General features: G+C 40.9%; 2 protein-coding genes, 1 long non-coding RNA gene and 1 other non-coding gene across 5 annotated transcripts; 2 read left to right on the plus strand and 2 right to left on the minus strand.

Annotated features, from left to right (window-relative positions):
• Positions 1-50,219: 50,219 nt before the first annotated feature.
• On the minus strand, positions 50,220-181,229 carry MFHAS1 (multifunctional ROCO family signaling regulator 1). Its single transcript, XM_061177310.1, has 3 exons — positions 178,105-181,229; positions 67,304-67,430; positions 50,220-50,424 (listed from the first exon to the last, which is right to left on the minus strand). Exons 1-3 carry the CDS (start codon positions 181,100-181,102, stop codon positions 50,391-50,393), a joined length of 3,159 nt encoding a protein of 1,052 aa, XP_061033293.1. The 5' UTR covers positions 181,103-181,229; the 3' UTR covers positions 50,220-50,390.
• On the plus strand, positions 165,848-165,982 carry LOC133081509 (small nucleolar RNA SNORA1). Its single transcript, XR_009698846.1, has one exon. It is a non-coding gene; the product is annotated as a small nucleolar RNA SNORA1 (small nucleolar RNA).
• Positions 181,230-196,451: 15,222 nt separating the features above from the next.
• On the minus strand, positions 196,452-233,229 carry LOC133081224 (uncharacterized). 2 transcript variants are annotated; one of them, XR_009698764.1, is made up of 5 exons: positions 233,113-233,229; positions 221,736-222,247; positions 220,883-220,992; positions 218,359-218,445; positions 196,452-196,514 (listed from the first exon to the last, which is right to left on the minus strand). It is a non-coding gene; the product is annotated as an uncharacterized LOC133081224 (long non-coding RNA). The 2 variants fall into 2 exon arrangements; XR_009698765.1 differs by lacking the exon at positions 196,452-196,514 and adding an exon at positions 212,556-212,610.
• A 24,856-nt stretch (positions 233,230-258,085) lies between these two features.
• On the plus strand, positions 258,086-278,538 carry ERI1 (exoribonuclease 1). Its single transcript, XM_061177395.1, has 7 exons — positions 258,086-258,334; positions 262,687-262,865; positions 265,994-266,204; positions 270,190-270,273; positions 271,605-271,714; positions 273,721-273,835; positions 278,123-278,538. The coding sequence occupies exons 1-7, from the start codon at positions 258,227-258,229 to the stop codon at positions 278,363-278,365; spliced, it is 1,050 nt and encodes a 349-aa protein (XP_061033378.1). The 5' UTR covers positions 258,086-258,226; the 3' UTR covers positions 278,366-278,538.
• The last annotated feature ends 9,820 nt before the right edge of the window (positions 278,539-288,358 follow it).

The following is a 288,358-nucleotide window of genomic DNA, read 5'->3' on the forward strand; positions in this document are numbered from 1 at the left end:
TACTGGCTAAAGGTTCTGTAGTCAGCATGCCTTAGGCAGAGCAGATACATATAATGTCCAACTATCTGTGATCTTTCCGTGGATGAATCTGAAATCTCCAGCGACAACTTCTCCCTTAAATTCTAATCACACATTTCCAACACTCTACAGAATTCTCTAAAACCAATCAGTATCTATCAAATAACCATATAGGGCATTAGCTTATTCAGTGATTTAGGGGCACATTTTGTGGCTGATCCCTCCTACTGTGTAGCTGGAGAAATTCTGCTGCTCCAAATCAGCTGATCTATGGAGGGTTACTGAGGTAGTTCTAGGAGGATGAGCAGCTGATTACGGACATGTGAGAAGTGTTTCAACAAAGAACTATGTGGTGTTTCAGTGAGAAAGCTGCACGCTCCCTCAAGCATATGCTCATTTGTTGGAATGAATCAGTAGAAGCTTCATGAGAAGAATTCTTCTAGTACATCTCCTTTCAAACAGACTTAATCATCTTCCAGTCCTCACAGATCCACAATAAAATTATTAATGATATTCTTGGGATGTGGACAAGTGATGCCTTTTCAACCTTTTGTAAGATGTGAATTAAAAGAATAAAAGCAGCTACCAGAAAACTTTACTGTGTTTTGTGATCTGTAATATGCAATATAAAAACAATAAATTTCTTATGCAAATAAATGCAGCTTTCAGCCACATCCCCTACTCCACCCTCAAGGCTGTATCCAAGCCCCTCCCATAGAGAAATGCTAGAGCTGCACTGATCAAAGAGTGATCCTCAAACTTTTTTAGTCATAAAATTGGGTAAAACCTACACACTTCTTGCACTTGGTTAAGTTGATATCAATATTTTCCATCACATTTAAATAGCTACACAAGATGTCATTTGTGATGTATTTGTAAATATTGACATTAAAATACTGGTAATAGTTTTATTTCTAATCTATTCAGTAGAATCCAAATACTATAGAGATTTAATAGCCATCAGCATCCATTTTAAAGATATACACGTGAACTCTTCTAAGATATTTGTCATTAGTTCTTTTCTCCTTGACTCCGTTTCATTTCTACCAGAATTTTATCCTTTGGTAATGCTTTTTTTAAAATGAAGTATAGTTGATTTACAGTGTTGTGTTAATTTCTGCTATACAGCAAAGTGATTCAGTTATACATATATATATATATATACATATATATATATATATATATATGTATATATATACATTCTTTTTTTAATATTCTTTTCCATTATGGTCTATCACAAGGTATTAAATATAGTTCCCTGTGCTATAGAGTAGGACCTTGTTGTCTATCCATTCTCTATATAATAGCTTACATCTGCTAACCCCAAACTCCCAATCCATCCCTCCCCTACCCCCTTCTCCCTTGGCAACCACAAGTCTGTTCTCTGTCTGTGAGTCCCTTTCTGTTTTGTATGTAGTTCATATGTGTCATATTTTAGATACCACATATAAGTGATATCATATGGTATTTGTCTATCTCTTTCTGACTTACTTCACTTAATATGATTATCTTTAGTTCTATCCATGTCGCTGCAAATGGCATTATTTTATTCTTTTTTATGGCTGAGTAGTATTCCATTGTAAGTACATACCACATCTTCATTATCCACTCATCTGTTGAGGGACATTTAGGTTGCTTCCATGTCTTGGCTGTTGTAAATAGTGTTGCTATGAACATTCAGGTGCATGTATCTTTTTGAATTATAGTTTTGCCCAGATATATGCCCAGGAGTGGGATTGCTGGATCACACGGCAACTCTATTTTTAGTTTTTTGAGGAACCTCCATACTGTTCTCCATATGGGTTGCACCAACTTACATTCCCACCAACATTGTAGGAGGGTTCCCTTTTCTCCACACCCTCTCCAGCATTTGTTATTTGTGGGCTTTTTAATGATGGCCATTCTGACCAGTGTGAGGTGGTGCCTCATTGTAGTTTTGATTTGCATTTCTCTAATAATTAGCAATGTTGAGCATCTTTTCGTGTGCTTGTTGACCATCTGTATGTCTTCTTTGAAGAAATGTCTATTTAGTTCTTCTGCCCATTTTTCGATTAGGTTGTTTCTTTGTTGTTGAGTTGTATGAGCTGTTTGTATATTTTGGAAATGTATGCAAATATTTTCTCCCAGTCTGTAGGCTGTCTTTTCGTTTTGTTTATGGTTTCCTTTGCTGTGCAAAAGGTTGTAAGTTTGATTAGGTCTCATTTGTTTATCTTTGCTTTTATTGATATTTCTATAGCCTCGGGAGATGGACCTAAGAAAACATTGGTATAATTTATGTCAGAGAATGTTTTTCCTATGTTCTCTTCTAGGAGTTTTATAGTGTCATGTCTTTTTTTTTTTTTTTTTTTTAGCATTTTTATTTTTATTTATTTTTTTGAATTTTTGAATTTTATTTTATTTTTTTATACAGCAGGTTCTTATTAGTCATCCATGTTATACACATCAGTGTATACATGTCAATCTCAATCTCCCAATTCATCACACCCCCTCCCCACCCCCCTCTGCTTTCCCCCCTTGGTGTCCATACGTTTGTTCTCTACACCTGTGTCTCAATTTCTGCCCTGCAAACCGGTTCATCTGTACCATTTTTCTAAGTTCCACATATATGCCTTAATATACGATATTTCTTTTTCTCTTTCTGACTTACTTCACTCTGTTTGACAGTCTCTAGATCCATCCACGTCTCTACAAATGACCCAATTTCGTTCCTTTTTATGGCTGAGTAATATTCCATTGTATATATGTACCACATATTCTTTTCCTTTCGTCTACTGATGGGCATTTAGGTTGCTTCCATGACCTGGCTATTGTAAACAGTGCTATAATGAACATTGGGGTGCATGTGTCTTTTTGAATTATGGCTTTCTCTGGGTATATGCCCAGTAGTGGGATTGCTGGGTCATATGGTAATTCTATTTTTAGTTTTTTAAGGAACCTCCATACTGTTCTCCATAGTGGCTGTATCAATTTACATTCCCACCAACAGTGCAAGAGGGTTCCCATTGCTCCACACCCTCTCCAGCATTTGTTGTTTGTAGATTTTCTGATGATGCCCATTCTAACTGGTGTGAGGTGATACTTCATTGTACTTTTGATTTGCATTTCTCGAATAATTAGTGATGTTGAGCAGCTTTTCATGTGCTTCTTGGCCATCTGTATGTTTTCTTTGGAGAAATGTCTATTTAGGTCTTCTGCCTATTTTTGGATTGGGTTGTTTGTTTTCTTAATATTGAGCTGCATGAGCTGTTTACATATTTTGGAGATTAATCCTTTGTCCGTCGATTCGTTTGCAAATATTTTCTCCCATTCTGAGAGTTATCTTTTCGTCTTGTTTATGGTTTCCTTGGCTGTGCAAAAGCTTTTAAGTTTCATTAGATCCCATTTGTTTATTTTTGTTTTTATTTCCACTCCTCTAGGAGGTGGATCAAAAAAGATCTTGCTGTGATTTATGTCAAAGAGTGTTCTTCCTATGTTTTCCTCTAAGAGTTTTATAGTGTCTGGTCTTACATTTAGGTCTCTAATCCATTTTGAGTTTATTTTTGTGTATGGTGTTAGGGAGTGTTCTAATTTCATTCTTTTACATGTAGCTGTCCAGTCTTGCGAGCACCACTTATTGAAGAGACTGTCTTTTCTCCATTGTATATCCTTGCCTCCTTTGTCATAGATTCGTTGACCATAAGTGCGTGGGTTTATCTCTGGGCTTTCTATCTTGTTCCATTGATCTATATTTCTGTTTTTGTGCCAGTACCATATTGTCTTGATTACTGTAGCTTTGTAGTATAGTCTGAAGTCAGGGAGTCTGATTCCTCCAACTCCATTTTTTCCCCCCAAGACTGCTTTGGCTATTCAGGGTCTTTTGTGTCTCCATACAAATTTTAAGATTTTTTGTTCTACTTCTGTAAAAAATGCCATTGGTAATTTGATAGGGATTGGATTGAATCTGTAGATTGCTTTGGGTAGTGTAGTCATTTTCACAGTATTGATTCTTCCAATCCAAGAACATGGTATATCTCTCCATCTGTTGGTATCATCTTTAATTTCTTTCAGCAGTGTCTTATAGTTTTCTGCATACAGGTCTTTTGTCTCCCTAGGTAGGTTTATTCCTAAGTATTTTATTCTTTTTGTTGCAATGGTAAATGGGAGTGTTTCTGTAATTTCTCTTTCAGATTTTTCGTCATTAGTGTATAGGAATGCAAGAGATTTCTGTGCATTAATTTTGTATCCTGCAACTTTACCAAATTCATTGATTAGCTCTAGTAGTTTTCTGGTGGGATCTTTAGGATTCTGTATGTACAGTATCATGTCATCTGCAAACAGTTACAATTTGATTTCTTCTTTTCCAATTTATATTCATTTTATTTGTTTCTCTTCTCTGATTGCCGTGGCTAGGTCTTCCAAAACTATGTTGAATAATAGTGGTGAGAGTGGACATCCTTGTCTTGTTCCTGATCTTAGAGGACGTGCTTTCAGTTTTTCACCATTGAGAATGATGTTTGCTGTGGGTTTGTCATATATGGCCTTTATTATGTTGAGGTAGTTTCCCTCTATGCCCACTTTCTGGAGCGTTTTTATCATAAATGGATGTTGCATTTTGTCAAAAGCTTTTTCTGCATCTATTCAGATGATCATATGGTTTATATTCTTCAGTTTGTTAATATAGTGTATCACATTGATTTGCGTGTATTGAAGAATCCTTGCACCCCTGGGATAAATCCCACTTGATCATGGTGTATGATCCTTTTAATGTGTTGTTGGATTCTGTTTGCTAGTATTTTGTTGAGGATTTTTGCATCTATATTCATCAGTGATATTGGTCTGTAATTTTCTTATTTTGTAGTATCTTTGTCTGGTTTTGGTATCAGGGTGATGGTGGCCTCGTAGAATGAGTTTGGGAGTGTTCCTTCCTCTGCAGTCTTTTGGAAGAGTTTGAGAAGGATGGGTGTTAGCTCTTCTCTAAATGTTTGATAGAATTCACCTGTGAAGCCATCTGGTCCTGGACTTTTGTTTGTTGGAAGATTTTTAATCACAATATCAATTTCATTACTTGTGATTGGTCTGTTCATATTTTCTATTTCTTCCTGGTTCAGTCTTGGAAGGTTATACCTTTCTAAGAATTTGTCCGTTTCTTCCAGGTTGTCCATTTTATTGGCATAGAGTTGCTTGTAGTAGTCTCTTAGGATGCTTTATATTTCTGTGGTGTCTGTTGTAACTTCTCCTTTTTCATTTCTAATTTTATTGATTTGAGTCCTCTCCCTCATTTTCTTGATGAGTCTGGCTAATGGTTTATCAATTTTGTTTATCTTCTCAAAGAACCAGCTTTTAGTTTTATTGATCTTTGCTATTGTTTTCTTTGTTTCTATTTCATTTATTTCTCTAATTTTTATGATTTCTTTCTTTCTGCTACCTTTGAGTTTTGTTTGTTCTTCTCTCTAGTTCCTTTAGGTGTAAGGTTAGATTGTTTATTTGAGATTTTTCTTGTTTCTTGAGGTAGGCTTGTATAGCTATAAACTTCCCTCTTAGAACTGCTTTTGCTGCACCCCATAGGTTTTGGATCATCGTGTTTTCATTGTCATTTGCCTCTAGGTATTTTTTGATTTCCTCTTTGATTTCTTCAGTGGTCTTTTGGTTATTTAGTAACGTATTGTTTAGCCTCCATGTGTTTGTGTTTTTTACGTCTTTTTCTCTGTAATTGATTTCTAATTTCATAGCGTTGTGGTCAGAAAAGATGCTTGATATGATTTCAATTTTCTTAAATATACTGAGGCTTGATTTGTGACCCAAGATGTGATCTATCCTGGAGAATGTTCTGTGTGCACTTGAGAAGAAAGTGTAATCTTCTGTTTTTGGATGGAATGTCCTATAAATATCAATTAAATCTATCTGGTCTATTGTGTCATTTAAAGTTTGTGCTTCCTTATTAATTTTCATTTTGGATGATCTGTCCATTGGTGTAAGTGAGGTGTTAAAGTCCCCCACTATTATGTGTTGCTGTCATAACACATAAATTGTGTTACTGTTAATTTCCTCTTTTATAGCTGTTAGCAGTTGTCTTATGTATTGAGGTGCTCCTATGATGGGTGCATATATATTTATAATTGTTATATCTTCTTGGATTGATCCCTTGAACATTATGTAGTGTCCTTCCTTGTTTCTTGTTAAATATTTTAAAGTCTATTTTATCTGATATGAGTATTGCTACTCCAGCTTTGTTTTGATTTCCATTTGCCTGGAATATCTTTTTCCATCCCCTCACTTTCAGTCTGTATGTGTCCCTAGGTCTGAAGTGGGTCCCTTGTAGACAGCATATATATGGGTCTTGTTTTTGTATCCATTCAGCGAGCCTATGTCTTTTGGTTGGAGCATTTAATCCATTCACGTTTAAGGTAATTATCGATATGTATGTTCCTATTACCATTTTCTTAATTGTTTTGTGTTTGTTTTTGTAGGTCCTTTTCTTCTCTTGTGTTTCCCACTTAGAGAAGTTCCTTTAGCATTTGTTGTAGAGCTGGTTTGGTGGTGCTGAATTCTCTTAGGTTTTGCTTGTCTGTAAAGCTTTTGATTTCTCCATCAAATCTGAATGAGATCCTTGCTGGGTAGAGTAATCTTGGCTGTAGGTCCTTCCCTTTCATCACTTTAAATATGTCATGCCACTCCCTTCTGGCTTGTAGAGTTTCTGCTGAAAAATCAGCTGTTAACCTTATGGAAGTTCCCTTGTATGTTATCTGTTGTTTTTCCCTTGCTGCTTTCAATAATTTTCTTTGCCTTTAATTTTTGCCAATTTGATTACTATGTGTCTCTGCATGTTTCTCCTTGGGTTTATCCTGTATGGGACTCTCTGTGCTTCCTGGACTTGGGTTGCTATTTCCTTTCCCATGTTAGGGAAGTTTTCGACTATAATCTCTTCAAATATTTTCTCTGGTCCTTTCTCTCTCTCTTCTCCTTCTGAGACCCCTGTAATACGAATGTTGTTGCATTTAATGTTGTCCCAGAGGTCTCTTAGGCTGTCTTCATTTCTTTTCATTCTTTTTTCTTTATTCTGTTCCACAGCAGTGAATTCCACCATTCTGTCTTCCAGGTCACTTATCCGTTCTTCTGCCTCAGTTATTCTGCTATTGATTCCTTCTAGTTTATTTTTCATTTCAGTTATTGTATTGTTCATCTCTGTTTGTTTGTTCTTTAATTCTTCTAGATCTTTGTTAAACATTTCTTGTATCTTCTCCATCTTTGCCTCCATTCTTTTTCCGAGGTCCTGGATCATCTTCCCTATCATTATTCTGAATTCTTTTTCTGGAAGGTTGCGTATCTCCACTTCATTTAGTTGTTTTTCTGGGGTTTTATCTAGTTCCTTCATCTGGTACATAGACCTCTGCCTTTTCATCTTGTCTGTCTTTCTGTGAATATGTTTTTTCAGTGTCATGTCTTATATTTAAGTCTTTAAGGCATTTTGAATTTATTTTTGTGGATGGTGTGAGGGTGTGTTCTCACTTCATTGATTTACATGTGGCTGTCCAACTTTCCCAACACCCCTTGCAGAAGAGACTGTCTTTTTCCCATTGTATATTCTTGCCTCCTTTGCTGAAGATTAATTGACTGTAGGTGTGTGGGCTTATTTCTGGTCTCTCTATTGTGTTCCATTGATCCATATGTCTGTTTTTGTACCAATATCATGCTGTTTTGATTACTCTAGCTTTGTAATATTGTCTGAGTCTGGGAGAGTTATGCCGTGTGCTTTGTTCTTTTCCCTCAGGATTGCTTTGGCCATTCTGGGTCTTTTATGGTTCCATGTAAGTTTTAGGATTATTTGTTCTAGTTCTGGAAACATGTCATGGATAATCTGACAAGGATCACATTAAATCTGTAGTTTGCTTTGGGTAGTATGGACATTTTAACAATATTCTTCCAATCCAAGAGCATGGGTATCTTTCCATTTGTTTGAATCATCTTTGATTTCCTCTATTAATGTTTTATAGTTTTCAGCATTTAAGTCTTTCACCTCTTTGGTCAGGTTCATCCGTAAGATTTTTAATGTAATTTTAAAAGGTATGTTTTTTACATTCCCTTTCTGGTATTTCATTGTTAGTGTAAAGAAATGCAACCTATTTCTATATGTTAATCTTGTATCCTCCTACCTTGTTGAATTCGTTTATCAGTTCTAGTAATTTTGTGTGGAGTCTTTAGGGTTTTCTATATATAGTACCATGTCATCTGTGTATAATGACAATTTTACCTCTTCCTTTCCAATTTGGATACCTTTATTTCTTTTTCTTGTCTGATGCTGTGGCTGGGACTTCCAATACTATGTTGAATAGAAGTGGTGAGAGTGGTCATCCTTGTCTTGTTCCAGATTTTAGTGGGAAGGCTTTCAGCTTTTCACTATTGAGTATTATATTGGCTATGGGTTTGTCATAAATAGCTTTTATTATGTTGAGATATGTTCCCTCTATACCCACTTTGGTAAGAGTTTTTATCATGTATGGATGTTGAATTTTATCAAATGATTTTTCTGCATCTATTGAGATGATCATGTGGTTTTTGTCTTTTCTTGATGTGGTTTATCATACTGATTTGCATATGCTGAACCATCCTTGTGAACTTGGGATGAATCCAACTTGTTCGTAGTGTATGATTTTTTTTTATGTGTTGTTGGATTCGGTTTGCTAATATTTTTTTGAGGATTTTTGCATCTATATTCGTCAAAGTTGTTGGCCTGTAATTTTCTTTTTTGGTTGTGTCTTCGTCTGGTTTTGGTCTCAAGGTGATAGTGGCTTCATAGAATGTCTTTGGGAGTGTTCCCTCCTCTTAAATCTTTTGGAAGAGTTTGAGAAGGATTGACATAAGTTCTTCTTTGTATGTTTGGTAGAATTCACCTGTGAAGCCATCTGGTCCTGGACTTCTGTTTGTAGGGAGTTGTTTTTTTTTTTTTTTTTACAGATTCTATTTCACTTCTAGTGATCAGTCTGTTCAAATTATCTATTTCTTCTTGATTCAGTTTTGGTGGGCTATATGTTTCTAGAAGCTTGTCCATTTCTTCTAGGTTGTCAAATTTGGCATATAATTGTTCATAATATTCTTTTTTTTTTTTTTTGTATCTCTGAGGTGTTGGTTACAGTTTCTCCTTTTTCATTTCTTATTTTGTTTATTTGGGTTCTGTCTCTTTTCTTCTTCGTGAGCCTGGCCCAGGGTTTGTCATCTTTGTTTACCCTTCCAAAGAACCAGCTCTTGGTTTTGTTGATATTTTTTCTATTTTTTAAAATCTCTATTTTATTTATTTCCTCTTTGATTTTTATTATTTCCTTCCTTTTGCTGACTTTAGGGTTTGTTTGTTCTTTTTCTAATTCTTTTAGGTGGTAGGGTTAGGTTGTTTATTTGAGATTTTTCCTGTTTTTTTGAGGAAGACCTCTATTGCTATGAATTTCCGTCTAAGAACTGCTTTTTCTGCATCCATAGATTTTGTATGGTTGTGTTTTCATTGTCATTTGTTTCAAGGTATTTTTTTAAATTTCCTCTTTGATTTCGTCTTTTACCCATTGGCTTTTTAGTAGCATGTTGTTTAGTCTCCATGTAATCATTTTTTTCTCATTTCTTTTTCTGTGGTTAATTTCTAGTTTCATGCTGTTGTGGTCAGAAAAGATGCTTGAAATAATTTCTGTACTCTTAAATTTGTTGAGGCTCATTTTGTGCCCTAGTGTGTGGTCAATCCTAGAGAATGTTCCCTGTGAACTTGAAAAGAATATGTATTCTGGTTTTCTTGGATGTGATGTCCTGAAAATATCAAGTCTACTGTTCTGTTGTCTCATTTACGATCTCTGTTGCCTTATTGATTTTCTGTCTAGAAGATCTGTCCTTTGATGTGAGTGGGGTTTTAAAGTCTCCTACTATTATGGTATTCCCATTAATTTCTCAATTTATATCTGTTAGTTTTTGTTTCATGTATTTGGGTGCTTCTATATTAGGTGCATATACATTGACGAGAGTAATAGCCTCTTCTTGTATTGATCCTTTTATCATTATATAGTGTCCTTCTTTATCTTTCTTTATGGCTTTTGTTTTAAAGTCTATTTTGTCTGATATGAGTATTGCGACCCTGATGTGAGTATTTTGTCATTTCTGTTTGAACAAAATATCTTTTTCCATCCCCTCAATTTCAATCTATGTGTGGCCTTTGCCCTAAAGTGAGTCTCTTGTAGGCAGTATATCATAGGCTCTTGTTTTTTTAATCCAATCTGCCACTCTCTGTCTTTTGATTGGAGCATTTAGCCCATTGACATATAAGGTAATTATTGATGGATAAGTATTTATTGCCATTTTAAACCTTGTGTTCTAGTTGATTCTGCATTTCTTCTTTGTTCCTTTCTTTTTTTCCTTTAGTGGTTTGATGATTTCCTTTTATGCTTGTGTTCTCTTTTTGGTTTTTGTGAATCCATTGTGTGTTTTTGACTTATGGTTACCCTGTTTTTCAAATATGTTAGCCCTTTCCTATATCTGCTTGCTTTAGACTGATAGTCATATAGGCTCCAATGCATTCTAAAACAAAAAAATGAAGAATCTACACTTTTTTTTAAACTCTCCTCCCCCACATTTTATGATTTTGATGTCCTCTTTTACATCTTCATGTTTATCCTTTTGCTGTTCGTTGTGGTTATCATTGCTTTCACAAAAAATTTTTTAAAAGAATTTAATCTGTATACTGGCTTATTTAAGTGATTTTCTTTCTGATTGATTTTCTCTTTCCTATAGCTTCTTGCTTCCTTTCTATTTAGAGAAGACCTTTCAGTATTTCTTTTAGGATAGGTTTAGTATTGCTGTATTCTTTCAGTTTTTGCTTGTCTGAGAAATTCTTTATCTCTCCTTCTATTCTAAATGATAATCTTGCTGAGTAGAGTATCCTAGGTTGCAGGTTTTCCCCTTTCAGGACTTTGAACATATCTTGCCACTCCCTTCTGGCCTGCAGTGTTTCTGTAGAGAAATCAGCTGATAGCATTATGGGAGTTCCCTTGTAATTAACTCTTTGTTTTTCTCTTGCTGCCTTTAGAAGCCTCTCTTTAACTTTTGCCATTTTAATTATAATACATCTTGGTGTAGGTCTGTTTGGGTTCATCTTGTTTGGGAAGTTTTCAGCCATAATTTCTTCAAATACTTTTTCAATCCCTTTTCCTCTTTCATTCCCTTCTGGAATCCCTACTATGCATAGGTAGGCCTGCTTTATACTATCCCACAGGTCTCTTATATTGCTTTCTTTTTTTTTTCATTTGGGTTTCTGTCTGCTGTTCTAATTGGGTGATTTCCATTATTCTATCTTCCAGGTCACTTATTCATTCTTCTGCATTATTCATTTTGCTATCATTGCCTTTAGTTCAGCTTTCATCTCTGCAAATAAATTTTCTAATTCTTCTTGGCTCTTCCATATAGTTTCTAGTTCCTTTTTACAGTAATCTGCATTTCTGTCAATAACCTTTCTGAATTCCTTCAGTATCTTTATTATCTCCTTTTTGAATTTGGTGTCTATTAGACTGAAGAGGTCTTTTACATTGTTTGTTCTTTCAGGGGAATTCTCTTGGTCTTTTAACTGGGAGTGGTTCCCCTGCTTCTTCATTTTACTTATATTTCTCTTACTCTGTGAGTTTAGGAGAAATGATTATCTACTGTGGTCTTGGAGAGCTATCTTTACGTGAGAACGTCCCTGTGTAGCTTGTGTGGGTTTAATATTTTTGGTGCGAGAGCTGTTTTTGGTATGGATGCCTGTCGCCTCTCTCCTCAGTGTGTGCTGGCCGTTACCCCTTTGATAGGGGGCGTGTAGATGGCGGAGGCTGGTGCCCGCTCCGGAACCACAGTGGTGGTGACGTCGGCTGCTTGCTCCCGCTCTCGGAGCCAGCAGTAGCCTGTGGAGGCAGTGCCCTGTTGACTGAGATCATGTGGGTGGAGAAAGAGGCTGCATGGTGGGCCCCACCCCTCACTTCACACGCCCTCCAGCAATGGCACTTCTCCTCACAGCAGGCCTGGGTTCCCTTTGCATGTCCCCTCGATTGCAGCCGCACCACACTCCAGCCCCTCCGGGCTGTCTCCGTGCAGCCAATGCCAGCCCTCTCCCCAGGTCTGACCTCCAAAGCCGGAGCTTCAGCACCCAGACCCCTGCCTGCACCGGTGGATGCGCATCTCATTCTGAGGAGTGCAGGGTGGTGGCACAGACTGTCTGTGCAGGTCTCTCTGCAAACCGGTTGCCGTGCTCTCCTCTGTGGCTCCAAAGCTCCCCCTCCGTCCTGGCTGATCTCCCCAATGGTGAGGGGGCTCCCCAGGGCGCAGGAACCTTTGCTCTTTCGCAGCTCCCTCACAAGGGCGAGGGTCCCATCTCGATTCCTTTCTCTCTTTTTTTGTTTTTTTCCTTTTGTCCTACCCGGTTATATGGAGATTCTTCTTGCCCCTTCAGAAGTCTGAGGTCTTCTGCCAGTGTTCAGTAGGTGTTCTGTGAGAACTGTTCCACACAGAGATGTATTTTTGATGTATTTGTAGGAGGAGGTGAACTCCACTTCCTTCTACTCTGCCATCTTGATTTAAGCTCAAAAGTCTTCTTTCAACTGTGCTTCATATTTCTTGGCCACAAAAATATATGTACCCACACAGAAATTTTAATTTTTGTTTTCTATGGTCAAAGACCTCTAAGTATTAAAAATTTCTCTTTTGGATTGATTATAGCTAGTGGTACATAATTTTAACCAAAATAATCTAAATATCTTTCAAATTATGATAAATATTAAACATAAGAAGTGAAATTGCATTGCAAGTACATCATTTAATTAAATGAATGTGGCTTTTATTGCTAAGTTCATGTATCCATAGATTAAAGTTAGTTCAAATTAGGCCAGGTTCAGCATCCAGCTTCTTCCTATTTTTTCTTATGGAAGATCTAAGTGATGAGAAACGTTTTTCATATAAATAAGTGAAATGGAAGGTATGTTGTTACTGCAATGTTATTCAAGTCTTTACATTCCTTTGGAGTGATAGATCACTCTGTAGCTCTTGGTATATCATAAAAGTTATTTCCAATCATCTATCAGCTGACAAATCAATTAGATCCTCTTTCACTTTGCTCCTGACTTGCAAAAGCATCTGTTACCCGGGCATTAGAGTCCTTTATATAAAACTGATCTTTTGCTGGTCCTCCCAGAGGTTTTTATACTCCAAGGCAATGAGTAGACTTGGGGGCGGGGTGGGGAAGGCTGGTTGGGAAGAGAAGCCCCCTGGTGGCCGCGCACCACCACTGCAGACGGATTTTAGAAAAAAGTACAAAGGAAGGGTACTCCCCTATAAACAAATGCCCTGAGAACCCTCTGACAAGAAACCTTGCGAAGTGTATGTGTAACCTCAAGGCTCTGCTTCCCCCGGTGTAAAAACTACTGATTCTGAATTCCAAGACTACAGGGTCTTGCTAAGAGTACAGCCTGCTAAGAAAAGGGCTATTTAGGCAAGATGCCAAAGGGACTTGGAAACAATCCACCTCTAAGTGGATGTTTCTCTAAATGGGGTTCCTGGACCACCTGTGTCAAATATGATCTGGGTGTTTATTTAATATATTTCGTATGAAGATTCCTAGACGCTGCTCTGAACCAGTTGAACTGAAATCTTTAGGAAGAGAGACCTAGGAAGCTCTTTGTTTATCAAGCAACGTATGTGTTTCCTAAGCACAGTAAAGTTTGAGAAATACTCTCTAGGCAATCTAGTTTCTATATTTTTGGATCTAGCTGAAGTATCAGGAGGGTACGTACTTAGCTACATATTTTGCCCATAGCTGTCTTTACTGAGGTTTCACCTTACATCCTAGGATTTTATAAACATCACAAACAGATATCTGCTGGCACTATTGTATCCATTTATTAAAATATCATAGTTCTTGTTGTTGTCTGTATCACTCAGTTTCCCCTATTGTGAGCCTGTTAAAGATTTTAATTTAGAAAGCAGTGCTTAGAAATATTGTATTTCCCTTGCTGGTCTGGTATGAGACCCAGTTATCGCAATAAAAATTGTGCTGGTCCCATTTTTCCTCTGTGCCCTAACTGCCAGAAGCTCATAAGTTAATGTCAAGTTTAATCACAGCCATGTTTAGCTTAATAATTAAAAGAAGGATATTCTCATTTTTATTGATTCTGAAATTTTACTTCATTTTTAAAAAATGTAATTCTCTGTGCCTTTGTAACAAACTCTATTCAAATCTAAATCTTTGTCAAGACTTTCTATAAGTAACTTAGGCCAGAAAGTTCAGTTATTTCCTTTTTATATTTTATGACAGTTATTATTTTTTGTTTATTAGAATAATATAGGTTAATTATACAAAACTGTAGAAAGCTTGGTAAAGTATAAAGAATTGGTCCATAATCTTACAATTCCGAGATAGCCACAGTTAACATTTTCTTGCGTTTCTTTTCTTTTTCTATACATATGGAGTTTCTTTACAAATTTGGAATCATACTATACACTGTGAATCCAGATTTTTTTTTTACTTAACATGATTGTATCTATCAAAAGCATTTAACCATGTCATTAAACTTCCTTGATAAACATGATTTTAAAAATTTATCCCTTTTCTAGATGTATCAAAATGTATATATCTCCTCTGGTTGTTTCTAGTTATTTTCTGCTATACCAATACTGTGATAAGCATCTTTTACACACATTTTATGCTCATTTGTGATTATTTTGGGATAAACTCCTAGAAGTAAAATTATTGATACAAGATCAATGGGTAAGAACATTTAAATCTTGTTCTTGTGGATATTTTACCAAGTCACTTTCTAGGAATGCTCTCTGAATCTTTTTGAATTTTCCAGCTCCCCAAGCTCCACAGCAGTATAACCCATCAGTTCTCCTTCTGCAGATCCCTTTTTCCATTCCTGCTGCCCAAGTTCAAGCCCTGTCGTCTCCCACCTTGGCTGTGGGGAGAACCTCCTTGTCCCCAGGTCCCGCTCCCCAGCTACCCTTCCCTCCCCCTCCCCCTCATCTCTTCCTCTGTCTCCATCTCCTCCTCCTTTTTAATTTGGATAATTTTTCTTTTTAGTATTTTTGCTTTCCCTTTGCTCACATCACCTTTTCCTTCTCTTTTATTGGTGAATAGCTGTTCATTCCACGGGACAGGACTTTCCAGAAGTGACTAGTATAATGAGCAACACTCTTTATCCCTTGCTAAAAATATCCATGTCCTTACCATTTTTAGACGAGGAGCTTGAATTGCCCCATGTCCCCAGGTAGAAAATAAACCCGCATTTGGCACATGTGCCCAACAAAGCTCAGACAGATAACTTCTTGAATCGTGGATCTGATTCTCTCCTTTGCTTAAAAACACTGAAAGGCTCACATTTTATTGCCAAGTGCATGAAGTCCACATTTCCCGCATGGTAATCGAGACCATTAAGAGCTGTCCCCAGCCTGGTTTCCAGAGTCACCACTCATTATTTCTGCCTCGTGAACATGCTCTCCTCTGGCCAACGAGCCCTGCTAATTCTGCTGAAAATCCTCCAGTCTGTGATTTCATGCCTTGACTCATCTTTCCCTGTCTTCTCCCTCCGTCCAAAGTCTGCTCACACCTCACGATCAGCTTAGGTACTCTTCCAGGAAGCTGTCCCCAGTCCTTCTGCTTCGGCTTGATTGCTCTGGTCACTGGCACCCACGGAATGCTGCTTGGCTGAGGCTTCCAAATATATTCCTTTGCCGGCACACAACCTGAGGAGCCTTCGAGTGCAGGGTCTGCGTCTGGGTCTTACTCTTCTTTGATCCACATCTCCCAGCCAAGGGACCAGCACATGCTTGTGCCTGATAGACCTTAGTTGTGTGAATGAATTAATACCCAAGTAGGAGATACAAAAGTGAAGAAGATGGGAAGAATGGTTGACAACACCTGCCCCCCATGTAGGGTTAGGGCTCAGTTACATTAGAATCAATTACACTAAAGAGATTCGTGATGTGGATTAGCACAACTACAAGGTAGCCTTCAAATCATTTCTGTCTCACACTGTATGTTTATTATCTTAAAATTATGTAATGAGATAGGGTCCATGATGGAAAGAGCAGGGATTATGGGATAGAGGATAGGGTTACGCCTTCAGTTTCGGGAACTGTGAGGTATCAGGATGGAATGCTTAAAGATCTATTTGTTGAGAACCCTGTAAGCCTCATAGAGAATAGTGACAAGAACTTTGGGATATTTGTTAGGACATTGGATATTCTGATTAACATTTATAAGACAAGGCTGGAGACCCTCCCTGCTACTCTGGAGTTGGGGTGGTAGTCTCAGTGGAGAACAAAAATCCTCCTAATGTCAGGTGGCCTTTGACCCACTCCTGGGAGTTTATCTTAAAGGTCTTAGAATAGGAGATTGTAAACTAAAACAGTCAAATTACTCACTGGAAGCCTAATTTAGTAGCTGAAAATGCTAGAGGGTAAAGAATATTCCCCATCTGAGAAGTGCCCTGAAGTCAGCCGCAGGGAATACAGCAATTGCAAGCTGCAACCACCAGGTGGCGCAGCAGACCGCAAAACTCTCAGCAGGCCAGGGCAAACCTACCCCTTGGGCTGTTCTCCACAAAGAAGAGTTTGGTAACCCCAGAAATATGGAGGAGGGCTTAGAGTTAAAACACCATTGAGATTGTAGCCCAATACCTTAATTTCACCCTTCTTCCAATTTTCCACTAAAAAGTACTTCCAGAAAATATATTATCTGATAGAACTGGCTCTTGAGAGCCAATAGCTAAATTTTCAGGAATTAAAAATATTTTTTTAATTAGAATTAGATCATATAAATTTACAATTAAGTAGATTATATTAAAACAAAAGTGACAGGGCTTCCCTGGTGGTGCAGTGGTTAAGAATCCGCCTGCCAATGCAGGGGACAGGGGTTTGATCCCTAGTCCGGGAAGATCCCACATGCCGCGGAGCAACTAAGCCTGTGCACCACAACTACTGAGCCTGTGCTCTAGAGCCCGAGAGCCACAACTACTGAGTCTGCGTGCCACAACTACTGACGCCCGCGCACCTAAAGCCTGTGCTCCGCAACAAGAGAAGCCACCACAATGAGAAGCCCGCGCACCACAACAAAGAGTAGCCCCCACTCGCCACAACTAGAGAAAGCCCGCGCGCAGCAACGAAGACCCAACACAGACAAAAGTAAATAAATAAAATAAATAAAATTTTTAAAAAACCCCAGAGGTATTAAATACTAAAACTCATTGTTATCTAATTATTTTATGACATTTTACTATCTTTGTGCTCTTTGAGGTTATATTGTATCTTTATAATAAAAATACTATATAATGGAATTATATTACACATCTCTTGGTAATTTGAAATTAACCACTTGGAACTTGGCCGTGGAAACTGGTAAATGCTACACATCAGCTCTTCAGAGGGCTGGTTGTTAAACATTTACCAAATACCAATGGATGAGGAAAAGGGGTGATTACCCATATATTATGCCGGGAGGCAAGGGAAAGGATTTTGGAATTACAATTTGCCTCTAATAATAATTCAGAGATGACAAAATGCAGTAGCTAAAAACTTACTCTATAGTCAGGATCAAGGCTTTGAATCTGTGCTCTGCCATTGATTAGCTGTATAATTTAGGCAATTGACTCTCAGTGCCTATTTATCTGTAAAAGGAATATAATAGTACCTTCTTCATAAGATCATCATAAGGATTAAATGAGTCAATACTTATAAGTCACCTTAAATAGCTCTATAATACGTATTGGCTATTATGTTTGCTGAAAGGCAATGGGATTATGAATACTCATGAGAGAAGGAATGTTGATGCAAACAGCAGAGACACATTTGAATTCGAAGACCCTAAAGCCATTTTCCAATCTTGTTAGGTTTTTACATTTAATTTCACTCATGATTTACATTTATTTCCTGGAAAGAGACTAAACACAATGCCAGATTTCAAGACAGAATAATAAATGTTTACTGTCATACATTTCCTTTATAATATTTAGAAAGTTAATTTGAAATTTCCAAGTTTTAGTTCTAAAGACTATCTTGGTTTCTTAAATATTTTGTAAATAATCAGCAAATAACTTGGGTTTTCCCAAAGAGCACACCATCTTACACAAGAGTATATCTTGGGTTGAGTCAAACTGAGAGGTTGCTCAGAAATTGGGTTAATAGAAAATCCACGTCTAATTCTTCTAATGAGGGGTTAAGATTTGTCTCCATATTTGGTGGCAGCCTTTGAGAATAAATTCAGAGAATGATCTCATAGTGACAGAAGGGAATGAGAAGAATCTAGAATAACTGAACACATGACTCTCTGAAATCACGAATTAAAGACCCAGCTTTGTGAAATGAAGAGTTTGATCTGTTAGGACTGAATTTTCAGTGATGTAAGATTTAGGCTGTCTTTTGGCATAAAGTTGTGAAAGCTCCCTCTGGAAGTTTTGCAGAATGTTGGCGCACAGCCTAACCCTCTGAGATGCTGACATGTTGACACTTTCCTGCCTGAAGCCGGAGAAAAACGCAGTGACCCACTAAAGTCACCTCCAACTGGCAGAAACTGGAAAACTGTTAAATAAATTGGTCAGAAACTGTCAAACCTATTGCATAATCCAAACTTTAAAACCCCGACTACAGAATCACACCAGTCACTCACACCTTTTTGATTCATTTTTTGATTAACTCATCTGAGGAATATTTCTTTGCTTTTATGTATGCCCAACACTGTGAGAAGTGCTGTTTTAAAAATTATTTTTAAAACTGTAACAGGGAAAGAATTTGGGTTTTCCAAGGCACCCAAAGATTGAGACGGTATGTTCTTATCAGTCTGTAATAAATAATAATTTGCTTAAAAAACAATCAGTGACATGTTAACAGTGCAGACAAACTCCAAGTTCATCACTCTGGAACTCTTCTTCCACCAGAAAGTGACAGGGTGTTTCTGCACCAAAGAGTATGCATGTTGCCATTTTTAGAATTTCTTCTGTCATATGGTATAGTCATGGCCTCAGGGGAAAAACATGTGACACTTCAAGTCATTAGAGACTACAGCTGTCTTACTATCATGATCCCATTGAGGACTATTTTGGCACTGCTGCAGCTGCTGGCAGAGCCCAGATGGGTGTAACCACGAGTCGGGAGAGTAGTGATATGGGCAAGACAACTGACACTGACAGGGTGCCGTCAGGACAGATCAAGGGCCATAGCCCTTGCTAGCGCTTTTTGAAATTGCAAATGTATGTATATTATGAGAATAAATACATACTAATGGTTGAATATGTGTAAACATAAAAGCATAAAAAAGATTAATTTTGTTTTATTATTATTTTTATTGCCCCACTATTGAGATATAATTGACATGTAACGTGTACGTTTAAGGTGTATGACATAATGATTTGATACAAGTATATATTGCAAAATGCTTACCACAATTAGGTTAGTTAACACATCCTTCACCTCACATAATTACCTTTTTGTTGTTGTCATTATGATGAGAACATTTAAGATCTATTCTCTTAACTTTCAAGTATACAATACAGTATTGTTTATTATCATCACCATGCTGTACATTAGATCCCTGGAACTTATTCACCTTATAACCGGAAGTTTAGACCCTTTGACCAACATCTCCCCATTTCCCCCACCCCTTAGCCCTTGGCAATCACCATTCTACTCTCTGTTTTTATAAGTTTGATTTTTTGGGGTTTTTTTTGTTTGTTTAGATTCTACATATAAGTGAGAACATACAGTATGTCTCTTTCGTTGTCGGACTTATTCCACTTTGTATAATGCCCTCAAGGTCCATCCATGTTGTCACAAATGGCAGGATTTCCTTCTTCTTTAAAGGCTAAATAACGTTCTATTGCATGCATATATATATATACACAAGTGTGTATAACACATTTTCTTATCCACCCATCCATCAGTGAACAGTGAGGTTGCTTCCATATCTTGGCTATTGTAAATGACACTGCAGTGAACATAGGGGTGCATGTATCTTCTCCAGTTAGTGTTTTTGTTTTCTTTGGATAAATACCCACAAGTGGAATTGCTGGATCACATAGTAGCCCTGTTTTTAATTTTTTGAGGAACCTCCATACTGTTTTCCATAAAGGCTGCACCAATTTACATTCCCACCAACAGTACACGAGGTTTACTCTTTCTCCACGTCTTGCCAACACTTGTTATTTCTTATCTTTTTGATGATGGCCGTTCTGACAGGTGTGAGGTGGTATCTCGTGATTTTGATTTGCATTTCTCTAGTAATTAGCGATGTTGAGCACTTTTCACATACTTGTTGGCCATCTGTATGTCGTCTTTGAAAAAATGTCTGTTCAGATCCTCTGCCCAATTTTTAATCAGATTGTTTTTTTGCTATTGAGTTTTATGAGTTCTTTAGATATTTTGGATATTAATCCCTTATCAGATATATGATTTGTAAATTTTTTCTCCCGTTTGATAGGTGGTATTTTCATTTTACTGTTTCCCATTCATTTGGTTTCCTTTCATGCAGAAGCTTTTTAATTGATGTAGTTCCACTTGTTTATTTTTGCCTTTGCTGCCTTTGCAAGAAGATTAATTCTAAATGTAATGTCCCACCATCTGGTTATAAACACTATTAACAGTTTTGCTACATTTCCTTCAGACATGTTTCTGTTTGTGGGTTTGTGGAGAGATAGAGTCAGAGAGACAAAGAGACAGAGGAGAGAGGGAGAGAGAGGTTGAGAAAGAAGATATTTTTTCTTTTTTTTTCTCACTATCTCTACCATTTATTTTGAAATAGTTTCAGGTTTACAGAAAAGTTATAAAAATAGTATAAAGAATTCCAAAATGCTCTTCACCGAGATTCCCCAAATATTAACATTTTATCACATTTGCTTCCTCTCTCTCTCTCTCTCTCATATGTATATATATATTTTTGCACCATCTAATGGCACAGTGCAAACTGATGCCCCCTAAAAAGTGTCTGCATGTATTCCCTAAAAGCAAGACCAGTCTTATAGATACCCATACTAGGTTTAACAGAATCAGAAAATTAGCAATGATACTATTGTATTATTCAATCTACAGAATTTATTTCATTTCACCAGTTGTCTCCTTATTGCTGTTTTAGCAAAAGAAAAAAAAAAAGTTCTTGTCCAGGATCCAACCCCGGATCACTTACAGCATTTAGTCTCTTTGGTGTCCTTTCATCTGGGTGGTTCTTCAGCTTTTCTTGTCTGGCTTTGACATCTTTGAAGCGTACAGGCCAATTACTCTGTGAGAGAGGTTTGGGTTTGTCGATGCTTCCTCATGATTAGTTTCATGCCACATATCTTCGGCAGGAATACACGGAAGCAAGGTGGAGTTCTCCTCCAGGCATCTTATCAAGGGCACATGTTGTGGTTTTGACACATCCTGGTGATGTTAACCTTGGTTAGTCGGTTAAGGTGGTGTCTACCAACATGCTCTGCCATAAATGATACCGTTTTGCCCTTTGTAATTAAAAACTATCTTGTGGGGAGGTAACTTTAATACTATGTAACAATCCTATTAATCTTCCAATTTTTACCTACTTTTTTTTTTTTTTTTACCATCCTTGATGATTCTTGCCTGAATCGAATATTATTATGATGGTTACCAAATAGCGATTTTCTAATTCCACCATCCCTCATTGTTAGTTTGTGTTCTACTATAAGGGATCACTTTCTTTCCTCCCCACTTATTTATTTATCCACTTATTTATATCAGTGTAAGATATAAATACTATAAGATATAAGATATTCATAGATTCTCATTTGAGTCTGATTTATAATCTGTTGCTGTCTTGATTTATTTTGATGCCCGGATTGTCCCACAGGTGGTCAGGGGGAGCCCCTTCAATATGGCTCTTTTGATAAGTCCCCATCATCCTTTGAGCACACCCTTATTTGCTTAGCAAGATGCTCCACCAGCCCTGGAACTAGCCAGTTCTCCAAGGAAGTAGTTCCTTTTAGTGGAGGAGGATATTTAGACACCAGATCTGGGCACTAAATACATTCATTGTTACTGGGATGTCATTGCTCTCCAACATTCTCGACAAACAGAGCAGGGATGTATGTGTGTGTCCTGAGGTTCATATTGATTTCTATATTTCTATATTTAAAACCATATGTTTATGCTAACAGCTTCAATTCCAATTCAACACCACAGGGCGCATCCTAGCCTCGCGCTTTGTGTATTTGTAGTTCCGTTCTCTTGATAGTAAAAACCTGGATCCCTTTATTTGCTCAATCCAAGAATATACATAAAGTCATTTCAGAATTGCTAGCGTACACCACTGTGAAAAACAAACTTACTAACTACAATAATTGTTTATAGTTTTTGTCTTTAGCCTAAGGGTATAAAATCAGACTACTGTGTTCAAAAATTACTTGATTGGTTCCCCAAGCTCTCTTTCTGTATGGTGGTTATTTTAATTACTATTAGGATTATTTGCTTCTCTTCATATTCTATTTGCAGTTTTTATTCCATATCCTTATTGATTCTGATTATTAATTAATGCATTTGTTTACTTATTCACTGAGTATGTGAAACAAATGTGGTTCTAAAAATCAAAACTGTACAAAAAGCTTACTTTAAAAAGTGTCACTTCCTTCATCCATTCTACCCTGTTCCCATCCATCTGCCCTGAAGGTTACCAATCTCAATTATTTCTAGTCTATCCTTCTGGGATTCCTTTTGCAAAAATAAGCAGATACAAGTATATTTTCTTATTTCCCCCACTTTTTTGTTACACAAAAAATAATGTATGATATTCATTTGCACACTGATTTTTTTTTTTTTTTCCTATTTAACAGTGTGTCTTGGACACTCTCAGTTCACAGAGACCCTCATTCTTTTTCACAGGTGCAAGGTACTCCACTGTATAAATATACCATAGTTGATTCAACTTCTTATGTACAGGCATTTAGGTTATTTCCAGTACTTTGAAATTATAAACAATTCTGCGATAAATATATGCGTATGTATTTTCATTTTGCTGGAGTTCTATCTTCAGGGTAAATTCTTTGAAGTGGAATTGTTGCATCAAAAAGTAGCTTTAAATAGATGTGCAATTATTAGATATTGCCAAAATCCCCTCCAAAGGTGGTGTACCAGTTTCCATTCCCACCAGCAAGGTATGAGAATATCTATTTCCCACAATTTCTTTAATAGAATGTGTTACCATGCTTTTTAGTTGTCATCAATCTGATAAGTGAGAAATGGCATCTCAGTGAAGTTGTAATTTGCATTTCCCTAATTGAGTGGGGTTGAACATTTTTCACATGTTTAGGCTATTTTTAGATTTTTTTTTTTTATTATTAACTATGTTAGTATCCTTTTCTATATAGTTTTTGGTCTTCCTTCCCTTAATTTTAAAGAGTTCTTTATGTATTAGGGACATTATCCATTTATCTGTGATAAATATTGCAAATATTTTCTCCCAGGTTTTTTCATTTGTTTTTTTGGGTTTTTTTCTGGCTGCACCACACGGCATGTGGGATCTTAGTTCCCCGACCAGGGGTTGAACCAGCGCCCCTGCAGTGAAAGTGCAGAGTCTTAACCACTGGACTGCCAGGAAGTCCCCTTTCTCCCAGTTTATCAGGTGTATTTTGATTTTATTCATTTCCTTGGCAAAAGATTTTTATCAAACAATTTTTATCAATCTTTTCTTTTTCTTTCTTTTCTTTTTTATTTTTTGCTTCTGGATTTTCAATCTTAGAAAACCTTCCTCATATACATGTTATAATAGAATTCACCCCTGCTTTCTAATAGTACTTCAATGATTTAAGTTTACAAAATTAAGATAATGAATTTTTTATCCCTTTTTTAAAAGTTAACATTACATATGAAGACTTTCCTGTGTTGATTAAAAATTCTTTGAAAATGTGGTTTTTAAATGCTGCATTTACTTTGAATGGATTGATTATAATTGCTTGATTTATTTCTTATTGTTGGACATAGCCTCTAATTTTTTTGATAATGTAAATAATGCTGTAATATATATCCCTATACGTAAATCTTTGAACAAATCTCTTATTATTTCCTTAGAATAAATGTCTAGAAAAAGATAATGGACAATTTTATGCCAGTTGACAGGTGAATGAATAAATTATGGCTATATCCATAAATAGACTATTACTCAGCAAAAAAAAGGAATTAATTAGATACATGCAACAACATGGATAAATCTCACAATCATTATGTTGAGTGAATAAGCAGCGACCAGAAAAAGGATGTACTGTATTATTTACTGTATATGAAATTCTAAAAAAAGTAAATTAATCTATGGTGACAGAAAGCACAGCAGCATTTACTTGGGGATGGAGATGGAAAGAGGAATAGATTATAAAGGGACACAAAGAAACATTTGGGGGTCATTTGCTTGATTGTGATGATAGTTTTATGGGCGTATATCAAACTTTTCAAACTGTTCACTTAAAATATGTGCAGTTTATGGTATATCAATCATACCCCAATAAAATTGTAAAACCAAAAAGATACAAGGCCAAGGGGACCAGGGGAAAAAAAGGTAATAGGCACCTTTAAGGCACTTAATACTTACTGCCAATTGCCCACAAGGTCTTATACTTTATATAGTACAGTTGGCCCTCCATATCTGTGGATGCAGAATCTGCAGATACGGAGAGCAGACTATACTGCACCGTTTTATATAAGGGACTTGAACATCTGCGGATTTTGGTATGGCAGGGGTACTGGAACCAATTCCCCGAGGATGCCAAGGGACAGCTGTATATGTGTATATCCACTTCACCACACTCATTAGCAGGAATTTTGCATCTTTAAAAATCTTTGCTAGTTGGGTATGCACAATCATAAGATTGTTCTAACATGCATTTCATAAATAATGTAGTCCAACATTTTCATATGTGTATTTGCTATTTGCATTTCTCCTTTTGTGAATTGTCCAGGTTGTTCAATCATTTTGCTAAATTTAATTGATTTTTACAATTTCTTTTTATTGTATACCATCTCTTCATGTATGTAGCAAATATTTCTTTAAATTTGTCTTTCACTTTCTTATTTTGTCTGTGGTATTTTTAGATGGACAGAACTTTTAAAAGATATACATAATAATCAAATGTGGTGATTTCCTTTATGGCTCTTAGAAAATCCAACCCTATTCTGAAATCAAGTAAATATTCACTGTTTTCCCAGTGTTTGTTTAATTTTAGTTTTTACGTTTAACCTCCTTATTCCTCTTTGGAATTTATTTAGGTGTGTACCAAAAAAAAAAAAAAAAATCTTTTTTTTTTTTTTTTTTGTCTGACAAGTAGTAAAACATATTTCCAGGACCATTTTGGTGGTATTTCTAAAGAACAAATGCCATTTCAAAACAAAGATTTTTATTTATATTGTCCTGGTTTTCCTATCTGTAAACTGGGCATAATAATTTCCACCTCATCTTTTGCTCACCAGGCTAGTTCTTACATGCAAGATAAGCACTTTTAAAAGAGGATCATGAAACTCTGATGCCCTGAATTAATGTACAAACAAGAGCTTAAATCAACTCTACCCGTAACCTATCTGGAGGTAAAATGTAAAATGAAGCATTTGGGGGAAAACGTTCTCACGGATGGTATTCTCAGTGCCCTAAGTAGTATCCTAAGATATAGAGGAATAGAACTCAGATCAGCTGCAAGACAAGGAAAGGGAAAGAAACAACAAGAACAAGTGGGTAGTAATATTCACCAGGTTAAAAGAGAGATCTACAAATCATTTCACCTGCATGAATTTGACTCCAAATTTTCCCCTCTCTATGCTGTTCTCATATTTGGTCCTTAAACACACACATTTGTTCAAGAAAAAAAATGAGGTAATGACATACTGACTCTCTTACAGACGTTCCGTTTTGCAGATATAACCCCTGACACCTAATATGTAAAACTTCAAGTTTATATAAAATATAAATTAGAGAATATGTATACTACTGCAAAATTGTATGCTCTATGGATCCTTTTAAAGAGTTAGCTGTCCTGGTACATTTAAACTCTATCCCAGTTGACAAAATATAATGTTTGTGGGTACAGGAAAATGAAGCTTGTGACATTTCTGTTTGACTTTTAGCCAGTATATAGCTGAACTTCTACCCAGGGAACACTGTAATCATCTTTTTGACTTTCATCCATAAAGTATTTTATAAGTGGCCTTACTACTTTAATAATATAGGAAGGCTTTGTAACATTTTATGATCACAGGCTTGGATAAACCATTGGCTACATTTTGCACTTATAAAACAGAGTCACTACACGGGCTCACTGCATCCTCAGCAAAGGCTTTACCCAACATGGTCAGTTTTATTAGCATTTCCAGTGTTGTGGGTGTTGGTCCTTGTCTTCCTCCCATGCCCAGAAGAGTCTCTGCAGGCCCTAATTGTGCTCATATTATTATCAAAGCCTCCTTCTTAAAGGGCTTGAATTTTAGTGATCTGTCTCACTAGTGGCGAGTTTATGCTTTCATGTGTCTAATGGTGTGCCTTAGTCCGTTGAGGCTGCTATAACAAAATACCATAGACTGGGTGGCTTATATAAAATAGAAATTTATTTCTCACAGTTCTGGAGGCTTAGCAGTCCAGGATCAAGGTATTGGTAGATTCCATGTCTGATGATGGTTGGCTTCCTGGTTCATAGACCAGGTCATCTTCTCACTGGGTCCTCATGTGGCAGAAGGAGCAAAGGCACTCTCTGGGGACTCTTTATAAGGGCACTAATCCCATTCATGAGGGCTCCACCCTTATGATCTAATCACTTCCCATTGGCCCCCACCTCCTAATACCATCACATTTGGGGTTAGGTTTCAACACATGCATTTTGGGGGCACACAAACATTCAACCTACATCATGGCTTCAACACAGTTTTAGTACTTTGGGATCCTTTTTATTTTGAGGCCAATTTTTAGCCACCTACAGGTGGAAGCCTATCCTTTTTGGAAGAGGTAGAATATCTGATTTCATTGGAGCCTGGAAAATGATTTGGGAGGAGGTAGGAGAGGAATGGAATTGGGAGAATTCTGTCCCAGAGAGTAGCAGGAAAAGAGTTAATGGCTGTTGTCAGATCCAGAAAGAGGCAGCATGGTGGGCTAGAGATCTACCTGGTAAGGCTTCAAGGATTCCATGGACTGATTGCAAATCCTGCCTTGTGGGCCTGTCCTCTCCCTTTTCCCCCATCCCCTCTTTCAAAGCTTTCAGTAGGGACGCACCATCTGATGTAGTTGCAACTCAGAGCTCCCAGAGCACCCTACCTTCTATCTCTCTTTCAAGCATTTATAATGCAGTGGTCGTCCAAGGGCGAAGGCCCAGGTCAGCAGCACCAATATCATCTGGGATCAGACTGACCGACTCAGAAAGTCTGAAGATAGAACCCAGCAATCTGTGGTTTAAGAAGCACCCCCAGATGAACCTGATGCATGTTAAATTTTAAGAACCACTGCTGTACTACACAGTTGGCTCTCTGTATCCTCCGGTTCTGCATCCTCAGATTCAACCAACTGCAGATCCAAATCTGTGGATGCAGAACCCTCAGATACAGAGCACAAACTGTGCTGCACCATTATTTATTTATTTGTTTGTTTGTTTGTTTGTTTAATTGCTTTTTCGGCCATGCTGCATGGCATGCAGGATCTTAGTTCCCCAACCAGGGATTGAACCTATGGCCCCAGCAGTGGAAGCACAGAGTCTTAACCGCTGGACTGCCAAGGAAGTCCCTGCACCATTTTATATAGGGCACTTGAGCATCCTGAGATTTTGGTATGGCATGGGGCGGGGGGCGATCCTGGAACCAAGCCCCCGTGGATATTGAGGAAGGACTGTAATAGTTTGTTAACTTGTCTATATTCTCAGCAAGACAGAAAGTTTCTTCAGGACAGACAAACATAGTTATAAAAATATTTGTGAATGAATGAATGAAGCAAATGAACTCTTGCACAGTCCTAACTATTTAATAAATGCTTAGTAAATAATTTTGACAGCATTGGGCTTGAGGTGGATCTCTAATGAACCAGAGCTAACAAATCACTGAGAAAACCCTCCCCTTCCCACCCTGTTTCATCTTAGCTGTGAAAACAAAACATTTCTCCGTAATCCATTGAGGACACATTTAAAAAACTGTTTTTTTTTCTGATGGGAAATGGAATGCAGTTTCATTGCAAAACAATTAGAGAATGCAAAGAAAGTATAAAAAAGAAAACGAAGATTGATCTCTTACTCCACCACCTTCTGAGTCTTTTCTATGGACTTTTATGCATACCCCTCAATTATCATGTTAAAAATAAAAATAACTCTTTTCCTTACAAACACAACATATACAAAGATTGGAAAACACAGGACAGCATCACAGGGAAAATAACACCAATAATTTCGTCATTCAGAGATGTTAATACTCTGGGGGATCTTCCTCCAGACTCTGTCTTTGAATGTATTTTAAAACCCCTGTATATGCTCTGTAACCTCCTCTTCCTCTGTGATTCCACCCCAGGCTCCAGCATTTCATATGTGATTTCTTCCTGTGCTGTGTAACTTACAAAGCACACTCAGGGTTATCCCACGAGGCAAACTTCCAGGAAAGGCTCCTATGCTGGACGTGGCCCAAAGTCCCAAGGCTTGAATCTGCTCTCTGGTTTTCCTTAGCACTACCCTGACTTATTTTATTTTATTTTTGAATTTTATTTTGTTTATTTTTTTATACAGCAGGTTCTTATTAGTTATCCATTTTATACATATTAGTGTATACATGTCATCCCAATCTCCCAGTTCATCCCACCACCACCACCACCACCCCAAATGCCACTTTCCCCCCTTGGTATCCATACGTTTGTTCTCTACATCTCTGTCTCTATTTCTGCCCTGCAAACCATTTCATCTGTACCATTTTTCTAAGTTCCACATATATGCGTTAATATACGATATTTGTTTTTCTCTTTCTGACATACTTCACTCTGTATGACAGTCTCTAGATGCATTCACGTCTCTACAAATGACCCAATTTTGTTCCTTTTTATGTCTGAGTAATATTCCATTGTATATATGTACCACATCTTCTTTACCCATTCGTCTGTCGATGGCCATTTATGTTGCTTCCATGTCCTGGCTATTGTAAATAGTGCTGCAATGAACATTGGGGTGCATGTGTCTTTTTGAATTATGGTTTTCTCTGGGTATATGCCCAGTAGTGGGATTGCTGGGTCATATGGTAGTTCTATTTTTAGTTTTTTAAGGAACCTCCATTACTGTTCTCCATAGTGGCTGTATCAACTTATATTCCCACCGACAGTGCAAGAGGGTTGGTTCCCTTTTCTCCACACCCTCTCCAGCATTTGTTGTTTGTAGATTTTCTGATGATGCCCATTCTAACTGGTGTGAGGTGATACCTCATTGTAGTTTTGATTTGCATTTCTCGAATAATTAGTGATGTTGAGAAGCTTTTCATGTGCTTCTTGGCCATCTGTATGTCTTCTTTGGAGAAATGTCTATTTAGGTCTTCTGCCCATTTTTGGATTGAGTTGCTTGTTTTTTTAATATTGAGCTGCATGAGCTGTTTATATATTTCGGAGATTAATCCTTTGTCTGTTGATTCATTTGCAAATATTTCCCCCCATTCTGAGGGTTGTCGTTTCGTCTTGTTTGTAGATTCCTTTGCTTTGCAAAAGCTTTGAAGTCTCATTAGGTCCCATTTCTTTATTTTTGTTTTTATTTCCATTACTCTAGGAGGTGGATCAAAAAAGATCTTGCTGTGATTTATGTCAAAGAGTGTTCTTCCTATGTTTTCCTCTAAGAGTTTTATAGTGTCTGGTCTTACATTTAGGTCTCTAATCCATTTTGAGTTTACTTTTGTGTATGGTGTTAGGGAGTGTTCTAATTTCATTCTTTTACATGTAGCTGTCCAGTTTTCCCAGCACCACTTATTGAAGAGACTGTCTTTTCTCCATTGTATATCCTTGCCTCCTTTGTCATAGATTAGTTGACCATAGGTACGTGGGTTTATATCTGGGATTTCTATCCTGTTCCATTGATGTGTATTTCTGTTTTTGTGCCAGTACTATATTGTCTTGATTACTGTAGCTTTGTAGTATAGTCTGAAGTCAGGGAGTCTGATTCCTCAAGCTCCATTTTTTTCCCTCAAGACTGCTTTGGCTATTCAGGGTCTTTTGTGTCTCCATACAAATTTTAAGATTTTTTGTTCTAGTTCTGTAAAAAAATGCCATTGGTAATTTGATAGGGATTGGATTGAATCTGTAGATTGCTTTGGGTAGTATAGTCATTTTCACACTATTGATTCTTCCAATCCAAGAACATGGTATATCTCTCCATCTGTTGGTATCATCTTTAATTTCTTTCAGCAGTGTCTTGTAGTTTTCTGCATACAGGTCTTTCGTCTCCCTAGGTAGGTTTATTCCTAGGTATTTTATTCTTTTTGTTGCAGTGGTAAATGGGAGTGTTTCCTTAATTTCTCTTCCAGATTTTTCATCATTAGTGTATAGGAATGCAAGAGATTTCTGTGCATTAATTTTGTATCCTGCAACTTTACCAAATTCATTGGTTAGCTCTAGTAGTTTTCTGGTGGCATCTTTAGGATTCTCTATGTATAGTATCATGTCATCTGCAAACAGTGACAGTTTTACTTCTTCTTTTCCAATTTGTATTCCTTTTATTTGTTTTTCTTCTCTGATTGCCATGGCTAGGACTTCCAAAACTATGTTGAATAATAGTGGTGAGAGTGGACATCCTTGTCTTGTTCCTGATCTTAGAGGAAATGCTTTCAGTTTTTCACCATTGAGAATGATGTTTGCTGTGGGTTTGTCATGTATGGCCTTTATCATGTTGAGGTAGGTTCCCTCTATGCCCACTTTCTGGAGAATTTTTATCATAAATGGGTGTTGAATTTTGTCAAAAGCTTTTTCTGCATCTATTGAGATGAACATATGGTTTTTCTTCTTCAATTTGTTAATATGGTGTATCACATTGATTGATTTGCATATATTGAAGAATCCTTGCATCCCTAGGATAAATCCCAGTTGATCATGGTGTATGATCCTTTTAATGTGTTGTTGGATTCTGTTTGCTAGTATTTTGTTGAGGATTTTTGCATTTATATTCATCAGCAATATTGGTCTGTAATTTTCCTTTTTTGTAGTATCTTTGTCTTGTTTTGGTGTCAGGGTGATGGTGGCCTCATAGAATGAGTTTGGGAGTGTTCCTTCCTCTGCAAACTTTTGGAAGAGTTTGAGAAGGATGGGTGTTAGCTCTTCTCTAAATGTTTGATAGAATTCACCTGTGAAGCTCTCTGGTCCTGGGCTTTTGTTTGCTGGAAGATTTTTAATCACAATATCAATTTCATTACTTGTGATTGGTCTGTTCATATTTTCTATTTCTTCCTGGTTCAGTCTTGGAAGGTTATACCTTTCTAAGAATTTGTCCATTTCTTCCAGGTTGTCCATTTTATTGGCATAGAGTTGCTTGTAGTAGTCTCTTAGGATGCTTTGTATTTCTGTGGTGTCTGTTGTAACTTCTCCTTTTTCATTTCTAATTTTATTGATTTGAGTCCTCTCCCTCATTTTCTTGATGAGTCTGGCTAATGGTTTATCAATTTTGTTTATCGTCTCAAAGAACCAGCTTTTAGTTTTATTGATTTTTGCTATTGTCTTCTTTGTTTCTATTTCATTTATTTGTGCTCTGATCTTTATGACTTCTTTCCTTCTACTAACTTTGGGTTTTGTTTGTTCTTCTTTCTCTAGTTCCTTTAGGTGTAACGTTAGGTTGTTTATTTGAGATGTTTGTTGCTTCCTAGGTAGGATTGTATAGCCATAAACTTCCCTCTTAGAACTGCTTTTGCTGCATCCCATAGGTTTTGGATCATCGTGTTTTCACTGTCATTTGTCTCTAGGTATTTTTTGATTTCCTCTTTGATTTCTTCAGTGATCTCTTGGTTATTTAGAAACGTATTGTTTAGCCTCCATGTGTTTGTGTCTTTTACGTTTTTTTCCCTGTAATTGACTTCTAATCTCATAGCATTGTGGTCAGAAAAGATGCTTGATATGATTTCAATTTTCTTAAATTTACCGAGGTTTTATTTGTGACCAAGGCTTGATCACATAGACAAGATGTGATCTATCCTGGAAATGTTCCATGTGCACTTGAGAAGAAAGCGTAATCTGCTGTTTTTGTTTGGAATGCCCTATAAATATCAATTAAATCTATCTGGTCTACTGTGTCATTTAAAGCTTGCGTTTCTTTATTAATTTTCTGTTTGGATGATCTGTCCATTGGTGTAAGTGAGGTGTTAAAGTCCCCCACTATTACTGTGTTACTGTCGATTTCCTCTTTTATAGCTGTTGGCAGTTATCTTATGTATTGAGGTGCTCCTATGTTGGGTGCATATATATTTAAAATTGTTATGTCTTTTTCTTGGATTGATCCCTTGATCATTGTGTAGTGTCCTTCCTTGTCTCTTGTAACATTTTTTATTTTAGAGTCTATTTTATCTGATATGAGTATTGCTACTCCAGCTTTCTTTTGATTTCCATTTGCATTGAATATCTTTTTCCATCCCCTCACTTTCAGTCTGTATGTGTCCCTAGGTCTGAAGTGGGTCTCTTGTAAACAGCATATATATGGGTCTTGTTTTTGTATCCATTCAGCAAGCCTGTGTCTTTTGGTTGGAGCAGTTAATCCATTCACGTTTAACGTAATTATTGATATGTATGTTCCTATTACCATTTTCTTAATTGTTTTGTGTTTGTTTTTGTAGGTCCTTTTCTTCTCTTGTGTTTCCCACTTAGAGAAGTTCCTTTAGCATTTGTTGTAGAGCTGGTTTGGTGGTGCTGAATTCTCTTAGCTTTTGCTTTTCTGTAAAGCTTTTGATTTCTCTATTGAATCTGAATGAGATCTTTGCTGGGTAGAGTAATCTTGGTTGTAGGTTCTTCCCTTTCATCACTTTAAATATGTCATGCCACTCCCTTCTGGCTTGTAGAGTTTCTGCTGAAAAATCAGCTGTTAACCTTATGGGAGTTCCCTTGTATGTTATTTGTCATTTTTCCCTTGCTGCTTTCAATAATTTTTTTTGCCTTTAATTTTTGCCAATTTGATTACTATGTGTCTCTGCATGTTCCTCCTTGGGTTTATCCTGTATGGGACTCTCTGTGCTTCCTGGACTTGGGTGGCTATTTCCTTTCCCATGTTAGGGAAGTTTTGACTATAATCTCTTCAAATATTTTCTCTGGTCCTTTCTCTCTCTTCTCCTTTTGGGACCCCTATAATGCAAATTTCGTTGCGTTTAATGTTGTCCCAGAGGTCTCTTAGGCTTCATTTCTTTTCATTCTTTTTTCTTTATTCAGTTCCACAGCAGTGAGTTCCACCATTCTGTCTTCCAGGTCACTTATCCGTTCTTCTGCCTCAGTTATTCTGCTATTGATTCCTTCTAGTGTTGTTTTCATTTCAGTTATTGTATTGTTCATCTCTGTTTGTTTGTTCTTTAATTCTTCTCGGTCTTTGTTAAACATTTCTGGCATCTTCTCGATCTTTGCCTCCATTCTTTTTCCGCGGTCCTGGATCATCTTCACTATCATTATTCTGAATTCTTTTTCTGGAAGGTTGCGTATCTCCACTTCATTTAGTTGTTTTTCTGGGGTTTTATCTTGTTCCTTCATCTGGTACATAGCCCTCTGCCTTTTCATCTTGTCTGTCTTTCTGTGAATGTGGTTTTTGTTCCACAGGCTGCAGGTCTGTAGTTCTTCTTGCTTCTGCTGTCTGCCCTCCAGTGGATGAGGCTATCTAAGAGGCTTGTGCAAGTTTCTGATGGGAGGGACTGGTGGTGGGTAGAGCTGGGTGTTGCTCTGGTGGGCAGAGCTCAGTAAAACTTTAATCCGCTTGTCTGCTGATGAGTGGGGCTGAGTTCCCTCCCTTTTGGTTGTTTGGTTTGAGGCGACCCAGCACTGCAGGCTACAGGCTCTTTGGTGGGGCTAATGGCGGACTCAGGGAGGGCTCACACCAAGGAGTACTTCCCTGAACTTCTGCTGCCAGTGTCCTTGTCCTCATGGTGAGACACAGCCACCCCCTGCCTCTGCAGGAGACCCTCCAACACTAGCAGGTAGGTCAGGTTCCATCTCCTATGGGGTCACTGCTCCTTCTCCTGGGTGCTGATGCTCACACTACTTTGTGTGTGCCCTCCAAGAGTGGAGTCTCTGTTTCCCTCAGCCCCGTCAGAGTCCTACAATCAAATCCTGCTAGCCTTCAAGGTCTGATTCTCTAGGAATTCCTCCCCCCGTCGCCAGACCCCCAGGTTGGGAAGCCTGACGGGGGGGCTCAGAAGAACCTTCATTCCAGTGGGTGGACTTCTGTGGTATAAGTGTTCTCCAGTTTGTGAGTCACCCACCCAGCAGTTATGGGATTTGATTTTATTGTGATTGCACCCCTCCTACCGTCTCACTGTGGCTTCTCCTTTGTCTTTGGATGTGGGGTATCTTTTTTGGTGAGTTCCAGTGTCTTCCTGTTGATGATTGTTCAGCAGTTAGTTGTGATTCCGGTGCTCTCGCAAGAGGGAGTGAGAGCACGTCCTTCTACTCCACCATCTTGAACCAATCTCCTACCATGACTTCTTTTAGGATGGTTTAATTTAGGGGACAAAATGCTGGAACCTTCCTATAGTTCCAGGCTTTCACCAAGTAAAAAGCCTGTTCCAAGAGAAAGTGTGAAGTCACCAGGACCTTCCTGGAGGATGGAGATGTGCTGGGATAGTCCACTTTCATGTGGGTCTTGGGTGATCCTTAGGGTTTCAGAACTAAACAGTGGTCCATGGATGCCCATTTTGCCATGTTTCTTCCTGTTGTCTTCAAAATAATGGTTTGAAAATAGATAGGATATTGCCTCCACCCACCCATCTTGGAACTCTCCATCAAACTTGTCAATATCGGCTGGGACATTTATAATCATCACCTGCAGAAGTGAATTCTGTGGCTTTGATTTTCTTATTTCCATTGCGTCTGCAGGGAGAAAGGCATGGTGGTGATGAACAGGGAAATAAGATAATCGCCAATGAGGGAAGGGGTTGTCATCTAAGGGACACTCAGTTTTTTGTAATGATATTATAATTTCAAGGTAAAACTTATTGTGGGTAATTTGGAAAGCTGAGTAAAGTGGAAAGGAGGGGGGAACAACATCATCTGCCCTCCCAAATCTAAAGTAATCTGTTAGCATTTTGTCTTGCATCTTTTTGTCTGTGTATTTGTCCTTAGAAGTATTGAAAAAATATTATACATAAAACTTACAACCTCTGTTTTTCACTTAAAATTGTAGCAAAAATTTTTCTATGTTATTATAAAACATTCTTAAGAAGCATCATTGTAATGATATTTCCTATCATATATTTCTACTGAATTATTTCCCCATTGTTGCTTTAAAGTTTTGCTAGAAACATTCTTATACATAGATCTTTTACCATATCTCTATGATATTGGGATAAATTGCTGAGAATGGGATAAAATTTGGACACATCGATGCCTTTTGATAGCTATTCTTAATTGCTCTCCAAAGTGGTCCAATTTCCACTGCCATGGCCTCAGCATATGTGCAAAAGAGGCAAACTTGAAAAGCACACTGTATGGGAATGTTTATAGCGCCAGATGACACAAGATGTCAAAAATAAGTTGTTTACTGATATGATCCCTCTTAGCAACTTGAGTAACATCTGTATTTTACAGTCCTGATAATGCAACCCAGGTCTGTTTTGGATTCTGTCTGGGAGTTTGGCCTCAGAAATGCCTCACATCATAGTCCAGTCCGTCCACGTTTTCAAAACACAGGTTCCAAGAACAACGTTCTAGAGGGGTCCCAGGGTGTAAACATTTCTGGTGAAGCCAGATTGACTGTTTCCCTTTAGCTGTGTTGGATGCCCTCTCATTTTTACAAGGGGTCACCCTTGCACAGCAAATGGATCACTCCTCCAACCTCTCCACTTAAGAACTTGAACATTTAGTTCTTTTCACTTGAATTTAAAAATAACCCAGTGATAAAATCCTGGAAGGCCAGTGATCTCATGAATTGGCTCATTAACTGTCTTTTAGACTCTGTAGCCAAGGAGACGGCGGTTTTAGAGGCCGTTCCCCTAATACCATGTGTGAGTAAGAGGCAAAGTGTCACCACCCCAGCCAAACCCCATTACCTTAAGCCACCGTGTGACAGACGCAGGGTTAGTCACATGGAGAACTGGGTCAGAACGTGTGCATGGATCCGTGTGATTAGAAGATGACCCTCGTGTGGATGGGTCAGCTCAGTAATTTCGTGGTTGTGGGACAGGAGTCTAATGACCTGGCAAAGACTCAACTCTAACCCTGGAAGGAACCTTAAGCAATTGTTGAGTATGCAGATAAGCAGTTTAAGGCCTAAAGAAGCCCAGGGACATGCCCCAGATCCATGGCTAGTTAGTGGCTCTCTGGGTCTTTAACTAGGCCTCCGGATTGCAAGCTCAGGGCTCTTTCTAATGTTGTGTTAGCTGCGTCTCTGGCCTATGTCCATGGAGTCTTGGCAAGGTCAACAGCACTTAGCAGAACTGGTTGAGAGAGAAGCCTGGAAACATGAGAAAACCTCCTTTATTATTATTATTTATGCTGCTGCCACCTGCACGTAGTTAGTGGAATTTTCTGCTGGAGCCCAGATGCAGTCAGTCATCCCCTTGCCTTTGTATGCGTCGCTCAAAAGGAAATAAAATTCACTTAAGGACTCCCTTCCCCACCCCTTTATTTATAGCAAGCCCCCTGTGCACGAAGGAATAGCTCCAAATCGAGATTCTTTTCCGATGACATGTAAACTAATCTGCAGTGAAACGTGTAAGCAGGGGACTATAATTTCCTGACCCAGCACCATTAAACCTCAGCAATGCCATCACATTAGCTTGTTTGCATGTAATTGTATAAACACAGTTTTGCCCGTTCAAAGCACTTGGAAGTATTTCATTATGCCTTCTTCCTGGCTGGGCGATACTGACCACATGCGAGGGCTGAAAAAATAACTAGCTTGTCTGTGAGCTAGGGATGATTTGGATTCGGAGGAAGGCAGCTGGACCAAAGTCTTTAGATACATGTCACCATTTATATTGTACTCTAGGAGACAGGGTGACAATGAGGGACTTGTGACCGTATGCTTGGATATGGAAGCTGAGAATCAGCAAAGGGTGTATGTCCTCCTCACTTTCTCTCTCCCTAGCTCCTCACAAGTTGAATTTAGTTTGGTTTAACCAATATGCATTGGAGGGAGGATTCAGTGATAGGAATCAGGCCCAGTTCCTGTTCTCAATGAGTTCAAGTTCCTGAAGACGAGAGAGGCGTGTAAATAACTGTAACTCTGAGGCAGAATGGCAGAAGTGCCATGATGGGCGCAGAAGGGATAAGTTGTGTAGAAAAGAGGGGAGTTAATTTTGCCTGAGAGATCCTGGGAGGCTGCAGGGAGGGGGCGGCATTTAGCAGGTGAAGGGATTTCTATGGAGAGGAACCTTGCTAAACAGTGTGAGCCAAAGGCACGTCTCGGGGAGTGTGGGAGTGCAGGGCACAGGGCTGGAGGAGGGTAATGCAGCGTGAGTAGCGAACGTGACGGGCTCTGACCACAAGAAAACAGCTCTATGCAGAGGCCCAGTCTGCCTTATCTAGCGCCGAACCTCCAGTGCCGCACAGCACCTAGCATGTAATGAGTGCCCAATAATTTTACATTTTTAAAATTGCAGTCCAGTTGATTTACAATGTTGTGTTAGTTTCAGGTGTACAGCAAAGTGATTCAGTTATATATATAGGTATGTATATGAAAAAAAGAATTTATATATATAAATTTGTATATATTATAAATAACATTATATAATATGTTATTTATAATAGATATTTTATATATATATATATAAATTCTTTTTCAGATTCTTTTCCCTTATAGGTTATTACAAAATATTGAGTATAGTGCCCTGTGCTGTACTGTGGGTCTTTGTTGGTTTTCTAGAGTGCCCAATAATTGAGTGAAGGAATTCCTAGGAAAGGGGTACTGCTGCAGCTGGGTATTTGGGGTGCAAATGTAGGGATCTATTTGAATTACCTCTAGGAATGGGTGGGACTCAGGGGAGGTGTGTCACTTTAGGAATATATTTGGACTGGAACAATGGCGGCGACTCCAGGGACCCCTGTGTCCAGACCCAGTCACAGGGGGCGTGGTCCCTGGCATGCTTTTCTGCATTGTTCAGCCAGCTCTGCGCTCCATCTTAACCTTGGTCTGGAAGTGGCCATGATCGCCTCCCTCACCAGACTCTCCATAGCTCGATGCTGCCTCTGCTCCTGCTGTTGGTTGGCTCAGTCTTCTGCATTTCCAGCAGGACGCTGGTTGGCCTGGACAGTTTTTGCATCCTAGGTGCCCAGATGCCCATGGCTACTTCAGCCAGCGATGCTGGACTGGCAGAGGGGCAGCAGGTGCTGTGGGTACAGGTGTTTCCCTCAGAATTGGGTGTGGTTGCACTGATTGTCTCAAGCACACCTGTAGAGGGAATAGAGTGACTTGAGATTTATGCCAATTGACCAAGGAGTTGGAACTGTATTCAGTAGGCACAGTATTGTGGAAGGGCTTTTGTTAGGGCACAGGCTGCTGGCTCTATATGCTTTCATGTCCTCAGACTCTACCATGCCACTGGCCAGCTCCCTAACAACTCATTGCCCCCAAATATTTTCCTTTATTTCGGTTCTGTGTCTTCACATGAAAGACTCATCATTCTATTCTCAATTTGACCCCATCATGCTCTGCCTTTGTTCTCATGGAAGCCCAGGCCCTCGGCTTTTACAACAGCAGATTGCCCTTCATTATGTGGGTGGGCCTCATCTAATCAGGTGAAGGCCTGAGTAGAACAAAAGACTGACTTTGCCCTCTATCAGGAGAATCAGAATTCTCCTGATAGATGGCCTTTAAAATGGGACATTGGCTCTACAGATTTTGGACTTGCCAGCCTCCATAATCACACAATCCGCTTTCTTTTTTTTTTTTTTTTTTTTAATTTATTTATTGATTGATTGATTTTTTTGGGTGTGTTGGGTCTTCGTTTCTGTGCGACAGCTTTCTCTAGTTGCGGCGAGCGGGGGCCATTCTTCATCGCGGTGCACGGGCCTCTCACTATTGCGGCCTCTCTTGTTACGGAGCACAAGCTCCAGACACGCAGGCTCAGTAGTTGTGGCTCACGGGCCCAGTTGCTCCGCGGCATGTGGCATCCTCCCAGACCAGGGCTCGAACCCATGTCCCCTGCACTGGCAGGCAGACTCTCAACCACTGCGCCACCAGGGAAGCCCCCACTTTCTTATAATCTTTCCAATATATGCTGCTGGTTCTGTTTCTCTAGAGAACTGTGACCAATACACTCCTCCAAAAGAAACCCTGTACCCATTAGCAGTTATTTCCTATCCCTCATCCCTCCAGCCCTAAGCAACCACTGCATATTTGCCTATTCTGGATATTTCATATAAATGGAATCGTACAGTATGTGGCCTTCTGTCACTGGCTTCTTGTACCCAGCGTTAAGGTTCCTCCAAGTGATAACATGTGTCAGTACCTGGTTTCTTTTTATTGCCAGATGATATTCCATTGTATGGATATATACCACATTTCAGTTATGCATTCATCAGTAGATGCACATTTGGGTTGTTCCCACTTTTTGGCTATCAGGAATTGTGCTGCCATAAACATTTGTTGACAAGTTTTGGATGGATGTGTGCTTTTATTTCTCTTGGGTATAAACTTGGAGTGGAGGAGTGGAATGATCCAGTCATAGGTAACTCTATGTTTAACATTTTGAAGAACTGCCAAACTATTTGCCAAAGTGTCTTTACCATTTTACTAGCAATATGCGAGAGTTCCAATTTCTCCACATCCTTGTCAACCCTTGTTATTGTCTATCTTTTTTTTTTATCATAGCCATCATAGTGGGTGTGAGGTGGTACCTCACTGAGATTTTGATTTGCATTTACCTCATAGCCAGTGATGTTGAGTATCTTTTCATGTACTTATTGACTACTTGCATATGTTCTTTGGAGAAATATCTATTCAAATCCTATCCCCATTTTTAAATTGGGTTATTTATCTTACTGAGTTTTGAGAGTTCTTTATATATTCTGATAGAAGTCCCTTAACAGATATATGATTTGCAAATATTTTCTCCTATTCTGGGTTGTCTTTTCGCTTTATTGATGTTATTGTTTGCAGCACAAGAGTGCTATTCTATTTTTTGGAAGAATTTGGGAAGGATTAGTATTAGTTCTTTTAAGATTTGGTATACTTCACTAGTGAAGCCATCTGGTCCTAGTCTTTGTGGGAAGGTTTTAAATTACAAATTCAGTCCCTTTTCTTGGATCTAGTCAGATTTCTCATTTCTTCTTGAGGTGGTTTTGATAATTTGTGCCTGTAGGAATTTGTCCATTTTGTCTAGGTTATCTAAGTCAGGGGTCCCTAAGCGCCGGGCCGCAGACCACTACCAGTCCGAGGCCTGTTAGGAACCAGGCCGCACAGCAGGAGGTGAGCAGCAAGTGAGCGAAGCTTCATCTGCCACTCCCCATCACTAGCATTACCTCCTGAACTACCCCCTACCCCACCCCGCCACCAGTCTGTAGAAGAATTGCCTTCCACAAAACCAGTCCCTGGTGCCAAAAAGGTTGGGGACCACTGATCTAAGTTATAGGCATACAGTTGTTCATAGCGTTCTCTTACAATCCTTTTTATTTCTATGAGGTCAGTAATGATGTCCTTTTATTCAGGTTTTAGTAATTTGAGGCTTCTCTCAAATTTGAACTTTTCTTGATCAGTCCTGCCAAAGGTTTGTTGATTTCATTAACTTCTCCAAAGTGTCAACTTTTGGTTTTGTTGATTTTTTTTCTGTTTTTCTGGTCTCTTCTTCTGCTCTTTATTATTTCCTCCCTTCTGCTTGTTTTGGGTTTAGTGTGCTTATCTTTTTTCTAGCTTCTGAAGGTGAAGTTTAGGTTATTGATTTGAGATATTTCTTCTTTTTAAAATAGGCATTTACAGCTCTAAATTTCTGTAGCATACTGCTTTAGCTATATCCCATAAGTTTCCATATTTTGTGTTTTCAATTTCATTTATCTTAAAGCATTTTCTAATTTCCCTAGTGCTTTCTTCTTTGACCATTGGTTATTTAATACTGTGTTGTTTAATCTTTATATTTTTGTGCATGTCTCAAATTTCCTTTCTTTCCTGATGGATTGACCAATGTTCATAATAAAATGTGCCTCTTTGTCTCTAGTAACATTTTGTTTGCTTGTTTTAATATCCATTTTGTCTGATATTAGTAGCCACTCCAGCTCAATTGCGGTTGTTGTTCTTTGTTTTGGGTTGTTTTTTTGTTTGTTTTGTTTTTTTGCCTGGCTTAGCTTTTCACATCCTATTACGTTCCACCTATTTGTATTTTTCAATTAAAATCTGCCTCTTGTAGAAAGCATAATTTTTAATCCAATCAGACAGTCTGTCATTTGGTTGAGTTGCTTAATCCATTCACATTAGTGTTATTAATGATGTAGCTAGATTTATGTCTGCCATACGGATTTTTGTTCTATGTCTCATAACATTTTGCTCCTCTATTCCTCCTTTTACGGCCTGCTTTTACAGTAAGTGGGTATTTTCTAGTGTAACATTTTAATTTCTTTAATGGTTTCTTAAATATATTTTTGAATTACTTTCTTAAGAATTGCTCTAAATCTTATAATAAACATGTTAACTTACCAGAATCTACCTCAGATTTATACTGGCTTAGTTGCAGTGAAATATAGAAACTTTCCTCCTATATAACTTCATTTCCTCCACCCTTTTCTGTGCTATTATTGTTATACATATTACAAAACAATACATTGTTATAATTATCACTTTAGCATGCCTTTTAAAGAAGCAGAGAGAAGAAAGGAGTATACACTACAACTTTTGTTAGAAAAGCTTTGTTATTTACCCTTTTGGCTCACTTTGTTTCTTTCTTTGGATTTCAGTTACCATCTGGTATCATTTCCTTACTTCAATGCAGCTTAGTCCTACCCACCTCCTTTGTGCTTTTATTATCATTATGTTATGGGACCAACAATACATATTACATATTGTTTTGTGCAATTGTTTTAAACCAGTCAAAAGAAGAAAGGAGAAGATGTATGCAATTATACAGTTTTTATCACTACTTACATAATTTCCTTTATGGGGGGGGATGTTCTTTGATGTCCCTGCTCAGATTTTCCCCCTTATTTTTATCTTTTAGCTAGTTTCCAAGGGGTTGCTCCAGTTCTGCATAAGTCACTTGTTGGTCAAAAGTTGTGCTTCAGCCCCTTCCTCAGTTAGCTTCTTACCCTTTACTGTTGGATGTGTGTCTAGCTTGTAGGTTGCTATCATACTTCAGGGAATTTACATTTCTGGCTCCACATTCAGCCAGGGACTAGGAGCTTGGAATTCCCTCTCTGATCACTCCTGAGAGGGCTCCGTCTTGGACATGCAGTCTTCCAGGCTCCCAGGAATAAGTGTGATTTTTAGTTACAAACTTGGCTTCCTAGGAGTAGCCCCCTGGGTGGGAGTAGCTTACTGTTCAGTCAGTATTTTTTCAGAGGTTGTGTTGTGCCAGTGAAGCTTCTGCCCTGTGTTGGTGGGTCTGTGTGTCTGTTTGGGGATGCTTTGAAGTCTGTCCCATGTCCTGCTCTGATTACTCCTCAGTGGTGCAGCCTGAGCACCCCCAGATTGACTGTGATCCCAGGAGGACCCTTCCTGGGTCTTTCTCTGGTTCTCTTGAACTTCTGGCCGCTCTGCTGTTTTACTTGCACCGTGGAGCTACCAGCCTCCTTTTTTTTTTTTTTTTTTAATTAATTAATTTATTTATGGCTGTGTTGGGTCTTCGTTTCTGTGCGAGGGCTTTCTCTAGTTGTGGCGAGCGGGGGCCACTCTTCATCGCGGTGCGCGGGCCTCTCACTATCGCGGCCTGTCTTGTTGCGGAGCACAGGCTCCAGACACACAGGCTCAGTAGTTGTGGCTCACGGGCCCAGCCGCTCCGCGGCACGTGGGATCCTCCCAGACCAGGGCTCGAACCCGTGTCCCCTGCATTGGCAGGCAGATTCTCAACCACTGCGCCACCAGGGAAGCCCTACCAGCCTCCTTTAATGCTCTCCACCAGATCGCCATTGCTTTTGACAACACGCTTAGGTATGCAGTTCTCTGGGCTCTGTTCCAAAGAAAGTCAGCCTCCTCAGGCAGAGCGGTGGAGACCTTCATCTTTATGGCCTGCCTTGCCCCTGGACAAACCCCTGTGCCCTGCACTGGAACTGAGGGTGGGGACCCTCTTTTTCTGGGAGTGACACCCCTGCTCTACAAGTGTGCACTGAGGGAGGCAGAAATGGTAGCCCCTTGTCTTCTTGGCTCCTCCTGGGTGGAATCTCCACCCTACTTGAGAGCTGGGGCAGGAGCATTCAAGCCCCCAGTAGCCTTGGCCTGTCCTGCCTGCGGTGGAGCTTCAGCCCTACGAGTGCAAGGAGGCCCTAGTCTCTCGGCCACTCTTGCCTGGAATAGAGCTTCTGCAATAAAGTACTGGGGAGGATGTGAGGTGCGGGCAGCCCGTCTCTCCCAAGGTGAAACCATAGCCTCAGATGGGGCGTTGACAGGAGAGAGAACCTCCATTTTCTTGGCCACGCCTGCCCAGAAGAGAGGGCCCAGGGTAGCATTTCCAGAACATGGAGCTGTGGGCGGGGAGGGTTTAGGGAGGTCATGGCTCAAAGGTCACAGGTGCTGGCTGAGCTTATACTTCGTAGATTTTCTGGAATGACTATTTCTCCATTTGCTGTATGTCCGCAGGACAATTGTCAGAGATTCTTTTTTTTAATAAATTTATTTTATTTATTTATTATTTTTGGCTGTGTTGGGTCTTCGTTGCTGCACTGTGGGCTTTCTCTAGTTGCAGCGAGTGGGGCTACTCTTCGTTGCGCTGCGTGGGCTTCTCATTGCGGTGGCTTCTCTTGTTGCGGAGCACAGGCTCTAGGTGCGCGGGCCTCAGTAGTTGTGGTATGCGGGCTCAGTAGTTGTGGCGCACGGGCTCAGTAGTTGTGGCATATGGGCTTAGTTGCTCTGCAGCATGTGGAATCATCCCGGACCAGGGCTTGAACCTGTGTCCCCTGCATTGGCAGGCGGATTCTTAACCACTGCGCCACCAGGGAAGCCCCTTGTCAGAGATTTAAAAATAATTGTTTGTTGTTCTTTTTAAAAAAAAAAAAAAATTTTCCCCACTTTATTTTGCTGGGGAGAATTTCCACTGAGCTCAGCTGCCATCTTGACATGCTTTTTGGAGCAGGAGAGAAAAGAAGGTGAATGTGTCACTGGGTTGCCAGGCATTACATCTACCCCTCAGCACTCACTGGGCATGTGGCCTGTACCCAACTTAATTTCATGCCATGATTTCTCAAGGACTGAGTGACTATAAAATGAATCCAAGCAATTTGTTCTGTTCGATGTGTACTAAATCGGTTAGCGAGATTTTGCTTTGATTTCTGATGAGTGAAACATGTGAGTTCACTTTTTCAGTCTGGCTTCAGTAAAATATTCAGAGAAAAAGAGTCATACCTATAAGGGCTTCCGAAAGCACATTAACATTTTCACAAATCAAATTTTCCTGAGTTTCAGAGTTGTATTTGTATGAAAAGTTCGGCTGCACTGAAAGAAACATTTAAGAATGCAGAACTTACTTTAAATTTCAAATTTAAGAAATATTCATTTTCTAATAATCATTCTTCTGTAATCTTTCTGTACAGTTTTCTAGCAGAAATTTTAAAACTGGGGGAAGTATCTTTAAAAGCTTTTGTGGTGGGGGAGGTCCTTCAGACTTCCGGGGAAATTGCCTGGTCCCTCTGTAGCTGGCATTAGGCTGCGTGCGTCCCAGAGGTCCCTCCATTACGTTACCCAGATGCTCATGTACCATCTTCATAATTTTTGCCATATCGTCACCATTTTTTCTATATTTGTGTACCACCTGCACTTATTCACTTAATAGTTTTCTTTTTCATACATTTGAAGTATTTCTTTCTAAATGCATTTATTTTTAAAGCAGCTGTTTTATCACCAGTGTGAATAACCAGTTAGTAAATATGATGAAGACAAACTATGTTAAGAATTCTAGTAAGATACAGTCAAAGACTCAGAACTTGAGACCAGCTTTCCCGGTAAAAAAGAGAACTATGCACATTAATAGAATAACATTAGCTGTATTTGATGACCGGTACTAAGCACTGTCCTAAGTCCTTTACACATAGAAGCTCATTTGATATTCATCACAACTGTATGAGGTAGATGGTTTTCTCCATTTTACACACGAGGACGCTGAGGCACAAGGTAACTAGATGGCATGGTGAGGATTCAAACGGAGGCAGTCTGGAGGGGTGCTCTTAACCACCATATACTCCCACCTCCTACGAAAATAAAAGGCCTCCAAAGAAAAGTGATTCTCTATTGGTTGAGCCTACATCTGCCTCACCTACAAGTGCCCCGGGTCTCATTGGCAGTAGACATCCTGTACTTTGGAAATACTGGTCTCAGAGAATGTCCACAGACATCCCTCCACACTCCAGCACCTGTGGAAATGCATTCTGTGCCCCTTTTGGACACTCACAATTTATCTCATCATCTAAACGGTTCTGAATCCTGCAGCGAAAATTTAAGCTTTATAAATGCAGCTTTCTCAAACTTACTAGTTCTCAGAACCCTTTCACAGAGGAACATTTCTTAGTCACTCAGGAGACACGAATGTTTCATGGAGCCGTTTGGGCAATAATGAGTTATTTCTTGTGTATAAAGATGAAGATATTTCTTTCTTGAGCCTATATATTCAAATAGGGTTTCTGATACCAGGGGAATTTTCTCATGCTGTCAAACCCAGATTTTAAAGGGTCATGTGCTTTCTAAACCTCTTCCAGTAACTCTGCATCCCTCCCTACTGGGTACAACAGTGCAAGTTCTGCCAGGTGATGTTCTTCCTCCTTCCCACGACTGCCGGGTAACTCACGGGCAAGGGAAACCCTGAGCTTTTGAATCCACCACTTGTGGGACACTGTATTCAAAGCAAACCAGGAATCTACTTCAGAGAGCTCACAATTAAACAGGAGACATAGCCTTGAGAGGGAAGGCTACATGTATGTGATGAATAATGCATTTCAAAGTGTCACCAGGGACGTCTGCTTGTCTGTGACCTACTTAGCAAGTTTGAAGAACCCCAAGCTTCCTGGTAAAGGAAAACGAGGCCCAAAGTGGCAATTGATGCTCCTTGTGTTCTCGCCAACTCAGGAGGGTTAGTGGTGGCACTGAATCTGAGGACTTTGCTTTACCTGGACACAGCTGTAAGAGCCAGCCCGTCCATGGGGGGCATACCTCTTCTTTCCCTACTTTTTTAAAGACAGTTTTTATTGGAGTATAGTTGATTTACAGTGTTGTGTTAGTTTCAGGTACACAGCAAAGTGAATCAGTTATATACATATATATCCATTCTTCTTCAGATTCTTTCCCCATATAGGTTATTGCAGAATACTGAGTTCCCTGTGCTATGTATACAGTAGGTCCTTATTAGTTATCTATTTTATATATAGTAGTGTGTATATGTCAAGCCCAATCTCCTAATCTCTCATTTCCCCCTCTGTTTCCCCTTTGGTAACCGTAAGTTTGATTCTGAGATCTGTGAGTCTGTTTCTGTTTTGTAAATAAATTCATTTGTATCATTTTTTATTAGATTCCACATATAAGTGATATCATATGATATTTGTCTTTCTTTGTCTCACTTCAATTAGTATGATAATCTCTAGGTCCATCCATGTTGCTGCAAGTGGCATTATTTCGATCTTTTTTATGGCTGAGTAATATTCCGTCGTCTATAGGTACCACATCTTCTTTATCCATGACTCTGTCGATGGACATTTAGGTTGCTTCCATGTCTTGGCTATTGTAAATAGTGCCGCAGTGAACACTGGGATGCTTCGCTACTCTGGAAAATTCTGATCAGCACGTGGTTTCAGCTTTTCCACTGGCAGAGGGAGACATGGATTCAGAGCACCCAGTGGCTCCACCTGCCTTCTCAGGAGTCTCACAATGAGGCCCCTCCTAGTGGAGGGGGCCCTTTCATCCCTGTGTCCCCAGTGCCCCAGCGCCTCAGGGCAGGGCTCGTCTGCACCAGGTCCTTCCCCAGAGGCTGTTACTTCTGCAAGAAGCAGCCACATGCTTTTCCTTTCCTTATCCTTATCTCAACAGTCCTTTAGAAACAACAACAAACAAACAAACAAAAAGCGGGGGAATAGAAGTCTCTGACCCAGTACCCAAGGGTCAGCCCCTTCAGCCAGCAAATACAGACCCCCCACCCCCCCGGGGCAAAGAAAGGCCAGGAGAAGGGAACTTGCAAACCAATCATAATTTTATAAGCTTTGCTAGGAACATAAATCGCTGAAAAAACGTTCTGATTTAAGAAACGGCTGATATTCAAGACCTGACTCTCCAGCCTGAAGGCGGAGGCAGAGTATGAAACAGATTCATTCGTTTCCTTCCTGGGAGCTCAGTCCACAACCAGAGCTGCCGCCATCCACCTCCCGTGGCTCAAAAGTGCCTTCAGAACTAAAAATGGAATATAGTGAGTTCCTAACTGATAAAACTGAAACAAACAAAAACAGACAGAAATAACTCAACTCTGGAAATATAACTGCTTAACCATTTCTTTGTGTTTTTATTAAACTTTTTTGTTTTTTTTAATTTCTGCCTGGTTATGACAATTAAATAGGAAACCACAATTACAATTCACAAACTGTGGCATGAAAAAGAACACACACCCCATCAGGAATGACACCAAACCCTTTCCATTTTATTCATTCAAAAGAGTCCAGTGCACAAGTGTCAAATATGAGCACTGTCGTTTTTTTCTTGGAAGAGGGAAAAACATTTATTCTGGCAGCGCTTTTACAATTCCAGGAAGTGGTTTTGATACCACAAGATGCAGGAATAGAAACCATAACAAACTTGGAGGGCTTTTGTTTGCGAGGCAGGGACGACTTGGTTGGAAAAGATTCCCCTTGTGCTTATGAATTGCCTGTCAGCCTCCCCGGCTGAGTCTTCCCAGGTGTTGAAAGAGAAAATGGAATTTCCTGCATAAATGAAGAAAATTCCTATAGAGCAGAATGTTTTCTGTATCTCCGACCCTCCCCCGACCGTGAAGCAAGTTCTCAAGCTTTTCTGGAGCTGCTTTTGGTCACATGACCCTCTACCATGATGACCTTTTTGCTAAAATACATGTGACACCAAAATTTCTTCTTATACTGCTTCTCTAGGGTTCAGATGACAGCACAAAACATCACTTGTCCAAAAATAGCAGATATTAAGAATGTGGGCATCTATGTTCATGACAAGAGCACATACTTTGCAGGGTATGTCACCCAAAGGAGCTTTTTTTTTTTTTTCATTTAATATGGTCCCCTGGGGAGTTAGCCTGAAGTCATTTACAAGTCTTTTCCTGGTCAAAGTCGGTTAATTTGACAGTTCAGGAACTGTTTGTGCCGACTGAAAAAACTTTTATGCCCAATCCATAAAGCAATTAAATGTTACCATTCAGTTTACACTTACACACACACACACACACACACACGTATGCACACACGCACAGGAGAACTGTGACAAAAGGATTAACAAGGTGAATCTCGTGACTGTTCCAAAAGAAAATGCAAATTTGAGGTGTCATATTCAAGTATTAAAATGCAGAACTAGTCTGATCCCATTTGATTTTATGATTATAAGAAGTCATACTTGTTTAACTGAGGTTCTGGAGTTAATAAAGTTAACTCCTGGGGCACAAAATAATTTACAAAAATTGATTCACGATTTTTCACAATGCAGCCACTTGCTTCTTTGTTACTTCTGTCGTATACTGTGGCATTCCAAGAGTCAATACTTTATAGAAGAAGTAAAAGAATAATACCAGCTGACTCATTTTTCTTGCCTTACACGGGTGAGAAACAGTTTTACACATTTTCGATCAACACGCAGAGGAGGCAGATGTAAACAGAGTCAGGCACACTCTTCAAAGAATGTGTTACTATTGCAGCAGATGCTGTTTGGCCCCGATGAGGAGGAGAAGAGAGAGCAGTTTGGTTGGTTGGCTTTTTAAGTTTTACCTCGCGGAGATTTTATAACCAGGGTTTTACTAGTTCTTGGCAGTAGACCATCCAATCAGAGGCTCTGTATTTATAAAATAACCAATGTGGGCTTATGCTCTCCAGTTAGGCAACTCACTATCTTACGGTCTGACACCAGATGTGGAGGGCTTTCAGAGTGCTCTGCTAAATTTCACAGACTCTGTTCTGGGGGCAGAAAAGAAAGGACTTACTAGCAGAGCTCTTTACATGCTTCAGAACTGACTCCTGATTATCTGAAGCTATTGCAAGACTCTGCTTTTCCTTGGATTTGTGGATCCCTTAATCCCCATCCCCTGAAGAATCTTAATCCCCAGGCCTCCATCAGACTATCACCCAGTAACAACTCACAGTCATCACAAAGCCTGGAGCAAGGAAGACTCTGCCCAACACTAGTGATATGTGGGGGCAAAGAAAAGGAAAAATCCTCCTACCCTGCCCAACAGTTTACAGGCAGGGACCTTTATTTAAAAGGACGGACACTGCCTGATCTGAAATGCATGTTTAAAGTTCTTGCTGATTATTGTGAAACTCTATGAACCAACCCTTAATCTATGGGCAGAGAGATAGGTATCTTTTTTTTAATCTGCAAAGAATTAAAGAATAAACAAAAGGTCCTATGCTAAAATAAGAAATCAGCCCCATCTTGGCACAGTTCTCATCAGAATATTGCACCCAGTGTTAACTAACTCTAGAAGCTTCAAACTGTATAAATTTAAATGTATTTGCATATTATAAAAATAAAGATAAACATATACATATTTTACACTAGTTACGGAACAGCAATGAATGGTCAGTCGATCCCTCTTTCACATTTAACAGAACTGAAATCTGAGTGCTCTAAATACTGCCACCTGTACTGGAATTATGGCTTATATGTGCACGGAAAACAAAATCCCTGAGAAGCCATTCGACTTTTTTTTTTTTTTCTTCAAGTAGCGCTTTCCTTGGAGGATCACAGTTCTGAGGTTCAGGTTGTAAAACATTTGCTCCACATTCTCTCCCATCCTTCACCACCCCCCCCCGCCCTGCCCCTCCCCACCTCGTCTACAGGCTAGGTGTGCTTCCTCCCTGAAAGCACCCTGAACACACATGCACTCAAATTCACAGAACACGCCAGGGAGTGTGGAGGGTTTGCCAGGTACAAAAGATGGTCCAGGTGCGTTCTGATGCTCTTTTCTCCATGGAAATTCCACAGCCATAAAAGTCACTGGTTTCTGTGCTTTTCACCAACGTTCTTCCTATGTGGGTAGATGAGAAGAAAGCACAGAAATGAACAAAGGAAATAGGAAATGATATTCTCAATGATAAGAACAGCAAGTCATAGTATCTTTTTTTTTTTTTTTTTTTTGCACCACTGATTTTCATGTCTACTTCTAGAGCTCTGTATAAAATTGTAAATGCAGGCAACTAATGTTCCTACAAAGGAAAGAGGCTTTTTACTAGAAACCTAGTCAAACATTTCTGTTTATGACATTAAGATCAGACATAAAGAGAAAACTAGACGAATTAGCTATAACTACCTATTCCATTGTAATTTCACAGCTTAACTAGATTTCTGATTAAGAATCCTGAACTCTAAACACAGCACTGCTTCCTTTCAGGAAACACACATAGACACACTAAATAACCCTCTACAAGTGGGAATATATATCAGTACTAAGAAGTGAGAATGAGTGTCTGTCTGGACTAAAAAGCATGATTTTACTTAAAGACTGCCAAACTAAAAGCTGGAGTTGGATGAAAATAAAATGAAGAAACTGCTGTATCATCAACTAATTAAACCAAGTGGCATTCAATTCAGACAAAGTGGTTAGACGAAAACATGTCAAATGCTCCCATCCCTTATTTTAGCTTTCCTATAATGACACATGATGTGATATTTTTAAAAGTGTTTTGACAACATTTAATAAAACATACAAAGACATAAAGGGGTTATTACCTGCTTCTCCCACCCTCCACCCCGCATCTCTCTTAATGCTGCCTGATTTTTTTGTAACTGATAATTCAATATCTACCTAAGACATCTCTCTAGCCCACATAAGAATTGGCTGAGCATAATATTAATAACATCACCAAAAATAGGCACCTTCCATTTACTAAGTACTTACTACACACTAGGAATCGCATCATTCACCGTGTTGCATTATTTGATTAATCCTAAACTCATAACGCTTGATCAGGTAAGCTCTGCATTCACCAAGAAAGAAGCTAAGGTTCCAAGAGGTTAGATAACTTCCCCAAGGGCACACACCAGTGAGCAGCAGGGCCAGGCCTTTAAAGAGGGTTATTTGACTCCGAAGTATGCTTGACAGCTAAAAGCAAGGCTGGAATATTTGGGGCCCTAGGGGTAGTTTCACATTTCTATGGCACTGAGGCATATGGACTTTTGGAAGGCCTATTAATAGAGTAAACTTCCCAGTAGAGAAGGTTTTGAAAACTGCCTCAAACTCAAGTAATCATAAATCTAAGTGTAAAGAGGATGGCAGTGTGAACACTCATCCCAACTAAGCAGTTAACTCTGGTGAAGCGAGTTCCAGCTTCATGGGGGGGAGGTGCTACGTTACGCTTTTCTTACTGAATCTAACAAACCTTGAGAAACGCAGGCAGTTGTGTCTGGCTGGCTGCTCCCCTGAGCCACTAGTAAGACTGAGAAACACAAGGATACGTAATCAAGGGCACCTAGAGGGAATATTCCAGTGTTCAAGGGAGAAAAAGGAAAACCGGTTTGAGCATTTTTCCACATGGATATCATTTTTCTTGTGTGGCCGCTTAGGGAAAGAGAAGAGCCATCGAATCACCAACCTTCCCCACCTCTCCCTGCTCCTCCATCTCAATAAACTCGCCCTCATCTGTCAAGATCCACCTCAAATGCTACTTCCTGGAGCTCTTCCTAATTGTCTGGCAGAGTTCTTTCTTCTCTGTGTCCACAGGACTTTGTCGATACACCTGTCGCTGCAGATATCACATTTTAATTGGAATTAGACATTCGCAAGTTTCTCTGGTTGTGTCTTTGGTTCCCATCCTCCCCAAGGAAGCTATTAGATTCTTGTGGATCTCTATTATTTCTGTACCCTCAACAGTTGGCACAATGCCTCGTAGAGGGCAAACACTCAACAAAGATCTGCTGAATGAATAAGGAATAAGATGTGATGAAAAAAGTCACAGGCAAAAACAGCCAAGCTACTCTGAGATCATTTCTGTAAGGGGGTGGATGAGAAGTATTAAGGAGATGTGAAGGAAAGAGGGTCTGAGTACAGTTAGAAGGACTGGGGGTGGCTTCTCAGAGGAGGTGACACATGTTCTGAGTCTTAGGGACGATGGACCTTCATCACGTAGGAGAGAAGGGGTGGCAGCTAGCTGTGGACCGAGAGCCGGCCAGAGGTCAGGTGTGGCTGACCCTCCACAGTAAGGGAGTGTCACACATCAGAAGGGTGGCTGGGGTCTGCTTGGGAAGCCTTGTGTGTCATGCCCGGGATTTTGAACTTGCACCATAATCACCAGGAAGCCATTCAAGGCTTTTCAATAGAAAATTGATGGGGCCTGATGTTGAAAAATCAATTGGTTTCAAGGACAAAAAGACTAGTGAGGAGGAGGCCAGTTGAGACTCAAGTCATAGGGATCTTGACAGAGACAGGAGGACCTACAGGAAAGCACGGGCCGAAGAGAAAGTTCCATGGGCAGATTCACTCATTCAAGATACACTGATGAGGTGGGGTAAGAGGTCTCAGTGGAAGGCTGACTGCACGTGGGAAGAGGGAGCGGGAAGGGTTGAGTGGACAGACCCCCAGCCTGGCAGATGGCGCTAAGCGATGCCATCCCCGGAGACGGGAGGAGGCATGGGCAGTGAAGAGTTCCGGGGCAGGGGGACGAAATGTGCGCTGTGGAGCCACGGCACGTCCAAGGGAGCTGCCGGGCGGGACGATGGAAACAGGCCCGCAGCTGAAGGGAGGGGTCAGCGGGGGGGGGGGGGGGGCTCGCCCCAGAATCCCCTCAGGTTACGGAGCCTGCTCTTCCTGGGACGCGGCAAAAGCATTCAGCGTATTTAGGAGCTCAGGCTGACAGTGAAGCCACACCCTGTTGTATTGATGTTAAGCGGGACTTTTCTGTCCTCTGACGCTTTGACCTCTGCCGCCTTGCCCACCGTGGAGAGACTGCCCCTCCCAGGGTCAGCCAGTTAGTGCCCACATGTAGTCAGCAACTCAGACGCGAGCGTGCTTCTCGTGCAAACCAGCGAAGCCAGGGTCCACACCGCTAACCACCCCCGTTTATCAGGCTCTCACACTCCAGGCCACTCTCCACCTGCCCTGATCACACCAGGGCCAGGCTCCGGACAACTCGGGACTGTCTTTGTGCCCCAGAGCCCGCGGAAACTATCCAAACTGGCCCATCCTACATGTGCTCCCCTGCCTTGCCCGTACCTTCCCGCAGAGACCACAGCACAGGCCCCTCCCCCACTGCCTCCCCTACCCTCAGCCTCCTGGCCCACAGGTGCTTCCCCACGCAGCCCCGCCCCCGCCCCAGGGCACGGCGTGCCCCTCCCCGAAGGAACTGTAATAAACTGTCTTTTCCCCGGCAGTCGTTTCCTGATCTGTTGGCCTCATCGTATCTCCAGTCTTCCATTCCCACACTATACGGAGTTTGTCCAGGCACATGGGCTCTGGCATCTACAATATGAAAGGAATGATCCCACTCATCTCCTCTCTATCCCAGGAAGATGGGTTTAGGACACTGACGTTTACGAAGTAGCTGCAGGTGGCCTCATAAACAGATCTGCATGGACTTCACCTTGACCCCTTCGTGGTGGTGGAGGGGAAGGTGAGCCAGCATGCTCTCCTGCCTACTCAGCACACGCGTTTACCTGCCTTGCGTGGGTACCTCAATTAATAAGCAAAACAGTCCTAGGTAAGTCAGTGAGTAGATTTTACTCTAGCATCTATATTTGGATTTTGAAATTTTGATTTTAATTATTACCTTTATGTTATGCATGGTGTACATACTAATATTTCTGGTAGAAATAACAGCAACTGGATTTATTGAGCGCTACTTAATCTGTGTAAGGAATAATGCTAAATGCTTCCCCTGCAGCGGTCTCTAAATGCACAGAACGAGCTCGGGAGATAGTGCTGCTGTGATCTGCACCTGTCACAGCACTAACACGTCGCCGGATTCAAACTCAGAGGGCATAACTCCAGAGCCTGTCGAACTGCCTTGAGAAAATAAATACCAACACTGCTTTTAAAAAGCTGTTTGCTGGGACTTCCCTGGTGGCGCAGTGGTTAAGAATCCGCCTGCCAATGCAGGGGACACAGGTTCGATCCCTGGTCCGGGAAGATCCCACATGCTGCGGAGCAACTAAGCCCCTGTGCCACAACTACTGAGCCTGTGTTCTAGAGCCCACAAGCCACAACTACTGAGCCTATTTGCTGCAACTACTGAAGCCCGTGCGCCTAGAGCCTGTGCTCTGCAACGAGAAGCCACCTCAATGAGAAGCCCGTTCACCACAACGAAGAGTAGCCCCCGCTCGCCACAACCAGAGAAAAGCCCGCGCGCAGCAACAAAGACCCAACGCAGCCAATAAACAAACAAATAAATAAATAGTCAATTAGCTACAAAGTGGGAAACTCAGGATTAAAAAAAAATGGTTTGCTGTGTTAATCAGCTTGAGCTTTTCCTGATGTTATATTCTTGCATTACATTAGAATGAGTTTTTTTAAATGACTTCTTTTTTCCAAAAAGGATCTGAGGTTACTGATGTATGCATTATAGTAAATTAGGCAAAAGAATTGAGCAGTTTTCTTATTTTTAATTCTCCAATATGTCTTGATTCTGGTAAGTAAAAGATTTGTAATCTTAAAATGTCCTGCTGTATGGAATCTCTTCGTCCCAAGCCCATCCTCCCCCTTTTTTTCCTAAACTCTCCAAGTCCTTAGGAGGCCCTTACCTATTTAAGAAACCCTCTCTGCTTCCCAGAGACTTACCCTTAAACATTGGTGCTCCTAAAGTCACAGATTGGGTACAGTAAAAATGATGGCATAAGGGAAAGAAGCACTATCTTTTCCACTTAATTGTCCAAGAAAGTATGGAGATACCTAAGCAGAGAGGGAACAAATTCCAGTATCAATGTGGCTGATGGGAGACTAAATCAAAGAAACACTATTCCTCCCAGTCGTGAAAGCAACAAGGCAAGGAGCTGTCTTACTCCTTACAAAGAACAAAACAAATCAATGCAAATCAGTGTGATACACCCCACAGGCAACCTCCACATTTAAGCCTCCTTTCCTTCTGAAATCCCATCCCATCCCCACCCTTCATGTTTTACACTTCTGAGATCAGTGAAAAATTCTCCATTGTGATTAAGCCAAATTCATCCATTCCTTAAAAAAAAGGTTTTTTAATCGAGTCCGTACTAGCTGATCTGAGTGCAGTTAAACATACTTTGCCTATTTATTTGGTGAGGTAAAGGCCACAGAATCTTCATCCTACTTTTTACAAAAGGCTTAATTGGTCTTAAATATCCTTATGTCATAACAATGTAACTGCCAAAATTCCTATGCAAAGTAATCACTATAGGTTTGAGAATACTTGCAAACAGTAAGTATCTGGAATCTTACTTGAATTGGAACGCTATAGTATATACACGCAATAATCCAAGTTTGAAATGCAGTGTGAGCCTTGTCCTTTATTATCGGTAATACTTTCTGGAAAGGAGAAAGCTTTGCCCAGCAATTTTCAAACCAGCCCATTTTTTCTAATTCTGTAACACATGACCTGCCAAAATCAGAATTTGCTTCCTTCTTCAGTTCCACCACTCCACAGACAGATAGGGTAGCACCACAAAAGAAATGGCAAGCGCCAGAAAATAAAAATGATACTTATCTGTTTCCTGCATGTTCAAGGACCAGTCCGTTAAGAAGCCACATGGAAGTGTAAGTTATATTCCAGTATGTCTTTTTAAAAAAATTTTATATTGGACTATAGGTGATTTACAGTGTTGTGTTAGTTTCAGGTGTACAGCAAAGTGAAACTGTTATACATATGCATATATCCACTCTGTTTTAGATGCTTTCCCCATATAGGCCAATAGAGAGTATTGAATAGAGTTCCCTGTGCTATACAGTAGGTCCTTGTTGGTTATCTATTTTAAATGTAGTAGTGTGTATATGTCGATCCCAATCTCCCAATTTATCCCTCCCACCCACCTTTCCCCTTTGGTAACCATAAGTTTGTTTTCTATGTCTGTGAGTCTGTTTCTGTTTTGTAAATAAGTTCATTTGTATCATTTTTTAAAGATTCCACATATAAGCGATATCATATATTTGTCTTTCTCTGTCTGACTTACTTCACTTAGTATGATAAACTCCAGGTCCCTCCATGTTGCTGCAAATGGCATTATTTCATTCTTTTTAATGGCTGAGTAATATTCCATTGTATATATGTACCACATCTTCTTTATCCATTCATCTGTTGATGGACACTTAGGTTGCTTCCATGTCCTGGCTATTGTAAATAGTGCTGCAATGAACATTGTGGTACATGATTCTTTTCTGAATGATGGTTTTCTCAGGGTATATGCCCAGTAGTGGGATTGCTGGGTCATATGGTAGTTCTATTTTTAGTTTTTTAAGGAACCTTCATACTGTTGTCCATAGTGGCTGTCCAATTTACATTCCTACCAGCAGTGCAGGAGGGTTCCCTTTTCTCCACACTCTCTCCAGCATTTATCATTCGTAGACTTTTTGATGATGGCCATATTCTGACTGGTGTGAGATGATATCTCATTATAGTTTTGATGTGCATTTCTCTAATAATTAGTGAAGTTGAGCATCTTTTCATGTGCCTCTTGGTCATCTGTATGTCTTTGAAGAAACGTCGGTTTAGGTCTTCTGCCCATTTTTTGATTGGGTTGTTGTTTTGTTTTTTGATATTGAGCCACATGAGTTGTTTGTAAATTTTGGAGATTAATCCCTTGTTGGTCACATCGTTTGCAAATATTTTCTCCCATTCTCTGGGGTTTCTTTTCGTTTTGTTTATGGTTTCCTTTGCTGTGATAAAGCATTTAAGTTTAATTAGGTTCCATTTGTTTATTTTTGTTTTTATTTTCATTACTCTAGGAGGTGGATCCAAAAAGATATTGCTGCAATTTATGTCAAAGAGTGTTCTGCCTATGTTTTCCTCTAAGAGTTTTATAGTATCCAGCCTTACATATAGGTCTTTAATCCATTTTGGGTTTATTTTTGTGTATGGTGTTAGAGAATGTTTTAATTTCATTCTTTTACATGTAGCTGTCCAGTTTTCCCAGCACCACTTATTGAAGAGACTGTCTTTTCTGCATTGTGTAGTCTCGTCTCTTTTGTCGTAGATTAATTGACCATAGGTGTGTGGTTTTATTTCTGGGCTTTCTATCCTGTTCCATTGATCTATATTTCTGTTTCAGCACCAGTACCATACTGTTTTGATTACTGTAGCTTTGTAGTATAATCTGAAGTCAGGGAACTGATTCCACCAGCTCCATTTTTCTTTCTCAGGATTGCTTTGGCTATTTGGGGCCTTTTGGGTTTCCATACAGTTTGTAAAATTTTTTGTTCTAATTCCGTGAAAAATGCCATTGGTAATTTGATAGGGATTGCATTGAATCTGTAGATTGCTTTGGATAGTATAGTCATCTTCACAATATTGATTCTTCCAATCCAATAACATGGTATATCTCTCCATCTGTTTGTGTCTTCTTTGATTTCTTTCATCAGTGTCTTATAGTTTTCTAAGTACAGGTCTTTTGCCTCCTTAGGTAGGTTTATTCCTAGGTATTTTATTCTTTTTGATGGGATGATAAATGGGATTTTTACCTTAATTTCTCTTTCTGATCTTTTGTTGTTAGTGTATAGGAATGCAAGAGATTTCTGTGTATTAATTTTGTATCATGCAACTTTAACAAATTCACTGATGAGCTCTAGTAGTTTCCTGGTAGCATCTTTAGGATTTTCTATGTAGTATCATGGGATCTGCAAACAGTGACAGTTTTACTTCTTTTCCAATTTGGATTCCTTTCATTCTTTTCCTTCTCTGATTGCCTTGGCTAGGACTTCCAAAACTATGTTGAATGAAAGTGGCAAGAGCAGACATCCTTGCCTTGTTCCTGATCTTTGAGGCAATGCTTTCAACTTTTCACCATTCAGTATGATGTTAGCTGTAGGTCTGTCATATGGCCTGTGTTATATTGAGGTATGCTCCCTCTAGGCCTACTTTCTGGAGAGTTTTCATCATAAATGGATGTTGAATTTTGACAAAAGCTTTTTCTGAATTTATTGAGATGATCATATGGTTTTTATTCTTCAACTTGCTAATGTGGTTTATCACACTAATTGATTTGTGGATATTGTAAAATCCTTGCATCCCTAGGATAAATCCCATTTGATCATGGTGTATGATCCTTTTAATGCATTGTTGGATTTGGTTTGCTAGTGTTTTGTTGAGGATTTTTGCATCTATGTTCATCAGTGATATTGGCCTGTAATTTTCTCTTTTTTTTGTGGTATCTTTATCTGGTTTTGGTATCAGGGTGATAGTGGCCTCATAGAATGAGTTTGGGAGTGTTCCTTCCTCTGCAAGTTTTTGGAAGAGTTTTGGAAGGATAAGTGTTAACTCTTCTCTAAATGTTTGATAGAATTCACCTGTGAGGCAATCAGGTCCTGGACTTTTGCTTGTTGGGAGTTTTTCAATCACAGTTTCAATTTCAGTACTTGTGATTGGTCTGTTCATATTTTCTATTTCTTCCTGGTTCAGTCTTGGGAGATTGTATCTTTCTAAGAATTTGTCCATTTCTTCCAGGTTGTCCATTTTATTGGCATATAGTTGCTTGTAGTAGTCTCTTATGATCCTTTGTATTTCTGTGGTGTCAGTTGTAACTTCTCCTTTTTCATTTCTAATTTTATTGATTTGAGTTCCTCTCCCTTTTTTCCTTATCAGTTTTGTTTAGGTTTATCAATTTTGTTTATCTTTTCAAAGAACCAGCTTTTAGTTTCACTGGGTTTTTTTCAATTGTTTTCTTCATCTCTATTTCATTTATTTCTGCTCTGATTTTTATGATTTCTTTCCTTCTGCTAACTTTGGGCTTTGTTTGTTCTTTCTCTGGCTGCCTTAGGTGTAGGGTTAGGTTGTTTGAGATTTTTCTTGTTTTCTGAGATTGTAAGATCGTAAGATTCTGAGATTGAGTAAGATTGTATTGCAGTAAACTTCCCTCTTAGAACTGCTTTTGCTGTGTCCCATAGGTTTTGGATTGTCATGCTTTTGTTGTCATTTGTCTCTAGGTATTTTTTTGATTTTGTCTTTGATTTCTTCAGTGATCCAACCAACAACATTGGTTGTTTAGTATCATATTGCTTAGCTTCTAAGTATTTGTGTTTTTTACAGTTTTTTCCTTGTAGTTGATTTCTAACCTCATTGTGTTTGGAAAAGATGCTTGATACGATTTCAATTTTCTTAAATTTACAGAGGCTTGATTTGTGGCCCAGCATATGATCAATCCTCAAGAATGTTCCATGTGCACTGGAAAAGAATGTGTATTCTACTGCAGTTGGATGGATATAAATATCAATAAGTCTGTCTGGTCTAATGTGTCATTTAAGGCCTGTGTTTCCTTACTGATTTTCTGTCTGGATGATCTGTCCATTGATGAAAGTGGTGTGTTAAAATCTGCCACTATTATTGTGTTACTGTTGATTTCTCCTTTTATGGCTGTTAGTATTTGCCTTATATATTGAGGTGCTCCTATGTTGCGTGCGTTTATATTTGCAATTGTTATATCTCCTTCTTGGATTGATCCCTTCATCATTATGTGGTGTCCTTCTTTGTCTCTTGGAACAGTTTTTATTTTAAAGTCTATTTTGTCTGATATAAGCATTGCTACTCCAGCTTTCTTTTGATTTCCATTTGCCTTTTTCATTCCCCTCACTTTCAGTCTGTATGTGTCCCTAGATCTGAAGTGGGTCGCTTGTAGACAGCATATATACAGGTCTTGCTTTTGTATCCATTCAGCCAGTCCATGTCTTTTGGTTGGAGCATTTAGTCTGTTTACGTTTAAGGCAATTATTGATATGTATGTTCTTATTGCTATTTTATTAATTGTTTTGGGTTTGTTTTTGTAGGTCTTTTTTCTTCCTTTCCTCTTTTGTTCTCTTGTGATTTGATGACTAACTTTACTGTTGTGTTTGGATTCCTTATTCTTTTTTGTGTGTGTATCTATTGTAGATTCTTGGTTTGTGGTTACTATGAGGTTTTAATACAGCAATCTATATAAAAACAGGATTGTTTTAAGTTGCTGGTCTTTTAATTTCAAATGCATTTCCAATATCCTGCATTTGTATTCTCCTCTTTTCATGACTGCTGGTTTTCGTATCATTTTGTGTGTGGATGACTTTCTACCTTTACTGTAATGTTTACCTTTACCAGTGAGCTTTTCCATTCGTAATTTTCTTGTTTCTAGTTGTGGCCTTTTCTTTTCCACTTAAAGAAGTTCCTGTAGCATTTGTTGCAAAGCTGGTCTGGTGGTGCTGAATTCTCTTAGCTTTTGCTTGTCTGTAAAGCTTCTGATTTCTATGTCAAATCTGAATGAGACCCTTGCTGGATAGAGTATTCCTGGTTGTAGGTTCTTCCCTTTCATCACTTTAAATATATCATGCCATTCCCTTCTGGCCTGCAGTTGCTGCTGAGAAATCAGCTGATTACCTATGGGAATTCCCTTATATGTTTTGTTGCTTTTCCCTTGCTTTTAATATTTTCTCTTTGTCTTTAATTTTTGTCAATTTGATTACTGTGTGTCTTTGTGTGTTCCTCCTTGGGTTTATGCTGCCTGGGACTCTCTGTGCTTCCTGGATTTGGGTGACTGTTTCCTTTCCCATGTTAGGGAAGTTTTCAGCTACTATCTCTTCAAATATTTTCTCAGGTCCTTTCTCTCTCTCTTCCCCTTCTGGGACCCCTATAATGTGAATGTTGGTATGTTTAATGTTGTACCAGAGTTCTCTTAGACTGTCCTTATTTCTTTTCACTCTTTTTTCTTTATTCTTGTCCACAGCAGTGATTTCCACCATTCTGTCTTCCAGCTCACTTATCCATTCTTCTGCCTCATTTATTTTATTGATTCCTTCTAGTGTATTTTTCATTTCAGTTATTGTATTGTTCATCTATGTTTGCTTGTTATTTAGATCTTCTAGCTCTTTGTTAAATATTTCTTGTATCATCTCGATCTATGCTTCCATTCTTTTTCCAAGATCTTGGATCATCTTTACTATCATTACTCTGAATTCTTTTTCAGTTAGATTGCCTATCTCCAATTCACTTAGTTCTTTTGAGGTTTTATCTTGTTCCTTTGTCTGGGACTTATTCCTCTGCTGGCTCATTTTGTCTAACTTTCTGTGATTGTGGTTTCCATTCCATAGGCTGCAGAGTCGTAGTTCTTCTTGGCTTCTGCTGTCTGCCCCCTGGTGGATGAGACTGATGTAAGGGGCTTGTGCAGGCTTCCTGGTGGGAGGGACTAGTTTCTGCTGACTTGTGGGTGGAGCTGGGTCTTGTCCCTCTGGTGGGCAGGCCCTGTCAAGGGGTGTGTTTAGTGGGCAGCTGTGGGCTCAGGAAGACTTGAGGCAGCCTGTCTGCTGATGGGTGGAGCTGTGTTCCCACCCTGATGCTTGTCTGACCTGAGGCCTCCCAGCACTGGAGCCTACAGGCTGGTGGCTGGGGCCAGGTCTTGGTGAGAAAATGGCAGCCTCCAGGAGCACTTGCACCAACGAGTACTCCCCAGAACTACCGCCACCAGTGTCTTCGTCCCCACAGTGAGCCAAAGTCGCCCCCCCTCCCCCCACCAGTAGGAGACCCTCCAATACCAGCAGATAGGTTTGGCCCAGGCTCTTGTGAGGTCACTGCTTTTTCCCCTGGGTCCTAGTGCACATGAGACCTTGTGTGCACTCTCCAGGACTGGAGTTTCTGTTTCCCCCAGTCCTGTGGAATTCCTGTGATCAAATCCCACTGGCCTTCGAAGGCAGATGCTCTGGGGGCTCCTCCTCCTGAAACCAGACCCCCAGGCTGGGGAGCCTGATGTGGGGTTCAGAACTTTCACTCCTGTGGGAGAACCTCTATGATATAGTTATTTTCCAGTTTGTGGTTTGCCCACCTGGCAGGTATGGGATTTGATTTTATCGTGATTGCACCGCTCCTACTGTGCTGTTGTGGTTTCTTCTTTGTCTTTGGATGTGGGATATCTTTTTTGGTAGGTTCCATCTTTTTTTTTTTTTTTTTTAAATAAATTTATTTATTTATTTATTTATTTTTGGCTGTGTTGGGTCTTCGTTTCTGTGCGAGGGCTTTCTCTAGTTGCGGCAAGTGGGGGCCACTCTTCATCGCGGTGCGCGGGCCTCTCACTATCGCGGCCTCTCTTGTTGCGGAGCACAGGCTCCAGACGCGCAGGCTCAGTAGTTGTGGCTCACGGGCCTAGTTGCTCTGCGGCATGTGGAATCTTCCCAGACCAGGGCTCAAACCCGTGCCCCTGCATTGGCAGGCAGATTCTCAACCACTGCGCCACCAGGGAAGCCCTATCATTTTTTTATTGATAGTTGTTCAGTAGTTAGTTAGTTGTGATTTTGTTGTTTTCGTGAGAGGCGGTGAGCTCACGTCCTTCTACTCTGCCATCTTGTCCCCACCCACTGTATGTATCTCCAGTATTTCTTAAGGTAAAACATTTTCATAGCTAACCTGCTGAATCCTGTCTTTTAAATGAAAATCAGTAGACAAATTGAGTCAAGTGGCAGTTTTTCAGAATATATATTTTAATTGGTAAAGGAGGAAAATCTCTTTGGAAATGAGAAAGAAATATTCCATAAGTTATCTAAAAATGAAAGGCAAACAGCAAGCTGCAATTTGCCCAAAGAAGTTCACACTTCCCTTCTGAACTGGAATTTTAAGTGTCTCAATCTGTAAAGCAACAGGATGGAGACAGGAATTCACAAATAAATTTTTTTTTTAATTAAAAAAAAAAATCCTTCTATTGTACTTTTGCCTTGCTTTTCCCACTGAAAGTATATTTTTGCCCTTTATGATCCCTAAAGTCCAAGGCTTAGTATCCCTGTCTATATTAAAGGTCAGTTAGGCTGCCGCTCAGAAGTTCTGAAGGATAAATATGTGACAGATGGATGTGTTAATTAACTACATGGTGGGGATCCTTTCACAGTGCATATGGATATCAAATTACCACAGTGTACACTTTAAATATCTTATCTGTCAATTACATCCCAATAAAGCTAAAACAAAAAAAGATCAGTGGTGCCAAGGGTTAAGAGGGGAGAGAGGGATAAAGAGGGGGAGTGCAGAGGATTTTTAGGGCAATGAAAATATTGTGTAAGATACTGTAATGGTAGATACATGTCATTCTGTATTTGTCCAAACCCATGAAATGTACAACATCAAGTGTGAACCCTAATGTAAAGCGTGGGCTTCGGGTGATAACGAGGTGTCAGTGTAGGTTCATCACCTGTGACAAATGTTCCAGTCTGGTTGGGGAGGCTGTGTGTGGCCAGGGCAGGGGGTGGATGGGGTCTTTCTGTACCTTCTGCTCGATTTCACTGTGAACCTAAAACTGCTCTTAACAACTAAGTCTGTGTTTTTAAAAATTGCTACCTATACTTTAGGTATAGGTAGAGTTCTTAAGGAGGCTGATTTCCCTCCAAGAAACTCCATTTCCCTTCTACTGTTCAGTAAACAGGGGGCTAGCAGCGGGGGTGCACGTCCATTCACTGCCTTCAGACTGCACTGGGCCAAGGATAACAAGTGTTCGTACGAATTTCCTCACAAATCTGTTTAATACCAACACACCAGGGAGCAAAACCGTTCCTGAAAGTGGTACTAAGAATTATTTATTTTCTGCATGGAGCTAGGTATTGTATTAGGCACAGTGACTGCAGGTGCGCACGGGCATGAAACTTCTCTCTGGAATGATGAAAATGTTCTAAAATGAGGTTGTGGTGACAGCTGCACAATTCTGTAAATATGTGAACCATCGCTGAATGGGCAAGTTTTATGGTATGAAAGTATACCAACGCTTTAAAAAAAATGTTTATCAGACAGAATCCATATCCTTAAGGAGGTCAGAATTTTTCAAAGCAACCCAGCAAATCTGCTACTAGATGAATTTTCATCTCATCTCCAAGGCAAATAGCCTTGAAAATCAGCCCAGGATTGCCAAAGTACGGAAATGACTCGTATTTCTATCTGATAATCAGCAAAGGGACCAAGAAGTCACTCAGTTGATACGTTTCTCCTTGGAGAGCGAGGTGCAGAAGGACAGGCCTTTCATTCAATTCATGTAACCTCTTCCCCATGGAATGCTGGTAGAGACTTCACCATCATCCAAGGTGAATTATGAGAATAAGTCACTTTTTTAAAAAAAATCACTACTTGCTCTTTATTCTCTGTCTGTAGGGGAATAACACACCTCGAAATTTAAAAAAATGAGAAATAGAAAAGCTTGGAATTCATAAGGAAGATCCAATCAAATTAACAGTCATCAATGGTTTTTCCTTATAAAGTTCATCGTAGCACCATTATTTTACACATGGTCAAAGGCAGGCCGTTATGACAAGTCTCATTTGACCTATAAAGGAGAGGAGTAAACTGGTCAAAGAAGACCCTGGGATGCCTTTTTAAAACCACTGTAAGGTCTAGATCAATGACCTAAGAGTAGGGTGATTATTTTGGTTTTCCTGGGATGGTTCTGGTTGCTGCCTATCGTCCTGGCAAAATTATTACGAATTCTCCTGAAGATGAGACCCACTGGCCTGGGAGCCCTGGAGGGGATCTCAACGAGCAGAATGTCTGGCACACACATGACAATCATCTGAGTGACTCGTTTTCTTAAAGACTAGTGCCTGGCCCTGGAAATTCTGATACACACGTGCCTGATGAAGAAAGTCTGATCTTGACCATCGACCTGCATTTTAGAGGAGGAGAGAGCAGTAAAAGGTCACTCTCTAGTGACTTGCCTAAGTTAACTGGGGCTGGAGTTGCAAAACCAGGGCAATAACTCCAGTCTACCAATTTCTACTGTCCACTGAGACCCGAAGTCTAACTCTCAGAAGCTCTCAGGCTCAGACCCAAGTTGTCTGGACCTAACGACCACCTCCTGGGACAGCTTTCCTCATCGATTCCCATATCTCCCACTTCCAATACATTGCCATCCACTTGTAAATTAGAGTTTCCACTGGGCTGTGCAGGGCCTGACAGTTTGTTTCCATTTTGTTCTCAAGAATATTCCTTCATTTAGAATTGAGAGTTACCCTCTAAACCTGCCATCCATTGTATGAGACCTTTTATAAAAAATCCATTTCAAAATAAAACTGTTCACAGAGCTAGGTCAAAAGCAGTTCAGTCCCTAAAGGTATCCCCTCCAGCATCTAGAAGTCTCAGGTCATGTGGCTCTTATTACCCAAGGCTTTAAAGCTGCTTGTTCATTTCAGGTATGATAACCTGGAAGAGAGAGGAGCTGATAGCATTTCTGCAGGTTGGTATAAATGTCCCTTTGTGGCAGTACAACAGAAGCCCGTGAGAAGACACTGATAACTCTGGCTCAGTGCCACTGTGGTTTCTCGTGCAAATGGATATTTTAATTCCAACCTCTATCTTGCCTATTAAATGCCACGTGGCTATGGCAAAACAATAGGTTACCGTCTCTCCTGGCTCAGGAAAATCTACACCCATGCAAAGCCTATTGAACAACTGTTTGTTTCCCTCCATTCCAGACCCTGTTTTTTATAATATGCCTTTATCCTTACCCTATGTGTAAGAAAGGCACCAGTGTATACCAATTCAGAGAATGGTAACATTTCTGATGTTTGGTATGCTCAGGTCAGGGGAATGTTCTGGTTCTTATTTAGTTACTGGGTAATGCTAAGAAGCATTTCAAGGTTTCACAATGTCATAGGGTCATATATGAGTGATAAGTTAACCTTAAAAAGCATTCTGAATAGAAGAGCATGAGAGAAGAATTTCCCTTGGGTGTTCAGTGACATTTTCCAGCAAAGATGGATTAGGGATGTTCTGTCTAATGAGTCACCCAGTTTGGAGAAAAGGGACAGCTGCTAATGAATGAGAAATCCCCAGCAGGCCCTTGCTCTGCAGACAGCGTACCAGGGGCAGGAAAGCTGATACTTGGAGGGTCGGAGACATAAGTTCCTATCACACAAGCTCTCAGGAATGCAGCCTGACAGCAAGTTTCTCAAGATGCCGTAACAGGTCACCATTCTCAAATACGAACTTTCCAACCTCCCTATACAAAGCTTAGATATGGAAAAAATATTCTATGTGGTCAACTAGGAAGAAAAATGGAAGTCTCCTTCATGAATACTTTGTTGATATCACCCAGAAAACCAGGGACTACTGCTTTTCAAGATTTGCAGTAGAAAGGTATTTCATCTCAGTCTAAAGTGGCCTGTTCAGTTCTTAACACTACAGAAAAAACCGAACAGATGAGTTTAACCTAAGTTTATCATCTGAGTTTAATGCTAAGCTAACCTTGTATCCAAAAGTTAGTTCACACGGGTACATTCTGTGTCTTAAAGTCCATTTTGGGGAAGGTGGGAAAAAACCACACTGCTTCTGATTGTCGAGGACTGATAGAGAATCAGAGACCCACAAGAAAAAAGGATCTACTACAGATTTTCTGCCAGCTTTTCTTATTTAATGAGCCCTCGCTATTTTCTGAAGTGAGGGCCCACTTCATACTACAATGACAGAATTATGACTCTCCATCAAAAAAAAAAACATCGCTCTTTTTGGTTCATATACCTGCAAATATACTAAAAAACAATGAATCATACACTTTAAACAAGTGAACTGTATAATATGTGAACAATATCTCAAAAAAGCTGTTTTAAAATGTATTTTTATCAGCAAAAGTAAAAAAAAAAAAATCACAAATAACAAAAAATGAAAGTTCCTAGTTTGTTGTATAAGCCATAGTTTTGCTGTTGCCCAGATAACTAGGTCTGCCCTCGGGGAGCTTTTCCAGGTTTGATGAAAGGTACTTTAACCTGGACTTTTGATCTCAGGAGTGAGGGACAGGGGCTGCGGTTCAGAACTCACTTGGAACATGGGCTGATCACAGTCGGTGTGGGTGGGTAAACCAAGGCAACATTCACTCGCTCGCTGCCATTCTTGGGGCATATGATCTCTGCCACGCCTTCTGGTCTGGGCTGACTCAGCAACTCCCCTGCAGGAGAGAGAAACATGCATTAGTGAGATTTGCCTTCAAAAATGGGGCCACCTTAGAGAAGGGGTGGAGGAAGCAGGGAGCATGGCAGGTAGTGAGGACGACGGGAAGGGTCTGCAGACAGTGGAATCAGAGGACAAATGTGCAACCAGAGCAGAACTGGCTCTGCTCTCACTGGCTCATCTGCATCACTGTGGAGAACATTCTAATGGTGATGGCAGGAAGGCTACGTTCGGACAAAGACAGCATCTGCCGCTATTTTCCTCACCTTCCTTTCCCCAGATGGGCTCCAGAGATCTTTATCTAGAGTCGCAGCAAACTGAGCCAGGATCCCTTGAGCCCGGAGAAGCAGGGCTGCCAAGGAGGTGTTCATAATTAGGATGGGGGCAGATGGAATTCGCAGCAGCCTTGCAACAAAGCCCCGTATTAATGATCTGGAAATGCAGCTGACTAAAGGTGTGTTATCAAGGTAAACAGGCCGGCTTCGTGCTGGCAAGAGGATTTCCTGGGTAGGTATGTGTGCAGATTTGTAAAGGACCAACACAATGCTCTCTTATGAGTAATGGGAGCTAGTAAAAACAGATAAGTCACCCCAAGGGAAACCTGCGTACTCTGCCTGCCCCGGATACGATCTCTCCAACCAGATCATCAAACCTCTAAGAGCAGTGATGCCTTCCGTTTCTTGGTTTCCTCCCCGCTGTCCACTGACCCAGTAGCGCCCTTTCTCTGTTTTCACGGCCAGCACGGTGCTCTTGCTCAGAGAATTCAAAAAATAGCTTTTGGCGGACAATGGTGCATTATTGCCTAAATTCCCCTACTTATACCTAGAAAGTAAATGAACCAAACCAAGGACACAAAACATCTGCCAACTGGGGAAAGATGCTACTGGAAATAAAACATCAGCTATGACAGCCATCACTTGTATTACTGATTTGAAATTCTAGGGACCCCAAAGTATGTGCTCTCATGTGAGGATACAAAAAATCCTTTGACTCAAAATGCTGTGTATCTAAACGTCTCACCTTCAGCAAGCTCACATTGATAGAGCATGCCCATGTGCCAGCACTGGACGGACAGCTTTAAACGTACATCTCATTTCATCTTTACAGTGTTACTATAAGGTTCATCCTCCTTTTGCAAATGAGGAAGCTAATGTTGAGGGAGGTTATGTGATGTACCCAGAGTCAAGGCTAGCAAGGGGTAGACTCGGGCTGTGACCTTGGGAACCCACCTCTGGGGCCCTTACCTTTTGCTGCCACCCTCTGATACCCGTCCCCCCAAAGTGGGGACTGCTTCTTTACTCCAGAACACATCTCTCCTAGAAAAGTAATCCAAAAATGCTATTATTCAGTAATGAACTAACCATTGACATCTTTGTACTTTTATGAAAGACAGCTGTTTCCTGGTTTGAACAATTTTATATGGCTTTGCACAATACGAACCAAATGTAATTTGAGTTCCTTAACCAAACTAACGTAAACACCAAATGACTGCAAAAGTTAATTTAGCATCATTAGCTTGTATCATGGATACATGGGTATCAGAATTCTGCTCCGACACCAGCTAGGAAAAGATCTCAAAATATAAAAAGGCAAATTAAAAACGTAAACATTAAATGCTCTCGAAGTCATAAAATGAACCAAAGTAAGAGCATGTTGCACCAGACTGAGACTTGGAAGTCATCCAGTCCAAATACAAGTCAGAAGGTCTCTGAGTTTAACAGATTTGCTCTGAGTCCCACAGAGAGCTTTAAACCCACCACGCACCATGGGGCTAGAGCTGCACCAAGAGAATGCTCTGAACCACCCAGGCCTGTTAACACCCCCGGTCCCGGACCGCCCTCCCCTGCTTCCTCACCTGATGCTTTCAGTTTCTACTTTCTGTCCCAAGATTACCCCCAAGGCTTGAACCCAGACTGGGAATCTCTGGCTTCCCCCAAGAACTCTCTCCTGGTGGGAATTTCACACAGGCCTCTGCTCCTCCTGCCTGCAAGTGCCTGAGGGCCCAGGATAACAAATGTAGATGTCAAGCCCTGACCCCAGGCTCCCGTTCCTGCACCACTGGCTTCCTTGCTGGGAATAGTGTAGGTTTTGCCAGAGAACCGGAAATAATTCGCAGTCGACTATTAAGCATTGGCTATCAGTTTCTATTAAACCAAGAGCTTTAGTTTCCCCCGCCCTGCCCCAGATGCCCAGAATCACACAGGTCCAGGGAACTGGTTTTGTGTGGGTCCTACCCCTAGCAGCACTGCCAGCCACTGAAACAGCAGGAAAGTCGAAGGCACTGAGAAATGTCATGCATACGAGAAATTCACTTGGCGCTGTGCAGATGAGCAAGAAACAGAACAGTTCATAAGCTCCAGGGCATGAGTGCACTCTGACAAGCTACTGCTTGGGGCCAGAGTCCGAGGATTTCGGAAACGTGCCCAGTTGCTAAGTTAAGAAAGTAAGAGAAACAGATTTTTCCTCTCAAAAAAAAAAAACAAAACACTATCTTATCAATAACACAAAGAGTGGCTCCTAACATGTGTTGGCTACTAAAATAGAGGCTAATTGGCTCCAATTTCCGTAACACAAACTTGATTTTCAAACTAAAGCACAGGCTATTGGTTGAGCACCTAATCAGGGAGATATTACTGTGTGAGGAGCTGCAGGGATACAGGAGTCTAAAGCAAGGCCTGTGATGTGGAGGGTTTCGGCATTGGAGAAAGTCAAGTGCACAAAAAAAGAACTATGGTACTGTGCAGTGGATGCCCCCTAGGAAGTTATGAGATGCTAGAGAACGAATGAGAAGGACAGACTAATACTGATTTCCAGGACTGGAAAAGACCTGGAAGTGTGGGGAATTTAGATTTATTACACATCTGTCATTACTAGCAAAAGCTAATAAAAAAGATAGATAAATCCCAAAGTTGGTGGCAGCTGCAAAAAAAATGTTATATTTACAGAAAATATGTTACCAATAGAGGAAGGAGAAATATTCATGTGACCTGGTATATTTCCATTTTTAGGAACTCGCTTCAAGGAAGTGGGCCTTTCTTACAAAAATTATACAATGATTGCTCATAGCAACAGTATTCATAAAACAGTGAAAACTTAGTAACCCTCTCAAATATTCAACAAAGGGGAGATGATTAAAAACTATGACACAGTTCAGAAGACAGAATTCTCTGTAGTCATTAAAAATTATGAGACTGATATTTCTATGTAGAAAGTAAATTTGAAAGTATGTTCTCATTAGAAACATAAACTGATAAGGAACACAACTGGATTTGGAGTGAAATGGGTCATTCAAGATTAAATGGTCCTGAGGTTATTTGTTTATTTTTATGCTTGAGTCAATTAAGAAAAAAAAAAGGCTAAGTATGCTTCACGCTGAAGGGAGTTGCCAGCTTTAAATGCTGATGCTTTCTCCTCTGTTGGATATTCTCTATTCATGTGCGGTTTTTACACAGTCTTCCTGAAGTAGCAGAAACTTGGCTGCATGAACAGACCACTGCATCTACTGAGGCTGCATTAGGCCACTCACTACACAGTCTCCCTGTGCCCATTAAAGTTATGAAAAGCTATTCTTACTTAATCACTCTGTCTCAAGATTTCTGGCATTAAAATGCTAGTGAATGGTCATTAGCTGTTTTTCCCCCGTGGAAGAATAGAACACCAAGTTTTATTATGATTTATTTTTAAACTACAGGAGATAAGTGAAATGAGCTCGTCTTTTTCTGCTAATCGTCAGAATTCACAAATATTGGGCACATTATGCAAAATACTAAAAATGTATCACTCTGACGACCCAAACCACAATATTAAAAGCCTAAAACATGTCTTTTCGGTACAAATAAAACCCAGTTCCTGATCCAGGGTAAAGATCTGAGTTATGAACATCCCTCAAAACAGCAAAAGTGGTCTGGAAATTAAAACAAGCAATTATATAGGTTCTATTAAATAAGGAATTATCTAGATTTCTTCAAGGCCTCTTTCAGGTTGAATGTTCTGAAGCTCACTCCTCCACCCCTCAAAGTCCACTGCTGTCTTTTAAGTGTGACTCTGGATGAGATGCAGTGATACACAAACGCATGTTTCCCACATCCCCTCAGGGCAAAGGCAGCATCCTCAGAAACTGATGAGCAGGAAGGCTCCCACTTTGCAAGCCCACCGAGTTATCAAAGGGAGCAAAGATGGGAGAACTCCACGGTCCCTTTTATATGAAGACGAACGCCAGAGAGAGATAAAAGGACATCTTGTCTTAAAACAAAACAAAGGCCAGAAAGTATATACAAAGGAGAGGTAAACACTGGGAATGTAAGTTAGTGCAGCCACTATGGAAAACAGTATGGAGGTTCCTCAAAAAATTAAGAATAGAACTACCATATGATCCAACAATTCCAACTCCTGGGTACGTATCTGGGAAAAAATGAAAACACTAATTTGGAAAGATACATGCACCCCAGTGTTCATAGCAGCACTATTTACAATGGCCAAGATATGGAAGCAACCCAAGTGCCCATCAACAGACAACTGGATAACGAAGATGTGGTATATACATACAATGGAATATTACCATTTGCAGCAACATGGATGGACCTAGAGAATATTATGCCTAGTGAAATAAGTCAGAGAGAGAAAAACAAATACTGTATGATACCACTTATATGTGGAATCTAAAAAATAATACAAACAAACGTATATAGCAGAACAGAAACAGACTCACAGAAAACAAACTAGTGGTTACCAGAGGGGAAGAGGGACAATTTAGGAGTAGGGGATTAACAGATACAAAGTACTATACATAAAATAGATAAGCAACAAGGATATACTGTATAGCCCAGGGAATTATAGCCATTATCTCATAATAACGTATAATGGAGTATAATCTGCAAAAATGAATCACTGTGCTGTACACCTGAAACTAACATAATACTGTAAATCAAGTACACTTGAATAAAAAATGAGAAAAATGCACCACTGTGCACACTTAAGAGTGTGAGAAAAGGGAGCGGAAGAGATCTGTCAGTACCTATTGGTTCCCACAAAACCAACATTTGCAGACCTGGCCGCCTCATGCCGTTTTAGGGGACGGTCCCCACGGCTGAGCCTCATCACAGCACAGCGCCTCCCTCAGGACCAGGGTTGGGCAGCTCCGGCTTGGCTGCTGTTCCAAAGAAATAAATAGACTAGGTTGTACTTTTTGGTATCTTGTTTTTTTTAAAAAAATCCATTTTGTGACTATGAATTATGACTTTTTTTTAGAAGAGAAACTGATGTGCAGGAAGTAGCACAGCGAGCCTGTGTCAAGACAGAAACAGACCTGGTCCTTCCATCTCCGAGACCAGGACTGGGCCCATCTCTGGCCGACATCATTTTCACAGAGGTAAAAATTATGCACAACTATGGAAGTGTGATCTTCCCAACTTATAAAAGCGTCTTAAAGTGCCATTTTATAATAGTCACTTGGAATAAATGGAAACAATTTTAAGTTTAAAAACCAAAGGATATAGGTCATAAAATGTCATTGAATGTGGTATTTTCTATCATATTGAAATGAAAGGTGAAGTTTAAAAGTAAATTTAAAATCAAAATGGATTAAAGGTAATTTGGCTTTGGAATTGTTTTTGGAAATTTTACGATAACCTTTAAGTAAACAGGAGATATCAATAACTTGGAGCTAGGGTAACTTTACTGGCAGAAGACATCCTGGTATAAATTAGATGTGAAACGAAAGAGGAAAATCTTATGTCCTAGGCCTGGTTCTGCCACTGAGTTCACTCATTCATTCAACAGGTACATAACAACCACCAACTAATGTGAAACAGCCCCACAGACTCTGAGAGAACAGCAGCAAATAAGGTACACGAAGACCCCTGATTTCGTGGCGCTTATAGTCTAGAAGGAAGATTAGTAAGGAACAAACTGCATAACTTACTAAAAACTTGTTACACAGATTATTAAAACAGGCTAATGAGATAGGGAGTGACTGGGTTGCCCAGGATGCCTCTCTGAGGAGGTGACGTTTATGCTGAACTCTGAACGACAAGGAGAAGCAAGCCATGGGAAGAACATTCCAGGCAGAGGAAACCGCTAATGCAAAGTCATGAAAGTAGGAAGATGCTTGGCTGCCCAGAGAAGAATCTAGATCATGGGGTGAAGGGGAAAAGGGACAAGACGAAGAAGCAAGGCAGTGAGGCCCAGATCATGGGGACTTTGCAGACCAGGGGAAAATGTTTGGTTTTGATTCTAAGTGGTGGGGAGCCATGTGGAAGGTTTTAAATGGAGTAATGATATCTGATCTAAGAAGATCCCTCTGGCTGCTGTGTGGGATGGCAAAATGAAGGCAAGGAAACCATAAGAAGGCTCACAGAGGAGCCCAGGTGAGAGGTGGTGGAGGCCTGGTCTGGAGAGGCGCCCACGGAGATGGAGTGACTGGCATTATGTTTCATAGACAGTCAGCAGGACTTGCCAATGAATTGGATGTGGAGGTAAGATGCAGAGACGAACCAAGGATAATTCCAAATCTTTGGTATGGGAAGATGGCAGCTGGTGGTACTACTTGCAAGACTAAGCGAGAAGATGGTTTGTGGGAAGGGGAGAAATTAGGAGTTCTGTTTTGGCCAAGTTAGATTTGACTGTTAGACAACAGGGTGATAGATATTAATTGTGGAATTACACATTCAGTTCTGGATTTGCAGGAAAAGGTTAAGGCTGGAGGTAGAGATTTGGGAGGAGTCAGCAAACACATGATCTGGATAGGCATAAAAGTGAATGACATCACCCAGGAAATTGAGTAGATAAAGAAGAAAAAGGAAACAGAGCCTGGGGTGCTCCAAGTTTAGAGGCTGAAAAGGAGAGAGGCCAGCCAGGAACTGCCAAGGAGGCAGAAGGAGAACTAGAAGAACGTGGCTTCACAAAGGAAACCAAACTCCTTCAAGAAAAGGGAGGGACCAGCTGTGCTCAACTCTGCTGAGTGGACAAGCAAAGTAACAACGGAGACGGGACCACTGGGTTTGGAGGTGACCGGAGGCTTTGACAGAAGCAGAAAGGTGGGGACGGGTGTGTGACTGAAGAGGGCTGAGGAAAGAATGGGAGGCGGAAGTGGGAACCACAGCCAGAGACAAATTTCCACAAAGCTGTGAATTATGTTGTACTTGCCACTTGTACTCTGAGCTGGGTATCCCACACCCGAAAAACACAATTAACGAAGTGGCCCTGTTTCTCTCTGAGTTTTCTCCAGCTCTAAGTCTCCGTGTCTGAACTACTACAATGAACAGGTGGGTAGATGGAGGAGTGAGTGAGTAATAGAATGAATGAAAGATCACAAGGCTTAGAAGATAAAAAAGAGAAAGGAGGGACTTCCCTGGTGGTCCAGTGGTTAAGAATCGGCCTTCCAATGCAGGGGACATGGGTTCAAACCCTGGTCCAGGAAGATCCCACATGCCACGGAGCAACTAAGCCCATGTGCCACAGCTACTGAGCCCATGTGCCATAACTACTGAAACCCGTGTGCCTAGAGCCTGTGCTCCACAATGAGAAGCCACCACAATGAGAAGCCCGCGCACCACAACAAAGAGTAGCCCCCGCTCACCGCAACTAGAGAAAGCCCACGTGCAGCAACGAAGACCCAACGCAGCCAAAGATAAATAAATAATAAAAATAAATTAATTATAAAAAAATGTAAAAAAAGAGAGAAAGGAGCCCAGCGCAAGGGCCCTGGAGGCCAAGGTGATGAACTGCTCTTTTGAAAAGATAAACAGGGGTGTCCATGTCTTTTCCAGAGTGGGTTATGTGGTAAGAAAGCCATCTGTATGGTAGACATTTCCATTAAAAAAAACAACAATGGTGAAATAACATGTGCTTGCTATTGAACAGAGATTTTTATCAAAAGTCAGTCTATGCAATACTTAGCAAATTACCAATGCCATTTTTTACAGAAACTAGAACAAAAAATTTTACAATTTGTATGGAAACACAAAAGACCCCAAATAGCCAAAGCAATCTTGAGAAAGAAAAACAGAGCCGGAGGAATCAGGCTCCCTGACTTCAGACTATACTACAAAGCTACAGTCATCAAAACAGTATGGTACTGGCACAAAAACAGAAATGTAGATCAGTGGAACAGGATAGAAAGCCCAGAAATAAACCTACACACCTATGATCAACTAATCTATGACAAAGGAGGCAAGAATATACAATGGAGAAAAGACAGTCTCTTCAGTAAGTGGTGCTGGGAGAACAGGAAAACTACATGTAAAAGAATGAAATTAGGAGGGAGGGGCAAGATGGCGGAAAAGTAAGATGCGGAGATCACCTTCCTCCCCACAGATACATGAGAAATCCATCTACACGTGGAACTGCTCCTACAGAACACCCACTGAACGCTGGCAGAAGACGTCAGACCTCCCAAAAGGCAAGAAAATCCCCATGTACTTGGGTAGGGCAAAAGAAAAAAGAAATAACAGAGACAAAAGAATAGGGACGGGACCTGCACCAGTGGGAGGGAGCTGTGAAGGAGGAAAGGTTTCCACACACTAGGAAGCCCCTTCGTGGGCAGAGACTGCGGGTAGCAGAGCAGGGAGGCTTCGGAGCCACGGAGGAGAGCGCAGCCACAGTGGTGCGGAGGGCAAAGCGGAGAGATTCCCGCACAGAGGAGCGGTGCCGACCAGCACTCACCAGCCCGAGAGGCTTGTCTGCTCAGCCGCCGGGGCGGGCGGGGCCTGGGAGCTGGGGCTCGGGCTTCGGTGCTAGCCGGGAGGGAGTCCGGGAAAAAGACTGCAGCTGCCGAAGAGGCAAGAGACTTTTTCTTGCCTCTTTGTTTCGCGGCACACAAGGAGAGGGGATTCAGAGCGCCGCCTAAACGAGCTCCAGAGACGGGCGCGAGCCGCGGCTATCAGCGCGGATCCCACAGCAACAGGGACGCAGAGGGAAAAACGGAGAGATACCCGCACAGAGGCTCGGCGCCGAGCAGCACTCACCAGCCCGAGAGGCTTGTCTGCTCACCCGCCGGGGCTGGCGGGGGCTGGGAGCTGAGGCGCGGGCTTCGGTCGGATCCCAGGGAGAGGACTGGGGTTGGCTGCGTGAACACAGCCTGAAGGGGCTAGCGCACCACAACTAGCCGGGAGGGTGCCCGAGAAAAAGTCTGCAGCTGCCGAAGAGGCAAGAGACTTTTTCTTGCCTCTTTGTTTCGCGGCGTGCAAGGAGAGGGGATTCAGAGTGCCACTTAAACAAACTCTAGAGACGGGCGCGAGCCGCGGCTATCAGCGCAGACCCCAGAGACGGGCATGAGACGCTAAGGCTGCTGCTGCCGCCGCCACCAAAAAGCCTGTGGGCGAGCACAGGTCATTCTCCACACTGCCCCTCCCGGGAGCCTGTGCAGCCCGCCACGGCCAGGCTCCCGTAATCTGGGGACAACTTCCCCGGGAGAGCGCACGGCGCGCCTCAGGCTGCTGCAACGTCACGCCGGCTTCTGCCGCCCCAGGCTCGCCCCGCCTCCTCCGTACCGCTCCCTCCCTCCGGCCTGACTGAGCCAGAGCCCCCGAATCAGCTGCTCCTTTAACCCCGTTCTGTCTGGGCGGGGAACAGACGCCCTCAGGCGACCTACATGCAGAGGCGGGTCCAAATCCAAAGCTGAACCCCGGGAGCTGTACGAACAAAGAAGAGAAAGGGAAATCTCTCCCAGCAGCCTCAGAAGCAGCGGATTAAAGCTCCACAAACAACTTGATGTGCCTGCATCTCTTGAATACCTGAATAGACAACGAATCATCCCAAATTTAGGAGGTGGACTTTGGGAGCAGGATATATTAACTTTTCCCCTTTTCCTTTTTTTGTGAGTGTATATGTGTATGCTTCTGGGTGAGATTTTGTCTGTATAGCTTTGCTCTCACCGTTAGTCCTAGGGTTAGGTCCGTCCGTTTTTTTGTTTGTTTTTTTTTGTTTTTTTACTTAAAAAATTTTTTTTTCCCTAATAAATGTTTTCTTAATAATTTTTTCCTTATTTTCTATTTTTAAAAAATTTAAAAAAAATTTTTAATAAGTTTTTTCATATTTTTTATTTTAAAAAATTAAAAAAATTTTTTTTCCTAATAAATTTTTTCTTAATAATTTTTTTCTTATTTTTAGTATAAAAAATTAATAAATCTATTTTTAAAAATTAAAAAAAATTTTTTTTCTTAATAAATTTATTCTTAATAATTTTTTTTCTTATTTTTTATTATAATTGCTTTATTTTATTTTATTTTATCCTCTTTCTTTCTTTCTTTCCATTTTTTCTCCCTTTTATTCTGAGCCGTGTGGATGAAAGGCTCTTGGTGCTCCAGCCAGGCATCAGGGCTGTGCCTCTGAGGTGGGAGAGCCAACTTCAGGACACTCGTCCACAAGAGACCTCCCAGCTCCACGTAATACCAAACGGCGAAAATCTCTCAGAGATCTCCATCTCACCATCAAGACCCAGCTTCACTCAACGACCAGCAAGCTACAGTGCTGGACACCCTATGCCAAACAACTAGCAAGACAGGAACACAGCCCCATCCATTAACAGAGAGGCTGCCTAAAATCATAATAAGGCCACAGACACCCCAAAACACACCACCAGATGTGGACGAGCCCACCAGAAAGACAACATCCAGCCTCATCCACCAGAACACAGGCACTAGTCCCCTCCACCAGGAAACCTACACAACCCACTGAACCAACCTTAGCCACTGGGGACAGATACCAAAAACAACGGGAACTACGAACCTGCAGCCTGTGAAAAGGAGACCCCAAACACAGTAAGATAAGCAAAATGAGAAGACAGAAAAACACACAGCAGATGAAGGAGCAGGGTCAAAACACACCAGACCTAACAAATGAAGAGGAAATAGGTAGTCTACCTGAAAAAGAATTCAGAATAATGATAGTAAGGATGATCCAAAATCTTGGAAATAGAATAGACAAAATGCAAGAAACATTTAACAAGGACGTAGAAGAACTAAAGAGGAACCAAGCAACGATGAAAAGCACAGTAAATGAAATTAAAAATACTCTAGATAGGATCAATAGCAGAATAACTGAGGCAGAAGAACGGATAAGTGACCTGGAAGATAAAATGGTGGAAATAACTACTGCAGAGCAGAATAAAGAAAAAAGAATGAAAAGAACTGAGGACAGTCTCAGAGACCTCTGGGACAACATTAAATGCACCAACATTCGAATTATAGGGGTCCCAGAAGAAGAAGAGAAAAAGAAAGGGACTGAGAAAATATTTGAAGAGATTATAGTTGAAAACTTCCCTAATATGGGAAAGGAAATAGTTAATCAAGTCCTGGAAGCACAGAGAGTCCCATACAGGATAAATCCAAAGAGAAACACACCAAGACACATATTGAATCAAACTATCAAAAATTAAATATAAAGAAAACATATTAAAAGCAGCAAGGGAAAAACAACAAATAACACACAAGGGCATCCCCATAAGGTTAACAGCTGATCTTTCAGCAGAAACTCTGCAAGCCAGAAGGGAGTGGCAGGATATACTTAAAGTGATGAAGGAGAAAAACCTACAACCAAGATTACTCTACCCAGCAAGGATCTCATTCAGATTTGATGGAGAAATTAAAACCTTTACAGACAAGCAAAAGCTGAGAGAGTTCAGCACCACCAAACCAGCTTTACAACAAATGCTAAAGGAACTTCTCTAGGCAAGAAACACAAGAGAAGGAAAACACCTACAATAACAAACCCAAAACATTTAAGAAAATGGGAATAGGAACATACATATCGATAATTACCTTAAATGTAAATGGATTAAATGCTCCCACCAAAAGACACAGACTGGCTGAATGGATACAAAAACAAGACCCATATATATGCTGTCTACAAGAGACCCACTTCAGACCTAGAGACACATACAGACTGAAAGTGAGGGGATGGAAAAAGATATTCCATGCAAATGGAAATCAAAAGAAAGCTGGAGTAGCAATTCTCATATCAGACAAAATAGACTTTAAAATAAAGACTATTACAAGAGACAAAGAAGGACACTATATAATGATCAAGGGATCGATCCAAGAGGAAGGTATAACAATTGTAAATATTTATGCACCCAACATAGGAGCACCTCAATACATAAGGCAAATACTAACAGCCATAAAAGGGGAAATCGACAGCAACACAATCATAGTAGGGGACTTTAACACCCCACTGTCACCAATGGACAGATCATCCAAAATGAAAATAAATAAGGAAACACAAGCTTTAAATGATACATTAAATAAGATGGACTTAATTGATATTTATAGGACATTCCACCCAAAAACAACAGAATACACATTTTTCTCAAGTGCTCATGGAACATTCTCCAGGATAGATAATATCTTGGGTCACAAATCAAGCCTTGGTAAATTTTAAAAAATTGAAATCGTATCAAGTATCTTTTCCGACCACAACGCTATGAGACTAGATATCAATTACAGGAAAAGATCTGTAAAAAATACAAACACATGGAGGCTACACAATACACTACTTAATAACAAAGTGATCACTGAAGAAATCAAAGGGGAAATCAAAAAATACCTAGAAACAAATGACAATGGAGACACGACGATCCAAAACCTATGGGATGCAGCAAAAGCAGTTCTAAGAGGGAAGTTTATAGCAATACAAGCCTACATCAAGAAACAGGAAACATCTCGAATAAACAACCTAACCTTGCACCTAAAGCAATTAGAGAAAGAAGAACAAAAAAACCCCAAAGCTAGCAGAAGGAAAGAAATCATAAAGATCAGATCAGAAATAAATGAAAAAGAAATGAAGGAAACAATAGCAAAAATCAATGAAACTAAAAGCTGGTTCTTTGAGAAGATAAACAAAATTGATAAACCATTAGCCAGCCTCATCAAGAGAAAAAGGGAGAAGACTCAAATTAATAGAATTAGAAATGAAAAAGGAGAAGTAACCACTGACACTGCAGAAATACAAACGATCATGAGAGATTACTACAAGCAACTCTATGCCAATAAAATGGACAACCTGGAAGAAATGGACAAATTCTTAGAAATGCACAACCTGCCAAGACTGAACCAGGAAGAAATAGAAAATATGAACAGACCAATCACAAGCACTGAAATTGAAACTGTGATTAAAAATCTTCCAACACACAAAAGCCCAGGACCAGATGGCTTCACAGGCGAATTCTATCAAACATTTAGAGAAGAGCTAACACCTATCCTTCTCAAACTCTTCCAAAATATTGCAGAGGGAGGAACACTCCCCAACTCATTCTACGAGGCCACCATCACCCTGATACCAAAACCAGACAAAGATGTCACAAAGAAAGAAAACTACAGGCCAATATCACTGATGAACATAGATGCAAAAATCCTCAACAAAATACTAGCAAACAGAATCCAACAGCACATTAAAAGGATTATACACCATGATCAAGTGGGGTTTATCCCAGGAATGCAAGGATTCTTCAATATACGCAAATCAATCTACGTGATACATCATATTAACAAATTGAAGGAGAAAAACCATATGATCATCTCAATAGATGAAGAGAAAGCTTTCGACAAAATTCAACACCCATTTATGATAAAAACCCTGCAGAAAGTAGGCATAGAGGGAACTTTCCTCAACATAATAAAGGCCGTATATGACAAACCCACAGCCAACATCGTCCTCAATGGTGAAAAACTGAAACCATTTCCACTAAGATCAGGAACAAGACAAGGTTGCCCACTCTCACCACTATTATTCAACATAGTTTTGGAAGTGTTAGCCACAGCAATCAGAGAAGAAAAAGAAATAAAAGGAATCCAAATCAGAAAAGAAGAAGTAAAGCTGTCAGTGTTTGCAGATGACATGATACTATACATAGAGAATCCAAAAGATGCTACCAGAAAACTGCTAGAGCTAATCAATGAATTTGGTAAAGTAGCAGGATACAAAATTAATGCACAGAAATCTCTTGCATTCCTGTATACTAATGATGAAAAATCTGAAAGTGAAATTAAGAAAACACTCCCGTTTACCATTGCAACAAAAAGAATAAAATATCTAGGAATAAACCTACCTAAGGAGACAAAAAACCTGTATGCAGAAAATTATAGGACACTGATGAAAGAAATTAAAGATGATACAAATAGATGGAGAGATATACCATGTTCTTGGATTGGAAGAATCAACATTGTGAAAATGACTCTACTACCCAAAGCAATCTACAGATTCAATGCAATCCCTATCAAACTACCACTGGCATTTTTCACAGAACTAGAACAAAAAATTTCACAATTTGTATGGAAACACAAAAGACCCCGAATAGCCAAAGCAATCTTGAGAACGAAAAATGGAGCTGGAGGAATCAGGCTCCCTGACTTCAGACTATATTACAAAGCTACAGTAATCAAGACAGTTTGGTACTGGCACAAAAACAGAAATATAGATCAATGGAACAGGATAGAAAGCCCAGAGATAAGCCCACGCACATATGGTCACCTTATCTTTGATAAAGGAGGCAAGCATATACAGTGGAGAAAAGACAGCCTCTTCAATAAGTGGTGCTGGGAAAATTGGACAGGTACATGTAAAAGTATGAAATTAGAACACTCCCTGACACCATACACAAAAATAAACTCAAAATGGATTAAAGACCTAAGTGTAAGGCCAGACACTATCAAACTCTTAGAGGAAAACATAGGCAGAACACTCTAAGACATAAATCACAGCAAGATCCTTTTTGACCCAGGTCCTAGAGAAATGGAAATAAAAACACAAATAAACAAATGGGACCTAATGAAACTTAAAAGCTTTTGCACAGCAAAGGAAACCATAAACAAGACCAAAAGACAACCCTCAGAATGGGAGAAAATATTTGCAAATGAAGCAACTGACAAAGGATTAATCTCCAAGATTTACAAGCAGCTCATGCAGCTCAATAACAAAAAAACAAACAACCCAATCCAAAAATGGGCAGAAGACCTAAATAGACATTTCTCCAAAGAAGATATACAGATTGCCAACAGACACATGAAAGAATGCTCAACATCATTAATCATTAGAGAAATGCAAATCAAAACTACAATGAGGTATCATCTCACACCGGTCAGAATGGCCATCATCAAAAAATCTAGAAACAATAAATGCTGGAGAGGGTGTGGAGAAAAGGGAACACTCTTGCACTGTTGGTGGGAATGTAAATTGATACAGCCACTATGGAGAACAGTATGGAGGTTCCTTAAAAAACTAAAAATAGAACTACCATACGACCCAGCAATCCCACTACTGGGCATATACCCTGAGAAAACCATCATTCAAAAAGAGTCATGTACCAAAATGTTCATTGCAGCTCTATTTACAATAGCCAGGACATGGAAGCAACCTAAGTGTCCATCATCGGATGAATGGATAAAGAAGATGTGGCACATATATACAACAGAATATTACTCAGCCATAAAAAGAAATGAAATGGAGGTATTTGTAGTGAGGTGGATGGAGTTAGAATCTGTCATACAGAGTGAAGTAAGTCAGAAAGAGAAAAACAAATACAGTATGCTAACACATATATATGGAATCTAAGGGGGAAAAAAAGGTCATGAAGAACCTAGTGGCAAGATGGGAATAAAGACACAGACCTACTAGAGAATGGACTTGAGGATATGGGGAGGGGGAGGGGTGAGATGTGACAGGGTGAGAGAGTGTCATGGACATATATACACTACCAAGTGTAAAATAGATAGCTAGTGGGAAGCAGCCGCATAGCACAGGGAGATCAGCTCGGTGCTTTGTGACCACCTAGAGGGGTGGGATAGGGAGGGTGGGAGGGAGGGAGATGCAAGAGGGAAGAGATATGGGAACATATGTATATGTATAACTGATTCACTTTGTTATAAAGCAGAAGCTAACACACCATTGTAAAGCAATTATACTTCAATAAAAATGTTTAAAAAAAAAAAAAAGAATGAAATTAGAACACTAACACCATATGCAAAAAATAAACTCAAAATGGATTAAAGACCTAAATGTAAGGCTGGGTACTATAAAACTCTTAGAGGAAAACATAGGCAGAACACTCTCATACATAAATTGCAGCAAGATCATTTTTGACCCACCTCCTAGAGTAATGAAAATACAAACAAAAATAAACAAATGGGACATAATGAAACTTAAAAGCTTTTGCACAGCAAAGGAAACCATAAACAAAACAAAAAGACAATCCACAGAATGGGAGAAAACATTTGCAAATGATGCGACTGACAAGGGATTAATCTCCAAGATATAAACAGCTCATGCAGCTCAATACAAAAAAAAAGAAAAAAAGAAAAAAAAATCAAAAAATGGGTGGATGATCTAAATAAACATTTCTCCAAAGAAGACATACACAGATGGCCAAAAAGCACATGAAAAGATGCTCAACAGCACTAATTAATTATTTGAGAAATGCAAATCAAAACTACAATGAGGTTTCACCTCACACCAGTCAGAATGGCCATCATCAAGACGTCTACAAACAATAAAAGCTGGAGAGGGTGTGGAGAAAAGGGAACCCTCCTACACTGTTGGTGGGAATGTAAATTGGTACAACCATTATGGAGAACAGTATGAAGGTTCCTTAAAAGACTTATACAGCTACCATATGATCCAAAATCCCACTCCTGGGCATATGTCTGGAGAAAACCATAATTCAAAAAGATACATGCACCCTAATGTTCATTGCAGCACAATTTACAATAGCCGAGACATGAAAGCAACCTAAATGTCCATTGACAGAGGAGTGGATAAAGAAGATATGGTACATATATACAATGGAATATTACTCAGCCGTAACAAAGAATGATGACATTTGCAGCAACGTGGATGGACCTAGAGATTGTCATACTGAGTGAAGTAAGTCAGACAGAGAAAGACACATATCATATGATCATTTATATGTGTAATCTAAAAAAATGGTACAGAACAGAAATAGAGCCACAGATGTAGAAAACAAACTTATGGTTACCGGGTGGAAGGGGCAGGGGAGGGAAAAATTGGGAGACTGGGATTGACGTGTACACACTATTATATATAAAATAGATAACTAACAAGGACCTACTGTATAGCACAGGGAACTCTACTCAATACTCTGTAATGACCCATATGGGAAAAGAATCTAAAAAAGAGTGGATACATGTATATGTATAACTGATTCACTTTGCTGTACACCTGAAACTAACACAACATTGTAAATCAACTATACTCCAATAAAAATTTAAAAAACAAACAAAAAATTAGTCTAAAGCACTTTAATCACAGCAATCAATGTATATGAAACTGCTGGTCATAGAGAAACAATACAAAGTAGTTTGGTTCTGGAATCAGCCTTAGTTGCAATCCTGGCTAAGATTTACTGGCTGTGTGGATCAGTCAGGGTCTACTCAGGAGACAAAACCACCGAGTAAGCTTTAATATAAATAATTATTAACCTATTACAGTGAATTTACTACCAAGAGGAAAGAAAACTCTAAAGGATAACTCCAAGGCTGAGGGAGAATTGCCCAGGAAGAAGAACTTGGGCATGGGAGAGCCCTGGGCAAAGCTGAGATTCAGAGCTCGTTGGTTGGATGGGGTATGGTACAGCCTCTGAGTGGGGGAAAAGCCTGCTGGGCTGCCCAGGCCAGACTAGTCCACAGTCAGGGCTAAAGCCAGCAGGGAACTGTCCCCTAGGTGCTGACAAAATTCCCCAGGAAGCTGTCTTTGGGGGGAAGGTGGGGATCATGCTGTTGAACTGAGGCTAGATGGGCACCAACTAGAGTCCCTGAAAAGCTACCCCCCCGGGTTGCTGCTGAATCAACGAGGAAGCCAGCTAGGCCACCCTCGAAACTCTCTGGGGATGTGCCCTGGGGGATACTGCTGAACTCGCCAGGAAATTGGCTGGGATACCCCTAGATTCTCAGGCATCTTCCTGCTGGGCCACAGGGAAGTCAGCTGGGGTGCCCACAGATACCATCCAGCACTTGGGACTCACCATATACTCTTAGGGAGCTCTGGGACTCTGAGAGGGGTTCCCCAAACTGCAGGGATGCTGTGTTCTCCCTGTGAGCAGTTTGCTTTTGGCTCAATTTGCTCCTCTTGGAAAGAAGTCAAATTGATAGGGCCACTTAATAATCGGATACATCCTAAGTTATGAAGTGCAAAGGTGGCTGCAAAAACTTACACCATCAGACATTGTGACTGTCTTCCAGAACTGTTTTCACTTTCACCATATAGCCCTGCAGTTCTTCAAAGTATAGGAATCCACTGAGTTCCAGGCAATTTAAGTGTAAAGGCATTTCTGTCTCCCAGATTTGTTGAATTCTCAAGTCCAGTTTTGATTCTAAATGCTGGGACTTTGTTTTTTAAAAAAAAATCACTCAGAAATGCCCTTCTGTGCCTTGAAGCTTTGGGGACAATTTGTAAAGTCTTATCATTAAGAGAGGACAACCTATAAGCAAAACAGAAGCAGGCCAGTTGGGGTTCTTAGAGATGACCTTGAACTAAGGGTATAACTCAGTACCTATCTTCAGTGAGTCTTCATGGTTTGTCATTAGGCTGCACTGAACAAACGAAATTTCAACACTTCAGCATCTTCCCAGCATCCTCCAAGGTGGTGACAGTGGTGACAGTTACAGGCAGAAGGAAAGACAAAGGCCACACTCTTGATTTCTTCTCTGACTCATTCCATGATGCTAACCTGTGAAGCACTCAGACTTTCCTGATGAGTAATTCAGTGGAAGCCAAGCCTCCCCGCAAGCCAGGCACAAATGATGGACGCTTTGACATTTTTCCTTTTATGGCAGGTGCTCCATCTGGAGCAGACAAGCCTAGCTTTTCCTTGTTTAACCCAATTCCTGACAGAAGATGATTGTCCTCATAGTAATGTTTGCTTTTAATTACATAAAGCTTTTTGTTTGTTTGTTTTAGGAACAGGAGGTGACTAAACATCTCAGGTATGCTAAACTAAGAAGAGTGGCATTTGGTCCAGGGCCCCTCCTGGATGGATCATCACACAGGTCTCTTCTGGATCAAAAGAGCTGGGACCTCAGATCAAGCACTTGGCAAAAGTTCAACCGGGGGGGGGGGGGGGCGGGAACTGCTGACAAAATTTCTTTGTAAATCTTCTTCCCTCACATTACAAGCTTACACTTCCTTTTCCTAATGTCTTTTTTTTGTGTGTGTGTTTTTATTTGACCACATGCAACCCTCTGTACCATTCTTCCCCACCACTTCCTCATAACTCAGCGCTTTGAAATTCCCCTTCTACAGCCCCCCTATTTCCATCACCTGCGGTGGAACAAGAGTCCCCATCTTCTCCTCCTCCTCCTCCAGGCTGCTTTTCTGCCTGGATTCTCTCCACCTGCTGAAAGAGTCCCAGGGTCCCCAATGAGTTTCCTTCCCCAAGTGTCCATCACAGAACTGGGATGAGATGCCAGGGAGAAACTTTGGGAAGATTCCCTGCTGAAGTATGAGACCCCAACAGACACAAAATGAACATTCCTGGAGACCAGGATAAACATCCCAAGACAGCAGGTAAACGTGGCTCCTGTGGTGCTTATTAATATGTAGCAGAATTACTCCAGGGAAGTTGCCGGAATCTGGGGTGCCTACACTGGGTTTGCTTTTGGTTCTAAAAGAGCAAAAAATAGCAAAATAATAGATTGCTTTATATCAACGTTCTATACACTGGCTGGCTGTTGTCAGCACCTTTATCAGTCCCAGACTAGCCCAGATAATATACAAATCACGATATCACAAGAACAAGAGAGCCTGTCTTTAGATTCTGTACAAGATTTCTCGAGAATATCTGAAAGCGAATCATGCTGTATCCTAGAAATGTAGAACAATGAGGTACCACTTCAACAAGGTGGTTTTAGGACAAGAAAGCCTTCATATCGATGGTAAGCAGGCTTTAAAAATTCACCACCCTGGACTTCCCTGGTGGTCCAGTGGTTAAGACGCAGTGCTTCCAATGCAAGGGGCACGGATTCAATCCCTGGTCAGGGGAACTAAGCGCCCACATGCTGTGCAGCGCAGCCAAAAGAATAAAAAAATTAAAAATAATTAAATAATTCATCACCCTGAAATAAGTCAGATGGAGAAAGACAAATACTGTCTGCTGTCACTCATATGTGGAATATAAAAAACTAATAAACAATAACTAAATGAACAAACCAAACTAAACAAAAACAGGTAGATGCAAAGAACAGAATAGTGATTCCCAGAGGGGAAGGGATGGGGGGAGGGTAAAAAGGAGGAAATAGATGGTGATGGATAGAAACTGAATTTTTGGTGGTGAGCACACTGTAGGGTGTACAGATGTAGAAATATAATGTTGTACACCTGAAACTTATATAATGTTATAAATCAATGTTACCTCAATAAAAAAAGAGTTAAAAACTCACTACCCATGAGAAATGGCAAGGGCTTGACCAAAAAGGTGTAGACAAATTCATGCAAGTAAAATCAATAACGGGACACACTGTGAAAAGGTCAAGATGCCGAGGTTAAAGTTTCAGAGGACAGCTAAGGCCTTCCACAACCCTATATTCTTAGTGACGACAAAAGAAATAAAGTGACCTAATCATTCATATACATACAGGTATCTCACTGGAGTTATGATCTGGAGTTAACTGATCCGTTGCTGGCTCAGCTCGAGCTGTTGTATAAACGGCCTTACGAACAAGCACATCCTTCAGCAAAATGCACGTGAGGACTTACACCACCCTCTGCTGACCTTTAGTAGGTCTGACCCATGTCAAAGCTGACCGGGGACAGAGGGACACGCTGCCCTGCCTATTCCCGCCACTCAGTCATTCCAACTCCCCGCTCCTCAGACGCGTGTGCTGGCCACTTGGCTCCATCAGCGTTGCTAAGGGTTTATATAAATACAAATCCACCCAAGAAAGGAAAAATATTTCCCCTTTTCCGGCTCTGGATAAAGTTCTAGCAGACTTGGCTGAGGATTAGACATGCTTCACAGATCAAAGTATGCTCAGGGGAGGGGGCGGAGGAGGAACAGAGCCGAAACCCAGCTCTGGCCTGCCCTCTTCTCAAGACGCAAGTCAGGATCATCAAAAGCCCCCACGCTGCTGGGCTGGAGTGCTTTCAAAAGGTGACTCTATTTGGAGAGCCTGTCACCTCCTTCTTACTGGAAACGGCTCCAGGCTCAGAGGAGTGAGTGAATGCAGACAGTTTCATAAAAGCCCTCAGACTAAAACTGTCTCCCTCCAACCTGAGTTCTCCTTTCAACTGAAAAACGGGAGGAACTTTTAGGACCCGACCTGAAATTTGAAACACTGGCCCGGCAGCCTTGTCAAAATCGACCTGGTTCTGAAGGACTAAGGGAGCCACCTGAAGTCCTGAAGAATGATCAGAAACCGTATCTTGGCTTCAGGTCTCAGAACGAAGATAAGAATTCCTGCAAATCGGTTTTTCTTGGAGGAAGGGAGGGGGCAGGAGAAATGAATTCCTCTGGGTGAGGGGGTTGCTGAGAGACCCCACAGACTTAGGGTCAGACCCACAGAGCCTTGAGGCTGGAAGAAAGCTTGAGATGGTTCAGCCTCCTTATTTTGCACATGAATAATATCTCCCACTTGCATAAACAAACACTACTGGGAACGTGTTCCAGCCAGGACCCTCTTCCAACACCAGCTTTTCCTTATCTACTCCCCCCACGCAAGTTTCATTCCCAGAAGATCCAGCCTGGACTTGAGGCCATTTTAAACAAAAAGCATCCCTGGCGTCCTGAAAAGTGTTAACATTGCAGGACCAATGGAAACCGAGCCCTCCTTAGACTCTCCAGCCTCTTCAAAGTTGTAACTGAACAAGAAAGAATTCTTATTTAATTATTTAAGTCTATTTTTTCTTATTTTTCAGGTACACCTTCCTGCCGGCAGGTGCAGCTGGCTTTCAAATAAAGCCTCAGTGCAAAGAAAATGTAATCATGAAAAGTGTGGACACCCATTAGAAAGTATGGGACCCCCAAACAGGACTGGCTTCATCAGGGGAAAGAACCATTTCTTGGGGTAGCTCAGTCTACTTCCCTGGCCGTGGTCTCAGGTCACCTCCAGTCCTGACTTCTGGCCTGAATATCAGCTGAGATCTCACTACCTATTAAACACTGTCACTTGGATACCGATGTGCCCAAAATCAAACTCCTGATTCCCACTGGCCTCACGCTCCACCAGGCCACTCCTTTCCCAGGCTTCCCGTGTCTGTGAGTGTCCACTCTGTCCTTCAGTTACTTTGGACAAAACACATGGGGTCATTTTTTTCGCGCTTCTTCTCTCACACCACACGCTGAATACACCGGCACGTCCCGCTGCTCCAGCTTCAAACCCATCGGCATCTGACCACTTCCTCAGCTCCCTGGTCCATGCCACCATCAACCCGGAGGTGTGCTGGTCTCCTAGCTGAGCTCCTGACCCCAGTCTATTCCCCACTGAAGCCAGAGGGGTTCCCTCCCAGGGCACATCAGACCATGCTACTCATCTGTTCAGATCCTCTGCCACCTCCTTTGTCACTCACACATCTGCAGGGTCCGGTGTCATCTGCTCCATTCTCCTGCCCCTCGCTCCTTCCTCATCCTGCTCTAGCCCCATTGGCCTCCTTGTAAAGCACACTCCCACCTCAGGACCCCGTTTTCACCACTTAGGTCCCCCTCCCCCCTCCCCATACAAGCTTCATTCAAGTCTCTGCTCAGATGTCACCACCTCAAAAAGAACTCCCTGACCACCCTGTATAAATAGCACCCCCCAACCTCCTGGTCACCCACATCCCATCACCTGCTTTATTTTTCTTATGGTACTTCTGTCCACCTGACATACATTGGCTGATGGTGTGTCTCCTCTACTAGAATGTAAGAGGCACGAGTGTGGGGATTTCTCTTGCTCACTGTTGGATCCAAGCATCCAGAACAGTGCCCAGCCCATAGCAGGCCTGAGATAGATGGTGAAGAAGAATCGATCATTTGATGAGTCCATAAGTGGATGGCATATACAAGGCGGCTTCTCAAGCTCCCTCAGGTCTGTGGTTCCAAATCTGACACTGGTGTGGCGCACAGTCAGGCCGTCAGGGCCACAGTCTACACCCTCTTCTTCCCAAGGGCACACGAAGGCCCAGCTGGGCAGGTGTCAGACTTCTCGGCGTATCATTGCTTCCTCCACACGCCAGGCCTGGCACACAACCCAGGAGTGCTCCGCTCTGGAACTCACTCTGCTTTTCCGTCCTACCTGGTTCTCGCATCTTTTACAAACTAAAAGTCATGCCAAACTCAAGACCCATTTGGGAAGATTCTAATGCCAACATCTTGAAAGGTTTTCTAAATTCTGAGAATTACAAGACTCAGAGACTCCTTAGGAAGACCTGTTAGTGTAGCTAAAAACGCCCTCTTCTGAACTATCCTTGGAAATGGGTTATTTAGAGAGTGGGGGTGGGGAATAGGGAACAGAGACGCCACAGTTACTTAGCGCTCTGGGTGTGGGTAGGAGGAGCTGAAATGAGAGCTTAGCACCACCCCCTTTCCCCAGTCTCAGACAGTTTGCTCACACGCATGTGCTGATCGGCACCCTGCTGGGTTCTCCAGGGAACCCTCTGGAGGTCTCTTCTCTCCAGTCCTGTGTCCTGCAAACTCTCGTCACCCTGGGCTCCTTAACTCAGAGGGTCTGTCTCAGCTCGGCCCTCTCTGCACCGCAGCCTGGACACTCTCAAGGCACTACGCTGGGCCAGTTATGGGACGCACCCATTTGTTTCCCGTATCTCGGGAACATTGTCCTTTGTCACCTGATGCTCAGGGTCTTGAAAATCATTATTTTATATACTTTTCTGGAGTTTTTTCCCAGGTGCAAGAGTAAATACAGTCTCTCTTACTCTATCTTAGCTGAAAGTAGAAGTGTTTTTATAAGTCTTAAAGTACTTTTGATATTGTGAATAAAATAGTTTCTTTCTAAATGATAAGCCCGTCATCAAAGTTAAAAACTTATGTTCCTCCAAAGACAATGAATGAACAGACAAGACACAGACTAGGAGGAAAGATTTGCAAAGCATGTATCTGATAAAAGGGCTTGTATACAGAATATATAAAGAACTCTAAAAACTCAGTAAGAAGAAAAAAACCCAATAAAAAGGGAGCAGAAAAAGTTTGAACAGACATTTCTCCAAACAAGGTGTACCAATGGTAAATAAGCACATGAAAAGATGCTCCACATCGTTACTCATTAGGGAAATGCAACCAAAACCAGAACGAGATACCCTTCACATCTATTAGGGTGTCTTAACAAAAAAGGCTGACCACACCCAGCATTAGTTAGGACTGCAGGAACGGGAACTCTCAACACTGCTGGTGGCATTTCTTGAAAAGTGGAAACATACACCTGCCACATGATCCAGCTGGTCACCCTTAAACTTTCACCCAAGAGAAGAGAAAGCGTAAATCCAATCAAAGATCTATATATAAATGTTCATAGCAGTTTCATCTGAAGTAGCCAAAATCCAGGAGCAACCCAAATGTCCATTAAAAGGTGAGCAGATGATAAACTGTGGTATATCCATACAATGGAATACGGACCAGCAATAAAAGGGAATGAACCATGGGTATACACAACACAGATGAATCCAGAAATAACTATGCTGAGGAAACGAAGCCAGACCAAAAAAGAGTGCATACTGTATGATCCCATTATATAGAATTCTAGAAAATGGAAACTAATCTATAGTAATGGAAAGCAGATTAGTGGTTGTCTGGGGTGGAGGTGGCAGACGGGAAGGGATCGGAGTGACCCAGAGGAAACTCCCGAGGGAGAGAGATTTGTTCATTTTCTTGATTGTGGTGATGGCTTTATGGGTATATACACAGCTCAAAACTTACCAAATTGTATACTTTCAGACTGTGCATTTTACTGTACGCCAATTACATCTCAACTATATCTCAATTAGAAACAAACCCTATAGTTAACTAAAACCCCAAACTATCACCAAGAAACAGCAACTGGTGTTACAGCATGACCACCCTCCCCACCAAAATGAAATGCTTGACAGATTTGGGAAGGATAAATTTCATTTACCATATCCCATGACTTCCAAAATGAAAAATTAGGTAATCTCAGATCAAAGCCCTAGAAGGCAGAAATGTCACATAAGCATGCATCTTTTTTGCTGAGATTCTTTTTTTCAGCTTTTATTTATGATTATTTCATGTGTGTCTCACTGTGATATTTGTAAAACAAAAAAGTATATTCTGTTAGATGAAACTCAAACTGAAGCTATACTCAATCATATAGAAAGTTCTAATAGTAATAATAGTAGATACTATCTAATACCTAATAATAATTGGCAGGTGACACTACCTACCAATGGCTATTAAATTAAAAGATCAAAGTAGTTAAACATAGTTGATGGTTATAAACTTTCAGGGCACAGCAATAATATGGAAACACACCAACGTCTGCTGCTGAGGGACAGACGTGTAAGAGCTGACACCTATGGCAGGGTAAGTCCCGGTAAACATACTCCCTCCCATCTCTAACCAACTAGAGACCTGTAAGCTTGGCTTCCTCTTCCATCTCAGGGAATTACTCTCTGCCTATTGTAAGCTGAATAGTATCATCACTTAGAGGTGAGACATAAGCTTCAATTCATCCAACACTATCCCCCAGAACTCCCTGGAGAAGACAAGGCTAAGGGCAAGAAGACATAAGGACAATGGCTTCTTTCAGTCTTGAAGCACAAAGTAGTCTAGTGACTGACTCACAACATTAGCTCAAAAGAGCACCATCTAATCTCCATCAAGTGGAAATTGCACCACTTTTGATTAAATGAACAGAAAAAAATGAGTAAGTACCATAATAACCTCTACCACTTACGAGAAAATTTACCCTGGCTTTTATGGGAGGAAAAATCTCCTTATTTCTTGAGCTGAGATATTACACCAAATTATATCCAAGCTCTTTAATTGAAGCCCATTTGTATCAGAGGTTATTAGTCTAATAAAGCCATTTGAAACAAAAAGTATAGACAGTTGCCAATCTACAAACATTTGACTTTCAAAAATAATAAATGGCCCCATTCCTCTTAGCAGTGACGCTTGTAACAGTTCCACCTAAGCAAGCTTCCTGTTGCCCTGTATTTTGGTGTCAGCTCTCAGCCTCGCTGCAGCCATACCCCCGAACCCCATCCCAACTCACAGATGTGGGAGCCATCACCCTCCTATTTTCCTCCTCACTGTGGCTCTAGCCTTTATCTAGCCATACATCCTTCACCTATGCATTCTGCTCTGGACTGCAAGTGCCAAGACATTATGGCCACCAATACTGTTTCAGAACGTTGTAGGATTACACGGGCTTTGCGCTTCGGTCAGAGCATCACTGCCGAGGAGACACACAGCCTACCTGAATCACAAGGACTTCTCCAAAGGAAAAATGAGGTTCTGATGCCAGAAGTGGAAGGAATGAATTACGAAGAAAAAGAACAATGGTAAACTATAATCTAGATACACATCAGTAAATACATAGGTTCCCTGGGGTTGTGATATGGTACAAACAATGAAAAAAAGATGAGACGCATAGTAGAGGCAGCTAGATTCTGCTGAGGAAAATGTCCAGGGAAGGAAGAGTTTACTTATTTAGTTATTTTTTTAGAGTCCACATATAAGTGACATCATGCACTATTTGTCTTTGTCTTATTTCACTTAGCATAGTGTCCTCCAGTTTTATCCATGTTGTCTTAAATTATAGGATTTTCTTCTTTTTAAAGGTTGAATAATATCCATTGTATGTATATATGTCTGTGTGTGTGTGTGTGTATATATGTCATATTTCCTTTATCCATTAATCTACTATGGACACTTAGGTTGTTTCCATACCTTGGCTCTTGTGAATAATGCTACAGTGACCATGGGAGTACAGATATCTCTTCAAATAATGATGATGTTTCCTTTGGATATATACTCAGAGTGGGAGGGAGGAAGAGCTTATGACACAAATTGACCATGTGTAAAAGATGTTGTAGGAATGAAAAACTCTGAACACCTAGGAAGAAAGGGGGACCATGGAGTATTTGGAAAGGTCATTGTTCAAGGTCATACATAGTTTAAAATTATGACATTTCAGTGAGCCTGTGTGCATGAAGACTTGCTTATATTTCGGGATTTGAATACAGTGCAAAGAAGTGTTGCTAAATTTTCGATCAACATCAAAAAAAGGGTGGAAATGTTTTTTATTATGAAACTGGAGGAAAGGCAAGCCTTATAAGAAGCATGCAGCCCACTAGAATTTTCCCTGATGATAGTGCTAATTTAGGAGAAGAAGAAGGATCCAAGGCCATAGAACAATTGTGAAAGCAAGATAAGGCTGCTGAGTCTTCACCCAGTGTATGAGATTAAGTTTTAATGGCATATGATAAAGTGGCCGTGACACGGCTGGCAGAGCTGGCTGAGTTGTTGAAAATGGCTCTTGAAGCTACAGGAATTGGACAGAAGACATAGAAAAAGAACAAGGTAAATCCAAAAGAGTGGAAGGACAAAATTAATAAAGAGAAAAGTCAAAAATAGAGAAGAAAAGCATTAAACTTGACAAAACCAAAAGAAAGACCAGTAAAATAAGCAATATTTGGCAAATATGATAGAGATGGGACTAGCTATAAAACAGAGAATTTTTTTTTTTTAATTACAAAAGAATACTATGCTAGCTTTATACCAACACATTTGAAAATCTGGACAAAATGGCTGATTATTGATAAGTTATATGCAGCCAATATTTACTCATATTTTGAGTAGAGAATACAAGTAGTTTTATGAAATTAGAAAATATAATCAAAGACATACACCTTAGAAAGACATCAGTTATTTTCCAATGTATTAAAAAAGCTAGAAGAGTCCTAATACAAAAATCAGATATGGAAAATTTACCCCAAAAGTAACTAGAAGCACATTTCTTTTAAGATCTTAAGTTCTAACTAATATTAGCAAATAGATTCCAGCAACATATTTTTAAAAAGTCATTATGATCAAGAGGGATTTATCACCATAAAGCAGATATTTTAAAGTAGGGTAAAGTTGGAATGAGGAAAGAAATGTCCGTATCCAATATCAAAACACACTCCAAATTTCAGTAGTTTAAAAAAATCTAATAAGCTATAACAGTACATCAGTATATTATTAAACCAGAATAGGAACCCATGTATATATGAGAAATAAAATAGAGGGTAAATAAAATACAGGCTGTCCTCACTGTGGAACTACAAAAATGATCATACAAGCTGAACTGTGCAAAGTTGATCTTAATGATCGACTGGGAAAATATTATTGTTCTATGACCTTAAAATCTTTCTGACAAAAGCACTAGAAACTTTCTTGTTGGTTATAAAGTTATAGATAGACTTAAAAATTTAGTAAACCTTATATTTAGTTAATATTTAGTGCAACCTAAAACATCAGAAATATTGAGAATTAACATGTTTATTCCATTGTAAAAAACTTATGAGACTTCTAGTTTTGAGTCCAGCATGGAAGGAGCTTGGAAGTTGCCACTCTGTCCTAACAGGTAAATATCTGAACAAACTGAAAAATCAGCAGTTCTTCTTAGATTCATTAGAGAAGTGAGGTCACAGGAAAAATCACCGTGCCCAAAGTTGGAGAGGCAGAATAGCAGATACAGAGAACAACAACTTACCGGAACAGAAACCCAAGAGCAGAAATCTCTGTGGAAACCAATAGTGAGGTAGGAAAACCTGAACTGTATTTGACGGATTGCTGGAGGCTTGTGTGGAAAAGTCTGTGAGGTAAAAAACTCCAGGGAAGCCCCTATCCTTTTGCGAGTTTTGTCTCTTGAGCTCTACCAGGTTGTGACTACCAGGTGAAGGTCAAAGGAAAATCCCCTTGGGATTCTGGCAGGGGGAGGGTGAAAGGAGCAATTGTGAAATACACCAGAGCATTCTGCTATTCTTCATAAGGCCTGCCCTCAGGAGAAACTGTTTTACCAGAGGCCTAACCTATGGGGTTTTGTCAGAGCCTAACTGACCTGGGGGAAGGGAAGTATCCAGCCACTGTGTTTCTCCTAAGGTGAGGGAAAATACTGAGAGGCAGTTGTGACATTCATAGCTGAGGAACACATGCTCATTACCAGACTGAGACCTAATCATAAGACTATGCACTGCAGTTAATTTCACCAGTACATCATGTCTGGATTTTCAAGGAAGAGAAAAGTGAATCATATAAAATGCTTGATTAAAACCAGAAATGGCAGAAAAAGAGTGGAATATAAAAAAGGAACAAAGAACAATGGCAATAAATATGAAACTAACAAATATGGTAGATATTAATCCAATGATATCAGTAATCATTTTAAATACCAATGGTATAAATACACCAATTAAAAGACAGAGATTGTCACAGAGGATCCATAAACAAGATCCAAATATAAGAAATCTACTTTAAATATGAAGGCACATATAGCTTAAAAGTAAAGGGTTGGGGAAAGATACATCATGCTAACACTAATTAAAAGAAAGTTTAAGAAGCTGTGTCAATTTCAGACAACGCAGAGTTAAGAGCAAAGAAAATTATCAGGCACAAAGAGGGGCATTCCATAATGAAAAAGGGGTCAATTCTCCAAGAAGACATAAATAACAATTCTTAATGCTTATGTGCCTAACAAGAAAGCATCAAAATTCGTGAGACAAAAACTGATAGAACTGCAAGGAGAAAGAGATAAATCCACTATCATAGTTGGAGATTTCTACACCCCTCTATCATAAATGGACAAATCCATCAGGCAGAAAATCAGTACAGACATAGCTGAATTCAACAACACCATCAACCAAATGGATATAATAAACATCTACAGACTACTTCATCCAACAACAGCAGAATACACATTGTCTCAAGCTCACATGAAGTATACACCAAGACAGACCACATTCTGGGCCATAAAACACACTCTAACAAATTTAAAACATCAGAAATCATATAAAGTCTGTTCTCAGACCACAGTGAGGTCAAACTGGAAATCAATAACAAAAACAAAGCTGGAAAATTCCAAAATACTTGAAGATTAAACGGTTCAATTCTAAGCAATACATGGATCTTGCTGTCTCTGTGTGAACCGAATAACACGCACAGTGACCAAGCACCTACAGACTTGGAAAGAAGGGACGTGATTGTTCACTGATCATGATACACATGTGTTATATCCAGGGTGATTTGTGGCCTTAAGAACTAGCTGTGAAGTTTGTACTTTATGCACTTCCTCACAGTTAATACGGCAGTAACTGAAATTTGATTGTTTTGTTGGGGTCCTGGGATTATTTAACTAAATCATGGTAACTGAAATTCATGCATGGGCAAACTGTTCAGAGCGAGGACTGCATGTGTAGCATACATTGGGTAACATTCCATTGCAAGAAACAAATACCTAGAAGAATGTAAGAGAGGATGAGAAATCATACTCTTGTTATGAGGAACTCTGTCCCTAAGCAGAACATGAAACTGAGATATCATAAAGAAAAAGGAGAGTTGATTTGACTTCATAAAAATTAAAGAATTCTGCACGGCAAAAGGCAATCCAAACATAAAGATAACTGACAAACTAGGAAACATAATATAAACATTTGACCATGGATTTGGCCAACAATTCTTTTCTTCACAATAGTATGAGGAGGGGAAATCTCAGTGAGTCAAACCTCATGAATCAATAGATGAGAGGTTAGACTAAAGTTCTCATATGGTGTGGATTTAATTTTATGGAATGCAAAGTACCTTCCAACAGAAAATGTGGAGTACTACCAGTCTTATCCAGATCCTTGGCAATGCAAGTAGAGAAACCTTGAGTAACCGTGTGATAGGTGAATCTCTTTTCTGTTCTATAAGAGAAGGAGAACAATGAACAGAATGTCTATTTCTCCAGGGCAGAATTCCAATACTGTCTCTGTACCACTGAGCCTTGCAAAACATCGAAACGCACAGTCTTTAGCAAATCACTCTTAAACAACCAAGAGGGAAAGAAATGGAAAGGCTAATGAACTTAACAATTACCTTTGTAGCCCTGACTGCTGAAAATAGCCATGATGGGAAACATGTGATGCCACGTATGTGAAACTTAAAGAGCACAGAGATTCAAATGGAGTAGAGTAGGGAAGAATGCCTCTGATAACCCACCCAAGTTGAATTATTTATAGTCTCAACTGGGAAACATTGATTAAGAAATGAGAGGATACAGGAAAGAGCAGCTCCTGAAATTGTGCCTAAATACCTCCAATATTCCTAAGGAATCCCGCGGACAACTGTGTCAGAGCGGAGCTGACAAATGGAGTATAGTAAGCGCAGAGATCATGGCCTTGTCAGCCAGCATACGGAGAGCATTACTGATCCTCAGCAAATCATTACTGATCCTCAGCAAATCATTACTGATCCTCAGGAAAATGTACTGCGGCTGGGTCTAAAACCTGACTGGAATTTTCCATAGCTGTGTGATACCGGAGATGGGTTTGCAGCTGCACTTGCCAAATCACCTTTGCAAAGCACAGTAGGCCACAGCCAGAGGAGCAAAGGCTGCTCTGCTCTTTCTCAAGCAGAAAAGGATCTTAGAAGTGCCAAGTTCTGTCCCACAAAGGATGGGGTAGCAGATTATGAGTCAGTGATCAGTACAATATCTGTGATCCCTCGGCTAATTTCCATCTTGAAGCTGGGGGTATAAAGACTCAGGTGTTGGGTGATGAGCCACAAGCCCTCTGAACAGGTGCTTAATCAGGACTGGATAGGATGAATTCAGACCTGGGCATCTGGCATCTGGCATCTGGTACCAGCCCTTTTTCTGGCAGGCTGCCTTTAGACATGTCCCTGACACCTTTGCATCTGTAGCTTTTCGTTGTTGTTGTCTGGTTGTTTAAATATGTAAAATGGTGATAACACTACTTGGTGGCATATTCTATTTTAAAAAAACCTTCCATTACTCAGTGCACATCAAACAGTAAATGCTTTCTCTTAGTAAACCTGCATAACAATCTTCTGAACTCTTCTGCTCTGGGCAAGATTCATAAACACACCAGGCAAACAAAGTGAAAGAGGAGACAGTACATAGTGTTTTATTCAATTGGGTCTTGATACCTAAGTGTGACTCTTAACCAAAGATTATGCAGTAGTTAAGGACACAGATTAAAGTTGTTTAGAGTGTGTCCTAAAGTCTCACTGCCAGAATTTAAATCTCTACTCTGGAAATTATAGACCTGAGACAAATTACTTCCCTAAACTTCATTTCCTGCATCTGAGAAAGATAATAGTATCTACCTTGTAGTAGACTGAATAATACCGTTGCCCCCAAATGTCCACATTCTAATCCCCAGAACCTGTGAATGTCACCTTAAATGGCAGAAGGGACTTTGCCAATGGGATGAAAGTAAGGGTCTTGAGATGGGGAGATTCTCCTGGATTACCTGGATGGGCCCAAATGTAACCACTGATGTTCTCATAAGAGAGAGGCAGAGGGAGTTTCTACTCCAAAGAGAATGTGATGATGAAGTTGGGGTTGGACTGATGTGGCCAGAAGTCAAGGAATGCTGGCAAGGAAACAGATTCTCCCTTAGAGCCACTAGAAGGAAGATGGATGGCCCTGTCAACTCTTGGTTTCAGCCCAGGGAAACTGGTTTTGGACCTGTCTTCCAGAACCATAAGAAAATAAGTGTGTTTTGTTTTAAGCAAGCACATTTGTAGTAATTTGTTACAGCAGCCATAGGGAACTAATGCGTACCTCATAGGAACTATTTCTCCAATTAAATGTTGGAGAAACTGGAAACACACTTAGTGGCATGTCTGACACACAGTAGGTATGCTACCATATGCCATTCTTGGAAACTGAAGCCTTGATTTTGAGGGATCATCAAAACCAGTACAATGGTTGCCATTTTTCTCCTTGTTCATCCTGGTTAACAAACCTGGTAGAGAGAGTCCCATCCTTTCCCACAGGACCTCCACCCCTATTACTTAGAGGGAAGAGGTTATGTCTCACTTAAGGCACCTTATTCTTTTCCTTTCTACTTTTTTTTCATTAATCTTCATCCAACTGGCCTTTCTAAATTTTAAAGAAAACAAACCCATTTCTCAATGGATTCAGATACTACCCCAAGTTAATATTCCAACCAAGTTCTTGTTCTTCTGGGTCTCATCACCAGAAATTTCTGAGCCTAAATCCTCTCTAGTTTCTAGGATCACTCATTTTCTCATTTCTCCCTTCTCCTTTTAGTTCAGAGTCTTGTCAATTTAGTCCCTTCCCTAAACACAACTTATAATAAGGTGACACAGCAAAGTGATGAAAGTCTAGACAGTCTGGTTTTAATCCTGGGTTTTTGCCACCTACTAACTGTGTGACATTAGACAAGCTATTCAACCTCTCTGGGCCTCAGTTTCCCAAAAAAAAGGTGAATATTACGAATAATACCTACCTATAGGGTTGCAATTATGAGGATTGAGTTAATATTTGCTAAGCACTTAGAATAGTACTTGTTATAGTCTAAGCACTACAATTGTGCTTGTTAATAAATGCAATTCCAAGCATATAACTTACTCAACTTTCTGTCATAACTTTGAGATATTTATTTGGTGAAATCAATAAAATCGTGTTTCAAGGGAAACAGAAAAGTATTTTTGAGTTGATTGTCCACGTGGCTAGCTTAGATATTTCACCACAGTGTTTCCAAGTTTCTATACAACAGCCTGGGCTAGTCCTGTAGTAAACTAGAAATTGATGGAGCTTGTGTTTTGAACCCTTTCTCTCAATGTCCCCCCCAATCCCAACCAATCCCCGTATCTTTAGACATAAAATTTCATTTGTCCTCCATCTTCTGAAAACCTATTTCTAAGAAAGTTTCGGACCTCCAACTTAGTGTGAATTTAAGACAAAAGTCCTATTTACTTTAGAGAGACAACTTTTCAAGAGTGGTTTTGTTTTGTTTGGTTTTTATGTCTCTCCCAGCCCCTCAGCCTTGGACAAATCCAGAAGATCCGTATTATGGCTCTAACACTTAGCACCTGTGGGATTCTCTGAGCCTCGGTTTTCCTACCTGGGAGGGGCATCTGAAAACTATCTGGATTTCAACCAGTACTCCAGGTAATTATGAGGCAGGTAGTCCTTATTCTATATTGAGCCACATAATGGTCCAGGCCATAAGTGAGATCTCACCAAGGGCCTCATGTATCTTGTAAGGTTAAAAATTTTGTATGGCACTTCAGGCTAAAACTCTGGTTAGTAATAAGCAGGGTATTTTCCCTGCATATGTCTCTCAAGAATTAGAGAAAGTTCCTGTCCTGGGACTGCTGAGAGGACCACGCCCAGCTCTGTCTCAGGTAAAGTATGAACTGCTGGTCAGGCAGCCTCACTACATCACATCACCCCGGGTTCACGGCAGTGACTGGCTCAGGGAGGGCCTGGGCGGTCTCCTAACAGTCAAGGGCTGTTCCTAGATCGCTAAAAAGAAAATATTTAGGACAAGAAAGACATGCATCTGTGAGTCTGAAATTCTCAAATCTTCCTCAAGCCACCTTCTAATTCTTGACATACAGAGAGAAGAAAATACAGTCCTACCATACTCCTGTCCCCAGGACTGAGCAAAACTTAAATAGTTAATATAACTTCTTGGTTTTCAACCCTTAGTGTCAACCTGTAGATAAAACACAGGACCCTTTGCTGTGATTGCATAGGAAAATGTAAATGTGATCAGCACAGACAAACGAAACAAACATGGTATTGACAGGAGGTGAGTTGTACAAGGGGAGAGGAAAGACAGAGAACTGTGGGCGCACAAATAGTCTCATGCATAAAGAAAATTATGAGATTAGGGGGAAAGTTGATACCATAAGAAAGTTGATAGTATAGCTATATACTATAGCTAATATTTCTTGAGAGCTTCTGCATGTTGGATACTAAATGCTGCAAAGGCCTTATTATTATTTGCATCATCATGAGCAACTCCATGCGATGGGTATCATCCATTTCCTCGGTTTACAGGTGAGGAAACAGAGGCCCAGGAAGGTTATATGAATTACTCAGGATTGCAGAGCTAATTAAGCTAGGAACAAAGCTTCCAAGCTTGCAGGCCAGGTGGTCCATGTCCAGAACCAGTGCTTTTAGCTGCTATGCTACCGCTTCTCCCATCAATAAAGCTAGCAAAACTCCATGAAGTTACAAAAGAGAAGCAGCATAAGTAATGAAATGAATATGATGTATTGGAAAAGAAGAGGGATGAGTAGTAGTGGGGGTGGGAGTTTATCTTCCTCCTTCATGTTAGGGTGTTAAAACTTATCTAAAATGGATATAGCAGGATAAACATAATGTTTAGAATTATGGGGGTAACACTGAGTAGCGAAAAACTGCCTCTGGAGAGGGGAACTGGGGTTAGAAGGGTTGAATTTCAGTATTATTTGAGTTGCTATCATGTTCATGTATTATTTGCATAAAAAAATATTTTTACTTATTTAGAAATAGCTTCAACTGTGTAAATGCATCAAAACATGAAATTCAAAATTATCTTTAAATCTCTCATACATTTGTTAAATGCTTGCCTTATCAGGATCGTTCTTTTCAGCTTTGAAGGCCATTTTTAAAAAATAAAAAGCCAAGAAGTATGAATTTTTAAAATTAAAAATTGTCCCTGGTAATATTGCCAGGCACCACAGAGAGAAGGTGTGGAACTATTAGAAGCAAACTGGATTTCAACCCTGCTTCTGGGAGGCAGTTCTGACTACAAAGGGCAGGAGAGTCTCTGAAGCCGGGGAGCAGTTTTTTGTTTTTTGTTTTTTGTTTTAACATCTTTATTGGAGTATAATTGCTTTACAGTGGTGTGTTAGTTTCATCAGCTATACATATACATATATCCCCATATCTCCTCCCTCTTGTGTCTCCCTCCCACCCCTCTAGGTGGTCACAAAGCACGGAACTGATCTCCCTGTGCTATGCGGCTGCTTCCCACTAGCTATCTACTTTACATTTCGTAGTGTACATATGTCCATGCCACTCTCTCATTTCGTCCCAGTTTACCCTTCCCCCTCCCCGTGTCCTCAAGTCCATTCTCTACATCTGCGTCTTTATTCCTGTCCTGCCCCAGCAATCCCACTACTGGGCATATACCCTGAGAAAACCATCATTCAAAAAGAGTCATGTACCACAATGTTCATTGCAGCTCTATTTACAATAGCCAGGACATGGAAGCAACCTAAGTGTCCATCATCGGATGAATGGATAAAGAAGATGTGGCACATATATACAATGGAATATTACTCAGCCATAAAAAGAAACGAAATGGAGGTATTTGTAGTGAGGTGGATGGACCTAGAGTCTGTGATACAGAGTGAAGTAAGTCAGAAAGAGAAAAACAAATACTGTATGCTAACACATATATATGGAATCTAAAAAAAAAAAAAAGGTTTGGGAGCAGGAGTTTTGATCCTCTGGCACCGTAACAAACAACTTAGAGTAAATGAATCAGGTGGCTGGGTGCCTGGAGGAGTCTGGCAGCCTCTCTGTGATGGTGTTCTTTGTTTTTACAGGTCTAATCTCATAAATGTTGCACTAGGCTTAGTGCTGTGCATTTTTAGGCTGAGTTATATTTTTCCATGTGTGTACTTCATAAAAGCAGGCACTTTTATGCTCCCTTTAAAAAGGGGATCTCCCATTTGAATTGCCAAGTGAAAGCATTCAAAGGAATTCATTAAGCATACAGATATGTGCAGTATCCCCATCTGTCATCGAAGTATGTATGTATGTATGTATGTATATCTATCTATCTATCTATCTATCTATCTATCATTATCTCCCTGTTTACCTATCTGTATCAGTCTGCTCAGGCTGCTATAACAAAATATCATAGACTGAGTGGCTTAAACAACAGACGTTTCACACAGTTCTGGGGTCTGGGAAGTCCAAGATCAAGGCAAATCCAGTTCCTGGTGAGTCCTCCTTTTTTGGCTTGTAGAGGGCCACCTTCTTGCGGTCTCTTCACATGGTGGAGAGAGAAAGCTCTGGTGTATCTTCCTCTTCTTATAAGAGCTAATCCCATCATGGCAGCTTCACCCTCATGACCTCTTCTAAACCTAATTACCTCCTAAAGGCCCCACCTCCTACTTCCATCATACATAAGGGGATAGGGTTTCAACATATGAATTTGGTGGGGGGGGGGCACAGAAATTCAGTCCTTAACTCTATTATCTATCTATCTATCTATCTATCTCTCTATATCTGTCTATCCATCTATCCTTATGTATAGAACAATAACAATGGCTTATAAGTCACTTCCCTACATTATCTTATCCTTCCAAAACTCTTGAGAGGTAAATAGGCCATAGAAAAAGCACTGAGTTCACTGAAACACTTGAAGGTTGAGTTAACTGTTTGTGATCACACAATCAATAAATGGTGATGCAGGGAATTCCATGCACATCTTCTCTGTCCTCCTTTCCTCCTTCCCTCCCTCCCACTTGCTGACTCTATTCCAGCCACATTATTTACTAACTCTTCCCTGAGGACACTGGCATCCTTCCTCTGGGCCTTGCAGAGGTTATTCCCATGATCTGGAATGCTTTTCCCTCAGATGTCTGACTCATCTGCCTCCCTCTAGACTGTTCAAATTCCACCTTCCCAGTAAGACTTATCCTGTCTACCGTTTAAGTTTAAAGCCTTGCTTCTCTCTGCCCATGATCTCAACTCACCATATACTGCTTAATCTCCATAGCATTTATTACTGGCTAACCTACCAGATAATTTACATGGGTTTCTGTTCTCCCCTCCAACTGGAAGAGAGGCTGCACAGACTCAGGAATTTTGCCGTTATTAAACCTAGTGGAGGCCCAGCAGAACTCTAGGGTCAGCCAGAACTGGGCACAATTCTAACTCTTGTGATTTGATATTTTAGTGGTTTAGCTCAGAGCCAAGCCAGTTATTAAAGAGGATCTTTTCTGCTATTTTAAGCAGCATAGTAAATTTGAGGTAAACTTAAACTTTCAGTAATTACAGAGCAGGTATGAACTCTTCCTTTGTTCCTTTGACACATGAACCTGGATGCCAAATCCATCCTCTCTGGGTGGAGTGGGAAAGTATGAAGATGACTGGCCTAAGTCTCAATTGAATAAAAAGATGCCCCAAAAGACATTTAAACATTTTCAAAAACTAAAATCATAAAGTGTGGTTCCTTATCACACATCAGGGATTATCTAGCCTCCAGTGTGGTCAGAGTGGTGAGGGGACAGAGACACATATAGAGAAGCCAGGGTGAGTCACGCCATCTCTCCCTCCTCTGGACCTCAGTTCCTCCTGATTGTCTCTCCTTACACTCTAAACAGATTTCAGGAGTCAGCACGTGCAGCTGTAATATGTACCTAATTCCACATCCCAGTCACTGGGACACAAAATTTTGGGGCCTTAAGTCTGGCTCACACATCACCACTCACATATGTCAGTTCTTCCTCTACAGCTGAGTCAGTCACATAAACAGAAGCGGATTAATACGAACAAGGTTTTACTGACATATATATATATGTACATAAAGCTGGGAAAGAGAAGGGCCCATTGAGGCAAAGGCACAGGGGGAGAGGAAGCATCTGAAAACAGCAGTGGGCATCCTGCCAGTTCCAAGTCTAGGGAAAACTGGCCGGGAGCTTGGGTCCACCAAGTTAACAGCCAAGCCAGGGATGGCACAGTGGGACTTGCAGCTCTCTTCTGCTCTCCTAACTGGGACTTCTCAAGTCTGGTGTAGTTCTGAACTGGGCTCATATGCTCCTCACCCTCCAGCACACACACACACACACACACACACACACACACACTCTTGCACACCCCTGAGGTGTGGTCCTCTGGCTTGCTGTAGGAAGAGAGCAGGTTAAGTTTCACTTAAAGGGGCTGAGCCGCTTTCCAGTGAGGCAAAGTCCATTCATGGTTACACACAGTTTGCAGAATAAGGTCTGCTCTTCATTTGTTGAGTTTCTTCATAGAAGAAAGGAATTAGCTGATGGCTCCTCTGAAGCCCTGGGCAGGTTATGAGGCTGCCAGACTCCTATGAGCAAAGGCACAGCTGCCCTGACCAGGAGCCTCCAAACACAATGCTGGCTCCTCTAAGTCAGAGGGGTGTCCTGACTTGGGGGCCCCAGTGTTCTTACTGAGAGTAGAGATTCCTCTCTAAATATGGATGGTGCTATCCCCCATGGCACCACCTGGGTTTTGGCCGGGGTGGGGGGGCCCAGGTGCTTTGTATGAATGCGGCACCAGAAGTGTATCCAGTCCCAGCAGGTGTGGTGCTGTCCTCCATGCCCCCCCCCCCCGTTCTCTGCACAGATGGGTTCCAAGTCTGATGGCAGTTATTGACACAGGGCCTCCCGGCACCAGTGAGATGCTGTTCCCTCCATCCGCACCACCTGTGTATTGGCCAGGTGGGTCCCAGTTGTAAGCGGGAATACCAGGTCCTCCAATCATGGGAATGATGTTGTTCCCTCCTAGACGACCACCACCTGGATTGTGGGCAGGTGGGCCACTTGTGTTTGGAAATAAGGTAGAACTAGAAGTGTGTTGAAACCCACGGGTGGTATCCACACTTGCAACTCCAACAGATGTGGTGTGCTCTGGTGGAAGGTGGAAACTGACATGTTCCTTGACACAGATTTCTTCTCCTTGGTGATGGAACTTTTAAACTTAGATTTTCTACGTCCAGATAGGCCCTGGGTGCAGTGACGGAAAGTGGAAACACGAGGGCCTCCCATCGTGGGGATGGTGTTGTCCCCTGCCATCACTGGACCACCTGTATTCAGCCCAGGTAGGCCCCAGGTATTTGGATTTAAGGGGAAATCAGGTCTCTTCCCAAATGCTGGGATGGTGCCTGCCCCTCCTACTGCAGCAGCCTTGCTGTGGTCAGGTAGATCGCAGGTTGTCTGGCCCAAAGAAGGAACAGAAGTGGTGCTGGGTGCCCCACTTAGTCCTGCCCCAAAGTTAAGTGGTCTGGATGCCTCTGAATGAGTGAGGCCTGGGGCTGACACACGGACTCCAAGGCTCCCACCAGCCGTCGGGGCTGCAGGTCCCGGGAACAGTGGGCCCGGTGTGGTGTTGGCAAAGAGCGAGCTACTGTCTCCAGTACTGGGCATCCTGCTGGCAACTCCAAAGCCAGTAGCAATGGACACAGCCCTGGGGAGAATGCCTGGGTTGTCGCCAAAGGCCGGCTGCGTGTTGATGGTGGTGACAAATAGGGAACCCGGCAATCCTGACTGCGCTGTGCTGACTCTTGGTGGCTGGGCCGCAGGAGAGGTTAGGACTTTATCTTGTGCTGGGGCTACTGGGTTTCCTAATAGAAAATAATCGTTAGGCCTCTGCCCATCGTTGGCCCCAAATGTGGCCTGAGACAGGAGACCTGGGTCCAAGAGAAGCTTGAAGTGTTGGTCTGTTGGCCGACGTTGCAGGTAAATGAGTCGAGGCGTGGGCTGAGGCATTGCTGTCAGTGGGTGGTGTGTTCCCAGAACTAGGAACAGCCGTGTGAAATGGCTATTGGTTCTGCCTGGAGACAGGGGCAGACTGGAAAATGACAGCCTGGGAAGGAGGTGTGGTGTCCATAGCTTCGGTGTCAGAGGTGACGCCTGCTGAAGCCGTAAATGGGGGGCTGGGAAAACAGGGGCAGGATGGAAAATGACAGCTTGGGAAGGGGGAGTAGTGTCCATCTCAGTGACATCAGGATCTACAGTAGGCTGGAAGGTCAAACTTCCAGATGCCATGACCGTGCTGGTGGAAGGGATTGCCGTAGAAGTCATGGGCTGCCCAGTTAAAATAGGGGGATTGATGGTAGGGACTGCCAAGAGGGGTAGGTAAGTATAAAGGAGGGGTAGAATCTACACAGATGGGTGTTGGGGGTTCCTTTTCATGGGATGGTGGCTGGAAGGAGAAAGCTGGGATGCTAGGAGGTGTGGGGAGGTCAGAAGTAAGACAAAGTAAGCATTGTGTATCTTGTTTCCTGATCAGTATTAGGTGTCGGGGAAGGTGGAGGGACAGACAGGATGGGGGACCTGGAATACAGGTCGGCCAAGTCGGTGGTAGTAGCAGGGACCTGCGAAGTGTGAGTGGCCGGGGGCAGGGAGTCTGCAGTCTCTGAGGCAGGTGGGGAGAGAGGAGGGGCAGGCTGAGGGGCACTGCAGTCTTCCCTGACCTTCCTTATATTATTCAGGATCTTGTTCCACTGACACTCAGTGTTCTTCTCCAAGGTGCCTGGGCTTTTGCCAAGAGCTAAGCACGGAAGCTTAGGAGGAGGGGGCAGGTCACCCCCATCCCATGTCAGTGGCGGGGACGACCTCAGCCCCGGCAGCGGCAGAAAAAGCGGCAGGGGAACCTTCTGCTTGCAGGGCCTACTGCTGGTAGATACCGGGAAGAGGAGCTTCTTGATGGGATGTGTGAAGACTTTTCACGCTGCAGCTCCTTCCCAGACATCAGTGAGCCTGGTGAGCTGGGCCGGTGGTCTTCACCCAGCACTTTTGTTGGCCTCTCCGGCAGCAGGGAGCAGCACGGGGTTGGGGCAGAGAACACCGTGGCACGGGATTCAGGCTTCCAAGGAGGCAGGACATCTCCAGCATCTCCATCTGAGCGGATGACATGGCTTTCTGAGGAGGAGCTCACTGGAGACATCTGGGTGTTCTCACTCAAGTTGTCTTCTGGGTGCTCGGGAAGGAGGTCCAGAGGCTCAGGATCGCACTTGAGGGAAGTGAGGACTCCACTGGCCTCCTGGGGCCTGGATGTCAATGGTGTATCCCCATTGCTACGGTGGCCCCTCTTCGGATCGTCCTCTCCTTCGGTCTCTGTGTGATCCTCCATCTTTGCCATGCCTCTTTGGGGCTCTTCTTGGACCTTCACCTCACTCTGCTTTGGGCAAGGAAGTGGGAGGTGACTGGATGGTACCGGCTTCCTAACCTTGACTGCCCGCTCAGGTGGTGAACGCAGGAGGGTAAATCTGCATCCCGGTGGAGGAATCTTGATGGTTCTCGAGTGGCAGAACATCGTGGAATTACGAGCAGACAGCACGGGCTTCTTTGGCGAGTCCCTCCTATTCACCAAGGGAAGAATCCGCAGATGGGAGTACCTGGCCTGCTGGATGGGATCCTGCCTTTTTGGCGCGTGTAAAAGCCGGTTTCTGAGCAGGGGATGCAGAGCCCTGACCCGATTGGATGCTGCACCCCATGATGTCCCTTCCTGGCAGATAGGTTCTTTCTTCACTTCTTTTTCAAAATTTGGTAAAACAACAATTAAACCTTCGACTGTTCTTCAGGGTATACAGATGGTAGTGGCTTAGCCGGGGTTCGCACCAAGCCTGTGTGATTCCAGAGCTCGTGCTCTGGACTGTGGCGCCTCCTTATCATATATGCTTCATGTGTTACCTTTTTTTTTCTTGGAGTCCTTATGGTACTTAGCCCTAAGTGCCATAGCTGTAATGAACACACACACTGCCCTGTACGAGGTCTTCTTTTGTTCAACTCATGAATTGGTCATCCACCACACTGGGTTCTAGTCTCAGAAGATACAGGTCAGCGACCACCAGCTGTCAGCATAGCACCATCCCACATTTCTAACTGAGGCTTGCAGCCCAGATTTTCCCTTTGGTCTAGTTTGAAGAATCCAGATATGTAAAGATTATATTCTAGATAAATCACGGGCTATCCTGAAAGGAATTCACCAGTGAATTATTCCGTATGGATTAGAAGCCAGTTTCTCTGGCCTTCCTGGAGTATATCCAGTAAGGCATCTCGTTCACGTCGAGAAAGCAAATATATCATTTACTGCAACTTCATCGTGGAGCAATGTATTAGTTTAAAGTACGATCAGGGCTTCCCTGGTGGCGCAGTGGTTGAGAGTCTGCCTGCCAGTGCAGGGGACACAGGTTCGAGCCCTGGTCTGGGAAGATCCCACATGCCGCGGAGCAGCTGGGCCCGTGAGCCACAATTACTGAGCCTGCGCGTCTGGAGCCTGTGCTCCGCAACAAGAGAGGCCACGATAGTGAGAGGCCCGCGCACCGCGATGAAGAGTGGCCCCCGCTCGCCACTAGAGAAAGCCCTCGCACAGAAACGAAGACCCAACACAGCCATAAATAAATAAGTAAATAAATAAATAAAAGAAAATTCTTATATAAAGTACAATCAACACAATTTGGTCATTGTGAGTATGCCAGCTGGGTCCACTCTTTACTACACATATGTAACTCTAGAGATTCTTATGCCCAAGAGAGGAGACATACTCTTGGGTGTCTAGGACAAGGGAAACATGTGTTGTTATTCAGGAGCTGGAAGCTTCAGCATGACAGGAAAGAACTGAAAAATCCTGGTCTACATATCACTTTACCTTGTTTGAATCTTGTTTCTTTGGCTTGCTTCATTGGAGTGTTTTCTCTCTCCTGAGGCTGACATTGTGTGTTATGTATCAGGCATGTGACATGTAGAAGTTTCAGAACCCAGAATCATATAGATCAGTAAAAAATTATTTATATATTTTAGTTTAAAATCTATTTAAAATAGCACTGGGCATAATTCATATATTACAAAATTAGTTTGACCCTATGCTCATGAGATTCTTTTTATGGTATGTCAAAGCAAATCTGGACTTCCATCCCCAGTAAACTTTGAGGTTGGAGGACACAAAAGGTTTTGCTCAGACCTAAATTCTGTCGGAAAAAAAGGGTAAATATTATAAGCCCTTTCTAACCTCTCCAGGAGCAGAAATGATTTACAGCTGTGGCATTTCACCATAATTCCTTGATCTCATTTGAGAAGAGTTCAGTAAGAAACAATCTCTTGATTTTTGTTTGTTTTGTTTGTTCCCTGTTCTCTTGTCTTGCTTACCAACAATCCACTGTAATTTATGAGTTAGTATGGCAGCAGGCTGAGTGTTCCCTAGAGCTCATTAAATGAACTTTTTTTCCTAAAATGACTTTTGTCTCCTTGTTTTCAGCCCCTCTTCTTTCCTCTGCCCTTTACTATAACCAGAGCTCAGCAAAAGCTGACTGGCTTTGTGCAGACCCTACTTAGGCTGTGTCTTCTCCTTCAGAGTTAAAGAATTTTTGCAACACAGCCCTTTGTACATTAAGGACAATCCATATAATCCAACAGCAAACTTCCTCTGTACACCCCACAAATCTATTTAAAAGACTCCTGAGGCACAAGAAATGACACATATTCCTAGTTCAACCATAAGTGACACCAGTCTTCTATATACCTAGTTCATTGTTCAGTGCATCCCTAGATTTTCTGCAATGCTAGAGCTACAGAGATTACTAAATTTCTAAGAGAGAGAGAAGGAGAAAGATCAAAAGAACATGAGCACTCTGACAAAGTCGGAAAGCTGGCTCTGCCACTTATCCACTGTGTGACCCTGGGGAAGTTACCTAGCCTCTCTGAGCCTCATTTTTTTCTTCTGTGAACTGTGGATAGTAAATGTCAAATACATACCTCATGGGAATGCTACAAGAATTAAATGATATTTGCAATTGACCTAACCCAATGTCTGGCACATAATAGCAGCTCACTATATGTTTATTTCTTCCTCACGACTTTATTAATCTGAAACAAAAACCAAGGTTTGAGCAAAAATAACTTCTGGAAAGAGAAGTACCTTAGAGGAGCAGTTGAAAAGGTCCTGACTCTCCTAATGCCTTCCTTAAAATCCCTATTGCTGACTTTATATTATACCCACCTCCAAGGCAGCACTGTTCTCTAAAGAATACCTAGTACTTTTACACATTTCTGAAGGAAGTGTCAATTTGTCCCTCCTCTCTGCAGAGAAATTTAGCAATCCACTTCAAGATATTTATTCTGTGGATATACCCATAAATGTCGAAGGATATAGTCGCAGGTATTTACTTCAGCATTGTTTCCAAAGTAGGAGACTGAAAACAACTGAAATGCCTGTTCAGCAGAAGGCTGGTTAAGTAAGACCAGCTTATAGAATGGAATATCATACAACCAGTGTAAAAGGAGTCAGACAGCTCTATATGTACCAACATGTCCAATAAAAAGACCCAAGCAGTGTTTACATTACGCTGCCGTTTTTTTTTGCGGGGGCAGGACTCTCTCTTGCCCTATTTTTACAAATGTACATTTGTAAAAACACAGCATCTTGAAAGGACGTGCAGGAATCTGGCAAAACTGGCTGACTTCAGGAGAGACAGATGGCTGTGGAGAGGAGCCTTTCCTTTCCCCATACAGGCTTACGTACCCTTTGAGTTTTACACCATTTACACAGACTGCCCATTAGGCATAAAACTTAAAATAATCTACCCCCAGTGTAAATTAATTTTTGCCCTGTTTCCTGCCTAGAACAGCTTTCTTGTTTTTTACATATTTCTTTAAATTTATTGTTTTTAATTATGAAAGTTACCATGTACTGGTTTTAATAAGCAAATTAACATAAAATGTATAAAGAAGAGGCTATAATCCCTTTCCCCCCTTCCCCACCCCCCAAGTATCCAGGGATGGATTGGTGTGGACCCTTCCTTCCCTTTCTCCTGGCTCAGACATGCAGATAAAACATATACACACAGCAGGGACTTCTGGGACTGATTTCTCTTCCACCAGGCAAAATCAAACCGTAAGCATGAGTGCAACATTCCTTTCTTTCATCTGACAGTCGTGCTAAGAGTGAGAACTATATTTGTTCCCAATTTCTTTATTCATCACATCTCAATGTCTTTCTCTTCCTTGCCCCTCCCTCACTCCCACAAACAATTTTACACAAACGGACTCATGTCACACTCATTTTTTTGACGGGGTTCTTTTGTTTCGGCCACCCCCATTTCCTAAACAATCTCGCGGCCCCTTGGAGGGTGGGTCTGTGTGCCCACAAGGGACCCTGTGGTCTCCCCAGGCCCACCCCTGGGGCTGATTCCTGTTCTGGGGGCACCTCCAACTTGGGGGTGCCCTGTGGCAAACCTCAGCCTGCTGGACAGTCAGGGCCCCGGCCAAGTGTCAAGTGTGATTCCAGACTCCAGCCGAGGTGCCATTTGCATCATGGCATTAAACAATCTAGTAGGAGAAGCTACTGGAAGCTTTCACAAACCCAAAGCACACATTTGATTAAGAAAAAGTAGCACAAGTGACAGAGAAAAGCTCTCCAGCAAGTAAAGGCCTCTAGGTTCAGCATCCTTCCCTAGTTCTCCTCCCTTGAGGAGATGCGAGAACACGCTGAGTCAGGACAGGACCGGATCTGGGCGTCAGTCACACATACATTCACGCTGGTCGCCCATCGAGGTCCGAGGCCACTGCCTGCCTGGCCTTGGGTGTGAGAGGAAGCAGCTGCCAGATGGAGCCGGAATGCACTGCTGGGGGATTAGTGGCTTCCCTTACGGGATGCCTCCAAGGCCCCTGTGGCAGGAGGTCAAATAACGGGGAGGAAGTAGAAATGGAAGGTTACTTACTACTAAGCCTCTCCCCACCCGGCACCGGCACCGCTTGGTTCTTAGATTTCATCACAGCAAATTTCACAGAATGCAGCGAAGTACTTACAACCTTTGTTCAGCAAGGAGGATAGTACAAGAATGTTCACCTCGCTGCAGATAGGCATACAATTCTCACGTCCATATGAAATCTTTCCTGATGCCAGGGGTTATGAAGAGACAAGTCAATCAGCACTCATTATTCAAAATTTGATTTATGTGAGCTTCACACTTTCTTTAAAAGGGATGGAGGAGCTTTTAAAAATTCTGCAAACCAGCGAGTGATGTTTAAACCTTACTTAGGTGTTTCTACAAGGACTTGATCTAGATCAAAGAAATCCTCCTGGATCCCAAGCATGTGAAGCTGTTGGTAGATACCACGAGGGGCTCAAGTGAGGTTTTTATAAAATCCTATCGATATCAAGCCCATACTGATAGCTCAGAAGCCTTAGGAGTAACATCCAAACTCATGCAAAAGACAGTACGTTTACTTAGCATCAGAGCGTTTTGACTTATTAAGGATCCACTGAGTAACTTCAGGAAAGCCCAGCATGAGGAGGAGGAGGGTGCAGGACGGCCTGTGGAGGCTGCCTGTCAGCCGGGGGTCCCCAGGCAATGGCTTTACCGGTGCTGGGCCCGAGTTTCCACATCCCTATTGGGGACGATACATCACAGGGTCGCTGTGAGGACTGAATGAGGTCACGTATGCACAAGTGTTTAGCACGAGGCCGGCTTCCTTCCCCAGAGCTCCTGAGGCCCCCAGGACCCCGGCCCCAGAACTAGACCAGGGCCGGCCACCTGGCCACAGGCCTTCCATTCCTGAGTGTGGCAGCAACACGCCGCCCGGTGCGAAAAGCTGGAGGTGTGTCAGAGGGCTCCCTGGGAACTGGAAAGTGGGGTGAGAGACAGAACTGGTCTGTGGGGCGGGGCGCGGGGTGACTGAAGCAGAGAGAGGCGGGCACAGCCACTTGGATCATGTGTGAGCTGCAGTGCAAGCTGGTCTGAGGGCAGAAGGGAAACGGGGCAAGTCCATAGCGAGAGACGGAGCTGGCACTGAGGGGCGACCACACCTGAGGTGGGGGCAGAAGATGCAAGGGAAGCCAAGAGGGGAGATGGGGGACGGAGGCGGGGAGGGGGGACAAAGTCGGGGGCAGGGGGCCGGAGACGGGAGACAGGGTGATGGACGAAGAGAATGATGGGCCGCGGGTACCAACAGACTGGGCGGCGGGGTGAGGGGGACACAGAGAGAGCCTGGGACACAGGGGCTTCCCTGGATCCTGGGGATGGCTCTACTCTTGACATAATCCTGCCTTTTCCCCCTTAAGTTAGCTCAAGAGCTCTTACCAGAACATAATAATTAATAATTGGCTTTTCTTGAGAGCATCCATTTTGTGCATTAACTATGTTATTATTTGCCACGAATTATGTAGCTCTAATAAATTATTATAAAAACCACTTTTGAAACCTTGGCTTTAAGATTAACAACATATCCCTCTGTATCCAGGGAAACACTTTTGCAAAGGCAGGTGAGCATCCCTGCTGGAAGGGAAGGCGCCAGGAGCCTGGCATCGAGCCCTGGGTTCTGACCCTGGTGCTGTGCTAAGTCCCTGCCAGTTCCTGGCAAACCCCGGCTCCTCTGGGCCTCAGGCCTTCAGCTTCAAAAGGAATAAGCTGAAATGGTTCATCTCCAGGGTCTGTTCAGCTTAAAATAGTCTGTTCCAGCTTAAAACACTGTGAAAATGTATTTTCTACTGAATTTTCTAGGCTTCTCAAGTTAAACGCCTCGCAAATGCAGCATGAAGTAGAACAATCTCTTAAATAAGGCAAACAAACATGTCCCGGGCTCTCCGCGGCCACCCTCCCTCACTTCCCCAATTCATCCATCCCCATGCTTCCACACGAGGTACTGAATCCCACTGGCACCAAGAGGAGTGTTATCTGCGAGCTCAGCCTCACGCTTAGCACGGAGCAGAGTCAGGGCTGATGAAATTATACCGCCAGAAAAACGCTCCACCCAGAGATGCGTCTGCCTCCCTGGGCTTCAAAGAGCTCAGCAGTGTCGGGCACAATGGAAAGCTGAGCGCTTGCATGAAAGGCCTGTTACTCTGTCCTCATCACGGCAAATCTCCCTGGCGTGAGAAAACAATGGTAAATCATAGAAAAAGTGGTGAGATTTGATTTTCCATATAAATAAAAGTCCTTTCATTCCCCACTGAGCCAAAATCAGTACAGTATCCTCCAGGAGCTCACAGCTACATGCCACTTAGCCAGACCTAAATATTTCCATCTGTGCGGCTCTGCTCCGACACCACCAGTGTGTCTGCAAGGTGGACACGCTACCCATCCAGGCTGCCCCATCCCACCCGTGCTCTCTGCTTCCGGGAGAAGAAACTGGTAAACAGGCTGGCAAATGAGGCCTCCTCCTGAGGGGCTCGGCAGGGAGCAGAGTGCCCCGAGGCCAGCCTCTGCTCACCTTCAGTCACCCGGGCATCTCCTAGAAACGCAGGCCTGAGTCCCTCCCAGGGCACGCCCGGGTGCCTGGCAGTCGCTGCCCACTCCGGCTCAGAAAGTTGGCCCTCATCGGGCCCCAGGAAAGATTGAGTCTCCCTTAAACTGGAAGACTGCAGGCCATTTCAGAGTCCTTTGGCCCCCGTCAAGGCCAAGATCCGGCTCAGACAGAGTGCTGGGCTGGAGAAGGTGTGAGACCCCAATGGGTGGGTGTGGGTGGGTGTGTGTGTCACTCACACACACTCCTTCCTGCTTCATCAAAAGTGGAATATATTCTTGCCAATAGGTATCATAAGGTAACTCTTATAACACAGGATTCGCCCTCAAATCTCACCAGCTGCACAGGTACAGATCTTCCCTAAAAGGCAAAACTATTTGTGGTCAAGATGGACTTCTCAGCCAGAGGCCATGTGAAAAATCAAGAGCGCAGGAAAGCATCCATCGGTTTTGAAGGTCAAGGATAGAAGATGGATCAGAAAAGAGGCGAGCAACCTGAAGGCAGGGTTCCAAGTAACCCGGAAGCGAGATGTGCATGGCAATGAGGCCCTGGGGAGAGGCCGGCGCTGGCCTCACGGTAACAGACACGTGTTTCTTCCTGCCAGAGACCCAGCTCTGCTCCCAGCCCATGTACCGTACTTCAGGTTCCCTGGGGACAGGACTAGATGAAGTAACCAAGTCTAGTGCAATCTCAAGCTATCCTGGAGATTCTGCAAAATACAAAACTATCCCCACAAAAGTTTAAAGGGACAGAAGACTGTATTTGTTTGCCAGGGCTGCCATAACAAAGTACCACAGACTGGGTGGCTTAAAGAACAGAAAGGATTATCTCGCAATGCTGGAGGCTAGAAGCCTGAAATCCAAGTGTCAACAGGGTTGGTTTCTTCTCTGGCTTGTAAGTGACTGTCTTCAAATGGTCCTCTCTGTGTGTGTGTCTGTGTCCAAATCTCCTCTTACAGTCATACTGGATTAGGGCCCAACCTCATGACCTCATTTAACCTTATTACCTCTCTCCAAATACAGTCACATTCTGGGGTAGTGTGGGTTAGTACTTCAACATATGAATTTGGGGATTGCGGGGACACAATTCAGCCCATAACAAAGTCTAAATAAGAACCTGTTCAAGATGCTAGGTTTCTTTTGTGACTCAAGGAGCTGACTCTTAATCCCCTTCTCTGGTTCTTGGAGATTGTGTAATTAACTGGAAGAGGCTCAGACCCAGGAGTCCAAGATAGAATCTAATCTAACCTTTCATCTTACAGCTGAGGCTGAAGCCCCCAGGCTCTGAGGAACTGGTTGGACAGCTGTACCCAAGGGGTTCTGTCAACTTCCTTTCTTTAAAGTTAACACACATTCATTGTTTTTTTACCAAAAAAAAAAAAAAAAAATCTCAGCAGGAGAGAACAATATAAAGTGAAAAATAAATGTCCCTCTTCCTTCTGACTGCCAGCCTATTCCGAAGAGGTAACTACTGTTATCCATTTCTCAGGCACCTTCCAGAGACACTGTAACACAGACACAAATGTACGTGGGGAGGGTGGGGCATACGATTCTGGCTGCCTCCCCGAAGCTATTCCCTGTCCTCCTCTTCCACATACAGGACCCTGGGTGATGTGTCAGGGAAGACCGTGTGCCTCATTCTTGCCTACACAGATCCCCTTGAAGGTCTGGGGAGCCGTGGGGCAGTTAGTCTAGTCAATGAAATGTAAGCAAAAGTCTGCTGAGGATTTCTGGAAATGTTTTGGCTTTCACAATATAGGAACCATCCCTTCTTTCTACTTTTCTCTGACTATCTTTTCCTACCTGGAAATGCAGATGGGAGGCCTGATGGAGATTAAGAGAAAAAAAGAAACTTGAACAGAACTATCCACAAATGGAACGGATTTTCTCTACTAGGGTTACCCTCAGAGGTGTCCCGAGGCCAGATGGTCTGGTGGGAAGGCCACAGAGATGATGCTCCCTGCCCAGCCTGATCAGTGCTTCTCAACCTTGAAGGTACATACCTGCGCACACCTGGTTCAGGAGGTCTGGGGTGCAACCTGACATTCTGCTTTTCTAACAAAATGACGCCAAGGCTGCTGGTCCAAGGACCACACTTTGAAGATCAGGGGGCGAGATGACCTCTAGCTCTCTCCAGTCCTGGGATTTATCCATGGACCCTGATAGGAGAGGCAGCCCCACAGCCTCTGGTCTGCAGACCCAATAACCAAGAGTTAATAACTTGGGAAACATCAAGATAAAAGGCCTAAGGAAGGAATGACTGTAAAAGCTCCTAAAATAAACGAAAGAGTCCCACTGGCATCAAGATTTTCCTGAAGCACTTCGACTAAGAGCGTACTAAGTTATTATTTAGTGTCAGGCACTGCTTCCACGAAGCTATTTGGTTTTCAGTACTGTTTATGCTTGGCTATTTTAAAACCTGAATCACAGAAAAGCGCACAAGTAAAAGAGGAAATCGCTTATGATCCATCTAAGATGACAGGTTATTAGATTTAAATGGGACATTGCGGGGGACAATTCTGGAGTCAAAAGCTTCTCATTGACAGGCAAGAAAACTGAGGCCCAAGGTCATAAAATTTGGTGCCGAAGCAAGATCACTGTGCTATATTCTCAGTGTACCTCCCTTGCCTTTAACGTCAATTTAATGTCCAACACTAAAAAGAAATATGCTTACTTCCGTTTTCAGAAGCAATAGGAATAAAGTATTTGAGAAAACAGCTTGATAAAAGAAATCAAACTTAAAAATACATCTTTCTCCATAACTTGATTTCAAAACTCATTGTAAATCTACAATAATCAAGGTATCATGAATAGACATAGATTAATGGGACAGAACAGAGTTCAGAAGCAGACAAGCACATCCATGGTCAACTGATTTTTGACAAAAGGGTCTAGTTAATTCCAAAGGGAAAGACAGTTTTCTCAACAAATGCTAGTGAAACAACCAGAAATCTGTATGGAAAAAAACCAAACCTCTACATTCATTTCATGGCATACACAAAAAATAGCTTGAAGTGGATCCTAGACCAAAATGTAAAAGTCAAAATTATAAAACTTCTAGAAAAAAATTTAGGTGAAAATCTTTTTTTTTAAACAAATTTATTTATTTATTTATTTTTGGCTGTGTTGGGTCTTCATTGCTGCGTGCGGGCTTTCTCTAGTTGCGGTGAGCGGGGGCTATTCTTCGTTGCGGTGCACGGGCTTCTCGTTGCGGTGGCTTCCCTTGTTGCAAAGCATGGGCTCTAGGCACGTGGGCTTCAGTAGTTGTGCCACGTGGGCTCAGTAGTTGTGGCTCACGGGCTCTAGAGCACAGGCTCAGTAGTTGTGGCTCATGGGCTTAGTTGCTCCGCAGCATGTGGGATCTTCCCAGACCAGGGGTCGAACCTGTGTCCCCTGTATTGGCAGGCGGGTTCTTAACCACTGTGCCACCAGGGAAGCCCTAGGTGAAAATCTTAACTTTGAGATAGCCAAAAAATAAAAAAGTACTAACTAGAAAAAAAAACAAAAAACACTGATAAATTGGAATTTTAAACTATTGTTCTTCAAAAGATACTGTTAAGAAAATGAAAAGGAGAGCCACCAACTGGGAGAAACTCTTTGTAAAACGTGTATCTGGCAAAGGACTTGTACCCAGAATATGTAAAAAAAAAAAAAAAAAAAAAAAAAAATCTTACAACTCAGTAATAAGAAGCAACCCAACTGAATAATGGGCAAAAGATCTGAATAGACACCACGCACATGCAGGCGTGCGCGCACACACACACACACACACACGCAAATGGCAAATAAGCACACTTGCAAAGATGCTCATCATTAGTCTTCAGGGAAACGCAAATTGAAACCATACTAAGATATGCAACATACTCAGTAGAATGGCTAAAATTTTTTAAAACTGACAATACCGACTATTGGCAAGAATTGGAGCAGCTAGAATTTTCATACATTGTTGGTAGGAGTGCAATGGTACGATCACTTGGAAAAGTTTGGCAGTTTCTCATAAAGTTAGACATGCATTTATCATATGGCCCCAAAATTCTATTCTTAGAGAAATGACAATACGTTTCTGCCTTCACAAAGACTCACACACGAATGCTTATTTGGTTTTGTTCACAGTAGCCAAAAAGTGGAAACAACTCAAATGCCCCCATCAAGTGAATGAAGATACCATGGTATTTTCTGAAACGGACTAGTACTCAGCAATAAAATAAAGGAACAAACTACTAACACATATAACAACATGAATGTATCTCAAAAAGTTATGCTGAGTTAAAGAAGTTAGACATCTGGTTCCCAAACTCTGCACTATGTCACCCAAGGGCCCCACGGTGAACTCACAGGTACCACAGGGTATTTCAAATTTTTGAGGGAAACACAGCAACAACTGAACACCATGCCAAGTACTTCTACTGTGTTCTCTGGACCTAATGGAACTGTTAGGTATTGCTTTTGACTTGTGACTCCATGAAAAATTACTGATTCTCTAAAGGTCTTGTGAGCCAAGGAAGTTTGGCAACCTCTAAGCCAGACACAAGAGAGTACATACTCTGTGATTCCATTTACATGAATTCTAGAACAGGCAATCCCAATCTATGGTGACAGAAAGCAGATCAATGGTTGTCTGGGGTTTGGCAGGGGGAGGGTTGCGACACCTTTTGAGAAGATGGAAATGTTTCATATCTTGATTGGGATGGTGGCTGCATGTCAAAACTCATGGAATTTATCATACGCTTAAAATAGGGGCATTTTTCCTATATGTAAATTGTACCTCAAAAAGGTTTATTTTAAAATAAAATACCCCAAAAAAGTTAAAACACATTTTAAAAAAATATCCTCTCTCATGGGCCTTGAGCATCTTTCCAAGATGGTAAGTGCCTTGGAGCAAGAAGTATGTGACAGCCATCCCAGTAGATGCCCTCAGGGCCCAGTTAAACACCACACTTCATGCTCAGGAAACATTTGTTCATTAATTCCCTAATTTTCCTCACAATGAAGATGTTTCCACAAGGAAATGAAAATTGAAAGCGAATTCCAAACTTGTTATATAATTATCTTTTCATGAGAACAAAATTTTATCTCAGCAATTAAATTTTTAGCATTTATAAATATTTATAAAGCTTTTCTCTCTTACTCCCTCAAGATTCTAGTCACTGAAAAAGGTTTCAAATTAAAAATTTAAAAGATCATTTAACCCTCTAAGAATTTTTGGGACCCCAAAAATACCACAGAGAAGAGTCAACATTTGGAGACAGCTCTCATTAACCATGCGTTGAGATTAAACTTCCCATGGCCTCTGAAATTAGTTAGAACAGGGATCACCAAACTAGGGCCACTGCCTGCTCTTGTAAATAAAGTTTTACTGGAATATAACCATGGCCAGTCTTTTAACGATTATCCATGGCTGCTTTCCAAGATGGTACAACTCTGCTTTTCCACTTTGCTACAACAGCAGAGTTGGGTAGTTGCCACAGAGACTCTATGACCTACAAAGCTGAAAGTATTTACTATCTAGCTCTTTACAGAAAAAGTTCGCTGAACTCTGACCTAAGATGTACCTGCTCTAAAACAACATATACCATACAAGTCAGGGAGGAAGAGGAGGAGGAGGAGAAAACCAAACACCTAAGTAAGGGATTTCTTTTTAAACACAACTGAACAATTCTGTGCAGGCTCTGGTGCAGGAGGGAGTTTACTGTTTCAAATGCAAATTTCAGGCTATTCTGTTGTTTCCCACAAAATGTGTAGCTTGAGTAGAACCAGACTCTGGATTGTGTCTCACTCAAAAAAATCTACTTCTCTGGGTTGTTTCAAGTTGTGACTATCAATGGCTCTAGACTTCTTAGAAAAAAGTACCCAGCTTTCTATTTTAAACACTTCCTGTGTGTAGAGATTCGTCTATCCATGAACTCAAAATTTTTACATGCAAGATTAATTCAGGAGAGAAAAAATAAAGTGGAGCTGGCTTTCTTTTGTCCCCCTTTCTCCTCACATGGGTCTGAAAAATCTGACTGCTTTTCTCCTCTGAATTTTATCATTTTTCTGTAGGTGAACCAATCTTTCTTCCTTTTTCTTCCCCACAGTAATAGTCATCTCACTGTTTATCTACTGCCTCTTTACATGGGTATGAGTTTCATTCTGCCTAATGTAGAGAGTAAGAATAGTTCCATGTAAATTATTTTAGATGTTTTTGTACAAGTTGGACTGAGTTAGGAAGAGCAATGTGGAAACAGTGGCCTGTGACTCTGGCAAAACACAACTAAGTTCTGTGTCTCTAAATATTCATGTGGCATTTTGACATAGAAACTGTTATCAATATGTAATCAGCAACTAGATGTTCGTACCACTGCAGTTCTTAAATGATGATGCAAGTACTCTGCTAATTGGGCAAGCTCTTCATATATATATATATATATATATATATACAAACATCTTTATTGGAGTATAATTGCTTTACAATGTTGTGTTAGTTTCTCCTGTATAACAATCTTTATATATTCTTGATGCAGATGACCAAATAAGTTACCCTGCTAGGCATTCAGGACAAAATATTTTAAATAGCAATTAAGCAAATACTTGATTTTCTCCAAAGAAGATATATAAATAGCCAATAAGCACACGAAAAGATGCTCAACATCACTAATCATTAAAGAAATGCACATCAAAACCACAGTGAGATACCACTTCACACCCATTAGGATGGCTACTATCAAAAAACCAGAAAATAACAAGTATTGGTGGGAATGTAAAGTGGTATAGCTGCTGTGGAAAACACTAAGGCGGTTCCTTAAGAAATTAAAAATGGAATGACTATATGATCCAGCAATTTCACTTTTCTGGGTATATACTCAGAAGAATGGAAAGCAAGATCTCAAAGAACTATTTCTACACCCATGTTGAGAACAGCATTATTCACAATAGCTAAAATGTGGAAGCAACCCAAGTGTCCACTGACAGATGAATGAATAAGCAAAATGTGGTATAGACATACAACGGAATATTATTCAGCCTTAAAAAAAGAGGAAATTCTGACACATGATACAACATGGATGAACTTCGAGAATATTATACCAAGTGAAATAAGCCAGAAAAATACTGCATGCCCTTCCATTTTATCTCTACTATCTCTTTGTGGTTTGGAAATTTGGATTTACAACTTAGCATGGTTTTAACCAACGTGAAAACAAACAAAAATAGGTTTGCACATAAGAATGTGAGAGAGAAAAAGAGGGGGTCTGTGTAAGAGAGAAAGAATAAGAGTGAAAGATGGAAGGGTACAGGGTGGACGGGGCAAGGCAGGGAAGGGGAAAAGGAGAGAGAAGGGAAGGTAGAGACACGGTCATTTCTCCCCTGGACGTCACCCCGTGCCCCTTCCCCACCAACACTAGCAAATCCACTCATATCTTATAGGCTGAAAACGAGAAACTAGCATTTCTTTTAAATTCAGCTTTTACACTAAGGTCAAAACTAAGGTTTGGTGAAAACAAACCAAAAATGGAAAAGTAGAAACTGAAGAATTATTTCTCTGTTTTATCATTATCTGGGGCAGAATTATGCATAAAGAGGACAAACTATAAACAGCAGAGACATTTTATAAATGATTGTAGGATCAATTTAAAATAACTGAAAATCTGCTCTTCTCTGGGGCCCTAACTGCCTGGACATCTTGCTGAAAGGCATAGAGACACAGATTCTAATCACATGGAAAAGCATGGTAGATGGAGAAGAAAAGAACCCTGGACCACGGTGTCAGCCCCTCCACTAACCAACAGGGAAACCCAGGGCAGAGCTTGTCCTTTTCAGCTTTGTCATTCAAAGAAATGAGAGAGATCAGACTACATAGTCTCTAAAAGTTCCTCCATTTCAGACCTAAAAATGATATGATTCTAAGTCATACAATCATTGTCCCAATATTAGTACCTCTCTTAAAAATGGGAAAAATAACCCACAGGTGTTCTCACCAGAGGCTGGCTTCAAATGCACTATTTGTTCCCTTTGGGAAACAGTACCACTTTCTTCAAATACCGCTCTATTCACACTTAACCAGGTTTCTTTACAAAAATACAAATAAAATATGCACGGGCACATACATCACTCCTGTCATTGTTAAAAATTAGCAGGACTCTTGCACCAGCTTCTTATCTGAAAAGATCTAAAACTACACAGTTAAAATGCTTTAATTCTGCAGAGGCAGGGCTGGCTTCCATCCACCTTCTCTGTCGTAAACCAGGAGGCTGGTGCAAGATCAGATCTCAGCTTCAGATGCCTCCTCAGATAATCCCACACACTGCCCATCGCTCTCTATGTCCTGACTCTCCTTATATTCACTCAAAGCTTAACTTGTATATTTGCATACTGGGTTACTGATCACCTACCCATCCCCCCAACACACACACCAAGCTAGATTTTCAGCTCCTGGACAGCCAGGGTGTTGACTGTCACTGCTGCATTCCAGCCCCTCAAACAGTGCCTGGCACATAGAATGCTCCATCAACACGGCTAAATAAGCAAATTTAAGTTCTAATCCTGGGCACTTAGGTTGTTGCTTTATTTTTAAAAGAAGGCCCAAATACTATCAGCATTAATAAAGCAACTCTTGGGTGAAGTTATGAACAACAACAACAATAAAAGATGAAGGAGGAAGGAAAAAAACTCATTTGAGCTGGAATAAGAGGAAGACTATGAGGACATTTAAAACTGAGTAAGCTATAACCTCCCTTGGTATTTTAAATGAACATATGTTCTTTTTCCCTTAAAGCTAGAGATTTAAACCAGCTTGCTTTGAGCCATATGCAAAGATAATAAAGTGGCTTAAAAAAAAAAAAAGATTCTGCTTCAAAATTGCCATTCTTTCTCAGGCATGATCAGAACAAATAATGGAGTGTTCTAGGTTAGTTCATGTAAAAGGCACAAACAGTTCCATTAAAAACAAAAAAAAACACAAAAAAACTACTTTCACAGTGCAAACCCATATTAGAAACATGATTAGAATTGATCTATCTATGATGCATGGGAAAATCCATACTTCTTTTTAGTAATAATAGCCCCATTACACAGCACGTCAGGTAACAAAGTCCAAACCTGGAACAAACCTGGAAACACACCCAGTTAGAGCCTAACGCACGAACAAAAGATCATAAAGGGCTTCTTCTGTGAGGCTGTCTGGAGAACGATTCTCAGTTAGACGCCTACAGTTTAATTAAATTGCCTTTTACAAGACCCTCCTGCTGGGGCCGCTATCAGGCGCCTGGGGATGCTTCTCCTCACTGGCCTTTTCTGATCTTTATGCGGAATTTTTCCTTCCTTGACTTAAAGTTTCCATACCTTAAGCTTAGTGTTGCCTTGAGATTTATTAATAAAAGCACACTTATCCCTGTGGAAAAGCACGGGGGAGACCGAATGAGACAAAGTTTTGAGTAAGTACCGTAATAAAAAAACTACACGGGCCCACACTCAACTTTTGATTTTTCCCATCAAAATTTCCCCCTCTCCCTGCCTTTCCCAGCTCAATAAGTGGCAACTCCATCATTCTGGCTGTTCAGGACAAAACTCTTTGTCTTTCTTTACTTCTTTTTCTCATAACCCAGAGCCTATCAATAAACCCTTCAGTTCCATCTTCCCATCAGATCTAGAATTTGACCACTGCTCACCAGCTCCACTGCTAGGATGCATTCCAAGCTACCATTGTTTCTTGCCTAGACTACTGCAACAGTCCTACCTCCCCTTCCGTGCTTTCCCCCTTGCCTATTCACCACACCCCCTCTGTGGTCCTTTAAAAATATTTAATTAAAAATTTCCTTAAATTTTTTTCTTTCTCAGCTCCAATACCCCCATTGGCTTCCCAGCTCTGATAGAGTTTGTGAGATTACAAGTGGTTTTTATTTTCTTCTTTCTACTTTCATGCATTGACAATAAATGTATTTTATCATCCCTGGAAGGAACAACCACAGGGTTTTTGTTTCCAATATACTAGTTAGAAATGTCTTGAGAGAGAAAGATTCTCAGAAGTAGATAGGATTCACTTAAATTGTAGAAAGATAATATGGAATAGAATAGGAATTCATTATTGAAAAGACAGTTAGTGGTTATACACTAAGAAATACAAACACCCTATCTTTAAAATTGTCATGAATTAACTGCCTGAATAAAGACACCTCATGGCATAAATTTTGCAGTAAATTCCCTTTACATTCTAGCACTTCAGAAAACATGTATTGACTAAAGTTCTTCCTGATCATGAATGGTGAAAGGAATATTTCTATTCCCAACCACTTCAAATAGCAGGCATCTAAAGTCAAATCATTCTTTGATGGCATATCCTGCTTAGTATAAGCAATACTCAGTATAGCCTGTATAGCTGAATAACCTCAATTTCCTATCACATTCATGCTTAAGAAAAACATCCACAGACATTGGAGGGGGGTGTATATTTGGTGTGGCACACACAGGTTGGATAAAGCGGTACACAAATCTCTCTCCCTATTTTGGGATATCTTCCCCCATCCTATGATAGAAGATGAGAAAAGACAGAACACAACATAGACATTGATGTAAGTGGGCTGCTTGCAAATTCACCCGGCGACTAGTGTTTTATCCCCACGGCCAGGGCTGCACTGGCTGATCCCTTTCTTCTCAGTCTCTTTTAGTTGGACTCAGAGGGTGTCCCACCTGCCACCAAAAGGCTTGAAGCAGCCACTTGTGTCCTGCTGTATTTTACCTTTCTTTAATCATTTCCAGCACGTTTATCATAATAGCACTCCTCCTATTCTTCAAAGAAAGGACTATGACCCCAATTTACACACAGTTGAACACATTAGCCATTTTGAGGGAGTGACTCTACTCCCCATTTTATAAAGAGCCAGTCGGGCTGAAGCATGAAAAAAAAAAAAAAAGTAATCCAATTTCATTTCCTTCTCCATCTCAAGCAAAGGAATAAAAATGAAAGCCATTAATATAAAGAGACACAAGTGAAACACCAAACGGAACTCCCGGGAAACTCAAAATCCCCTCACCATTTAACCAAAAACTGAGATACTGAAACACTTCATGAGTTGATGGGAAGCCCTCTGACTAATAACAGAGCTGGATACTCATTTTTAACCGATAAGTAAAATATTCAACAGAGAACTGAGAAAGATTTTTGTCCTAATATTAGGACTTTAAAAAAATGCAGACAACTAGAGTAAGCCACCAGCCTACAGTTTACTTAACACAAAAAAACACAACTACTTTTATCAAGCACAGTCAGTGTGGGCCTCCCCACGTGAAACTGGCTGGGGGAAAAAGTGGTTAAATCAAACAACCTTTTTTTTCTTTGAAAGTGGGAGGGAGACTTACTTCTGATTTCAAAGCACCATTACACTTACTTTCCTCTTATACTGCAAACTGATTGAATTTAGCATTTCTTCCCCAAATATCATGGTAAAGATACACAGCCGAAAACACAGCATTCTGAAACAATTAACTCTTAAAGTTTACACTTCACTGACTTTTATTCCTTCATCCACCCACATATGTATGTGTGTGTATCTATATATACCTACAGATGTATACATAATTCTATGTCAGTAATATTTATTACTATGATATAGCATAATATATAATATATAGTAATAATATATATTATTAATATATATAGTAATACATATTACTATATAGGAATATGTAACATAATATATAGCAATACATATTACTATATAGGAATATTTTACATATTATATTCTATTTTTTATATTCTAGTTTTATATATATATATATATATATATATAAAATGTGGGGTTATTATAAAGATATTTACCCAGCCACACATTTATACCTTTATTGTTCCCTCAGAATTCAGCCCAAATCTGGTACCAAAAGAGCCTTCCATGGGCTGAAAAATGCATCTGTGTCTCCTGGACACAAAATGAGCAGCCTAAGTGCTGCTTTATTGTGGTCAAGGGTGCTAGGTTTTTGTATAAACCACTCCTTTTTAAAAACTGCAAACACATAGGGGTAGACAAGCTTTACTTTCTAGCAAGGGTGAAAGTTTCTCCTTTCCCTCTCTCTTAGAGGGAACCAAACCCTAGGAGATGGTTTATGGCTCAAAGCCCTGATTGCCTGGTGTGACCCAGGAAAAATTCCATTTTGAGAAAATGCACTTTCCTTAAATACTCTGAGACAGAAAGCAGCCAGGTCTCTGAAGAAACCACTAGACTTTCTCAGGATGGTAGAGACTTTTAGAAAAGCAAAGGAAATTAAATTACTTCAACCTAACAGTTTAAAATCTTTACCTTGAGCAGCAATGAAAAGCCAATATTATATGCCTGTTCTTATGAAGATGATTTTACATGAATCATCTATTCTTGACTAGGTGTGGAGCTACCAAAACTAAAAATCAAATTGTAAACTTGTAAATCCTGTGGCAACTACCAGCTAGTAAACTAGTTAGCCCTCACAAACTGTTAACTCTGAGCTGTACCCCTTGGTAAAAGTTAACAGTCACTTAAAGTTCTCTTCCATTAACTGAAACACAAATAGCTAAACCCAGGTGCCACAATACACGTGAATAATTTCCCACTTTATACATTTGAGAAAATATTAGCAATAGTAATTTTTGCTGATACCCAATCCAAATATACTTCCCCTATTAGAAAAGCAGACTTCGGTGCTGATATTTTCCTAACACTGTGTTTCCAAGTGAGAGCAGAATTTTTAACCTGGAAGAGACTTTAAAAATCATTTAATCCAGCCCCTCATTTTAAAGATTAGGAGACAGGACCAGAGAGTTGAGATGTCCAAAGTCACAAAATTTATTAGTAGAAATAATATCAGAAGACCCTGAATTCCCAGGCCCCTGCACTACACATCAGTCTGGCCCCTCACAACGCATCTGATCTCTTTCTCTCCTCTCCTTCTCTCCTTCCCTGACTGGCTCCAACCAGCCCCACCCTCCTCCAGCGGGCCCCATACACACCCCGACAGCTCCATTAACAGTTTTACCATGCTTGGAACCAATCACCTCCAGCCGATCAGCTTCTCCTTACAGAGAACCTCTGTACTTCAGAGTCCAAAAGTCCCACCCAGGGTTACGTGTGTAAGCTTCTCTCAAGGGTTTAGAAGAAAATTCCAGAGCTAGGTGAATTACAACAAACTAAAAGTACCAGGTTTGCTTTCCTTTTTCACTAAGCTTTTGGTTGTTTTCAGGATGCCCAATTCTGCTGACAAGACCCTGTACTTCTCATTTGTGCTATCATTTTGACTTGGGTGTCTGACTAACAGGAACTAGATTTTATTGTCTGATCTCAAATACTGATATGTAGTATTCTTCCGGCACTTAATATTTGCCAAGTTTCTGTCACTGAAACGAGTAGTATGCTGGCAGGTGAGGACACTGGGTCTCAGGGGACACGATGGACAGTCAGCAAATAAATGCCCCACGGATGCATAGGTGCACGTGAACCCTCCTAAAAGTGAGGTCTGGATTCCACCAAAGAGCCTCTGCAAACTCTCCATGTGGAGCTGCCATCTAAAGTTTAACCATATTCGTTAAAAAATGGAGTTTTAATGTGTTGTGAAACAACGAGGAATAGAAAGTGGAAAACACTTAGCTACTGTTGCAAACAGAACTGGAAACAAAACTGTATTCTTGAATAATGTACCCTTTCCCCTTGCCTTATTTTTCTCTTTCCATTCACTTCGTAACACTTTAACCAAAGAATGCGCTTAAAATAAAAACAAATGCAGGAAGTTAATCTGAGCGAAAACACTAGCAGGAATGTTAAAACTAAGGTAAATGGAAAAATAGGAAGTTTTGATGCCTCCCATAAAACAAAGGTTTTTGGGCCTGTGAGACTTCAAGTGATCACCATGTCCTCCATTCCCAGTAAGTCCTCGGTGATGGAGAGAAAATATTTACTATGGGCAAAGTGGAAGCTTAGTGTAAATTCCAGGTCATCAAGATCCCTACTAAGGGCTGAATGTTCTTCAGAAACACCTCCGCAGAGCCCAGGTGTAGAGATGCAGGCAGTGGGGGTGGGATGCCAGCTTCCTGTCAAGGAGAGCCAGCTCCAGCAACCACGTGACCCCACCCCCCATACCCTTTCCTCCAGAGCACTGAGGATTCAGGAGTGCCTGGTGTGTTACATGTGTCATTAGCACGACTAATGAAAACATACCACACCCAGTTCTCTCTTTTTTTTTTTTTTTAACATCTTTATTGGAGTATAATTGCTTTACAATGGTGTGTTAGTTTCTGCTTTATAACAAAGTGAATCAGTTATACATATACATATGTCCCCATACCTCTTCCCTCTTGCGTCTCCCTCCCTCCCAGCCTCCCTATCCCACCCCTCTAGGTGGTCACAAAGCACTGAGCTGATCTCCCTGTGCTATGCAGCTGCTTCCCACTAGCTATCGATTTTACATTTGGTAGTGTATATATGTCCATGCCACTGTCTCACTTTGTCCCAGCTTACCCTTCCCCCTCCCCATATCCTCAAGTCCATTCTCTGGTAGGTCTGCATCTTTATTCCCATCTTGCCCCTAAGTTCTTCTGATTTTTTTTTTTTTTTTTAGATTCCATATATATGTGTTAGCATATGGTATTTGTTTTTCTCTTTCTGACTTACTTCACTCTGTATGACAGACTCTAGGTCCATCCACCTCACTACAAATAACTCAATTTCATTTCTTTTTATGGCTGAGTAATATTCCATTGTATATATGTGCCACATCTTCTTTATCCATTCATCTGTCGATGGACACTTAGGTTGCTTCCATGTCCTGGCTATTGTAAATAGAGCTGCAATGAACATTTTGGTACATGACTCTCTTTTTTTTTTTTTTTTAATTAATTAATTTATTTATTTATTTTTTGGCTATGTTGGGTCTTCGTTTCTGTGCGAGGGCTTTCTCCAGTTGCGGCAAGCGGAGGCCACTCTTCATCGCGGTGCGCGGGCCTCTCACTATCGCGGCCTCTCTTGTTGCGGAGCACAGGCTCCAGACGCGCAGGCTCAGTAGTTGTGGCACACTGGCTTAGCCACTCCGTGGCATGTGGGATCTTCCCAGACCAGGGCTCGAACCCGTGTCCCCTGCATTAGTAGGCAGATTCTCAACCGCTGCGCCACAAGGGAAGCCCACATGACTCTTTTTGAATGATGGTTTTCTCAGGGTATATGCCCAGTAGTGGGATTGCTGGGTCGTATGGTAGTTCTATTTTTAGTTTTTTAAGGAACCTCCACACTGTTTGCCATAGTGGCTGTATCAATTTAGATTCCCACCAACAGTGCAAGAGGGTTCCCTTTTCTCCACACCCTCTCCAGCATTTATTGTTTGTAGATTTTTTGAAGATGGCCATTCTGACCGGTGTGAGATGATATCTCATTGTAGTTTTGATTTGCATTTCTCTAATGATTAATGATGTTGAGCATTCTTTGATGTATTTGTTGGCAATCTGTATATCTTCTTTGCAGAAATGTCTATTTAGGTCTTCTACCCATTTTTGGATTGGGTTGTTTTTTTTCAAATTGAGCTGCATGAGTTGCTTGTATGTTTTGGAGATTAATCCTTTGTCAGTTGCTTCATTTGCAAATACTTTCTCCCATTCTGAGGGTTGTCTTTTCCTCTTGTTTATGGTTTCCTTTGCTATGCAAAAGCTTTTAAGTTTCATTAGGTCCCATTTGTTTATTTTTTATTTTTTTTAATTTTTATTTATTTATTTATTTATTTATGGCTGCATTGGGTCCTCGTTTCTGTGCGAGGGCTTTCTCTCGTTGCGGCAAGTGGGGGCCACTCTTCATCGCGGTGCGCGGGCCTCTCACTATCGTGGCCTCTCTTGTTGTGGAGCACAGGCTCCAGACGCGCAGACTCAGTAATTGTGGCTCACGGGCGTAGTTGCTCCGTGGCATGTGGGATCCTCCCAGACCAGGGCTCGAACCTGCGTCCCCCGCATTGGCAGGCAGACTCTCAACCACTGCACCACCAGGGAAGCCCCCATTTGTTTATTTTTGTTTTTATTTCCATTTGTCTAGGAGGTGGGTCAAAAAGTATCTTGCTGTGATTTATGTCAAAGAGTGTTCTTCCTATGTTTTCCTCTAAGAGTTTTATGGTATCCAGTCTTACATTTAGGTCTTTAATCCATTTTGAGTTTATTTTTGTGTATGGTGTTAGGGAGTGTTCTAATTTCATTCTTTTACATGTAGCTGTCCAGTTTTCCCAGCACCACTTACTGAAGAGGCTGTCTTTTCTCCACTGTATATTCTTGCCTCCTTTATCAAAGATAAGGTGACCATATGTGCGTGGGTTTATCTCTGGGCTTTCTATCCTGTTCCATTGATCTATATTTCTGTTTTTGTGCCAGTACCATACTGTCTTGATTACTGTAGCTTTGTAGTATAGTCTGAAGTCAGGGAGCCTGATTCCTCCAGCTCCGTTTTTCTTTCTCAAGATTGCTTTGGCTATTCGGGGTCTTTTGTGTTTCCATACAAATTGTGAAATTTTTTGTTTTAGTTCTGTGAAAAATGCCAGTGGTAGTTTGATAGGGATTGCATTGAATCTGTAGATTGCTTTGGGTAGTATAGTCATTTTCACAATGTTGATTCTTCCAATCCAAGAACATGGTATATCTCTCCATCTATTTGTATCATCTTTAATTTCTTTCATCAGTGTCTTATAATTTTCTGCATACAGGTCTTTTGTCTCCTTAGCTAGGTTTATTCCTAGATATTTGATTCTTTTGGTTGCATTGGTAAATGGGAGTATTTTCTTAATTTCACTTTCAGATTTTTCATCATTAGTGTATAGGAATGCAAGAGATTTCTGTGCATTGATTTTGTATCCTGCTACTTTACCAAATTCATGGATTAGCTCTAGTAGTTTTCTGGTAGCATCTTTAGGATTTTCTATGTATAGTATCATGTCATCTGCAAACACTGACAGCTTTACTTCTTCTTTTCTGATTTGGATTCCTTTTATCTCTTTTTCTTCTCTGATTGCTGTGGCTAAAACTTCCAAAACTATGTTGAATAATAGTGGTGAGAGTGGGCAACCTTGTCTTGTTCCTGATCTTAGTGGAAATGGTTTCAGTTTTTCACCATTGAGGACGATGTTGGCTGTGGGTTTGTCATATATGGCCTTTATTATGTTGAGGAAAGTTCCCTCTATGCCTACTTTCTGCAGGACTTTTATCATAAATGGGTGTTGAATTTTGTCGAAAGCTTTCTCTGCATCGATTGAGATGATCATATGGTTTTTCTCCTTCAATTTGTTAATATGGTGTATCACGTTGATTGATTTGCATATATTGAAGAATCCTTGCATTCCTGGGATAAACCCCACTTGATCATAGTGTATGATCCTTTTAATGTGCTGTTGGATTCTGTTTGCTAGCATTTTGTTGAGGATTTTTGCATCTATGCTCATCAGTGATATTGGCCTGTAGTTTTCTTTCTTTGTGACATCTTTGTCTGGTTTTGGTATCAGAGTGATGGTGGCCTCGTAGAATGAGTTTGGGAGTGTTCCTCCCTCTGCTATATTTTGGAAGAGTTTGAGAAGGATAGGTGTTAGCTCTTCTCTAAATGTTTGATAGAATTCACCTGTGAAGCCATCTGGTCCTGGGGTTTTGTTTGTTGGAAGACTTTTAATCACAGTTTCAATTTCAGTACTTGTGATTGGTCTGTTCATATTTTCTATTTCTTCCTGGTTCAGTCTCGGAAAGTTGTGCATTTCTAAGAATTTGTCCATTTCTTCCAGGTTGTCCATTTTATTGGCATACAGTTGCCTGTAGTAATCTCTCATGATCCTTTGTATTTCTGCAGTGTCAGTTGTTACTTCTCCTTTTTCATTTCTAAGTCTATTGATTTGAGTCTTCTCCCTTTTTTTCTTGATAAGTTTGGCTATTGGTTTATCAGTTTTGTTTATCTTCTCAAAGAACCAGCTTTTAGTTTTATTGATCTTTGCTATCATTTCCTTCATTTCTTTTTCATTTATTTCTGATCTGATCTTTATGATTTCTTTCCTTCTGCTAACTTTGGGGTTTTTTTGTTCTTCTTTCTCTAACTGCTTTAGGTGTAAGGTCAGGTTGTTTATTTGAGATGTTTCTTGTTTCTTGATGTAGGCTTGTATTGCTATAAACTTCCCTCTTAGAACTGCTTTTGCTGCATCCCATAGGTTTTGGGTCGTTGTGTTTTCATTGTCATTTGTTTCTAGGTATTTTTTGATTTCCTCTTTGATTTCTTCAGTGATCTCTTAGTTATTAAGTAGTGTGTTGTTTAGCCTCCATGTATTTGTATTTCTTAGATTTTTTTCCTGTAATTGATATCTAGTCTCATAGCGTTGTGGTCAGAAAAGATACTTGATACGATTTCAATTTTCTTAAATTTACCAAGGCTTGATTTGTGACCCAAAATATGATCTATCCTGGAGAATATTCCATGAGCACTTGAGAAGAATGTGTATTCTGTTGTTTTTGGATGGAATGTCCTATAAATATCAATTAAGTCCATCTTGTTTAATGTATCATTTAAAGCTTGTGTTTCCTTATTTATTTTCATTTTGGATGATCTGTCCATTGGTGAAAGTGGGGTGTTAAAGCCCCCTACTATGATTGTGTTACTGTCGATTTCCCCTTTTATGGCTGTTAGTATTGCCTTATGTATTGAGGTGCTCCTATGTTGGGTGCATAAATATTTACAATTGTTATATCTTCTTCTTGGATTGATCCCTTGATCATTATGTAGTGTCCTTCTTTGTCTCTTGTAATAGTCTTTGTTTTAAAGTCTATTTTATCTGATATGAGAATTGCTACTCCAGCTTTCTTTTGATTTCCATTTGCATGGAATATCTTGTTCCATCCCCTCACTTTCAGTCTGTATGTGTCCCTAGGTCTGAAGTGGGTCTCTTGTAGACAGCATATATACGGGTCTTGTTTTTGTATCCATTCAGCCAGTCTATGTCTTTTGGTTGGAGCATTTAATCCATTTACATTTAAGGTAATTATCGATATGTATGTTCCTACTACCATTTTCTTAATTGTTTTGGGTTTATTGTTGTAGGTCTTTCCCTTCTCTTGTGTTTCCTGCCTGAGAAGTTCCTTTAGCATTTGTTGTAAAGCTGGTTTGGTCGTGCTGAATTCTCTTAGCTTTTGCTTGTCTGTAAAGCTTTTAATTTCTCCGTCAAATCTGAATGAGATCCTTGCTGGGTAGAGTATTCCTGGTTGTAGGTTCTTCCCTTTCATCACTTTAAATATATCATGCCATTCCCTTCTGGACTGCAGTTTCTGCTGAGAAATCAGCTGATTACCTATGGGAATTCCCTTATATGTTTTGTTGCTTTTCCCTTGTTGCTTTTAATATTTTCTCTGTGTCTTTAATTTTTGTCAATTTGATTACTATGTGTCCTCTCCCTGGGATCCGACCAAAGCCGGAGCCTCAGCTCACAGCCCCGGCCCGTCCCTGTGGGTAAGCAGATAAGCCTCTCAGGCTGGTGCTGGAATCTCTCCGCTTTGCCCTCCACACCCGTGTGCCTGCACTCTCCTCCCCCGTGTGCCTGCACTCTCCTCCGTGGCTCTGAAGCTCCCCCCCTCCGCCACCCACAGTCTCCGTCCGCGAAGGGGCTTCCTAGTGTGTGGAAACCTTTCCTCCTTCACAGCTCCCTCCCACTGGTGCAGGTCCCATCCCTATTCTTTGTCTCTGTTTTTTCTTTTATCTTTTACCCTACCCAGGTACGTGGGGAGTTTCTTGCCTTTTGGGAGGTCTGAGGTCTTCTGCCAGCATTCAGTAGGTGTTCTGTAGGAGCTGTTCCACATGTAGATGTATTTCTGATGTATTTGTGGGGAGGAAGGTGATCTCCGCGTCTTACTCTTCCGCCATCTTGAAACTCCTCCTCCTAGGGACCACACCCAGTTTTCTATCTGGCATTTGCGGGTCTCCATGGCTTCAAAACCAATGGGAGCATTTTGTTTCTTTGCAAATTCAGTGTTATCAGGACACCATTGCCCTTCATTAAGGCTGAGATTCCAACTGCCATGGCCATTTGCCACTGATGCTTTTAATAACCATACATTGATTTGGTGCTCAAGTCTAGAGAAAAAGCTTTCTATTTTTGCTTTCCCTAATAGGGTAGAGCCAACATAGTGCCCCCCGACCATGCAAAGCTCTAACGTGGCTGACAGCAGAACAAAGTCTGTTAACGGTCTCTTATATTAGGCTATAATTGCTTTTAGCACTCATGAGTCAAATTTACATTCTAGGAGAAGGGGATGAATCCTCACTTCCAAATACTTTAGGTCAGAACTGTTTATATTTCCACAAAAACATTTATACCCAGACCTATTTCAGAGCCTTACGTTGTGGATGGGAAGATAGCCTTAAAAACCCCATTTAACCCAAAGGAGGCAGGAGGTCCCCATTCTATTCTCAGCAACAGCAGCTGCTGAGCTGAGACTCAGCCTATATGTCTGCTCTCAAGCTGCTGACTTCACCCCTACCTGCTCCACTTTCTCCTCCTATAAAAATGGTGATTTACCACCCACTCATGCTTATTTACTTATACCGTGGATATACACCAACCCACACATACACACTCACACATCCCATGAAGTGACCCCATGAAGAGATGTCCCTCTAGCTCAAAAGATGACAAACTCCTGTCCTGCCTGCCCCTTCCCATCTTCCGGGAAGGAAGGGGAGCACTGGAGAGCTGTACTCAGAAGAACAGAAACAGCAGAAAGAGAGAAAGAGGCCAGTACCTCTTAACCACAGTTCCATAAACCCAGACAAATATTTTATTAGTTAATAGGCACAATCTCCCAAAATGGCTGCTCATTATTACCATAAAAAACTTGGGTTAGGAGTGCCTGGCTCAGAGAAGGCCAGAAGCACTAGAATACTCTTTAATTCAGGTCCTAGCTACATTTTTCTATTATCAAGGCTATGCAGTTGTAGTAGGTGAAATGGTTCATCTTCCCAAATGCTATTTGTGAAGGAGGGAATTACTCCTGTTTGCAATTCCCATCCTACAAGCCCAGTGAACACCTTGATTTGCCTTAGTTGGGGTCACATTATAGAATTATACCTATTTGGGTTAAAAAATTGTTTCTAAGTGAGAGACATTACATAGGGTTGCCTGATTTAGCAAGTTTACAGGATAGCCAATTAAATCTGAATATTGCATGAGACACATTTATACTAAAAATTATTTGTTGCTTATCTAAAATTCAAATTTAACAATATATGTATATATGGGACATACTTAGAATAAAATTTGCTTGCTGTTGATCTGAAATTCAAATTTCACTAAGCATCCTACATTTTATCTGGCAACCCTGACATTGCACTACGGCTTGGAAGAACAAAGATGAATAAGACATGGCATCTGACCCCAAGGAGCACAGAGTCTGGTGAGAACCAGAACAATATAGGTTACCATAGAGGATTAGAGGCACTTACCAAGTGCTTTCGGAAACACAGGCAAAGCAGCCATTAAATCCTAATGTAGCACACAAATATTCCTATTTTTCGCAATGGAAGTAAACATTTTTTATTCTAGAATTCTCTATATTCTACAGATCTACAATCCTGACACATGAACTTGCTAAGTGTTCTAAGTGTTCTTCCCTGACTGGACATCACCCACCATTCCTCCTTCAGGAGTAACATCCACAGGAAGAAGCAAACCCCGACCTAAGCTGAAGCTTCCGAAACTTCCAGGAGTTAAGAACTTCTCTCCTTGACCCAGAGCTGTGTTGCTAACCTCACAGGAACCCACATAAAAGCAGAGAGCAGAGTGGCTTGCATGTGGTTCCTCACTAAGGGTCATGTGGATGAGGAAACTGAACGTTACCAAATGCACACCATCTCCAAGTGGAAACCTGGAAAGCTGAACAATTGTGAAGATCATTCATTCCGCTTTCTGCCATTATTTACACCTGAAGCAAGTTACTGTCGAGGTAATCTGGAGAGAGTTAGAGGATACTGGCCATAAAACAGATTTGAAAAGACAGATTAGAGAATAAACTGAGTTGTTTACAGAGCCAAATACTCTTCATCCTGGAGCCTGGGGAGCTCCCACAGTCTGGGAGCCTGTCTGTTTCGAACACAGTGTAGAGGACAGTCTTCCCCATTTCTGCTGAGAGCAGGGATTCCCCACATACTACTCATGCGCACAGCTCTGCAAGGAAGATTTTGGGCCCATATTTGGAAAACTAGCTCTCCTTTTATATCTCGAGCTGTCTTTGGCGCCAGCAGCCAAGGGAGCTGGGCAAGGCACAGAATCGACTGGTCAGGTGGGGTCAGGCAAGGACAGTGTCAGAGAGACCTGCCCGGCTCATGTCATTCTCAGAGGGTGCCCAAGAGGTGTGATGTGCACCGCCTGGCACAGAAACAGCTCTGGCCTAGAAGTCTCCTGCACCTTCTCATGAAGAGCCACTTCATTACCCCTTGATTTCGAGATCAGAGGAGAGAAAGCAAAAGGCAGGTTGGGAGAAAAGGAAGCTAAGAAAAAGGTGGTGTGTATGTATTTCCTGCTGGAATTGCCTTAGATCACAGAAAAGAGGGCGTGATCATTGCCAAGGGCATTAGGTAAGGCTCTGGGGTCCACTGGTGGGAAACCAAGGACATATATCACACGGAAGACAATAATTCAAAGACTTATAATTGGGTAATTAACTTTGTATCACTTTACTCACAAGGTCTCATAGTTCAGTGTTAAAAATACTAATACTTTAAAAAATGAAATTGGCCTCTTATTCCGAGCCTATTCATCTTTGCATCTGCAGAACTGAGCAACATCATGGCACTTAGCACACATCTTGTAATGTTGATGAGTTAATGGATGGTGTTCATGAAGCTTCAACCCTGTGAGCCAGATTCCCTACCACGGGCGTGCATTCATTTATTACTGCAAGCAGGGAACCTTGCAGCCACACAGGTCTGCTCATACACTTTCCTGACAACAAACACGATTCTCTAGGTGCTAAAGAGAAATGAGTAGAACTCAAGTTCTCATCTTTCAAGGCCTAACATTAAAACTTACTCCAAACCAGACACGTTTACAAGTCAGAAAAGTAAAAACACTATTTCATACTATATCAAAAAAGAAGCCAACCTGTTTATAATTTTGTTTTGGAGGCAGTGCAGAAGGAAACACTTTGGAAAGCACTGCCAAATTCTAAAAAAGGAAGGAAGGAAGGAAGGGAGGGAGGGAAAAAAAATCATAAAAAAGCCAAAACCAAATTCAGCCCATTAAACAAAGCAGGAAAAAAACGAAACAAAAAAACAAACAAACAAAAAACTTTATCAATTCAAAGCAATAGAGGTTGAAACAGAAAGTTCATGAAAGGTCAATAAATAAATTCCAGATGTGCCCCCACTGTTTATCTATTAAATAGTCAACCCAACTTTTATCGGTTAACCAACCCAGGATAGGCTTATTTCTAATTTAATATCCCTTTCAGATCTCTGACTCCATAATTGAGATATTGTCCAAGCCAACATATGTAAACCTTTTCTGCCTTAAAATAAACATGTGAATCTTCTGGGCTTAGATATTTTCTTCTTCCTCTTATTCAGCCACAAATGGTCTAGTCACCTCAACCACATTTAATAATATACATAAGTAATGTATAATTAAAAACATAATATATATACACATAAATGGTATATGTATAATATATAGGTAGTACATATATAAAATTAAAAACAAAAGTGAGTACAGATAACTGTTAAGTGAGATGAATTAACATGAAATTAATTCTAAGAATAATTTAATTAAAAATGAGTTCAAAATTAGTCTTCTGTTTTGTGAACTCAATAGACTTATATGACTTTTAACTATCTTTAACCCAACAAAAAGTGACTGTTACAAACTAATTTTAAAAATGCCTAAAACAAGGCATTCCCCGGCGGTCCAGTGGTTAAGACTTGGTGCTCTCACTACCATGGGCTCAGATTCAATCCCTGGTTGGGGAATTAAGATCCCACAAGACGCACAGTGCAGCCAAAAAAAAAAAAAAAAAAAAAGCCTAAAACCTAAGGCAAGTTTTCCTCTACAGTCAGGAAAGTTCCATCTGCTGAACTGCACCATTTGTTGACACATACACATTGTTATCAAGAACCCACCAACACCAACTTTCGGTAAAACATTTTCTAAACACTGAGAAAAACCAAGACGATTCCAATACCTGAGCTGCATCAAACAAAATGCTCTAATACAATGACCTGGGTCACTTCCCAACCTTTGAGCCTGACAACCCAAGCTAGAGCAATAGCCATGTGAACTCAAACTAGGGGGTAGGGAGTGGTTAAAGAACCAAGAAGTAGGGAGTGGTTAAAAAACCAAGAAGGGAAGGAAATGGTTTAGTAAGTGCCTATAATGTGCCAGCCATAATAATGCACTTTTACACTTTTTAGTATCGTATTTAATCCTTTCAATAGCTCTATGGAATAGACTTACCTTTTGTATAGTGAAGGAAACACACTGAGATGTCCCCATGTCATCTAAATATAAACATATCAAAGTAGTTTTGTTTTTTTTTACATCTTTTTATCATGCTTTGATATATGAGAAAAGTCTATTAAAATGGCCCATCCTGGGACTTCCCTGGTGGGGCAGTGGATAAGAATCTGCCTGCCAATGCAGGGGACACGGGTTCGATCCCTGGTCCAGGAAGATCCACATACCTCAGAGCAACTAAGCCTGCGTGCCACAACTCCTGAAGCCCACATGCCTAGAGCCCGTGCTCCGCAACAAGAGAAGCCACTGCAACGAGAAGCCGCGCACCACAACAAAGAGCAGCCCCCGCTCGCCTCAACTAGAGAACGCCGGCACACAGCAATGAAGACCCAACGCAGCCAAAAAAAAAAGGTCCATCCAGTTTTGGAGGCTAAGAGGGTTCAATATTGAGTTATTTATTTTACTGGGACCTAAAGCTACAGACTAGGTCAGTGCTACTTAAAGTGACTATGTGAAACTATGATTACAACTATATTAAAAATGCTCATGCCTTTCAGGTGGATACGTTCATTATCTTGATTGTGGTGATGGTCTCGGGAATACACATAGGTCAAAACTTATCAAACTGTACACCTGAAATATGTGCAGTTTATTGTATCTCAATTGCACTTCAATAAAACCGTAAAAGAAAAAAAGTTTATGCTCATGGATCAGACCCAAATAGGTATAAAAAAAGTGAAAATATCCATAATTGATAAAGTATTCTGAGTCAAAAAAGCCATACAATGGGGCTTCCCTGGTGGCGCAGTGGTTAAGAATCCGCCTGCCAATGCAGGGGACACTGGTTCGAGCCCTGGTCTGGGAAGATCCCACATGCCGCGGAGCAACTAAGACCGTGCGCCACAACTACTGAGCCCGCGCTCTAGAGCCCCTGAGCCACAACTACTGAAGCCCGCGCGCCTAGAGCCCGTGCTCCACAACAAGAGAAGCCACCGCAATGAGAAGCCCGTGCACCGCAACGAAGAGTAGCCCCCGCTCGCCACAACTAGAGAAAGCCCGCGCACAGCAACGAAGACCCAACGCAGCCAAAAAAAAAAAAAAAAAAAAAAGCCATATGATGAATGTGAGCAAGATTTTTCTATCAGCATTTCTCAAAGTATTGAATATATTCTATATAACACCAGCTCTGGGGGATATAGACAAGTGTTTCATGCACACACACACACACACACACACACACACAGGTTCTGTGGTCACATAAGTTTGAAGAATACTTGCTTAAACTAGGCTCATCACATTTCTTAACTGTGGAACTTCTCAGAAGCTTCCTCATATGCTAAGATACTTGGTGTTTTTCAAAAACAGCTCTACAAAATACAGTTTTTCTGAAATTAATTTGACCAGAAACCCTTTTTCAGAGGATCTCCTGGGACTGATAATCTACACTCCACACTTTGGGAACCACAGCTCTAATTCACAGACTCCTAGAGTCTGCACTGGCTGGGTGTTTAGAGATCAGTGAATCTGGGGACCTCAGAACTTAGCCCAGAGAGTAACTGCAGCTCTGAACTCATGACAGGACCCTCTTTCGTCAGTAGCGATACAGGGCAGGGTGCACAACTTACAGGCACTGAAAAACAATGGAGAGTGTTGGTAGAGATTGTAAGTCAAGCCGAGCTAATGAAGTCCTCCTGATCCTTCCTATATTGGTGCCCCATGGCAGCTGCCATAACAAAGGACCACAAATTGAGTGGCTTAAACCACAGAAATGTATTGTCTCAGTTCTGGAAGCTAGAAGTCCAAAATCAAGCCGTCTGCTGGGTTGGTTCCTTCTGAGGGTTTCAAAGGAGAATCTGAATCGGGCCCCCTCCTTGGCTTGGAGATGTCCGTGTTTTCCCTGTTTGCTTGTCTGTCTCCAGATTTCTCCTTTTTAAAATGAGGATGCCAGACAGATTGAAATAGGCCCATCTAAGGAATTCTTTCTAACTTGATTATCTCTGTCAAGACTGTCTCCAAATAAGGTCACACTCTGAGGTAGCAGGACTTAGGACTTCAATATATGAATTTGAGGAGGACACAATTCAACCCATAGCATCCTCCAATAGAGCTAAACTGGCCAGAGATTCATGAGATGTCCAGTTTTCAGGGTTGCCCTACCTGTGGAAGTTGGAAACTGATCGATTATATTACCTATCTGAATGTCCTTCTGTTTTCTCTAATTTATACTCTGCTTTGGTAAGCTATCTTTATTCTATTATGTAAATAGACTACAAAAATTTTCTCCTTCATTTGATATCTACATATAGGTGGCTTCTTACTGTGGTTTCTATGATCTACTGAGCCTATCATAGGTCAGGCACAGTATTCACCATCCTTGCATGCCTTTAAAGTAGGTATTTTTCATATTTAAAGAGAGGGAGAAGGCAGGTAACTTTCTCAAGGTCACATAGTTAGCAAGGAGCAGAATGTTGGGATTTGAACACACGTCTGACTCCAGAATCCCTACGCTTCCTTTCCACCACAATCTGGGATGGATGCATTACCCTTGTACTCTTACTAAAGTTGAACGCACTCAGAGAAGTAGCTTTGAGAGGGGAGAAAAAAATCAAGAGCTCTGTTTTAGACATGAGATGCCTATTGGACATTCAAGTGGAGATATAACACAGGGAGCTGAATATGTTACTCTGAAATTCAAGGGATAGTTAGAGCTGAAAGTATACATTCTTCATTTATCTACGTATGTGTGATATAGTAAGACCAAGGTTGGATGACATCACTTTGTGATGTAGAGCAGGTATCAGCAAACTACGGCTGATTTTTGTATGACAGGCTACGGCCTATTTTTATATGACCTGTGAGTTAAGAATGGTTTTTACATTTTTGAAATGGTAAAAAAGTAGTATTTCTTGATGCGTAAAAACAATATGAAATTAAAGTATTAGAGTCCATAAATAGTTTTACTGGAACACAGTCGCACTCATTTATTTACGTAATATCTAGGGCTGCCTTTGTGCCACATCACAGTTGAATAACTGTGACAGACTATGTGGCCCACAAAACTTAAAAGATTTGTTAAAAAAAGACTTCTTCCAGAAAATTCTGCCAATCTCTCCTAGAGAAGAGAGAGCAGAAGTCTGAGGACAGAGCCATCCCTGGTGGCCTGTGACACTTCATGCTGGGATGAGGAAGCACATCCAGCAAAGGGGACTGAGCACCCAGTGAGATAAGAAGACAGCTGGGCAAATGATGTCCCAAAAGCAGTGAAGAAACAGGATGCCTGGGGAAGGCAGTGTCTCCAGAAGGACGGAGGGAACAACAGTGGGGTCAAGTGGAGGGCACGCTGAGAACTGACCGCTGACCACACGCACATCACTGGAGACCAAGGCAAGAGTGGCTCTGGATCAACGGTGGGGACAAAGTTGGACTGAAAGACATTCAGAGAAGGAATGGGAAGCAAGGACGTAAATGTGGAGGATGAACAACATTTTCAAGGAACTTTACTATAAACAGGGTAGAGACAACAGCTAGCGTGGACCATAAAGTGAAAACATGCTTTGGTTGTTTGTTTTAAGAAAGGACATGCTACAGTCTGATGATTTGCTGACAGGATTGATCAAGTAGAGGGGAAACTGGTGAAGCAGGAGAGAGGGGGGAGCACTCACTGTAGGATGAAGGGCTTCTGAGTAGACGAGAGTAGAAGGTGTCCTGCGAATAACTGGCCAGGGCAGGGATGGTTCATGTATCACAACAGGCAAGGCGGAGTAGGCATATGGGTGTGCATACAAGTCAGCTGGTAAATGTAGTGGTGGGAAGGTGACAAAGTTTCTTCCTATGCCTGCTTTCTCCTTGGTTGTTTTTCTGCAGCTGCGTTCAAATACATGAACACCAGAATGACTGTGCAGAATGGAACCTGGGCTAAGGGAACTGAGGTGAATAGTCAGTAATGGACCATGCAGTTTAAACTGGGTGAGGAAGTGAGGACATGAGTGGGGCTGGAAGACAGTATAAAAGTGGAAAGGTCACGAGGTCTCAGTGGGATCAGAGAATTTTTAAGTAGATTATGTAAATATGCCTTAAATATGCCTTGAATTTGGACCTTCAAATATCACATTTTTAAAAAATGTAAAGCAGAGTCTTATCTAGAGTTCAAGCTGGTATTTGATGGGAGTTTTCTCGGACAAAAACATAATCGGTTAAGAAGCAGTCACCCCTAACCACCTATCAATCATTAATTTCCTCCTGTCAAGGGAGAGGACTCAATGAAGGTACAATGTCACTGGATTCATATCTTCTCTATGCAGCCATGAGTGAAAAGGCATCTGAGGAGAGCAAGAGGAGGAGGAGGAGGAGGAAGCAGGCTTGAAGGGGGAAGAAGAAAAGGCACTCATGAGAGAGGAGAAAGGGAGTGAGATGAGGTTGAGAGAAAGAAGGAAGAGAGGTGAAGGCGACAATAATTGTAAAAACCACTTTTTAAAAAGAGTAAGGAAAGTACTGAGTTCTACACATGGAGGTGTCAGCACCAGGAAATGTCCACATCATACACTGAGTGGTCATCAGCACTAAGACTCCAAATTTACCAAACACCAGTGTCCTTTCTTCCTATACACAAAGAAACTGCCATTTAAAAATGGCAGTTTTTATTAAGGACAGTGTATTAATGTCCTAGGGCTGCCATACAAAATACCACAAACTGGACTCTTAAACAACAGAAATGTATTTTCTCACAGTTCCGGAGGCTACAAGTTCAAGATCAAGGCGTTTGGCAGGGTGGTTTCTTCTGAGAGTCATGAAGGAGAATCTGGTCCATGCCTCTCCCCTAGCTTCTGCGCTGTGCTGGCTATCTTTGGCTCTTTGGCATTTCTTGGCTTATAGATGCAGCACCCCAATCTCTGCCTTTCTCTTCACATGGTACCTTCCCCTGTGTGCGTGTCTCTGAGTCCAGATTTCCCCTTTTTATAAAGATATGGAGTCATATTGGATTAGGGCCCACCCTAATGGCCCCTAATGATTTCATTTTTACTTACTTCTATAATGGCTCTATCTCCAAGTAAGATCACATTCTGAGGTACTGGGGGTTAAGACTCCAATATACGTTTCTTTTTGGAGGCGGGGTACAATTCAACTCCTAAGGGACAGGAAGCCTTGTCTTAGTTTCGTCTCTTAAATTAGACTGCAAGTAACTTAAGGGCAGATATCATTTTTCAAAGAACTCTGATTGCCTCAAAAGATGGAAGGATTTTACAGACAAAGCACGTATTTTACAACCTTGCTGGAGCTGATGTTAAATGTGGTACAAAACACAATTTTGCTAAATTTCATGTTAATGTTTGATTTCATTAGAAAGAATCTCAAAGCAGAGGACATGGTTTGGGAATTAGACTTTTCTGGAGTTTAGCTTCTCCAATGTGCAGGATTATGTAAGTATTTCCTAAGAAAGGGGTGAAGGGAGAAGAAAAAAATTCCATGTTGCTCTTTTTGTGCGTGCACGCGCGTGTGCACACACACACACAGTCTCCTGTCACAGATAGAAAAGTGATTCCTGACATATGCATTTTTTCATCATAAGCTAAAGAGTTCCCTAAGTTTAGAGTGATATGAAATATAAATTAAGCATGATTTGTACCCCATGACCCTTTTCAAAAACAAGTCTTTGTGAAGGAGGAAGGATGTGATTATAAAGGGTCAGCAGGAGGGAGTTTTTGGGGGGTAATAGGATTTTCCTGTACCTTGATTGTGGTGGTGATTACATGAATCTATACATGAGTTAAATGTCATAGGATTATATGCTGAAAAAAGTCAATTTTACTGTATGATAATTTTTTTTTTTGCTATGTGGTAATTTTTAAAAGACTATTTTAAAAAGAATATTGGCAGTTAGTGTCTATTTTTCAACAGTTTTAAGTGACATCAGTATTAATCCCACTTTTCAGATAAGGAAAGTGGCAGCTCAAAGTTAAACAACTTGCCCAGGATTATACACCTTAGGGTGGAGGATCTAGGATTGATCCACATCTGGCTGCTCTAAAACATGTACTCTCTTCCACTGCCCCACAAGGGCACCAAAAAAACTACTGCACTACTTAATTTGAGTATGCCTGCTCCCTCTCAGAACTGCAAATCCTTGATCAAAAGTAAAGGCTATTGTCAGAGGTAACACACACAAACAGCTGTGAGACTCCATAAAGAGAGCACAGAACAAAACATGGAAACCCATCCCACTTATATAACATCATTTCTTGGGTACATGCTCTTCTGGGGCAGAGGTCCAAAAACAACAGCCTATGTGCTATGTATCAACTATCAACAATCTCATCTCTGACTGCTAGAATAGCTTCACTCCACATAAAAAGAATAGCCCTCTCAGTCCCCTGGACTTATTTAGGAAAAGAGAAGGAGGAAATACACCAGAGTTAGGAGACATAAAGCATGCATTCTGCTGTTTTCCATTTTGCTCAGATGGGTCTCCACTCAGAAACCTAAGAAAACAGGGCATCGAGTTGACCAGCCTGGACACAGTGTTGTATTGAATGCTCTAGAATATGTCTTTAGAAGTTTCCCAGGGTTCTTCATTTGATGCTTAGTGTGGCCCCTGTCACCAACTCAACAAACAATGAAATTTAGTCTTAGGATGAAGTGACAGCCACTTTCCCCACATCTGCACACCAAACAAAAGGCCACAAAGACACCCAGAAGCAAACCTCCTTAAGCAGTGCTCACCTCACTTATGACCAACAGCTCAATACAGTCAATGGATAACTAAAGAAAGAGCCAGTGTGAGGTCATCCACCAAGTAACGGCAAACAATACAGACTTTTCTTGAAAAACGTTAAGAGATGCTTGCTCTTGACAGACTCGAATATTATGCAAATTGCTGACCTTGTTTCTAGTTTTTCTTTAGGCTCATATGCACATAGAGTTATATATACACATCCACAGCACTTATTTCTTCAGTAAGAAAATCCAAATACCTTTCTATAATTACTACAATGGAGACAACAGTGACTAAGAGCTGTATTTCACAGTCGTGATTATGGCAAAGTCTGTACATGTCTTTTAATTTCATCACCTAAATTCTTCCAGGCAAGGGCAACAAACTCATCTTTATATCCATCCACTGTAATTCCAAGTATAATGCCCTGAAAGCGATAGATACATGAAACATCTACTGAACTGAAAAAGCAAAATGAGGGAAAAGAAAATGCATAACTTAGAACAAAAATTTAGGCTTTTTGGCTTACAAAACTCTTGAAATTTGACCACTGCCACATAATCTTGAGCTGTAACCACTGCCAAAAGTCTTTCCAATGAATTAGAAAGCAAACAAAATTTCTTCTCCTAGTTGAACAACAGGAAATTGCCACTTTTACAGTTCAAAAATTACTGGATATCAACAATTTCATATGGTTCAACATAATAGAATATAACCAATCACACAAACATAGGTGGGAAATCTGGATGTATCTTCATAACATGTTCCACTTATCAAAATATTCATATACAGGACTTCCCTGGTGGCACAGTGGTTAAGAATCCGCCTGCCAATGCAGGGGACACGGGTTCAATCCCTGGTCCAGGATTCCACATGCTGCGGAGCAACTAAGCCCGTGCACCACAGCTACTAAGCCTGCGCTCTACAGCCTGTGAGCCACAACTACTGAGCCTGTGTGCCACAACTACTGAAGCCTGTGCACCCTAGAGCCTGCGTGCTGTAACTACTGAGCCCAGGTGCTGCAACTACTGAAGCCCGTGCGCCTAGAGCCTGTGCTCTACAACCAGAAGCCACCACAATGAGAAGCCCTTGCACCGCAACGAAGAGTAGCCCCCGCTCACCGCAACTAGAGAAAGCCCGCGCGCAGCAACGAAGACCCAACACAGACAAAAATAAATAAAAATAATTTTTAAAAATTAATTAATTAAAAAAAAATTCATATACAAAGGATAGGATCACAAGGCACATACCACGTTAATGTGAAAAAATTTGTTTCAGGATATCGAAGGAATTATTTTAACCAGAACTTATTTTAAAATTAGCTTTAATGAGGTATAATTTACATATAATAAAATTTCCTAATTTTAAGTGTAATATTTGATGTAGTTCGACCAACGTATCCAGTCTTGTCATCCCCACCACAATCATGATGTGGAATATTTCCATCACCCACAAAAGTTCCCTTGTAGTCCGTCCCCTGCCCGCACCATCAGCCCCTGATTTGCTTTCTGTCACCATAGCAGTTTTGCCTTTCTAGAATTTCCTACAATTGGATTCAAGCCCAAAAGTCCATATATTTTTGTGTTTGGCTTCTTTCACTTAGCACAATGCTCTTGATGTTCATCTACATTGTTTCATCAGTAGTTCACTTCTTTTTATTGCTAAGTAATATACCACAATTTATCTATTTAGCAGACAAGTTGTTTCCAGTATTTGGCCATTATGAAAAAAGCTATTATAAACATTTGTGTATAAATCTTTTTATAAACACAGATTTTCATTTCTCTTGGGTTAATACCAAGGAATGAAATTGCTAAATTGTATGGTAAATGCATGTTTAAATTTGTTAGAAACTACCAAACTGTTTTCCAATGGTTACACCACTTTACATTCCCAGCAGCAATGCAGGAGAGCCCCAGCTGTTACAAATCCTCACGAGCACTTGGTATGGTCAGTCTTTTTAATCTTTGCCATTCTAGCGGGTGGGTAGCTATATCTCCTACTGGTTTTAATTTGTGTTTCTCTAATGACTAGTGATGCTACTTTTAATATGCTTATTTGCCATTCATATACCCTGTTTGGGGAAGTGTTTATTCAGATCTTTTGCCCAGTTTTTAATTTGGTTTTATAATTATTGACTTGTAAGAGTTCTGTTTTGGTTTTTATCAGGTATACGTTTTGCAAATATTTTCTCCTGAACTATGGATTGCCTCTTCATATTCTTAACAGGTCTTTTGAAGACCAAAAGTTTTTCATTTTGATTAAGTCCTATATAGCAAAATTTTCGTAAGCACAGGAATTTCTCCTATGCTTTCTTCATAAGCATAAGAGTCTCCTATGCTTTCTTCATAAGATTTTAAAGTCTTAGCTCTTACATTCAGATCTATGATTCATTTCAAGTGAATTTGTGTGTATGGTACAAGGTAGAGGTCAAGGTTCATTTTTATAAATACAGATATCTAATTGTTTCAGCACTATTTGTTGAAAATATTATCTCTCCCTCACTGAATTATTTTGTACCTTTGTCAAAAATCAATTAACCATATATATGGGTCTATTCTGTTCTACTGATTGATTTATCTGTCCTTACACCAATACAATACTGTCTTGATTATTGTAGCTTCAAAGGAAGTCTTGAAATCAGGTAGTATAAATCCCTCAACTTAGAATACCTATTTTTAAATAATTTAATAACTGGTGATTGATTCCCTATGGGACAATTCACTCCCAATGGATACAGCATAAGACCTCCAATTGATGCTGTTGCTCACTCCATCCCCCCCAGCCCTTTCTGAAATTAACAGTGGCTCCTTCTACACATTCCAGGGAGCTTCAAAGCCCTTCATCTACTTCCTGCTTAGGCGGGGGCATAAAGAATTCCTACCCAGTTGACCTCACCAACAACGGGCTCTCACTTATGCTCTTGTTCTACCAGCCATGACCCCCTGGACTCTTGGTCTCTACTCCTTAGATTTCTCCAGACCACATCACCAAAACGTTGCTAACCTCTGTGTTGATCATCTGATTCCTACCCCTATGGCCAGCCTTAGAGACCGATTTTCCTGGGGTGCTGTGACCTGGTTCATTCTGAGTTTGGACTTCACCCCTAACCAGCTATAACCACAAATGAATAAATGAATGAACAAAGATATTCCTACCCACAAGCCAACCAGGCCTGTTGCCAATGGCCAAGAGGGCTGTTCAGGGCATGATGCCAGGGGCACTGCTCACGCTGCCTGCAGTGGAACTGTGCAACAAGATGGCCCTGCCCCCACTCCTCTGCCCCTTCTTCCCTCCAGCTCACACATTAGAGACACAATGCCTTCATACTGAAAGTTACATAGCAAAAATATGTTCAACATTCCTTGGACCAAATTCACATTCCAAATATTCTTCTGTTGACTTGGATGTGTTTCAGACAGGTCCAAATGCAGAAGACCACAAATAACTGTTTGGGTGAAATCACTTTTTACATTTCTTTCCCCTAAAATATTCAAACATATTTACATTGTCTTATAGAACTACAGTCAGCATAAAATTAGCTATTCCCTTCCTGTTATATGTACCAGGTATCTACCAGATGCTTTTGAAGTTTATTTTCTTTATCAGGTAAAGTGAATTTTCCCAGTTGCATCTCAAGATAAACTCACCTACAGGCTCTAGGCTCTGTTTAAAAAAAAAAAAAAGAAAGAAAAGAAAACAGGAATAAAAGAAGGAAGGAGGGAGGGAGGGAAGAAAAACAGGAACTAAGATGAGATATCATAAAGTTATATAACACAGCACTGAAATTTTCTCATCCAAAAGATTACTTGAGATTTCTTTTGCCTTTATGTGTGAATTAGCTACTAAAAAGGATATCTAGTCCCCAAACAAGTCAACTAAGAGTCCACCTAAGTTAAAAAAAAAAAAAAACTTTCAAAAAATGAGAAGCTTAGAAATTCTTTCCTCATAAAAACCTAGCTCTCCTTGAAGAAACTAAACTCAAAAGGCAGAATTGGAAACTCCTGGATACAATGATTAAAAATGGGCAGGGAACTTCAGACTATACTACAAAGCTACAGTAATGAAGACAGTATGGTACTGGCACAAAAACAGAAATATAGATCGATGAAACAGGATAGAAAGTCCAGAGATAAACCTACACACATATGGTCACCTTATCTTTGATAAAGGAGGCAAGAGTATATAATGGAGAAAAGACAGCCTCTTCAATAAGTGGTGCTGGGAAAACTGGACAGCTACATGTGAAAGAATGAAATTAGAACACTCCCTAACACCATACACAAAAATAAACTCAAAATGGATTAAAGACCAAAGTGTAAGGCCAGACATTATAAAACTCTTAGAGGAAAACATAGGCAGAACACTCTATGACGTAAATCACAGAAAGATCCTTTTTGACCCGCCTCCTGGAGAAATGGAAATAAACACAAAAATAAACAAATGGGACATAATGAAACTTAAAAGCTTTTGCACAGCAAAGGAAACCATAAAAAAGATGAAAAGACAACCCTCAGAATGGGAGAAAATATTTGCAAACAAAGCAACGGACAAAGGATTAATTACAAGCAGCTCATGCAGCTCAATATCAAAAAAACAAACAACCCAATCCAAAAAAGGGCAGAAGACCTAAACAGACATTTCTCCAAAGAAGATATACAGATTGCCAACAAACACATGAAAAGATGCTCAACATCACTAATCATTAGAGAAATGCAAATCAAAACTACAATGAGGTATCACCTCACACCAGTCAGAATGGCCATTGTCAAAAAATCTACGAACAGTAAATGCTGGAGAGGGTGTGGAGAAAAGGGAACCCTCTTGCACTGTTGGTAGGAATGTAAATTGATACAGCCACTATGGAGAACAGTATGGAGGTTCCTTAAAAAAGTAAAAATAGAACTACCATATGACCCAGCAATCCCACTACTGGGCATATACCCTGAGAAAACCATCATTCGAAAAGAGTCATGTACCACAATGTTCATTGCAGCACTATTTACAATAGCCAGGACATGGAAGCAACCTAAGTGTCCATCGACAGATGAATGGATAAAGAAGATGTGGCACACATGTACAATGGAATATTACTCAGCCATAAAAAGAAATGAAATGGAGGTATTTGTAGTGAGGTGGATGGACCTAGAGTCTATCATACAGAGTAAAGTAAGTCAGAAAGAGAAAATCAAATACTGTATGCTAACACATATATATGGAATCTAAAAAAAAAAAATGGTTCTGATGAACCTAGGGACAGGACAGGAATAAAGACATAGACGTAGAGAATGGACTTGAGGACACGGGGAGGGGGAAGGGTAAGCTGGGACGAAGTGAGAGAATAACACTGACATATATACCCTACCAAATGTAAAATAGATAGCTAGTGGGAAGCAGCTGCATAGCACAGGGCGATCAGCTCGGTGCTTTGTGACCACCTAGAGGGGTGGGATAGGGAGGGTGGGAGGGAGAAGCAAGAGGGAGGGGATATGGGGATATACGTATGCACACAGCTGATTCACTTTGTTATACAGCAGAATCTAACACAACATTGTAAAGCAATTATATTCAAATAAAGATGTTTTAAAAAAAAATGGGAATGCAGACAAACAGGGTATAAGCTGGTAAGGGTGGGGATTATGAGTTACCTTAACTCAGAAGGACTGCTAACTCAACAAGGGCCACGGTCCAGGAAAGCCCTGCAGGGGGGGACTCATGCCAAAAAGCAGCAAATGACACGTGATATCAATTACTCTCTAGACACCTTCTCTTCATTTTAGAAAGTGGCTGCTGAGTGCAATTTAAGTCACTCAGTTGTCAAATCTTAGGCTGCTCCAGGTGAGCTGCCTGTGACTTCTCTGAAATTCCTAGTAATTACATATAAAAATCGAGTCTGGGATAAACCATAATGGAAAAGACTAGAAAAAAAAATGTATATGTATATGTATAACTGAGTCACTTGGCTGTACAGCAGAAATTAACACAACATTGTAAATCAACTATACATCAATAAAAAAAAAAATCCAGTTACTGCTATTAAACCATATAGCCCCTTAATCCAACTACTTTTTGTTCCCAAAATTGACATTCAGTATCTTAGAAAAACTAAATTTTCATAGTCCAAAAAGGCCAAAAAAGGTCAGAAGCCTGGTTATTATAGAGAGCTGGTGTCCTCTTAGTTTACTGGGGAAGACAGGACAATGAGGACAGGGACCACTTCCACTGCAGAGCTGGCGTCCTCCACGCCCCGCTGAGCTCACTTTGCAAGGAAGCACCGACGTGCCAGCCTCAAAAGGAGCTGATAGCGAAGATGCTCCAATCCTGGGTCTCCCGGGACTTAGCAATTTTGGGAGAGCTTTACTCCCTGCTGAAGTTTTTTTATTATGCTCTTTCTTGAAGCAGGAAAATAGAAAAATATTCCCAAGGAACCTGGGGAAGCTCTTTACCCACTTACAGGTAAAGTGCCTTTGCCTGCCCCAAGCGCTCTCCTACCTGATCATTGTTTTTTCAGAAGATAAAACTGAGGCATTTAAATGGGGACTTAGAAGAGGGCTCTGTGATTACCCAGTAAAGATCACTCTTAGAGTTGGGAAAAAGGAACAGTGATCCTAAATGACCATTGATTGATCTTCTTTCTCCAGTCTCCAACATACTGTCACAGTGATTGCTTCATTGATTTTCTGCGGAAGATAGAACTGCCTTTATGTGATGGAAAATGTTCACTGTATGACTTGGATATCTCCGGTCTTCTGAACCACCCAAATAAGCGATTACCTCGAGGAATCCCAAAATAAAATCACGATATGAATTCATGAATCAAGAAAGTGCAGCTAATTTGCATAATAAGGCTTGTTTAGAGAATGGGGAGCTATATATCCGATATAAGACAATTCTGAAAGTATAATCCCATCATTTGCAAATAACTAACTATAAATTTAGAAGGTGATACTGAGCAAAAAGAAAAAGAGGGAGAGAGAGAGAAATGGCTTGGTATGATTTACTTTCAGCATACGGTTCAGCTTCACATGATACAGTCACAATATTTCCTGTATTACTAAGACGCATTCGTATAGTAGAGAAGGGGAAACAAAACGGGACTCAGATAGAAGAAAACGACAATAAAGCAGATGGATTGAGCTCTTCAAGTCTGTGCTAGCAGAGAATGCAATTAAACAAAGGCTATGGTTTATTAAAATCACAATGGTTAATAGTGTAGGTAGACCCACTGAATTCTTCACCATATAAACTGTTCCACGTTTATAGCACAAATTAAAAATGTAATCTCACACTACTGGAAGTATGCCTTTAACTGTTCCTAGGATAGCAAAGAAAATAAACGTTCCAAAAATAGCGTAAAAATAAAAGGAGGTACATCATGTCCCCTGTATGTATCGCATAGAAAAAAAATTTAAATAATCAATGTTCCTACTCTTTTATTATTATTTCAATCCCAGGATTTGAAAAGCAATGCAAAGTATTATTACATGAGCATGGGCTAATAGTAATTCAAAAATTATGAATTACTGCACTTTTTTAGCTAACAGGTTAAAAGCCCAGGGATTTGATTAATGATCTCTCTAGAAGAAAAAAAGACCATTTGTAAATTCTTTGTTCACAACATGCCTTTCCCACCACCTGTAAGTGGAATTCTAGTTTCTCCATGACCCACTCAGTTGGAAGGAGTCTCTTTCTCTACTGAATTCTCATGGCACAGGGTCTAGACCCATTTTACAATGTCTCATAGTGGTGCCCAAGCCTCATCTCCCTTTCTGGACCAAGGTCCTTGAGGACAGGCTCTGAGCGTGATTCCTGCTGGAAGTCCCCTGGTGCCCGGCCCTTGCTGGGAGGCCTCCGTGAATTTCTGCTGAATGAATACAGGATTAAGTGGATGCGTATCCAGACAAATTTCTACCTATGTGTAACCTCCAGGCATTATCCCATTTCTCTACATTGCATGAGCACTGTGTTATGTCTTTTAGTTAATAATATAGACAAACTGAGTTAGTTTTTCCTGCAAAGATTTTTTTTTAAATTTTAGTATGAGCTAAAACTGTAATTAACCACTGAAATCAGAATAGCCCCAACATTTTGCAACTATGACTACACTGGAACTCTGACGAATACATGGACCAGCCCTCGGTAGATGTGCACGTCCAGAGGCGGCCATGGGCCTTGGAGCCTCAATCTAGAGCCACTCCCAACTATTTCGATGTTTGCCTCTGAGCATCCCACAAACGATCATCTTAGGGCGGATGAGACAGCTCACCTAACCACAAATGAAATGCGGTGGGTAGACCTTTTCTAATTGATTCTAGATGAGCCAGGCCTGATATCTGTGTCTGAGAGGCTCCGCCCTCATAAAGTAGGTAGTGCTTTCACTATAGAAAGGAGATATGAATGACCAAAATAAGCAATGTGACCACCAGCTTCCACTTACAGTCATCATGACTTCATGTACGAAATTTAAATGGTACCTTTGATAGCATACTCAGATTCTAAAGGAATCTTGGCCAGGGGAGGGGAGGGGAGGGGAAAAAAGAGCACAAACTAATTTTCTGCTGTGTTTCATGTTTTTTTAATCCTCTCTAATTGCATTGAGAGTCTAGAGAAAATTAGTGGGAGAAAAGATCATGGGCATGTGAATAATTTATTCCAATTTATTTTATTTTACTATTATCAGGTTATAAAGTACTTAAGGCCTCACCTGCTTTTATACGGAGCATAAACCCGTTTTTACTTCGTGGCGGCCCACTGCCTTGAAGAATTTAAAGAGGGTGCAGCTCAGAGAAAGAAGGGGGCAGGAAGAGAATTGCTTTAGAGACGCAGGGAACCAACAAGGGGTGTGCGAGCCCCCTGCTCTATCATTAGCCTGACCCACAGCTGTTAACTCCACAGGGGGTCCTCACCACTGTCCCCAGATCCCACCCTACTGCGACCAATTTGATAATGAATAAACAAAGCGCCAACAAAAGCAACTAACAGAATAGGATGGCAAAAAAACGATCATCCTGCACCAAACAGATCTCTTTAATGCATTTGCTTTGACCTCTTCTTTTACAAGCACCCCAATGAAAATAAGCTAGAACAAAAGATGATTCGTTATGCACAGCCATAAAGAGCTCCAGGGCACGCCGCATCCATAATTCATGATGCACAGCCAGCCGCCATCAGCATCATTTATCCTTTCAATATTTTAAAGTGGTGAAAGGTTGCTGGATACTTTTAAAGTAGCTGATTTCTACACGATCCTTCCAAATTGAGGAACAAATGGGGAACTGTACTCCTCTGCAAATGACATTACTTACAAACCTAAGACTACAAATCTACTAGAATTCACTTGGTTTCCATCATAGGGAGGGTGACTAAACAGCCCTAATAAAACTATTAAGCCAGCAGGCAACATATATCAGTTCTGTTGAAATTAATCTTATCAAATCACTTCTGCTTTCTGTTTTAAAAATAAACGCCCCAGTTTTCTTCTCACTGTGGTTAAAATCCATCCCATCCCATACACCCAAATCAAAGAGACATGCCAGGAAAGTGAGGCCCCGAGAGGTACTTAGCTTGACGGGAAAGTGAGGCCCAGAGACGTACTTAGCTTGCCCAAGATCTCCCAGCCAGGTGGAGAGGCCCTCATTAACATCCTAGACTGTCTCCTTCATTCCTAGGGACTTGCCTGGGGTCCCGTATCATATAACGTCTGAATGACCTCAGAGTGATCCCCTGACTCTATTCCCACTCCATTCACGTCCATCTTCCATGCCGCTGCCCTGAGTGGTCTTACAAAAGGTACACTTGACACTTCCCCCATTTGACCCTTCAATATGTCCTTCTCACCCCAGGGGAAAAAAAATCATCAAATCAGATAAAATTATTTTAGCTTTATATCATGCTGCCAAGAATTCTGCCAAGAATTTTAGCTAATCAGGTAGATAGGCTAAAAAATATTGACATGGCATGTGCACTGATAAGTAAAAGAACTGGCTCCTGATAATCTGTACGACCCCCTTCCCCATCCCAACTCCATCGCACTTCAGTGGACCTGGTGGTTTGCAGAAAGTCCTCTAGCATCACCTCCACTCAGCTGGAGACCTGCTCCCATCCATCCAACCCCACCCATGGGGATCCAGAGAGCTCCCCTCCTCAGGCCTCTCCTGGCCCCTGGAGATCTTTTTTAACTTGGCATTTATTACACAGCACTGCAACTGTACATTGACTGTGTGCACCACTTCCCTAAACTGCAGCTTCCTGGGATCAAGGCCTATTCACCCCGGAGTCCCCATCACCTGCCCTGTCGTCATTGTAGATTCCCAGTTAACGCTTATAGTCCGTCACTGCAGAGTTAAACACACGTCTTTCACACATGTTATTCCATTTTTCACTCAAGCAACCACCCGTTTATGGCAGGTGGAAAGCTATCATCCTCCTGAGAGACAGTATAGGGTGGTGGCAGAGAATGTAGGTTCTGGAGGACAGCCTGGGCCCTGCCACATACTGCACGTACCCAAGCAAGTTCCTCAGCCCTCCTGTTCCTCAGTGTTCCGTCCCTGGAAACAGGGATCCTGAGCTAACATTTAGTGGGCTGGCCAAAAAGTTCATTCGTGTTTTCATAACATCTTAACAAAAACCCTGAACGAACTTTTTGGCCAAACCAATACTATGTGGTAAAAACTACTCTGGACCTTTGGCGTGCATGAATTCATTTAATACTCATAACATCTGAGGAGGCTGTGATAGCAAGAGCGAATGCTTAGGAAGTGTTAGATTATTTCTCCTCATTCACAGATGAAGAAACTGAGGTTCAGGGTGGCTTTCCAGAGATCCAGGCTTCTTTCCTCCCTAATCCACTGGCTTGGAAAGATAAAAGATGTAAGGCCTCTTGCTCTGATGCTGGTTTAGCACAACACAAGAAAGCCGCATGGCAATATTCATCTCTAGCTATAGTTAAAGGGACATTTTTTCCAATATCACCCTCCGTAGGAAACTATGTAGACTCCTTGGGATAAAGATCTGTCCCATTACAGAAATTAGCTAAGTCAGAGGAGTAGGAAGCAGAAAGGTATTCGTACTTTAAGTAGCACACACCCAGATTCCAAGCATTATCAAATTGCGCCCGGTGTGCGCCTGAGTCCTTAGAAGGCGAGAGAGCGTGCTTGTCGCATGGATGCGAACAAAGGCACCGACACACCACTAGATTCTGCAAAAGCAAATATTTGTCTACAAGCAAAGAACGAGGGTTCTTTTCTAACAAAGAACAATGTACACCATTCTAATTCCTGATTCTTTCTCCTGCTTGACAGAGGGCTCTGATTTCAATGGAAATCCCCCCACGAATAAACATGTCTTGAATCCCAGATGGCAAAATAAATCAGAAGATTTATGGACTGTAAAAAGGGATGACATGAGTTATCCAACCTTCATGGAACACCTGGGGCCGGGTGTGCAGCAGCTTTTCAATTCCTGGAAACAGTCACCTGTTTTTTTTGGCTCAGCAAAAAAATTTTAACAGCCCTGGTAATCAACAAGACGCCATCATCCCTGCTATTTGGGTGAGATTTTAATGCTGCGCCCTGTCACACAGTCAAGGCTCAGCGGCATCAACAGTTTTCAAGAAGTGGTTGAGAGGCTAACACAGACCCGATAAGCTCTGTGTGGCTACAGGAAAGCCTGGTCCAAGAGCCCCAAAGGCAAATTCCTGAAATGACCAAACAGAAAACTAGTGAATTTTCCTTCTCCCTACACCAAGAATAAAAAGATGGAAACAAGGTACTAGCCAGTGAGAATGCACATTACATTATACAGTAACCAGAGGGTGAGCATGTGTGTTTTTCTCGGGGAGGGGAGAAGGCATACATAGTCGCAGAGGCTTAAATAAAAGAAAGAAATTCAAAAGAACACCTGCCCCAGACTAGAGGGGGGCACAACCAGGGCCATGCCACTCACTAGCCATCTGGGGGTGAGCAGTGTCAGCAAAGGGGACAGATGCATCCTCCTACAGGGGCTTTGCATCTCATTTTTTGTTTCTGTAACCTGGACACGAAATGGCCCAGCTCTCAGCAGACCAGTGAGCTGTTTGGGGCATCACAGCGTTCTAGAAAATTCCCATCTCTCTTTTTAGCTCTTCCCCATGTGATTCACCTGTAACAAGCCCCCTGAATCAAAGGCACCTCAGCTATGCCATGTCGATGTACAGCTAAGGTGAGTCAAGATCATCCCAGCCAATATTTGCTTTAATAACATGTTCAGAAAACGTGGGTTCCTCTTTCCCTCCATGCTGTCTGTCTGAACCAATTTGGACATTTACTATAAGAAAGAGGATTTTAAAGACCAAACACTTCATTGGACCATGTGAACAATCTCTTTTCTCCAAGAACCTGACTGATGATGATTTTGTTTGCTTTAAGCAAAATACACAACTAAGTAGCTTTTAAACAAACACGCCACTCTACCAGGATTTAATTGTTTACTGTTCTTCCAGGTCAAACACATTTTAGTGGGCTGGGTTAGACCCATTCTTTATTCATGACACACACCAGAGAAGCAGACAGTTCCGGATAATCTCTTAAATTTTGACCCCTACTGGTCCCAGGATAAAATATCCAGGGCACATCTGTGCATAACACACCAAGCTGAGGTCTAGAAAATACAATGGTGTGGAACTCTGGGGCTAGTTACAGGGCAGAAATGAAAACAGCCCCGCTGGCACAGGTGGACCGGCCTCTACATGACAGTTGGGATAGAAAGGCATGTTTCTACCAAGCAATGTTTTGAGCCAATGAGATACGGTTCATTATCAATTATTTTTCATTAATGTCCCCCATGGACACAGCACTATTCGAGCTGCCACTGTCTTATTTTGATCAGTGGTATATTTATCTGCAGACATGCGAGATTTGTAATTATTGCTATGTCTAAACATTACATCATGTTATAATGGATGAATTAAGCTGGGAAATGCATAATTATGCTGCAAACAATGGTATTCCACTAGGCATCACAGAAGCCAATTAAAAAGATTACCCTTATTTTAAATGACAGAGTTAAGCTTTTATCATTCCCAAGCCCCTTTTTAAGTCCCACCATTTGACTCAGAGATTTGTCTTTTTCTAATTGCATCTCGACAGTGTCCTGAGCACAAAGAGGGGTCACCAACCCTGAAGGAAATAAAACTGAGTATTTCTCAAAATTCTGGAAGGTGGAGAACTTAGTTTAAAATCTATAAAATAATCTGGAAAGAATCAAAGTTCTGTCAATATAGGACTAACTAAACAGTACATCCATTGGTAGAATATTATGCTATATGTGTATGTACACACACACAACAGGTTTATAACTGCTCATATGGAAATATCTCCAAAATATATTTTACGTGATCAAAAGCAAGGTGCAGAGCAGTGACTACAGCATGATCTCTTTCAGTTTAAAATATTTGCAAATACATGTTTTATTTTCCTTGAAAGCAATAACAAGAAACAGTTTAGTGAGGAGAAAGGGGCCTCGGGGAGGGGGCTGAGAGGGGCTTTTGCTTTTGAATATACCATCCACGTACAGGTATTACTTTTTTATGGTCAGTAGACGTTATATGGGTAGAGAATTATGGTTCACTGTGTGATCCCTTCTGTTACTTCTCTGTATTTAGAAAAATAATAATGGTATTTCATTCAATCACAAGGGAAGCTATCAATACATTGTATCAAATGAAATTTAAAACTTCAGAACATCATAAGTTTTTTAAACATCGAAAAGGCAAAAACACCTTAAGGATGATGGGGTTCAGGGCAGGCCACCCCAAAATATGCCACTTTGACATATTATTTTGAATTAAAGTTAAACAGCCACTACAAGAAGGACACTCTGACCCTCCTTTGTCCCCCCCCCACCCCCGAAAGTAGGAAATAAATCTCCCGGGTCGGGTGAAAGGTACCCTTCCTGTACCAGTAGGTAAAGAGATATTCTTATCGCAAGAGATAGGGAACTCAAGGTAGAGAAGGCTGTATAAACAAACTCTGCTTAGTTTCTTCATTAATTAGTACCCAAGCCTAAGTTTATCTTGTCAGTTCTTCACAAATTTATTGTTTCTTTGTCTAAAAGGTATATAAACAGCCTGCTTTGGTCAGTTCTTAGGTCCCCTATCTATAGCACCCCCATCCATATGAAATTAAATTTGTTTTTTTCCTCCTCTTAATCTGCCTTGTGTCAACTTAATTATTAGACCAGCCAAAAGAACCAAAATGGGTAGAGGGAAGTGTTCCCCTCCCTGACAGTTTGAGAGTCAAAAGGTTATCATCTTTCATATATAAAGTGTTAATGTAAACTGAAATCTATGATTATAAGAAATCACTGTGATTAAAAAAAAATACCAATAAGACGATCCCAAAAGACATGATCAGACAATTCACAAAAGAAGCAACACAATTAGGCAACATTCATAGAGGAAAACATGCATGTTCCCTAATTAAAATTTCATCTATCAGTGATAAATTGTTTTCCATTCATTGTTAGTGCATTTTTAAGATGATACCCAATGCTGAGGAAATGCAGTGAAATCATTCTAGCATCCTATGCAGGTAGCACAATGTTCCTCAAATGAAAAGCAACAGAAGCATGTACTGAACCTTAGACATTCTTTGCCTTTGACTCAATGAGTCTGTTTCTAGGATTACTGCCCAAATAAGAGCTTTTATAAAGAAGTACAGTCATCACAGAATTACTCATAACAACAAAACTTGAAACTACTGAAGTGTCTAATGTTTAAATAAACAAAGGTAAAAATTTCCTTGATGTACTATTATGCAAGCATTTATAATTACTGTGTAGCTACTAATAACATGAAACCATACTCATGGTAACTTAGGTTAAAATTTTTTAAAATTATTTATACAATATGATTATCACATTTTAATAAACCTAAACTTAAAGGGAAAAAAAACTGAAAAGAAATAGAGCAAAATGTGTAATTATGTTAGATACCAACTATGAGTATTTTTTTCCCCTTTATACTCCAAGTTTGTAAATGTTTTAATAATGGGAAAAATGCATTTTGAAAAAAGCATAAGGTATTCACGAATAGGAATCACACTGTACTATACTCCTATGAAAAAAGACTTTTATACATAAGCTTATCAGATTTCCAAATAGATCTTTCGACTTGCGCTTTCTGGAATAATGGTAGAAACATCAGCAGCAGCAGCTAACACCTAAGGGACCCCTGCCATGCGTCAAGCATTGTTCAAAGCATTTCACTTGAATTAACTCAACATGCAGGGCCAGCCTATGAGACAGAAACTATTATGACATCCAAAGTCACACGGCTAACAAGTGGAACAGGGATTCGAACCCCGCAGAATCTCAAGAGCCCTTGCAAATAACCACTATATTATAATGCTTCATTTTTAAAATGCAACACAAAATTCCAAGTGTTTCAAGTCAAAATATTAAGCAAATATAAACAAAACAAAGTTTTTTAATATCTTGCACCTCCTAGGATTTCAATTAAAATGTAACTAAGTATATTTTGATAAATTGAGAGGCAAGGGAAGACAAACTCCAATGGTGATATGATGAAAGGTGCAAGAAAACGCCATCACAGTGTGGTAAGTGGAGTCCAAACAAAGTGCATAAAATATGTTGTTCCACCGGTGCAAAATTAATTAAAAAAACAGTATTTGCAGTCAGTCTATGGTGTCACAAGAAAGCCCAAAGTAAAGACAGGGAAACTTAGTCCACAATAAAATGCTAATTGTGTTACAGCTAAATTCGCCTTTATTGCAGGATCTGTTATGGTAAGATTTCAAGTCAGGAAAATCGATGTTCTGGATACATTCCTAGCGATCACAGAGGCATGCAGCCATCTGGCTGGGGGAGCAGCCAACGTGCGTGTTCTCTCTGGACTCAGACGCAGAGAGCCGGACCAGGGGCACGCTTAGCCGGGGATCACACAGGACAGGTGCTCTGTCAGCCCGACAGTAACTTGATCGTGAGTCTGAGCAAATCATCTGAAACCACCCTTCAGCTCTCCGAGCCGTAAATCCCCTCCATGGTCTCGACAGAGCCCTGCCTGATGGACAAGGAATGAGCAAGGACAGTGCTCCCAAAACTCTAGTTCATGGGCCAGCAGTGGCCACTGGCAAACTCTGACCAGTCCATAAATGATACTTACCATCGAGAAGCCTCTTCTTTATGACAACTGCTAACTGCTTTCGTGCACACACACCCATCCCCAGGCATGGCCTGCTGATCTATCTGAACGCCCTCCGCCTTTTTAAGAGACATTCTAATTTGAAATACCCTTCCCTACTTCTCCATGCGATTGGCTGGGACTGGAAATTACACTCAGTTGCAATGCAGCCCTTTCAGGAACCCCTCTCTGAGACCATACCTCTCGCTGGCACCTGACCATGACCTCTGCTGACCTCTGCGTAGGCAGGTCCCATGCCTTACCAGACCCTGTATGCCCAACACTGAGACAGTGAACAGCACGCAGTGACACAGAATGGACGTCTAGGAAAGAGGGGGACAGAGGTGAGTTTGTGTATCCTAGAGGGTAGTGGGCAACCTGACCCTGAGGGGCAGAGCAGGACAGTGGGTAGGAGCGGAGGGTCGGGGCTGAAATCCCAGAGTGTTCGAATTCTGGGGGACTCACTTAACTTTCTGATACTCAATTTCTCCCCCTGAAAGTCAGGACAATGACAATATCGACCCCCTAGGGTTGCTGGGGGGATTCAGCGAGATCACCCATAAGAAGCACTTAGCACTGTCTCTAGAACATGACAGGAACTCAACAGTGTCACCGATTATCATATTTTCTCCCAACCCTATACCCTTAGAATGACTGATGTGATGATTAATACAAATAATAACCGCTATGGCATGAAAAATAAGAATCTCATGGAAACAGTAATAAAGTTGATAAAACAACAGTACCTAGGAGAAATATTTTTTTGATTTTATATTTTCCTTCTCCATTACCTTTCTTTTTAAACATCCTCTTTTCAAAAAAAAAAAGAAAGAAAGAAAGGGAGGCGTGTTCTACTACCTCCAAGTTCACTACTACTGTAACACAGTACTAATACAATGTTAAGATCACATGCTTCATTTTAGGAGTGGGGAGGATCCAAGAAAATTAACTCTTTAATTCTCTCAACATTTAATACGCTAAGAATAGTAAACCACCCCAACAAAGTGTCCCTTGACAAAGACATCTCTAAGTAGCAGTCATATCTTTTTAATATGGCAGTACCCAATTTAATTTAGACTGTCTTTGGAGGCAGTGGTCATGCAGTCTTTGGGGTTCAGAAATCACTGCTGATGGCAATCCCTCTCAAAACAGAAGCAAATCCAAAAATGACTCTGAAAAATGTAAAAGATTCCTGAAGAGGAGGCATTTCCCTCCTCTTAAAAGGCTGATTAGTTTTGGAAGTTTTGAGAAATCCTCAGAAACAATGCCTTTTCCTTTTTCAGCATCCTCTCGAGATCTGCCTCAGATTTCTTGCAAACAAATGATCTAAACTGTACATAACTGAAAAGAATGACTATGTCAAGCAAATTCAAAATTATACCTGATTTTTTTCCATATGACCACATTTTCTTCTAGAAAATCAAAAGCCAGTTTTTTCCAGTCATTCCTCAAACATGCAATGAATTTCTCTCTATATAGTCAGATTCCATATGTACAAGAGTCAACAATTACAGCAACCAAAATCCCATCTCAGCTCCTCATGACCACGGCCAGGTATTTTATTTTATTCTCCTAAAAATCCCAGTTTGGTTCAGACTTCTGTTTACAGAAGGTACTCAACAGTGATTGATGACAGCATCCAGCTCATAAACGTATCGTACACTTGTCTGTCTAATCTGGTAACAACCTAATTTTGAATCAATGCAACCCCATCCCCTTAACCCTCATACCTGCTTATGGCCTTGCCAATCATTCCAGAACTCTACTCAAAATCTATATGGGAAAAAAGCACTGTACAGAAGACAGTAATTACACAGTACTTATTTGTGCTTCTCTCCTACATGTCCTTTGTGTGTCAGCCCCCCATTAAGTCACATATGCACAGCACAGACCAGAAGTCTCCATGTCCTACTTTCTGTCCTCTCATCAACACTAAGCAAGAGGATTCTCATGGCAGCTGTGCTAAAAGATGTTCATCAACATGGCATTTCAAGGCCTAGCTTAAAAATCCCTTCTCAAGTCATGTCTTAGAAGGAAAGTTGCCACAAAGAGTCTGGCAAAAGAATTCCAGAACATTCGCCCCAGGAAGAAAGCCACCAACCTCATTGGCTCCTTCCCTCCAGAAGCACCTGACTTACAGTTGTGGCTGCATAGCACTGTGAGTACACTAAATGCCAGGGAACTGTTCACTGTAAAATGGTTCATTTCAAGCTTCATTCTAGATGCAAATGGGAACTGTTGTGCATGGTGTCCAGATATTACTGATGTGGCCACACTGAGACATAGGTTTTGTTTCCATCACAGTAAGTTTATTGCAGTGGTGACAAGGAGACCTGTAACATGTTTTGCTGGGCTCGTGAGTGAAAACTGGATGTCACAAAACTTTTCAATATTAGAAATGATGAAGGAACAATATATTTTAGATCATCTGCCAAAATAGCAATGTACTTCCTACAATTTAACTTCCAGGGCCCTTAAGTAAATTGCTTGAAGAAATTGGAACCCAAAGATTACAGGTGGGGAATTTTTGAAGCATCTCCATATTCAAGTAGAGATCAAAGAATCCCAACTAAATAAATTGTGGACTTACTAATATGACAAGTGTGGTCTGAGCAAAAGTTCTCTTTAAAAGGGCTACCTTGAAGATTATGACTCAAACATTGAGGAACTAAGGTGATTGGCAGTGAAGGGAATCATAACATGTGAATTCTTTAACTAAAATTTTGACTTTAATTTTGCCTATGTTACTCATAAAAAAAAAAAAACCTTTACATTAAAAAAAAATGGTTGGGCTTCCCTGGTGGCGCAGTGGTTGAGAGTCTCCCTGCCAATGCAGGGGACACGGGTTCAGGCCCTGGTCTGGGAAGATCCCACATGCCGCGGAGCAACTAGGCCCGTGAGCCACAACTACTGAGCCTGCGCGTCTGGAGCCTGTGCTCCACAACAAGAGAGTCCGCGAGAGTGAGAGGCCCGCGCACCGCGATGAAGAGTGACCCCCGCTTGCCGCAACTAGAGAAAGCCCTCGCACGGAAACCAAGACCCAACACAGCCAAAAATAAATAAATAAATAAAAAATTTTTAAAAGGTTAATTTCATGTATGTGAATTTCACCTGGATAAAAAGGAGGAAGAGGAGGAAGAAGCACGAGCAGCAGGGCTAGACTCGGTAAGCCACCCCACCCAAAAAGCAGAAAGGCAGGCACAAAACGGGGAACCCTCAAAGAGCAGTCTTGATACAACTTAACACAACAACTTACACAACTTAACACAACTTCCTTTCCTCCTCGCCCTTCTCCTAAGCACCCTTGTGCACAGATTTGCAAAAGCGAAGGAAACAGCTGGGACAGCCCGGGTGCCTAGGACTGCCGGTCCCGGGCAGGAAGTTTCTTCCTGAGGCGGTAAAACAGGCTCCAGGCTTGCAAAGCCCATGCAAACCCACCGCAGTACCTCACCAGGACCCGAATGCCTCTCCCCTGCTCCCATGCTCCCACTCCCACTTTCTTTCTCCTTCAGTATTCCTTGCCTTCTGTGAACCGACAGCTAAAGAGAAAGAAGTTTGCTGATGGTTTTTCGCTAATTTACCCTTTAAGAAACAAGGCATCACTATTTGCACCTAAGAGATTAGGTCGAGGAAGGAAAAATGAGAAAATGTTTTCTTGCATTCTGCGCCAAAAATAAAAATAACTGAAAATGTTTTCTCCTCCCTCTCCATGAATAAGTCAGGCCTGCTGGCAGTGGTGTCTGGGAGTTGTTACCATAGAGTATAGCACACACGAACCATTGCTGCCTTCGTTCCAGCCAGAAACTCTTCTATGGTCTCCCCTGAACTCAAACCAGCAAGAAACCTGGAAGGAGCTTCTGGAAAGTAACAGCACTTGGAAGAAGGCAAAACAGCTGGGACACACCACAGAAAACACCTTCTTTCCTGCATCGCCACCATCAGACCTTCACTCTCCTTACCATTTATACTTTCCCACTTCTTAAGGCCAATGTCAAGGAAGGGTAGGGGGCTAGTTAGAAAGAAAGAGCTATGACGTGGAACAGAATAAAGAAAAAAGAATGAAAAGAAATGAAGAGAGCCTAAGAGACCTCTGGGACAACATTAAATGCAACAACATTTGCATTATAGGGGTCCCAGAAGGAAGAGAGAGAGAGAAAGGACCAGAGAAGATATTTGAAGAGATTATAGTCGAAAACTTCCCTAACATGGGAAAGGAAATAGCCACCCAAGTTCAGGAAGCACAGAGAGTCCCAGGCAGGATAAACCCAAGGAGAAACATGCAGAGACACATAGTAATCAAATTGACAAAAATTAAAGACAAAGAAAAATTATTGAAAGCAACAAGGGAAAAACAACAAATTACATACAAGGGAACTCCCATAAGGTTAACAGCTGATTTCTCAGCAGAAACTCTACAAGCCAGAAGGGAGTGGCATGACATACTTAAAGTGATGAAAGGGAAGAACCTACAACCAAGATTACTCTAGCCGGCAAGGATCTCATTCTGATTCGACAGAGAAATCAAAAGCTTTACAGACAAGCAAAAGCTAAGAGAATTCAGCACCACCAAACCAGCTCTACAACAAATGCTAAAGGAACTTCTCTAAGTGGGAAACACAAGAGAAGAAAAGGACCTACAAAAACAATCCCAAAACAATTAAGAAAATGGTTAACAGGAACATGCATATCAATAATAACCTTGAATGTAAACGGATTAAATGCCCCAGTCAAAAGACACAGGCTGAATGGATACAAAAACAAGACCCATATATATGCTGTCTACAAGAGACCCACTTCAGACCTAGGGACACATACAGACTGAAAGTGAGGGTATGGAAAAAGATATTCCATGAAAATGGAAATCAAAAGAAAGCTGGAGTTGCAATACTCATATCAGGTAAAATAGACTTTAAAATAAAGAATGTTACAAGAGACAAGGAAGGGGACTTCCCTGGTGGCGCAGTGGTTAAGAATCTGCCTGCCAATGCAGGGGACACGGGTTCAAGCCCTGGTTCGGGAAGATCCCACATGCCGTGGAGCAACTAAGCCTGTGCGCCACAACTAGTGAACCTGAGCTCTAGAGCCCACGAGCCACAACTACTGAAGCCCACACGCCTAGAGCCCATGCTCCGCAACAAGAGAAGCCACTGCAATGAGAAACCCATGCACCGCAACAAAGAATAGCCCCCGCTCACCGCAACTAGAGAAAGCCCACGCACAGCAATGAAGACCCAACACAGCCAAAAATAAATAAATAATTTATTTAAAAAAGAGACAAGGAAGGACACTACATAATGATCAACGGATCAATCCAAGAAGAAGATATAACAATTATAAATATATATGCACCCAACACAGGAGCACCTCAATACATAAGATAACTGCCAACAGCTATAAGAGGAAATCACAACAATAGTGGGGGACTTGAACACCTCACTTACACCAATGGACAGATCATCCAAACAGAAAATTAATAAGGAAACACAAGCTTTAAATGACACAGTAGACCAGATAAATTTAATTGATATTTATAGGACATTCCATCCAAAAATAGCAGATTACACTTTCTTCTCAAGTGCACATGGAACATTCTCCAGGATAGATCACATCTTGGGTCACAAATCAAGCCTCAGTAAATTTAAGAAAATTGAAATCATTTCAAACATCTTTTCTGACCACAACGCTATGCAATTAGAAATCAACTGCAGGGGAAAAAACGTAAAAACCACAAACACATGGAGGCTAAACTATATGTTACTAAATAACCAAGAGATCACTGAAGAAATCAAAGAAGAAAGCAAAAAATACCTAGAGACAAATTACAACGAAAACACGATGATCCAAAACCTATGTGATGCAGCAAAAGCAGTGCTAAGAGGGAGCTTTATAGCAATACAAGCCTACCTCAAGAAACAAGAAAAATCTCAAATAAACAATCTAACCTAACATCTAAAGGAACTAGAGAAAGAAGAACAAACAAAACCCAAAGTTAGTAGAAGGAAAGAAATCATAAAGAACAGAGTAGAAATAAATGAAATAGAAACAAAGAAAACAATAGCAAAGATCAAAAAAACTAAAAGCTGGTTCTTTGAGAAGATAAACAAAATTGATAAACCATTAGCCAGACTCATCAAGAAAAAGAGGGAGAGGACTCATCTCAATAAAATTAGAAATGAAAAAGGAGAAGTTACAACAGACACTGCAGAAATACAAAGCATCCTAAGAGACTACTACAAGAAATTCCATGCCAGTAAAATGGACAACCTGGAAGAAATGGACAAATTCTTAGAAAGGTATAACCTTCCAAGACTGAACCAGGAAGAAATAGAAAATATGAACAGACCAATCACAAGTAATGAAATTGAAACTGTGATTAAAAATCTTCCAACAAACAAAAGTCCAGGACCAGATGGCTTCACAGGTGAATTCTATCAAACATTTAGAGGAGAGCTAACACCTATCCTTCTTAAACTCTTCCAAAAAATTGCAGAGGAAGGAACACTCCCACACTCATTCTATGAGGCCACTAACACGCTGATACCAAAACCAGACAAAGATACTACAAAAAAAGAAAATTATAGAACAATATCACTGATGAATATAGATGCAAAAATCCTCAACAAAATACTAGCAAACAGAATCCAAAAACACATTAAAAGGATCATACACCATGATCAAGTGGGATTTATCCCAGGGATGCAAGGATTCTTCAATATAGGCAAACCAATCAATGTGATACACCACAGTAACAAATTGAAGAATAAAAACCATATGATCATCTCAATAGATGCAGAAAAAGCTTCTGACAAGATTCAACACCCATTTATGATAAAAACTCTCCAGAAAGTGGGCACAGAGGGAAACTACCTCAACATAATAAAGGCCATATATGACAAACCCACAGCAAACATCATTCTCAATGGTAAAAAACTGAATGCATTTCCTCTATGATCAGGAACAAGACAAGGATGTCCACTCTCACCACTATTATTCAACATAGTTTTGGGAGTCCTAGCCACGGCAATCAGAGAAGAAAAAGAAATAAAAGGAATACAAATTGGAAAAGAAGAAGTAAAACTGTCACTGTTTGCAGATGACATGATACTATACATAGAGAATCCTAAAGATGCCACCAGACAACTACTAGAGCTAATCAATGAATTTGGTAAAAAGTAGCAGGATACAAAACTAATGCACAGAAATCTCTTTCATTCCTATACACTAATGATGAAAAATCTGAAAGAGAAATTAAGGAAACACTCCCATTTACCATTGCAACAAAAAGAATAAAATATCAAGAATAAATCGACCTAGGGAGACAAAAGACCTGTATGCAGAAAACTATAAGACACTGTTGAAAGAAATTAAAGATGATACAAACAGATGGAGAGATATACCATGTTCTTGGATTGGAAGAATCAATATTGTGAAAATGACTATACTACCCAAAGCAATCTACAGATAAATTACCAATGGCATTTTTTACAGAACTAGAACAAAAATCTTAAAATTTGTATGGAGACACAAAAGACCCCGAATAGCCAAAGCAGTCTTGAGGGAAAAAAACGGAGCTGGAGGAATCAGACTTCCTGACTTCTGACTATACTACAAAGCTACAGTAATCAATACAATATGGTACTGGCACAAAAACAGAAATATAGATCAATGGAAGAGGATAGAAAGCCCAGAGATAAACCCATGCACCTATGGTCAACTAATCTATGACAAAGGAGGCAAGGATATTCAGTGGAGAAAAGACAGTCTCTTCAATAAGTGGTGCTGGGAAAACTGGACAGCTACATGTAAAAGAATGAAATTAGAACACTCCCTAACACCATAAACAAATAAACTCCAGATGGATTAGAGACCTAAATGTAAGACTGGACACTATAAAACTCTTAGAGGAAAACATAGGAAGAACACTCTTTGACATAAATCACAGCAAGATCTTTTTTGATCCACCTCCTAGAGTAATGGAAATAAAAACAAAAATAAACAAATGGGACCTAATGAAACTTAAAAGCTTTTGCAAAGCAAAGGAAACTACAAACAAGATGAAAAGAAAACCCTCAGAACGGGAGAAAATATTTGCAAACGAATCAACGGACAAAGGATTAATCTCCAAAATATATAAACAGCTCATGCAGCTCAATATTAAAGAAACAAACAACCCAATCCAAAAATGGGCAGAAGACCTAAATAGACATTTCTCCAAAGAAGACATACAGATGGCCAAGAAGCACATGAAAAGCTGCTCAACATCACTAATTATTTGAGAAATGCAAATCAAAACTACAATGAGGTATCACCTCACACTAGTTAGAATGGGCATCATCAGAAAATCTACAAACAACAAATGCTGGAGAGGGTGTGGAGAAAAGGGAATCCTCTTGCACTGTTGGTGGGAATGTAAATTGATACAGCCACTATGGAGAACAGTATGAAGGTTTCTTAAAAAATTAAAACTAGAATTACCATATGACCCAGCAATCCCACTACTGGGCATATACCCAGAGAAAACCATAATTCAAAAAGACACAGGCACCCCAATAACGTTCATTGCAGCACTATTTACAATAGCCAGGTCATGGAAGCAACCTAAATGCCCATCAACAGATGAATGGATAAAGAAGATTTGGTACATATATACAATGGAATATTACTCAGCCATAAAAAAGGAATGAAATTGGGTCATTTGTTGAGACGTGGATGGATCTAGAGACTGTCATACAGAGTGAAGTAAGTCAGAAAAAACAAATATCGTATATTAACGCATATATGTGGAACCTAGAAAAATGGTACAGATGAAATGGTTTGCAGGCCAGAAATAGAGACACAGATGTAGAGAACAAACCTATGGACACCAAGGGGGGAAAGTGGCCAGTGGGGGGGAGGGGGGGAGGCGGGGATGGTGTGATGAATTGGAAGATTGGGATTGACATGTACACACTAATATGTATAAAATGGATAACGAATAAGAACCTGCTGTATCAAAAAAATAAAATTCCAAAATTCCAAAAAAAATAAAATAAGAAGAAAAAAGAAAGAAAGAAAGAAAGAGCTATGAGACAGGAGGGAGGGGAGTGCCCACTGCCTCAAGGAGAGCGACTATGATGTCAGGTGGTGGAAGCTTTCTGTAGCCAACTTCCACGCTTCACTCACCTTCATCCTGATAAGCTGCCCCTCACCCACTCCTCCCCCATCTCTGTAAGAGTCAGGAGGATGTACACAGAGGGCAGAGATTGATGTGGCAGAAAAATCCCATGGGAAAATTATACACGCTTCTCTTAAGGTACACACTTTGAGATAAAAAACATTACAAGCAACCTAAAAAAAACCACTCTGCCAAGGAATCAATTAAGAAACACTAGAATTTCTTGAGTTCTTGAAAAATAACCAATCCGCTTTGAGTCCCTTCTACCTGCTCGGCCCTGTGCCAGGCACCATCCAGGGTGCGATGTGCCATCACATGAGACATCAGAACTCAGAGAAGTGAGGGTACAACCGCAGAGCAAACTGCCACACCTTTCACGGAGAGGGTCTTGGTGGTTCAAGAAAGACATGTCATCGTACGTATTCTGTGGCTGTCTGAGATGTCTGTCAATCACTCTGGGTTCTACAGGCCGTGCAGACTCGAAGCACTAAATGGGGATCCAAGGGTCAGCTTCGCAAGTGCCGGAGCAGATCTGGGGAAGGCAGGCCAAAATGAGGCCTCCATAGCCCTCCCCACTGAAGTGAAGGTAGCCAGCCCCCAGAGGACAGTAAACCTGACAGCAACCTGACACCTGGTTTTGCAATCAGAGCAGCTGAACCAGGGGAACAGAGACCTGGCTGGGCCTGCCCCAGGCAGAGCCTGAAACGCAAACAACTCTCCTCTCCAGCCCCGGGCCCAGGAGGGCCTCGGCTGCAGCAGACAAGAGAGGGCAAGAGATGAGACCAGCACTACTGGTCCCCTGCGTTTTTTAAAAAAAAAGCTCCCTGATGGATGGTCAGATCCTTAATCAAAACAGACTCCCATGGAGAGAAACAAGTTGGTGGGTGAAGGGAGAAATCAACCAGAAATGTTCACTCCCATATCAGCCCTCCCCACCACGGCCCCCCTCTGGTACACGGGGCAGAAGCCCCTCACTTCCTCCAGACACAGGGGGTAACTGCTTTCCCCGACACAGTCTCTCACCTAATGCTCAAAACAACCCTGTGAAGTACACCCTATACATGTTCTAGGTGTTCAGATGAAGAAAATGAGTAAGAACTAAAATAGGTGAGGTTTCCTGGAGGATAAAACAAGCAGGTGGCAGAGAACGACACAAAATGTCTGTTAACAAATTAAAAAATACTTTCTCTAGGAAATTCTAAACTTGTGCAGGGATGGACTTGAGAGTTTATTCTAGAGTTTAAAGAAGAGGCACCTAATATTCAAAATAATTTGAACACTCCAAAGGCCTTTCAAGTCTTTGAATTCTGTTATGCAGCGAGTTTCTGTCGTCCACTGCATGATGAAGGTTTTGATGTTTCTATGAAACAAAGCCCAAGAGAGTTCAAAGAGGACTCTCCACAAAAACAAAAGCCGAGCGGCATCAGTATTAATAAAGCCAAACCAAAAAGATATTTAATAACATTTGCAAAATTAAAAACAATGACTAATTCAATCTGAGCAACTAGGTCATGCTCAAATCTAAAACTGAGATAGAACAAGGCAAGAATTTTGCTTTGCTTCAGTGGTCAAAGTGAAGGGCCCATTCAAGGGCAAGGCCAGTAATACAGTCACGAAGAGAACACCAGAGGGACAAGTGTGGGGGAGGGAAGCTGGGACACAGGACAAAGCGAGATGACTACAAGAGTACCACCTGGGAATCTGACAGAGTATGTGACTATCAAAGAAAACAAAAAAGAGATTTCTCACTAAGACCAATCATCCAGCAGACAGTTGAGAGGCTCTTACAGAAGCCACAAAGCCTCAGGCATGTTTCTTGCTTGGAGGAAGCAAGTGAACAAGCTAATCAAAGAGATATTATGACCTACACAAACAGCCACAGAACAAGGCAAAATTCACTGAGGGCTTCAGAGAGGTACAGAGTGTGTAAGAAATTAAACAAGGACAAAAGGCACTTGACTAGGGAGAAGCGGCAGGGTGCTGAGCAACTGAGTGAATGAAAGGGATCAAATATATAAAAGATCATCTACCAATTCTCTGCCTACTGCTCTGGGTTGCTTTCTAATTATTCTTAAGAGTGACCTTGAATAATTTGGAGAGTAGGATATTTCATGAAAAATCACACGCGGCCCAAGTTCAACTCACCAACATGCATTCTTCCAATTTAAAAACCCACAGCATCCTTTCAAATACTGAAACGGATAGCAAAGCACTAGAATCTCACTGTGGACCTCTGTCCTCACCTCCACATCTTACATCCGTAGGCCACACATTATCCAACCTCAGGAGCAGTCAGCTCTCCTGGTTTAGATGTCATGTTGGTGGAAAAGAACGAGAGCATAGATAAATATCCCGCAAGAAGAAACTTACTCAAGGCCAAGAACATTCCACGGAGTTCCCTCGTTAAGGATGAGGAAGCCTGGCTGTCAGGTGCTGGCAGTAAAGTCGTTGCAGAAAGTAGGCAAAGACTCACACCTGACATGTAGGCTGCGTCATGGGCCTTCTTTGAGTTTCCGAAAGCCTCTCTTATCACTCAACCCATTTATCTCAAATGAAACAAACAGGTGACCTCTCTGACACGGTGCTTAGATCTTTTTTACAAGAACTTTTCAAAACAAGTGGCCTGGTGACTAAGGATTTTCCAAAACATTGCATTTCTTTTGTAAATCAAAATAAGAAAAGAGAAATCTAGCGTTATACTTCCCTAGACCAACTACCTCAGTGCAGCTTAGGCCAGAATATTCAATGTCCCATCCACAGGGACAGAGCCAAAATGGGCTTTTCACACACAGACACACACACACACACACACAAACTTTTTAAGATAATAATGCAACTTTGTTTCTTCCGTATAAAATCAAAGGAGACACTTTGATTAATTTCCTATTTAATCTTAATGTCTTGAAGCTGAAACAAATTTAACAACCAGTGTTTTTTCACCATTGTATATAAAATTGCTAGTTTACAAGAGAACTTGACACTTTAATAAAATGTAAAACTAAGTAACGAACTTTTTTCATGTCTCTAAAAAGCAAAATGACTTCTTAAAGAAACAAAAGGCTACCAAGAGATTCAAAGGTTTCTGCTGAGTTACAATATATTTTAATAATCCAGGGACTCGTTGAGCATGTTTTTAAATGTATGCCCTCACTAACTGAACACCCAACGTTATACGTTTGTTCCTACATCACCTTCTAGCTTTTCATTATTTTAGCTCTTCTCAAATCTTTCAGAATTGTGACAAATACTAACAAATGATGGCTATCACAGAAAATTATGAAAGAGGAAAATGTGGTTTTTTCTTTGTCTTCTTAATATAATAAATGTACTATAATCATCTTTTCCCACTACTCTGTACCCTCTGCTGCTTTTGGAAGAAATCAATCCTGAACGAAGCAAAAAAGATAATTTCTTTCTCTGACCATAAACAAGACAGAAACCTGCAGTCCATATTATAAAAACAGCTGTGGAGTTATTCCTACTCACTACATAAGATACTTTGACAATTTTCAATCATTTAATTGCTTTTTACGTTGAAAAAGCCACCTCTTCCCTATAGCCTGGATTGCAAACCAGGTGAACCTCCTTGAAAGACAAAAAGGCAAAACAATAACAAGAGAATGGGGTTGTCTCTGCATCTGGAGACAGCTTGTTTGTGGAATTTATGACTTAAAAAATAAAGAGCTGAGATTAGAAAAAAAAAAAAAAAATTCAGCCTCATTGTTTACTCTTCAAAGTTCTTCGAATTCCTCTGCACAGATCCTTGCTTGTTCAATAACCTATGTGTTCCCCTTTGTTGTTAATAACATCAGTTTTATTAACGCTCCATCTTTGTGCTAAGAACTGGCTTTAAGTAGCTCCTTCAATAATCTGCTGTGAATATGTAATTCTCAACCACTTTCTTCAATTTAGTGGCACAATAGAGAAGAATTTTGCTTTCATGAATAAAGACAATGGCAAATATAAAGCAAACTGAAAAGGCTACCAAGTCACAAACTTGTGAGGAGACACCAGATAATCATACAGAATGGACGGCTTAATTGACTGGTAACTGGATATGGTGGCTTTTTTCAGCTGATGAATTAAACTCAACCTAGATCTAGGGCAACAGGGAGATGTTACCTTCGGAAATATTGGTGTCCAATTCCTTCCGGATACTATTACGAGCAGCATTCAGACTAGGACAAAGATGACAGTGGCGTACAGTCTTCCATTTCATCACCCCCCTCAGTGTACCCAGAGGTGGGGGACCGAGGGGAGAAACTGGCAGTGATGCTATTATTGGGTTTGTCCTTAGGACACTTGGAATGTTAACTAAGCCTGCTTCACAAAAATCAGAGCTGTTTAGAGAAGAGTTCCAAAGGGTGAAGAAATGGACCCGTTCCCAAATAGACACTTAGGATACCAATTAACCAGGCTTGAAAAACCCTACCAGTCCTGGAATTCTCCTACTCACCTGAAACAGTTAAAAAAAAAAAAAAAGTCTGCTGGAAAACACTCCCCAAAGGAGGAAAAAAAACAAAAACAAAAAAACCCCAAAAACTCGTGTCAGTTTCTTGTCCCTTCCATCTCTTACAAAGCACCTCCATAAAGCTCCACTCTCTAACACTTAACCAAAAACCGGGCCTTAAGATGTCGGTAAAGCACAAAATTACCAGGAAATACCCAAAAAACTCCCCTTAAGAGATTTCAGTAATCTCTCTTTCATGCCCTAGAGTGCAGTGGGTGAAACAGTGATCCCAGGACTGAGTCATGCCTTACAGACTGACATTTTTGTCTTTACTAATCCATCATTCACCCCGATTATGAAACATTCTTCTCTGGAATTTAAGAAAAAGGAGCAATAATTTCTGCATTATGGTCACACTCTGAACTTAAACAAAAGAATATGAGACTAGACATCTCAAACTCAAAGCACCCCTTCGAGATGTGTCTAATAAGCATTATAGCCCAGGGCTCGGCATCAGACACCACTCGTCTTCTGTTCAACCATCTGAAATTTCCTTCCAGGAAAGGCGGGCTGAATTGGGAAGAGGGAAAAGGAGATCCGAAATGTTTTGACTGGAACCCACTTTGGAAGTTTGAGTCTTTCTATTATAAGAGTATGATACATGATACTGGGGACGGTATTCATATTGCTCACATACTTACTGCCTTTTGCTTGTCCCCAAATCCCCCTCTGTTTACCTTGAAAAGCTCTCCTGGGGAGCCAGTGAGGTTAAGCAAACAGTCTGCCAAAGGAGAAACAAATATCTTCCCAAAATGCATCTTAAAACATACCGCAAGGGAGACACATCCCTCTCCCCTCTTACCTGGGAAAGCGTGTGGATTGGGTGACCCTCTCTTAAGGCACTTAGAACAGAGAATGTGCACGGTGTAGTGCAGTCCAGGCCATTCCTGAAGTAGGACATTCAGTTCCTCTACTAAGGGGGTTATGGCTTGCCATGCCGTCCATATGTTCGGTAAGGATGCGTGGCTGGCAATGGACAGCGTGTCCGGCTGCAGGACCCCCTTGGCAGGTCTGTAACTCACCACCACAGGGACTTTCCCTCTGTATGCAAAGATCTGAAGTTTGCCATCCGACCTGTGCACCACATGGCTGTTGATCTGGACGCTGTAGCGTGCAAACAAGCTGGGTGGAAAGGTGAAGGGAAAGCTATATTCAATCTGCAACTGCTCAGCCACAAAGGACTGCCCGGCCAGGTTGGTCCCGTTAATCCAGGCCTCCGCGTGGGGCACCTCGTTCTGCACATAGCACGGGAACTTGTACCAGGCCGTGGACCCATTCAGAGGCTTGCCCTTGGCTTTGTTGAGGCAGTAACAGAGTCCCATCTTCTCCAGCAGCTCCAGCAGGAGCTGCAGGTCCTGCTGAGCCTGGATGTGAGGCTTCAGCAGCAGCCGGATGACGTGGGCCGGCAGGAGCCCATGCAGCAGAAAGCCCTCCACGTAATGATGGAGCTGGGTGGCCCGGAGCGCATCCTGGCTTGGGGCGGGCGGCGCCATCAGCGGGGAGCTTTCTCCCTGGCTCTCAGCCTCGCCCTCGCCGCTGGTCCCCAGGAGCAGCTTATGCAGCAGCAAGGAAGGATCCCTCTGGAAGAAGACGTTGAGGATGTCGATGAGGCGGGAGAGGTTGTGGAAGACGTGCTCCTTGAGGGCCGGGCTGTCCTCAAAGTAGAGCAGCTTGCCGCTCTCGTGCAGGTAGGAGAGGGCGCTCTGCAGCCGGTCCTCGGTCAGGCCGGCCTGCAGGCCCAGGCGAGCCGAGTCCCACCAGCTGAGCCAGAGCCGCTGCGCCTGAGGGGGCTGGAAGTGCAGCTCCTCCAGCACCTGCCAGGACCGAGGCAGTACTCTGTGTAGGTTGGGGAAGATTTCCCGGTGCTCGGCCACTGAGAGCAGTTTGTCCCGCAGGCGCTGTAGCTGGCGTGGGTCCCTGCAGCTCACGGGCAGCACAGGGGAGAGGATCTGCAGCCGGTGGTTGAGCAGGTACTGAAAGTGGGCCTTGCGCCGCCGAAGGTTCTTGTCGGACACACCATAGTAGGCTGCATGGGGGCTGGCGGAGCGGAGCTCAAAGTCCCGGGCCAGCGCCTCATCCACCACCTGGGCCAGACGGCTCAGGCCCTCGGCGTCATGCTTCTCCTGCAGGGCGATCTGGCGGTGGATGTCCAGACACTTCTCCTCCAGCTCCTGCTCCCCGCACAGGTCAGCGTGCGTGCCCACAATGCACACCACGGCATGAGGCACCCGGGCCCCTACCCTATGCAAGAAGGAGCCCACGGTGGTGGGAAAGCGGAGCGGCTCATAGGTGGCCAAGTTCACCACCAGCACATAAAGGGCCCCCGGGGAGAGGAAGAAGGGCTGGATCACCTCATAACTGTCATCCCCGGCTAAGTCATACACGATGAACCGCAGGCCCCGGGAGGCATCCGCTGTCCAGCTGGTCACCTCGATGCCCTTGCTCACGGGAGGAGGTGAAGGCGGGTGGCTCTTCTCCTTGTCCCCTCCTCCTTGGTTCCCCTCCACTCTGTCCTCGGTGAGGCAGTGACGGAGCAGGGTCTTTCCTGAAGCTTTATGGCCCATTAGGAGCAGCTTGAGGCGGGGCTGGACCGCCGGCTGGGAATGAGCCAGCTCCTTCTGGTAAGCTGCGATGTAGGGGATCCCCTTCATACAGACCTCGTAGGGGGGCTGGATCAGCGGGTTGTCCTTGATCTTCCACAGGCCCACCCGGGAGAGCTGGCCAAAGTTGTCTGGCAGCACAGCGATCTGGTTCCCCTGCAGGACCAGCTCCTCCAGGCCAGTGAGCTCCACGATGGAGTCAGGCAGGTAGCGGATCCGGTTGTTATCCAGCCACAGGGTGAGAAGACGGCCCAGGCCCGAGATCAGGGATGGCACTGAAGTGAGCTGGTTGCGACTAAGGTAGAGCTCCTCCAGACCAGCCAGGGGCAGCAGCGCGGCAGGGAACTCCTCCAAGAGGTTGGAAGAGAGGTTGAGCATTTTGAGTCGCTGCAGGCGGCTGAACTGGGCGGGCAGAGCCTGCAGCCCGTTGTTGTCCAGCATGAGGCTCTCCAGGCTGGCCAGCTCGCAGAAGCCGCTGGGCAGGGTGCCAAGCTCGGTCCCGCTCAGCCAGAGGATCTTGAGGGCCCGCAGGGCACTGATATCCTCAGGGAGGCCCCGCAGCCGGTTGCTGGACACGTCGAGCTCCTCCAGGGCCGCCAGCTGCAGCAGCTGCCCCGGAAAAGCCGTGAGCTGGTTGTGGTCCACGTCGACGGCGCGCAGGCGGGAGAGGCAGGAGAGGGAGTCGGGCAGGTGCGCCAGGCGGTTAAAGCTGACGTCCAGCTCCTCCAGGTGGATCAGCGCGCCCAGCTGCGCGGGCAGGGCGGGCAGCTGGTTGTGGCTGAGGTTGAGCTTCCTCAGCTCGCGCAGGGCACTCACCACCTCGGCGCTTAAGACGCTCAGCCGGTTGTGGCTCACGTCCAGCTCGGTGAGGTGGTGGCCCAGCTCGGCCACCGCCGGGGGCAGCCGGGCGAAGCGGTTCCGGCGCAGGACCAGGACGCGGAGGCTGCCCAGCGCCGAGCCCAGCCCGTCGGGCACCTCCTCCAGGCCGTTGTTCCCCAGGTTCAGCACCTCAATGTCCCCGATGTTGGCCGGCAGCACGAGCTGGGGCGCGTCGGGAGAGTCGAGCTGGTCGGTCCCCGGGCAGCCCCCGGCCGCGCTGAGGGTGAGCTGGCGCAGGTTGCTCCGCAGCTTCCTGGCGCGCAGGGCGGCGTCCCGCCACAGCCTCACCGTCTTCAGGTTCCCGCTGTCCGTCCCAGCCATGGCGGGGCCGGGCCGACACCCTCGCGCGGGAGCCCGCAGCTACATGCCGCGCTGCGCCCCGGCGGGCGCCAGTCTCCGGGGCCCTTTCGCTCCCGCTCCTCCCTTCCTACCGGCCCTCGGCGACCGGCGGCGGCGGCGGCGGGTCCTAGCGCAGCCAGCGGCCGGGCGCCCGCAGCTGGGGGGCTGCGGCGACGCGAGCAGCTCCGGGGGTCGCCGGGCGCACGGCGCGTGGGGAGGCGGCGGCCGGCGGGGAGCGCAGCTCGCATTCTCCGGGCTCCCGGGCCAGGGGCGCGCCGGGGCAGCAGGGCCGCCGCCCGCCCGCCGCGCCGCGGAGGATGCCTGCCGCTCCTCCTCCGACTCCGCCCGCCTTCGGCGCCTCGGGGCCGACTGCGGCCCCGCTACCCTTGCCGCCGCGGCCCCGCGGCCCGCAGCGTCGTCGCCTCCGCCAGCTCCACGAGGACGGCGGCGCCCGGCTCCGCGGCCGGCATCCTGTGGGCGCAGGGCCGGGCCGCCTCCTGGCCTCCGCTTCCCCAGGCTCCGGCGGGAGCACGATCGCCGCGTCCCCGGCACTGGGAGGGTGCGATCGGGAAGCAGCAGCGCCGCCCGGCGGACCGGCCCCCACGTGACCGCCGGAGGCGCCGCGTGTTCCCGGCACCGCCCCGGGGGCGGGGGCCACTGACCCGCGCCGGGTGCGGACTGGGGGCGCCTCGCCCGGTGCAGGCCAGCGGCGTGGACGGCGCTGGGCGGGAGGTGCGCCGGGGGCCCGTCCCGGGTGCAGAGCGCTTGGGTTCGCCTGCGTCTGGCTCTTTGTTGTTCCTGGGCCTCTAAGCATATCTTTCTCTTCCTCCCTCTCGTTTCGGATCCCTGGCCTCCCTTACTGATTCATCCCCCTTCCTCTCACCCTACATCCACACCCTAGTGGAACTGGCAGCATGCAGCGCCCTGGGTTCTTTGTAGGAGCTTAAAAGGAGAGTGTGACTAAACAAAAGGAGAAAAGCAGGCAGCCGTTCATGCACTTTGGTAAATATTTATTGAGGCCCTATTTTGTGCCAGACCGACAGACAGAAGGCTCCTCACCGGCCTCATTGGGGTTGGGGTAGGGGGCCACGCCCCGTTTTATCTGGGCTATCCCATTCATTCTCCCAACAGCCCCGGAAAACAAATACCATACCCCCAACTCTACGGGACTTGTTATGCTGTAGGTTTAAGAAAACGGCAGCTATTTCAAGCAAAATTCGCAGCCCAATGCTCAACTTGAAGGTTTATTTTATTTATTTGTTTGTTTGTTTATTATTTGAGGAAGTTTCTTTGAGATCACATCTATACTAAGTAAATAATTTCTTCAGAATTTACCCAAACCTTGAAATCTATCAGGCCTCCGAATATCACCTCCATCATTGCCTCCAGCTTGGTTAATAATGAAGCAAATTGTTTTGAGACACAAAGCCGAATTTAATTGGTTAAATGCACCAGTTAACAGTCGTGGCTCTCCCCTACACATGACGTTGCTGTCATTTGGGGACCCAAATTCGGTGCAGTAGTAATCGTTTGTCTCTTCAAAGCGAGTGACTGAGCACCTCAAGCTGGAAATATGCCCCAGTGATGGTTATCCAGCCTGGGATGGTACATCCTGTAACTGGAGGACGCTCCTGGGGCCAGGTGAATCCCAGATATTCCAAGTACATTAACAGGTACAGGTGAGCTGTGTTCACCCTGCAGAGCTTCCTAGAAGATCAAATTGCTCAAGGGTTCCCCAGACCCTCCTGCCCCCAGGAAAATTCTAAATCACCTAGGCTGGCCCTTTTATTCTCAGAGGTGGCAACCCAAAAGAAGCAACCTCCCAACTGACCAGCCAGGTGAAGAGAAGAGCCAGGTGTGCTGACTCCCCTTGTGGGGTTATTCCCCTGAGTGCGTCACCTTCAAGGTATTCTTGAGTCAGACACCACCTCCTCCGGGCTTTAGCTCCTGGGGAAGAAGACTAGAGAAGGCATCAGCTCCCTACCCCACGTAGGGTAAACTGAAGTGGTTTGGGTTTGATCTAAATAACCCAGGCTAAACTGCTCCCTTTCAGAAGCTGTCAGAAGATTATATTTCCATCTCAAATGTATTTGAAAACTCTGCTTTTCCTTTGCCAGGAGATAATCTGTATTTGCTTTATCTGATTTAAAAAAAAGCTGGATAGGACCAGAGAACACCCCGTTTGGGGCCTCTCACTGGAGCACCGAAGCCTGCTGTGTTTGAGTTTGCTCAGCGGGAACATTCTTTCTGGGCTGTTCAGCCTGCTTGAGCTGTTACAGTCAATATTGTGGGAAGCCTTATTGTAAAGTCTTGTCCAAGAGTTATTTGAAAGTCAGACTGGGAGAATGCAGTGATAAAATATAACTGGAAAAAGATAATGTGTCCAGTATGTTTGTTAAACTCAGGCAAGAAGGATCCTGGCCTCGGCACACAAGCTGGTCCTCCTCTTGTGACACCACACCCCTTGTGGTAAGGTTTCTGATGGGCCAAGGGGTTAATGGATATGCCCCCTCGGCCTTCTGGAACACACTTGGTATGAAGGACCCTAAATTCCCAGTGCAAACAGCCTGAAGCCTGCTTGGAGAAGGTGGGCAGTATTTCATAGTCATTCAGGAGTTGCTGATGTGGACATGCCTGGGCCTCCAGGGTGTGGCTGGAGCTTGATTGCTCCTGTGAGCCCACAGGCTCCTCAGAGAGCCCAGGTTAGGATGAAAGGGGTGTGGGTGAGCCACACTTACTGGCCTGATGTAGCACATTTAAAGATTAGGTGTATGGTAGATGGGCCTCCATTTGTGCTCTTGCCCCAGACCCTGCCAATGTTAAGTGGCCCTGCATGTGTTGGAGTTTTCTTAAAAGCTAAAAACAATCTCAGTTTGGAGAATAGGGACTCTGATTATTCAGGGTTTTCTTGTCTTACGTATAAAAGATACTATTGCTTCGAAGTCTTTCTAACACGTTAGACTTTTAAATTTTTGCCAGTTGAATTCCACAAAATGGTATCTCATTTGCATGTCCCTCATCAATAATGAGGTTGAACATCTCTGTATTTTTGTTGGTGCTTATTCTTCTGTAAAAATCTTTGCCCATTTTTCTTTTGCTTTTCTTATTGATTTATGAGAGTTCTTTATGTGTTCTTCTTATTAATCCCTTGCTGTGTTTATGCCAATATCTTTTCTAAGAGTCTTTTCATTTTCTTTAAAAATTTTTTTGATGTAAGAAAAGTTCTTAATTTTTTTAGAAGGCTACCTTTTATTGAGAAAAGAAGGACAATAAAAATACATAAATTTGTCTTTCTAAAAAAAGAAATTTCTTAATTTTGATATAATAAAATGTCAGTCTTTTCTTTATTAAAAAAAAAAAAAAGTTTTCTTGTCTTGGATGTTTACCCAATGTCATGGACCCAAGCTATAAACTTTCCAAAACCTTTACGTTTATCCTATTTTTCTTATTCTGACACTGTTTTCATTTTAGCTGCTGCCGTATGATTGCAACTGGCTTGCTCTCAGAGTCCAGACCCTCTGCGACGGCACAAGTCATTTAAAGGAGTGGGAGAGCACATGTATAGAGGCCAGGTCTTGAGCTGGGCCTTAAAAGATGTGGCTAGCTAGAAGGGAGGATCCTGGACACGTGGGCCAGAGTCTTCCATTAAAATATTTCTCGATAACAGTCTGAATGGCCCAGGTGGCAGGAGTCCTCTGTTCTTGGTAGCAACAAGCTCCAAGTAAGCTTTCCATCCCTGGTTTCTTTTGTTCTGTCTTCAACACACTAGACTTTCCTCCACCTTGACAGACTTTTTTCTTGCCCCCTAGCTGCTGGCTCATTGGTTTACTTCCTTTCCCTGACATCTTACAGAAGTGGTCTCAGGCCGTCTGGAGCCTCTCCGCTGGGTCCCTCCTTGGGCCCAGTAATCTGGCTTCTGTCCCCACTGTGCCAGCAGCACTGTTCTCTGGAAGGTCACCTCACCCTTTTCCCTTTCTTGACCTCCCATCGTTGAAAATGTTAAGCAATTTCCTTTGGAAACTTTCTCCTTTCTCAGCCTGTAGGATATCTGGTGTCATGCTAAAGTTTGGGATTTCCAAAAGAACCCTATAAAGGCTAATTATTTCCTTGTAGGAAAAAAGTTCGCAATTAGAATAAGTGCTACCAAATGAACCTCTAGAACTGCATGGACAAACTGTCCAGGATTTGCCTATATATGGATAGCTTCTTAGGAGAGTATTTAGTCATTATGCTTTTTCTGTTTTTATTTATATTACTCCATTTATATTAAAGATATATACTTTGGAAAATAATATATAAGTACCCTTTCCACTGCATTTTAATTTCATCAACCACAACTTAAATCTTTATTTTAGGGTGACCAAATGTCCCAGTGTGCACAAGACTGAGGGGTTTCCCAGGACAGGAGACATTCTGCACCTAAAACCAAGGCAATCCTAGGAAACTAGTACAGTTAGTTAACCTACTTGGTCTTTATCTTGCTCTCCCTTTACCTTTCAAGAGTTCAGAAAACATAGCTTCCCAGAAATGCAGGACTTTTACTTACTTCAGCTACTTTAGACTTTCAAAATAGTTCTGATTTATTTACTTATGTATTTACTTAGGCTGACCTCGTTTTATTGCACTTCACTTTATTGTGCATCGCAGACATTGTGTTTTTTACAAATTGAAGGTTTGTGGCAACCTTGCCTTGAGCAAGTCTATCAGCGCCATTTTTCCTACAGCATTTGTTCACTTCATGTCTGTGTGTCAAATTTTGGTAATTCTTGCACTATTTCAAACTTTTTCATTATTTGTTATGGTGATCTATGATCAGTGATCTTTGGTGTTACTCTTGTGTTTGGGGGTATGAACCGCGCTCATATAAGATGGTAAACTTAATAAATGTGTGTGTTCTGACTGCTCCAATGACCAGCCCTTCCCCTGTCTCCCTCTCCTCACGCCTCCCTGAAACACAGTAATACTGAAATTAGGCCAGTTACTAGCCTTAAAATGGCCTCTAAGTGTTTAAGTGAAAGGCAGAGTCGATCGGTGTGATGAACTTCATCACTGTCTTATTATAAGTAATTGTCACGGCCACCCCAGCCTTCAGCAGCCACCACCCTGATCAGTCAGCAGCATCAGAATCGAGGCAAGACCCTCCACCAGCAAAATGATTAAGACTTGCTGAAGGCTCAGATGATGCTTAGCATTTTTTAGCAATAAAGTATTTTTTAATTATGGTACATACATTGTTTTTTTAGACATAATGCTATTGCACACTTAATAGACTACAGTATAGTGTAAACATAACTTTTATATGCATTGGGAAACCAAAAAATGCGTGTGATATTCGTTTTATTGCCGTGGTCTGGAACTGAACCCACAGCATCTCTGAGGTATGCCTGTAAATGCTTACTAACTTATCAGAGAGGACATTCATGGGCTTGAGGTTCTAACTAACTTTAGAGTGTCAAAACTACCCATCTAGTCTCGAAAGGAAATGTGGCTATTCCTTAAGCCTGCAATGTAAATGAGACCCAAGGGTGGGCTACAACATTTCATGAGAAATTTTACTTAGCTGTCTCCTTGAAGTCTGGAGAGGCTCAGTATATGCTGCCTTTATCATGAAAAGAAGAAAAGGGCTTCTCATATTTCTCCTTTCTTATAATTTTAGATCCAGTGAATATTTTGCTTTAAATAAACAATAACAAAAATGCTCCCTACTATCTGGTTAAAGGTAAGTAAGAGAAAATCCATCTCCATGATTTTCATCAGACCACACCCTTCTTGGCTTGGTTTTATTGGAGGAGGAAATCAAGGGGAAAACAGAAAGAGGAAAAGGAAGGGATGCCCTCTAAAAGGTTTTAGGCTTATCCCAAAGAAGAGGATAGAAATCAAGCCTTTAGAATTGATGTGGGGGACTTCCCTGTGCATCAGGGTTAGGAATCCACCTGCCAATGCAGGGGACACAGGTTTGATCCCTGGTCCGGGAAGATCCCACATGCCATGGAGCAACTAAGCCTGCGAGCCACAACTACTGAGCCCATGTGCCACAACTACGGAAGCCTGCATGCCTAGAGCACGTGCTCCACAACAAGAGAAGCCATCACAATGAGAAGCCCACGCACGGCAATGAAGAGTAGCCCCCGCACCCGGCAACTAGAGAAAGCCCAAGTGCAGCAACAAAGACCCAATGCAGCCAAAAATAAAAATTAATTAATTACTTAATTTTAAAAAAAACTGATAAAGGACAGTTAAGGAAGTGGATCTTCGAGGTGGTGTCAGTTAACTTTGATATTGGGCACGACTAACCAGGGTATCTAAGAATCATCACCGGTAATAATAGCTAATATGGATTCAAGGTTTTCTACGTACTCAGGCAAGGTGCTGTATGCTTTTCACACAGTATTTCATTTAACCTTCACAACAGCCTTGAACAGCAGGTCCCATCATTATCCTCCTTTTACAGATGGAGAAAAATGAAGGCAGAACTATTGAGTGGCAGAATCCAGACTCAAAAAAAGGCAGAGTCCAAAGCTCATGTTTAATTGCTGTGCTATTTCTTGGGGAGGGGGGGGTTGGACGGGGGTTGGGGGGGAGGGGAATGGGCCTTAGTTCTCTGTCAGCAGACTGTGTATTTTAAGCTCCAGAGTGTGGTAGCAGCTGGAGAGCAGGGCTGAGACTTCATCTTCAGTAAAGATTGAACTTTGCTCTTACAATATTGAAGAATGTCATATTGGGCAACCAAAAGCTCTAAACAAACAGTATCCCCAAACTACAAGAACTGGATTGAACATCTGTTATTAAATGTTACAGCAGGAAACAATTTCTATGCCATCTGTAGATAAGTTGTATTTGATTTGTTTGCTTTTCGTTTTAGAGAGAAAGGATTTAATACAAATGTCCATAAAATCTATATTTCAATTAGAGGGCACTTCAGATTGTCTTTTGAGAAGAGCATTAAAAGAAAGAAAGAAGAAGATGGAAGGCTAAATTATCAATCTAAGATTAGATACAAAGAATCTGACATTTTTGTTTAGGTAAAAAAAAAAAAAAACTCCTCACCCCGCTTTCCCCAAATTTAATAAATCTGCTTTGGACTCACCATCTGATTTGAATGCAAGCCAGTTTATATCAGCAATAACTAAGAAGTCTGAGAGTAGTCATTTAACTACCAACAGGGAACATAAAAAATGTGTTCAAGGCACTGACTCCCCCAGAGAGCAAAGGCAAAATCATACCAATATGTCTGTTGTTTTTTCTTTCCCTTGCTCTCCAGAAAACAGATTTATCTTGGAATGGGCAGCATTAAATTTAACATTGGATCTCTTTGTGTTTCCAGGTCAAGTGGGAACACATATGCTCCCTACTGAGGAAAATAAACTGCAATGTATTTTTAGCATCCGTTGGAAGTACTTTCAGCTGAAGATGTTCTGCAGGATCTAGGCGATTTCACTGAAAGCCAAAGGATTTGCAGCAGTGTCACCTAGAATTCCAGAACTCGCCCTGAGGGTCTGTAAATAGCACTCTCCCCGAGCCCCTCACGCCACCCTCCACCATTCTCAGTCCCAATCCTGGTGCAAACATCCTCTTTATGAGAAAATGGAGGAAAATCATTCCAGTGAAGGATAAATGAAAAACATCTGTGAAGTAGTTAGGACAAACAAAGCTAACTATAGCTCACTTGGCGCTTTGAGATGCGGCCCTGGGCAGGAGGAAGGGGTAGGGAGGCTGGGGAGCAGGCAGGTCATTTCCCCACCCGCACTTTTGTGCAGAAGGTTGAAGGTAAGCCATGGACAGGGAGCCACCATACGGTGCATCTTTGTGAAAGGGGCCCACGTGTGCCTTTGTGAAAGGCGGACCAAGGCAGCACCCCCAGCAGACCTGCGAGAATCAGGTGGTTTCAGCTTCTGGTCCCTCCCTCCAAGGGTGGTGTGTGCAGTGTACAAGCTGTGTAGCCCGGGCAATGGAGTCTTAGTTACTAGTCTGAAATGTTTGTTCATGAGATTTGGTGACAGTGAGACAAATGGTTTCAGATCTTGCTTTTGTCTGCACAGTTTTACAAAATATTTCCCATTTTAAAAAACAAATATACTTAACGGCTAGCTTTTAAATAAATGACACCTGGGATATTGCCTCCTCCTTGAGAAACACTATTTCTAAGATAGAAACAAAGTCTACCGTGACATAGTATAACACATATCATAAAGCACAGCACAGCATCACAAATGTGAAGTCCTCCCAAAGAACTGTAATTTTGATGATGATTATAATAAAGCCATGTATTTATTAAAAGATAAGGAAGCCAAAGTTACCATTTATGTTCTTCCTGATACTTTATTACTTTTGTATTTTAAAAAAAGTTTCTGTTTACCCTTCTGTAGAACAGAACAATAAAACCTGACTCCCTATCTGCTCCACTTCATCCCATGAAATGGTGAGATGCTTTGGAATAATGGTGTGTCATAACACAAGCATCACAGCTGGTCATAACTTCATTATTAATTCAACACATATTTATTTAAGACTGTGCACAGTGCCTGGATACAAGATAATTTGAGAAGGCTTCTTTTCTCTGTTGTCTTTGCCGAGGTATAAAAATAAAATATTGTCTTCTGTTGATTAAGACAGTCTTCAAAAGCTGTGGATCTCCCATCAGTTAAAAAGATATTGTCTATTTCAAAATTCTCAGAGGATTTGATGGAAGTCTAGCAGATGCCTGAGTTTTGCTCCTTTGTTCCCGCACCACAATGGCTCTTCAGATGCTAAAGAAGAATTTAAGAAAGCCTTTCCCTTCCTCTGTAAGGTGATACTGTTCCATGGTCTTGTGGTTCTTGAATACAGTTATATTAACACTTAATTTACATTTTCAAAACGAAGAGTATTAAGTTTACGTATTGTATTAGGAGTTTGGGTAATGTTCTAGGGCAGAATACTAAGCTTATTGTTCTTTTTTTTCTTACTTAGGTTTTTTAAAAAATAAGTTTTTGTTTAAACAAGTTTAACATGATGTACAAATTAAATGACAATGTGCCCCAAAGTAAAACCGAAAAGATTATTGGAGCTTTATCCTAGCAGTTTAGCTTTGTAGGGAAGGAAAAATAATTTCCCCTCTGACTCTGAGTTCTTAGCTGAGACCCCTGTAATAAAAGACAGAGTAACAAGAGAAAAGCAAACAGAAGTTTATTAACACGTATACCTCATGTATACACGGGAGATACCCAGTGGAAAATGAGTCATTCAAAATGGTGTCTTAGAACTCTGGCTTATATAACATCTCCAGCTGAAGACATAAGAGAGATATGGGGCAGAGCAGTCTTGGCGGTGATGGGGGAGTGGGTTATGAACATTTAAGTCATTGCCTTCTCCATTGACAAGGGTCTAAAGTTGTCTCCAGGGATTAACCTTTGTCCTTCCCGGTAGAGAGGGGAGGAGGGACGCCTTTGTAAATATATGTCCTCCTTTTAGACAAATAGGGGGAAGATGGAGCTTTTCTTGTGTCCATTTCTTCTCAACTGCCTTCAGCTCAAAATAATTGCTATGCCAAAGTGGCATATTCTGGGGTGATATATTCTGCTACCTTTCAGGACTGAAAGTAGAAAAGTCAGTCGTTCTGTGGATCCAGGTGTTAAATTGGAAATCATGAACTCCTATCTTAGCCTATCAGAGGGACTTGGGAGCAGAGGAAATCCATTCACCAAGAAAGAAAAAGGTAGATGTGAAATGATCGCAGATTTAGCAAGAGATCATATTTCTTGGTTTTCCAACATTTTGGTTTCTTGCCTGGTATTCTTGAGTCTTAGCTACATTCCTTGCCCTAAAGACTTATAATAAATCCCCTTCTTTTGCTACAATACCCTTGAATTGGCTTCTCTTCCTTGAAACAAAAACACTCTTAGCATAGAAATTGTTTTCTGGAAGTGAGTTTGCAAGTTACAGACCATCTAAGAAAGCGGTTGTCAAAGCAGATGGGGTGAGAAATGGGTAGTCCTAGAAACAAAAGAGAGGATGATAAACTGTGTTCCGTCCTTGCAGCCTTTCAAGGAAGTACAATGAGAGCAAGAAGGAGAGAGGTTTGAGGCCAAGGCTACCCAGCCAAAAGCAGACAGAAAAGCAGAGTTGGAATCCAAGTGGGTACCAAGATCCTTTCTGACCAAAGCCAGCCATCTAACTGCTCAAAGTCCATCTAAAAAGCATCTAAAAAGACACAGATCAATACAACCAGATTCTGTATTGTGATCGTTTTTAAAACTAAAATTGGTGTGTTTATTGAGAAAATGTATAATCTCGGCAATTAGAATGGGAATATCTGGGAAAAACCAGATGCGCTAAGGACTTCAATCCCTGAACTCCAGCTTTAACTCCCCAAATCCTCTATGTGCTCCAACCCCACCATTTATCCCAACAGGTAAATGTGGTGAGGCCTGTCCCCATTGTAAAGCAGTTCAGCTCAAATCAATTTGGGAGCACAGGTGACATTTCATGATATTATACACTGGAGGAAAAAAGTGCCAACATAAGCTAAAGAAAATGACAAATGGGAAATATTTTCAATGCATACAACATAGGGTTTATATTCAAGATATATAAGGAATTCCTACAAATCAGTTTGCAAATGATGAATAACATAAAAAAAAAAACAGGCAAAGAAAATAGTTTACATTAGAAGAAATACAAATAGGTAATGAATATATTTTAAAAATAGTTTAATCTCCAGAGTAATCAAAGTAATGCAAATTAAAATAGGATACCATATTTAGCCTATAAAATTGGCATAGAATATATCATTATTTTTTCCAGTTTTGTTGAGATACAATTTACATACATAACTGTATAAGTTTAAGGTTTAATAAGTTTAGTTAGCATCCATCTTCTCATATAGATACAATAAAAAGTAAAAGCAAAAAAAGAAAAAATGTTTTAACATGCGATATTAGTAGAAGAATAAGGAAATGGGGCATCCTCAAGTATTACAGCTAAGAATGTATTGGTACAGCTTCATGCAGGGCATTTAATAATATGCAGCAAAATCCTAAAGAAATGTTCTACTCCTGGGGATTGTTCTAAAGATAGACATGCCCCCAAAGATCTATCCAAGGATATTCAGTGGGGAAAACGAAAAACATCCTGATTTCCAGCAGTGGAATAATGGTTAAGTAAATGTTGGCATCCTATATGATAGAATCTATGTAGCCATTAAGAATTGCTTTCCAGGGCTTCCCTGGTGGCGCGGTGGTTGAGAATCTGCCTGCCAATGCGGGGGACACGGGTTCGAGCCCTGGTCTGGGAAGATCCCACATGCTGCGGAGCAACTGGGCCCGTGAGCCACAATTACTGAGCCTGCGCGTCTGGAGCCTGTGCTCCGCAACAAGAGAGGCCGCAATAGTGAGAGGCCCGCGCACCGCGATGAAGAGTGGCCCCCGCTTGCCACAACTAGAGAAAGCCCTCGCACAGAAACGAAGACCCAACACAGCCATAAATAAAACTAAAAATTTTTTTTTTAAAAATTGCTTTCCAAGAAAATTTAAGAACTTAAAAAAATACCTATGTCATAACATTTGTTGAAAATATACAGTTCTTCATATAAAGCATAACCTCACGTTGATGTAAATACATACACACATACTATTACCGAACCAAACTTGGGTCTGCTCCCAAGTAAAGCGAATCTACTGACACCGAGTTGAGGTGAAGGAAAGTGCAGCGTTTACTGCAGGGCCAAGCAAGGAGTCCAGGCAGCTAGTGCTCAGAAGGCCTGAACTTGCTGATGGGTTTCAGGGAAACGTTTTTAAAGACAGGGTGAGGGAGAGGGTTGTGGGGTACGTGATCAGCTCATGGACATTCTTCTGATAGGTTGGTGATGAGGTAATCTGGAGTCAACATTATCGACTTTCTGGTTCCAATTGGTCTGGGGTCTAGGTGCTTGTGGTCAACAAGCAGTTAACTTCTTCCACCTGGTGGGGGTTTCAGTATCTGTAAAACAGCTCAAAGTTTTTGGCTCAGAATATGATCTATAGCCCTTGAGGAGGAACTAAAGGTCACTGACTTTGTTTAATGGCTAAACTATTACTATTTTGTCTTGCTTGGCTGTTTTCCTTTGTTTCTGCATTTTCTCACTTCTGTGATTAAATTTATTCTTTGGAACCCAGCGAAGGCCTAGGAGGCTAAAGTTCTTCTACAAACAAGAGGCAGGCAGAGGAGGACAAGGGTGGGCGGGCAGGGGGCAGGAAGGCCCCATAGGGCTCTTCTCTGCTCGATTACAATACCTGTATGTATATGTATGTGTGTGTGTGTGTGTGTGTGTGTGTGTGTGTGTGTGGTGGGGGGAGTGGTATAAATGGACCCTCACAGAATAAAGCCTGAAAATATCACAAAAAGTACATCAAATTGTCAGTAGTTGTTATCTGTACTTGCTGGAATTACAATTTTTCTTTTCTTTTTTGTTTTCCAAATTTTCTATAATAGGTATTATCTTTGTCATCAGAATAAGTTATATTTCAAAAGAAAGTCATGCCAAAAAGTACATGTATTTTGCTCAAGCAATCACAAAAAGTGCTTGTTATATTTAAGTTCCAGTTAAGGTTATATTTCTATATTTCAATTTGTGATTTGTTTGAGAGCAAATATGTTCACAAGGAAATCCCCCTCTTTCCTGGAATATGGATCTAAGCTTCCTTCTTGCCCTTAACGCAACCGTATTCAGCATGTGCAATTTCTCCAAGTTAATTGCATGAGACTCGTCAAACTGGGGAGTTTTAAATACATTTCAACAATGTTTAGAATACGTTGCCTAGTAATTTAATACAAAACATTTCCAGAACTCTCACTTCTAGCTACAAAAAAATTTTGAATCAGTTGTATTTCTGAAAATGCTGCCTTTGCTTAACTTTAATCCTGATAAAGAGAGTTTTCTGCCCCACCCTTCTTTTTTTTTTTTTTTTGACACCATATTTCTCTAGGCCCTCCTCCTCCATGTTCTGCAGAGCTGGTCAGTTGGAAAAGTAGGCAAATGCATAAAGGCATCAAAGTCAACAGCAGATAAGGAGACCAAGAGTCTCAAAGGAGAATTCAGCATGAGAGAAAGAGAGTCTGGGCTAGTGACCCCTGTTATCCTCTGGGTGCCTTCACCTGGCATTTGAATGCAGGGCAGTGCTTAATGTCTTGTCCTTGTTAGTACAAGTGCAGTCAGGCTTTCCCTATCCTCAGGTTCCACATCTGAGGATTCAACCAACTGCGTATCGACAATATTCAGGAAAAAAGATTTCAGAAAGTTCCAAAAAGCAAAACCTGAATTTGTCATGTGCAGGCAATTATTTACATAGCGTGGAGAATGTGTGTATGTTATGTGCAAATACTACACTATTTAATATAAGGGACTTGAGCATCCACAGATTTTGTTATGCATGGGGGTCCTGGAACCAATTCCGCCTCGGATACCAAGGGCTGACTGTATATTACCTGGAACCCACACGTGCGAGAATTTAAGGCACTGTTAGAAGCTGGTTGGGAGATACCTTGGGGCCAATGGGGCCTTGTTTAGGAATTCCACATCAATCGCTTGCTTAACAATTTCATAACCAAGATAGTAAAAATCGCTTGTAACTAGAGTGAACTCTCTACCCTACCTCACTCTGTAGCTGTTGGCTACAAGTCACATAGTCACCATGACTCTCAATTCCATTAAGCATAAAAGGAAGGAGTTGAATTACATCAGATGCTTAACTGAGGCATCAGAAGGTCCATGAACATGTGAAATTATAAGCAAAATTATATGCATTTTTTGAGAGAGATCCATAGCTTTCACTGGATTCTCAATTCATGTATCGAAAGAGATTATAGCCCTCTGAGTTATACAACCTCTAAATTCCATTCAACATTAATATTCCATGATTCTCCATTTATGCATATTTTGGATAGTGCTTTTACCTAATTAGAGAACTTTATTTTATACCATGCTTGGTTTACTTAGATTTCAAATTGGTGAATATTATTATTTCCCCCAATAATAATAGTGGAATATGAAGTGAATATTATTATTTCCTCTCATGTATAAGGCATTTTGTGACAGGAGTCTGTATATATATGTAGCCGCAAGAGAACAAAATGCAGAAAACTTATTAAAACAACAAAAAAAGGATACAAATGAACTTATATACAAAACAGAAATAAACCCACAGACATGGAAAACAAACTTATGGTTACCAAAGGGGAAAGTGGGGGGAGAGATAAATTAGGAGTTTGAGATTAACAAATATATACTACTGTTTATAAAACAGATAACTAACAGGGACCTACTGTATAGCACACGGAACTCTACCCAATATTTTATAATAACCTATAAGGTAAAAGAATCTGAAAAAGAATATATAAAGAAAAAAAATATATATGACTGAATCACTTTGCTGTACACCTGAAACTAATACAGCATTGTAAATCAGCTATACTTCAATTAAAAGTTAACCATCAATTATATTTCACATCAATGGTAGAAATTTTGCAATTACACAGTTTGCTGGTTTAGTTGATGTAATTAAAATATTTTAGATTTCATACATGTTAAGAAAACTTTTACACAGTGTTATCTCTGTATGATCCTGATGGTGACCTTAGGATAATATTTTTAAAGAGTAGGTTGCAAAGAAGTTGGGAAGCCCTAGAACTGTGATTCCGACATCCCAACCCCATCAACATATAATTAACTACAATGAGTTCAGAATCTTCAGATTTTCATTCCCTGCTTGACATCAATAATGCAGGATATCTATTCCCATTCGACTCTCTGCCATTTACATAGTCTTTCAAGAGACCGCATTAGAAGTGACTTAATAACGGTGCAGGCTCATAGCACCTTGTTGCTCTACAAGCTGACTTCAGATGTGTTGGGAAATTCTGTCCGGGAACAAACACTGCAGCGTCTCTGCCAGGGGCACTGAATCAACACGCCAGAGCACAGTCCTCTTTCCCGACCAGCCAAGCTGGGCACACAGAGCCAGTCTCTCTGGTTCAGAGCACTCCGCAATGATGTCTTACTGTGGGGCGGATACCATATTCACTAAACAACAAAAGAACAGCCTGGTCCTGTGGAAAGCAGGGTTTTTTTGTTTTTGTTGGTTGTTTTTTTTTTTTTTTGGCCGTGCCGGATCTTAGTTCCCCTACCGGGGATTGAACCCCAGCCCACGGCAGTGAAAGCAACGAGTCCTAAGCAGGAAAAACAAATTCCAAAGCAGTTTGTTTTTATTTTTGAAGTGGTTGACTTTGGATTGGTGGAGCTCCTAAAAAGGTCTTACAAAGGCTTTAAATTCTGTCATTTGATTCTTAGATTCCTCATCTCTTTGGGTTTTGAAAAGTATCACTACCACATATTCTATGTGCCCTTTTGCCCGCAAAGAATCCAGTGAATTTGTAAATAAAGCTGGAAATAAAACAGTTAAAAAGAATTATGAGGCAACCAGATAAACAAAACGTGATCTATACATACAATGAAATATTATTCAGCCTTAAAAAGAAAGGAAATTCTGACACATGCTACAACATGGCTGAACCTTGAAGACATTATGCTCAGTGAAATAAGCCAGTCACAGAAGGACAAATACTGTATTATTCCAATTCTATGAGAGACCTAGAGTATTCAGACTCATAGAGACAGAAGGTAGGATGGTGGTTGTCATACTTCTGAGGGAGGAATTGGGGGTTATTGTTTAATGGGTTTGTAATTTCAGTTTGGGAAAATGAAAAAGTTCTGGAGATGGATGGTGGTGATGATTACATAACAATGTGAATGGACTGATATCACTGAACTGTACACTTAAAAATGATTAAAATGGTAAATTTTGTTATGCATATTTTCCTGCAAATTTTAAAAATCCATTGAATTTTTAAAAATTATGAGACAATAAGGGAAATTTGAACACTGACTGGATATACAATGATACAAAGGAAGTATTGTTCAGTGTTTTTTTTCTAAGACTATCTTTTTGAGGTACATAATTAAATATTTACAGATAAAATGATATGATAGGGACTTCCCTGGTGGTGCAGTGGTTAAGAATCTGCCTGCCAATGCAGGGGACACGGGTTCAAGCCCTGGTCCGGGAAGATCCCACATGCCGCGGAGCAACTAAGCCCGTGCGCCACAACTACTGAAGCCCGTGCACCTAGAGGCCGCGCTCCATAACAAGAGAAGCCACCACAATGAGAAGCCCACGCACTGCAACGAAGACTAGCCCCCGCTCGCCGCAACTAGAGAAAGCCCACACGCAGCAATGAAGACCCAACGCAGCCAAAAATTAAATAAATAAAAAGAGAAGACAATAAAAAATAATAATAAAATAAATTTTAAAAAATGATATGATATCTGTCATTTGGGTATAGAGGATACAGTTTTGGCTATGAGTTGATTAAATTTTTAAAAAAGAAAAAAAGAAGACCAAGGCTATTTAAACATGCATTGCTGACGTGGATGAATCTAGAGACTGTCATACAGAGTGAAGTAAGTCAGAAAGAGAAAAACAAATATCGCATATTAACGCATATATGTGGAACCTAGAAAAATGGTACAGATGAACCGGTTTGCAGGGCAGAAATTGAGACACAGATGTAGAGAACAAACGTATGGACACCAAGGGGGAAAAGTGGCGGGGGGTTGGGGATGGTGGTGTGATGAATTGGGAGATTGGGATTGACATGTATACACTGATGTGTATAAAATGGATGACTAATAAGAACCTGCTTATAAAAAAATAAATAAAATTCAAAACTTCAAAACAAAAAAAGCACAGGAGAGGACCTTGACTAGTTGGAGGCCATCTCTGAAAGCCCTGGGTCCCTGGGTCTGGCTTTTGGAGACTTCAGAGGAGGTTGGGGAGTTTACGTCCTCACCTCCAGCCCCCAGGCAGTGTTTGCCACTATCAACTGTCAAGGGTTTCCAACCAGGGGCGGTACATCCCTCCAGGGGGTGTTTGACAATGTATGAGACCATTTCTTATTTGCTTTTGGTTATTACAAATTAGCACTTAATGAGCGGGGTCCAGGGATCTAATATCCAACAATGTGCCAGACAGTCCTTCCCCACCAAGAACTTTCCCACTTAAAATGCTTGTGGAACCCCTGTTGAAAGCTGACAGAATAAAACCTGTGAAAATACTCCAAAAAAACCCAAAAAACAAAACATGCATTGCTGTTAACCTTACATAAATGAAATCAAATATAGATTATTTTTAACCAAAATCTGTTATGCATTACATTATTATCTATACCTTTCGGTTTGCCTAAAATATTCAGTATTTTTCAAATGTTTTCTTATTATTCTGATTATAAACATGTTAATATGTTTCACACATTAACATGTGTTAATATGTTAATATGTTTGTCAGTACTATATTCTACAAGATATAAACTTCTAGAAAGCATTCACTGTGTTCTTCTGAATAATCCTTCAGCCTAATCAAAAAACATAGTGACTTGTTTGAGATCATAGAGAAAATAGAAATTAGTCCTTTGGAGTCTAATTCCAGTGTCATTATTTTTTAGGACTCACTTTTTTCTTATTATGCAACTTGGCTAGAATTTTAAAAAAAAAGGTGTAGTATCACCATAGAATCTGCCTCAACGCTAACATAAACTTAAAACTAATTTAATTTAGTTTCATCTAAGAGCAAACTGAGGTATATAATGCTCTAAATTGTATACTTCTTGAGAACAAAATTTGTTTTTTTAATATAGAAAATGATAAATATTTTTATTATTTAATAAAATAATAAATATTTGACTAAGAAAAGAATGTCCAGTTATAAGACTGGTCACAACTGAATATTTGTACTAATAAATATCTGACTAAGAAAAGAATGTCCAGTTATAAGATAAATAAGTACTAGGGATATAATGTACAACATGATAAATATAATTAACACTACTGTTCATTATATATGAAAGTTGTTAAAGGGAGTAATTCCTAAGAGTTCTCATCACAAGGAAAAAAATATTTTTTTCTTTTTCTGTTATCTTGTATGTATTTGAGATGATGGATGTTCACTAAACCTACTGTGATAATCACTGCATGATGTATCTACATCACATCATTATGCTGCACACCTTACACTTACATAGTGCTGTGTGTCAGTTATCTCTCAATAAAACTGGAAGAGAAAAAGAATGACAGAAAGAAAGGAAGGAAGAAAGAAAGGAAGAAAGGAAGGAAGAAAGGAAGAAAGAGGGAGGGAGGGAAGAAGGAAGGAAGGAGAGAAAAGAATGTTTAGGACCATATTTTTGGAGTTCCTATGCTGATCTGTAAACCATCATCACATACTTGGAAAAGAAGTATAGTATTACTTTGAGTCAATGCGTAGATTGATATTAATTTAAAATAAATCTCCTCACTCCATCCCAGTTGTGACGGCCTTTGCATTAGTCTTGAAGATCCGGAACACTGTCCACTTATGAATCCCTCTATTTGGAAATCTCTCTCCTAAGACATTTGCATGAAATTCCTTTCCGCAATTTTTCTTGTTACCTTCCCTAGAGACCTTCTCTAACCACCCCAACTAAATTGGCTCCACACTCCTACCCTTTTTAACTCTCTATCTCTTCACCCAACTCCTCCTACCCCCTCCTCAAGCACTACTTATCACTACCTGGATATGTTGGGTTGTTTGTTGTCTATTTCCCCACGCACAACTATAACTTCAGAGGAGAGGGGATTTTTTTCACCACTGAGTAACCTAAGCCTTGGCACATGGTAGGTCACAATTGAATATCTGTTGAATCAATGAACGGACAAAGAGTTGAAAAGGCTCCCATTTAAGAGAGTCTAACTTCCAGCTTGAACAATGAGCTTCAGTCATATCTTCAGCAACTTCCATGGGAACTCTCATGGAATTTAATTACATGTATTTTTCATCTTCAAAGTGCATTATAAATAATTCTTTAATACCTCCATGAAACAGATGTTAATACTCTGTTTTATAGTTGGGAAAATGAAAGCACAAAAAACTAAATCGCAAAAGATCAATGAGTGAGTCAATGTCAGAGACAGATTTAGAGAAGAATTTTGGATATTTAGTCTTGCGCACCTGACTCTCCAAAGTCATTTATCTATATCTTGCTTGTTACAACTCATTTAAAAGCATTTACTATTCCTGAATTTGAAAGTCTCTCAGGTAAGAAATTGGTGACATGGCGCTTCCCTGGTGGCGCAGCGGTTGAGAATCTGCCTGCCAATGCAGGGGGACACGGGTTCGAGCCCTGGTCTGGGAAGATCCCACATGCCGTGGAGCAACTAGGCCCGTGAGCCACAACTACTGAGCCTGCGCGTCTGGAGCTTGTGCTCCGCAACAAGAGAGGCCGCAACAGTGAGAGGCCCGCGCACCGCGATGAAGAGTGGCCCCTGCTTGCCGCAACTAGAGAAAGCCCTTGCACAGAAACGAAGACCCAACACAGCCAAAAATAAAATATAAATAAATAAAAATTTAAAAAAAAATTAAAAAATATCATTGATACACCAATTATTAAGGGATACCCAGTACTTCAAATGTACTATAGGCATGTACTTGTAATTTGACATTATAAAAAAAAAAGAAAAAAGAAATTGGTGACAGCAGGTGACTCAGTTACTGTAAATGTTCTTTCAAGATCTTGTTCTTTAATCTGTAGCCAGTAATTCCCACAAAGCAAGTTGCTGCCTTAGCAGAAATACATGGTCTGTAAGTAACTACTAATTAGTTTCATTATGCCCATCCCTCATTTAATTATAAAATGCTTCCACCACCCCAAATCTATTGCAAACATGGGGAAAATTCTTTATGCAGTGTCTGTAAAAGATTTTCTCGAAGTCTAAGTTTGCTTTTGATTCTTCAAACATTATTAGAAATAATGGGACCTCAAAATTCCATATGCCAGAAGGATCACATGACCTCATTTTCCATCAGGAAGTTCCTTTTTATATAGGGACAGTGGTTCTCAAATCTGACTGCATTTTAGAATCACCTGGAAATTTTACAAATACTGATACCTGGATCCTACCCTCAGAGATACTGATTTATTTGATCTGAGGTGTGGCTTTGTAATTTCTTATGGAAGCTTCTGAAGTGCACCCAAGATGGAGACTTTTGTAGAAGAGCCTTGGTTCATGGATCTCCTGACACGACCCGAGAATGGACTCCAGGAAGGAGGCAAAGCCAGAAGACTTTGTAATGGTCTCTAGATTTCTATGTAATTCTAGGTATTTAAAATTATTACACTATTATAAATATCTTATAGTAGTCTCCATCCTGGGGTTATTTCTTAGAAGGATCTAGTTTTACTTTATCTAAGATTTAAGTTACCTCGAGCTAAGATGAAACAGATGTCAAGGTGACAACAACTGGGATGAAGTGTATGAAACACTTCTTAAAATTGTAACAAGCTATAAAAATGTGAGATACAATTATAGCAATCAAAATTTCGACATGCTACATGAGCCACACAGGACCAAAGTGGCCATTTGTATGATATAAACTGTCGCCAAAATCATTCTTAGTAATAAACAAAATCCACTAAAAATGTGTCTACTTTTATTTTGGACATGCTGTGCCTTCATCATCAATCACTCACTGGCAGAAAAATGTATTTTGTTTTTCATGCCTGATCTTTCTACCCATTCTGATACCTACAGCTTCAAGTAAAACAGAACCCTATGGTAACACACTTGTTGTTACATTTAACAACGCAGACCCCTCCATCATGAAAGCATTATGAAGGGTCACACCCATATATAGTTTTCATTTGTTTTCTATCAACTTCTCATACTTGGTACTTATGTGGATTGCTTAACTGTGAATGGCAACAAAGGCAACACAGAAAAATGGATGTAAATGAGGAAAGAATTACTGAAAAAGAAATGCTTTGTAAAAAATCAGCAAGAAAAAACACATGAGCTTAGACCTATAAGAGCTAGGATTAGAGACCCTGTCTCTATCAGTGGTTCATCTTGCTGGGTGCTTCCAGAACCCTGTGCTCCTGTGACCCTCTCTCCCATCACTGGCTGTGGATCTTGGGTTTCTTGTCACTTGATTACCTAAGCTCTTTGAAAGAGTTGTTTTCCCCTACTTGGCTCTAGGCTGCTGGGCTTGCACTTGGTATAAGTTCTCTGAAGCAACAAGGCTGGTGTCATCATTCAGCGCTCCTATTTAAATACTCCCTTAATTCCTCCTGTTTAGTCTGGCTCATTGGGTGTCGCCCATAAAAACAGTTTGGCTTTTGTAATCACCATTAGAGCAGGGAGTGTGACTAATCAGTCAGTTCACTGCAACTCTGTTATTTTCTGTGAAGTGAGTCAGTTTCAACATCAGATTTGTGCTCATATGTCACTCCCTACTCTCTGGTGTTCAAGTCCATATTTGTTCCAGACTCTAGATGCTTTAAAAAGAAAAAAAAAAAGCTGTTTAATTTATAAAAACATGTTCTATACACCCTCTCAGAAGAACTAACTCCACAGGAATTTGGAGAAATCCCCATAACGCTAGCTCACTACACAGAATTCCCAGGACAGGGAAGACATTTGTTCCCTCAGTTTGGGGAACTGTACCAATAATACAACGAGCTCAGGTCAACACACACATACTGAATGTTTACAGAGTGCCAAGTACTTTTCATATATCATTATCTTAAAAATCAACAGTGTATCTTAGAGCAGTTTTAGATTTACAGAAAAATTACAAAGAATACAGAGAGTTTCCATATATCCCACACCCAGTCTTCCCTATTATTATCTTACATTAGTATGATACATTTGTTACAATAATGTAATGCTACATTGTCATTACAATATTGATACACTGTTATTAACTAACCTCCATATTTTTTTCCCCAGATTTCCTTAGTTTTTACCTACTGTCTTTTTTGTCCCAAGGTCCCATCCAAGATACAACATTCCATTTAGTCATTGTATCTTCTTAGGCCTCTGCTGACTGTGACAGATTCTCAGACTTTCTTTTTGATGAACTTGACAGTTTTGAGGAATACTGGTAAATATTTTGTAGAATGTCCCTCCACTGAGATTTGTCTAGTTTTTTTCTCGTTAGACTGGGGTTAAGTATTCTTAAGAGGAAGACCACAGAGGTAGAATGCCATTTTCATCATATCATGGCAAGGGCATATACCATCAACATGAGTTATCATTGTTGATGTTAACCTTAATCGCCTGGCTGAGGTAACATTTGTCAGATTTCCCTATGGTAACTTTACGGTCACTTTGCCTTCTTTTTCCCCTTTTCCATTCTGTACTCTTCAGAAGGAAGTCACTGTGCACAGCTCACACTTAAGGAGTAGGGAGTTATGACCCACCTCCTTGAGGGCAGACTATCTACACTAATTATTTGAAGATCCTATTTATTCAGTCATTTTCTATATCAGTGTGGACTCAAGGTTTGTTTTTAAAATATACTGGGGTTATAATCCAACACTTTTTTTTTTAAATACAGGTTTTTTTCTTTTTTTTTTAAATTTATTTATTTATTTTTGACTGTGTTGGGTCTTCGTTTCTGTGCGAGGGCTTTCTCTAGTTGCGGCGAGCGGGGGCCACTCTTCATTGCAGTGCGCGGGTCTCTCACTATCGCGGCCTCTCTTGTTGCGGAGCACAGGCTCCAGACGCGCAGGCTCAGTAATTGTGGCTCACAGGCCTAGTTGCTCCACGGCATGTGGGATCTTCCCAGACCAGGGCTCGAACCCGTGTCCCCTGCATTGGCAGGCGGATTCTCAACCACTGCGCCACCAGGGAAGCCCAATAATCCAATACTTTTTAATTTCTTTTCTTGCTCAAGTTTTTCCAGCTTTGACCACTGGGGACTCTTTCAGTTGGGTCCTTGTCCCTTCAACATAGTCCTTAATTATGGATTTTTTTTTTTTTTAGCACTTCTTTAATTTCTGGCTCTATAAGATGCTCCAGGTTCATCTTGCATATTTTCTGCCACAGTCCTCGGATTAGCCATTTCTTGAGAAGCCCCGGTTCCTTTTATTGGAGGATGGTATTAGAAATCAAGATCTGGATGATAAATATGCTGACTGTTACTGGGATGTTTTTGCTTCTCAGCTAAAAGAGGAACTATATGTACATATACTAACCCACGTATTTACACATATCCATAAATATTTCTATGTAACCATTTGCATCTATATTAATCTAAACATGAATTCATACAGATATCTTCAACTCAAATCCATTACCATATTGATCATTATAGCTGACTTCCCTTGCTTCAACAGTGAGAAAACTGGTTCCTACCATCCACATCCATTTACTTAATTGTTCAATTCCAGTATACATGTAGAGCAGTTTCAGAATTGTTGTTAACCTGCACCCATGTGGGAGGCAACTTTATCAAGTAGAGTGGTTTTCCAGAGAGTCTGGAAAACATTATTCTGGACAGCCATTAGCCTGGTATCATTCAACGATTCTCATCAAGGAAGAAGGCAGAATCAATAAGGGAGGAAAATGAATGGTCCTCACCACATAACACATTGGAGTGGCAGGTCAGGGAAGAGAAAAATACAGTGAGTTCATTTTGAATTTTAGCTGAGTTTCTATGAAAAGGGCAGTTGTTTTCCTCCTTGGACTGCAAACTTTTGACACAACGCTCATGTCCTTCCTTTGCCACTGAACCAGTTCCACCGTCTTTCAGCCTCCACAGCCATCAGCCATGATCAACAGAAGGGGAGCAACTTTACCGAGTATATTGCAAAGTGCGAGGTGAGAGGGCACAGCAGGGTAATGAGGCAGCGAGGGATGGATAAACAGAAGTATCAGCTAGTTGTTGGGCAACTGGAGGTAGCAGATATTGCAAATAGGTACTGACAGGTCCAAAATATTAAAACAACAAGGGGAAAATGTGGGTGATGGAACGAAATTTTACAGTTGACCATTAATGAGGTCCCATCCACAGCTTTGACTGGCCTGTGCCCTTTCACTGATCTATTATCAAATCAGTTGTCAATGTGCTATTTTCATCCAGTGGCACTTGGCAATTCTAAAAACAAACCCTTCCATAGTCACTCTCCAGACCTGATCTGATATCTAGAAAGTATTAAGCCAATATATGGGAAAGAGCAAGCAACTCTACACAGGGAAAGCTAAAGTTTTCCCTATCATACGAGAAGATTCAGAGTTAAGATTCTTAGAAGAAGAAAATGGCATGGCAGAAGGAATGGGGGCTTTGGAGGTTCACTCATCTGGCTTTGATTTCAAGCTCTGTCACTTAACAGCCGTGCAACCCTAGGCAAACTATTTGCTACTGTTTATATTCAAATGATATTAAAATACTAAATTATTGGATATATTTAAAATAACATTAAAACAATATATTTTATTAATATTTAAAATTATATGTAACAAAACCATAGAATTTTATAGCACAAAGAGTGAATCTTAATGTATGAAAATTTATAAATCATTTAGGAGGGTGAGGGATCCTGAGATGGAATGCAGAATGTGACAAAACAATTTATCTGTACTATAAATGTATGAAGCAACCTCACTGGGGGGTGGGAGGATCAAGTGGTGACCTAAGTAACTTTGGAAATGAGTGGAGTCTGTCAGACTACAGGCAAAAGAAACTGTCCATGAACATTGTGGTCTAGTTGGAAGTGGGATGTGAAACTTCCAGGAGTGTCCTTAAAGGGAGGGGATGCCCTTCTCACTTTTCTTCTTTCCTACTGGGTAGAACAGGACACGATGTCCAGTGGGAACACTGATTTTGGACCACGATGTCCAGCGGGAACACTGATTTTGGACCACAAGGTTGATGATGATGGAAACAAAAAGAAGAAACCCATCTTCTTCTCATGACTTTGGAGCCACCATACCAGCTAAATTTACATGGAATGAAAAAGAAAATTCTGCCTTGCTTAACCCACTCTTATTTTGAATTTCCTGTCACAAAGGAATCTAATCCCAACTAATATAGATTTTACTTGTATCTTTTCCTCCCTGGCTTTTACTCTTCCACCAATCCCTGAATCCCTCACAAAGTGATGGTACATAACTTTTCAATATATAACTCTCCTTCTAAGACACTCTGATGTCTCCTTAAGCACCTAACTCTAGACAATGAAAGGGGGGGGCATAAAGTGGACTCTTGCTCACAAAAAGATTATGCCCTTGAATGGAACAATAATTGATCAGGAGCATAATTCGCATGAACTCATTATCCTCACAGAAGAGTTTTTAAAATGAGCTGAACGACAGTATAAATTTAGCTTTTGTTTCCTTTATATCAAAATTACACACTTACTGGATTTGGGGAGAAATGTTAAGAAGTATAACCTTTAAAAATTAAAGCAACCTTAACTCTGATCCTCCCACCCCACAGTGAGGTGGGGATGTAAACTGGTGCAGCCACTATGGAGAACAGAATGGAGGTTCCTCAAAAAACTAAAAATAGAACTACCATATGACCCAGCAATTTTTCAAAGGAAAACAGAAAGAGTAATTCAAAAAGACATATGCATGCCTATATTCATTGCAGCATTATTTACAATAGCCAAGACATGGAAGCAACTTAAATGCCCATTGGTAGATGAATGGATAAAGAAGATGTGGTATATATATAAAATGGAACATTACTCAGCTACAAAAAAGAATGAAATCTTGCCATTTGCTACAACGTGGATGGACCTAGAGGGTATTACACTAAGTAAAATAAGTCAGACAAAGACAAATACCATATTATGTGACTTGTAAGTGTAATCTAAAAAACAAAACAGATGAACAAACATAACTAAACAGAAACAGACTCAGATACAGAGAACAAACAGGTGGTTGCCAGAGTGGAGGTGGGGAGGGGGGAGGGGAGAAGAAGTGAAAAAAAGAAGGTAACTATGTGAGGTAATGAATGCTAATTAACTTGATTGTGGTGATCATTTCACAATGTATATTCACATGAAACCATCACATTGTACACCTTAAATATACAATTTTTGTCAGTTATACCTCAATAAAACTGAAAAAAGATTTTAAAAAAATAATAAAAGGCAAAAATAAATAAATAAAAATAAATTAAAATGTGAAGCAACACAAAATAAAAACACTAACACGTTGGTTGGAAGGTGGTAAGTATGTGGTCTAAAACAGTAGAACTATTAAGAAAATAGTCATTCATGACTGGCATTGTTGCTTTTCTTTTAGGTATTTCCATAAATAGGCACGAATAGTCTAAAATCTCTCTCCCCACCCCACCACCACCCCTGACTTTTGATGTTAAACAGGATTTAGGAATTACAAGTCTGTTCATGGAATAATGAAGCAGATAAGGAGGATGGCAGTTAATAGTTGCTAGATGTCCATTTCAAAATGGTTACCTAGCAACAGCCCGAGCTTGTAGCTACAAGGACTATTGCCAGCAGCTTACAGTTAAAAAGCTTGCTTGAGCTACATACTTCCTCCACTAAACATCTCCTCTGCCTGGTTTTCAAAATAAGAATCACCTTTTGGGGTCATGTGGGCTGATGTGCAATGGACCATCTGTTTTGTCTTATCTCGCCCTCTGACAGGGTTAATGTGCTTGCTGTGTTTACAGCAAACCACTCAGGTTGTGAAGAAAAAAAAATCTCGTAGTATTTGAAGCTAAAACAAAATCTCTTTCAAAGTTTCTAGATGCCAGAGATAGCAGCTATGTAAGTTCCTAAATAGATTTTTTTTTAAAGTCCATTTTTAAGCAAGAAAATTAAGTTTCCTGAAACCCAAAGAAGTAACTTCAAAGAGTTTAAATCAGTGTTAAGTAATTTTCACTAGAGTTAAGTATCATTCTAAGAGCACTCTAACCAACTCAGCCCCCCACGTTTTCATCTGTTTATGTTCAGTTCCAGGAAACTAAAACAAATATCTATAAAAGGAGAAATGCAGGATGTATTACAGAGGTTGTGGTATTTGATATTTACATCCTGTCATTAAGCTGCACTTTTATTTCCTTTGTGTTAAGCCTCTCTCCTTGTTTACACCTATTTTCTAACTATATTTCAAAATTAGAAAAATATTTCTTGGTAAAGTCTCTGGAACTCTATAATCTCTCAAAAGGAAAGCCTCTTGATAAGGTTTAAATACACATCACACATGCTGTATGGGTTAAGAATCTATTAAAGATCAAATTTGCAGGAACTTGGATATTTTTATACACAAACAGATATTTGTACATAATAATGTTCACAGCAGCATTATTCAAAATAACTGAAAAGTGGAAAACCTGTGTCCATCAACAGATGAATGGATAAACAAAATGTGGCATATATTAAAATATAGAATAGTATTCAGCCCTAAAAAGGAAGGAAATTCTGACACAAGCTCCAATAGGGATGAACCTTGAAGACATGACGCTAAGTGAAATAAGCCAGACACAAAAGGATAAATATTGTATGATTTCGCTTATATGAGGTACCTAGAATTGTCAAATTCATAGAGACAGAAAGTAGAATGGTGGTTTCCAGCGGCTGGGGTGGGAGTAGGGGCAGGGAATGGGGAGTTTTTGTTTGATGGGTACAGAGTTTCAGTTGGAGAAGATGAAAAAGTTCTGGAGATGGATAGTGGTGATGGTTGCACAACATTGTAAATGTAGTTAATGCTAATCAACTGTACAGCTAAATTTAAAATGGTAAATTTCACTTATATATATTTTACCACAATTTTAAAAAAGCCAAAAACACTTATTTAGCCCAGACCAAATGTTAACAATACTCTTAATTTTTCCTTGTGCTCCAGTGTCCTAATGGGAGATAATCACAGCGAGATAAAAATCTACTATGGGGGGCTTCCCTGGTGGCACAGTGGTTGAGAATCTGCCTGCCAATGCAGGGGACACGGGTTCGAGCCCTGGTCTGGGAGGATCCCACATGCCACGGAGCAACTGGGCCCGTGAGCCACAGCTACTGAGCCTGCGCGTCTGGAGCCTGTGCTCCGCAACAAGAGAGGCCGCGATAGTGAGAGGCCCGCGCACCGCGATGAAGAGTGGCCCCCGCTTGCCGCGGCTAGGGGAAGCCCTCGCGCAGAAACGAAGACCCAACACAGCCAAAAATTAATAATAATAATAAATAAATAAATAAATAAAATTTATTTAAGAAAAAAAATCTACTATGGGGATCGTGTCATGAACAGAGGAATAAACCATGTTATTGAAAGAGTAAAATCCTACCTGATTCTTGCTAGGAATTCTGACATCGGTTGAACCAAAAGTAAAAAAAAAATAGAAAGAAAGAAAGAATGACTCTTTTGAGGGGAGAAGGGGCTGACAACATGTATCCTAACAAATATCCTTTGTGTTGTTTTCTCCTTGGTCTTTCTCCTTCAGTGACCAGACATTTAAATTTGTCTCTCCTGAAGAATTAAACAAAGTATATTTAAAAGTGAACTAGAACTGAAATTATATTTTGCTGTTGCTTCCCCTAAGCAGAACTTTCATATACTCTGCATGGCTTTTGTAATGGATCCTGTTCAGCAATGTAATGACAATATTACTAGTTTTGCTTGTTTTCTCATCTGGGCCCTAAACTGAAACACTGAGATAACTATTACATAGAGATACTGCCATCCTAATTACAGTGCCCTGGGTTAATCACAACGGACCCCAAATGAAGACCAGATTAGACTTTTAGGCTCTTCTGAGTCCCATGTTTACGATGTGTAATTGTTATAAAGACGTATCTCATTTAAAAGCATGATTTTTATCTTTTGATGTACATTGTCTTAAATTTTTATCCCTCTTGCAAAAGTAAAGTGTATCTATTATAGAAAAATCAGGAAATACATGTAGGCCTAATAAGTCCTAGGGCTCCACATAATCCAATGGCCACAAGGAATTCCATCAAAGCAGCATGGTAGGCTAGCCTGTCTGCCTGTAATGGTGCTGTGCTGATTATGTCCTATTTCCTGTACCCCATTTCCTCCAGAGGCATTCCCCAAACCTCCTCTGTGCTGCTCCATCCTTTTAGAGGCTGAGCCTCGTACGCACATTGTGTCACCCAGGTTTCCTGCCTTCTGCTTGGGTTCAGCCAATGGGAGAACTGGTAGCCCCACGTCTCTGCATCCCAAAGAAGTAACTACTTCCCAGAAGAAATACTGAGTCTTATTTGGGGTTTGTCCCAGAGCAGATCTTGAAACAAGGACTTGAATGCAAGCCGTTTATTTGGGGGATGATCCTAAGAAACAGTGGTAGGGAAATGAGGAAGAGAAGAAAACAAACAGGAGGGTATATTGTCAAGCAAGTCACCCTACGGGCAACTAAAGTTTAATCTTTCAGGACAAGGAGGGGAGGAATCTTAGAAACAGTGAAGAATATGCACCTCAGAGCTGTCCCATGTGAAGGGTGGGAGTGGGTTACTTATCACCAATTTCCATCTGTCATTGCAGGTGGATGCCCCAGGGATAGTGTACGTGACAACGTAAGGGCTGTGCCCATCGATTCCTCCAAAGGTGTTTCTGGAAGGACAGAGTCAGTGGAGTGGCAGGGCTTGAAGCCAGAATGCTTCAGAGAAAGAAGTGGAGATGATGTGTTTGGACAATTCTTCCAGAAAGCTTGATCCTGAAAGGGAGGAGAGAGAGAAACCATCGCTCTAACCCCGCAGCCCCAAAGGCTGCGGGGTTAGAGCGATGGTTTTCAAACTTGGATCTCTGAAAGTACTCTCTGTCCATAAGACCTGAGAATTTAAACACACACACACACGCTGTACACACTGTATCCCCTGGATGCCCACTGATAACTGAAAACTATTTGGGGATTTCAGTTCCTCTGGTCATATTTGTGTTTACAATCAAGTTGCAGCCAGGCGGTAATCCTTTAAAGACGACTTTCCAACAGAAATTGTTCCTGCTGTACCAGAAAAGGGATGGTCTCCATGGGATTGATGTCCGTTTCTGTGTTGACAAGGAGAATCCTGATCCTGTCTTATGTGCTACTTGTTCCAGCTTTGGAGATGTTTGAATTAGAATGAACATTCCCAATGGAGAATGTTTATGTCCTGGAAAAGACACTGAGACTCAAAGAGAACAAAGAGAAACAGAGGGAACAAAATATTGGGGATGAGAGATTTGTCATATTAAAACAGGGACACAAGCTGAAAGCTTGATCACATGTATCTACCAAATCACTCTGGCTATAGGACACCTTTCCAGAAAGCATTTCTGGAAACTTCCAACCCTGAAGGACTCAAGGACTTGATTTTCAGAGAGGAACTACTTTAGTGGGTATATAAGTGAATGTCTCAAGCAAGATTCAGTGGGAATGGGCTCCCCTGTGGCCATGGCAGCATTGCAGTTGGGTACGTAGTAGGTGGGCGAGATGTAAAAGCCACTTGTTTGGCCATCCCAGAGAATCTTCCTGTCTGTATGAGAATGCAGGCCATGAATATGATTTAGTGTGTATCTGCAAAAAGCAAAGACAACCCGTCATAGGTAATCTCAAGATTTTGATGTCTAATAAGGAAGCTGAAGAACTTGGCATCAATGATTAGGATAAATAATCTTAGAAGCATTCAGTGTTTAAAGGAGTTTTACCAAAACAAACAAACAAACAAAACAAACCTGCAAACCACCCCCCCCCGACACACACACTCACAGAGGAAAAACACTCCGTTTTAACAGAGCAACTATTTGCAACTTGTTTTCTGGTCTTTCCAATCTTGATCTATACGCCTATGGTTTTTAAATTGTTGTGGTCAATGTGTTGAATACTTCATGAGTGATCCGAGACAAACCATGTTAGCTCCACTAGTCTGTTTTTCTATCAGCAAATGGAGAGAACTGCTTCTATTTCACAAGGTTATGATGAAGCATAAGTGAGATAATGTAATATAAACACAATCTGTAAACTCTAAAGCATAAAATTATGAGGTATAATACTCATGCGATTGTTTCTTATATGCTTTTCTATGTATCATTTTCAATGGTTACAAAATATTCAAACTGAATTGCTATCATTGTTTATTTAACCATTGTCTAATTGTTGCTCATTCCTGTTTTTTGCTATCATAAAGTTGATTATAAACATCTCTGCATGGTGAGCATTTTTCCCTTCTGAAATATTTCCTTAGACCGAATTCCTGGAAGTAGAACGGCTGGGTCCAAATAGCAGCTGGGACATTCTTCTTGAGATGATGTACATCTTCTTAGTACAAACCCCACCCCCGCCAAGATCCGAAACCTAGTTAATTAGGATGTACCACAATTCAGATAAATGAAAAAACTAAATCTAATCCTGGTGGTGGCAGAAAATCAGGATATATAAAACCATATCATCATAATTTTCAAAAGGCAGATAGTTAAATTTTCTCTGATCCTGGAACATGTCTCCCAGTGGCTAAAAATCCTCTTTTTGAAACATGGCAAGATAGAGAATGAAATGCAAAGACCCTGACCTGGTAACCTCCTTTTCCAGTTTTAGCATCCTCTATTTACCTGGTTTTCAGAGGATGAATGTCTTCCCGTCTGAGGCTTCAGGCACCTTCTTCTCAGTTGGATTAGATTCCGAGCAAAGTAATTTTGGTAAAAGGATGGTTTGCTACACAGATTTTAGGTTAAAGTCAGGGACGTGAATTTTGTGCTGCATGTATACAAAATATGAGAATATATTCCTCATGATCTGGTTTCAGTTTTCTGGAAATATCTTAATATTTATAAAGTATATGCAGATTCCTGGGCTCCTGAGCTGTACACACTCGTAACATCAATTATGTGATACTATTTTTGGAGGCTTAGATGCTCAGATTGGCAGGAGTTCTCTCTGCCTAAAAGATTCCTTTTTTTGATTGAAATTTTGCTTTCCTCCAGGCCATTTCTTTACGGATGCCTGCAGGAATCAAAGAAGAAATATCTAACCAAACAAGTATGGTTCACTAGAAACTTTCCCTATGTTTCAGGGGAATTTTACTTAATATCGTTAATCAAGGGACCAGTATGGTTGATTACTGAATGATTAGTTCTACATGGATCTTTTGCTTCTTCAGATATTTCTTTTTGAATTTATTTTATTTTTTTATTTTTTGGCCACGCGGCACAGCATGCGGGATCTCAGTTCCCCTACTAGGGACTGAACCCGTGTCCCCTGCAGTGGAGTCTTAACCACTGGACTGCCAGGGAAGTCCTCATATATTTCTTTTTTAAATGGCTTGAGAGGGAGTTAGGAGGAGGTATAATGGAAAAGTGCTGGCTAAGAGTTAGATGCGTCTGATTTCAGCTTTGCCACTAACTAGCTGTATGACCAGATTCAAGTTACTGAACCTACTTGGGGTTCAGTTTCTTCAACTTCAATGTTGAATGTAACAAACGCTCTGTCATTCTATATGCAGGAAAGGCTATTTAGAGAGCCAAATAACATAGAAAAGTCTATTTCTAAATGTTGTGCTATTGTGGTTCATTGCGCGTGTGTGTGTGTGTTTGTGTGTGTTGGTGGAGCACTGGGTGGGAGGAAAGCTTCCTACTTCTCCACATATCAGTAGTTGAAAAACAGGCTGGAAAAAAACACTGTGTTCTCCTATGTTTGGGCAAACAGGAATCAGGCCGCCCTAACCTCACGGTCGCACGGAGATTGCCAGGAAGCCTGCAAAGCTCGTCCAACGCTGCCCAGACAGCGTGTTTGGCTGAGAGGAAGCTGGAAGGAGCAGTGGAGAGAGTTAATGCCTGTAAAGAGGTGAGCAGGTGCTGGCAGGGTGCTGCACGTACTAAGTGCTGCAGTGACACCTGCCTGACGGTCACTATTAGCTCCTGCGGAAACAGCCAGTAGTGATCTAGGGAGGGGCCTTAACTTACTCCAACCTCACTTCAGGAGCATTAGTACTTTAATACGTCTACTACTTGTTAAGATTATTATTCCTTTCAGATCCAAGTTCTTGCAGCTGGGTATTTATATCTTTTCTTGGTATTTCTCTGGCATCGCTGTTGAAGCTAAGATCTCAGATGAGAGGATCAGGTTCTGCAAAGCACTACTATGAGAGCTCAGAGAAAGTGAGTCCCAGGCCTGTGGGGCTGTGTGGCCATCCCAGCGGCCTCCGGCTCACCCAGCCTACACACCTCTGCTAATGCCTCTTACAGTCACACTTTCATTTCTCCCTAACACTTCTCTGGCCCTGCCACCTGGTCGAACACTACATCCTGCTGCTGCTTCACACCCCTCAGCTCCAGGGAGAACCATCTGCTGTGAGCTTTCAGGTGCCCTTCTTTGGCTCTCTGCCTAGAAGGTTCTTGCCCCTGCTTGCTGGCCTGGTAAACTCGTAAGCCTGCCATCCTTCAAGACTCAGTTAAACTGTCCCTTCCCCGTGTTGTATTGCTTCCCCCTCCGAGCTGCCTCAGCACCCAAGACAATTACATCTACACAGGACAGTGTGAGTTTCTTGGAATCATGCATTTTATTTTCATTTTTGTAATTCCAGCACAGAATCTGGCAAATAGGTGCTCAATAAATGCTCAGTCCATATTTAGACATGCGTTCTAATCATCTCACCTGCAATTCCTGTTTAGAACAGGGGGAGGGGAAGGGCTTAGGTGAAAAAAGTTATGTAAACTGACATGGGAGAATCTATATTAAAACATGTTCGGGGCTTCCCTGGTGGCGCAGTGGTTGAGAATCTGCCTGCCAATGCAGGGGACACGGGTTCGAGCCCTGGTCCGGGAAGATCCCACATGCCGCGGAGCAACTAGGCCCGTGAGCCACAGTTACTGAGCCTGCACGTCTGGAGCCTGTGCTCCGCAACAAGAGAGGCCGCGATAATGAGAGGCCTGCGCACCGCGATGAAGAGTGGCCCCCGCTTGCCGCAACTAGAGAAAGCCCTCGCACAGAAACGAAGACCCAACACAGCCATAAATAAATAAACAAAAATAAACCCAAAGTTTAAAAAACAAAACAAAACATGTTCGATCTTCAATTTGCTTTATGTAAACTCATCTTTAAACAATGAAAAATGGGACCAGATGATGTATGGTCCCTTTCAGTTTCAAAGATCTTATCTAAAGGAAAGTCCCTCCATACTCAACCCCCAGCACACTCCCCCATGAATTTCTCTTACACTTTCTATCAACCATGGACCCATTTAGGTTAACAAGTTACTCTCTTCAAAACATTACTTGCTAGGAAAGCTAAGCCTTATTTACCCCTTAGTGCGAATTACTCTAAATAGAAATTCTGCTGTGGACAGCCATGTGTTGAAGACAGTCAGTGTACTTTGTTGTTTGTTTTTTTATTGAAGTATAATCAACTTACAATATTATATTAGTTCACTTTGGTTTTGTTTATTGAAGCATAATTGACTTACAATATTGTATTAGTTTCACTTTGTTTTCGTTTGTTTATTAAAGTATAATTGACTTACAATATTAGTTTCAGGTGTACAACAGAGTGACCTGGTATTTTTGTACAACACAAAATGATCACCACGTGGAGAAGCGTACTTTGAATGGAGGGCTCTTCGTAGGCGTACAGGTTACAGCTCTAATGCTAATTAGTGCTCCTGAGCTGCAGTCCACTCTTGGCCCAAATTCCTGGCCCATGGAAAGCCATTCTCCACAGTGTAAAGAGCCTGGGCATCCTTGCCAGACAAAGCTGGTTTCAAATCCTGGCTCTGTCACATACTGGCCCTATGACTTTGGGTAAGTTACTCAACTTAGCAGAGTCTCTATTTTCTCACCCATAAAATGGTGATAATAACAGTAAATACCTCACAGGTTGTTGAGAGGATTACATGAGATGATGGGGCTAAGGTGCTGCCATAGAGCAAACGCACATAAATAGTAACTATTAGAGCTCTGCATGATCCTGGGGTTCCCTAGACTTGCCAGGAGTAGGTCTGGGTTGGTTGGCTGCCGGGTCTTGCTCTGAACTGGAGATGGGCTGCGGTGGGGGGTGGTTTGGTGATAGGACGGGAGGCCTGGTGAACACCCAGTCAGGTATGGCACACTGTGGGGCCCTGAGGTTTGGTCAGCTGGGGGACATGCTATTCCAGGAGCTCCAGGACAGTCATCAACCCACAGCCTGCCAACGACCCTGGACTCTGGGGGCTAGTCCCTCTTGCAGCTGAAGGTCTTTTCCATTCCTAGCCCACTGAACTAGGGAAGCCACTGCACTTTATAAAGCTGTGAAACATACAGAAACTCTTATTTCAGACATGAAATAAAATGCCAGAATCAGTTTTGCATCTGTAAATAATCTATCTCATCTTTGGAAGTGAAGCCCATGGAAGATTATTTCTTAAAGTGGGGTGTTCAGAGCAGCTACACCTGAGCCCCATCTCAGACATGCTGAATCAAGATCTCGGAGATGAGGATGAAGAGCCTACATTAAATCGTCCCCCACGTAATCCTGATGCACCCTGAACCCTTGCTTCTGCAACTGCGTTCCCACCGGCACCACTTGGGAGCTTATAAGAAATGCAGACACTCAGGCCCTGCCCCGGACATACTGAATCTGCACTTTTAAATAACTGCGCTAAAATATGCATAACACAGAATTTACCATCTTAACTGTTTTTTTAAGTGTACAGTTCAGTAGTGTTAAGTATATTCACATTTTTGTGCAACCAATTTCCAGAAGTCTTTCCATCCCGCAAAATTGAAACTCTGTACCCATGAAAACAACTCCCCATCTCCTTCTTGCCCCATCCCCGCCCCAGTCACTGGCAACCACTCAGAACTGCATTTTAACAAGTTCCCCAGCTGATTCATATGCCCATTAAAGGTTGAGAGGCACTGCCCTAAGTGTGAGAACCACACATCATAAAATCAGGAGCCACTGTGAGTCTCTTGAGGCACCCAGGCCACGGCCCTGGGCCAGGCCATGGAAGCCAGGCAGCAGAGCAACGACTAGTCCCTCTAGACAATTCTGACGCATGCTCAGGTGGTTTGAGAACCACTGCTTTGACCAGTGATTTGCACTCTTGCCTACATACTACAATCACCTGGGAACTTTAAAATTCATGCCTGAGACCCATCCCAAACCAACTAACTCTAGTCTCTAAAGGCAGAGCCCAGGTATCTGTATTTCTGAAAGATCTCCCAGTGATTCTGATAACTTAGCCAAGTTTCAGAACCACTGGAGGGACGAAGGAGGTTGGTAGGATTCTGCACTGTGCGTGGGATTTAGAGGGGAATGATGGCTCCAGGGAAGGCATCATAACTGCTGCTTCATTTTATATTGGCCCAGCTACCCTGATATGAATGATTGCTCCAAGGAGTTAAAAAAAAAATAAACTGTCTTTATGAAAAGAAATGGCTGTCTCCTTAGAAGCCCTAACACCCTCCCACTGCCTGTCATTATTTCCTATCACATTGCTCCGTTTATTTTCTTAATAGCATTTACCACAATTAGCAATTATCATGCTTATTGTCTGCCTCCTCTCACTAAACCAACACCTGCCTCTGTGTCAGAGCCAGGTTCAGAGCTCTGGCTCACCTCTCCATCTCACAGAGCCCCTGATAAATATTCGAGTGAATCAATCAACCCTGCTATGTCATGGAATCACTGTGGCTTCTGACAGTAAAAGAGACTGCTAAACTGTCAGGACCGAGAGAATCATGGTGGGGCGGGGGGGTTCTGCATGGAGCAGTCAAGGTCAGTGAGGGCGAGTTTTCCCAGAGGGAAGAGGCCAATGCGGGTAGTAGTGCAGATGGATTCACTGTGTGAAAATCAGAATTCTTAAATGAGTGATAGAGACTTTGAGCTAGTGAAATCTGAATATATAAATGTGACCTCATCCAGAACCTCCCAGCTAGTGAGGCTTGGATGACAACACATTTACACAACACTCTCCCACCCCGACTCCTATCCCGGGTGGAATTCTGTAATGGAAATAGCATATATTTTGGAACAGACCCGCATTCAAATTCTGCTCTCTCTCCTGGCTGGCTGCTCAACCGCAAGAAATTACTTATGTGAGCCTCAGACTCCTCATCTGAAAAATGGAATAACAGTAATTATCCCACAGATTACATAAAGCACCTGACAAAGTGCCTGACACAGAGCAGAGCTCAAAAAATGTTAACTCCCCAATCTGCAATCTGGATTTCCTTACCCACTCCTTTTCAAACCTCTTCTTCCTTTAGTTACACTCTTACTGCCTCATCAGCAGAACACATGCAATCACTTATAGCACCAATCGTCTATGCATTTGACTGGAAAAAAAAAAAATCACACACTGACTTGTGGATTGTCTTCTATCACTGTATTGAGAGCTCTTGTACACTGAATACATGAAAAGTTGAAGGATGTATTAAACTTGTTTCCCATCCTAAATGGAAACGCCTTTTGGGACAGGAACCTTACCTTCTGCTTCTTTCTGTCCTCCAGCACTGAATTCCGCAGTCAAACGCGCAGCTCTGATATGCACTTTCCAGATCTTCATGACCACAACTGTTCAAAGAGTAGACACTATCTTTACCCTATGTCCCAGCCAGCCCATAGGACACCCTCTCTCAACATCTTCCTCCAAGTTCTGCTTTTCCCTGTTTCCCAATGACAGTGAAAAGAAGTGCTTGCTTCCTGAGTATTCTGCATCCCTCCAAGCAACCTCTGCTCAAATGCAGCCCATCTGTGCATTGCTGACACTGTGAATCTATTTAAATTCTGATGATTCACTATACTGATTGAACTAGGTTTTACTCTTTCTTTTATTAAGGTTTTTATGTGCTTTACCTTTTAACAGAATTCAAAGTATTATGAAGAGATATAACATCTTTAAATCATCATGATATTATTTATGTTAAGACCGTGGCAGGGAATGCAAATTTCTTCACCCAACCTAATCTCCCCTTTTCCTTTAGTAAGAGATCCCAAATTTTTAGTTGGTGCATTGCAGTCCAGTTAAAAGATGACATTTCCTATTCTCATGAACAGTTCACTGAGTCAGATGTTGGGGTATTTGCCATAGAGGTGTGAGAATACTGTGCAGCATTTCTGGGTGAAGTCTCCTTATTAAGTGTTTATGTGTTTATTCTTCCTCATCTGTTGCCAGCCTGGAACATAGATGAGATGGCTGGAGCACCAGTTACCTTCCTAGACCATGAATACCAGGCCCACACTTTAGAGATTATAGAGCTGACAGCCAGAAGGAGATTGAGTTCTTAAAGAATTTGGGACACCTGGCCATGCCAACCCCCAAACTGCCTAGTATTTGTAAAATCCCTTTGCAAGAGAAAGCAGCTAACTATTATATGCAGTTGAACTTAATTTGAACTAATACAAGGTACAGTTAAATTATGCTTCTTGCATATTCAATTCACATAAATGAAGTTTAATCACACATAATTATTGCACTGATTCCATGATGATCAAATAGTTTACAGTCTACTAATTGCACTGAACTACTGGCTGAATGTAGCATTTGGATTTGTAATGCAAAATAAAAAAAAATGTTAAGATGCTTAAGGAAGTGTAGCTGGTCCAAAAAGCCAATTTTAGACAGCAGTAAATAGCCCTAAGCCTCTCTGGGCACCAAACATTACCGCATAAGGAAAACATATGCAAAAAAGCATCATAATCTAGTTAAAGTATTGCTGTTGGTTTTATGGATTTTACTAGCTATTTTTATTTGTCTTAAGTTTTAAGTAGATTTTAGGCATATTTATTGTGCTAGAAAATTTTTATCACTAGTGAGAAATAAAGTCTCTGTCCTAGAAACACATATATGTAATTTTTGGTCTTTGCTTTTTGTCAGAAAATGAGTGGGAGAGAAACAGACAATATGAGATTAAGGGAATATTGAAGGGAATGAAGTGGAAGGTCATGATACTGGTCACTGGGAAACAGGGAAAAGCAGAACTTGGAGGAAGATGATGAGAGAGGGTGTCCTATGGGTTGGCTGGGACATAGGGTAGAGATAGTATCTACTATTTGAATAATGGACTTCTGTTTACAAAGCCCATGAGTTATCTCACTCAGACATAGGGGTAGAAACACAGGGAGGGTTGGCCAGGGGTTACGGGTAAGAGAAGGGATGGCTATAAAGGAATTTCAGGAGGCATTCTTTGGGATGATAGAAAAGAGAAAGTCTCTGCATTCCAACTGCCTGAGATAACCAAGGTTGGCCATAAAGTTGGGCATGTATATAAATATCAGGGAATGATTCCGATTTTGACCTCATACTTATGCTTTTTTGGAGACTCTCTTTATGAAAAATACAAAATTAAGTTCAGAGTTTTGAACAAGATCTCTGCAAGTGAGAGCTTCTGAGCCTTAGCCATGCCGTAAATCCAACTCTGATCATTTATCTATACTTTAAAAACAATCAAAACAGGGACCATACTATACAGACTGTTAGTAAACTTTTTCCCCTCAACTATAAGTCTCGAGTATCCTTCCCTGTCAATACATATGATTCTAGCTCATCTTTTAAGATAATTCTGTGGTTTTTCTAATAGTCATTAGATAGATAGATAGATATTTAAATTATTTCCGTATGTTGATCCTCTCACTGGGGGATGCTTTCCCTAACAACAGAGCCTGGAATATGATAAGCCCTAAATAAAATGTTTGTTGAATTGGTGCCTTGTTCTGAGCACACATGTGTAGTTTCCGGGTTTGACAGGGTTAAAAGACGGTGATCTCTACTCTGAAGCGCCCCCTGGCTGGAGTGGGGAGACAGAGACCAAAGCACCAGTATTCTGTCTCTGAATGCCTGTCCCTCTTCTGTACATCCTCTCTCCCTCTCCCCCTCTTCCTCCCCACGCCCCCACTGGGCTGTCACCACTCAGGGCTTGTAGTGAAGGGTGGGAAACTTCACTGAACACGTCTGTTCAGGAAACACAGTGGTGTTTCAGGAATATGCTCTAGATTTCAAAGCACTTCTAACCTTAAAGGGAAAGTTTCCTGAATATCTTTCCCTGGATTGATGACAGCCAAGTCCCAATTGGAAAGACAGTGGTAATCGGAGAGGCCTGAGTACATTTAGCTGCTGTGAATCTGAAAAACAAAGAATATTTAAAATGAATAAAAATTTCACAAGATCAAGGAGTGTGGGACTCTAGAAATAAAGTTCTCTTTGTATTCTTATATGAGAGAATGGATGGTGAATATATCGACTTTAGCTGGGCCAAAAGACGTAGTTCATTTGTGATTAGAGACATTCTCTGGAAACAATAAATGGACTGAAAGTACCAGCTGAAGAAACAATAGGTTCAAAACCTATCATCCCAGAATAATGCATGGAGTTTTGGTCCTTTTAATGAGAAAATGTGTATGCTCATTTCCTTGAATAAATCTCTACATCATTCATGAAAGACAGTGGAATATTAAGCCTAGCAATTTCTCTTACTTCCAGCCTCTGTAGCCTTCTAACCTAAACTGGGACCTCTCTTCCTCATAGATTTAGTGATGTCCCCAGATTCAGGAGAATCTAAGGGACCCAAAGGCAGGTGCTCAGTTTAAAGGACAGAGTTATTGTTCCTTGCTACTTTCTCAGCTTTACACAGGTTTGCCAGGAACAGGGCTCTTGCTTCATTCCCAGCGCCTGAGTGCCCGGCAGGCACAAGTTTCAATAACCAGGTCACACGTCTCTCCCATAGTTTTCTCCAGATCCTTGAGCTATCTCGTCATCTCTTTTTGATATTCCATTTTTCTAGGATGAGGACCTTAGGTGGACATTGTTAGTTCACTAATCTGCTTCTACTTCCTAATAGTACTTACATTATCTCTCTGCTATTTACCTCTTTCCCGTGCAGTCCGGACATTTCAGGGAAAGCCGACCCCACCTCTAGCTCAAGAGGTGGACTCTGGTGGGCTTGAGGCCATCAGCCCATCGCAGTCCTCTGGTCAGTTCGTCTGTTCAGGGATGTGCCTGTTACTCAAGGTGAATCTCAGTGTCTTTGTTAGAATACAGGGACTGAGGCACTCTATTTTCATTGGAAATAAGCCAGAAAACATTTAGCTCCCATCGCAGCTGGCAAAAACTAGTTAAATATTTGCCAGTGTTCCCTTTTTTTCCTGGGCACACAGCTCACTACATCTTCCAGCCTCCTTGGCCATATGACTGAGTTCTAGCCAATGGAATGTGGGCCAAATCGATGTCTCCCCTTTCAAGCCTGCCTCTTCTCTAGTGATCTTCCTTTTTCTTTCCCCATCTGCTGGCTGAGTGGAGAACCACAATGGAGAGAGCCTGGGTAACCATTTGGAGGACAGCGTCTCAGGATGGTTGCTTGACCAGGAACACTGGACCGAACTGCATGGAGAAACAAATTTACATTGTGTGAAATCACCAAAATTTTAAAAAATATTTTATTTTTATATATTTATTTATTTAGGCTGCGCTGGGTCTTAGTTGTGGCATGCAGGATCTTCGTTGCGGCACGTGGGATCTTTAGTTGCGGCATGCATGCGGGATCTAGTTCCCCGATCAGGGATCGAACCTGGGCCCCCTGCACTGGGAGCACGGAGTCTTACCCACTGGACCACCAGGGAAGTCCCGAAATCACCAGAATTTTAAAGTTGTCAGTTACAGTGTTAATCTCTCCTGATTAGTTCACTTCCTTACCTAGGAATCTTCCTTTTCATGGTCCCATAAATCCTCTTTACTGATTAAACATGCTTGCATTGGGTTTTGCTGTTACTACTTAGAACAGGATAACTGATACGGATCCTGCCTTGCACCCCATCTTAGGATTGCATTGTGGCTTTTTGGTTGTGCTGTTAATGCTTATTTGATTCAGTTCATTTCTGGCATTCAATGTCACCCTGCCTAGGGAGAGTGATCTTGTTTGTTAATGGCTTAACTAGTGATTGTGGCTAGATGCTCTACCTATTTTCTCCATTCACTAAAATAACTCTTGTTGTTTTTTTTTTTTTCCACTGCAATTTGCTCTCCATTTAGGGACTGAGGATAATCAGTACTGGCTCTATGCTGCTCCTGGTTAATAACTTAATGCTTCCTAATTACTTACTAAGGGGCTTAGTAGCCAAATAGTTTAACTAACAGCACAAGGTAAGAAAAGATATAAACTTGGACAGGAGCATCGCATCCTTACTTTCATGGGGGTTATATTTCTCCATGACCAGATCAAAGTATCCGCATTCCTTGTTCCCATGACTTCCACAGGGACCAAAAGACCTGGGAGGCAAGTGACAAGGGTCACAGGAACAATAAAGTGGTTTGATTTAGTCCTTTGCAGAGAATTGTCTATTTAGAACAAGCAGCCTCCTGTGTTAACAGCAAAGGCCACACTCATGTTACATCCACATTCATAAACAAACCAGTGTTGAGGAAGTGCCAAATATGACCACAAGCAAGATCTTCTCTTTTTGCCCCAACCTTTCTTTCTCACAATATTTTACTGTCCCAGCCAAGGAAGCCTTCCTTCCTCCATCAGACTAGATATGTTAAACCAGTATCACTCCAACTTTTTTTTTAACCTATTAATCCTGCTTCCCATCTTTTCTACCTTCATTTGCATTGACCACTGGAATTACAAAAATGATTAAGCCATAATTTACTTCCTCAAAGTGCTTACAACCTCATGAAGGAGACAAACACATATTTTAATGAAATGTGGGAGGTGCTGTAATAAAGTTATACACATGGTGCTATGAGGCACAGAAAAGGACCACTTAGCCCAGTATGAAGCTCATAAAGGTTCTCAGGGGGGAAATGATGCCTAAGCTGAACCACAAAAAGCTGAATACTACCCAAACATAAACCATGGGCAGAAATGCCAGCATTTGATGGGTGAAGGAAGGCAGGAGAGGCCAGGTCTTAGAAAGAACATCCAAGCATGTCTTTGAATTATTTATTCCTATTAGAATTTAAGTTCCTTGAGTGTAGGAACTTGATCCATTTTGTTCACTGGTGTGTTCAGTGCCTAAAACAGTGCTTGGTACTTAAATGGTGCTAAAAAACTATTTGTGGAATTGAATGACGCCTGGAAGGAATGCCAACAGATATGTATCTCAGAGGAATCTCTCCAGCAGGTGTGTGAAGCCGGCAGGGAGACCCGTCATGAGGCTAAGGCCACAGTCCAGGTAGAGAATGGGACCTCCATAGGGCAATGAGAGCAGGGTAAGGAAGAGGGGGCATATTTGAGAAATGTTTACAAAGTAAAATCAGCAGGACTTGGTAACTGGCTGTGGGAGATGAAGGAGAGACCAGGATGACTCTTAGTGATAAAGAATACAGAGCAGGAATAGGAGGAGGAGAAAACAGAAGAAACCTACATGGCTAGAAATCTGCTTTTAACAAAATCTCTCTCCCACCCATGACCCTCTCAGGGACCTCCTAGCCAGGTAATGTTCAAGTCAGTCATACTGTCATGTTCATTCAAGTGACCTTTGCATAATTTTGGAATTATATAATTTATGATAAGTTAGGATATATTTATATATTCTAAATAATGTGTTATTTAAAAGTGTATGTTAGACCTCAGTGTATCTTTCAGGTCTTCTACTTTGTATTTTCTATATTTTTGACTCCCTATTCTTTTTTTTTTTTTTAATGTTTTGATGAAATACCTTATTTATTTATTTATTTATTTATTCATTCATTCATTCATTCATTTATTTATTTATTTATGGCTGTGTTGGGTCTTCGTTTCTGTGCGAGGGCTTTCTCTAGTTGTGGCAAGCAGGGGCCACTCTTCATCGCGGTGCGCGGGCCTCTCACTACCGCGGCCTCTCTTGTTGCGGAGCACAGGCTCCAGACGCGCAGGCTCAGTAGTTGTGGCTCACGGGCCTAGTTGCTCCGCGGCATGTGGGATCTTCCCAGACCAGGGCTCGAACCCGTGTCCCCTGCATCGGCAGGCAGATTCTCAACCACTGCGCCACCAGGGAAGCCCCTTGACTCCCTATTCTAAATTCTTGATAAGTGTGTATTATGTATGTTATATATATATATATATCTGTGTGGCTGTGTAATTTCAATAACATTGAAATTATAATCTGTGGAAGTTTTATTCTAAAGAAGACATATTTCTCTAACAGCTAGATGAGATAAACTTTTTCTTCTATTGTTATTGATTGTTAGGATGTAGCAAAAGATTATTTTTATTTAAATAGACAATTTGGATGTACTCAATTTGGCATGTAAACAAATTTTGGGTTATTAATATTTAGTTCATAAATAACACATTTCTTTATCATCCATTTTACTTTCTTTGATGTTTACTATTAGTGAGTTATAGTCTTTGTGAATGCCCAGACAGGGGACACAACACCTTTTGATTCCTGACTTTTAAGTAACATTATATATGGTTATATCTTACCTCTACAAGTCATCTATTTATATTTTGCTTTGTTAATTGTTATATTATGTAAGTATGATAGACATATGTAGGAATAAAAATAAATGACAAAATGAACACCTGAGTCTCCTCACCCAGCTTAAGAAATACCAATTAGATTTTTAAATAATTTTCTGATTATTAAAATAATATATATTTGCTGTATTTTAGAAAGTATAAAAAAGACTAAGGAAGAGGGAGAAAAATCATCTATGATATTATTACCTAAGAGGAACCAATGTAGCATTTGTATAAGTTTCTCTCAAATCTTTTAATGTAGAAAATCATATTGTAGAAACAACTTTGTATCTTGCTTTTTCCTCTTAATATTGGACCATATGTGTTTTCTTCTATTACTGTATCATTAGACATCACTTTTAAAAAGCTACAAAATTTCCATTGTATGACTGAATCATAATTTTTAAGCTGTTCCCTAAATTGTTGGACTTGTAAGTTACTTCCAATTTTTCATTATTGTAAATATAATTTGATGTGTATCTTTTGCAAAATGACTTTTCTGTACTGTGATGCTGTGTGTACCGGGTGTGTAGTGTGTATTCCGTCTTCTCTTGGATAGATTCCACACTCACGGAATCACCAGGCCAAAGGAAGTGAACACTTTGAGGTTCTCAAGACATACTGCCAAATTGCTTCCCCCAAAAGCTCTAGCAATTAGTATATGTGAGAGTACATCTTCCGCAATACTCTTGTAAACACAAAATCTAGTTATTTTCTGTTTTTAAAAAGCACATGGATGAGAAAGTATGAATGGGGCCATATTCTCCAAAGTATCCTTTTATCTTGATTTCATGCCCTGTTGATGATAAATATAAACAAAACTAATTTTTTAAATCATAGAGGAAAATTGTGTCAGTGGAGAAATTAATATTAGATTATTGATAGTGGTGATAATTTGATGGGGAGGAAGGTGGAAATAAGAGTACAAGGATGTAAAGACTTATTAGGCAGTGATTCAAGTCACATGCTTTTGTCCTTAATTGTGTGGCTCACTGCACTTACAGAATTTTATAAAATACAAGACTTTAGGATTACAAAATGCACATGAAGACTTTGCATCTCGAAGGTCACTTTTGATGATGTAGGATTTTTCGCTGGCAACTATTTTCTATTAACATATTGAAGAGATCATACCACTGGTTCCTGGCTACCATTGTGGCTGTTCAGAAATCAACAAGTCCGGGGTTTCCCTGGTGGCGCAGTAGTTAAGAATCCACCTGCCAATGCAGGGGACACGGGTTCGAGCCCTGGTCCGGGAAGATCCCACATGCCGCGGAGCAACTAAGCCTGTGCGCCACAACTGCTGAGCCTGCGCTCTAGAGCCCACAAGCCACAACTACTGAAGCCCGCATGCCACAACTACTGAAGCCCTTGTGCCTAGAGCCCGTGCTCCGCAACAAGGGAAGCCACCGCAATGAGAAGCCCACGCGCCACAACGAAGAGTAGCCCCCTCTCGCCACAACTAGAGAACGCCGGAGCGCAGCAACGGAAGACCCAACGCAGCCAAAAATAAATAAATACAATAAATAAATTTATAAAAAAAAAAAAATCTACAAGTCCAAGTGTCCTTTCTTCAAAGCTAATCTGACTTTTTCTCTGGCTATTCTTCTCCCCTCTCCCCCTCACCCCTCTATTTTTAGCTTTCTTCAGTTTTACTCTGCTGAATGTAGGTGTGGATTTTAAAATGATCTTCTTGGTATTAACTTGCCAGTGAGTCAGGGAATAGTATTTTTCATTAGCACTGGAAAAGTTTGTCACTATTTCTTTAAATATTGAATCTTCCCTATTATCTCTTTCCTTGCCTTCTGGGATTTTGATCAAAAATATGTTAGATGGAATAGATATTTGAAAGTATTAAGGAATTATTATAAATATTTAGGTGTGATGATATTGTAGTCGTTTTCTTTTAAGAATTCTTATTGTTAAAGAATGTCTATTTTTAAAAACATGCGTTCAACCTTCTCTCTGTCTCTTCCAGGTTTCTTTCCTCTGTTGTTCATATTTTTGACTCCCTGTTGTAAATTCTCGATGATATATATTCTGAGTTATTTTTAGTTCAGTAAACTTCTTCTGCTGTATTCTAGTATCCAATCTGCTGCCAAAGATGTCCAAATATATATAATTTATAACAAATACATAGAGTTTATAATAAATATATATAAATTCTGTTTGGTTCCTTAACCAATCTGTCTTATTTCTGTAGTTTTCTGTTTCCTGCAAACATTTTCAGTATTGTCATTTATTTTTTTAAACCCAGTAAGCAAAGTGGCTTTATAATCTGAGCCTGAGAATTCTGGTATCAGCAGTCTATACAACCTTTTCCTGCTGTCCTGTTTTTGGCTGATTCTCCCTCCTATTGTCTTGCTTTCTTGTGAGCTTGGTTACCTATAAGTGCGCATTTGCCACTGACCTTGAAAACTGCCTGTGAGGTTTTCCTGCGGCCTGAGATGAATATGCTTCCTCCTCGGTGTTTTATATTTGCCGGTTAGATTCTTGGAAACTCCACTACTTGGAAACCAAGTCAAACCAAATTTAAGGCTTGACTTTCTCTGACTCCCTCAGATTGTATGTGCCCAAAATGCAAATGCCTGTGAGGACTGGTCTGTGGCCAATTTTCTACGGAATTTTTTTTCTTTTCCTTCTTCCCTCTGTTCTGCTCACCTCCAAGTAGCATTTCTAGTCTTTTGTGGTTGTGATGCAGAAGGGCATATTTAGTTCTGCTTAACTCACACTGATGCCGTTGCACTTTGGGGTTAAAGGCTATAGGGAAAGTCTTCCAGAACTGCCCTCCCTGCTGGACTTGACCTCTGTCCCTCCTACCCGAGCAGGGCTAACAACCTTGGTCAGCTGGGTGCTGTCTTCAATTCCCCCGCAGCATAGGCAGTTTTGACTCCCCACTCCCACCACCCCTTCCAAATATTATTCTGAAAACAGTTTTTTATCCAAAAAACTAGCCAGAGAGTCCCACTTGTCAAGTCTTTTCAACTTTTCAATTTTTTTAACGGGATCCAACTAACCTAACCCTCCATTTTGAGAAACAAGAAGTCTTCTGCTAAAAAATTTTAACTTTGTAATTAGCAAAAAGTAGAATAACTAAGAGATTTTTGCTTTGGGAATCTGACAGTAGAAATGTAGATGAGTGGCAGCTTGACTTTACTAAAGGATAAAATGTTTATGATATGATACAATGTTTATTATTAATGATTAACAACATAAATAATTTCAATTGGCATCATTAGTCTGTAACACTGTAACACCATATGAAATTCCACCTACAGCTGCCTCCCTTTCTAGACACCTGATACCCAATTGGCAAAAGTGTTTTGAATAATCAAGGACACAGATGATGTCATCAACTAGTATCTAATCACATAAACATCAGCTTCCATTTTCTCAGGGCTGAAATAAGAAGGCTGAACTCTGACCTCTGAAGTGAGAAGGCCACTTCAGTTCAAAGAGTTATCTGGCTCTTTCAGAGCCAATAATCTGGGCTAACAACATTCCAGCTCTTTTCTCTGGGGAAGGAAGAGTAAGATAGGTTTATCCAGTTACTAGTTTTTTTCCTCTCCTCAGTCCAAAAAAAAAAAGAAGGAGTTTGTAGCAGCAAACAAAAATAAATCAATACAACAATACAGAAAAATATATTGAGATTTTAAAATGAGAGGAAGAAAAAAGAGATGAAAGCATTACTCCAAAATGTCCTATAGTTGGGTCATGAAGTCTATGCAGAACTTCGCAGCATTTGCTAACTTAAGGAAAACATATACTATATTTCATATATATTTAGTAGTTCATACACTAAACAGAAAGCTCCCACATAAATGAGATTTCTAGTACAGAAAAGACTTCAAGTATATATAGGCATTACTATGTTTTTATTCTGCAGTCACAGTTTTAGCAGATATCCACTGAGTTTAATGCTAATTGAGGTTCTACTATATATTGTCTATTTCAAATAGCATAGAAAAGATAGCACATCTTGCCTGACCCATTGATTGAGCTTGATTTTGGACTTATCACCAATCTCCATAAGAACACCTCACTCAAAGAAAGGATTTGTAATTCCCAACCCCTTAATTTTCAAAGAATATTTCCCTCAAAAGAAAAACCATAAAATTTTAGAACATCCTAAAAAGAATTTAAGTTCTGTAATGTGTCTTTCCGTCTACATTCAATCAGGAGAAAGGCAGTTCAAAGCAACTCTATTACATGTTGGAAGGTCAGTTCTAATGCATTACAGGATGATCTTGAACCATCTGACATTTTAAGTGCGTTTAAAATTTTCTGTCTTGATAGTTTGTGACTCCACTGGGCTAGCTACTGTTGCCAAGGCAATATGGGTTACTGCAGGGATACAAAGGGGTTTTTGTTTGTTGTTTTTTAAATATTAACATGACAAACATGGAAAAAGTAAATATAGAGAACAAATTCAGCCCCTTTTCTCTTCAAAATGTATGCAGTACAGATCCTCTGATCATATATCTGATTAAAAAATACAAAGACTCATGAAGTGACTTTACCAATTGGTATAGAGACCTTCTCCTAATCAGTGGGGCAGCTACCATCAGAGTCCTCTTCTCAGTCTTTGTTCTGGATTGAGGCCCCTCTGAAAATGTGGGACATTGATTATACACAATATTAACTACCCACCTCCAACACGTTTATCTCCAAATGGAAAAATCCTTTCTTTATGTAAATAAAGGTGGCTGTAAAGGTCCAGAGTGTTACATTTCAGGGAACTTGTGAAGAGAAGACAGAGAAATGCATGGTGCAAATCATATAAATACATTCAGTTGGGTTGCAAAAGACTCAAATGCAGATGAGAATAAAGATTCCAATTAACCCTTTTTTTTCTCTGTGATTATTCCTTCTAGTCAATATAATCTAAAGCTGTTCAGGCACTATGATGGACTCCAATCATCTGATGATAGGATGAATCAAAGCCTCTATTTTCTGGAATACTACATGAAACTTTTCTGGAAACATATAACATCTTTGCTTCCTACTAACTGAAATGCAGTATTTTAAAATCAGAAGTCTACATGCAGATCAAGAAACCCTGTAGTACAAGGCACTTTTTAATCAAAATCTCCCAAAGCAAGGTCTCCTTAAGACAAACCAATGATTCAAGCAAAATGCCATGTTGCTACCAGAGACCTGGAAATAAATAGGAAGTCTTTTAAGCACAATTAAAAAACAACTCACAAACCTCAGAGCAACTATTTTTAAATAAATATTTAGAAGCTCAAGGAAAGTGCTTGTCTTATGCTTGGAAGCACCCTGGACCCCATCGGCTCCTGCTCCCAATAAATTATGCTGGGAGTGTGTCTGGAAGAATAAACATGAGACTGAGAGCTCACAGGAACGGTATAGGGTTGGTGTCCATGAGCGCTTTCACATGCTGACACGTGAGCAGACCTTTGGTTCCACTGCAGGCAAGCTCTTCCTATCTGACCATTTAAAAACTATCCAGGATACAACAGCCACTCCTACTGTGGATGGATACTTCCACCCAGTTTTGATGCAGTTTCAGTTTCATCCCGTGAAACCATCAGAACTTCCCACCAGAGATAAATGAGGAGATTCTGGCCTTTATTAGTGTGCACAATTAACACAGGTGACCTGGCTGTACTTGCCAACCTTCCTGCTATATATATATTTTTTTAAAATAAATTTATTTATTCATTTATTTTTGGCTGTGTTGGGTCTTCGTTGCTGCGCGCAGGCTTTTCTCTAGTTGCGGCGAGCAGGGGCTACTCTTCGTTGGGGTGCACGGGTTTCTCATTGCAGTGGCTTCTCTTGTTGCAGAGCACGAGCTCTAGGCACTCGGGCTTCAGTAGTTATGGAGCGTGGGCTCAGTAGTTGTGGCGCACGGGCTTAGTTGCTCTGCGGCATGTGGAATCTTCCCGGACCAGGGCTTGAACCCGTGTCCCCTGCATTGGCAGGCGGATTCTTAACCACTGTGCCGCCAGGTAAGTCCCCTCCTGCTATTTTTATCCATCTCCCTACATGTGAGCACCTTTGACCTACTCTGAGATCAGACCCCCTGATCTATTAGAATGACTTTGTCAGTCTTTCTTTAAAAATGAACAGGCAATAAAACGAATTTAATCTAGAAGCAGCAGCTCAGTAAGGGAAATGAAAACATCAGAAGTTATCTAATCACAGCCACAGCCATCCAGGGCTCTGTCTTATCTGCTGGGTAATAAAAATGGGACCTTCCTAAACTTGAAGGGCATCAAATAAAATAAGTAGTAAAGTTGTTGCTTGCCTCTGGCTCTTGGGGGGATTGCTATGCAGTTTAACCAGTGTATACTAACTACAAAACACTGTCATGGGTTTGAAACACCTATGTTCTAGGAAAGTTTTTTGGGGGGTGCAGGGGGAAGGTTGTTTTCACATAAAGCAAAAATTGAAACACAAACATCTTTGAGAACAGGGATTGTTAAGAGGGCAGCAGAAGGAAGGAATGGGCAGAAAAGAATATCTCCTCTGAAGTTAGGGTAGTTTTTCCAGAAGAGTAGGGTTCAGTCTCACTTTAAGGAGAACACTTTTAAATACCTTGGACAGCTCAAAACTGCTATTTGGGGAACCAAGAACCAAGTGAGCCAAGAATAGAGCAGTGCTTTAAAAATCCTGGCAGAGCAGCAAGAGGATGAAGAGTTGTTTTCGCATAGTTCTGAACACAGGAGTAAAGAAGCAGAGGCACCTCTTCCCAAAAGGCGCCGGAATCCTACGGCATCAATGGATCCGTCACGGGGGCGGGGGGGCGGGGGGCCGGGTATTTCTCAAAGTCTCCCAGGGCACTCACTCCTCCCTACCCCGCCCCACTACTCCGTCCACCCTTCCTCCCTACACCTCCAGGACCCGCCCCCCCCCCCGGGGGTGTGCAGCACTTCTTAAGCTCTAGCCCCCGGGGACCACCTCTGCAGCCCGGACTCTTCCGGGAGCTTGGCAAGTTCCGGGGCTGAAAGCCAGGCTTGCACAGGCCGCCAGGGGCCACTCGGGCCTGGAGGTCGGGGGGTGGGGTGTGCATGGGGGAACTAGAGCCTTAAAGGCCACCCACTTCCTTCGAGGGGATGGGGAACGCATCTTCCTCACAGTACTTCTCAGGGGCCAGCCCGCTCCTCACTCGACGGTGATCAATACTCACTCGACGCGGCTCGGACCACCTCCTAACTGTGCCCCTGGACTCCGCCCTAAGGGCCCTCTGGCGTCTGTGACGGCGCGGGTCCCGACCTCTTCAGTCGGCTCAGGCCAGCGCTTCAGGGGTCCCTCCAGTCCTCTCCCCCGTCCCCTCCCCCCCCCCGGCACTTTATCTAGCCGAGGAAGGAGCGCAGAGGAACTTGGCTGCATCAAGGGACCTGAGAGCCTATGGATGAGTTTTAAACCCGAGAGCCAATTAAACATTATTGGAACCCACTGTAAGGGCGGGGAAGGGGAGGTTAGGAGGCGGAGAGGCTGAGTCCCACGGCGGCGGGTCCAGCCCCGGAACCCAGCACAGCCCTCCCTCGGCCCTTCCCCGCCGTCAGGACGAGGGGCGCTGCCACCCCAGCCGGGACCCTGCGCCTCCCCGCCCCCAATTCCCCTCAGGACGCGCAAGTCGGCCCCTCCCCACCCACGCTGGGCCGAGCAAGCCGAGCGGAGGGCAGGGGCGAGACGAGGGGCCAAAGTTCCCCGGACTAAGACGCCGCGCGCAGCTTTTCCTACACAGCAGCTGCGGCTCCGGGCGAACGCCTGCGCCTCAAAGGTTGGTCTCGCGCCGCAGCCCGGGACGGGTGCAGGGCCCACACCCTCTTACCTGACGCGCGGCCCCGAGGGGGGACTGGGCTTCCGCCCGCCGGGTCCGTCCCCAGGGCAGCGTGGCGGCCGTGGGCGGGGTCGGCGGTCGCGCCGCCCTCCCCGCGGGCTCCGGGGCTGCTTGGCGCCGGCGGAGGGAAGAGACGCCCCAGGCGGGAGTACGAACTCCGCGGGCACCGGGTCCACTGCGGGGGCGGGGCCGCTCGGCCCTCAGTCACTCGGGGCGGGAGGTGGGGGCACCGGGGAGCGGGAAGGGGGAGCGGGGTGGCGGCGGGGGACGACTTCTCAGCCGAGTTTCCACCTTCTGAGGACACCCGCGCTCCCCCTGGCCTGGGCGCGAGCGCCCCCTGGAGGCCCCGGCGGAGGGCGCGGCCTGAAGCGGAGCGCGCCGCCTCGCCCCGCCCGGAGAGCGGGTCCCCGGACTTGGGGGCTCCCGTCGCTCACCCCGGGCGCCTAGGGACACGTCACCCTGAGGACCTCCTCTCCACTTCGGGGTAAAGCGGGAATATCTGGCAGGCGGTGGGAGCGATGCTTCTTTTCACACACATTATAGGAAACGTCTTGGATGGATGCTCAACTGCCACCAAAACCGGTGAGGGTATCGCTCACTTCTGCATCCTCGGTGTCTACAGAGCGCCTGGCATATGGCAGGAGTCTGGTAATTATTTTTTATCAAATAAGTGTATGAATAAATGAATGAACGATGCGGCTTTTTTTTTTTTTTTAATCCCGTAATGTCTTCCTGAATACATCCACTTCACAAAAAGTATAAGACAGAAATGCTTAGGGACCACCAATGTTTGAAAATAGATAGACACACGCTGACTTATGTAAGGGGTAGCCACTGCCACATGTTCTGAAGCACTTTAGAAAGAAAGCGTGGCTTTCCTGTTCCATACTTATTAAAAGTCGAATTCAGACAAATGAGTGCTAGAGGTGTGTATACTGTGCATTGCGTCTGTTTCTGCAACGGTAGATAAACTAGACAGCTACATTCTCTCAGCATAGAGGTATTGTCAGAGTCACAAATTGGACTTAAGAATCCATAAGGTCCAGAAAAGGCTGTCTCTGTCTGACATTAGGATGGCATGGAGGATATTACACACAATGTGGACAGAGATACACGGACATAGGAGGGTCTTCCTCCCCATCCTCTTAAGGCACATCTAACAAGACTTCTCTGACAACCTGGAGGGTGCATGGCAAGAAATAAACTCTTTCTGTCTTTGTTCGAATTCTCACTTCCTTTTATGAAAATAGATTCTATTCCGGATAGAACCCTTTCAGATTTCAGATTTACTTGTTCATATTCTATTAATAGTTATACAGAATTCAGATATATTACTGTTATTTGGCCCATTTACTGATGTAGTATTGACAAGATGTGATTTATGTGCTCAGAATGACACAGCTGGAGGGCTATTTGACTGTAATTACTTAAGGGTTTTATTACCTTCCCTCCAAAGAGAAGTGTGCAAATGTGAAAGCACCAATTGTTCCCAATTACTTGAGATACTTTCTGTAAATATCTAACTCCTTCCTGTATTTTTATTAGCCACATTGAAAGGAAAATGATCAGATGATTGTATAGAATTTTAAAGCGAACAACGTGCCTTTAAAATTGCTTAATAAACAAGTGGTTAAAATATCATCAGAGATATTATCGGAATTCAGTTAGGATGGTATGTGTCACATCTGATGGACAATGGAATGGTAAATAACAAATCAAGTAAGTTAATGCTCACATAGAAAATACAACATAGCATTTTACGAATAACAGCTTATTGCCATAATAAGATATATAAAATTGACTTCATGGATATAAATAGCAAAAGAAAAACCCCAAAGCAAAACTCTTTTTTAATCAATTTTCTCTCCAGACCAAAAAAAAAAAAAAAAAAGCCTAAGAAGTAAAATAAAATAAAATTAGGAATTTACCTACTGGTCTGTGTCATTCCAATGGACACAAAAATTTTAACATGCATTTGGTTGTAGCAGGATGTTGACCTGTTTAACTAAGGGGAGGTGTTTGATTTTGTTCATGTAACCTGATGTGAATACAGAAGGGCTGGAGCTCTTGAACCTGAAGATATTTCAAACTAAGAAGTAGCAACAAATCTTCAGGTTACTTGTGCTTGTTAGATTGAATTGCTGTGGTACACGGAGCTCACTGGAAGAGCAGTTGGCTAGTTGTCCCCTTCGGACAGTTTGTACCAAGTGGGTGGACATTCTGGAAATATTCAAAAGTATCCTAGACTCTCAGGGTCGCAGAGCACCTTCCATACCTATGAGTAGCCCGCATGTACTTACAAATGGGCTGTTCAGTGACCAAATTGTTTAAGTATTGTATCAAAGCATAATCTAAACAATGATATAGCATTTGGCCAAGTAATTCATGGTGTTTAGTAATTTATCTACGGGAGACTCGGCCCTGGAAAATAGTCCCCTCTAACCTACTTGATTTTAGGAATTTAGGAATATAATCGAGACCATGTGATTATGCACTGGGTTGACTACTGTTCTGTCACCCCACCACTTACATATGCCCTAATTTTTGTTGCACATGTGGGCTTAGGGATTTTACAAATAGAAGAGCCATTGTAGTATTTTCTTCCACCTCAGTTCCTTATATTACACATGTAGTGGTTAGAAATAGAACAAATATGACCATTTGCTGGTAACAGTACTAGATGATTGGGAAAAAAAGAAAAAGATGACGCCTAATCTGTCCTAATTATACACACTTATCTATAAAACTTAGATAAATGAAATATTAATATTCCATATGCATCATATGAAACCCATCATTCTTCCCTTACTGTTAACTCCCTGGATAGTTTATATTTCCGGATGCCCATTGTTTGGCTTCTTTCCACTCTGGTTTCCACTTTTTTATTTAGTTGATGTTCAAGAGCCTACTGAAACAGACACACAAGAACTGAATGGAATTTCTCAGGCAGGAATTTCTTATATAAAGTGGCCTCTCACTGAACTATGGTTTTGCTCATCCACCAGACTTACAGAGTGCAGCTGACTCTGTGAAAAGGCTCTGTTAATGGAACCAACCCAAGTGCCAATGCAGGGGCTCATTCATTTACTGAGAGCACCCACTGAGAGGAGATCCTTTTCCCAACACAGTTTAATAAGACATGATGTTCAAACCTGAGTACTCAAGACAGCTTTTAAAAGAATAAAACATCCTCTGAGAGGTCCAAAGACCCAATGTAAAAACACTCATACTTTATTCTATAAAAAGATGATCCAATTGTAAACGATCACTGCCAAAGCAATGGTTTATAAGAGGGAGTGGTTTCTGCAACTGGGCCTTCTATATGGAAATGATGAATATTTGGTTACCCTTTGAGCCCCTCCTGTGGTTATTATTTCCCCTCTTGGAGTTTAGGAACTTGTATTATTTTCTATTCCCATTTTCCAAAGAATTGCAGATGTGCTTGGTAGGATAGATACCTGAGAGAAGTGCATAGGCTTAGAACAAAAACAAAAACAGCCTTTATGCTATTAGTACATGGGGAAATTAAAAGTTACCCCCCATAAAAGAATTTATTGTGCTAAAACTATATGAGAAACTCTGAGTGGAACTTTGGTTACCAGGGAAGAGACAAGTCGCTTCTTGGGGAAGGGGCGGCATCACCAAGAATGTAGTGAGAATAAGAGAAGATAAATGATGGCTGATCTAGGAATCTGCAGTTGGGAGTAAGATGAATAAGCCAACTTCCAAACTCTCTCCTGCTCAGGAGTGATATCAGTGTATTGCTCACTTAGTGTAGCTCTAGGGACCATGGAACAGGGTAACATTTTGGAGAAAGGGAATCAAAAGGCTCTATCCTATTGAAGATGCCAAAAGGAGGATTTAAAATAAGTGTTCCACTTGACTATATTTTCAAACGCACTTTCTCAAAAACAAAAGCAGGTCACCTTCTTTAGAAATCATTTACACACATATATTGCAAAAGGCATATATATTTTGTTACCAAAAAAAAAAAAAAAGATAATATACAGGAATGCTTGTATATGAAGAGGAAGTAGTTAGAAAGATACATATAAAAATGTTAAGAGGGCTTCCCTGGTGATGCAGTGGTTGAGAATCTGCCTGCCAATGCAGGGGACACGGGTTTGAGCCCTGGTCTGGGAAAATCCCAAATGCCGCGGAGCAACTAGGCCCGTGAGCCACAATTACTGAGCCTGCGCATCTGGAGCCTGTGCTCCGCAACAAGAGAGGCCGCGATAATGAGAAGCCCGCGCACCGCGATGAAGAGTGGCCCCCACTTGCCGCAACTAGAGAAAGCCCTCGCACAGAAACGAAGACCCAACACAGCCATAAATAAATAAATAAATACACCCAAAAGTTAAAAAAAAAATGTTAAGAGTGGTTACCTTTGGGGAGCAGGAATGGGGCTGGGGACTAGTGTGGGAGTGAGTATTTGCTTCTCACTTTATATACTCCATAGTTGAAAAAAAATGTTCACCTGAAGTGGGTATCCTTTTTTTTAATTTGGGGGGTTTTTTGTTTGCTTTTTTTCTTGTGCTTGAGGCTTAAAAATTGAAGTATAGTTGATGTATTTCAATACAAAAGGTATCATTTTTATAATAATTAAACTTCTAAAAATATTTCTTTGTGTACCTGATCTGTGCAAGAACAGAAGGCAGAAGAGGTGTTAGAACAATGTAAGAGTGAATTCACAGTGTCCAAATGTGTTTGGATGCAGAATGTCATTGATAATCATGTTTGGCTAATAAATACTGGTATTAAGATTACTTCTGATTTGTAAGCTTTTAATTACAGATACTAAAAAGGGGCGATAACTAATTGTCAAAAATCAGAAGCAACCAAGATGTCCCTCGATAGGTGAATGGATAAACAAACTATAGAATATCCATACAATGGAATATTATTCAGTGATTAAAAAAAAAACAAAACTATCAATCCATGAAAGACATGGAAGAACCCTAAATGCACACTGCTAAGTGAAAGAAGCCAATCTGAAAAGGCTACATACCATATAATTCCAACTATATGACATTCTGGGAAAGGTCAGACTATAGTGACACAAAAGATCAGCGGTTGCCAGGGGTTGGGAGAGGGATGAATAGGTGGAGCACAGGGGGTGTTTAGGACAGTGGAACTATTCTGTATGCTACTGTAATGATCCATACATGGCATTCATTTGTCCAAACCCATAGAACAGTGCAATACAAAGAGTGAACCTTAATGTAAACTATGGACTCAGTTAATAATAATGTAGCTATATTGATTGATCAGTTGTAACAAACCTACTGCACTAATGCAAGATGTTAAGAGGAAAACTGGGGAGGGGAGAAGGGACACATGGAATTCTCTGGACTTTCTGCTCAATTTTTCTGTAAAACTGAAGCTGCCCTTTTAAAAAGTCTATTAATTTTTAAATAACTTAATGTTGGCTTTTAATATTTATATGTAATAATAAATGGCCAATAATAACATAATTGAAAACTATCATTTCAAAACCAAGCCAGGACTATGATGCCCTAATCATGTTTTATAAGGTAAGGCACTGAATGCCTTTCTTCCTTATCTAGTTTGTATATACAGCTATCTGGGGACCGGTCCAGGTCTTGCCTGGATCGGAGATGGTGCGGACCTGATGCGCCCTCATCCACTGGCACGGCCTTGGCAAGAGCTGGCCTCGGGCTCCCTCCATCGCCAGGATCCCTCTGATTCCCACTAGGGTGCTGGGCACCAGGGGCAGCTCCCATGTGCTGGCAGGTGCCTCTTCTATCTGGTTGGTGATGACTGTGGCCACACGGCCGGGCCCGCGCATCCCACAGCGCCGGCTCCACCTGCCAGCCCAGTGCCGCGTGTGGCCACTGGCCGTGTGCACCACGCCCCGCCACCAGGGATGGCGAAGATGCTGAGCAAGCGGGTCTGCTCTGAGCCCCCCTCTGCGAACGGCGGCCGTGGCTAATACGGTGCAGGAGCAGGCGGCCCGGGAGGCTGGGAAGCAAGCCCCGCACTGGTTTGTTTCCCTGCCTCCCTGCTCAGCTAAGGGCCGCAAACCCGCCATGCAACGGACGCACTTAGACACCAATCTGGACTTGCAGTCTGTCATTCCTGAAGCCTGGGTGGCAGTGCTTGTAGCCTAAAAATAAACTCCCACTTCCCTTGGGGGCATTGGGATTTATTCTATTTAAATTGCACAGATTGTTTTCATTCCTCGGGGTTTGAAGCATTGAAGGCTGAAATATGCTTCTCAGCTCTTTGCCTGTATTTGTTTTAGTGATTGAGTCACCCTTGCAGCACACACCGCTCCCATGGCAACTGCCAAAAAACAAGATCAGACTTCCACCGGAGTGGGGAAAGGAAGCCTCTCAAGAAAGCCAAGAGCTGCTTTCTTCCATGGGTGTGACTCTCTCTTTTAGGGCCTGGTCAGGAAGGGAGGGCCTGGTGAGCAGGACTTGAAGAAAGACCAGCATGACAAGCATGTTTTCATGATGAAGTCCTGCATGGTGCCAACTCAACTGAAAAAAATGTTAAAGTATGCCCTTCTCTTTGGGTTAGAAGGAAATGTTGGAATTAAGAGTTAATGCTTATTTCAAACAGTTACATGAGGGGAAAGTATTGCACCTTAGCTCGTATTCACACAATTGCATGCACTGTCCTTGATATTATAAATAGATAGATATGATATATATAGATAGATATGGCTAGATATATAGATGGATATATACATATACACAGTGCATACAATAAAATGCACATATAATTTATATAATTGTTGCATATAATTATATAACTTTCCATTTATTTTGAAATTTTGTACTTCTGAGCAGATATTGTTTGGAAAACACTTGCAGCACTTAATATAACACTTTCTTATATTAAATACAGAGTTGAGGTTCAAGAGTCCTTTGGATCCGGCCTGAAAAGCAAGGCTTCATTTCCTTCTAACAGAAGAGTTCTCAACCCTATTAGACCTTGTGCTCACTTTTATCACAAATATTTTGTAATGCCTCCTTAACTGTCCTAAAATGCAATTCATAGGTAATGTCATTTACCTACAACATAATTTTAAAAAAATCAATACAATGCTCTAACTAAAATATAAAGGAGAAATAAAAGGGAAGTCATTAATAATAATACGGGGGGGACTTCCCTGGTGGCACAGTGGTTAAGAATCTGCCTGCCAATGCAGGGGACACGGGTTCGATCCCTGGCCCGGGAAGATCCCACATGCTGTGGAGCAACTAAGCCCATGCACCACAACTACTGAAGCCCGCGCGCCTAGAGCCCGTGCTCCACAACAAGAGAAGCCACAACAATGAGAAGCCCGGGCACCACAACAAAGAGTAGCCCCCGCTTGCTGCGACTAGAGAAAGCCCGTGCACAGCAACGAAGACCCAACACAGCCAAAAATAAAAACAAATAAATAAATTAAAAAAAAAAATAAATTGTCTAAATAATAATAATAATATGGTACAGGGACACAATGTAGAGTCCCTTACATGTAGAGTCACATATGAAAGTGACAGCCACAAATGAAGGCTGATATAGGTGTCTCATATTGGCAAGTAAAATATCCCAAATTGGTGATAGCATTTTCTGAAATGACAAATAACTCTTAATAAAGCAAGCAAAACAGTGTGATCTTCCTCTTTTTACACTGTAGTTGCATTCATGAAATTCAGTGTATATTAAAACCATGCAAAAAATATTTTGTGTAAAATAAGTTGGGTTCTAGGCTCAGATAATCATAAATAGGGTGTTCATTTTATCTGACTTTCTTACACAAGTATCTGATGGGGTATTCAAAAGTTGACAGAACTGTCCCATGCCAACAGCACTACCCAAATATTGTGACAACTAATCCTCTCTCCCACACAGATTTCCAAAACATTCCCTAGGGGTAATTCCAAACCATCCTACCTTTGAAACCACTGTTCTAAAGACAGAACTCCAATAGGAACATAATGTTAATGTATTTCATAAATTGACTTGAGATTTGAATCAAAGAATGGAAGGCAAAATTGCTGCAAACGAGACTGTCTTAAAGTCAAAGGGTGGTAAACTGATCACAATGAAAAGAGTAACTTCCTAGAACTTGCCACTTCAAGAGAGGCTGAAATGACTTGCATATTCACAAACAAAAAAGGGCTAGGTCTCCAAAAGCTTTTCTGAGCATTTTATAAGTGCAGCTGGTCCCAAGCCCAGGCAATGCCTTAGGAACTCAGTCATGGGGAATAATACAGTAGCAAAAAACAAGGCCAGCAATGAGCTGAATGAAATTGGGGCATGAGATGCAGAATTCTCAGCTTCTCCATCTCCAAACAGCTGCCTGTCTGTAGAAACCATGTCAAGCCAGCTCAAGCACAGCATCTGTTCTGCAGGGAAAAGTGCCATTTGCTTGTATGCAAATAACATAAATTCCAAGCAGATTCTATATGCTGTCTACCAAATAGTGGCACGGAGTTGTGCAAAGAAGGAAGACTGAGTTAAGAGGAAAGAGATGAGGCAAGAATTCTCAACCCTGGCTGCACACTGATATTGGAAAACCTTTAAAAAATATGGATGGTTAGGCCCATCCCTTTGGAATTCATTTTTTTCCAGTATGGGAACTAAAATATTGCCTGCCATATCAGTAAACAAAGGATGTTGCAGCCATCAAGCCAGGACATTACAGCCTCCCGGATGGTGAGTGCTGAGGGAACTCAGGATGGAGGCAAACGGGCTGCCGACTGCCAAGCACATCTAGCAGTCGGAGGCTGCTGCAGCCACCCCCGATGGTGCATCTGAGGAAACTCAGGAGAGGAAAACACAGGATACTGGCCCCTGATAGCTGAGGTGCATACCAAAGGAATGATTTCAGTGAGCCCAGACTCTTGCATCTTCCCATACAGAGAAAAGCACTAAATCCCTTAATTTGAGATAACTGGTTTTCTTTCTTTTTTTTTTTTTTTCCTGTAGCATTATTTTTTTGAATTTTTGAATTTTATTTATTTTTTATACAGTAGGTTCTCATTAGTTATCTATTTTATACATATTAGTGTATATATGTCAATCCCAATCTCCCAATTCATCCCACCACCACCGCCCCCTTGTTTTCTTTTATTAACAGTAATCTTTTGATGTTCTGAATACCTGCTCTTTCCTATATATCCTGGCTATCCCCCCACCCCCCTTGCCTCTTGGGAACAGTTTCTCAGCATTCTCTGAGATGCTGTGTCCCGGGCTTGAAGTCCTCAGAATGTCCACCGAGTAAAATATAATGCACAACTTTTAGGTGGTGCATTTTTTTTCAGTCGACGAGTAACTGTTAGCTGACTTTATTTAGTTTTATGTCCTTATTTTTGTATACTATCTGTCCCCGGTAAGATTATTTTTGCGAATTACCTGTACATTTCAATAGTTTTCTCCTTCCGAATTCAGGGCTCAGGATACTTATATAACAATCTTGTTATGAAATAGAAACCCAGTGACCCTACATTCGTTTCATCATCCAATATCCCCTCCACTCAACCTCCCACTCATCGAAGCTAAAAGCTGCCTGTGTAGTCCCATCCCCTTCTCCCTCTAACTCACATTCTCCTAACCATGAATCTACCATCACATTTTCAGTGCAATCTGTGGACAAAAACATGCTGCCTGACATTTCAGTAAACAAAGAATGTTGCCTGCCATCCTGGTAAACGTTGAATTCTGCCCACCGTCAAGCTGTGAGCCGCAGCAGCTGCTGTCTTGGCCACGCTGCGGTGTGCCCTGAGGGGATTTAGGGTGGGGAAAACAGGAGACCGGCCTCAGGTAATGAAGATGCATCTCAGGACTTACCTGGTGGCACAGTGGTTAAGAATCCGCCTGCCAATGCAGGGGACATGGGTTCGAGCCCTGGTCCGGGAAGATCCCACATGCCACAAAGCAACTAAGCCTGTGTGCCACAACTGCTGAGCCTGCGCTCTAGATCCCTCGAGCCACAACTACTGAGCCTGTGTGCCACAACTACTGAGGCCCACGCACCTAGAGCCCGTGCTCTGCAACAAGAGAAGCCACGGTAGTGAGGAGCCCGTGCATGGCAATGAAGAGTAGCCCCCGCTCACTGCAACTAGAGAAAGCCCGCGTGCAGCAACGAAGACCCAACGCAGCCAAAAATAAATAAATAAATAAATAAATTTATTTATTTTTAAAAAATGATGCATATCAAAGGAATATTTTCAATGAGCCCAGGCTCTTGCATATTCCCATACATAGAAAAACACTAAAATAATAAACTGGAGATGTCTGTGTGATTAGCAGTAATCTTTTGATGTTTGACTACTTGTTTTTTTTTTTCCCCAGCAAATACTCCTATGTGTATCCTGGCTCCTCCCTTACCTCTTTTGGAGCAGTTCCTCAGAGCTACCTAAGAGGCTGTTTCCCAGGCTATAGTCCTCAGTAAGAGCACCGAATAAAACATAACTTCCAAATTTTAGGTTGTGGGGTGTTTTTTTTTTTCCATCGACAAATCTTTTCCCATATCAATCGATACAGTTAGCTTAACTTGTTCCATACTGATATCTATCTAGCCACAGCATTCTGACTTCATTGGTGGGAGTAGGACCCCAGTATCAATTTTACAAGCTCATCAGGTGATTCTAATGTGCAGTCAAGGTGGAGAACACTAAACTGGAAACTGGAAACAAAACTCCCTTTAGCCAGTTCAGAGATTTTACACAGTAATTAAATACATATGGATGCTTCCACAAAGGAGGTTTGGGCTATGATGTTGTATCCATCCTGGAATATTAACTTCGTGGTATGACCTTGGGCTGGTTAATTTATCTAAGACTCAATGTCATCTGTCAAAGGAGATTAGTCATAGTCCCTGCCTTATACAGGTGTCAGGCTTAAGTGAGATAATATGTGTAAATCACTTAGCACTGTGCTTGATAGAAAGTATTCAATAAATAGCTGCTATGTCATCATTGTCATCTTCTTCTTATTATTTAATAGAATAAAAAATATTGAAGATTCATACACAACATTGCACTCCATGAAGAAGTACACATTCTAAAAGGCAAACAAAAAATCATTTCATATTCTTAGAGGGGTTTTCCTTTGAACATAGATGAGGAGGGGACTGAAAAGATTTTCAATGTTCATAATTGAATCTGTTCCCAGTCTTTTTTGACATTTCCAGCCTTGAACCTGTATCTTGTTAATCCTCCTCCACAAAAGCACATATTAGGCTTCATTATTTTCTCTCAGAATATCTTATATCTTAATTTCTATCCATTTATGTTCTATAGATACTAATCCCAGACTCGTGTAGCCAGCATTTTTCTGGCCCTAAAGGCTCCAAAAAACGGACTAGGATGTTCATGTATAATGCATAGTCTACCTGGTGCGTGTAAGGGGATAAGGTGATCTGTGGTATTGAGATTGAAAGAACAGGGTGGGAGAGTCAAGCTGTTACTTCACTCCTTTCCTATCACCAGGAACAGAGAGAGAGGGGGCACAGAGAGAGAGAGAGAGAGAGAGAGAGAGAGCGAGGCTTTAGCTCTAAGCCTCTAGTGTGGTGAGCTGGGCTAAATGATGTGAAGGATTCACTTGGCCGAGGCTACAGGCGGATCCAAGGGGCTGCCTCCTAACAGTGAGATGAGCAGCCTCTAGGGGGCTCCTTCCTCTAAACCCAGTCCAAGTCACAGCCTCCAGAGCAGCCCAATGTGATGAGGCAAATCCAAGGAAGAAGAGGGGAATGCGCTCCCTCCTGAGAGCTAGATCAGAGTGCCTCTAATCTCTCAAATTGCACCTGGCAAGGATCTCATTTGCAAGTGACAGAATCCAACTCCGATAACTTGGGAAGGAAGAACATTATTCAAAGGCTACTCTGGAGCTCCCACTCCTGTGAGGAGGCTGGAGGAACAGGCTTAGAGACAGAGTCAAAGGACGCTGGGCGGGTGCCAGGACCACAAGCCAGTCCAATGAGGACACCACTGCTGCTGTCACCTACACAAGACCCCCCACAGCTTGCCCACCACTGATGCTGGCATGAGATAGCGGGTGCTGCTTCAGGCATTACTGCCACCACCTTTGGGAACTTGATGTTGCTCCCCCAGCTGCCCTCCCTACCTCTTGTAGGTGGTTTCTCCACCACCCTGCTTCTTGAAGTGGTGCAGCCCGCAAGCAGAAGCAGCTTCAGACTACCATGCTAGGCCAGCCTGGTGGAGAAGAAAGCAGTTCCCCAACGGACTGAATCTCTAAACAGAGACCCCACGCCTATGACACTTAAAGTAAATACCCCTGCCTCTGACAGGGACACATCAGCATTCCAACCCCTGAAAGCTACAGGGGGAGAGGGCTGTGAGGAGGGCTGCTGTCCACATTCTTGGAATGATTCCTCCATGCACGACTTTTCTAGGGAAAAAGGCATATTGTTTTTTAAAAACAGATATTTTCATAGATTGGGAAAGACATGATTTTTGTTGTTGTTATATAACTGCGGTCTCCTTTTATGTTTTCTTTTCCAAAGAAAGTTAAAACCTTCATTTGATTTGGGGTAGAAGATGTTCTGATTGGACCAGTCAGGTTCCAGCTATGAGAGCCTGGGATGAATGCTCTCTGAATCTCTTGGCAGCAACTTTCCTACTCCGTTAAGTGGGGAGCACAGAACTGCCCTGAGTAACTCCCACAGCTGTTTTTAAATATGTGTAAACATAGCAATAATATTATTTCATTATTAATGAAAGTACTTCAAGTACATCGAAGGAACAGTTTTTCTGTTGTGTTTGAATTAGTCTGCTAAAGATACATTCTACATGGAGCAGGATGAAACAGAAAACAAAGCCCCAGAGCCTGGAGCTTTCTGACTAATAGAAGCACCTACATAATAATGTAAGAAGTCAATTAACACAAGCCGAGTGTGTTCAGTTACTTTGGTAGGCAAATTCCAATTTCTTCAATCAGCATAGTCTACAGAACAAAAAATTAATTCAATGTTTTTATAATAGCGTGGTCATCTTATTCTGTGACTGAAAGTCATTTCCTGGCGATTGAATGAGAGCTAAGTTTTTAACAGTTAAGTATCCTATGGATTATCTTGAGAAGCCTGTTTCTACTCAATAAATGTAACAATAGTTGATTAGGTATAGAATTCTAAATTGCAAGCAATATTCTTTCAGATTTTGGAAGATATTGCTCCAATGTTTTTTTGCTTCCAAGGTTACTATTGAGAAGTCAGAAGCCTTTCTGTTTCCTAATATTGGGTATACTACTACTTCTTCCTGTCTGGAAGTGAATAATATCTTCTTTTTACCCCTGGATTTCTGATATTTCACAAGAATATGCCTCAGAGCGGATATATTGGGCTAAGTACCTAGGGCTCTTTCAGTCTGGCAACTTACATCATTCAATTCCAGGAAATTTTCTTGAATTTTTTCTTTGATTATTTTCTTCCCTCCATTTTCTTTCTTCTTTCTTTCTATCTGGAACTTCTGTTATTCAATTGTTTGATCTCCTGGATGGTCCTATGGTGTTTTTTTTTTCTTTTTTCTTTTTTTCTTCTTTTCTCTTTGTCTTCTACTTCATGTGAGGTGTCCTCAAATGTACTTTCTCAAGTGCTAGCAATAGAACTTTCTGCAATGATGGAAATGTTCTATATCTGAGCAGTCCAACACCTTAGCCACTTGGCACATGTGGCTTTTGAACATTTGAAATGCAACTAGTGCAAATGAGGTGTTGAATTTTTAATTTTTTTAATTCTAAGTGATTTACTTTTCAATAAAGTGGTTAGTGGTTAGCACGTTGGACAGCACAAGTATTTGTTTTCTGCTACCATGATTTTAAATTCCAAGAGCCCTTTGCAGTTGTTGTTTTTTTCCCCCTAAATCTTCCATTTCCATAGCTTTGGTTCTTGTTTAATGGATGCAATATCCTCTCTTCTCTGTCTGAGGATATGATTATAGCTGTTGCTTTTAAGTCTTGACTAATTTCTGTTTCCTCCAAGATGCTTCTTCTGTTTGTGCTTGTTTGTTTTGGTCTCTATCTTCTATACAACAGGCTTTCATCAGCTATCTGGTAATCCTTGGTGGTCTGCTCAAAATTAAGATTGGGAAATTTAAAAACCGATTAAGAACTCTGAGCTTGTGACTTTCACTATAGGGTGATGTTGGTAGAGAGTCTGTTGGCAAAACCCTGACATCAACCTTTAAATGTTTTCTTTTTGGATGACCAGATTTCTCCAGGGAAGAGTCTTCCAATCTCCCACCTAAAGAGTAAAGATCTAGCTGTTACATTCTGGGGACCAAGTAGGGGGAAAAGGTTGGGGAAGGGATGATCTCTTAATCCCCCTCAATAAGAATAAACATCCAGACTTCTACCAGGGTGAGGGAGGGTCTAGGGCTCTAATTTCTTCTCAAGCAGTTTTCATCCTGGTCCTCCTTATATTAGCTCTTTTCTCCCTTTTACCTCCAGTCCTGGAATTGTAGTCCTTACTTAAAGAGCCTACAAATCATGCCTTTTGAAGATTTTGCTGTGTGATTATTGTTGGTTTCTCAGCTTTCCCACTGACAGCTTGAGGTTTGTTTTCTCAGGTCTGTTAAATCACTTACCACTAATCCATAAGTTTTTCAGCTTCCAGAATTTTGTTGCTGTTGTCTCTTCTCCTATTCTAATCCGTGTGGGCTTAGGTCCTAAAACACTTCTTATTTTTGTTTGTTCAAGAGGGAGGAAAATTAAATGCACATGTTCAATCCACCACCGTAACCTGAGAGTTCAGAGGAGTCTACTCATTCTGCAAGGTTCAATTCTTCTGTGAAAGAATTCTGTGCATTCTTCTGACCTATCTGCTTTTAGCAGAATTAATCCTGTCCTTCACAGCATTTGAAGATTTTTAGTGTGGTACACAAAATACTGGATCCTAATTCATTTGTTTATGTACGCCTCTTTTCCAAGAGAAAATATTAATCCTAAAATGTCAGGACCAAGTTTTATCAACAACACCTATTACAATTAACAGTAAGTAAGCACTCCATAAATTTTTGCTATATTCAGGAATGTATAATAATTAGGTTCCCAAAAGGGTAGTGATGAATCTTTTAAAAAATTGAACACTTATTTGGATATATTTTCTACTAACTAAAAGTTTTTTTAATTCTTCTTTTTCTTCTGTCTTTCCAAATTAAAACTGAAAACCTGTCAGCACCTCCACAACATAGAAGCCTGTTTATAAATCAGATAGATCAATTTTTGAACTGATCGCCCTCTGGTGGCATTTCAAGAAACTAACTTCTTGTACAGCCCGGGGGTGGTCTTTAAAGAGAGAATATCTGGTATTATTGCTATCAAATTCTCAATGGAATACATCTTTCCATTTTTAAAATTTTCCTAATTGAATATGCATGACTTTTTGCAATCATAGAAAAGCTATAATTTTCAAAATCATTTGATGAGTTTCTGATATATTGGACATTAATATAAGGACATTAGGAAGCTGAACAAAAGTACAAATACAAATTATATGTGTTTTAAAAATACAACCTATTTGAAATGTTTACTTTGTTTTTCTTATTTCTCAGTCTGACTCAGCTGAATTACAATAACCTTCAAATGAATCATTTATAATTCAAATGGTAAATATCTGATGTTTTTATAACAGAAAATCCATTTTATTTTATATACCAAAAACCCAAATTGAGTTTCTTCTGCTCAAATTCAAAATAAATCTGAAATCTTTAATAGGTAGGTTTAAGCATGTTTATTTAAACAAATATTTTAATATATTTGCACATAAAAAAATGTGCAAAGTAAACTTTCTTGGATGATATATTCAAGGGGAGGGTCAAAATTTGTACACACCTCCCCCATCATTGAGTTGTCATGCTGGTCTGTGCTTGTCAGCAAGACTATGCAGGGGGATGCTGTGGGCAGAGCAGAGGACCCTGTTTGCTTGTGTTCAGGGTGAGATAGGACATGATTGGTACCAGTTCTCACAAATGTTTTGAGCAATTGCATAACACCATACAAGAAGAGAAACTACTAGAACAAGGCATTATTTAACTCACAAATCATATATATACATATATATATTCATATATGTGGCACACATACGTATTTATATCTAAACTGAATAAAATTATTTAAACTTTCAAATGTTTTATATAGCAAAGACATTCATACCAAGCAAATACAAGAGAAACAGGTATTATCAGATGAGACCCACAGAAGATAAAGGTGGGAGAGACTCTCCCTCCTTTCCCCATCCCTCTGAGAGCAGAAACAGTGCTGGCCACAGGAGTTTAACCAGTCTGAGCCCAGAGTCTTTCCGGTTCCTGCTCAGCAGAATTAGTCATTTCTGTGGCCCAGTGACTGCCTATGTTTTCCCTTCCTTCCTCCTCCTCCTCTTTCTCCTCCGCCCCCAAATAAGCACTCTTATTACATTTATCCTGCTCCTTCTATTTCATATTGGGTAGGATCAGAGCAGATAACTTGTCATTTGGTTTAGAAGTGGCTGGACCGAGAAGAGCCTGATCTGAGCCTGATGAAGAGGACGGCGCATCCCTCAGAGATTGCAGACACTGAGCTGGATGCACTTGCTGAACAGAGTCCGGGGCTGGTCTCCACTGGGGAAGGGATGAGTGTGCTTTCTGTGCAGGAAGAGAGTGTGCGTGGATACGTGGGTTTCACCAGGATCGTGGCAGAAATTGTTAGCTGTCTGAATATTTGATCTCCCCTTTTTCAACCACAATAGACTTTCACTGTTCATAGTTAACTGTCCACAGAACCAAAACAACATTTTTCTCAGCTTCCTCTGCAACTAGTGTGTGGTTATGTGACTAAGTTCCAACAGATGGGATATAAGCATGAATAATGGGCATGACTTCTGGGTGTAACCTTAAGAGGAAAGGCCCATTCTCCCTTTCAAGTTTTCCCTCTTTCCACTGGCTGGAAGGCACACAGAGTGCTGAGCTGTCTGGAACATGGGGATAATGATGGCATACTAGGAATAGTGGAGCAACAAGACAGAAGGGCCCTGGGCCCTGGACATCTTTGAGTTACAGGGCCAAGGTTTAACTTCCCAGACAAACTTCTATGTCATTTAAGCCACTGCCATTTAAGGTCTTTTTCTTACACAGTCGAATCTTTATTCTAAAAAAAAAAAAACATGCCAAGAAAGGAAGCAGATCTCATAAAGAGCAGAATCTAACCAAATCTGGGGATTTGAGGGAAACATTCTGGAGAAGAAGTTTAATCTCTGATCTAAAGAATGAGAGGAACTAGGCTGGAAACACCTTCAGATAGGAACAAGCATGGGGTGTCGAGGTACCCAAAGAAGTTAAGTATGGAAGGAGATAGAAGGTATTTCCTGCTAAAACTGCAGAGGTCAGCACAACCCACATCACTCGAAGCTTTGTAGCCTTTTGATTAAGGAAGGTGAAGAAGATGAAAAGTCAAAAGTGACTCCTCAAAGTGAATCCAACTATGTGGTTTTTAGAACCATTTACTGAGAAAAGAAATGACAGTAGGTTTTGGGGGTGAAGATGATGAGTTCACTTTTGGATGTGTGGACTTGGAGGTGTTCATGAGTAGGCAATTGGTCATGTGGATCTGGTGCTGAGATCCACCAAGATCTTGGACGGAAATATGTTTAGGAGTCATTGGCAAGTGGATGGTAAACAAAGCTAGAGGAATAGATAAGAACACCTGGGAATGGATAGGAACACCTAAAAAAGTCTAAACTGAGAAAAGAATATGAGAGAAGAGAAGAAGGTCTAAAATCCAGCCCTGAAAGGATTCCTGCATTCAGTGATTGAGTAAGAGTGGTGACGGACCAGTGAGACTGAGAAAGAATGGCCGGAGAGAAAGGAAGGAAGCCAGGCAAGTTTGTTGTCATGGAGACCAAAGTAAGAAAGTGTTTCAGTAAATAAATTATGGCCAATAATGTTGCATGCTGGTCACACAGGATGAGCTCTGATAAGCGCCTACAGGGCTTAACCACATGGAGATAGTTGATGACCTCGATGGAGAAAGAAAGGCCCTGGGCAGTGTGGGTGGAATCCAGATTAGGGTAGGCTGTATCAGGAGTGGATGGCATGGGAAAAGAGACACTACTTTCTACAGGTTTAGCTCCGAAGGGGAAGAGAGAGCTCGAGCAGCAGCTGCACGGGTTCTGAGGTTAAAGGAGGTGTTTGTTTTGGTTTGGCTTTTTAAGTTGGAAAATTTTGAGTTGAGCTCATTTAAATACAGAAGGGAAAGGTCCATTTGCAAGGAAAAGATTGAAGATACAGAAGAGAGAGTGGAAAGCACAAAATTCTAAGCTCCTGAGGAGGTGGGGTTGCAGAATTCAATGTGGTGAGAGTCAGCAGAAAATGAAAGAGGGAAGGAGGGAGTGAGGGATGGAGCAGGGCCGGGGCTAGAGTGAGGCAAATAAGGCACTCAACTAGGGCACCAAATTTAGGGAGGCACCAAAAAAATAAACCCTCCGTAATTAAGATAAACACTATTTTAGTGCAATCTCCAAACAGATTAAAATTAATGCAAAGAATGTATGATGAATAAAATGTTAAAATATTAAACAAGGACAGGATCAGATATGGGTGGGTGAAGACTGGCTGGTGGAAAGCTAAAATAGTTTTCTTCAGAAAGTTTCTATTTTCTTTGTGAAGCAGGAGGTGAGGTCGGTTGTCTGGTGAAAGTAAGTGGGGAAGTAGATGGGAGTTTGGAGGTGAGAGCAGAGGTTCACAGAAGTCGTGGAGAGGGAAGGCAAGGTGGGGAAAGAAGCATGATAGGGCTGCAAGGGAAGCTGGTGACTATTCATTTCTCATGATCTGCCTGTTCTGTGATCTCCAAGGCATCTCTCAGAACTCAGGGCAAGCATAGGGAAGGCAGACAGACTTATTATCATGGGGGTTTAGTCAAGGAAAGAAATTTAGGATATTGGCGAGAGATTTAGTTATGATAATGGAGTAGGACCTTTGCTGGTGAGGGAGGAAGTCAAAATCAGAGAAGCTATGGTTGCCTTTGCTGTGCAAAAGCTTTTAGTAACTTACTGAATGGGAGACAATATTTGCAAATGATATGACCGATAAGGGGTTAATATCCAACATACATAAACAGTTCATATAACTCAACATCAAAAAAACAATCTGATGAAAAAATGGGCAGAAAACCTGAATAGACATTTCTCTAAAGAGGACATGCAAATGGCTAACAGGCATATGAAAAGATGCTCAACATCACTAATCATCAGGGAAATGCACATCAAAACCACAGTGAGATATCACAGGTGTGACCTGTCAGAATGGTTATCATCAAAAAGAACACAAATAAGAAATGTTGGTGAGGATGTGGAGAAATGGGAACCCTCATACTCTGTTGGTGGGAATGTAAACTGGTGCAGCCACTGTGGAAAACAGTACGGAGGTTGCTCAAAAAACTAAAAATAGAACTACTATGTGATCCAGCAATTCTACTTCTGGGTATATATCTGAAAGAAACAAAAATGCTAATTCCAAAAGATACGTGCACCCCCAATGTTCATAGCAGCATTATTTATAATTGCCAAGATATGGAAACAACCTAAGTATCCATCAATGTATGAATGAATAAAGAAAATGTGGTATATATATATACAGTGGAACACTACTCAGCCATAAAAAAGAATAAAATCATGCCATTTGCAACAACATGGATGGACTTGGAGAGCATTATGCTAAGTGAAATAGGTCAGACAGAGAAAGAAAAATACTGTATGACATCACTTACATGTGAAATCTAAAAAAACAACTAACTAGTGAATATAATTAAAAAAGAAACAGACTCACAGAGAGAGAACAAACTAGTGGTTATCAGTGGGGAGAGGGAAGGGGGAGGGGCAATATAGGGTTAGGAGTTTAAGGGGTACAAACTATTATGTATAAAATAAGCTACAAGGATATATTGTACAACACAGGGAATACAACCAATATTTTATAACGATAAATGGAGTATAACCTTTAAAAATTGTGAATCACTATTGTACACCTGTAAGATAAAATACTGTACATTAACTATATTTCAATAAAAAAAATTTTTAAAGAGGCTTAAGAGTCACATCCACTAACATCAATGTATGAATGTGATTTTGATTCCAATTCCAAAAATAAAATTTAAAACTATAAAAACAATTGAAAAAAATAAAGGAGAAATAAGCTAAATCAAATATGGAATTACAGCTCCATAAGGGAATGTAAACGCCATACATTATGGGCTGAGTTGTATAGTCTCCAAATTCATATGTTGAAGTCCTAATCCCCAGTACTTCAAAATGTGACTGTATTTGGAGACAGGGTCTTTAAAGAGATAATTAAGTTAAATGAGGTATTAGGGTGGGCCCTAATCCAATATGATTGATGTTCTTATAAGAACAGGAGATTTGGACACTGATAGTTAGAGGGAAGAAAATGTGAAAACACAGGGAGAAGATGGCTATGTACAAGCCAAGGAGAAAGGCCTCCAAAGAAACCAGCCTTGCAGACAGCTCGATCTTGGTCTCCTAGCCTTCAGGATTGTGAGAAAATAAATTTCTGTTGTTTAAGCCACCCAGTCTGGGGTACTACTTTGCTATCGCAGCCCTAGTAAACTAATATACCACATATCTTAATGTTGTATAAATAATAATGTAGCTTCATAACTTATTAACCCCTCTCTCCCATGAACCCTGGAAAAATTCTAGAATTAAGAAAAAACATGAACTTGAGAAATGAATAATAAAAACAACAAAACAAGAAACTCCTTGGGAGTCTGAAGACAGTTTTGAAATAGTGTGGGAGGTAGACGTGTTTTTTTGGGGGGGCACGGGCTCTGCCTGGGGTGGTGGGCGACCAGAAGCAGCCATGAGACGGCCTGGAGGAAAGCAGAAACCCCAGCAACAGGCAGCAACAGGCAGAAACAGGCAGCAACATCCCCAGCCTGTCCATGACTTATATCAGAGTAGAAGCATTAGTGCACTTGGCTGGGGAGACGGGTTGATGAAAACAACAGGCTGACCAGCCCCCCTCTGACACTGACTTCTTTGCCCCTCCCCCTCCAAATCCAAGGGTTGATGGATTATGAACTGGGGAGTGGGTCTCTCAAAGCTACTTCTTCCTTAGAGATCAACAGCGTAACCCTGAACAGAGTTGCCTTTGTTGAATGGAGTGAAAACAAATAAGAGTGATTAACACTAATGCTGTGGTGACAGGGGCTCACAGCCTTCCTTCTCAAATTCGTCTGGAGGATCACACATGCCTCCTCCCCAGTCCACATTACCAGACACTCCCACGGGCACAGGAGCTCACAGGCCAAAATAACCCGGCACCTGTGGAGGAGCAAAGAGACCACGAAATGCAGACAACAAATTGAATCACATATACCAACTGAATCAGAAATATTAGAACAGATGAACCAAGAATTTCAAAGATGCATAATGAATATACTTAAGGAGATAAACGAAGATACTAGCAATCTGAACCAAAAAATCATTAGAAAGTGGAAATATGAGGTCTCCTCGTTAAACACTCACGGGTTTCCAAAAATCCACAAACTACTGTAATTGTTTTCTTTGATACCCCTATCGCGCTTATTCAAGCTGCTGGCTAACAACTATACCCCAAATATGTGCACATCAATCACTATTTCCAGACTGTGGCCTTTTTCCTCTCTCTTTTGTGTATTAAATCCTGTTTTTGCCTTTGTTTTTTAACAATAGTGTAATGACTGCCTTCCTCATGTGACTAAATTGCTGAAGCAAATTAACTAAAGGTCCCTGAGTTATTCTTTGACTAAACAAAATAGAGGGAAAATGTAACAAATATGAAAAAATGGCACGGAGGATACAGCTAAAGAGTAAGTTAGAGATTGTAAAATCAGATTGAGGAATTTTCCCAGGTGGCTACAGGAAAAAATAAAGATATGGAAAACATAAAAGGAAAAATAAGTAACATGGAGGGTAAGGAAGGTAGAATCATGCCAATATCTAGATTTTATGGGTTCAAAATAGAGAGGGGGTAAAATTGGAGAAGATACATTTAAAGAGATAATGAAGGTAAATTTTCCTAAATTAAAGAAAAATGAAGGGCCTCAGATTGAAAGAAATCAAAGAAAACCAAACAGACAAAAAAGAAGATTCCCTACCTAGATACATTACTGTGAAATTTAAGAACGTTGATGACAAAAATAAAATATGCAGAGTTCTCAGAGAAAGGGAACAGATATCTAAAAAGATCAAGAATCATGTTGATATCAGACTTTCAAAGCAACATTAGATACAAGAAAAAATAAAGTAATATTTTTAAAGTACTAAAGGAAAAGACCTTGGAACCTGCAGAAAACATTGCCTTAAATAGAAAGGTTTTATATGCAATTCCCATGAGTTCAGCACTGGTATCATTACTATTAACAAACTACTAAGGCTTCTGGGCAATGCAGTAAGAAAAGACAAAGATAGAGGGGTATAAAGTTAGGAAACGTAAAGCTAAAACATTTACAGAAATATGATCATCCATCAAAAACCAACAGAATAAAAAAACTATTAAAATTCATAAGGGAGCTTAGGTGTGATAAAAATCAATAGTATTTTTTCTCACCACAAATAACCAACCTAAATTTTAAATATAGTATAAAATAATATGCTATTCATAATGACAACAAAAAGCATAATGTATCTAGGGATTAACTTAACCAAGAATGGACCAGACCTCTATGGAGAAAATTATAAAATTTTAAAAACATACAACATGATCTGAATAAACAGTTATATTTTTCAACAGGAAGACAATATTAGTATGTCAGTTATCCGCAAATTGTTCTAGTGAATTCAATTTTAATGAGAATTTTTGTTGGATTTTCGAGGACCAGTAAATTTGTCCTCAAATGTACATGAAAGGCTAAAAATCCATAAACAGCTAAGCCAGTATTGAAAAAGAAGACTCAAGAGGGAGAACTTATTTTACAAGATATTAAGACATACTGCAGAGACAAGCAATAAAAACAGCATGGGAAGGGTAATAAGAACAGACACCACGGACTAATAGAACAGAGCAGGGCGCTCAGATACAAACTTAAAGATATAGAACTAAATATACATTGGCACCAGGCAGCCATGGGTAAATGACTTAGAAACAAATGGCATTCTACTCTAAAGGTCAAATATTTATTGTAGTTCAGCCTAGAACAATTTACAAAACCTGGTATTCAATACACAGATCTATCACTACAGTGGATTAATCCAGGGACATTAATGCTAAATGAAAGGCAGGTATGTTTTTCACTGGGGTTAATAAGAGAATAACTGATTCTAGAGCCTCTCTTTTAGGCTTGGGCCATAACTGAAACTTTTAGGGAGGCTCTCCCCTTGAGCTGTCCGACTAGGGCACTTATTTTCTTAGGCAGAAGGCACTGGCATCATTGGGACTTCTCCTTCTGTGTACATGGAGAGTAACAGCAGTCACCATTTACAAAATGTGGGTCTCCTGCTTGCTGATACCATACAGTCAAAGGCAAGTATGGGACATGGTGGTATTTCTTGAACACTTTTGTCCACTATTTCTTCAAATATGTTTTCTTCAACCCCATCCTCTTTCTGGGTCTGTAATTATATATACATTAGACCTCTTTATATTGTCCCACAGGTTACTGAAGCTCTGTTCTTTTTTGCTTTTTTTTTTTAAAGTCTATTTTCTGTGTGTCATTTTGGACTGTTTCTATCGCTATGTCTTCAGCTTTATTACTTTTTATTTTCCTGTAGCGCCTAAAGTGCTATCCATCCCATGTAGAGATTTAAAAATTTCAGATATTACATTTTTCATCTCTAGAAATTCTATTTGCTTCTTCTTTTTAAAAAAACTCTTCAGTTTCTCTCCTGTCATATTTTGTGTTAAATCCTTGAGCATATTAAGCTCATAAGTCCTTCTCTGTTAATGCCATCATTTTTGTCATTTCTGGATATGGTTCTATTGACTATATTTTCCTACTTACTTGGCATGCCTATTAAGTTTTGACTGGATGCCTGATATGTTGAATATAATGTTGTTGAATCCCGGATTTTGTCCTAGTCTTTTAGAGAGTATCAGGCTTTGCTTTGGCGGGCAGTTAGGTTACTTACTGAGCAGTTTGACTCTGCCAGGGCTTGTCTTTAAGCTTCTGAAGGGTCTAAACTAGCCCAGAGTCCAGGGCTAGTTTACCTCACTACTAAGACATGACACTTTGGGGGTCTCTAAAGCATACTCCGTTCGACACCCGTATTCAACAGTCTCTCCACTCTGGCTCCAGGGAACTTAAATGATTCCTAGCCCAGTGTGAGCTCTGAAAATTGTTTGGCTTACTGCTCCCCAATAATTGTTCTTTGCTGGTCTTGTGGAGTTTCACAGAACATATTCACTGATTTTTATTCAGCTAAAGATGCAAGGGTGCGCCTATGCAGATTTCTGAAGCTTTTTCTCCATAAACTCCGCCTCATAAATTCCAACCAACTTGGCCTCGCCAAATTCCCTAAAAAAAAATCCCCATCTCATTTGTTTCTCTTCTCTCAGCTACAAAGGTCCGGAACTACCTGTCGTCCAATGTCTGAAAACAGTTGTTCCACATACTTTGTTCAGTTTCTAAGTAATTCCAGACCTACTGCTGCTTCTTGTCCAGCAGTGGGCGTCTCAAACGCCTTATGTAAAAAAGTAGATTGTTTTATAAATGCTATTCTCTATGGTTAAAATTCACCTCTCTCGGATACTCCTCGTTTACTTCTCAGGAGATGGTGATGGGTCATTTCCTCTGGCGGCATCTCTAGGGACTACGGCCCGAACTCTGGCGTCGCTTCAACCCGGCGCACGCAGCATTCAGTTTCTCCCGCGCGCGCCTCCCTCCCGCTTCGCTCCTCCCACCTCTCCTTCTACCCACCGCCCCCCACCGCCTGCCTCGGCGGAGGCGCCGGCGTTCCGCGCGCCGGCTCACTGCGCCTGCGCGGCGTGTGGACGCCTCACGCTCCCGGAAGTGGGAGGTGTCCACTCGAGTTTGTGTGGTCGCTGCCGCGGGAACGCGAGCCCGGTAATTTTTCAGCAGAGAAAGGCGAGGCTTTCGGGCTTGGCCGAGTGAGAGAGCGAGTGGTGGGCTCCAGCAGCTCTCTTCTTACGTGACACGCGGCATGGAGGATGAGGAGAGCCACCAGCCCGGCGGCGAGGCCGTGGCTCCCGCGCGGCGCGGGTCGCGGGGGTCGGAGTGCGGGGAGGAGGCGCAGCGCACGAATCCCGAGGTGAGAATCCGCCCGCGCGCCCTTGTCTTCGAGGGTTTCCCTGAGGAACCGCAGCCCGTGCGCCCTGGGGCCCCAGCCCTGGCCGCCTTCCCCTGGCCCCAACTCCGGGAGCCTTTACTCGGGGGTGGTTGTCAGTAAGCCCCCTCTGGTCCCAGTTACCGTCTGGAAGTGAGTAAACAGTCCAGACGAGAACTATGCGAACCGCGGTTTCATTAGCTCTGCGTGGGAACTCTGAACATTCTGGGCGCACGGTTACTGTTGTCATTCTGTGTAGCCCTAATCTGTAGCGGGTAGTTGATGTTTTTAGAAATACCACGACAGTTCTAGCAATGTCACTTCTTAAGACCTTTAAGCCCAGCTCCCAGCCTTGGCAAAAGATAATTGTGCCTGTTAGCTGGAGCTTCGTCTCTGGTTTTCGCCCATTTACTCCTACTTCATATAAACGTAATGTATGACTGATACCGTTAATGAGTTTGATAGCTCACCGATAGATCCTAGTTACAGTGGCAGAGTTGTAAAAACTGTCTTAAAACTTCTTTATTCATCTTCTTTGACACATACAATTATTGTTGACTGGCGCTGCAGAGTGTGAACGATCTAATACCCGAATTGGTTATTTTCTATTAATAACATACAAATGGGGAGCACCTCATAGTGTGGGTACTTGCAGGAGGCTTCTTAGCTCTTGCTCTTTCCGTCTACAGCCCATTCCCCACATAGCAGGTAGAATGAGCATTTAGTAACATGAATCTGTCTGGTTTCTCCCCTCCTGAGTCTTCAGTTTGCTGCCCACAGGACCTGGCTCCTTTCTCCATTGTTAACTGCACCTCGTACAACTCTTCCCTTTTGCTCTCAGTGCCCAGCATCCTCGGTTTTATGGTGGATGGTCTTTCTTGTTAAGGGTCTTTGTGTGCTTACTTTGCTGTGCATGCTCTTCCCCTGGGTCTTTTGCATAGTTATCTGCCTCGCCTTATGATATTACTTTCAAAGAGGCCTCCATGTCCCTTCTGTCTAAAGAACCACTCTTCTATCCCGCCATCCCTCTTCAGTTTGAGATACTGTCAATAACATCATCAAGTGAGTCGGTTTAAAAATAATTTTTAAAACTTCATTTTTAATGAGAGAAGTGTGATTGAATACACTTCATTAGATTTGGAAGTCTTAAAACTTTGAGATACAGTGACTTAAGGCCTGGGTTTATGTTCCTAGTTGATTTTACTGACTATCATATTTGTTAAAAACCTGTTGTTGGATGCTTTTAATAAATAATGATACAGTCCTCTTTTTTTTCAGGCTCAAGTAAGCAAAATATTTTGTTGGATTTCAGCTAAGTAAATTTTCATTATCCTTGATGTCAACGAAATTTTTTTGTAAACTAATAGGTGTTGCATTTTTATATTTTTAACCAAGTAGGTTCAAATTTCATCAGAACTCTTCTTTTGGAAGGATTGTAACCAAGTTTAATTCTGCTTCTAAGTTTGTTTGTTTGTTTTTTATGTGTAGATGCAAAGGCTTTTTTTAAAATAGGTAATGAGCAGGTTTTCTTTTCTTTTTTTTTTTTTGGCAATAAAATAATGGAAACACTTCCAGAACATCTATTTTCCAAATGTTCTTGCCACAGAAGAGGTTTCTCTTGATAAGCAGTTACTTGCTAAGTTATTGTTAAAACATATTTTCTTTCATCTTGAAACAAATAGGGTTTATTTAAAAAAAAAACAACTTTTAAGGATCAAGCTATTAATCCCTTTCTCATCACAGAAAATGACAGCAATTTTGGAATACCTTTTTGTAAAAGGAAATATGTAACTCATTTGTAAGTTCAATAGCACTTTTAAGTACTTTACCACAAGATAGTCAGCCTCCATTTGGTATAAAAGATTTTCATGGTCAATTCCATATTGTAAAGATTCTCTCATTTGGGATAATATAAACCGTGCAACCATTTACTGGGACGTGTGAAAATTGCAAAATGTCACAGTATCATGAAGGTGAATATTCCCCCTTGTACTGTGGAGTCTGTCCCTACTTTCCTCATTGTATGGCCGGTACTTTGTGACATGTGACAGATGGACACAGACACTGGGGAGGGCGCCATTATCAATCCATGTATTACTTAGTAAACTAATTTTGTGTTCTTGTAGATTAATAATACATACAGGGTTTTAAATATTTTCCTTCTGCTCCTTAGTGGATTGTCTTAGTGGATTTTCTTTGGAAACCATTAGTGTAGACCACAATTTGTGAGAACTGGACCTTGACCATGTCCTAAACTTCACTGAAGGAAGAGGGCTAGGGTTGTACCCAGGAGAGGAGGCAGAACTTTCTTTATAGAAATCATGATTTGTAGCATATCTAGAAGAGGCCTAAGTGTTACTTGTGGGTAATATTTGTAGCCACAGTTCTAGATAAGAATTAAGCAAGTGAGTCAGAGAGAGGATTTAGCCAAGGAGAAAATTTGCTTAAATTAAGTGAGACATTTGTTTTGGTAGACAAACTGTTACTCATTGTTGACCTAAAATTTAACCCGATTGAAGATGAAGTTTAAAATTCACTGTAAGTGTAAAGACAAAGGATAAGTCAGGAATCCTGATTAAATGCTAATGATAAAGTAGCCAGGCATTGTAAATTTAATATATTATTGAAAGCTAATTATTTTCTTATCTTAGTCAAATATCCATGTAATAAAGTTTTTGAAACATTGGTCAACAAGGAACCTCAGTATAATTATTCTTCAAGGGACTTCTCTGGTGGCGCAGTGTTTAAGAATCCACCTGCCAATGCAGGGGACACGGGTTCGAGCCCTGGTCCGGGAAGATCCCACATGCCACGGAGCAGCCAAGCCCGTGCGCACAACTACTGAGCCTGCACTCTAGAGCCCACGAGCCTCAACTACTGAGCCTGTGTGCTGCAACTACTGAAGCTCGTGTGCCTAGAGCCCGTGCTCTGCAACAAGGGAAGCCACTGCAGTGAGAAGCCCACGCACCGCAACGAAGAGTAGCCCCCGCTCGCCGCAACTAGAGAAAGCCTGCGCGTAGCAATGAAGACCCAGTGCAGCCAAATAAATAAAGTTATTTTAAAAAATTATTCTTCAATTTATGGACAGTTCATACATTGGAATTCCTGTCCTCTTTCCGCAGAGGAGATGGGAGAGAGTAATTCTTAAGTATTCTAGCACAGTATCTGCTAAATGTGTGTTGCATTAAATTGAGAGCTAAGAGTGAGAAATAGTCCCTGAACCATCAGGATCAGTTCCAGCTCAGGGACTGTGTCCTTTCCATGGTTATCCCTCCTTAATCTGTCATTAAAGTTCACTTGGGGACAATGTGGTAAGTTATAACTAAGTTAACAAGCTTTTGTATGGATTGCTAGTGAATTCCAAAGTATTTTTGACAATTCTGAAACATACCTGATATTTGTAACATTGCATGTGGAAAATAACTTGTAAATGAATCTTTGGAACTTCACATATTAATAATTTGGGACTACCTGTGGTGTGATTAGAATCGAATTATGTCTTTCTTTACATGGATTTTCATTTAAGAAAGGAGGAAAGGTTTATAATATAGTAACTATAGTTCTCCTGAATAACTGAATATATGTGTAACTTTTGGAAATTGTGTGTTTTGGAACTGAATTTATTTCCTTCTTTGCCTGGGGTACTAGCAAGTTTTGAGTCAGATTTCTGGTCCCTTTAACTTTTATATTGGCCAATTTCTGTTAACTTTGTGAAACGAAGTCAGGTTAAAAAATTCTCAGGAAGGCACTGATGTATACATGCGTAATGTTGTAAAAGTTTACTTAAAAATTGGTTCATTTGTAAATTTTAGAATACTGCTTGTGAAAAGGTCTGACCTACAGTCTGTGATGGTAATTAGTAAAGTTACCATTTATTAATAGCCATGGTGGATATGGTGTCAGGAACCTGCTATACTTGACCTCATTTAATCCTTATAATAATCTCTCCCAGATACTATTTATCATTACCAATTCCAAATACCATTTGAGACAGTTATTATTATACCTTATTTTATAGATAAGGAAACTGAAGATCAGAGTAATAAGTAATTACCCAAGGTTATGCTACTATTAAACAATCAGCTGGCTCTGTACTGAGGTTGCTCTGACTCCCAAAACCAGTGCTCTTTTTACTTAGCTTCATTTCCTGTAAGGAGCCTCGTGACTGAGAAGAGAGCAGGGTAAATTGTATTGGAAACACATCCTCCTTCTTCCTAAGCAGTTTTTATTGAACGTATAGCACAAAGAGCCCTTAGGAGTTTGAATCTTTAAGATGTTTGTACTAATTATAAACTTTATATATATATATATATATGTATTTTTTTTGTGTGTGGTAGAAAAAGCAGCGATGTAGACTTGATGGCCAAGAAACAGAAGGATCTAAGTTCATTACCTCCAGTGCAAGTGATTTCAGTGACCCAGTTTACAAAGAGATTGCTATTACGAATGGTTGCATTAATAGAATGAGTAAGGAAGAGCTCAGAGCCAAACTTTCAGAATTCAAGCTTGAAACCAGGTAATTAAAAATAACTTTCTAAAATTATAAAAGTAGTACATGTTCATCTAGAAAATCTTGAAAACACTGAAAAATATCTGTAATCCTATTATAAAGAGATAACCATTACTAACAATTCAAATAACAGCTGTAATTTACATTCTTATACATGAAACTTTGTGTGACTCTGATTATTTCTGTCAGTCTTTTAGATGATAGAGTAGTATTGCTGAGTTAAAGTTGATGAATATTTTGATCGTCTACCAGAAGTGTATAGGAGTATCTATCATTTTATACCGAGTATGTTTAAAAAATTTCTTTAGTTGATCATTTGGTTGATAGATAATTATAACTTATTAACGAGATTGAGTATTTTTCCTTTTTCTTGTTCATTTGTATTATTTTTATAAAGAAGATTTCTTTGAAACCAGGTAATTAAAAAAAAAACAACTTTCACCTACTAGGAAGTATTTTTTCTTCTGTTTTAGTTTATAAAAATATGCAGTATGATAGTAAGCGTTATGTTTAACTGTATATTGAATGAGAAAATAATGCAGCTTAGCCAACTCAAGAGTGTGTATGTGTGCATGTGTGTGTATCTTCAATGAGATGTATACATACTTAAGTTTTAATAACTTTTTGTGAAACAAATCACTTTATTTTGACTTGGGGCATCGGGCAGGAATGACCTTTGGGATCCAGAAAAACATGTAGCTTCTTGATACACAAGAGAATTGCCAGGCATCTAGAAAAAAATAACTACAGGTAATAGAGGAAAACTTATTGTTTTGGGGTCCCCCTGAATCCTTATTCTCTTATAAGCAGTATTCCTCCTCTTTGCTTTAAAGTAGAGCTTCACTGCTTTTCAAAAGAGCACACATGTATTTTTTCCCCTTTCTCGATTGTCTACTCCATAATTTGTGAAGAAGATTTTTACCTCCTTTCCCCCTGACTCTTTCTATTCTGGAAATACAACGTGTAGCCGACAAGATTTTCTGGGCAAAATGTGTGTTCTTCCCAGGTGTGAAGATCAGTTGCTCACTCCTAATTTATATGGGAGCTAGAGAGATCAAATGTATGTTTATACATTTAGTCAACAAACACTTACTGAATTGTAAGCACTTTACTAGGTAATAATGTTATAAAGGTAAAACAGATCTACTCCCTGTTTTGGAAATCTCAGTCTTTTAGGAAGATACACAAACCAGTAATCACAATACAGAGTGACCAGAGCTGTATTGAAGGTCTGGCCAAGTACATCATGAGAATGCGGAAGAGTCTGTCTCAGGGATTCAGAAGTGACATTTGAATTGACTTAAAACAGAAAAGGGAGGGGGAGGGTATTTTGGGCAAAAAGAAATCAAAACTCATAATTTCTGTTTGTATATTTTCTGCTACATGATCTTGCTTTTTCTTTGTACAACCAAGGTTATGGAACAGGAAAGCATGCCCCATTTTCGGGACGTGGCTTGTATTGTGTTTTGTCTGCAGTGTGCAGCGTACTGTGGGGAGGGGGAGCATCTGAAGAAGATGATGAAGTGATAGGTCGTAGCCTAGTGGTGAAGGAACTCTGTGCTGAAGTCTGCATTTTACCTCGTAAGCAGAAGGGAGCCACTGAAGTATTTCAGCAGGAAGGTGGTGCTAGTGCCTAGTTCTCGAGCAAGGTGAAGAATGAAGAGGAGGGCTGTGATAGTGGAGATGTTTGCCAGAGTCCAGGAAGCTAATGGGAGCCCCACCTGAGAGAATTCAGGAGAACCAGATTCTGTATGTTTCTCTGAGTTGGAATTGGCAGAAATGGTGATTGTTTGGATGTGGAGGGGCAAGGGAGAGGTTAAAGATAAAGTTTTCTCTCTGGAGTAACTGGTTATGTGTTGATGTTGCCATTAGGTTTGCAGACAGCCTTTTAGTAAATTACGTTTTGCCTTTAGTAAAATATAGAAAGAAAGAAAAGAAATTAAGACAAAGTAATCCAAAGCTGTCACATGACGCAGAGGTCACGCACAATACCTTAATATGAAAGGAGTTGAGGGTTTCCTTCCTAGGTTTTGGTAGTTTGGAAAATCTCAAGCAAATAAACATATTAACACATATTGTCTTAAAACAACTTGCTGGTTAATTATCAGGATTTTTCATGGATAAGATTCCTTTTTAGTGGTAGTTTAGAAAGGAAAACAAAAGGTTAGAAACATTTTTTCTAACGGTCAGTAATTGGTGACGGGGCCAAAATGCCTTCCTTGTCACTTCCCATTAGTTACAGTTTTTAGATCCTCCTATTTTTACTGCCATTTTGTATTTGCAGGCCCTGACAGGACTCAACCAAGTAACAGTGAAGGAAGTCTAAGTAATGGTTGCGACCTTTGAATTTTTGAAGTAATATATACTGTTTGACGAACGAATGTGACCGCCTTTACCCACCATTGTCATAAATTTAGAACAACTTTGCCCCACCTCCTTTTTGTGGAACGTATATTTTAAAAATACCTGTAAAACAGAAATCTCCTGAATCAAATTCTACCCATGGTAAACTAAGAAATCTAATTGCAATTAAGAATCTACTGACTATGACAGTGTTCTTCTGGACATGGTTTATTCTAGGGTCTCCTACATTAGTTTTCCTAGTTAAATAGCTAAGAGACATTCAACTTTATATACTACTAGGCTCATAATGCTTTCAAATTCATGTGGATTTTTTTAGTTGTCTAACTTACAAAAGCCAAAAGAAAGGAAAGAGAGAGCATAATATGTTCAATTTACCTGAATTTTCATTCTCTGAAATTTGTGTTTGGTCAGCAGAATAATTCAGTATTAATTTCGGTTTTTGTATCATGTATGTCATCTTATTATATAAGGCAACAGGGCTGTGTAGGTAGTGTATGCCGACAAAGGTTATGGTTTGAAAAAACAATATATATTTTATATATCGTACTACAAAAATGAAAAGTTACGTGTGAATTAAAATACTGATGCTGTATTAAACGTTCTGTTTTAATTAGTTCTTTGCTAAATTAGCTTTGCTTTCTTTACATTTATTTTGGCTAAATTATGCTGTGATAATGCTGTCAGTGTTCAACCCAGTGGCAGCAGGTAAGAGTTCAGATTCTTGCCTGTAAAATTCACCTAAGCGTTAATTTTATTCTTATTTTCCTTAGAGGTGTAAAGGATGTACTAAAGAAGAGACTAAAAAACTATTATAAGAAGCAGAAGCTGATGTTGAAAGAGGGCAATTGTGCTGACAGTTACTATGACTACATTTGTGTTATTGACTTCGAAGCCACTTGTGAAGAGGGTAACCCACCTGAGTTCATACATGAAATAATTGAATTTCCTGTTGTTTTACTGAATACTCATACCTTAGAAATAGTAAGTGAATTGTTTTAATTTTATTTTTAGCAACAGCTATTCTGGGGTTGGCTACTAAGGTCCCATTTGCTGTTTCAGCTAGAATTAGAATTCTAAAGAGGGGGTGTTTGCTCTTGCTGCATACTTAATAGTTGGGCTATAATAAAATAATTTCAGAGTCTGCTCCTCTCCTTTTCCAGTAGCTAAAACAAATAAACAAACAAAAAACAAAAAAAACTGATGCCTGGTCCTCGTCCCAGAGATTCTGATTTAGTTGTTCCGTGGGGCCCCTGGCATCAGCCTTTTTTTTAAAGCTTCTCAGTTGGTATGCAGTCAGGGTTGAGAACCACTGTGGTAGACTAATGTATACTCTGATCTATAAAAATGATAGGATATAGAAATTACCTTTCAACTTAAAACTAGTTAGCTTTCTGGTGAAAAGTTTATGGGGGAAACAACTCTTGTAACCTTGGCTTCTAAGCCATATAACATATTTGCTTTAGATACTCATTGTCAGTGCATTGTTAGTGTAGGAGCTCAGCAGGATCCCTCCAGATTAATACTGTTTGCCTTGTAAATCCTGAGCAAGGACTGTAACAGCTCATCTACCCAGAAGTACCACGTCCGTGGTATCCCCAGTTGCCACCAGCACTCTGGGAGTAAGTATAAAAAGGCTTGGTGCATGAAAATGCGCACAATTTTTTCTTTCTGTTGTTTGAAGCCTCTTTTAGTTACAGTCTTAATCAGCCCATTTATATAATTTCCTTGTCCAAAGCAGATTAACGGTCAGTAAATTAAAAGAAAAAAATGACAGCTATGAAGGCAAATCATCTTGCATAACTCACTAGATCTTACTTCCTCTCTCTCACTCAAGGACATGGCTCTAGCCATTCTCCTCCCTCATTTAGACATGAATGATTCATTGCATTCTACTATATCGTTCCCATCGCATACAAACTTGTTATTTTTCACACCATAAAAAGCCTTCACTTGACCCACTCTCTGCCAGCTACCCCATGTCTTTGTTCCTCTACAGCAGATTTCTTTGTAAAAGTTATATACACTTCTGTTTCCTCCCATTCTCTGTTAAACCCATACCACTTGTAGGTTTTTTTTTTTTTAAACATCTTTATTGGAGTATAATTGCTTTACAATGGTGTGTTAGTTTCTGCTTTATAACAAAGTGAATCAGTTATACATATACATATGTTCCCATATCTCGTCCCTCTTGCGTCTCCCTCCTTCCCACCCTCCCCATCCCACCCCTCTAGGTGGTCACAGACCACCGAGCTGATCTCCCTGTGCTATGCGGCTACTTCCCACTAGCTATCTGTTTTACATTTGGTAGTGTATATATGTCCATGCCACTCTCTCACTTTGTCCCAGCTTACCCTTCCCCCTCCCCATATCCTCAAGTCCATTCTCTAGTAGGTCTGTGTCTTTATTCCCGTCTTACCCCTAGGTTCTTTATGACTTTTTTTTTTTTTTTCTTAGATTCCATATATATGTATTAGCATACGGTATTTGTTTTTCTCTTTCTGACTTCACTCTGTATGACAGACTCTAGGTCCATCCACCTCACTACAAATAACTCAATTTCGTTTCTTTTTATGGCACTTGTAGGTTTAAGTTATGTATTCCAGCCCATCACTCCACTAAAATCACTGCTCAGTGTCATCTTTGACCTTTACCTAAGTCCTGGTGGAATTGACCACTGTCTCCTTCAAGTGACTGCCAGAACCCCTTATTCTCCTGCATTTTCGCCAGCCTCACTGGGTTCCCCTTCACAGTTTCCTTCGCTGCTTGCTCCTTCTCTTCCCAACGTCCTAATATAGGATGCTGTAGGTTCAATTCCAGGTCCTCTTCTCTATATAGATCCTCTCCCTTAATGATCTCGTCTATCATCTTGTTCCATAGCTTTTAGAAGCTACATGCTGATGTCTTCCTAATACATATCTCCAATCTCATCCTCTGTCCCAAGTCCAGACTGTTACTTAACATCTCTACTTGGACATCTAAACAGACATTTTAACGGTCCCAAATTTACCCGCAACCTGTTTTATCTTCAGCCTCCCTAGCTTGAGGGCTAGCAACTCTGTCTTTCTAATTGCTCAGTCCAGAAACCTTGGAGTCATCCTTAACTCCTGTTTCTCTCACATCACACATCCAGGCCATCAGTGACTTGTTTGCTCTGCCTTCAAAATATATCCAGAACCCAGCCACTTAACCACACTGCTATGACTGTAGTCTCAGTCCCACTGATTTCTTGTCTGGATTTGCTGCTTTCGTTCATCATTTAACCAGTCTCTGTTTCTCTCCTTATTCCCTGCAGCCAATTCTCAACCTAGTGACCAGAGTGATCCTTATAAAATATAAGTCAGAGCATTTCACTCCTCTGCTCACGACTCTTTTACGGCTCCCCATGTAACTCAGAGTAAAAATCATATTCCTTATATGATCTGGCCTCTTGTTACCTCTGATTGCACCATACTGACCTGCTTGCTGTTTCTCAGAAATTCCAGGCATGCTCCACCCCCTCACCTCTTAGAGCTTGAGCTCAAATTCCTTTCCTGCAGAGATCTTGCTGCTAATTCCCTTCCTCCCTTCTATCCTTCCTTCCTTCCTTCCTTCACTCTTGCCTTCTAAATAAAGTCTAACTGGTTCTCTGTGCAATAGTGTAGCTTGAATACCCCACAGACCCAATGTTTCTGATCCCTCTTATCTACTCTACCTTTTAAGAACCCTCATCACCTTTTAACTTACTATGTAATTTATTTAAGTGATTATTAAATATTTGGTCAATGAATGCATAGTCCTCTGGCATCATTCTGTTGAAAGTATTAAATAACAAATACAATTTTATTAATGTCATACTTAGTAGTACCTGCTTACAATGGTAAGGGAAGTTGCAGCATATTTTTTTTAAAGATTTTCATTTAAAATTATGAAACAAAATACTGATATTTAAAAGGATAGACTTCATTTATCTATGAAATTCAATTAAGTAGAATTTTTCCTTTTGCAATATGTCTGGTAAGTAAAGAACATCTATAACTTTTGAAGTTCAAATGTTCTTTGCTGTTCTTTTACTCTTTTATAATTGTTAGTAACTTGATAATTCATCTGCTTAATACACTAGTGTGTAAAAAGAATTTTATAAACACTATTTTTCTTAATTTTTTAATCTTCTACTATAAGTAATATTCTTTGTTTTTTTCTCCATAGCTACCTAGTATTAATAATTGCTGCCGATAAGTCTTTAGGCTTTGAAATTGTCCTTAATTTTTAACAAGTGACTTAGTGTGATCTGGTTTAGGGAGGCAGCATTGGGCCAGAGGAAAAAATGCTTAGAGACCTGAGCCTGATGATAACCATGCCGTCCTTACTGAGTTCACAAAGTTGTTGTGAGCATAAAATAAGAAGGCAATCATGAAAGCTTCTTGAAGAGGTTAAACATTGCTAAAATAATTAGTACTATTATTGCCCTTTAAATTACTACATATCATATAGTTAAATTTTGATTATTCAGAATTCAGTTTAGTGGAATCTTAATATAAAAATAAGGACTAATCAGGAGTAAATGGGAGAGCAGGAATCTGAACTAATTTAGTTGTAACTGCAGACTGGCATTTCTTCAGCATACTATGTTATTTAAAAAGCTCTTAATATCTTGAACTAGAGGTTGCATTAATAGGCTTTACAGTTTCAAAATATTATAAACAAAATCATTGACGTTTTGCTCCTCTGGTTAAACTTTGGTTTGAAGACTTGCTTTCAGGTACTTGTTCTATCTTAAACTTTTTTAAACTATGAAGCATAATTTTTTAATTAAAAAATTAGAGTACTTTGGGAATAGGGCATTATCCTTAAATTGTTAAAACTCTAGACAGGTCTGTGCCTTGAGCCATCTATAAGATTACAACCTTATGTGGCTGACATAGTCACGTTATGTATCATGTATCTTAAGTCATAGAAAATACTTTAATTTGCTGTCCTTCCCTTGTAGGAAGATACGTTTCAGCAGTATGTGAGACCAGAGATTAACACACAACTTTCTGACTTCTGCATCAATCTAACTGGAATTACTCAGGTTATAATTCTGTGTTCCTTTTTCTAGAGTTTGAAAGAAGTTTTGAAATTAGGGATTTATTTCATAGTTTAAAAAAATTATTGTTGTAAATAATTAAATGTGATACTTTCCTTGCTTGGTAAAGATCTTTTGTATTGTAATATTTTAAAAATAGAAAAGCACATTTTACACCTGGTAAGATTTTTTTTCAGCCTTTCCTTTTAAGGAGTTGTAAACATTTCATTTGTATGGAGCATTAGTGAAGGAAATGTTAGCTACCATGTTGAACTTGGAGATGAAGTTTTAAAATATATCTGTTTACAACCTGATTTTATATATAGCTTAATTTTTTTTAGGCCTCTGATTTTTGGTTGTATTCTAATGTGGTAGGCCCTTTGTTCATTTACTTAGTTCCTTTATTCATTCATTCAACAAATATTTGAGGGCCTGCTATAATATTCAATATTGGCCAAGCTACGATGGATACAAAGATGGTCAGGGCAGTCTCTCTCCTCAGCTCACTTAACAATCTGTAAGTCAGGGGGACAGACAGAAAAAAACACTGGTCACAGTATACAGTATGGTTAGGAAGACTGACAGTGTTTCATTAGGGTGTCATGGGCATCTGTAGAAAGACCTCCCTCTGACAGAGGGAAGGGAGGGCTGTCCTGGGCAAAACTCAAGTTGGTGAACTTGGGCTGAGTCAGCGATAGGTAAATAGGTGGAAAAGAATGACTGGGCAGGCATTTCAAATGTGAAGGGCAAAACTGTAAGTGGTTCGGGATAGTTCATGTGTATTATGGGCTAGTGAGAAAATGGTCGCAAATAAAGCTAAAGTGATAGAGGCGAGCTAGATCATGAAGGGTCTTGTGTGTCTTTTTGTCTGGAAGACCTTGGGGAGTGTTTGGAGGATTTTAAGTATGAGAGTGATGTGATGGATCATTCAGATGTGTAGTATGTTCTGGAAAGATGTGAGCTTCGAGATAGGGAAACCACTGTAGAGGGCTGTGGCTTTCAGCTGAGGAGAGATTTCCCTTTTCTCCCCTCTGGAGAAGCAGTAAGCCACTAGGTTGAGGCCTGAAAAAAGAGAACCCCTGAGGATGATCTTAAATCTTAATCTGGGGAGGATTATATACTTCAGTTGAAAGCAGTCCCTAATACTTGGCTATAAACAATTTTTAATTGTCTTAAAAATGGAATTTTAGGTGAATCTTAGTCTAGGAAACCATGAAGAGTTTAAAAGATCATAGTTAAGACTTTCTCCTACTGTTTCTTTCCCTCCAGTGTTTGTTTCTGGGTAGGACTACATGTAACTACCCAGATTTTTATATATTTTACTTTCATATCCTCAGGATCAGGTAGACAAAGCTGATACCTTCCCTCAGGTACTGAAAAAAGTCATTGACTGGATGAAATTGAAGGAATTAGGAACAAAGTATAAATATTCCATATTAACAGATGGGTAAGTATTTAGGAAATTTATCTTTTTTAATCTACTTTTTAAGATTAAAGATGTCCTAACTCATCCAACTTTCAGAATAACCACAAAAAATATTATTTACTAAAGGAGTCCCCACAACAGACAGTAGTTTTCCTTTTACATTCTTATTCCTGGTTAAATTTTAAGTCCTAGACGTTAGAGAGAGGAGGGAAAGCAGAGATAACAGTCTGATCCAGTGCTAGAAGAAGATTAAATATTAATGTATAAAACTTAAATGACTTTACTGAAACTCTGTTTTTATCAGGACACTTCCTTGCTCAAGAAAGTCCAGACTCTTCAGTCTGGCTTTCAAGGCTCTGTTGTCTAATCCCACCCTGCCCGTGTAGCCTAATCCTCCTGCCGTTTTTCTTTTTTACTCCAGTTAGGCTGGCCCATGAACCACACGGTTTATCCTTCCTCTCTGTACCCATACAGCTTTCCTCTCTGCTGGAAGGTTCTCTTCCTTGACTCTTCTTTATTATTACCCAGAGCCTACCTCATATTTTATTCTGGACACTACAACTCAACGTTGACCTGTTTCTTGAAGCCTTACAGCCTCTGTTATGTACCATGCATGTTGGCATCTGACTAAATATTCTGATATCTAAACTTTATGTGTGTAAGACTTAGGTTTGCAAGGAGATTAAAACTCCATTCAGAGCAAGGATTTTTGCTACTTGGTAGTCTTTCATATTGCTTACTATAGTGCTGAGCTCAAAATTATGCTCCAAAAGCATTAGTTAAATGAAAAGCCAAGTGGGGAGATGAGAGACATTAAAACAGAGATTCACAGCATTGTGCTGAGGCACCTCCTATACCCTATGCTATTAAGGTTGAAGAAGAAAGTCCTAATGAACTTCTGTTTCAAATGGTGGACAAAAGCTGAGGTGTCACCTAAGTGAAGGGTTTAGAGGCCCTCAAGTGCAATAGGAGAAGAGCATTGAATTTAGGCCCATCATAATTGTGCTTAAAAATGGAAGTTTGGGAAAATGTTGATGGACCTCTTTAGAAATCTGTTCCTGATTTTCAACATGAATGAGCAGTGTTCCTGCTAAAGTACACAGGTGTTTCTGTCATAACATGGTGTGTGCAATTCTGTAAAAAACCTCACATTCTGGGACAGATCATTCAAAATCTGTGCAATTTTGTAACCAGAGGACTAACAAAAACAGTAATTGATACCTCCAGAAATAATTTGGACAGCCCAGGCAAGCAGCCCGGGGTCTGTAGAAGGCACCTCAGAGGATGTTACAAAGGCACAGAGCCAGAGGATCGTGGGGGCAGGTGCTTGTTTTTAATTTTCTTAAAAGTACTCCTGTTGCTGGCACAGCGGCCGAGTTGAGAGCTTTTTCTTTCCTGCTGAAGGTTATAATTTCTACTGCTGCAATTCTGACTCCCTTTGCCGAGGAAAAACCACATATGAGACGACATAATTTACATGATATAGCCAGAATTCTCCTACTTAACTGCATAGGTTGATTCGTGTTGTAGAAACATGCTGTGGCAGAGCAAATTGCATTCTAACTACTTGATATCAGCTACGTTTGTTTCTCTCAAGTATTTTGTTCATTTGTTTGTGTTTTTTGTTTTATTTCAAAGCATACCCTCAAGAAACTTCCTAATGTGATAAACTTGGCATTAAAAGTAAGCTGAGCAGTTATTTTAGAGTTGTAAAAAAAAAAAAAACTCAACAAGATAGAGGTGTGCCTAGGTAATCAGAACCATAAAAATGGTCAAGATGAGCCCAATAAGAATTAGACAGTTTGTCCAAAAAAATTTAATATATCCAGCTTCCACTTTGCTTTTTAAAGTTTGTTTTTGAATTACTATTTTGGAGGAAGAGAAGTTAATTTTCTAAGCTTGGTGTTTTGTGTGAATATAAGAAAGGTGATGTGTAAATAAAAACAAATAGAATAACTTAAAATCCTCATTTTTAAGAATGGTATAGCATTTATTTAATCCAGTTTTTTTTCCTCTTTTGATTTAAGTTCATGGGATATGAGTAAGTTCCTGAACATTCAGTGCCAGCTAAGCAGGCTCAAATATCCACCTTTTGCCAAAAAGTGGATCAATATTCGAAAGTCATATGGAAACTTTTACAAGGTAAGATTTCTATATTGATTATACTGCTCTTGATAAATTTATTATATTTTGCATGTACATAAAGTTATGATTTCCTAGATGCTTTTCACAGAAAAAGGTCATATAATTAGTTGTTATTCTTCAGATTCCAAATAGTTGTGTTCATGTGAGTTAGAAAAATAAGCTATATTCCTCACTCAACCTGTTACTTAAATAGGGTAACTATATATGTATGATCTTCAGTTACAGAGGTTTGAAACTGTAGTGGTATTCAATATATGGATTGTTTGTGGAACAAATGCTCCCCACTGATTTTTCATTTTAATTTTATCAAAGTTAATATGTGTGTGTAGTGTAAATTTTTAAAAATAATATTGCAAGTCTCGTAACAAATGGCAGTCTTCCACCATGGCCCTCACCAGTATTGGTTCCTATTCTCCCAAACACTTTTAACTTTTTAAAGTTGTTTCTTCTCATATTAACCTTCCTGTTTCCAGATTATATATTTATGCTATTTCTTGAATTTTCAGTCTGAGGTATCTATTGAGTTCCTGCAATGGAAAGTGAAGATTCAGCTCCATTAAACAGCTACCATTCCTGCCTGTCCTTCCCCTCCCTGCATCTTTCTTAGTTATGTTAGCTTTATAATCAAATCATTATTCGCTGTTTACATTTCTAATGATGATGGCAAGTGTTCACTTTTCCCCAGATTTAATAATTGACTTCTTTAGTTGTTTTCTTACGCTGTTACTCTCCATTCAAACTGTAAATCACTTCTCAGTACTCAAAACACTCAGGTGGTGTCAGTTTTTCTTTTTCTTTTTTTTCCTTTTTTACCTTGGAAACTAGCTTTCTGGAACCTTTAATCCTGTTCTAATCTGAACTGTTCTTCAGGCTTCTTCAAAAATCATCCTAGAAGATTTCATTTGCTTCTCTATCACATGTTAGATCTTGGGTCATCTTTTTCCCTTTACAACCACATTTTGGTGAAGCACATCCTTTCCTGAGAAAAGGTGCTTTTCTCTCAAAACTTTTTTTTTTTTTTTGTTTTAGCATTTTAAAATTGACAACTATGAGTACAAAAAAGTGGATTTTGACAGATTGTTTTTAGAGTGAAATCCCTTGTAAATTCCACCCACTTAACCCTCTTCCTTCCTCCCAGAGCTCCTGTAATCCATACTTTCATGGGGATAATTTTCTTGTTTTTCCTTACAGCTTTATTTTTTTATTATTATTTTTATACGTCTTTATTGGAGTATAATTGCTTCACAATGCTGTGTTAGTTTCTGTTGTACAACAAAGTCAATCAGCCATATGCATACATATATCCCCATATCCCTTCCCTCTTGAGCCTCCCTCCCACCCTTCCTTATAGCTTTAATATTTATATGTTGATCCTTATAGCATATGGTTTAGTTTTGCCTGTTTTTGAAAATGATATAATTAGCATCATACTGGCTGTATTGTTTATTTTGCTTTTTTCCTCAACATTATATTTGAGATTCATCCTTCTTGTGTATGTAGCTGAAGTTCATTTATTTTATTGCTGTGTAGAATTCCATTGTGTTCGTTTATCTACTTTGGGTGGTTTTTGGTTTGGGGCTTTTTATGAACAGTGGTGCTATAAACATTCCTGTGCATATCTTCTGGTGCCTTGTGTGCTCATTTCTCCAGAGTATAAGCCTAGGAGTTGAATTGCTGGGTTATAGAATATGTACCACATTGAGATTACTTGATAATGCAAAAATTGTTTTCCGAAGTGGTTGTACCAGTTGGCACTCTCACAAGAAGAGTGTGTGATTTACTATTGCTCCACGTCTTTGCCAGCATCTGGTATTGCCAGTCATTTAAAATGTTTGTAAGTGTGGTGGATGTGTGATGACATCTCATTGAGGTTCTGATTTGCATTTGCCTAATTACTCATGCAACTGAGCTCCTTTTCCTATGTTATTAGTCATTTGGATTTCTTTGATTATATTTGGTAAATATTTTTTCCTTTTTTGTGGATTTTTCACTAATTTTGTGATTTCTTAAAAAAAAGTTGGTTATGAAAAATTACAAACATATACAAAAGTAGACAGATACAATGAACTCTCATGACTCAGTTTCAACAGTTATTAACTCATGACCAACCTTCTTTCATCTATAACCCTACCCACTTTACCTTTTCCTTATTATTTTGAAGAAGATCTTAAACATTATTTCATTTGCTTTGTAAACATTTCATTATGTAACCCCCAAAAGATAAGGACTCTTTTAGAAAATAAAACCACCACACCATTATCACACCTAAAAAAATTAACAGGGCTTCCCTGGTGGCGCAGTGGTTGAGAATCTGCCTGCCAATGCAGGGGACACAGGTTCGTGCCCTGGTCTGGGAAGATCCCACATGCCGCGGAGCAACTAGGCCCGTGAGCCACAGCTACTGAGCCTGCGCGTCTGGAGCCTGTGCCCCGCAACAAGAGAGGCCGCGACAGTGAAAGGCCCGCGCACCGCGATGAAGAGTGGCCCCTGCTTGCCGCAACTAGGGAAAGCCCTCGCATAGAAACGAAGACCCAACGCGGCCAAAAAAATAAAATGAATAAATAAATAAATAAATAAGTCAGGAGCGCTTTAAAAACAAAAAAAATAACAGTAATTCCTTAATGTTATCAAATCATCATAAATATCATAAATATTTTGTTTTCTTTTACCCTTTGTGTGTTGAATGAGGATCAGAATAAACTTCACACATTTGCAGTTAGGTGACATGTCTCGTAAGTTTTAAATTTTTTTTTATTATTTTTTAAAATAAATTTATTTATTTTATTTATTATTTTTGGATGCGTTGGGTCTTCATTGCTGTGCGTGGGATTTCTCTAGTTGCGGTGAGCGAGGGCTACTCTTCGTTGCGGTGCACAGGCTTCTCATTGCAGTGGCCTCTCGTTGCGGAGCACGGGCTCTAGGCACGTGGGCTTCAGTAGTTGTGGTGCGTGGGCTTCAGTAGTTGTGGCTCGCAGGCTCTAGAGCCCAGGCTCAGTGGTTGTGGCGCATGGGCTTAGTTGCTCCGCGGCATGTGGGAACCTCCCGGACCAGGGCTCGAACTTGTGTTCCCTGCATTGGCAGGCAGATTCTTAACCACTGCGCCACCAGGGAAGCACCAAGTTTTTAAATTTATAAATTCCTTTCCCGCCTCCTTTTTCCCTTTAGCAGTTTTTTTTTTTTTCCCCAAGAACCTGAGCCATTTGTCCTGTAGAGTTTCCCATAGTCTGGATTTTGCTTGTTGTATCCTGTGATACAGTTTCAAATGTGCCTCTGTCCTCTGAATTTCATGTAAATTTGTAGGGGCTGATCAACTTTAGATTCTTTTCATGCTACAGCTCCCAGGTGGTAATGCATTCTTATGTAAGGGGTCTTTCTCCAACCTTTAACTTAGAGGAATAATTTACTTATTCTAAGGATAATTATTAACAATTACTAAAACCATAAAAGAATTTTCAGGTCTGCGTAAAAACATCTACAGCTCATAGTACATTAGAGTGATCAGAAAGTTGTAGATACGTTAAGGCAAAATTGCCAGTGCTTTTTTGAGTAGAGAATTACATTTTTCTGTGGATCTGTTTATATTGGTCAATTTCTTAGGCTGCTCTTTTCTGTGTGGTTTCCCCCCTTTGTACTAGATACCAATTATAATGCTGATTAGTAGTGTAAGTTGAGGAAACTTACATTTTCCTTTTTAAAAATTTTCTTCTCCTCTTCCCATTTGTATATTATATTCTTTGGAGAAATGTCTATTCAAATTCTTTAAATCAGGTTGTTTGCTTTTTTTGTTGTTGAGTTTTAGGAATTCTTTGTATATTCTAGATGTTAATCCCTTTTCACATATGTGATTTGCAAATATTTTCTTCCATTCTGTGGGCTGCCTTTTCACTCTGTTGATAGTGTCCTTTGATATATAAAAGTTATAAATTTTGTCAGTCAAGTAAAATAATACATTACAGAAAAATACCATGCCAAAAAATTAGTTTGGGTTAAATTTAGATGTTCAGAACAATGCATTTCCTTTCATAAATGATTTAAGATATAAAACTGCAAACTTTTTAGATGTTTTAAGGATTCCATCTGTTTATATGTATTTTTATCTAAAACTCTAAGATCATTTTTTTAAAGCTCTGAAGGTTTATTTATTTGCTTCATTTGACCCGAGAGTATTTGCCCTTTGCCTAACTTTATTTAGCTATTACTGTTCATTTTCAACTTCTTAGTTTTCCACTTCACAATGACTTATAGAATACTAAAGAATTATTTACTGAGCTGTTTATTTTTCAGGTTCCTAGAAGCCAAACCAAGCTGACAATAATGCTTGAAAAACTCGGAATGGATTACGATGGGCGGCCTCACAGTGGTCTTGATGACTCTAAGAACATTGCCCGAATAGCAGTTAGAATGCTGCAGGATGGGTGTGAACTCCGGGTTAATGAGAAGATGCATGCAGGGCAGCTAATGAGTGTGTCCTCTTCACTACCAATAGAGGGCACTCCAGCGCCACAAATGCCACATTCCAGAAAATAACAGCATTTTTGTGCTTTTGCCCGTGGATCATTCGCTCTAACTGGAGCTGCTACAAAGAGGTAGCAGATGAATACTTATTGAATTAGTCCTGCAGTGCAAAATTTAAGCACCTTAAACATTTAAAATCTTATTACAGTTATAGATATATGCATATGTATGTGAACAGATTCTGTGGGGAGGGCATATTGAATTCTTTGTTGAATTCTTTGTCACCAGCACTTTTGATATGAGCAGTATTTGTTACACAGTAACAGTTCCTGCTTAGAACTGAATTTTATAATTTAAGGTGTCCAAGATGTGTTCCTTTTGGTTTTAAAATGCAGAGGTTTATTGGCTCTCCCCTTGAATGTCATACCTTATTGATGTTAAAATATATAATGTGTTTCTACATTAACATCATTAGATCATTTCTTAAAATGCAGAAAAGATTGGAAAGGTGGGCCTTATCTAGCCTTTGGGTTTTAAGAATGACAGTGTCTTTTTGATTTTTGAAATGTATATGTGAAGGTCAGTTGTGAGTGGTGAATTTCATAAAGTACTTGGTATACATATCTGCCTTTGTTTTTTTTTTTAATTTATAATTGGAAGATTCATGATAGATTATAGGGTCTGATTAAAAATTCAGTTACTGATGAGGTTAATGGAAATTCAAAAGAAAATACCATTTAAAGGAATATAAGGGCTACAGCTTGAACTTTATAATACATAGATAAATCATTGGGGTTTTTTGGATTTGGTTTTTTGGTTCCCCTCCCCCTTGTGACATATATCTGTCTGCCTTGTTTCTTAAATCTAAGAGACCATGCTTTGAATTAGATTTAAAATTAAAGGTCACCACTTAATTTTGAATTTGTATTCAACATTATGAGTGAGGTTAGTAAAGTCGAATAATGCTTTCTACCATATCTTACGTTTCTATTACTAAAAACTGATTTTACATAGTGACCACTAAATGTTGAATAGTTAATTCTTAACTAATTCTAAAAACAAAAATGTGTTTGTGGAGTTGAGAAAGTAAACTCTCCTTATCTAGAAGCTAAAAATACATATTTTCAGAATTGGATTTCCCCCTATAGCTTTCCTAGAACAATTTCATTAACATTGTTTGCTTCTTTTCGTTTACTTCCTAATAGTAATTGTGATGCTACTTTATTTTAATGATTTATACATTATAATCAAATGAGTTTTATAGAGGTCTTCCAACCCTGGTGCATAAGAGAAAAGTAGGCATTTTTCTTGGTATGAGAATTCTCCACACAGTGCTGTAGCTTTTTAACTTAAAAGAATGAATTTCTGCCTTTGAGCAGTAGTTATAGAATCAGCATAATAAAAAAATAAGTGGATAACAGAAGGCACAAGGGTGGACAAAATATGCATTATAGTAAAACAAGGACATCTAGATGTTTTAGGTTTAAACAGAAAGCTCTTGGGGTGAAACGGATATATGCGAAGATTTTTGTGAATCCCAAATAGCACCATACAATATACCATAAAGTATTACTGGGCGTTTTAAAGCATTTCCTTCAAATCCTTACAGAGGTACTGTGCCAGGGCCAAGTAGTAGAAAATAGGAAATCACTAGTGAGGTGTGGTTGCTGGGCAGTCCACTCACACTCCCTAGGCGATGTTTCCACATAGCCACCTCGCCGTAGAATTCAAATTCATGCCACAGCAAAGCTGGAATCCTCTCTCACCAGCTTCTAGGGTTGCTCACAAGAGCTAAAAACTGCAAGTGGGAAATCTGACTATGGCAAGGAACTACTACATTGCCCTCCTTTATTTTGTTTTTAAGTCAAGGTGCTAATCTCTTTGCCTGTTTTTCTTTTTGCCAAGTACCCAAGTACCAACAAGCTCATATTTCTTTTTAAGACCTTCAACATTATAAGCTCTCAATATCTTTTTGGCTCAACCAAATATTTTATTTGGTGACGCTTTACTGTCCTTATTCATGTTTTAAACTTTACTGAGGAATAATTGACAAATATAATGTATATATTTAAGTATAAATGTAATGATTTGATGCACATTGTGGAATGGTACCAGGATCAATTGACACACACATCACCTCATATAGTTAGCTTGTTTTGTTTTTGATGGTGAGAATGCTTGAGGTCTACTCTCAGCAACTTTCAAGTATACAGTATGGTACTATTAACCATAGTCAAAATGCTGTATGTTACATCCTCAGAAAGTATTCTTTGTATAACTGAAAATGTGTATCCTTTGACCTATGTTGCCCCATTTCTGCCGTCCCCAGCCCTTGGCAACCATCATTCTATTCTCTGTTTCTGTGAAATTGGCGCTTCTTTTTTTTTTCTTTTTCTAGATTCCACCTATAAGTGATACCATACAGTGTTTGTTTTCTCCGTCTGGCTTATTTCACTTAAACCTCCAGGTCATCCACATTGTCACAAATGGTAGGATTTCCTTCTTTTTTATGGCTGAATAACATTCCTCTGTGTGTGTATGTGTTTGTGTGTGTGTGTACAATTTTTGTTTGTTTCAAGGTATTTTTCGAGTTCCCTTTTGAGTTCTCCTTTGAGCCACTAGTTGCTCAGAAGTGTGTTGTATAATTTCCACATATTTGTGGACTTCCTAGATTTCCTCCTGTTATTGATTTCTAGTTTCATACCATCGTGGTCAGAAAAGATACTTGATATGATTTCAGTCATCTTAAATTTGTTGAGACTGTTTCTATGACCTGTGATCTATCCTGAGAAAGTTCTTTGTGTGCTTGAGAAGAATATGTACAGGTGTACCTCAGAGATAGTGTGGGTTCGGTTCCAGACCACTACAGTAAAGCGATTATCACAATAACGTGAGTCACATGCATTTTTTGGTATATTTACAGTACACTGTAGTCTATTAAGTGTGCAATAGTATTATGTCTTAAAAAAAAAAACAATGTATATACCTTAATTAAAAAATACATTATTGCTGAAAAATGCTAAGCATCATCTGAGCCTTCAGCAAGTCTTAATCATTTTGCTGACAGAGGGTCTTTCCTTGATGCTGATGGCTGCTGACTGATCAGGGTGGTGGCTGCTGAAGGGTGGGGTGGCTGTGACAATTTCTTAAGACAACAATGAAAGTTTGCCACATCGATTGACTCTTTCTTTCACAAATGATTTCTCTGTAGCATGCAATGCTGTTTGACAGCATTTTACCCACCTTTCAAAACTGGAGTCAGTCCTCTCAAACCCTGACACTGCTTTATCAACTAATCTTATGTAACATTCTAAATCCTCTGTTGTCATTTCAACAGTCTTCACAACATCTTCACCAGGAGTAGATTCCTTCTCAAGAAACCACTTTCTTTGCTCATCCATAAGAAGCAACTTCCCATCCATGGGTTTTGTCATGAGATTTCAGCAGTTCATTCACATCTTCAGGCTCCACTTCTAGTTCTCTTGCTATTTCCACCATATCAGCAGTTACTTTCTCCACTGAAGTCTTGAACCTCTCAAAGTCATCCATGAGGGTTGGAGTCAACTTCTTACAAACTCCTGTGACTGTTGATATTTTGACCTGTTCCCATGAATCACACATGTTTTTAATGGCATCTAGAATGGTGAATCATTTCCAGAAGGCTTTCAATTGACTTTGCCCAGAACCATCAGAGGAATCCTTATCTATTGTGGCTGTATCCTGAGGAAATGTATTTCTTAAAGAATAAGACTTGAAAGTCAAAATATTCCTTGATTCATAAGCTGCAGAATGGATGTTGTGTCAGTAGGCATGAAAACAATGTGGATCTTATTGTACATCTCCATCAGAGGTCTTGGGTGACCAGGTAGGTGCATTGTCAATGAGCAGTAATATTTTGAAAGAAATCTTTTTTTCTGAGTAGTAGGTCTCAACAGTGGGCTTAAAATATTCAGGAAACCATGTTGTAAACATGTGCTGTCATCTAGGCTTTGTTGTTCCATTTATAGAGCACAGGTGGAGTAGGTTATCATCATTATTAAGGGCCCTAGGGTTTTCGGGATGGTAAGTGAGCATTGCCTTCAGCTTTAAGTGACCAGCTGCATTAGCCCCTAACAAGAGAGTCAGCCTGCCCTTTGAAGCTTTGAAGCCAGGCATTGACTTCTCCTCTCTAGCTGTCGGAGTCCTAGATGGCATCTTCTAATAGAAGGTGGTTTTGTCTACATTGAAAATCTGTTGTTCAGTATAGCTACCTTCATTAATTACCTTAGCTGGATCCTCTGGATAACTTGCTGCAGCTTCTATATCTGCACTTGTTTCATCTTACACTTTTATGTTATGGAGATGGCTTCTTGCCTTAAACCTCATGAACCAACCTCTGCTGGCTTCACACTTTTCCTATGCGACTTCCTCATCTCTCTCAGCCTTCATAGAATTGAAGAGAGTTAGGGCCTTACTTTGGATTATGCTTTGGCCTAAGGGGATGTTGTGGCTAGTTTCATCTGTCGGACCGCTAAAATTTAAACAACAATAAAACTGTTTCTTATACTTCGTGTGTTCACTGGAGTAGCACTTTTAATTTCCTTCAAGAACTTTTCCTTTGCATTCACAACTTGGCTAACTGTTTTGGTGCAAGAGGCCTAGCTTTTGGCCTATCTCGGCCTGTGACATAACTTTTTCACTAAGCTTAATTGTCTCTAGCTTTTGATTTAAAGTAAGAGATGTGTGACGACTCCTTTCACTTGAACACTTAGAAGCCATTGTAGTGTTATTAATTGTCCTAATTTCAATATTGTTGTGTTTCAGGGAATAGAAAGGCCCAAAGAGAGGGAGAGAGATGGGAACAGCTGGTTGGTGGAGCAGTCAGAACACACACAACACTTATTGATTAAGTTCGCTGTCTTATATGGGCACAGTTTGTGTGCTTCAAAACAATTACTGTAGTAACATCAAAGATCACTGATCACAGATCACCATAACAAATATAATAACAAAAAATTTGAAATATTGCAAGAATTACCAAAATACGACACAGAGACACAAAGTGAGCAAATGCTGTTGGAATAATAGCACCAATAGATTTGCCTAACACAGGGTTATTACAGACCTTCAATTTGTAAAATGCAGTATCTGTGAGACACAATAAAGCAAAATGCAACAAAATGAGGTATGCCTGTATTCTGCTGTTGTTGGATGGAATGTTCTGTATATGTATGCGCTAGGTCCATTTGATTAAAGTGTCATTCAGGTCCATTATTTTTTTACTGATTTTCTGTCTGAATGATCTATCCATTGTTGGAAGTGGGATATTGAAGTCCTCTACTATTATTGCATTGCTGTGTATTTTTGCCTTCAGATCTGTTAATAATTGTTTAGTATATTTAGGTGTTCCAGTATTGGGTATGTACATATTTACAATTGTTATATCCTGTTGAAGTTAATTCAGACCTCTTTATCATTGTATAGTGACCTTCTTTGTCTTTTGTTACAGCTTTTGAGTTAGTCTGTTTTGTTTGATATAATTATAGCTACTCTTGCTCTCTTTTGTTTTCCATTTTAATGGAATCTTTTTCCATACCTTTCAGCCTATGAGTGTCCTTATAGCTTAAGTGAGTCTCTTGGAGTGAGCATATCATTAGGTCTTGTTTTTATATCTATTCAGCCATTCTCCGTCTTTTAATTGTAAAAACCATTTATATTTAGAGTACTTACTGATAGGTAAGAACTCATCTCCATTTTGTTCATTGCTTTCTGATTGTTTTGTAATTCCTTTGTTCCTCTCTTTATGTTTGTCTTTGTGAGTTGATGACTTTTTGTAGTGGTATGCTTTGGTTCTTTTCACTTTATTATTTGTGTATCTATTATAGGTTTTTTTTTTAACGTCTTTATTGGAGTATAATTGCTTTACAGTGGTGTGTTAGTTTCTGCTTTATAACAAAGTGAATCAGCTATACATATACATATATCCCCATATCTCTTCCCTCTTGCATCTCCCTCCTTCCCACCCCTCTAGGTGGTCACAAAGCACCAAGCTCATCTCCCTGTGCTATGCGGCTGCTTCCCACTAGCTATCAGTTTTACATTTGGTAGCGTACATATGTCCATGCCACTCTCTCACTTTGTCCCAGCTTACCCTTCCCCCTCCCCATGTCCTCAAGTCCATTCTCTAGTAGGTCTGCGTCTTTATTCCCGTCCTGCCCCTAGGTTCTTCATGACCTTTTTTTTTTTTTTTTTTTTAGATTCCATATATATGTGTTAGCATACGGTATTTGTTTTTCTCTTTCTGACTTACTTCACTCTGTATGACAGACTCTAGGTCCATCCACCTCACTACAAATAACTCAATTTCATTTCTTTTTATGGCTGAGTAATATTCCATTGTATATATGTGCCACATCTTATTTATCCATTCTGTGTTATAGGTTTTTGCTTTGTAATTACCATAAGGCTTTCATTATATAATTGATCCTTGAACAGCACAGGTTTGAACTGTGTGGGTCCACTTACATGTGATTTTTTTTCAATGGTAAATGTTACAGTGCGTCACAGTCTGCATTTGGTCGAATCCACAGATGTGAAACAGTGGATACAGAGGAACCAAGTATATGGAGGACCAACTATAGTTACAGAATTTCAATTACACAGAGGGTCAGCAACCCTAACTCCTGTGTTGTTCAAGGGTCAACTGTACATCTTATGGTTATGGTAGTCTATTTTAGGCAAGCTGATAACAGCTGCACTTAATTGCATAAAATCTTCACATTTACTTGCCCACCTACACATTTTATGTTGTTGATGTTCCATTTTACATCTTTTTGTATTGTGTATCCATTAACAAAGTATTGTAGCTATAGTTATTTTTAACAGTTTTGTATCTTAATCTATATGCTAGAGTCCAAACTGATCTACACACCACCATTGCAGTATTAGAGTATTTTGAATTTGAGTATATATTTACCTTTACCAGTGAACTTTATATTTTTTATATGTTTTCGTGTTCCCAATTAGTACCCTTTCATTTCAGCTTGAAGAACTCCCTTTAGCATTTATTGTAAGGCTGGTCTAGTGGTGATAAATTCCCTGTTTTTGTTTGGGAAAGTCTGTATCTCTCCTTAGTTTCTGAAGAACAACTTGGCTGGGTAAAGTGTTCTTGGTTGACAGTTTTTTCTTTTAGCACTTTGAATTTATTATCCCTCTCTTCTCTAACCTATGAGGTGTCTGCTGAGAGGTCTGATAATACCTTATTAGGATTCCCTTGTATATAAATCTTTTTTTTCTTGCTTTCAAAATTTTCTCTTTTTCTTTGATATTTGAGATCTCTATTACAGAGTTCTTTGGGTTGAATCTGTTTAGGGATCTCTGAAGCTTTATGTATCTGCATGGCCATATCTCTCTCCAGATCTGGGAAGTTTTCAGTCATTGTTTCTTTAAATAAGTTGTCTGTCCCTTTCTCTCCTCTCCTTTTTGGACTCCTGTAATGCAAATGTTGTTTCACTTGATGATGTACCATAATTCCCATAAACTGTCTTCACTATTTTTCATTCTGATTTCTTTTTTATCCTCTGGATAATATTAAGAGATCTGTCTTAAGTTTGCAGATTCTTTCTTCTGCCTGACTGAGCCTGCTGTTGAAGCTCTATTGATTTTTCATTTCATTCGCTGTCTTCTTCAGCTTCAAAATTTCTGTTTAGTTCTTTTTTATGATTTCTTTTTGTTGAACTTTCCATTTTGTTCATGCATTGCTTTACTGAGTTCACTGAGTTGTCTATCTGTGTTCTCTTGAATCTTGCTACTTCCTTAAAATGACTGTTTTGAATCTTTATTTCAGATAACTCAGATCTTCATTTTTCAGGGTGTGTCAGTTACTGAAAAATTACTGTGTTCCTTTGGTGGTGTCATGTTTCCTTGCTTTTTCATGTTTCTGATGGCTTTGCTTTGATGTCTGTGCACTGAGGGAGCAGTCGCCTTTTCCAGTTTTTTTGGCCTGGCTTCTATGGGAAAGACTTTCACCTGAAGTTGGTTGTGCAGGCACCGACTGGGTGGGATGCAGCATCTTGGGTTCCTGGGAGAGCACAGTGGTGTAGTCTCTGTGTAGCTCTGTTAGCGGAAGTCAGCTGTGGTGCAGGCTGATAGGATCTTCTGTGGCCAAGGCTGCAGAGGTCCTGTGGTGGCTAGGGCTGTTGGGATCCTCAGAGGTGAAGATTGCTGGGGTCATCCTGTTCTTGTTTTTTTTTTTTTTTGCCCATGGGAAAAAGTTCTAGCCAAGGGGATACCTCTTGGCATTTGGTCTGGCATGCTGGCACTCAGATTGGTAGTGGAGTAGAGCCTTGGGGTCAGACACATGTGGAACTACTGCAGTGCCTGGGTCCTCGGGCACAGGTGCATCTGTAGGGTCTGTGGCGCTGGTATCTAAGGTGCAGGTATGTGCACATATCCTGTGGAACCAAGGTCTGGGTCTCTGGGGCTCATCTCAGTGACTCACACGGGGTGGGGGGAGAGATACAGAAGCAGCACAGGCCCTGAGATGATGGGGTGCAGTGGTGGCTTGGGTCCAGGGAACAGAGTGCAGTAGCAGCTGGGGACAGTGGGTCAAAGGCCCAACTCTGGCCCCAGGGGGCAGTCTCAGAATAGCAGCATGTCCCTGGTGGAGGCCTGTTAAAGTCACGCGTTGGGACCCAGGGGACGGTTGCCAAGCAGCAGGAACTTGACCTCTGTGACGATGGGTCAGAGCTGTGATGTGGGGTGGGGGCAGAAACAGCAACAGACATCCCAGAAATGGTGGGACAGACTTGTGACCGGGAGCTGAGAGCCGGGTGCAGAGCAGTGGCAGCCCTGGTTCTGTATATGGCAAGGCCCTGTGGCATCCGATCCTGGAGAGTGGGGCACAGCAACAACTGGGTTCCCTGGGGGCAGCTCTCACCTCATTGCCAGCCCCAGGAGCCGATGCAGTGGTGAGCACTCCAGACAGCGCTGGCGAAGACTCTGTAGCAACTGCTGCAGATGTCCACGGCAGGGAGGCTCGCTGGGGTTCTCCTGCTCTCCTTTTCCCCATGGGGTGAAAGTCCTTTGAGGGCCTCCTTCCTGGAGCCAAGGTCCTCTGGACTGAGAGATGAGGGGACACAGCTAAAATGTTCCCTTCACTTTTCTGTGTGGTCGTCCTTGGTTTTTGAGCTCTGCAGGGTTTTTGCTGCTGCTTTGTTGTAGTCCAGAGCTTTCTCTGTTTTAAGGAAACATAGCTTTCCCTGTTTTTGTCGATTTGTAGTTGATTTATTGTTTTTGTGGGGGAGATGAGTTGGGAGCACCTCCTAGCCCTCTATCTTACTCATGCTGCCACCCCGTTTTTAATTGCTCTGTTGAGGCTCTGCCCTCCTCTCCAATGTGATATGCCTTGTATCATATGGGCTTTTTGGGGGGATTTTGTTGAGACTAATCGCGCCTATTCTGATGAGATGATCTTAAACATCAAGAGTACTGTTTTGTATTTTTGTTGTGGTCTGTTGTTTTTAAAGTATTCAATACTGCTAATTCTTGCAAGGAAAATGCTTATTCTTAAGCATTCATGCTGTTTAGTATTCCAGAAAATCAACAGTATTAGTAATATTTTATTGTCAGTTTTTGTTTTCTATTAATGATATTATTGTAATATACACTATATACTAGAATGTTAATATTTTTGAATAATTATTATTTACAAACAACTGTTTGTTTTTCCCCTAATCATTAGCTATGTTGGTTTCTTGCTCTCTGTTTTTCACTTATGGTTACATATTGACATACTGGGTTTCTGCTGTATTATTTCAAATCCACAATATTTAGAACCAGCTGAGGTGTATGTGGGAGCACTGTATTTTGTCTCTGTTTATTTTGTGTTCTTTTAGATAAAATACTTCAAAACACTTGCTGTGAAAAATCTTTTTCCTGAAATTTTTTTTTTGCCTAAAGATAGACCTGTTTAACCTGCTTCCCAGGGATAGGTTTCCACCTGGATTGAAGTAAAAAACTATGGAATCACTAACATGGTACCTATTAGAAGGGAGACGGTATCTTTGAAGAGTAGTTTAAATGAGT

Source organism: Eubalaena glacialis, chromosome 20 (genome assembly GCF_028564815.1).
Source record: "Eubalaena glacialis isolate mEubGla1 chromosome 20, mEubGla1.1.hap2.+ XY, whole genome shotgun sequence".
In the NCBI taxonomy this organism is placed as follows: domain Eukaryota; kingdom Metazoa; phylum Chordata; class Mammalia; order Artiodactyla; family Balaenidae; genus Eubalaena; species Eubalaena glacialis.

Coding starts and splice junctions, on each gene's coding strand:
- MFHAS1 (XM_061177310.1), bottom strand. CDS start 181,102: ATGGCTGGGACGGACAGCGGGAACCTGAAGACGGTGAGGCTGTGGCGG. Junction 67,431..178,104: donor CAATCCACACGCTTTCCCAG/GTAAGAGGGGAG, acceptor TCTCTCCTGCAG/GGGAGTTGCTGAGTCAGCCC. Junction 50,425..67,303: donor GTGATCAGCCCATGTTCCAA/GTGAGTTCTGAA, acceptor CTACCCACATAG/GAAGAACGTTGGTGAAAAGC.
- ERI1 (XM_061177395.1), top strand. CDS start 258,227: ATGGAGGATGAGGAGAGCCACCAGCCCGGCGGCGAGGCCGTGGCTCCC. Junction 270,274..271,604: donor ATCTAACTGGAATTACTCAG/GTTATAATTCTG, acceptor TCATATCCTCAG/GATCAGGTAGACAAAGCTGA. Junction 273,836..278,122: donor CATATGGAAACTTTTACAAG/GTAAGATTTCTA, acceptor TTTATTTTTCAG/GTTCCTAGAAGCCAAACCAA.